The sequence below is a fragment of the Numenius arquata genome, chromosome 9 (genome assembly GCF_964106895.1).
Source record: "Numenius arquata chromosome 9, bNumArq3.hap1.1, whole genome shotgun sequence".
Lineage (NCBI taxonomy): Eukaryota > Metazoa > Chordata > Aves > Charadriiformes > Scolopacidae > Numenius > Numenius arquata.
In genome coordinates, this window is record NC_133584.1 from 17,865,626 (window position 1) to 18,153,983 (window position 288,358).

Sequence of the window (288,358 nt, forward strand, 5' to 3'; positions counted from 1 at the left end):
AGCTATCTTTAGAATTTAAAATCAAAACTGCATCCAGGCATTTACTAATGTCTGAGAATCAGAAAAAGTTGATCTGCATCTTAAATAGTCTTGCACTGTTTTGTGCTACATCAGTCCTATCAATCTAAATTAGTTCAACGGGAGAAATTTATATGCAGAGAGAAAGTTTTTCTAAATTTTCCAAGAAAATGAATGGAAATGACAAGGGTCTTTGCAGCTGCAGCTTATGAGTAATCTCCACTTCAGAGGACGCTGCTTCAACTGACTGAAAATTACAGGCTTTAATTACTTCTACTTTTCTTAAAAAGTTTTTAACTTACAAAAGTTTTTTGGGCATCTTTTTTCAATTTTTATTATTGAGTTAAGTGGCATTTACCTGTGTTCAGAAGCTGCTGTGTCCCTGTGTTTATCTCTGTCCCAGCAGGTAGCTGGTCATCTCCAAATTCTTCCAGAATAAATAGTTAACATGATTTGACAGCAGTTATGGAGAGGTAGTTCCATATACAGGATTTTCTAGAAAGAATAGTTCTCACATGTATTAACCAAAAATAACATCCTGAAAACTGCCTAAAAATTGAAAGAGTAGGTAGAACTAGGAATGTGAAATGCAAGACAGGAAAAAGTTCTACTCCCATCCCATACATGGAATTTGAAAGATGAGTACTGATAGGTGAGTGACCAAAACAGCACTGTGTGTGTACATGGTGATGCTCAAAATGGTTATGAGCATCTTAAATAATTGACCTTCTACTTTACTGTGTTCTTGCTAATTTTTAACAATATGTACCTGCAAAATACATTTTTCTACCAAGAGCTCACTGTACAGTTTACAAATTAATTTATCCTTGACCCTATGAAATGTATGGGCAAAGGAACAGAGAATAAAATGCCATTTGTTATCAGATGCATGTTTTTTGGAGCCCATTGTAAATTCCAACCGTGAATAACATTTGATATTGTTTTTCACAACTGTGGGATGCCTGATTTTGAGTTGATACAGGTCCTGTGTATCTGTAACAATGTAAACAGAAAAACGTGTAGCAAGAAGCTACCAATTACCTGAGATCAAGCAGGATTTGACTTTCAGTATCAATTATTTGGTTAGAGGTCTTTATAGGTTCACCAAGCTATCTTTAATGCAGTTTCATAGAAAAACATTAGTCTTACGAATGACAGTGAAAAAACAAAGATGGGAGTTAAAGCTAGAAAGGCAGCAGGTGATAGGAGGAACACCCATGCTTCATGACCTAACAAAGCTGACATGTGCAGATGGCTGCTTTCTGGGTTAGTGTCTTCTCTAGCAGCATTGATCTCTTGGATACTAAACTTACTTCTTTCAAAAATAAGAGTATAAGTAATGTGCAAAAGAAGTTGTACATTACATGAGCTAGGCAGAGCTGACAGCTTTATCGCAAATCCTTCAACTCGAATGTGGAAGCAGTGTTAGTAATAAAACGGGGAGACTGTACAGTACCAACTTTATACAGCTATACGTTATTCTTATGTTCTGTTATCCTTGTTATTGTTGCTACATAGGTTATGTTACAATAACTGTCCCCATTCTTGATTTCCTATTTTCCTCCTTTCACAACTTATTTTTCAGTAACCCTACACTCAAGCGTGTTCAACTGCTACCTTCGTACTGATGTACAGGTTTCATCCTTCTGTGCTGGAGCAGACTATTGCTGAACAAATTCCAGTCTTGATGTAACACTACTGATGTTCAGATGTTTGATATTTGTAAATTCAAAATAAGGCTTTTAATGACTCATCCAAGAGCTGTACCTTTTTTTTCTTAATTTTTGTTTTAAATTTTTAAAATACAACCATCCTTCCTGTCGTTCTAGCTTCAAGAATAGGTTCTTGCATCCATAATGGATCTGAATGTGCTGATGCCTTCTGCTTAACAGGTCCTCTTCTATCCACATGTATCTTGCAACAGATATATCCGTTACATAACTGGCATTTTTGTTTAGGTTAGGTTTTCATTTTTTTTACTAGTAAAGGCAGCTTTCCTTTGCTTATTCCCATTCAAGGGACAGATATGCAAACCACTTAAGCTTATTGTTTTGCTTGTGTCATTCATCTCTTCTCTCCACGTGTATCTCTTAGCTCCCTTTTCTCCACCACATTCAATATACAGTTGTCTTTCAATTCTCCAAACAAGAACCTTGTTTTCTCTCCTGTTCTTTGTCTCGCACCTGTACATATACTCAGCTTACCTCAGACACCTTAAAATTTAATTTTTCAAAAGCTTCTTTGCCATGATGTTTACCCCAGAAATGAGCATGATAAATGACAATTGCTGTCTATGCTTACAGCTTGTTGTGACAGTTGATATTGTCTCATTGTGCTGTCTTTCTGTAATGCCTGTATATTTCTATATATGGCATTGAACTGAACGTGGCTGCAAACAGAGCCGAGTATCTCAGAACTGTTACCCAGTCTGGAAATAGGAGAAAAAAATTACCAGCTGTCAGGGATTTACTTTTTATTTTTTGTGAGAAAATTAAAAAAAAAAAACCTAACTATTAAACTTTGATTGTTATCTAAGGGAAATAAATTAATAGCAATAGCTTTAGGTTTTTAATATATCTTAAATGGAATTGGGCAATTCCAGTTAGTTAGTCGTCAATGTAAATGCTCTTATCAAAGATAGAGCTCTGTCATTTCTTTTAGGAGGCCTACATATTTGATTCTTAATCATGAAAATGCATCTGTTCACACCTGTATCAGTGTGAAGATCAGAATAATACATAATACTATGTAATAATGTATCTTACACTTTTTTTTATGTTCATATAGTTTTAAAAGGTATTAAGAAACCTAGACCATATTTGCTTTGTGTTACACAATATCAGCAAAAGGTTTCCAAAGGGCAAATCTGCACCTTTCATTCAGTTTTTATAGTAAAATTACTCTCAGTGCAATGTAGTCTTCTTACTTGGCCAAGGCAGTTTATGAAATGTATTGGTAAATTCAAGATAAGCTTTCTTCTACTGAGCTTGCCTCATTTTTCATTTATTGGAGCTTTGTTTAAGTGTGTGACTTTCCAGAGCAACAAGGATTAGATATTTTCTGTTTGCTGCTAGGCGGTACGCAGCACAGATACACACTGATGCTTTTCTAAACAATGTGGTGGTTGCCAGAGAAACTGAGCTGCAACACCTATGCACGTAGTTGAAGCTGTGAAATTGATGACACAGCATATTTCTGCCATATCCTATTTTGCAATAAGAAGTACTTAATATTTTGCCTTTTTGACTATGGAGAGTAGAAGAAAAATCACGTGACAGTGAAAAACCAGACACCATGAGATTTATCCCTTGCTCTATTCGCAATCAAAGATAGTACTTTGGGTTTCAAGTTCAGTTTATGTACCTTTATTTTAAAATCTTCATTGAACTTGTGAGTATCAGTAACTCTGTTCCTCTGTTTTTTCATAATTAAGCCAAATTTTTTGCAGAATCTATAATTGCTAAGCAAAGGAACAGTTTGGTTTAAAGTGCTCAACACCTTGATGCTGTCTTCTGCAAAACTAGCCAGCCATCTTCCCAAAACCAAAAGCTTCATTTACTAGGTGCCACTAGTAAAATGCCTGCCTGATAATGTCACTTGTAACACTGTAGCACACACCAAAAGTGTATGCGTGAGATACTGAGATAACTAGACATGTATCTTTGAGACAGCATGCCAAGTTTTTATTACTTAGATTTCTCATTACTTGAACAAAAACCTATGTGCTAGAGGCCTCAATATGTGCTGCTCTACTCTGGAGAATCCTGTAAGCATGCTTTCTTTTCTTGGAGTTAATAGACACACAAACACCTTAAACACAGTAACAACAACCACCAGAAAAAAACCACCAAAGCAAAACAGAGGTAAAGCTGAATGTGGAATATAAATGAATGATTCTGCATTTCCTGTTTTGAATTATTAAACCATGTAAGAGCATGAACTTTATAGCCACTTATGGAGATAAGCAAGAAGACATTAAGGAAAAATAAACAACTTGCTGTTGCTCTGTTTTTATAATAGACAGTAGGGTAGTATGAATAGTTGTCATTGCTGTGTTAAAATATATAGTGTGTAGCTGTAAAGATGAAAGTAAGCTATTAAGGTTTTTAGTACTGTAGATTTCTATAACTTTTGTAGTAATTTCAGAAAATAAAATATTAATATATAATTTATTCACACATAACTGAAAGTAAAAGGAGTAATTCTGCCCACTAGTGTGTTACACAGGATCTGCCAGCCTGACAAAAAACAGGTTGGCATATTCAAGTCACTCCCTAAGAGTTTGAGTTGAGGTATGATGTCTCCTAAGTCATTTTCTGTCTGATCTCAAAGACTGAATGATTCTAGTACTAAGGCACAGATTAAGGATGTCTATATTTTGTATTCCCAAGTCCCAAAAGACATTCAGGGCTGAAGTGATACAACCATGTTTGCATAATACTGTAGCTGACCTAGTGAACACCTACCAGACAGTACCTTCCTGCTACCCTTACTGAAAGCAATTAAGAAACTTTATTTATATTTGCATTAGTAATACATTTCACATCAAGTATTATATTGATTTGTTTATTGTAACTTATGTGCATGTGACATTTACATAGTCTGGCATTTATTTCTGAAGATTTTTATGGTATAAGGAAAAAGCCCATGTAATTTTTGGCCTATTCCCTATGCAGTTTTTACAGGTCTACAGTAAGCTAAACATATGGCCTGTTTCCTCAGAAACCAATAATCGTTAATAAGTGATAACTGCATGAAGAAAAAGTATTAGCAATGATTACAAGGCGAAATGGTGAGTATTCAGCTTCTATTGCCATGAAATGTCCATGCGAGCTATTGCACATTAGTCTTAATAAATACAGTGACCAAAAGATGTTCCGTTCACCTAAAAGCATGTTAACAAATGTCTCGATCTTAGTGTAGAATCACCTGTGGAAGTAAAAATGCTATGTAAATGACTCTGATAGCATGTAGCTCCTTAGTCTGTGAGAAAAAAGTAAAACTAGATGGGTGACTGATGAAACTGGAGTAATTCAGACTAAAATTATAATTTAAATTCCTGAGACAAATATACCTAGATTCTTCATCGCTTGCGGTCTTCAAATAAGGACTGGATACTGTAACATTCATATTTCTAGTCTTGACATAAAATAAACAAGAGGTTCTTTATGTGGGAGGCCCAATGAAAGTTGCCCCAGAACTGTCTTAAAATATTATCATTTTGTTTTCAAAACGTTTTAAGAAACAATGGATACAATATATAACAGGCTGTCATTAACTCTGGCCATGGAACGCCAGTACACATCCGTTCCCTCTGCAAATGGCACTGATACCTTCAATCTGTTGAGTCTCCTTTTCCCTAACTCTCAACTGATATTAACAATACATATATTGCACAGTGCCCCCTTTTTCAGTATAAGTGCTTGTCATAATGGCTTGCTTTCCCGTAAATAGTGCACATATGACACTTATTCTTTATTTTTAGAGAATTTAGAGCCTGATTATTTTCTATAGAAAGTGTTACCATTGTGTAAGTCATTAGTTCAGAGCTATAAGATGAGTTTTTTACTTACCACAGACTTCCTGTGGGATGTTAGGCAAGAATCCAACTTGTTGGTTAAGTGTCTAAATAGTTTAAGATCTGGGCTGTAGCTTGAGCTGCATAATTGGGATAATATCACTTCCCTACCTCAGTGGAGGGCAGTGAGGAGGTGGCAAGTCATGATCAGCACTAAGTTAAGTGGGAGCCTGAAGATTCAACCTGTAAAGGAGTCAAGGTGTTTTGTGGATCCACGTTTACTAACATACATGTATATGTGTCTTATTTGAAAAAAATGCCTATGGAGGGAATGAAACTGAAAAGACAAGCTTGAACTGAGACATAATCTGCTACTTATAAATGACATGTAGGAGAACACAGATAGAAAAAAGGTGATATTTATCTCTGAATTTTTAAATCTGGTGAGGGTGACGTTACTGAGCAATAATAAATTGAAAAACTTGAAAAGAAATGCACATCTGAAAAAGAAGGCTTGAAAGAATAATGGCATAAAGGCAAACAACCAAACCACATAAATTTAGTATTGTATTTACCGTGAAATTTTATGTTGAAATTAAAACAATAAAAGTAGTTCTCTATTTAGGATATTTTTACTGCTGGCTGCTGCCTTGAGAATTCCAGGTGCTGGTCATCTTGTGACCACAAATCAAACAAAAGCATTACCTTTTTGTTTACTGCTCAGGAAGAATAACAAAGAGAAACATTAAGCCTTAAAAATCTCACTAGATTACTTTATGACTTGCCTTCCCCCCCCCCCGCCCCCTTCAGGTAGAATGTCTGTGCAAATCTGTGCAAATTTTATTTATTCTTCTCCTCTGTACAGTTTCTGATATGTAAGGTTTTCCAGTCAACCAGGACATAGACATGTCCTCTGCCATATGCACCTTGAAATACATAGAAATAAAACATCATTTACTTATTGGATATAAAAATAGATCTTCAGATATAATACTTCCTTCAAGTTCTCATGATCACATACTTGTTCAGATAGCTGTCATATTAAACATGTCATTGAATTAATAAAACATCTATGTAAATTCTAAGATAAAGATTTAAAATAATTCTGACATAATATTTAAGATTCTATGCTTGGCACTTGCTCTGTTTCTTTGACTAAAAATTACTGTCTGTGTGAATGATACATTATATTTTTTTTTTTTTAATCTCTCCTGTAATTGTAGTCTCATCTGGTCATTATTTGAAAGCTTAAGTCATGGCTTAAGGATAGAGCGGAAAACTATATGGCAAAACCTATACATTCTTTCTTAATTATTTTATTGTATCTACATCATAGGATTTAAACACCCTCAGCTACAGCTGTGTTAGTTTCAACATTTGTTTTTGTGTTGTTACTTTCTGAGAGGCTTTTCAAACAAGCTCCTTAGAAGTTGATTTAAACTTGGTATAAATATGCACGATTTTACCCAATGTAGTTTTATTTGCTTAAAGGTGGGTCCACACCAGTCTTTCTGTAAGATGAGCTTCTCATTTCAAGAAGCACAGTAGTACTTGCTGTAGTGTCACATAGCATGGTGAAAAAAAACATAAGAGTATTAAAAGCACATCTTTGCTGCAAAACTGTCTATTTTCAAATTGTGTACAGCTTTTTGGGGAAAGGTGCAGTAGTTACTGAGACAATTTTTCTGGCAACTTTTAGAGAAAGATCTTTCTTAAATAGCTGATAATACTTTTGTTTGTGAAACATCTATACTGTGTAGACGTATGGATTAATTTCAGTCCATTGTTCTAAAAACATAGAAAATGTACAGGACGATAAAAGTTCCTGTGAGCTAAACAAATAGGTGAAGATGTGGGAAATACTGCCACTCCTGAATTATCTGTCTGCCAGTGATAAAAATGGTGTCATGGATTTCCACAGCACAGTATTTTCATGCTCCACAATCCATCTGCTCTATGGATTTCATCTTAAAACATAATTTATGGTTCTCAAATTCCCACAATGAAGAATGTTTCTGTACCTGGGCTGGCAGCTCTCTCTTGATACTAGTTGTACCAACACCTCTCTACTTGTACTGCAGATCCCCTGAACAGCAGACATTAAATAACAACATATACTTTCACTGTTGACAGCAGTAAACAAATCGGAATTACTATCACCAGTTTCCTATACCAAAGTTAGCAAACAAAAAGAAGAAAACATTCAACTTCAAACAGCTTAATACAGCGGAGAAAAATAAAACAAATATGAATTCAAGAGCCAGGGAGGAAAGCAGATGAAACCATACACGTCAGGGAGCAGGGTGTTTGCTAGTCTGTGTCAAGTTAAAAGGAAAATAGGAATTATTCAGGCACATATGAAAATAAAGCAACATTTCTCTCTCATTCACTTATAGCAGTGAACTAATATATTTTTAAAAATTTTGTTTCTGTTTAGGTCCTTAAACTAACCTTTTCCTGTATCCAAAAACTGCCCCACAAACCCCTGAATGTCAGCTGAATAAGTTACAATGTGAAGCACCTGAGTATGCCACTTCTGAGGTGAGTATTCTTAACTGAATTCCATGGGCTGCTTATGTGTTTAAACATGTATTTCCATATTTTGACAGATTGAGGCGTGTATTATTCACACAGTTATATTAATAGAATTTGCTGGAATAGAAACTATGTTCTTGGAAAAAAAGTTAAATACATATAGAAAACATTTTGAATAAATGTATTTTAAGCTTTATGAAACACAATGTTAAACAAACAGTAATATTTTCAGTGATTGCAGCAATGATTTTCAAAGGATTTAGCTTTAATTTTGGCATCTGTTGGATATGGGATTGGGAACACGATGGGCAATTTTAGAAATCTGACTCCAGTTGCATGAGTTGGACCCTTCTGAAATTTCTCAAAAGAAATTAAAACTCCAGTGCTTTTGGTAAAATGGAACTGAAACTCCTGAGATGCTTTAAAGCAGGCACAAGTTCCGGGAGAGATGAGGAAAATGTCAGTCCTGCATTCTGAAAAACAGTGTCATAAAGACATGATTGCAGCCTGACCCAAAACATGAAACAGAAAATAATTACAGTACAGACGCTTCAGAAAAGGCTCAATACAGTAATTGTCTCATCAAAATTTTAGCTCCTATACTAGTAAAGAAAGATGTAACTAATAGTAGGTGGTTTTAAAAGGATTCATCAATATTTAGAAAAAGGATAATTGTTGTTATGAGGAACATTCAGAGCATATAACTTCCTCTTAGGAAATCAGAGAGATTTTTATTCCTCACTAAATATTTAATCAGAACAGATAAAAAAAAAAAATTTTGTAAAATCTCCTTCAAGCCACTAGAGGATGAGTACTTCTCCATCAAAATAAATAGTTAAGCTGTAATGTAGCTTAGCTAAGCCACGCTAATAAGCTATTAGACTGGTAATACAATTCAAATTCTAGCAAATGTAAATGAGGCAGACAGCTCGAATCCTTATTGAATACTAAGATTAGCAATTTATTTATGGAAAGCTGACTATAAAATTATTTAAACTATGCATATTGGGACATTAAAATGCATAAAAAGATACAGCATTTTGGAAAATCACTAGCTAATGATGTAAGCATAATATTTTCTGTTGTACAGTTAAATATTTCCTTATGAAAATGGCAATTATAATGCAAACATTGTTTATATATTCTGTATAGTGCTAAGGAAACTCATGTGATAGTTATGTCCAATCTGACTCAGAACACCATGTTATGTCTTGCTCTGTTGGTTGCATTGGTTGACTAGCTTATTTTAAAAATTCTACAAATTCCTTGCTTCTACATCAGTAGAATTAATTATCTGATCTAGCTTTCAATCTTCAAATCATCTTTTCCGATTCTCATCTATTTTTTCTTACTACTGAAAAGCCTCAGACCAGAATTCGGTCAAAATTACTGAACCCTTTGGGGGGTACAAGAACAATTAAAAAATAGGGATACTGGTAGACTGGTACATAACCAGTCTATTCAAGCATCCTGTTTGTCACAGAGGTCGGTCATCTGGTCAGCACAGTTAGCATCAGCCAGAAGAAGAGTTTGAGCAAAAAGAAAGATGGGTCAGGTTAGAGAGTAGAACATCTTTTCAGATTGTCTGGTTCTGATGATTTGTTCCATAAGATGTTTAGAGATCTGGCTGAAACTAGTTATTAGCAACTATCTTTGACAACCTGCATGGAAGGGTGAAGCCCTAGGAGACTGGGGAAGGACAAAAATTTTTATTGAGAAGAAGGACAGAGAGAATTACAGCCCAGCTTCTTTAACATCAAATGTCACAGCAACCTGGGATATATATACAAGTTACTTCAGAGCACTTGGAAGATAACAAGGAGACAAGTAGCAGGCCCTGTGGACTTATCAAGAACAAATCATGTCAAACCAAATTATTTTCTTGTAGAACAGGCAACAGATCTTGTGAGTGGAATAGAACGAAGAAACAGTTATTATAACTTGACATGGGCAAGGCCTTTGACATTGCTTTCTATGACATTCTTATGAACAATCTTAGCAAATTAATAAGAATGTTTCTTACAGTTGCAAAATTGGTTGGAAAAAAACATACTTAAAGAACAGTGAGTAGCATTTTATTTTCAAAGTGTAAGAATATCATCCAAGTTCCTGGATTTTCCTGAGATGGGGCAATTGACAAGGATCAGTAAAGAAAAGATGATGAATTAGTCGGGTAAGCAGAGCAGGCTTTTTTGTCTCAACATGTGAAGGGCTCTGATGAACAAATACTGACAGAAAAAGTAATCTTAAGGAGAAGATAGCTGTAAAATAAACAAACAACTTAATTCAAATATATATAAATAAGATTTTTTTTTTTGTTTTGTTTTTATTACTAAAGTGCCTGTGGGCTGTAGTAAACATCAGAATCCACTGTTGTCTGGGATGGAGGAGAAAGTAAATGAGATCGGTTTGGAGGAAGGGGTGATGTGATTCCAGAGCTCGGGAGGCAGCCGGAGCAGCGGCAGCAGAGGGAGCCGGTGTGGCGCTGAACAGGCCGCTACCAGGGCGGGGAGGGAAAACCGGGCTGGTGGGGTGATGGAGGAGCAGTGACAGTTCACTTCAGCCTGGATGCAGGGATCTAGGATCACGTTCAGGCTGCTAGAAACCCTGATGAGTTCAATCAGCATCACCAGTAATTTGTGATCGTGATACAGGTTTCAGCCATATGTTAAGTGCAATGGTTTGCAAAAAGTGTTAGCACACTGCTGCCATCAGTCCTGTAACCCTATGATAGAGATGTGAGCAGTCGTTGGATTTAAATACTTCACTTTTGCAGAAGCAAATGAATAGAAGGTCAGAGAATGTGGGTGATCTTCCTGCTGTGCCTTAACTGACCTACCGACCATGTATCTTAGTTGTAATCAGAGGCAGTAAAAAAATCCCCCAAAGACTGGCAAAATATAAATGGATTTTTAAAAATCAGGCATAGATAACCACAGCTGACTGAACACACAGCTTCTTTTGCAACATGAGAAATGTTGGGATTCGTTTTTATGCTTTTCATCTGCCTCTACTTTGGTCTTAATAGAACTTTAAAGTATTTAGCAGTAGATTACAGTTGTGCAGCAGTAAGAAGCAGACAGCGAGTTCTGACCAAGGAGTTTGTCTTTCAGGGTGTTTGACCGGGGGCAGCAATCAACCCTGAGCACTATTGCATTGGCATTCGCATCCCCCAGGCCGACTGGAGGCACCGACAGATGAACGATGCTCGGTGTGCAGTTTATGAATGCACCGCTCCTGCTTTAAACCAGGATGCTCGGTGCCCAGCGCCGGTCCCCGTGCCCGAGCAGCTCGGCGCAGCCCGGCCGCCGTTCCCCCGCCCGGGGCGGAACGCTCCGATCTGAGGTCAGCCTTGGCTCTAGGGACGAAATAACGGCGGCGTCGCTGCCCTCCAGAACCTACGCCGGGCCGCGCCGTCCAGCGCCGGCCGCCGCCTCCACGGAGCCGGGGCTGGGGCGGGCGGCTGCCCTCTGCCGGGCGGCGGCGACGGCGGCGCGGCAGCCGGCTCCTCCCCGCCCAGTCCCCGCCCGCCCGTTGCCTGGGGAACGGGGGTAGGGAGCAGCCGGGCGGCCGCTGCCTCCATCCCCTCCTTCCTTCCCTCCCCGCCGGTGCCCGCAGCGGAGCGGCACCCGCACGCCCCGCCGCCATGCCCCGAGCCTCCCCGCTCCTCCTGCTGCTGCTGTTCGCCCTGGCCCAGCGCCGCGCCTGCCTTCCCGCGCCGGCCACCACCGCGCCCCCCGGCCGGGACCCCTGCCTCAGCCAGCCCTGCCGCAACAACGGCACCTGCTCGCCGGTGCCGGCCCGGGGCCCCGCCGCGCCCCGCCGCCTCCAGCTGCTCCTGCCTCAGCCTCCGGCCGCCTACACCTGCGTCTGCCCCGCAGGGGTCACCGGCACCTTCTGCCAGGTAAGAGTAACGCCGAGAGCCCCCGCCTCAGCGCCCCTCACGGGCTGCCGCCGCCTCAGCGCCCCTCTCCCGCCTTGCGTCCTTGTGCCCGTCCCTGCCCTTGGGTGTCCCCGCTGGGTCTGCGGCGGGCTCCCTCCTGTCCTCCGGCAGCCTCACCTCACCCCACCCTGCCCCGCCTGCAGGCGTCTCTGCCCGCTCTCCCTCGCTCCTCACCCGGCCGCTCCGGTGCCCGTTTGCTGGCCCGTCCGCCCCGGGCGGCGCGCGGCGGTCGGTCGCCGTTACCCTGGCGGGCGGCGTCCCCTCACCCACCCCACCCTCCCAGCGCGCGCGGCCGCTCCCTCACGCCGGCTCCTCGCGCGGCGTCCGTTGGTGCCGTTAACGTCCGCCGCGGGCGGCATCGGCTTCTACCCCGGGCTTTCTGAGGGGCCGGCGGCGCTTCGTGCCGGTGGACGCGTAAAGCGGGTGCCGGTGGTGCGAGCGACCGGCTCAGAGCCCTGCCGAGGGGAGAGCCGCCACTCCCGGGCACGGAAGGGACCGGCGGTGTGTGAGGGGCTCGGTTAGAGGTGAATGAGGATGGGGCTGAGCTCGGCCAGCGCCTTCCAGGTTGATCTCCGCACTAGAGCTATCCCCACCGCCCAGTCCTCGCAATTTATTTAGTATTGATTTATTTTAAGGTGAAAAGGATAATACTTGGAAGTGGATGCTGTATTGTATTGAATACTAATCATTAAACTGTGTTTCCAGGAGTCATTTTCATAGGTTAGGTGTGCTTGCTCCCACGTTTCAGATGCTTCTTGGATTGATTTGAATTCTGAAAGGTCATAAATGCTCAGAGTAGGGATAATGATCTAAAATATGGAGAGGCAGTAAGCCGTATCTTTCTAAGGTGCTCAGTCATTTTGGGATTTAATGTAATAATACAATCTAATTTAATTATTTTTACGTAAAGATTGTAATTTTTTTCCCTCTCTAGTATTAAGGATGAAAATCTTTGATATCATGTTGAGAAATTCACAAAAACTTAATCTCCCATATTTTCTGATAAGGAAAAGCAGGCAGAGGGACAAAGAGGCTTGTTTCCTGCATATGTATGTGACGCTACGGGTTACTTTCTGTGACAGCAGTGTACAAAAGGCTATATGGATTGGCCACCATTTCTTTGGATAGTGCTTTTGGGTTTAAGTGGGTTTTACATAGAAGCAAATGAATTCAAGTAAATGCAGTCTGCTTTTTAGGTTTTTATTGCTGTTCCCTGGTCAATAATACTGAAATTATACTGTTGAATAGATGAAAGGGATGCTATGGTTTACTGAAGAGTAAATGTGTAGGTGAGTATAAAAGTCGTCGTAAAGTAGGAGCACTATGCACAGAGTTCTGTGCTTGCCTTGAAATGTACCAGTTGATTCAGCTGAACAATGAAAGTGAAAATATTTACACTAATAAGATTCTGTAAAATCGGAGAGATGAAAGTGGATTAAATAGATTTCTCTGGCTAATTTTAGCTGTTGTCCTCTTAAGAGTTTACTATGTTTCTATCACTACAAAGACAGAGAGCGCTGTGTGTTTGCTTCTGCTTGTTGCTGTTAGACTTAAGTGTCTGAGATCCATGACTGAAAGATTAATGACCCTTTTAAAGACTTTGTAAAATGTAACACTTGCTGGCATCATACCTCCTGTGAAGTGTTGTGCCTGGGGAACTGGATTTAATTGTTTTTCTAATAAAAGCGATAGGCAATATTTTCATAGCACTTATGCCTTTTATTAACTAATAAGGGGAGGCTTACAGTGTCATACATTTTGTTTCTTTTTATAAAATACTGAGTTATGACACTTACAAGCGAATCAAATGAATGCCACTTCTAGCTATCATGGCAGCAGTTGAAGTATGGGTGCCAGTTAACTATGAAAAGTTAATATGTTTTTGAAATGTAACTTTAATTAACTAGAGAGCAGGCAGGTTATTTAAAGGGGTAATATAAACACAATTATGTCTGAAGTTGAAGCTTTTCTCATTTTGTCAAAATAGCCAGTGAATAAATATTGTACAACTGCATTAATTCTCATGTTCTGTTCAGATGCCTAAACTTAACTTGGCTTAAACTTCTACAAAGAAAGGTAAAAACAGTAATGTTTTCCAATTCAATGAGAATAAATAACTGTAAGGCTTTCCAAATATCTATAAGGATTTTTTTTTCTCGTATCCCTTAAGGGTTATGAGAAAACTGTGGGCTAAATTAGGGGATCATTGGGATATATTTAGACAGAGGCTTATCAATTTATTGCTGAGATTTTTATTGAACTGCTGGACTTGCAGAGGGGAATACTAAAAGGGGAAAAAATAACAGGAATTATTATGCTTAAATACCCAGATTATGGAGGGTAAATTGGCATTTTTTGAATTTGTGATGGAGCTGGAATTTTTTGGGAACCCCACTTCCCTAAAAGAATAGATTTACTTTCATGTTACTTCTTGTAATGCAGGCATCGTTTTGCTGATTCTGCTCAGATTCGTTGAGGTGTGGAAAGAAGGAAAAATGTTCTAAGCTTGCCTACAAGTCAACTGGGCACAGCGATGTTGATCATGTAGAAGGGTTGCTATGAACCAAAGTTGGAGATTGCCCGCAAATTTTGTTGCTGAACTTTTTACTTTAACTGGTTTTGAGGCACTTGATGATGCTGGTGCTGGCATGGGAAAAGTGGCAAAGAATAAAACTGACAACACAAACGCATGAGATACTTTTTAGAAGTATCTCCAAGTGAAGTATTTAACTTGGACTTAAGCCCTATGATCTTATGTTATAATTGCTTTTGTAACTCATTACTTATTTAACGACAGGAATTGCAGGTCCTCTTACTATATCCATCGCATGAATTATGCATGTGTATATATCTCACAATACTTATGGTTTGAATATGCTTTGTTTTGCAAACTTCAGGTTTGTTTTTCTTATGGATTGTCTGGTTTCACATTATGGGACATTGCTCTAATCTAACACCATTTCTTTTCATGGTTGTGAATTTTTTTCCCATTTCTTTACTACATTTCTAGTCTGTGTAAAGAAGACATAAAATTGATGTGTTGAAGTGTCTTAAACTTTATTCTGAGCAAAGAGATAACATATATTCCAAAGAAACAGTACAAAAATTATAGTGAATTCAACTGCCCTTCTGAAGGAATTTGAAACTGGCCAGTTCTCAGTTCTACACTGAGAGAATTTGATGAAATAAATTGAAATGAACTCAGTGACAGATATTAAAGTTCTCTAAACTTCATATTCCCTTAATTTTTACTGATATTTTACTTTGACGGGCAAAATTTAACCTCTATTTCTAACGACTAGTTTAATGACTACTATGTTACTTCTAAGGACGTATGTAATCCAACACAGTTGCTTTTCTTGATCAGGAAAGTTTTATGTAGTGGCTTATGAAATAATTTTACAGATATAAGCTACTAAATAGGAAATAAAAAATTTCATGATAGACTCAGTCATTTGCTTAAAAATACAGAATCTGAGCTTAGTTAATTGCATTAAATTGCATGATGTTTATTTGGTTCCATGCTAGTGCTAATTTCATTAAAAGACTATCATGTGAAGAAACATTAATTTATTAATGTATTTTTAAATACTAGCATACATGCTTCATTTGTTTTAGTTTCATCTCTTGTTTTTTGTTTGTTTTGTTTTTTATTTTTTTTTCTTCCCTCATTTGGTGGATAATTTTCCCTGATTCTTTTACTTTGGTGCTTTTTAATATACTTTTAGTTATTTTATAGATTGTGTCAGTAATCAGAACTAGAAAACAAGTAATGTACCAGCATATTAAACTAGCATTCTGATTTTGCAGCAGTTCTATATAGTCTGATTAGCTATATAGCTATATATGGGGTGTTCCGCTTCTGAGAGTGATGTCGCAGCCACTGTGATGTAATAGCGTTTTTGAGTTAGTATTGAAATTATTTTAGTAGCAAAATGATCTCTTTGGTCTTCGGGAGGATTTGTTGTGTTCCCTCTAGTGGCTATCTTTCCACACCCATAGCGGAAAATATTTTAAAAATGTAATTATGGACAGCTTCTTTAAAAAGGAATTTTAGAAAGGTGTCATCTGAGTTTAAAAAAGTCAAGGAAGGATCTGATATTATAAAAACTAATACGGATGGACAGTAGTTTGTTTTTTAAATTTTGTTCTTAGAATTATTATTTTTTTTCCCTCTCCTGAATTTCTGCCTGATTATGTTTTTGTTCCATTCTCTCCTTTTTTTTGTACTTTTGTCAGGTGAATTTATTCTTGGTTTTGATCATGGTACTTTAACATTAGTAGACTGTAATGCAGTGATTCAGTTTTTCATTCTGTGCCCCCTGCTTCTATTTTTTATCCAGTGTTGGGTTTTTGTTTCTTTTTATTTGAATTTATTTCTGTTCTCAATACATTTCTGATAACGTGCCATTTAATGCTGAATGCAGAAATCCAGGGTTAGCAAACCACTACCCAAAGAAGGATTATTGTTTCTTGACTCAATGGTATAATACTTCAGAGTAAGTGGTACAAAATTTCATTGGCCAGGTTATTTCAGGTTTCACTGGACAGGACATCCTTTAATCTAACTGCTAAATCACCTTTATGTGAGCATCCTGATTAATTCTTCACAAGATCCTGTTTTCTATTAAGGGCTGACATTCCTTCTGAAAGGTCTCTGAATAATCCTTGAATTCACAATGAGTTCTTGAACATATTTAAAATGCTATTTTTTCCCCACTCTGTACTCATTAGTGAAGGGCATATACTTAGATTATGTGGTTATTTTGATGCAAGTGCTTCGTTATGTGACCATTCTGTTTGCTCTTTTATCTTTAATAAGAGTAAATTGTATAGTTAGCAGATTCCCTGGAGTTTTCTTGTTTTATTTGGATGTAGTTTAGCTTGAGTTCTGAGGTACCATGTCATTTCCTGCTGACTAACTCTGCTAACACTTGCAGTGCTTTAAAGTTGCAGAATTTAAATATTTGCATTGATGCATATTTTGTGTGTGAGAAGAGGCTGCAAGAGTACGGTTTATTTTTCTTGGAGAAGAGGAGGCTAAGGGGGAACTATACTTAATGGGTAGTCACATAGAGAAGATGGAGTGAGGCTCTTCTCAGACGTGGTCAGTGAAAGGATGAGAGGTGACACACTTCTTACATAGTAGGGGAAGTTCCAGTTAAATCTAAGGAAAATATTCCTCCCAGCGTTGGTGGTTAAACGCTGGAACAGGCACTTAGAACAGTTGTGAGATAACCATACTTGGAGATTTGGGACTTGAGTGACCAAGACCCCAAGTACTTTGATTTAGCATTAGGCTTGGCCTGAGCAGAGATTGGACCAGAGAAATCCCTCGGGTCCCTTCCAGTTTAAACCATTCTATGATTCTGTTCTTTGATTCTGTACACACACACCCCCCTATATATTTTTTTTTGCATTTGCCTATTACTCTTGTCCTATTCCTGCCTCCCTGTTGCTGGATGTTCTGCTAAATTATTTCCATGTTATTATTATATGTATTTGTTTTGCATACTCCCTTCTAATCCATTCAAAATAGTTAATTTTAAATGCTAGTCAGGTCATTATATATTGCAAATTATTTGGTTCTTAAAAATTCCATCATATAAGTGAAAGTTTCAAGTGTTGGTTTTACTTATTTTTCGTGATTAAAGATTGCAGAGACGCAGATTAGGTGCAAAGTAACTGAATAATAGTAGAAGATATGCTGTACTAAGATGTTTCAGCTTTTTCATATGTCATATTTCATTGCAGTTCATGTTTTTTGATCTGAGAGAATTACTTTGCAATGATATCTGTTTAAAAAATAGCGTTGTTTTACTTTCCTTTGAAATACCTAACTTGATGTTGTCATTTGTCTGCATGTAGCTCTGGAAATCCTATTTAGTGGAGCAGGTTCCCAATGTACTAGCAGAATACCTTATATCGAATACAAGGTAAGAAACAACAGAATATGGATGGGAAAACACAAAAACCCAAGAATATTGCATAAATACTGGAAGTATATGACTTGATTCAGTATTACAGAAGGTAGAAATGCTCTGCTCTTTTTGAGGGCTCTCACAGAATCTTCTACATACTGCCCTTCCAAGCAGTACTTCCTTGAGATCAACAGAGATGTCATTTAGCAGGATTTCAACTTGATCATGGGATCACAAGACCTGAAACCTTAGAAGATGATGCAAGAAATTCCATTTTAATAGGCAGATATGAGTCTGCTGAAAATAGTGTCCACTTAACCCTAAACATAGGTTGGTAGTTTTTTGTTTTTGTTTTGGCGCTATTTTTTTTTTTTTGGTACATGCTTATCTTATGCTTATCTCATATCTTACTCAGTTCTTGCTAAATATCAAGTCCCTCATTTATTCCTAGTAACTCTTTTTGGCTGTGATACATTTGTGTTCCAATGAATTCCACAGATTAATTTCATGGAAAATGTAACTTTATTAATTTTTATTTTCTGTCTTTCAATTTAATTGAATTTCTCTGTTGTATTATTTTCCCTTTTAAAAGTGAGCTGTTCCACTCTTCCCTCCCTGTGCATGTAGTGAATATTGTTTTTCTTTTCTGCAATGTCCTGTCAGAGCTGAATAGATTGAGCTAATAACAATATTCCCATTGGTTAATCTAAATATAGCTAATCTAAATATGGTCTTGTTTGTACAATGCTAAATCCTATTTTTTATGCATGCTGAAAGGTTACCTGTTCTTTTGATAACTGCATTAGCAGGAAGGCTTCAATAATATGCAACTAAAAAAATTTTTTTTTAACTTTTGGTTGATATAGGTGAACTGAGCTCAGTAACCTGCCTAGAGGTGCCTGGTTGTGGTGTGGTAGTCTCAAAATGAAAGCATCCATATTTAAAGTGCATCCATGTCAATTGAAAGCACTGTGTTTGGTGCGAGTAGGGTTATTTTCATTAAAAATTTCTTAGTGGCTTTTAGGTCAATATCTGAAGGTAAAAGCAGTTTAGTATGTGCATTTGTCGTTGTAGAGCATAATTTTTTAAGAGTCTTTAGTTAGGTCTCTGCTTTTAAAGCAAAAAAAAATAGTTTGGTTCAACTTTTTTCTATATGTTTTTGTCAATTTATATTTTACAGGAATAATGTAAACAATGAAATAAATGTCCTGCAGAAAAACTTGTCACTTATCAATATGAGCTACACAAAACATAAATTATAATTGTATTATTAGGAAAAAGATCTTAAAGCACAATGCAATTGTTGCAGTTTTCAGACAGTTTTGTAACAGTGGAAATGCACATCAAGATATACATTGAGGAAAGTAATGTTTGCTTGATAAGAAAACTCTTAATTTGTTCTATTGCTTAAGTGTAATCTCTTATAAAGAAGCACCTTGTATTCAAAAGCTGATATGTGTGCCACATATGTAACCTGTTTGAGTCCAGCAATACGTATCACCAGGCTGTATTATTTTTCAAGTTTGCCTTGGTTTTTTTTACAATTATACAGGCTGTAGTAAGTGTAACAATTATGCTGCTCTATTAAGCATTATGTTTTGCTGGAAATCTGAAAAAAATATCTGTTAACTCTGTAGAGAAAGGTCTGAAAGTGATACATTGTGATTAAGAATGGCTATATCAGGGCTTGGTGCTTTGGACTCTCACTGCTTTGCTGAGTCACACTTGGCAAAAACTCTTACCACCTTCTTACTTGGATTTCTCCTCTATAAATGCAGATAATTCCCGGTGTTCAAAAGGTTAATTTGTGAATGCATATGAAAGCTTTAAGAATGCTGAATGAAAAGCACTTTATAAGGACATATCATATTGAAATGCCAGATTCTGAATTACCTGTCAGTGGCTTATCAGAATGTGTTTAAAATTGTAAGAAAAAAAGCCTTCTTATTAAAAAAAAAAACACAACAACTCAACCATTTAGACTACTTTGTCAGACTAGCAGTCTATGGATTAATTTAGTTTCATAATGTTCTTTCCCACTGGAAGCAGGGGCAACAGATCAGTGATCAGTATTTCAAAGGCTTCTGTAGCAAAGGTGTTTGTGAACAAGGTGCTCTTGAACAAGTTAAGAACAGGATTCAATTTGACTGTGAAAGTAGGGTTGTTATACAGAGATAACGTCACTGAATGTTAATGATTTTGGGAACTTTGTTGTACTTCATGTATTAGTTACAACAGCAACAGTATTGTGAGTTTGAGAAGACTTTTGGGTATCTTCAGGAGCAGTAGCTGTGAAAAGAGTAACAAGATATGATTTCTTTTATTTACAACAAGTCTCATTTTCAGTCTAGATTGTCTTTATGTAGTCCTTTTGTACTGGACCTAATAAAGCTGAAGCTTGCTGTTGACAAATGCACAAGAGAAGGAATAATTTCAGCTAACCATGCATATTCTAAATAAACTGTGATTATTTGGGAGGAAAACCCATATGTTCTGGTGATGGTATGTTGAGTAATCGTCACTAAGCCTGAGTGGTCAAAATGCAAAGAATTAAAAGATGTGCAGATAACGTCAGAAAAGAACAGAAACTGTTTTAGAATGCTGTTCCCTTCTATGAATGAATAAGACTTAATCCCCTCAAATCAGGTTCAAGTAACTTTACTTACAAGATCGAGAGGGCAGAAATAGATATGGCCAAGAGAAAGGGCAGCAGAAGCGATTAGGGTGGTGTGGAAAGAATTGAATAACCTGGGAGAAACAACTTGTTCATTTTTATACAGAGACAAACAAGAAGAGCCCGAATAAAAGGTAATCTTGTGACAAGGACAATACTTTAAAAAAAAAAACAACAGGAATGAGACAGTTGAATTCTTCTGGGCATCAGCTAGTCATCAACTAATGTGGCTAAATAAAATATATGGACAATTTTCTGTAATTTTCCAGACCTGGTACATTGCCGTGACCTCCCTTTGAAGTATTTGGTAGTGGCTTTTGTCAGTAAGGACAGTAGCTATCACTATGAACTACACGGTGATTCTTATGTTTTTTTAATCAGATTTGTGCTTTAAATTCAGCAAATCTGCAAAAATTCATGTAAATTTTATTTTTATTTTTGTTTTAAAGGTTTTGACATATGTATGGTTTCTTCTGCTGAAGAAATCAGGCAAATTGTTAAATACATTTTACAAAATCAAATTAATGAATAAATCTCAATAATGGTAAACTAAGATATATGGCTTAGGTTTCATATAGATTTAGCAGTCTATTAATAACTTGTGACTGCCTCTATAGATATACTTCTATTATAATCTAATTTTCAGGCAAATATAACTGAACATTATTAAGTGGGAGGAGGTAAAGATGGTCATGTAAAAGTCTAATAATTTACGAGCTAAGTGCCTTTTGCATTGAGAGTTCTAATTCTGCTCTCTGGTTGCGAGAGAGTTGTTTTCTGGCATTTATTGTCACTGTGGAACACCAAGGTTTTGTTGTGTATGTAGGGATCTGAGAAACTTTCTCATTTGAGTATGCCTTTGAATTTCAGTGAGTTGAGTTACATGAAGTTTACTGAGATCTGTAGGACCAGATACCTGATTAATTCTTTTTAAGGCTACAGCGTACAGTGTGATGATGACATATGTGACAACTGAAGAAAATGGTGTTGAGTCCCCTGGGAAATTAACATGTTTAATTGAAGGAAGGACAAATTGACTTAATTTACATAACTGTAATAAGACACTAATGTTGAAATTTGGCTAACTATTGCCTCTTAAAAGTAATGGAAAGGTACTGGTTGATGTTATAGAAATTCTTGATAATCTTTCTGAGGGTGCAGGGGCATCTGGCTTGTATGCTAAAAATGTGGAGCATCTTCTTCAAAGGTGTGCTTGAGACTCCACTATGAGATCTCTTAAAGGTGAAATAAACTCATAGTCATTTCTTTGTCTATAAAAATAATAAATGCAAGTTTAGAACTAGTTATTTCAGTAACTATTTGAGCCTGGGTTTCTTGGTGCTCCTGAAATGTAGCAAAGAAATTCTCTAAGGTGAATGAATGTAGGAGCAAGGTCAGCTGTGGCACTTGCTTCCAAAACACATCTCACTGATTAAACAGCTTTCCTTGCAACACCAAATTTTAATTTTTTCTGCATCTGATTGAGAAAGGACAGATTGATAGTTACAGTGATTCTGCCTTTTCACAAAGGCCTGTTTAAGAGCAGCATGACAGATTTACCAGTTACAGGTATGCCCTCTGATTATCAAGTCCTGCTAGCAGGAGCATGGAACAAAGCAGGACACGGCCCAAAACACCACTATATTTGATTTAGGAGTATGGATGATATTCTCTTAGCATTACATATTAGTGAGTCATTTAACCATATTTTATGTTTGTGTGAGATAATCAGTTGAAGGATACTCTGGAATGACAGCTGTGCTAGCAAACCTTATCATGTAACTGACATAGATCAAACACAAGTGCAGCATCTTAGTTGATTTCTGCATGATGTATGTGCTTTTCACTTTGTAATCAGTACTGCAGGAGCTTTCAGCTTGGGATTTCTAGTTCTGAGGATGACATTTTTCTTTTTCATAATATACTTACATCCAGTTCTGTTCTGTATTCTCAGATTTTGCTAAGCTCCCTGTCTAGGGTGTGAAAATAGACCCCACTTGGAGGTGGCCTTTTTACTGCAAGCAGCTACTGAGCCCTGAGAGCTGCTGGCTGGCAGAAGGTCTTCCAAGCTCCTTGACACTAAGCAGGCAGTTCTGTGAAGCTGAGAAGTCTTGAGAGCTTCAATTTACTCTGGTAGTCTTAAGGCTTTTAAATTTTCTTCTGTGACTTTGAGCTCAGGGCTTCAAGGTGCTGTGTTTCCAGATCTTCAAGTAGAACCTTAGTGCTGCAGTAGAGAGGGTAGCTTCACCACAAAGCTTCTATGAGAAACAGATCCATGATTTGGCATCCTCTGATCACAGGTGCCAGCACAAAACTTTTTTTATTCAAGGAACTAATTTTCTGATAACCCCTATGTTCAGTCAGAAGTTTCTACCAACTGTAAGAAGTGTGGTACAGTGGTATCTAGTGGGAAAAGTTCCTGAGTATTTAATTGTGTATTGATTGAGATATTAACATTGGTATTATCTAATCTAATTTTGGAGATAATTGTAAATTGAGTATCGGTTGTTGATGTGCACAGTTTCTTTTTCTCTGTTGTCTTAAAATAATACAGATGAGGTTCTGTATGTTTTTCAAGGGAATTGGAAAGGTGCTAGCTTGATTTTGAAAAACTTTAATATATGGATGCATAAAAGGAAGACTGCAAAGATCTGGGTGTAAATTTGTTAGCTATGTTCTTGTGTTCATGCTATTAGTGTTAGTGATGGCTTATGTGTGTTTACTGTGGGGTACAACTATGTAAGTATGTGCACATAAGCACGTGTCGAAGTAGCTGATGTGCTGCAGGCTCATCTCCTGTTTTATCTTGTAGTAACTTGCCTGTTTGTTTATGGAAATAAACATCAATGAAACTAATTCCCAAGATTTAAAAATGCTGCCAGTTGGAAGCAGGATGAACAACAAATCATCTTTTTGGCAGAGCTGAGATGATGTAGGTTTTGGGTATTTCTTACATTAGAATCTGTGGTTTACTTTGTTTAATAAAATATTTAGTTACATTTTTTCCATAATTTCTCTAAATCCAAAGCATCTTCCTTTTTCATTACACCAAATTCTTTTTTGTCTTACAGATCTCAAGCTACCTTAGTAATCCAGCTGGTTTTCAGTTACTTCAGATCTTCACTGTTCTCTTCTCTCTCTTTTTTTTTTTTTTTTTTCCGCTTCTGGTCTTCCCAGTGTATTAGCAAAAAAAGTCACATGGGAAAGTTGCTGATGGAGCCTGTATTCCTTATTTTAGGATAATTCACTTTCTTTCTAAGGACAACGGTGTCAAACCCACAGGAGACACAAGTTGATGTAGGGATGTTATTGAATTGTGGGATGAGTAGAATAATAAGTCATTCATAATCTCTTTAGCCCTCATGAAATAAGTGGGATGAAGAAGAGTATAGAATATGATGCTGTGTGTTTGCATTTCTTAGAATGTGAAATACAGGCAGTGACAGGAGAAAAAGTACAAAAGTTAAACTTTATGGGTTGATTATTAAGCTTATGTAATAGATAAGCCAAAGTATTTGCCATAGATATTCATAATAGAATGAGGAAATCAATATATTCAGGCTTAATCACGGAGCACTTGTGGCTGTGTTCTGCAATTTGGCAGTTATAGAAGCTTTGATGTAATGTACAAAATAGACTGAGCCAGTAAGCGTGCATTGCTGTGTTTTCTAGTTTGGAAATGAAGAACTGGGCAGGGGTCCTAGTCTGTCACCCACATCTACAGCAATGCTGCTCCTGAAGCACCAAGCTGCCCTTGCCTTTGACCTTTGTGGTATTTGGAATAATTTTGAGGATACTAGCTAGATGAGTAAATAGATACAACAAGAGACCATTAGAAGGCAATCTTTTTGAGATCATTTCTATGTACATTTTTCTGGTTTTGTTCTACCTTTATAAGAATAACATCTGTTCAATTCCCAGTTCATCCAATGCTTAGGCATATGTTCAATGCCTAAGACTTTTTTTCACTGTAGCTGCAGGAATGTAATTTCTGTAGCTTCTGTTGATGTCTTTTAAGTCTGAGTTGCATAAATATAGAAAACTTCTAAAAATAATTTTAATTTCTTTTTAGACAAAGAGAATTCAGATGCTGAAAAAGCCTGATAGCTTCTTTTCTTGCTTGAATTTCATTTCGATGGCATTGTGGGATTTTCATTTCAGTACAGACAGTTCTTTAGGTATAAGTAAAATGATATTTGGTTCAAATTTTCTATGCCTCAGATAGGTGAATTCACATAATGTATCTTGGAGAATTTGACTGTTGGCCTTATCTTCAGCACCTGCCTGTATCCCAGGTCCAAATTAATGCATTAATGATGGTGCATAGTGTTCCAGGTGTCTTTCTCACTCTCATGGGTATGAAAGGTTTATGGATTTCTGTATGCCTATTATATGTTGTGTACCATTGTTCAAGTGGATTCAGTAACCCAAATTACTTTTACGGTTGTCTCTATAGATTTCTAAATTTTACTTCCTCTTAAAACAGCATTGTTCTGTAATACATAAGCAGAATAGTTAGACATATGCCATAGGATTTCACAAGAATATAAATGGTAATTTTTGGTATCAGGTATGAATTGGAATATACAAGAAACGGTTTAGAGAAAAAATAGTTGATTTTCATTGCTGATGACTTTCCAAATATAATGATATTTTATTCTCTCTTTTTTTTTTTTTTTCTGTAACAAATGTGATTTCATTTCTCTAGGGAATGCTAGAGAACTGACTAGAGGGATTCAGTTACTTTTAATTTACTCCTAGTAGAAAAATTATTGGCTTCTCATACATAAAATATTATTGCTCAGCAGTAGTAATTACAGCAGTAACTTAACGCAGAAATATTTTCCAACTTTTCAATTCTGAAGAATTTAGTAAAACTTGTTAAGCACTTGACAAAATTAGTAGATTTCCCTACCTTTGACTAACTTCCTAACCCTGTTCAATTTTAAGTAGTGTTGTTATTTCAGAATGGTTTTTGATCTTTATCTTTTTTAGATATTATTTCCACTTTGGCAAATAACTAATGTAGAAGTTGCATACCTTTTTGGTAAGGTCATAGTGCAAAGTCATCTACATCAATTTGGAAGTGGGAATGGATTGCATCAATTTTTATTCCAGAACTAATGAGATGATTCTTCTAGAAAAGAAGTTGTTTCTCTAAATTTCCTTTCTGTGAAATACGCTGGGCTTCAGTCTTTGTTGTTCGTCACTGCTGATAACTTTTGGTTTCATTGATCAGATTGAGTTTCTGAGGGACTAAGGCCTTTAATGAGTTTTTCCAGATACAGTTGCAGCTTGGTAATTGCTCTACTGTTTCTATTTTCTTCTGGAAAAGTATTTCTGGAGCAAGTAGATGGCTCCTATCACTGAGTTAGCTGAGGATGATGGCTCATACAGGAGAGTGGGAATTGTACCTGCAAGTCCTATGAAGCACAGAGGCATCATTGTGAAGAAATTTGTTTTCAGTAGTTTACTGTTAAAGTAAAAATGCTTTGTGGAAAATCAGATGACAAAAGTACTTTGTGCATCTTTTGCTGGAGTCACAATTCCGCTTCTTGCTCTAACTAGACCATATAGCAACCTCCTTCTCTTTCTATACTTGACATAACTCAGTGCACCTTGGTAGTGTAAGTAAAATGTGAGATTCAACTTTTGTATGGCTTTCGGAAAAGATTTTGAATAATTGTTGAAGCTGTGTAGCAATAACTTCTTCCTAGCAACACTTAAAATAATTAGCTACAATGATACATTTGAGCTTGACAATTGTATAGACTCCCATCATTAATGTGTGTATATAAATATGCTAAAAATGGTGGGCTGGCTGTGGTGTAATTTTATGACTGTGGGTAGTGGTGCTGCTGACATTCTTAAAGAAGCTTATTTCTCATGAACACTCAGTTATGCCCATATTGTTCACCTACTCCGAAACTGATTTCAGCAGAGCAAGCTCAGAGGCCCTGCTCTGAAACCTCGAGTCATTTGTTGTGCTTGTGCTGTATAGATGTGGTAAGCACAGTTTGTCCTAGCTACTCTTGTCTTTTATGCTTTCACTGTGCGTTGCTATAGGGCGAGTTCTATGTCTGATTCTATGTGAAGACAGAAGATTTGTTATGACTCTAGATGAATAAAGAAAGAAATAAGAGTCTGTTTTTCAGGCATATTTAAATTCATAATTAAAGACATTTTCCATTGCTTTCAGCTGATTGTGGATTGGATCAAAAATGTATGATAGTGATCAATATCTGAAAGATTACATTATTCATATAATATAGTTCTGGCTACAAATAATTAATAGAGTTAAGAAAAAATCCTGCCTTGCTTTTTCTTCTTTGCTTCCTGCCTGATCTATTAACATTGTCTTTTTAATCTAAAGGTTTGGAAACTCAGTATGGCAAAGCTTGGTTTATAATCTGCCCCTAGAAATTTTCTCAAAATTTTCTTCAACATCAAAAGTTTCTGTATCTCTATAATGTTGGAAAAAAAATATGTTCACACTTCACTCTGAAAATCTCCTGATATTATGAGAAAAATGTAGACCTTCAGACCACAAAATGGGCTCTGTAATTTTCATTTCAAATATAGTACAAACTTTCTGGTACAATCTAACAATATGGTGACCTTTTAGAGCTCATAGAGGTGCTCTTCAGAGCTGGTAAGTAGTGTAGTTTTCCCCTGCTGATACTAATTTACTTTGATTATAGTCCATTTCAGATTTATTCTAGAAGATTTTAGTATATGATCTAGCAATCTGGTGGATTTTAGTCCTGTATTTAGTTGTGGCAAGGTCTTAATCTGGTCCCCCTTTTATTTTTACTTTTCCCTTTTTACCTTGTCACAGAATGTTTTTCTAGTGAATCGTTTATCTAGTTTGTCTTAATTTCTGTGGGGTGGTTCTGTGTCCCTTGTGGAAATGTGGAATGTTCCCTTGTGTAGACTATAAACTTCTGGAATGCTCAGTAATGGTTAAAACTCTTCTCATAATAATGAAACACTTTCCCTCTATAGTAACAAGCACACCAAATTTTATTTTATTTTATTTTTTATTTTTTATTTTATTGTGGGTTTTTATTTGTGCACCTGTGACAATGCAAAGGGTCTACTTTCTTCTACAGGTTAATTTGTTTAACCTACCCCTTTACTTGTGTGTGTCCTGGGGGAAAGGAAGTGTGTACAGAAGGCCTGAAACTGGAGTGTCACGTCTTTGGACAAAATCTTTCTTCTGCTTGTAGTCACTTTCCATTATCTTTATTATTGGGGAAATAGCATACTCCACATGGAAGAAAACTCCAGGGTACTGATGAGGACCATGTGGAATCACCTACATTTGTCTGTATAGAGCTGAGCTTTATTTAGAATGGCTAATGCTGATCAGGAGCTAACAAAGCTCCTGACTCCCTGCCAGCTCCATGCACAATTACTCTGGTCCCTGGAGTGTGGTGCTGAGGCACTGCAGCTGACTAGTAGTGCAGCATCATGCCAGAATTAACCCTGCTGAGCCAGCTCCAATGTTTTCCCCATCTGTAGTCTGCTTATTTTCCACCCTGAAAAATCTGCTAACAACTGAAAGTTAACTTTCAAATTGTCCACATGAAATTCCTCTTATTTTGTGTGAATGTGAATCAGTTCTAATTTTGTGTCCTGGGAGATTTCACAGAATGCTCTTCACTAATTACAGTAACCTACAGATGCAGAAATTTGTTGTTCCCTGGCTGCCAGGTCAGCTCTCTATAAAGTTTGATGCACATCCAGCTTTCTCCCAGCTGATTGCCTACAAATTGCAAAAGTCAATATTTGAATGTCAGCAAATCACCTTTTCTGGACTTGGCTGAAGTAAAGAAATTTTTCTTGAGAGCTGGGTTTTGCAAATATTAAATAGAATTTTTGGAAATAAGAATCCATATTTGCGTCTGTTTCTCCTTGCCCTTCTGGATCCTATGCCATCATTGACTTCTGCAACTTGGTCTGCTACACAGAATGAGCCTTCTCCAGGAGAATCTCCTTACAGATCATGTGTCCTTCATCTGAAAAGAAGCCAATCTTGGTGTGCGACTGCTCTAACACCTTCATTGTTGGTAGTTAGAGACACAGTGTTTATGGAGAAGGTAGATATTGTTTAATTTGCTATTCCTCTGCAATTAAACTTATTGCAGGTATCTGGATTGTTGAAGTGTTTTGGAACAAGTATTTTGAACGAGCCGTGAGAGCTATCATTTAGATTCACAAAGTGTATCTTAGCATTTGTTTATTAATTAACAAATTAGTAATGTCTTGCAACTTTTAAACAAAACTTGCAAAATTTATGAATTAGAATATGTATATGTAAGATGTAATTAAGTAGACCAACAACTTTATATAATGGATCTGCCTTGATAGCAAAAGCTTGTGAACTTGATGCAATAGCTGTAGTAATAAAAAAATTATTTTTAATGATTGTCAGCCACTGAATTTCATCTCTTCTTTATGAAAACATGTTAAAGGTAGAATTTGAAAATACAATTCAGCACAATTTTAAAATCATGGTTTCATAACTGTAGAGTTTTGCAGTTGATGTCTTTTGAGTTACATATCTGAAATATGTCATGGCAACGTGTCTTGGACTACTTTCACAGGACCTCCTACTTGACCTTCTATGTCAGTTCAGTCCTTTGTCCAGCTGTTAAGACCAGTAAAAGTGACCATTAATATCAGTTTTGAGGCTTGTGCTCTGGTAGACTTTTAGGTGTTTTCTGGAAAAATTACCCTCACATTTCAATAACTTTATGAGATTGTGCTAAAATATGTCCTACTCATTAAAGATGTTTGTCTCCTTAAAATTAGCCGGAGAAATTCAGGATTCATTCTGAATATGGGTCAGCTAATTATTTACAGGTGCTTCTGTTTAGCTTCTAAAATTTAAAAGATAGTATTAAATAAAACTGTTGTTGCATTACAGTGAAAAGCACTGATTGAAAAGCAGTGTTCAGTTTATCTTGAATCATAATTAAACTCCTTTAATTAGAAATTCAGAACCGTCTTATTCCTGTAATAAACATACTATTTTATACATTTTTCCATTTTGTGCATATATGTAATTCTGAAAACCAAAGTATTTCTTTTGTTGTTGGAAATAGATCCATATGGCAATAAAAAATGACAAAACTAATTGGATTTCTCCAAGGAAATCCTTCTGCACCGGCCAAATAAATAACAGACACTGTATATTCATGCCTCACCACTTTTCTTTGGGGAAACTATTGGTGCTGTCTGAACTGAATGGTTGAATGCTTAGCTGATTTTTGAGGAATGAAATAAATTTTCTCAGTTGTCATTCATCATTTGGGAGAATTGCTTATAAACAATGTGGTTATATAGCTGCCCATAAAGTAACTGTTCTTGTATTCTAAAAATACGCTTTAAAAAGCATTAATTTCGTATTGATAGTCCAAAAGTATAAATGTGATGCCTTTTTTGTAGGTGTATTGTAAACTCCCTGATCAAAGGAATGTTGAAAAGTAAGCTTTACATGCTTGCTTTAGTTCAGAAGACAGACTGCATGATTTCAAACTGCATGAGTCCAGTTGAGAATCATTGCTTTATTCAGTAGATTTTCCTGAATTCTGAAATAATGGAAACTAATCAGCACCTCTGTGTCTTAATTGTTTGAATCATTCGTGCATTAACCAATGCACATGCACATGCAAAGCAATTGAATGCTATTAGTGTGAAGTCTGTTTATACAGCTTTGTTGTAAAAGCCAGAAAAGAACCTAAAATAGTGAAGTCTAATAATATAGTATCTGTAATAGAAAAACTTAATGTGGATCAATTCTTTACAAAGAGGGATTCCCAAACTGCACATAGATCTTTTGATATTGCATAAGATAACTGCTAAATTCTAATATTGAACAGGGTCCCATCACTTTCTGTGGACTTATCTTTGTTTAAAATTTAGTTAGGCTATGGTTCTTGATGCTCCTCTGGTATGGCAAGAGTACCAGTCCTGCCTAAGCTCTCTGAAGAAAAACCGTTATCAGCCTGGTTAGCAACAGAACCATAAGTTGATTCAACATCAAATTAATTTCCATGGTTGAACCTGTCACCTATGAGCAAAGCGGATCCATGACAGAAATCCCACTGATAATGGTTGGAAAATGAACTCTTCCCATCACCAGGAGAGAATTATGGCATTAGGAGCATCATCAATTCCGCACCTATCGGGCTGCCCTGTCCTGTCCTCTTTGTCCTCCAGCCTAGGCAAGGCTGCTCGTTGCTAAGCGACTGCGGGTGAAGTCCTCTAACCTTGGCCTGCTGCTGCTGCACAGCTCCTGTCCCGGGGGAGCTGGAGAATCGGCAGGGATAAAAATACCTCGCTGACTGTAATAATTCAATGATTAACAAAAGGTCTCAGTCTAGGAAATATTTTCATCAGTAGATACAAATTCTAATCTCATTGTAATGCCACCTGCCCACTTTCTTTCCAGTCTCCTGAAATATCTGTACCACATTATTTGCATCATACAGCTGTTTGAGATGTGCTCAATTAGTAAAGCAAATTTAATCTGACCTCTTATGTTAAAATAAAATAGAAAAAGGTTTATAAAATTGGGAAATTTGTAGTTAGACCTGAAGATTTCCTAATTTGTCTGTGAGTATGAGGAAACAAGTGCTTTTTGGCAAGTTTCTTTAATAGTAAAAACAGTAACAATAGGTCATTGTGATCTTGCTGCATGCAGGGAAAGAAAAAAATATTTTCCTTTTACAAATGGGTGAATGATTGAAATTTCAAATGTTTAACCATTTAATCTTCAATCTGCTGATTTCAGCGATGACAGAAGTTCTTAGCATATCCTTGGTTCTGCACAGAGAGTTTATTTCAATCTTCATTCATCTGATGATCTCTTGCAGCAAAGAAAAGAATGTGGATTGAAAAAGGAGAAAGAGAGAGGGAAATTAACTTACATAAAGGGCTTTCTTTACTTACTATAGTATTACTGCAGTGGATGATAGCATTCAAGTTAGACAAGGAAGGCATGTTAGTTTAAGAAGTTATATTAACAGCTAAAACTCAAACCATCAATTAATTTCTGCAACAGTAGTTTGTATGTGTCTGCATCTGCGTTCAAAAAGGGTAAAAACTGTTTATAACTTTATATTCAGACTTACCTTTATGAAAAGCAATAAACAATTTTGGCAAATGAAGACTAGATCTGCTTTGGGCTAGAATGCTAGGTTAGCTGTCCAGCTTCGCTGTCACATTATTTGATCTCTGTGCTGCCATTAGGTGTGAGATATTTTGCTGGATTGCACAATTTCAGGTAATAGTGGTTGTTTCTGTTGAAAACCGTCAGCCATGCCTGATTATGCTGTCCGTTATCAGGAATGTAAGTTTTCTAGCTTGCACTTATCTCATGAATGCTTAGTCTTGCCCAGATGCAGATATGTCAGTGAACTGGTTCATCGATGCTGTAATAAACCGAGCATGTGTTTCCCAGACACTTCTGAAAATATGAAATCTTTGAAGTTTTATCTAGGTTGTAAGTAAAAATTCAGGGTTGCTTTTGGCCTGAACCTGCAGGGCTCAATGACTTGTGTGCTTGAAATTATGTAAAAAAATAATGAATGAAATTGTCAGCAGCATAGGCAGTGACACAATTTCTACTGCATTGCATTTTGCGTGAGATAAGTTTATATGTAAAGAATTAAATCTGAAGGGTTTACATCTAATGGGAACAGAATTATGTTTTTAAAAGCAGACAGGCATTTCCCCCCTTGAATTACAGGAAAGCCAGTATTTCTGATTTTGAAACCTAGTGTTAAGGTTTTTCTAGTTCTGAAATGTGCTCCTCTATCTTGATGTCTAATTAAGGATTTCAACCTTTGCTCAGTTGGCAAATTATAGCTTACTTTCATAGCTAACTTTTTTAAACAGTGCCAAAAGTGTATGTACTACTGCACTCTATCTTTCTTAAACTGAAGTGATTTATATCTTGAATCTCTTATAACATTAATTCTGTGGCCTCTTCTTGTTTGCCCATCTGACAGATACATACTTTTTGGTCTCCCTACCTTGTGACTGAAGGACCGAGCTATAATTTTTTTGAACTGTGCTTACTGAACATGGATGAGGTATTCTAAAGTGACATGACACAGTTCAGATGATGAAGTTATTCTTAATAATAAATAATATTACTAATGAAAAAATATTATACAGATATTAAATTTGGGGCATGCGTGTTGCATTATTTATAGTTTCAAGATGTTATTGTCAAAGTATATTTTGACTGTCTGTCTACTTTTGTGCCAGTGTGGTAGCACAGTATGGTGTCACTTCTGTTATCCCCTATCTTGAATGATTTTTGAGATTTTCTTTGTTCCATATCTAAGATGATGTTTGGTGGTAATTCCTCATTAGTCTCAGTTTATTTCTGAATTTGCTTATCCACTTTAATAATACTTCTCAGTCTAGCTCCATGTTATATAGCAAATGAAAATGCCAAGAAACATTTCTTGCTTAGTATTATAGTAATGATGATACTTCTAATAATTTTAGATGTATATTATTTTGCTCATCTCTTGCTGTCCCTGGAAGTATTTGACTCTTCTTTTTGTAATATGTGTCTCAGTGTTATTGAAGTAACAAAATTTGCATTTTTTTTTTTTTTTTTTTTTTTGCTGTTCTAGATGACTATCACTGTCTTGATTGCTTCAGGCTTTTAGTAAAAATGTGGTGTTCTTCTATTTCTCTCTTTGCTTTCTGCTTTTTAATAGGTAGGCATAGGATTAAATTTTAATGTTCTTTAATAGACAAATTTGACAAGCATGGAAGTTAATGAGATAGTAACAAATGCTTTTAATAACTTTTTAATGAGGTATTTACATGTGATTTGAGATCTTGCCAGTTACATTAGACCTGATTTTAATATAAGAATATAATATAATGATTAAAAATAGAAGTTTAATGAAGGTATATTTGTAAGCTAGGGAACATTTTCTGCTGTGGTGTTTTGTTTTGGTTTCATTAAAAAGTAAATGGTCCTACACCTAAGATTCAATAGGTAATGAATTCTCAATTATGGGTTGTAATTTGAATAGAAATGGGGAAGTCTGACATTATTGATTATGGAGAAATTGAATCTAAATGTACGTCAGTCATGGGTAGCCTGTGCTCTGTTCAGTAAAATGTAAGTAGTTACCCTTAATTATTTGTAGTTGAAGAAAAGAAAAAAAAAAATCTCCCTACTTTTTCATATGAATCTGCTTGAGAGCTCATTATTGAAAAGAAACTTTGTGCTGACCAAAATACTGCCCTTTAGGTGATTTTTGCTTCTTACATAATATTTTTAGTACCAGTGAGCATTGCTTCACATTGAAATCTGAATAATTTCAATGGCACAACTTTTTTCCATAGTCTTAAAAAAAAACCAAACCAATGAACATTTACCTTGCATAAAATAACAGCAGCTGGATAGACAAAGTTGAATGTTATAGTGAAGAAAGAAAGAATTTTATTGTCAGGATTCAAATGAGAAAATTTAGATTCATTTTTTGTTCCTTGATTTGGCCATCATTGTATGGATGTTGTATGGGCTTACATTTCTGGGAGAGTTCGAGTTTAAGTCTATTGGAGAATTCACACTGAATGGTGTATGACACAACTTTTATAATTTTTTCGTACCTTTGGTGTTGGGCCTATTTATTTCTAGGAGAAACTGATGGGATGCAATTTTAATAAAGGATTTAAAAAAGCAATCTTTAAGTTGCTTTGTTTACCAGAAGACCTGTGCTTAACAGAAAGTGAAAACAACCACTTATAGAAGGATATTTCTCAAACATTTTTATTCTGTAAACCCTACCCTCTCAGCAAGAAACCAAAACCCCTTTTCACCCACTGATTTTTATGTTGCTTTTTGCACATAGTTGCACAACTGTTAAAAAAACTTTTAAAGTCAGTTTTGTTACTGTCCTTTTGCGCAGCCTGTATTTGGGCAGAAACATTAAATAGTGTCCTGATATCAACTCAAACAAGTGGGTCTGAAAAGACTTCTTTGGGTTAATGCATAAATCCTATAAAACACCAAATATATTACAAATAATGTATTAATATTGGGCTGGTGAATATTTAATTTAGAAAATTAATCAGCATTGTGGTGATTAACAATGTTGAATGTTTGGATAGGAGTCCAACATAGTATTGATATTGCAGAAGGTATGTGGGACAGGACTGAAGAAGTTGCCGGAAATTGTAAGAAAAACCTTCAGAATAAATTGTTTTCCAAAATCTTCTTATATGCTGTCATAACAAATTCATTTTCATTTTTATTGTTTCAGAAGATATATGCACACCTTAATTTTTTTGAAATTGAATAAAGTAGCATCTTGTAACATAACATATTTTCTGAGAAACAGTTTTACTAAAGGGGAAAAATTAACAAGAAGTTTCTGAAGCTGGTAAGCTCACCACTGGAGGCTGTGAAATGCAGTATTGTCTTATTCTTGCTCGCAGAGCATGCAGATTCTATTAGGAAAAAGTGTGTCTTCAGTTACCCCTTCTATCAGACTATCAGGATTTGATTTCTCCTACATGTATGGGTTCATATATCCAGATCAACTAATTAACTGAATGGTCTAGTAATGGAAAACCAAGCTCTCAAAACAATATTGGCTAGAGTTGTGGTTGTTACCACATATTGGTTGAAAAGTAGTAAAAGGAAGGGTTATTTTTATTTTGCTTCCTAAGCCACTGATGTTTTGTTTTTTTCCCCTGCAGATTTTTCATAGGTTACCTGAGGTAATTCTTGAGACATTTGAGCTCCAAATATAGAATGGTCACAATAGAATTCTAATTGAAAGCTTTGAGTGTGTTCCTACATGTTTTATTTAACAACTTCTCAATTTAGGGTCACATGTTTTGGGTTCCATCTAGTTAAATTTTTAGCAGTCTTTAAGGATGTAATATAACAAATGAAGCTCTTGAATTTAGACTTCTTTATGGTAGATATTCTCAGGTATAATAGCTGAAAAGTAAAATGTAATTTTTCCTAATCTACCTTCAGATAGAACTTTTGTGTTATTAAACTGTTTCTCTTAGATGTAGATTCACTTCCAGATAGCAATGACCAGCAAAGTATATCCTTTTGGGCCAGATAGTTTTAGGCAGACAGTATAAAATATGCTCTAAAACTCTTATGCTCATGTTGAGAGCTGTTCAAGCGGATTTATCTTGTGAAAAGTTGGAGTTTGCATGTCAGATTTGGGTCATTTAAGCTCCCTGCAATAACCTCCCAAATAAGAACTTGCAGCCATGGTATCAACCAAGACCATCATTTGCTAGTAATCCTGCTTGTAATAGTTCATGTATGTTGTTGTAGCATCTAGAAAATAAGCCATGAATGAGGATCCTGCTGTACCTGTATAAACACAGAAGAAAAAAATGACTCCTATGTGAAGGAGATTCCAGATTGTCACAAAAAGAAAATGGATGGTGTGACATGGAGACGTAGCAGTGTTTGTCCCATGGCTGGTTTATCATGACAGTGCAGAAAAAAAATACAGTTAAAGGCTTGGTTAATATGACACGAACATGTAATATTTTGGTCTGTCTTCCAAAGTTACTGGGAAATCTGCCTGTCTCCAGTCTAATAATCCTCTTGCCCTATCTCCTGTCTCTCCATCTTCCCCCAGCAATAAAAGCATAGGATTTTAAAGGCAAAAGTTCTCTTTAGTTGGATTATATAAAATTCTCATACAATGAGGATGGCACAGCTTTAGAGACACAATTTAAGTTGAAATAACTATTTGAAAACCTATTATAGAAGAGTCCTTGCACAAAGAATGTATTAGTTTAACAAAACCTATTTCAGTTAACCTGGCATGACTTCTGAATTTGGCCAGTAACCAGATTCCATGAGAATTGCATGCATTCTGCTAACCCTGCGCTAGAGACTCATGGTTGCTGTCTAAACATTGTTTTCTAGTTACTGTATTTTTACTTCTCGGGTTTTCAGAGTTGAAGTTGCCTTGTTTGGTCTTGCTAAACACTGAGGCTTATGTTGATTCCTTTCTGTCTGACATGTCCTCACATAGATGTATGCAGTAGCACTTTGCATGTGCTTTCTCTGTTTTTTTGCCCTTTTACTGAAGTGAAATAAGACTTGGTTGCTAGATTTATTCCACATCTTAATGCAGCAAGTATGACTCTTTATATCCCCAGTGTCTGCTCTTTATTGTCTCATGCAATGTCATCTTACAGTCCCACTTCGTACATTGATGATGTGAAGACTGATCCAAATTTGTGAAGGGAAAAGCCTGTTGCTACCCAGGGAGAAAAAGATAGAAAAGCTTGCTTTTAACTGTCAAGAAAGACTTTTTCAGGTCATTGTGTGTATACTGTCCCCAGTCATGGGATCCTGAATACTTAGTAGTTCAGCTAGTAATGAGTGTATCTTATTTGTAGCCCTGAACGGGTTGCAGAAATACAACTTGCACTGAACACAATTCTTTAATTAAACTATTGGATGCAACATATGGGGAAAAAGGACTTTTTATAGGTAGAATAACCTTTTAATTGATAAGGTTAATCCAAGTTGGTATAGACTGCTAAACAAATTTTGGGTAGATACTTCTCTTGAATTTCAAAAAATGAAAGAGTTTTATTTCTTGTTGTTTTGTACTTTTTCATTTTGTAGTTCCCTTCTCTTACTTTCTTTAAAAAATTTTAAAGTGCAACAACATCAAAAGCTGTCTATGTTAAAGATTTTATGTAAATGCATTCATTGGCATTACTGTCCATGATTTGACTTGCAAAACACAGAGCATAGTAGCTGGTCCATTGTAAATGAGCATCCTTGTTCATTGTTTCCTTATTCACCTCATTGTTTCCTTCAGTATGTATCCTCAAATGAAAACTTTTGAAAGTATCTGATTAAAAACATCAGTTAAAATGCCTGTTTATTTAAAATACCCGTATGTTTTTTCTTCTCTGCTTTTGTAAAGTATAGAGGCTATGACTGCTTTAGTTAGTTACGACAGTTCAGAGACATGTGAAGTCTTACAGGGACATGAAATAAAGAACCGAATTACCCAGTCTCAAAGTATGACAAGGCAGACTTATTTCTACTGTAGTAAGGTAAATTTAAAAAAAAAGAAATCAGAATCCATTCATCCAATCACATTATGTTCTTATGTGACAGGTGATATTGTTAACTTGGTAAAATTTCTTAAACTTTTCAGTAAAAATTCAGGGAAATTATTTTTAAGCAGCCTAAGCTTTCATATATTACTGAAAATAAGGTGCTTGCTAAAGAGGGCAGCTGTAGTTTGTGAGACTTTTTTCATATTGCCCACTCTTTTAAACTTGAGTGCTTTTATCTCATCTTTCTGACTCACACACACCTTTGGTGAAAATCATCCCTATTTTTGGATCATGATAGCATCTTTGTTTTGGCCACTGGTCTTGGGCTAATGTCTGTCTTGTCTTGGAAGTGCAGCACTCTTGGCACACTGCTCTCCCAATGTGAAATACACTTTTGCTGCTTTGGAGGCAAGTCACGGTTCAATAAAGGTTACTAATGACTTTTGTTCCATTACTACATTAGACTGTGTTGAGAGATCTCCAAAACATGCTGTGAACACAAGGAAATGCGATAAAAAAGAAAAATATTAAAATTCCTGAAATATGGTAGAGAAAATAAAACCTTTATTCAAATCCAAATACAACTAGAGGAATATGACTCATAGAGTAGGAATCAATCTCCACGCTGTCAGTATGGTTGGTAGTAATGAACTGAACTTACAGCATGTGTCTTCTTATATCCATTTTCCACTATCAGTTAAAAGATGAGGAGCCCTAAAAGAACTGATTTATAACCACCGTGGTTAATTTTGTGCCTTTGTGCTTTCTGCTTTCCACCTGGGAACCTAATGAACTACATGCAAGCTGCAATATTGCTCATTAAATTTTAGGAATGTTCATTTCTTATGATAACTATATGTATTTATAATAAATAGTTTCTGTTTATAATACAAGACAGCATCATCCTCAATATAATAATATAAGGCAACATGGAAATGAGCAGTTCACATCCTGAGAACAAAAAAAATATATTTGAGTGTCTTCTAAGGATATGATATTTTCTGTTGGAATATGGTTTAGGCCTTGTTAGGGAAGGTAGTCAGGAATGTATTTGCTATTGAAATCAGTGGAATTGGAGCACATACCAAAAAAGTTATGTGCATTTTTTCCTGAGTTATGGCTTTGATGTTTGTTGCTAAACAGGCCATTTTTAATTAAAAAAAAAAAAAAAAAAAAAGCAAAAAAAAAAAAAAAAGGGGTGGTGGTGCATGCTCCAGTCCTGAAACAGTTCTTTCTACATTACACTTAAATATTATACTTTTATGTCTGCAGATGAATTTGGAGGTATTAGTGTATAAATATGTTGGTAAGTATCTTTCTTTCAGAAAGGATATACTTCTGAGGATTATATATACAGAGGCAGGAGGGGTACAGCTGTAACAACATTTATTTATAAAATGTATGTACTGTATCCTATAATTATTTTTGTAAGTGTATGGATACATTTATTCTAAGGAACAAGGAAAGGTTCTTCCCACATGTAGTTGGTTGGTTGTTTTGGGGTGGTGTTTTTGTTTTTTTTTTTTTTTTTTTTTGGTATTTTTCATTTTTAAACACTTCCTAGAGTTATGAAGGGTGCTGTGGTTGTGATTGCAGCAAAAGTAAGGAAAAAACAGATTTCTGGATCAAGTTAATGAATTAGCTGAGCTTAATTGCTGCAATCTAAGATGCTGACCAAGTGGATTCTAGTAGAGTTTTTAAAAATATCTATAGCAATTAGAAATTTCAGTATGAGATGCAGAAACACCACCCTCTTGTTTAAGCTTTCTTTTCTTACTCTGGAACTACTGAGTCATTGTAGTCCAAATTTTTGGAATGGTTTTATAATTCTAAGAACATTATCAGAGAAAGAAAATCACTTCTTGGTCACTGAGAGTAAAAATTATTTTTCATTATTAAAATGAAATTTTTGAAAGGTCTTTTTCATGGACCAAATTTTTATACCTGTCAGTTACAAGTAGTAGCTATATCTAGAACAATTTTTCTAGGTTTTTTTTTTTCTAAAAAGAAAATAACTATAAAGCATGTTATGAAACTTTTGCTTGCACGTGACACATGCAATTTAAACGAAATCATGTTTTTTGTAGGCCAGTTTAATAATATTTTATAAGCAAACTGGCTTTTAAGTGGGAAAATACAGACAAAATTAATCTAATTTGATATTGTTTTGAGGCACAAAAACTTAGTTTTCAATGTTTTATGACAGCGCATATGTAGATGACATTTGCTTTATATGGTATGAAGCAAATTTTTTTTGCTATGAAGCAAAATATGTGTCATGCCTGTTTTGGCTGAAGTTTGATGTTTTTAGGTTTTTGCTGTCACTACTGTTTTGTTCTGAAGCAGTGAACACATTAAAATATCCTTCAAGTAATTTTTTTTTCTTTTAACCACAGTTATTTTCTTAGATATTATTTAGAAAGAATGGAAAAAGATATGAAATACACACTTCATATGTTTGTATAATCTGAAGATGTGGCCCTTAAGCACAGATTATAGACGGGCCTGACAGTTCTAAATCAATGTAAGATAAAAATCCTGCTATTTTACTTTACTTACTGATGACTGTTTTGACATGGACGGGCTTTGTGATGGCTTCTGAAAGGAAAGGCATGTAGAGATTTTTTTGTCAGGTATAGTCAATTTACATTGATTCGTGATTAAGAAGGCTCATGTATGTAAACATTTAAACTATTGGTAGGTAATCTAGGAAATTCTGGTCACTACTGTAGCTAATCAAAGCCCTGGAGGTCCATTAGAATTGCCAGTACTGGGAGTACATCGACTTAGAAACTGCAAAAGTCAATTCTAAGAGATAATGAACAAGCCTCTTAAAGCTGTAATACTTGTTTCTGTGGTAAAGTTGTGTTACTGCTCTCCTCTTAACACAAAAGTGCCAGGATGTGCATGTAGGGAACATGGTCTCATTTATCCTAGAGCTGTAGGAGAAGTGCAATTTTTAGTGTCTTTTATAAAAAAAGTGTAAAAAGCTCAGCATAGGATGGTAAATTTGAAGAGAAATTAAAATTAAAGCTACGTATTCCTAAAACTGAGGTAGGGCTAAAAGAAAAAAAATGGAAATAAGAATAGGAAAATGTGTATTGATCTTGTCTCTTTACCTCAGGTATCCTTAGAAATGAGAATTTTGGAGAGGATTCATCAGAAGTTCCTAAGTTTCCTTCACTGAATTACACCAGGAAGAAATTTATCTTTGAGGTGGCCTATTATAGAACTCTTCATGTTGAAGTTCTGTCAGGATGGAGAGAAAATGTAGGCACCAAGACTGAGTGGTTGTGGTATCAAACACTTGAAGATCAGTGTGTTAGATACATCCAGAAAAGTACTTTATGCACAACGCAGGTCCCAAGGATACTCCAGATTTCATGAGAATGAGGGAGGATGACTGAACTATTGTCCGTCCACTTTTCGTTCAGCTAATAAGATGAAAGTAATGCTCGCAGTTTTCAGAAAATATTTTGTGTTGTGCTTTCCTTGTTTTGCTGATCAGTGTTGGGCCACTAGAATATAATATCTTGTTAGAAGATATGGGGAGTAGTAATCTGGGCTCACTAGTTTTCTATTTTTTGGGTGATATCTGTGTATGTCCTTCCTAGAGTTCTAGGAATTCCATGGATTTTCCATGACTAGACATTAATTTTCTCTGTGGTGTTTGAAGTATCCCCTCCTGTATTCACAGACAATATCAACAGAAGTTACTTCCCGCCACCCTTTGTAAGAACATGAAATCTGTGAGGAATGGTGCTCCTGAATGACTGCCTGGACTTTGTGATTTTTCTACACTTGTATGGGCAGAAGAAGTTAGAAGGATAAAAATATCAATTTGAGATTATTTTTTTTTTTTCTAAATCCTCCTTATTTCTGTATAGTAGTTTCTGTATAGTTTTTACCAACCCCTGTTTTCAAAGCCCTGGTGAGGACAGCTCATTTCTGTCTTATTTCAAAGGAACACTTTCCTTCTTGACTTTAAAACTACAGGCTCTTGCTACAGCTGTGGCTTCAGTTCATCAATTACAGCCAGTTCTGAGTGCTGCAGAATTCTGATAATGAGAGTTTTTCATTTTATATAGGTCACTACAAGGACCCAAGAACAGAAATCAGATAACAGGAAGCAATTGGAAAGAAAATGTGAAAATCCAGTAACTATATCTTTTAACAGGGAGTTAATTGGGTAAAACTTTTATTCCAGAAATTTGATTAGCAAAGCCTCAATTATGATTTAAGACATTATAGTCTATGACTTTTCATTTCTGGATGGAAGATATTTTGTGAGGTTCACAGATTCAAGCACTTTCATCAAACACATATGAGTCCTTTAAAATCCAGAGATTCAATGTACGTGCCAGGTTTTTTCATATATCCATGTGAAAACAAATATTAGTGAATTTTTTACATTTTTTCAGGGATAATCACTATGCAGAAGACCACATATTGGAAAATTACTCTCCTCCTTCCCCTAATTTTAAGCATCTTCTGATTGACTTAGAAATGTAGTATTTAGCAGCCAAAGATATCCTGCAGTTTATGAAGTCTCTCTGGAGAACTAAGGGCTTTTTGTGTAGCAAGTGAATTAGTATCATTCATTTGTACAGTTTTCTTTGATCTTTGAGAAATTCCAAAATTATGATGATCCACTTAATAGAGGATCCAAATATAATTCAGCAGGTCATTAGTAAAATAATTATTGGTAGTAGCACTGAAAGGCCAAGTCAGGCTTATATTAAACTATGACTTAGCATTATACAAATACATAAAGAGATTTAGAGCATAGTTCAGAAACTTAGCTAAGTCCCTGCTTTACTTTGTTTATACCTGTAATTTAAGAAAAAGCTATGTATGACTGTGTCTTTTCTGTAGGAACATTTCTAGTGCAATAAAAATTAAACATCCTGCTGGAGAAACTGAGACTGAAAAACTCCAAACCTCAATAGGAAAGGCACTTGACTAGGTTTTGGTAAACTTAGTTTAATTGCCTACTCTAATAGATACATAATTACGTGTCTGAAATAAAACAGTGTTAACGGGTGAAGCAGAGACCTACATCAGAATACCTGTTATGCTGAAAGCCAGGACACCAATGTAGGGTACATGAGTGGGATTCAAGTCTTCAGTCTCAGACCTTACCAAGATAATGAGATTTTGTTTTTTGAAATCTTCCAGTTATTCTGACTCATTCCTCAAAAACCTACTGTATCTTCAGAGTAGCAGAGAAAAATGTAAATCCACTTTTTTTGGTAAAGAAGTAAATATAAAAAAATCTTCTATTCTTTTTTGTGTCTTGAAAGGTAAAAGGGCTCTGAGTAAAAAAAAAAAAAAAGTTGTTGAAAGTATTTTAAGATGGAATACTTTTGGGAACATGTAGACAAAAAAGTATAACTGAACATTTTTTTGCTTTGTGTGTAAAGTTCTCTTAACCAGTGTGGAATTTACTACTGTTCTATCTTATCTCTAAGAAAATGCTTAGAAAATTTAGGCTGTATTTTCTTTAAAGGAAAAATGATGAATGTAATCTCTACATTTCAAGGATTAATATGATGAAGTAAAATTATGCCTAAATGTTGTTATACACAATCAAAATTTGTTGATGTTTAGTTGTGGAGTTATAGCAAGTGTGTAGAGATGTACATATTTCTGCTAAGACATATCATCCAAAATATACCTTTGGGTGGTAGTGGAGGAGGAGAGCAGGAAGTTTTTATCTTTGGCTAAAATAGGGCCAAAGTTGTATAGTGAGCTGTAGTGGAAGCTGTCTGAAATTAAGATTTCTGAACTCAAGAATGAGTTACAAAAACCTTTGATTGAGAGTGACACGTTCCCTAATTACCAAGACTCACTATAATGTATTCTGTTGATATCAAAGGATTTTGAACGGATTAAATTCCTATTTAGTTAAACAAGCACTGGAATGAAATGTGATATTCTACCATTGATCAAGGTGGGAAGGGAGGGTGAATGCAACAAGGGAAGATGCTGGAACGATGAATTGAGCAAATGGAGTAAAAGGCCAGCTGTAAGATAGAGACATCTCATTCTGAAGGTAAGTCTCAACCACTCTTGACCTTGGTCCAGTAGAGAAGCCGTTTCTGACATTTATGTGATTCACCACTTCCCCTACCCTCTCTCTGCCCCCTGCATAAATATAAGCTACATTTCAAAACGCATAAGTAGATTTCCACTGTAAGTGTATGAGAGCTTTCATAGGATGGACCTACACTCTAAATCATAGAAATGTGGCCCATTTCTAAACAGGGGGTCTTTTTTGAGGGGACCTTTTTTGAATGTCATGTATATAAGGAGAAAATCTTTTATGTTGCATTATGTATAAGTAATGTGGGTAAATATAAATTGTAAGAAAAATGAAGGATGATGTCCTGTTTTGTTCAGCTTTTCACTGCAGGGATTAGAGAATCTGTAGTATTAACTAAGTAGTGTGCAAACAGATATATTCCAGATGAAAATTTCTGTGATTCTGTGATTTACCAGGTGTTTGGACTTTTTCATATTAATTTTGGGAGACTGCTACTGTATTTAAAGAATGAGAAATGTATTTACTAGGAGTTTTTTCCTCAGCCTTGGGGGATATCCTTGCATTGTTAGATCATTTCTGTACTGCTATCTGTGATGGGGTGTAACTTGTTATACTATTGATGCTTCTGAAACACTGCTGTTCATTTCTGAGTGCGTACTGATGATTTTTTTGTCAGCAGTGTTTAGACTGCCATACTAAAAGTAATAAAATGGACAAGAGCTAGACAATCTAACAAAATCTTCTGTTTGAATGTTTGTGTGTCTGTATGAATTAATTTAATTACTTAAAGTTTTTTAAAGTTTTAATCCAAAATTTAGCATTATATTAAATCATGGAGAAAAGACTTTCAATGCTAAATCAAGACAATATTTGTCATCTACTTATGCAGATGCTTGTATATTAAGAATATGTCATGCATTCCTTCAGTTGAAGTGTGTCAATATTTCTTAAAGATTATAAACTCTGCTGCCTTGTCATATCATTAGATATCTTATTACTTGTTTTGTTAACGAATAGTTTACTCTTTCTCAGGGCTTGATTGTTTTTTATAGTTATTAACTAGCAACTTTAGTTCAGTTTTCCTTCAATATAAAAATACTTGATACTAGTTGGGATGGGGTTTGTAAATAAAACTAATGCATTTTGCTAGGATTGATATAGTTGGAAAATTCAGATAAGCTAATAAGTGCATCTAATCATTGAAAGGATAAATCTTATAGTTCATTTATATGTAATATGCACTTTTTTCCTCCATCGCAACTTGGAAAGAGCTCTTTATGATAAATAAAAGTTACAAGAACACAAGGTCACAGTCGTCTTTTTGAGCAGAACAGGAAGTTATAAGATTAGTGTTAAAAAAAAAAAAAAGAGAAGTGTTCAGTGCACTGGATTTTCTGATCTGGAATAATATAGCTTGGCCATAGGATGACTGATGAAGATACAGAATGTGTCTACTGGGATGGAGATAAAAAGGTAATTCTATCTTTGGAAATATTTCTATAATAAGCAGAGCAGTCTAAATAGGTGGAACAGATGTGTTGTTTTTTATTAAAAACAACAAAAAAAGAGAAAGAACGAACGAATCCAATCCCAGTATGATAGTCAGTGCTTTGTTTTGCAAGGTCATTGCAATTTGAAATCTAATAAGAAATGGTGATGAAGAGCAATAGTAAATCAGCAGGCAGAATTTTCTGCATTAAATAAAAGAACAGGTACAGTAGGGTATATCCTAATTTGTGAATATAATTCTAATTTCAGCACTGTGGAATGCGTTTTTAGTTCAAAACTGATTGTATCATGGGACAAGAAAATATGGGTAGTTACCAACATATGGAAAGTTATTCTAAAGGAAACAGAGTAATTATTTTAGGCATTTTACCAGATGGTTTGTCATCTAAAAACTGCTTTGCTTTGCTTTTATTTTTCTGACTTTGCAATTGAAGTGTGGGCAGAAGGAATGCATCCTGAAGAAATTTAGGATGGGATAGTGCCGTGCTTCAATCTGCTTATAATACTGGCCTTCCACCTTCCAAATATTTACCTGGCAGATCTCTGTACACATTTGTGGTGGAATGTGGCTTTATTTTTTATGTGGTAGATGCCACAGCAAGAAGTTATAGGCACACCTACAGCACTTCTTGCTGTAATTCTACTGGCTCATGAGGGATGAGGTTTCTGTGGTTATTTGTTCAGTTAAGATAGGCAAATTTTTTTTACTTACATTTCACACATAAATAACATGGACTATGTTCTGCATCAGACTAAAATAATTATTTTGCATGATGTGTGTCTGTGGAGTTAGGAAATATGTAAAAATTTCAGTTCTTTTTTTCACATATCACAACACAAGGAAGTTGTAATTCAGGCAGCCTGAAGGTTTTTCCTTTCCTTTTTATGTTTTCAGGAAAAGCATTCCATGCTTTATTGAGATTCAAATCCTGTTGAGATCATAAATTAAAATGAAATCGCTAATTATTTTGTCCTTACTTGGCATTTTTGTATGCAAGAAATTATTCCTGAATGTCTTCATAAAATATGCAGTCAGTTCCAGGAAAGGCTAATAGAAAAGTAACAGAAGTGTAACAAATCAAGCTGGAAATACACTGGCAAAGCAACGTGACAAAGCTTGTGCAAGAGCCACCTGCTTTTTTCTTACCAAATTCAGTACTAATCCACAAGCCCAGGAAGAAAAAGATCCCTTAAAATTTCTCTGTCTTGCAGCTTGTAGGCTTCTCTTTACTCTCTGAATCTGTTGAGGGCCAGTGTGATGAGCCAGAACTGAACTGACATTTAACCTGACTGCACATAGGCACTAAATTCCAGTAAAACTGTCTTGGGCACTAATTCATTCCGGGTAAGCTGATTTTTGAAATGAAAATAATTAAATAAAAGTGAAGCTGTTAGAGAAATGACAGCTTTGGGCATAATTAAGTATTATGTGTATATCTGTGTTTTAAGTACATTTGTTCTGGCTAATTATTTATGCAGGTGTTGGCACTTTGAATTGAAACAGTACATTTTACTGCATGTGTTGTGTTTCTAGATCTTTCCCTTTGTTCCATTTGATATGGCAAAAGCAGATAGTGAAGCAGAATTCAATCTTGTTGAAAGCAGTAACGAGCAAAATGGTTTATCTGATTTAAATGCAAATTTAATGTTTCATTTCATAGAATCATAGAATGGTCCGGGCCAGAAGGGACCTCCAAAGGTCATCTAGTCCGACCTCCCCGCAGTCAGCAGGGACACCCCCAACTAGACCAGGTTGCCCAGGGCCTCGTCGAGCTTCACCTTGAATATCTCCAGGGAAGGGGCCTCAACCACCTCCCTGAGCAACCTGTTCCGGTGTTCCACCACCCTCATAGTAAAGAACTTGTTCCTAATATCCAATCTAAATCTGCTCTTCTCCAGCTTAAAGCCATTGCCCCTCGTCCTGTCACTGCAGGCCTTTGTAAACAGACTCTCCCCAGCCTTCCTGTAGGCCCCCCTCAGGTACTGGAAGGCCACTATGAGGTCTCCACGGAGCCTCCTCTTCTCCAGGCTGAACAACCCCAGCTCCCTCAGCCTGTCCTCGTAGCAGAGGTGTTCCAACCCCCTGATCATTTTCGTGGCCCTGGACCCGCTCCATCAGGTCCATGTCCTTCCTATATTGAGGGCTCCAGACCTGCACACAGTACTCCAGGTGAGGTCTCACCAGAGCAGAGCAAAGTGGCAGAATCACCTCTCTGGATCTGCTAACAACACATCTTTTGATGTGGCCCAGGGTTTGATTGGCCTTCTGGGCTGCAAGTGCACATTGCCTGCTCATGTCCAGCTTCTCATCCATCAGCACCCCCAAGTCCCTTTCCTCAGAGCTGCTTTCTAATACCTCATCCCCTAGTCTGTATTGATAGCAAGGATTGTTCCAGCCCAGGTGCAGAACCCTACACTTGCTCTTGTTGGACCTCATGAGGTTCACCGGGGCCCACCTCTCCAGCCTGTCCAGGTCCCTCTGGATGACATCCCGACCCTCTGGTGTATCGACAACACCACACAGCTTGATGTCATCTGCAAACTTGCTGATGGTGCGCTCAATCACTCTGTCTATATTCTTGATAAAAATGTTAAACAGTACCGGTCCCAGCATGGACCCTTGAGGGACACCACTTGTCACTGCTCTCCATCTGGACTTCAAGGCATCCACCTTCTGGATGCGACCATCCAGCCAATTCCTTATCCACTGAACAGTCCACCCATCAAATCCCTGTCCCTCCAATTTGGCGAGCAAGATGTTGTGGGGGACTGTGTCAAAGGCCTTACAGAAGTCCAGATAGATCACATCCATAGGTCCATTTACTCTTTTTTGTTGTTGCTGTCACAGAAATTCAGTGATTCGGCAGAGGAGACCATAACAGTAAAAGTAACTTTTTATGTACTCCTGTATCTCTCCATCCCTGAGGCTTTAAACATCATTTCAGTACCATTTCACAAATCCAGACCTATTTCTTTTAAGGACAAAGACCATGAAGATATAGTATATGTCTGGTTGTGGAAGGCTTTTTCTTTTGATTTTAAGACCATAGATGGTATTTTGCTTCTGTCTTTTTTTCTTTTCTTTTTTTTACTTTCTGCTCTTTTTTTTTAAAACATGTATTTGGTTGTGGAATTCCAGGAGATATTGGTAGATGATGCATGTCAAGAACAATTAACAAAAATTGACTGGAGTTTCTCCTAATCAAATGCAGGAAGGTTAGGATAATGACTTGTTTACTGCCAAGATATGTTGTTCCTTCCAGATGAGCTTGTAATTAAGTAGCAGATCGTTGGAGCAGGGAGAGAAAATTGTATGGATTTGGTAAACTAGCAAAGCAGACTGTAAGGTTGTAAAAGAGGGATACTTTTTCTTCAGCCATTTTTGGAGAGGAGAGTGGATTTTACAGGCCTAAATATAGTTGGAAAGCTTCAGGACTGACTTGTAACCCAAGTATCCTAGGGTTGCCTGCACAATGGAAAAGGGATTTTGTTCACATGCTGTTGTTCTTCCACCAACTGTGCTTCTTTTCTTTCATTTTCACCTAGTAAAGTGTGTGCATGTATGAAATCTCAGTGTCTGAGTGCTAATTGACATCATTGTCATTTCATTTTCAGAGGTAAATGGTGAGCTAAAGAAGGCCACAGTGAAATCGCCTTTGAGGACACATGAGAGAGTTTTTCATGAAACAAGTGTGTGTACATTTGGATGACGATGTCCTCCAAATAAAAGATTAAAGAGGTGTTTGGAGTGCATTTGAATGTGTTCTTAAGGATTTGGACCTGGAGAGGCAATATTAAAGCTGGACACAGTAAATCAAATGCTACTGTAACCCAGGCTTCGTTATGAAATTCAGCATGTTTGTGAATAATTATCAGAACTGCATGAAGGATATCATAGTTGTTGACAGATATAAATAATACCCGTAAGGCAGGGTTACAGTATTTCTAGGATATTTACTTATTCTCTTATTCTGAGTCATATTTTGATTTTGCAACTGACACCTCTACGCAAGGATGCCAATATACATAAATGCCCGTTGCTCATTAGTGGCTCAGTTCCAACATATGTTAGATCATCAATTGGATAAAACAAGATTAGAATAGGAGGGTCTAAAAATCTGTAGTCTTTAAGGATGTAATTGGAGAAGATGCCCCATAATGGTGCTGCAATTACAATATATTTTAGCACTTGTAGAGAACTTACAGAACATTTGAACAAGAAGCCATAATAATATGCTGGAAAGTTTCACAAGAAAGTTTTTCAGAAGGTGAGCAACAGCCTGATTTTTCCAGAACAGGAGAGGGATGGGACTAGATGATTATCAGATTGTTTCTGTTCCAAACCATAGGTCTCAATAGTTGTAAAAATACTTTCTACTGTGTACCCTGCAATAGATGGATTTTTGTATTCCTCCTACATATTTATCTTGTAAGTAAAAGTAATAATGGAAAGCTTATACGGTATATGTGCATAAATAACATTTTTGGCTTTAATGGTTTAGAATGTAACTTTTTTTCCTCTGTCTCTTGAGACTAACATTTCAGAAAGTAGCACTTGTGCTACTTTGCTTTTTGTTTTAATGTAAACGATAATCTATGAGTATTTTGCAGCTGAATGCTTCAAGAACACATCTGTAGGCGGAGATTTCAGGTTAACGCTACAGTATCAAGTCTAGCAAGTATTTAGTGCTGACTCATTATTTAAATGTTTGCATATTCTTATGTAAAATACTTGTATTCTTCTGTTCTTGCAATACAAGTCTATTTCTGTGGACTAAAAACTGTAGAACTAGCCATATCTCTCTCTCTATTTCATTGTAACTCTGTGTCTTGTTGCAATAGAGAAGAGAATCCTGAACCCATGATTCATTATCTTTAATACTAGAAAATCGGACTGTTTCTGTGACTAGCTGTTTTGATTAATACTTCTTTCCCTTGTTCAAGTATGTTTTTGGTCTCTTCTGGTCAACTTTTAACTTATTTTGTTCTTGCTCTAGACTCTCTCCTCCAGTATTTATTTCCTATCTGATTTCAGAGTTGTCCCCCTTCTACATTAAATAAATTACTTGATAAAGGAACTTTTTATTTAGATTTAAGAAAATAAATATTATTTCTCAGAAAAATATTTTAATTGTGTCTTTAATTCAAGAATAATTTCTTTGAGGCAAAAGGCAAGTATATTAATGGGAAGAGGTTTGCCTGGATTATTGGTTAATTACATCATGTTTTTCAAATTTTTTTGACTTTCATTGGAATCTTGTAGGAACACTGTAAATCCGAAAGGTTTCCTGAATATAAGGAAGCAAACCAGAAGCAAGAAAAACGATGAGAAAATTATCTTAATTTTCTCTTTCTTTTCCATATTTTAATTATCCTTTTAACTACTTATCTTAAAATGATTTTTCAACCAAACAACAGTGAGGGAACAGGGACTAATGTACCGCAATGAGGTTATGCTGTGTTTTACCATTTTGCAAATACAGCATTAAGGATCTTATCCTACTCCATTGCACTTTCTGTCCTCAGAGGGAATGGCAGTTGTGTAGTGTCTTAAAATATCATGTAACCTGACACAATAAGATATGTAGGATATGGCACAGCAGGGATTTAATGAGCCATTTTTTTTATCCATCACAGAAGCCTCCTGCAAGGCATGCCCATAGCAGTGGTTTAAAAATGTCACATTTCTTTTCCTATTTTTCCTTTTTTTTTTTTTTAAGTTTGTTTTAGTACAAACATATTGCTGAAGGTCAAGGACAGAATACTGATGCAAGATGTGCATGTGTAGTTTTCAATAATTTTAAAAAATATTTGACATTTGTCAAAAGATGTTATCTCATCTGGTGATGTAAATACATGCATGTACAAATTGAATTTTATGTTGAGTTGGATATATATTATTGTGCAAAATGTATTATACTGTTTTGCTACTTGTAGACTCAGTGTTTAGCTGTCTCTTCAAATGTTTCCTAGATCACTATCTTTCAATACTGTTACAGTAGGAAAAGTAGCATTTTTATTATCATGACTAACACTTATATCGGAGCTAAGCATTATGAGCGACAGTGTGCATGTGCCTCACTAATGCATGTGACCTAGAGGCAATATGCTGGGTGATAGCTCCAGAAATAACCTAGAATTCTTTTACAGTACCAGGAAATACTCCACTGAATTCTTGTAGCTGTTTCCAAAGGAGGTAAGTGCTTCAGCCCCTAAAAACCTGATAATCTGGAGAAAAAGAATATTCGTAAAGACTTCTCCGTACCTCTGGACTGCTATCAGACACTTTTGTGTGTCTTGCTACCTATTATGTCATAAATCAGTATGAGAGAGTACCTTTCAAAAGCCCTGATGTTTGCCACCAAAAATGAATGTGGTGGTGTAAGAATTAATGAAATCTTACAAAAACCCCAAACCCCAAGATAGCAATGTACTTGCTAAATATCACAGGGTAAGGAGTAGGGACATAAAATTACAAAACATAAATTTAAATCAGGTGAAAGGAGTGTTTCCTCATTCATCACAAGAGTTCTACAGTTTAGTTATCGCCATAGAATTTTTTTTAGATGCCATGAAATAATGCTGAGTTCAGAAAGTGATAAATCTAATTCATAGCATCAAACATTAAGGGACTGGGCCAATAGCCATAAATTAATATTGGGATTATTAGCTAGTACAGCAGATTTGAAGTCATTCAAAGAGAGTAATAAAGGGTTTGGAGAAATAAAAACATGTAACATAAGTTTCAACTTGTCTGAATACAGACTAATTCATGAGGGTAAACCATCAAAAGAGAAACTTGTATGAGTGAGAGAAGTTATAGAATGGCATTGCTTAAAATAATACTCGTTTCTAAAGTTTGTAGTGGACAGCAAAATGACAATGTGTGTACAGTGTAGTTTGATGACAAATATAAGACCTTGTGAACAAAATTCATAGGAGAGCTTATTTAGGTCACAGCCCTGCTTTCTACAGTGCTAGAAAAATAGGCTTTAAAGTATTGTGTCTGGTTTTATAGATTCCAGTGTTTAGACCAACTGAAAGAAAGACTTAAACAAAAAAATCCTATAATAATTTATGTCATGAAGGGACAGGGCCCCTTCATTTCTGCCCTTTCATCTAAAGGGGGCACAAAGCCTGACATTTCTTTCAGAAACTGTTTATTAATATTGTAATGCATTTGGTAACAGCTATGATCTTTAGGGAAGATTTAAAATTATAGATGATTAGTTTATCGCTGGGAACTAGTGAACTGAAACTCAACTCATTTTACCATTTCTACATGTATCTTTCATCATGTTGAACAATGAGTTTACATGGCATCTTGGAGACACCAGTAAGAAGATCTTACAACAAACAACTTTCTGCTTGTTATCTCTGACATGACAGAGAGAAGAAAAATAGTAAACACACTGAGGAGTAATTCTCCTATTTGTAATGACAGGCTCCCTGTAACTTGCTGCAGGATACCTGAGATTGCATACCACTGTTCCCGAGAGATGTGCTAAACACCAACGTTCTATTTCTCTAGATCTAGAGATTTTATAGGCTTAGTTTCCTGCTTGAATTGTCCTAGCAGCAAGGCACCGTTGTCTGCACTAAAGAAATAAGAAGTCTGTATATATAATTAGGAGTTGTGAGAGTGATTGAGAAGCTGAAATTACAAGAAAATAATCAAAACCTAACATTAGAAAAATTGTATTGGCATAAGCTAGAAAGACAAAACTCTGAAAAACTCTTACTGTATATGCCACTGGAAAAATTATCATCCAGTTTCTTTTAATATAAATTTTAGAAGATCTTTTGGACCACAAGATAAATTTGGTTTTAAAAAACGGCTCGGCTCCCAAAAGGTTGTTCTACTGACTGGTCAAAATAGCTATTTCAGATGAGGTTAAAAGAAGGACTGTCTCTAACCACTGAATATAAGACCTTTATTATGCATCTGGCTTATTCTCAAGGTTCAGGCATATGCTGCTGTTGCCATACCTTAACAAGTCACTGTGTGTTAGCTGCTGTGAAGTAGTTCACTCTTAGCCTGTCATAAAATGTGAAATAAAAATTTGTAGTTTAAACTGCTTTCACAGAACAAAAATCACAGGGGCAGAGAGTGTGACTATGGGAATGATTGTCAACATGAGTGAGTGATGGTGTTTAAGCAAGGAGGAGCAGAGAAATTTTTGGCTTTTATCTCTGTTCTGAACATTGTTCAAATATTTAGTCCAATTACTTCTTGCAGTAAAATGATAAATTCTTCAGGGATTAGGAACTGGATGTTGATTTGAAACTCTCTGGACATTGCTCATTATGTGCAGACAGGTGCTTTGTTATGAGATAAAGATGCTGACTTCTCTATGTTGCCTCTGACCCTGTCTTAAAAGCAAAAATCACTTTTGACCAGAAAACTGTTTAGGTTCCTAATCCAAGAAGGAAGGCTGTAAGTCCTTGTCTGCTGTAACAGCCAGTACCTGAAAGCAGCTTCTTCACACTAGCATCCTTTTTCACTGATTCTCTTTAGGTGTCAGTTGTGCTCAGTGTGTTGATTATATTAACTATTGGTGTGTAACCCCCAATAACTATATTAAAAATGTAGCTGGGTCTTGGAATTCTAATCCTGAGCCTGAATGATTAAAATCAAATATATATTAATATACAGAGGAATAAGGTTTTTAAAATAGCAATCACGGGGAGTAACTTAATCTGATGCAGCAATACAGAGAATGCATACTGAGAGAATGCATTCATGTGTTCGCAATTTTTTTCACCTTTCTTTCAGTATTTCTCTAACTAGACAATATTTTAATTTTTGATCTGGTAGGATGTTTAACTATGAGAAATAAGAGAAAAATCAGGAGTCCACATACCTGTGATTTACTGTGTTGTCAATAGTACTTCACAGAGTGCAGTAATGTTGGTTGTAATGCTGTTTGTTTGAAAGTGCTGGAGGACGTATATAATGATGATCTATTTGACAAGGTGCATAAGCATTTTCTGTTTTATTGCTTGCCAAATGTCTCAGCTGGCAAAATGTCTCCTTTCTGATGTATTGTGGCTTGAAATGATAACAACTACTTTTCAAACACCCCAAATTTTAATCGGGTTTTCATACTTGATTTGGAAAATGTGGCTTCAGGGGCCTGCTCATTGTATCACAACTCCTAGATACCTTATTGATGTGTTTATTGTCTTTTCCTGTTTTCAAAGCCTCTTGTGGGCAAAAAGCTATGAGAGTAGCCAGTTGTCACGTCTACTGAATTTTTCAGGATTTTGTGTGGTGTTGATGGTTCAACTGTACAGTTTTACTGCACAACTCACAGTTAATTCACTTCTCTTGTTCTTACAAGAACTGCATGCCTATATCTCATCTAGAAAATATCTGAAGCCTCAGATTTCTAAATCAAGAAATGCCATGAGTACTTGAACTAATGAAGTCTTATTTTATATGAATCTGTGCCTTGAGGCTGACTGATGTTGATGCTAAAGAAAATGAGAATGCTGTTCCTGTTGCTGAACCTTGTAAGGGTTCTCTATCTTGTACCTAGCTTGATGTATAATAAAGTGTGAGCTTATGCTGTGGTCTTTTTGCCAGCTAGAGCACTTATGCAGGCTTGGTCCTCTATCTGGTTGGTTCTTCATGCAATGGAAGTAAAAGAAGTTTAATTATTTTTGAGATCTCTAGAAAACTATCAAATCTGGGTTGTTCACTGGGATCAAAATTTGTAAGGACAGACAGATAGATTGTGTAAAACTTGGCATACCTGAATAGAGGTTATAGCAGTTATAGCATCCTGTTGCTTTTTTAAACAGATAAAAATTTAGGAATTCAAGATCTTACTTTCAGTAGGATAAGTAATTTCTTTAGTCAGTTTTGAAAATTGCAGTAGCAGATTGTTCAGGAATTTTGTTTCATAAAGGTATTTGAACTGTATTCCTCCCTGGGCTAGTTCTGATCTCATTGTAACTCAGAGTATTCATGGCCAAACTTTAAGATTTTGAAGTAGTATTATTAGTTTTGGATTAGAATGTGACCCATAAGCTTAACTTCCAACTTAAATTCATCAGAATTAATTAATCATTAGTTTAAAATAATCTTTTAAAATCTTTTGCATGTAAGTTGGAACACTTGCTTGTTTGTTTTTTTTATAGAATACTACATGTTGCTTTTAGGTCAACTACTGACTTCTAGAATAATATGAGAGAGTCTATTTACTTAATTTCAACTTCTCACAAGTGAATAATGTATTTGAAACTAACAGAAAGTTCTATCTAGAAATAATGTTACGAATTTTCATATCATTATTTATCTTAATATTTTGTGCACCCTGTTGCTTAAGAAATAATACTTCTAAAAAGGGAAATTAATATTAAGAATAAAGACACTTGATAATTCTTTCACTGTGTGATGTTTTCGTAATGAAATAATGGCATAAGATCTAAACAAACAAATGTATTGTGCTACCGTAACAAGGTTAATGCTTTGTGTTCAGAATTACCCCCTACTTTTACCACCAGTAATGAGTGCGCTACTGGAGTCCTGTTTAACAATTATATTGTAGGTTGCCAACCCTTACCAAGAGTAAAATGAGATGATGCTGAGGCAAAAAACCTCACTGCTAATCTTCACAGATCTATTGGTACTTCTCAGATCCTATCTGATAAGTAGTTGACCTATCTTCAGGATGGATATTCTGACATAATTTTGTTTTTGAAAAGCATCTTTGCCAATCATGGGTGTTGCTCAAAACAGTAAATTGGCTTAGTCTGTCTAGTTGACATGTAATGTTAAATCCACTATATCTAGACAAATACCAAACAATTTTAACGCCTTTCCCAACGGGATAAAGGAAAATATATAAAACAGGTATTAAAAATAATCTGATGAGAAAAGCTGAGAAAAACTCTAAGGTGCTTCTCAGTAATTATTTATGTATATGCTCACATCTAGCAGTACTCTGTGGTTAGTGTGAAGTAGATATTTTCCTTTGTTGAGGGAAAGTGATCTAAATTTATTTTGTAGTTATTTCAGTATGCCTTGGGGTAAGAATGTGCCTGGAGGTAGGTATAGCAAAGCAGTTGATATATGGTAACTTATTATGCAAGGGTAACTTAGCCATTTGCTGGAGCTCTGTTTTTAAAATCTATCATGCTGTTTAAAATTTGCCTTGTTATCTTTGCTGGTTTTTCAAATAGATTTGGGCAGCCATGCTTTGGTTCTCAATTAAACAGACAATTTCTTTAGGCATTTTTTTGCTGCTTCACTGAAGTAAAGAAAATGTTTTATATCCATTTATTACATTCACTGGCAGTTTCATTACTCTGAACATTCAAAACCCATAGAATGAGAATGGCAGCTTGGAAGCAATCCAAAAGGCTTATGGTTAACAGTGTTTCAAAGAATCTTGTTCTGAATTATCTGATAAAGGTTGCACTTCTTTATTAGAATTATTGATGCCTTTCCTGATGGGTTGGGGCATTCAGTGGAATTGCTAAAGGAAAACAGTAAATATTTACTTCTAGAAAGAAGTTGCTTACATTGTAATTTCAGCATGATATAGTTCTTGGTGTTAGCCTTTTAAATCTTGATTAATTCCAATTCTATTTTGCAGCTTGTAGTTAGTTTCTAATAACTGATGTAGCTGCCATATCAGTGTTTTATGCAATATATGAATGTTTTGTCATTACATTGCTTTGGGGGATGGGAAAGCAAGCCCCGATTGCTCTGTTTCCAGTACTGTATAAAGCACTTGTGTTACTGTTGTCTGGCCATTCTTTGAAGTCACTCATACCCAAGGCTCCAATTGTTGTAATTCATAGCATATGGCTACTTGTTAGTATGAAATAGCACCATACTCACACATTTTTTTTCTTCTGACAAATTGTGGCATTCCAATTCCTGTACAGACTGGTGTTTGAGCAAGGTGCAGGTGGTCACTGCACCCTGTGAGGAAGTGTTTCACTAGGACATGGTACTGGTTCTCCACAGGTGAAAAACCTGTGGAAAAGAATTACTTACCAAAACTGTTCTTAAAAACATACGCAAAAGTAATTGCAGGCGGCTTTTCAGTAACAGCCATTTAAAGTGGAAATGCCTATGTACACTATGGTGAGGATACTGGTTAAACTTTACATTCTCATGAGACAAAAAAAATCTCATTCATCCTAACTCTGATAACCTCAGTGTATTAGCCACTCTTTTTATTTCTATGTTTGGTCACAGCTGGAAAATGAATGTATTCTTCAACCTACTTGTTTTCAAGCAGATCTTGTTTTGATGAAGAGTATAATGTCTAAACATGCAATATCAATATGGTTTTGCTGTTGTTTATGGATTAATTAGAAAAGAAAATATAATTTAGGATTTTTTTCTTAACTTTATCTTTACTGGATATTTCTCTGAACACTTCTGTTCATTTGAGCAAAGAAATGTTCAGAAGAAACTTGAATAGCCACAGAAAGAAGCAAAAGGGAAAGAGAAAAAAAAAAAGAATAAAAGAAAAAAACCTGAATAGCCACAGGTTACAGAGTTAGAGACATTTATTTATTTATTATATTTATTTGTATTTCACTGCTGCTTGAGAGTTCCTATCAACATCTGACTCTGTCTTTCCCATCCTAAAAAAATTGCTTTCTCACCAGACAATTCAGGCAGTGTGAGAAAGGAAATGTGATCTCAATTTTACAGTTAGGAAAGAGGCAAAGAGAGAATCTGTCTCTTCTCAGGTCACACAAGATGTCTCTGGGAGAGCCAGAAATTGAACCCACGTACACTGCTTGAGTCCCACTGAGTCACAAGACAGCCTTTTCTCAAAACAAAGGAAACTGTATTTGTTCAATATACTCATCTCAATGTTTTTTCTGTGGACACTTTTTGGAACTCTTGGGTTTTTTTTTCTATTTCAGTTCATCCTATTTTCTTGTGTTTTGTTTCCTAGTTTCCATTAATTTTTAGTGTGTGATAGAATGGGATTTAAAACTTCACTGTGTGAAGGATTGAATGAGACTGGGTTTAAATAATAGTTCGAACATAATTAAACTGTTCTTTCAAAGAGATTACATTTCGAGATAATCTTTATTGCCATTGCTACATAAAAGATTTAAATCTGTTTCCATCTCTTTTTTTATAAATTGATGCATATGCAGAAATAGTACGATATTTCAGATGTGCTTTTAAGAAAATTCTTTTTTTTTCTACTTACTGTATTAAAACCAAACAAATAATATCTTAGACTGTTGGTTTCAATTATTTTCTTTCTAAAGTGTTCAGAAGTTTATAACTTTTAATGCATTGTGCATAGCTTGAAATCACTGTGTCTGATCCTTCTTTCTGCTTGTGATATGTGGTGGATCTTCCCATGATTTCTTCCTGGAGAACAGTTGTTTGCTTTTGTGTTGGGGAATTTCTTCAACAATGTGGGTGCGAAGCAACTGATTTAACTTCTAAGATCTGTTTTTACCAGAACCCATGAAGAAACTAGCTGTCTAAATCCCAATCAGCTAAAGTCACTTTACAAATTTGAAAAGCACAACGTTTCCTTCTGTAACTGGCAAAATTATCTCAGGAAGCCATTGAAGAGTTGGAAAATTTTGGCTTTTAATATCTGAAGTCTGTTTCAGAGGTTATGAGTGCTATTGAACACATGTAAAATATCAGCCTTTGACATTGTTGTGGCAGCTTGTCTTTGTTAACAGGATGACATTCACTATGTAGAATGGATTTAAACAATCCACCGAATTCCTAGTATGATGACTGGGTTTACTCTGTTTTTTCCATATTTTTCTGACATTGCAAGCTGATGTTGTCTGTGGTTGTAGGCAACAGCAATGAAAACTGAGACAAAAGTTAGTTTTGTACTAACACATCTAAGAGGAGAGTCACAGGTGGAAGACAGGTTTTGCATAGTGTTTAGGAACTTATCTAAAACCTTCTTTCTAGGCTTAATGTTCTATTTTTTTGAAGCTCTCTCAGGGATCCTTTCTGACTGTCTCCAGGTAGAACAGGTAGAACCACTCTGGAGACACTGAATGAGCATAAAATCACAAATTGATGTCACCACAAAGAGTACCACCGGACAGATCTTGCAGATGTACATCTTGCAGTTTTTTATCTTAAACTGAAACCTTAGGAAACAATTAGACTGGCTGGCAAAAGCCCATGTTTGTGAGTGTGACTCTTAAATGAGACCGGTGTTAGCACCATATTTGTACTGTTTGGTCTGCCTTCAGAAAATTAACTGCAATATGAAGGGCACCGTGGTATGCATCTATCTTAGTATTCTGTTGGAAAAATACTCCAAAATTATAGCTGTCCAGATACATGAAATAATAATTTCATGCAAATATATTTTATGATTTTAAGCTGAGCTTTGTCAGCTGCAACTGCTGACTGTGCCTATTTAGTCACTGAGTGTATTATGAAAACAAATAGCCTATTAAATGGAGAAATGGGGGTGAAAACAAGAGACCTAGATCTAAATATACTTTCTTAATCAATATTATTACAATTCTACACCTAAAAAAAAAAAAGCTGGATTTTTTAGCAGTGCTTATATTGTGTTCTTATTTAATTGTGGGCTATATGGATATCTATTACTTGCTTCCTCCTTCTCTCTATGCAACAGGGTTTTAAAATACTATGAACTTCACAAGGAATGACTAAAAAAGAACCCTTTTAATTGTGTACTTTCAATACAGTTATGCTCAGCTCTCAGTGTTGAGACCAAGGATATTGTTTACTTTTTTTTCTGTGGGCTTCAAAAGTTTGTTGAATGTTAAGCATTCACATTTTGCTGCCTTTTAATTCTGATGTAGCCATGCTGTTCACTGTGGAGACGTTTCTCAGAGCCCATGCTAACTATTGCTGCCACTTGGGAGAGGGTGATAAGAACCACAGAAACATCACAACCAACACAAATTAATCAATTTTATTTCCTCCTCTCTTTTTAGCTGTTAATCAGAATGAACTCTCCTTAGTTCAACAGAAAACTTATGTGCACAAAAGACATTGATTTGTTTTGATAGGTTTACTGAAAGAAAAATGAGATTTAGAATTAATAGTAACTAAGAAAAGGGAATGGTAAGTTAAAATCCTGCGAAGTACTTCATAAAACTCAATTCTGAGAAAGTGCATGGCTGAAGTTCTACATCTACACTCATATTTTTTTATTCTTCATCTAAACCAGTCTTGATTATTTTCACTTCTACTCTATATGGAAGGTTAGTGGCAATTCATAAGGCACAAGGTGTTCTTCAGTGTGTGGCATGGGAAGCAGTAAGCAGTGTTTGTCATGAAGCATGTTCTGTTTCCAGTCAAACAAGCTCAAAAAAGATTACAGCAAATAAAATGTATCACAGAGCACTTTTTATTATTTTGCTTATAGAGTGGATGTATTCACTAAGGGGAAAAAATGACCTTTGTGATTGTTTGAAAATGTTATTTTTTTATTTCTTGTTACTAGGTTTGCAAATAATAACCTTAACATTTTAGGTGTGATAAGAACAATTAATTTCCTCAGAATAGAATAAATGCTGATTTATTAATAAAAAATGGGTTAATGTGAATTTGGATTAATTGTGAAAGAATGAGTAAAGACCTTATCCAACAATTGGGTAGCTGCATGTCTCAAACTCAGATCTAGTAAAAGCAACTAGAACATAAAAAAAAACTGTTGTAAACAATTTTTTAAGTGGGCTTTGTTCACACTTCAACACTTCTTAACTTCAACACTTTTAAAGGAAATGGAAGTTTCTGTGAAAATCTCTTCTGCTTGGCCGTGGGAGCAAGCATAAAATCTGATTGACAAATTAGAGAATAGAACTAAGTTTTTTTCCTCTCTGAAAACTGGTCTTCTCTTTTCTGTCACATAAATATTATTTTGCAGAGAGCCATCTAGAAATTGTTCTTTGAGAACTTATATATTCTGTTGATTTGCAGGAGAAAGAGACTTTAAGGAGATAAGCCCATCTGATCATAAAAATCCATATTCCTTGATACTTGATATATTAAGAATATATAAACTCATTATACAGTCGAGTTTTAAAAATGCAGAAGAGTCAGAGCTTGATCTTGATGTTTAATGTATCACCTGATATGTATGAGATGTGTCCCCATGCAAAGCTAATAACATTCAGAGCTGTAAGAGAACCACAAGATAAATGAATAGACCATATATTTTGAAGTCTTCCACAGCCTCTAACTCTTCTGCATCATCAGTACAAAACCTGACATTCATTATTAACTGTCTCCAAAGGTAACTTTCATAATGTTTCCTCTGTTTTCTGTCCAAAAATGTTACAAAGGCTGGGGTATACAAAAATTCCAGCCAAAGAGAGAGTTCTAGCTAGGGTAAACACTAGTACTGTTTTATATAAGAAGGTGTAATATTAGGATTTGGTGTCCCTGACTTTGAAGTGATGGAAAGGTAAAATTTCTAGTGTAGACCCAACACTTGTTTTTATGACATTAATGATATATAAAGCTTATGTAACTCTTATGATAATTGAAACAGATGTTTAATAATAAATAACTGTGGTGCTTTAATGAGAAATATAATAAGAGCATTGCTTATGCAGGGAAGGAGTGGAATATTGAACAGGGAAGAGCTGGGTAACGTTTAAGACTGGAGCACTTGGGTGAAACTTGCATCTAAAGACTGAGAAGATGTCTGTTTCTAGTGATGGGTTATCACTTCGATGTGAAGGCAAATTGAGGGAACTGGCTGGCTGTCTTAGTTGGTCAAACAATGACAGTGAATCAGCAGTGAGATTTAACTCTAAGGCAAACATTTCTTAAGTAATATCAAGGAAGCTATTTCCAGGACAAACCAAAGGTTTGATGCATTTGCAAAAGACGGTGCTAAACTTTGGAGTCTGGGATGCAAAAATGAGCAGGTGAATAGAGGGCTTGTCCTCCACAAGGAGACTGAGCAAGCATGTCTTATTTAGTGTATGAACTGAAACTTGAGAAGAGTGTGTAGATGTATTCTATAAATACATTATGGATGTAAACATCAACATGCAAGAGGGAAAAGATATTTAACCTGAAAGTCAATGATGACATAAAAATCTGAGTACAAACTAGCTGTAGACAAATTGAAGCTAGAAATTCAGGCAAGCAGGACAGGGATTTTTTCTATATCATTGAGCTCATTCTTGTCCTCTACTATTACAAATGCTGTTTTAAAAATAAGCACATTTTTGCCCCAAATTTCTAACTCCCGTTAGAAAGTTTTTAGCATGAGAATGTATTAGATTCTGAAACTGCTGTCTGCTAAACAAAGTGTGGGCAAAAAGCCCGGCTGTTTTAAAATGGAAGTTGTGTCCACAACTAGGATTGTGTGATGTGGTTAACTCTGACAACACCCAGCTGCTTCATGACCTGGTGATCTGTATGAGTTCTGTGCCCTGGTCCTTTTCTGTTATTGTATTTAATTTCTAGATGTTTGTTATTTTCCCTGGATAGGTTACTCTTTTAAGATTGTTTTTGAAAATTGCTGATTATGAACAGTGGCCATGTTCATACTTCACGTTTATCACTTTGCTTGAATGCATCAACAGTGAATTAGCATTAAATGGTCTGAGAAAAGCGGTTACTATAGATTAATCTATATTCTTTAATCCTTTGAATGCACTTCCTTGAAGATATATCAAAGATGAGCTTCGTTCGTAAATATGTTTAGAAGATAAATACAGGAGGGGAAAAGAATCCTGTTTTATGGTCTTTGTAAAGCTCAGAAATAAATACTTTATATGCAGTAATTGACCTGTATGATGTGTTTTTCCCAGTTTGTTTCAGATCCTTGTGCCAGCGACCCCTGTCACCATGGTAACTGCAGCACTAGTGGTGATGGCTACCTCTGTCTCTGTAGTGAAGGCTATGAGGGAAAAAACTGTGAACACGCATTGCACAGCCTTCCAGTCTCTGAACGGACAGAGTCAACATCACCTAGACAGAGCAGACCAGTCTCATCCACCTTGGAACCCGACATTGTTCTTCCTCGTTCGAGAGCAACTGTGACATTACCTACATGGCAGCCAAAAGCGGGACAGAAAGTTGTAGATCTGAAATGGGATGAAATAGAGGTGAGAATATTCCATCCAAATGAAAATGCATGGAAAAGAACTTTTAATGTCATCACTGTTGTGTTGTCATTTGTGTATGATTTCATGGATATCTACATGAGAGGACTGAAGATATCTCTGCCCTGAGTTAATATACTAGTAAAATTAAATGCAAAAAAAGCGATACTTATAAAAAAGTAATGGGTTTAAGTTGGACAAATTGTTGTATTGGGTATGTCTTTGAAATGGGGTAATATTGTTTCTTCTGGTCATTTGTATGACACCATATCTCCAACCATCAAATAAATTTAGGAAAATAGAAATGTTGAAGCAATACCTTTAGTATATATTTTTGCTATTTCAGTTATAATCACATGATGTTTTGAAAGGTATGGGTCCCAGCAGTGCTAAGAAAACATAGCTATTTGAGGATTGCTTGGCAATCCCAAGCACAAATACAGGCTGGGCGGAGAACAAATTTAGAACAGCCCTGAGGAGAAGGACTTGGGCGTGTTGGTTGATGAGAAGCTCAACAGGAGCCAGCAATATGTGCTTGCAGCCCAGAAAGCCAACCACATCCTGGGCTGCATCAAAAGAAGTGTGGCCAGCAGGTCGAGTGAGGTGATTCTTCCCCCTCTACTCCACTCTGGTGAGACCCCACCTGGAGTACTGCATCCAGCTCTGGGGCCCCCAACATTTAGAACAAGAGGGAATCGCTTTAAGCTGCAACAGAGTAGGTTTAGACTGGACATTAGGAAAAAATTCTTCACAGAAAAAGTGGTCAGACACTGGAATAGGCTGCCTGGGGAGGTGGTTGAGTCACCTTCCCTGAATGTGTTCAAGAGTTGTTTAGGTGTGGTGTTGGGGGCTATGGTGTAGGGGAGAACTTTGTAGAGTAGGGTTGATGGTTGGACTCAATGATCCCAAGGGTCTTTTCCAACCTGAATGATTCTATGATTCTAACATAAGAAGGATGTGGACCTGTTGGAATGAGTCCAGAAGAGGGGCACGAAGATGATCAGAGGGCTGAAGCACCTCTCCTATGAAGACAGGGTGAGAGAGTTGGGGTTGTTCAGCCTGGAGAAGAGAAGGCTCAGGGGAGACCTTATAGCAGCTTTTCAGCACGAAAAGGGGGCCTACAGGAAAGGTGGAGAGGGACTCTTATCAGAGTGTAGTGATAGGATGAGGGGTAACAGTTTTAAACTGAAAGAGGGTAGATTTAGATTACATATAAGGAAGAAATTCTTTACTGTGAGGGTGGTGAGGTGCTGGAGCAGGTTGCCCACAGAAGTTGTGGATGCCCCATCCCTGGAGGTGTTCAAGTCCAGGCTGGATGGGGCTCTGAGTAACCTGGTCTAGTGGAAGGCATCCGTGCCTATGGCAGGGGGGCTGGAACTAGGTGGCTTTTATGGTCCCTTCCAACCTAAACCATTCTATCATTCTATAAAAAGTGGTAGTCAATATATTACACAGTGTTTTCCAAGGAGTGTGATACTTCTGAGATGTTTTCACACACTACATAATGAGAAAGTGAACAGGCATGAGTTTAATCCTTGAAAAAGTGTATTTTCATCCTTCTTTGCTGTCCCAAATAAATTTGTTAATGTTTTTACTGTAAAATTTATTTAAATCAGTTTTTGAAAGAAAAATCAACCTATGTGAAATGCATGTTTGATGTGTTATGACTCTCAGATTATATCTGAGGTATAAGTAGTTATAGGGCTGTATCCCATTTCAGGGGAAGTTCTGTTGGGCAAAGGATGGAGAACAGAGCTTTATTTCTTTGAATTCCATCTCCCATATCTGTTATTTTACAGTAGAAAGTATGACAGGCACCAAGTATGGAGTTTGGAGAGAGCACTGAAGCAGAAACAAACAATGATCTGCTTTTATTACTTAGTTTAAATGCTGTGTCATCTCTGCATGGGTGGTCTGCATGTCCTGATCAATTAAGGACATGCTCTTCTCTGTACCAAATTTGTGTGTCTTCCTCAATCTGTGGTCTGGTATTGTATAAGTAACATTTCTGCCTGGTTTGCATTTTAGGTAGGTTGACTAAGCATTTCAACCAAATATTCACATGTGGGTATTTTAATAGCTGAAATTCACCGTTCTGTGTGTCTTCTGTTACCTGAGAAATACAAACAGGTTATCAACTGAAATTGCATTATTAAGACTAACATGGAAATTGTCACCCTATTATGAAATAGGGTCACAGCAACCCCAGGCAGCGCTACAGGCTTGGGGAAGAATGGCTGGAGAGCTGCCTGGCAGAAAAGGACCTGGGGGTGTTGGTCGACAGCAGGCTGAACATGAGCCAGCAGTGTGCCCAGGTGGCCAAAAAGGCCAACAGCATCCTGGCCTGTATCAAGAACAGTGTAGTGAGTAGGACCCGAGAGGTGATCGTCCCCCTGTACTCGGCACTGGTGAGACCCCACCTCGAGTACTGCGTCCAGCTTTGGGCCCCCTACCACAGGAAAGACATTGAGGTGCTGGAGCAGGTCCAGAGAAGGGCAACGAAGCTGGTGAGGGGTCTGGAGCACAAGTCTTACGAAGAGAGGCTGAGGGAGCTGGGGTTGTTCAGTCTGGGGAAGAGGAGACTGAGGGGAGACCTTATTGCTCTCTACAAGTACCTGAAAGGAGGCTGTAGAGAGGCGGGGGTCGGTCTCTTCTCCCAAGTTACAGATGATAGGACAAGAGGCAATGGCCTCAAGTTGCGCCAGGGGAAGTTCAGGTTAGATATTAGGAAATATTTCTTTACTGAAAGGGTTGTCAGGCATTGGAATGGGCTGCCCAGGGAGGTGGTTGAGGCACCATCCCTGGAGGTATTCAAGAGAGGAGTTGACATAGTGCTTGGGAATATGGATTAGTGTTGGGTGGTGTGGTGGTGTGTGTGTGGGTTGCGTGTGTGGTGGTTTTTGTTTTTGGGTTTTTTTTGTTTTTTTTTTTTCATTGGTTGGACTAGATGATCTTAAAAGGTCCCTTCCAACCTCTGTGATTCTGTGATTCTGTGATTCTGTGAAATTACTTCTGTTGATATTTTTTTAATTTATTCTGATGGGTCTTGGATTTTTCACAGTCTTTCTAGTGTAGCATAATGACCTTCTGTTCTTCTGAATTCATGGTAAGAGAGTTGCTTATCTGAAAGAAAGATATTTCAGTTGCTAATTCAAGACATTGTCTCTGGTCTATATTAATCTAAAGTGAGTTGATTTGCCTGAAGGTCTGTGTTCCAAATCCTCTTTGGTGGAGGCTTCAATAGTAGAGTGGAGTGTAAAGCAGGAAAATACTACCTTTCCTCATAGCTTTAAAAGCTTTGCAAAGCTTGATCCTTTCTTGCCCTCTTAAAATGAAAAAAATAAAGTAACAGTAGGCTTTGTATTGCAAAAATCTACTGTTTTGATCTTTCTTGAGATTCAGAGGCAACAAAGACTGCTATTATTATGTTGTGGGGGCTTTTTTTCCCCTTTTCTTTAAATCTTCCAAGTCAGCCTGTTTTTCACACTGTTCTATACCTGATACCACAAGTGAACTAATATTCTTCATTCTCTTTTGTCTGCTGAGAGAGAAATTTTGCCAGAAACTCTCCAAATGAAAGCTTTCACTGTCTTGCAAGGACGAAGTTTTCATGGAAGTTTTTCCAGGAAGTTTTGGAGACTCAAAAAATAAACACCTGAGAGAAGTAAACTCTGAGAGGTGTGACATATGGTTACAATTGGTCAATTTTTTTTGTATTCCTTAGGTACAAGGGATATATTTAGCAGTATTTGCTTGAGTAAACTTTTTTGGTAGTGTCTGCACCAGTAGACAACATACAGATGTCTCTGGATACAGTTTCATTTCCTAGAGAGCTCTTGTTATTAGAAATTAATCTTTTCCTGATATGGAGATTAAGGGCTCCAAACACAAATCATTGAGAGAAAAATATTAATGTCTTTTGTTTTTTTTTAATATAATAGGAATTTATCTTTGTGATCAGCTGTTGAAAGCAAACTTTCTTCCTACTTTGGATCACTAAGTTGTTCCACTTGCAAGAGAGAAACATCCAGCAATCCACATTTCCCCAACCCAATGGTCTTTTTTGTTACAGTGTAGAAAAGATATGTATATTAGCCCATAATAGAAGAAAAAAGAAACCATCTCATTACTCATACTCAAATAACAGATTCACTAAGGTTTTTGTATACAGAATCAACTGTAAGAATTTTAATGATAGCAATAGCCTACTCATATATTACTTTTCCTTATTAGCTCTCAATTTATTTTTTTTAAGGAAATCAGTACTATTCTTCACATTTTAGATGGGCACACTGAAGCACAGAGCAGTAAAGTGATTTGCCAGGGGCGCAGCCAGGAATTAGAATGCTAAGCACGAGTCCTAATCTAACCTTTTATTTATACTGCAATACCACTGCTCAGATTCAAGCTTTTGGAACTAGTGATTAGAGGCTACAATAAACTTGTAATTTCTCTTGCATTGGGGACAGCATTTGTTTTGCATGTGCTCTTAGTTAGTAAATTATAAGCCTTTAAAAGGAGTACGGCTGGGTCAGGTGGAAAATCCCGAGACAAGAGTATTCCTGCTCTGCAGCATTGCAATATACTTAAGGAATAATTCTTCTTGAAACAGAAACCTTTGTATCTTTGACTGCTTCATGTGTTGCAAAACATTCGTGCTTTTTTGCCGAAGTATGCTATGGGTGTAGAAGGAGACTGAACAGAGTCATGGAGGAGAGATCCATTTGAGGTTGCTAAATACATAGAAACTCCATCCTTAGGAAAATCTTTGACATGGAAATGGGTGGAAGCTGGAGGAAATATGCTTAACCTTTTCTTACCCTATTTTCTTGGGATGCCCTCTTATGATTGTTGTTGGAGTTAAAGTACTGGAATATGTAGACTTTTGGTTTGACTTAAGGCAGCTCTTCTTATACCTGTATATAAGATCTGTTTTGGAAGCCTCTATTATTTTGCTTTTAGAAAATGATATCATGCAAAAAATAAGGAGACAGAAGGAAACAGGTTTTGCTAGAATAATCTTAACTTTCTTCTAGGATAAATCTGTAACTTCACTAAATCCTTTCCCTACAATATTTATGTATGGTGCTTTCTGTACAAATGCCATTCTGATAGGCAACTTGGTGTAAGCATCTCTGGATAGGTAATACCCCTTATTATATTTATTTTCAAAACACAAAACATCTAAAAGCTCAATATGTTCAAACAGAAGTTATGTGAAGTTCACAAAAACTGGATGGGGCTTTGAGTAACCTGGTCTAGTGGAAGGCCTCCCTGCCCGTGGCAGGGGGGTTGGAACTAGATGATTTTATGGTCCCTTCTAACCCAAACCATTCTATGATTGTATTCTATATGTTAGAAGTAAGCCTTTATTTTCTTTCTGTTCTGGTTTTCCTTCAAGCATTGTCCCATATGAAACTCCGGCAGGTAGAAAAAAATACACTCATGTGGTGAGGAAGAATTTGATGTCATTGCAGTTATATGTAATGTTTTGGTTTTTTTTTTTAAGATTGTCTTTAAATTACTTCAGATGGTCTGTTTGTGTTTTTTAGTTTAGCCATCTATTTTTTTTTAAATTCTGAAGATGAATTAGGATAGAAATGCTCTTTATTTTGCCTTCTGAAAATCATTTAAGTATATTTTCCAGTGAGTTCTGTTTTAGAAATGTCCTACCAGTGTCCTGGCAATGTCCTGGCAGGTTTTTTTTATTTTTTCTTTTTGAGAGTGAGACTTTTACAGATTGTTTTCATCTTGTGAGTGTCCTTTCTTATTGTAAAGTATTGGTCTTCTTTGCCCTCATTCTTCAATCTTTCAGTTTTGCAGAGAGCTCTGTTAAAACAGGAGAGAAATATACTTAAAAATCTTTATACAAATTTCCCATGGCTGTGGAAAACTGTGTAATTTGTTTCCTAATTCAGGTATCAGAGCTGTAATTTTTGTTTCCGTAGTATTTGTCTGAAATAGGACACTGCTGGAACCATTTTTTGTTCCTTATAAGAGCTGCTGCTACTTCTTGTGGTTTTTTGTCTGATCTAAATACCAGGTTTATTAATATTAAAAAAATTATCAAATTTCAGCTTTTGTAAAATCTTGGTTTTAGTGTCCTACTAGTTTAGATGATTGTTTTATCAGATTTGTAGAGCATGAAGTCAGGGCCAATTACAAATGGAGTTCCTGGATAAAGACACCAAACATTGCAGATCTCTTAATAGCAGAGGCAAAATCCTGCATTTTGCATTTCACTCTTCTGATTATCATTGAAATATTTCTGATGTGTGCTAGGTAAACCTAAATTCTCAAGTGTTTGCAAACGCATCAACACTTTTGGTTTGTTTTTTCCATTTTCACAAGGTTAAATCTCAGCTCTTGTTATGCAGCCACTTAGTTCAGCTCTTGCTTCCTTAATTTTTTGTCCTTTTTTAATTCAAATTTTCAAAGAGAGCAATACCTATATTGAATAGTAAGGTAAAAGAAATGCTTAAATTACATTTTCCCCCTTGTGTTCCAAGGTAATAGATGCATGAAATTGTAAAACTATATAAATACTTTAAAAGTGAGTGTATTTTTAGATGTAGTATAAGATTATGTGAGAATAGACATGTTGATTTCTTTTTTTCCCCTTTGTTCCAGTAGGCATATAGATTCTCGAAGAAAATGAATGTTTAAATGTTGACAAATATAAAAGGAAGAGTGTTAGCCAAACTAATTTTGGATTCATTGTGCTTTGAATGTTGGCTTCATAATTTTGACTTCCAAGATTGAAAAATTGTAATGATTTTTTTTCAAAATTTATTTGAACAAATACAATAAAATTGCATCTCACTTTATTTTCATAAACTGCATGTATTCATATTATATATGCCAGAGAACTCAACAATGAATTGAGTAGTCTAGACATTTTTGGGAAATGTGAACACTGAGTATTTGTCTTGCTGAGATCAAAATCAGCTCTAAGTGTCCTAAAAATTATTACTTGCATCATATGCTGGACTTATGTTTTTCCTGTTTTCACAGGTGTGTCATAGTAATGTTTAAAATTTGAATTTAAATTTTCCTTAAACTTAAAAATTAGATTCTGTTTTTTTATTCTGAGGTGTGTCAGGTTGCACTTTCGCTTTGTCAGTAAGGTTGATGTAAAAAGGTTGCACACGTGTTCTAGATTACTGAAAAAATAACATTGCAAAATCTGCCAGCAATTTAAAGATGAAACTAATGGATTATTTTTTTTACAGTGTGATATTTCATAGGGAAGCTGATGAAGATACCTGAGAACTACTTGATTAAAATTACTGATGATGTTAATGTAGATGAAAGAAAGACTCAGTTATGCCACATAAAATATTACTTATTTGAAATAAAGGTATCATTGGAAACGCTAATAGTTTTCAAACAGCCTTTATGAAATTACTACTTTACAAGATATGAATAATTAAGCAGTCTGTCTGATTCTTCTGTGTTGTATGGTATCCTGTATTGTGTCTTGATCTAGTTAATACAGTAACTGATTTCTATGCCTAGAAGGCATCACAGATTCGGCAAACACATCCTTTCACTCTCAACTGTGCTTGTAATTTTTTTCCATCTGAAAGTACTGTTTGTCCAAGCAACTTTTACTTGGAAAGAATAGTAATGGGCTAGTGGGAGAGTATTTTTTTTTAAAGTAATCTGTTTGGAAAAATATGTATTTCAATATAGTAGAAAGACAATATCAGTATTTGCTATTATAAATCCTTCAAGATCACTTAAATTAATGATGTGTTATTTCGTGGATGTGGCAAATGTTAGAGCTTTATTTATTGTTTTAAAAGACCAGAAACCTATTCATCTTTTTCTAAACACGATCTCTTTTAAAGGAAGATGCCTTTAGAAGTTCATGCTTATGTGCAGGAAATTTTTTGTTAAAAAAAAAAAACCCTAAAAAGATGTTTGTTGATAGCATAAATATTTTGGTCCATCCTGATGATTTTTAAAAGATCACTGGTGGACTACTAGTACTATTTAAAAATTCTTTCATGTTTTCTTTGGTCAGATTTTCTGGTTTAGTGTTAATTAAAACTATTTTTATTTTCAGATAATCCCAGATGTGGCTTGTGGAAATGCCAGTTCCAATACCTCTGCTGGAGGCCGGCTTATCTCCTTTGAAGTTCCACAGAATACATCAATAAAGTAGGAATATTTGTTGTGTGTGATGAAATATAAAAACGTTTTTATTTTAATCTGCCTGAATATTTTAGGTAACAGTTTTTCAGATAGCCAGAGTTGTTAAATGGCTAAAAGTATATGAAAGTCCTTCAGGCAGACTTCAGGCATCTAGCAGTGCCAGAACAGCTCTTTGCTTGGCATAATTTTTCCCATATTCTTAATGTTTTAAAAGATGTAAGCATGTAAACTGTCCCTGGGCTATCAGAATGCATTAGAAATTATGACAGACATATTGACAGTGTCAGTTTGGAGAAGATATGACATTTCCTTACATCTCAAGATGCACTTGCTAGTAGGAAGTGTTATTGTTGAATATAAAAATGCATGTATTTTGTGCATTTCTCTTTGATTTCTGGATTATTGCTTTGTGTCATCATCAGCTGGGAAATCTTTGTGTATGTCCTGCAAACCACACTTCTCAAAAATTTGAATTTATTCTGGGTTATTCACTTTTCAAACTCATGCTTTTTCGATCAAATACTTGCTTTGTTACTTTTACTTAACAGAACCTGACTTCCTAGAAAGATCTGATTCTGTCAGCTGGGATGAGGCATTTTCTGATTGGAAATTTTATTTCAAATAAAAATCTGCCAACGTAGTTCTCTGGCTCACAGCTTTACTGCAATTTTAGAGTTAGATTTTCCCAAAATAGCCTACTTGTCTCATATTGTCATCTTATCTTTCAGAATCCCAGCTTTCAGTTAAAAAAGGCCATGCTCGCAGGTAAAAAAAAACTGATGCAAGCAGACAAGCTGCAGACAGTTTGGAGCAGTAACTGTTAACCGTGGGAGTGTCCCACTCTCCCCACGGGTCTTTGAATCGCACTCATTCATGAGCATTAAGGCTAAGTCAGGAGAGATCTGTGAACGTGGATGCTCTGAGAGGCTGGAATCTGTAAGCAAACAAATGACTTTTCCTGAAATCAGGAATAAGCTGGCATTTGTAGGTTTGACAGCTGTATTTAAGACCCTTGATGGACACACCCCTTTTTAAAGGAGGCTGCAGAGTACACGGTCATTTTTGGTCTTTTTTTTGCACTATACATTTTTAGCAGTGTTTTATATCTGGGTAGATTAATGCAGGTCAATATCTATCTTAATTTCATTGTATTCCCTGTGTTAAAGGCCCAAGTAACATCTCTGGTTCAGTGGATATCTATGAAAGGAAAGCAATTTCAGTTTAATAATTTTATTTTGTTTTGATTGTCAGGTGTGACCTAAGCTGTGAAACTAGTTGCTCTCCTGTTCTAAAATTGAGATGGTCAGCTTTGAACGGTAGTGGTGGCGGTTGCTCTTAAAGAGGGCCCAAAATACTGGCAAAAAATTACTTCTTTTATGTCTCGTTGCAATGTTTTTTCAATTTATGTCAAACATTACAAAACTTTGCATTTTTTGTTTTGAACTCAAACAAGAAGTGACAAGGGAGAAACTGCCTTGTGTTTTTAGCAGGATTGAAACAGGAAATTGTGGAACAGAATTGCATCTCTGGGTATTTTGCAGGCTGTTTTCACCAGGAGAGAATTATCAGTTTTCAGCAGTTGGATGCAGTTTTGTTTGAATTTTTGGAGGATTGTTCAAACTCATTTGGGATTCTTTCAGGGGAAATTAATGCAAATGTGTTGGCACTTGCCAGAAACATGACAGGTTTTTATTTTTCCTCTATGGAGGTGAGTGGGGAAAAAAGTATCCAGAGAGAAAAGAAATGCTCACATAGATACAGTGCTCCCTAGTGGAGCCGACAGTATATATGCAGTCATAGATATTACTTTATCCAATCTGTCAAAATTCAGGAAGGCACCGTGGAATCAGTGACCTTGGGAGCATTACATAGCTCATTTGATTTACAAGAATAAACTGTTCTGAACCTTCGATCTGGTATGTCAAACAAATGAGGATTTCTACTGGGATCTGTCTCCCCGTATTGAACGAACATTGAATGTTCCTCAGTAAACAAGAGGGCTGGATGTACTTCTGCTGCAGAAAATTATGGCATTGTAGATGTAGAAAGGAGGTACTATTCAAAAAGGCATAAATACAAAGAGTGGAAAAGGATGCTTTACTATTACATAATGTTTATGTAAAACTCTTCTTGTTTTACATAGAAAAATATGTCCTTCAAGTACTAGAAATAGAGACTCTGTATGATTAAATCTGCTATTACATATACTGTTATGCAAATCTTAGTATTGAAGCATTTTTTTTGTATTTTTGTGGACATGCTAAGAACCTTTAGGCCTTTTCCTGATTCCATACTTCCTACATTTAAGTTTTCCTTATTTGTTGATAAGATTTTATTCTTCAGTGATGTACTTCCTATTAACACCAATTTCCCTCAGTGTAAATAATCTTATAATTTCTTTTCTTAGAATAAGGCAAGACGCTACTGCTTCTCTTATCCTGCTATGGAAGGTCACATCCACTGGATTTAAACAGTGTTCACTTATTGATGGCAGAAGTGTCACTCTTCTCCAGGCACTGGGTGGACTTGTTCTTTCTGAAGAAATGCTTGCATTAGGAAACAACTACTTTATTGGTGAGTAACATGCTGACCTTCTATTTATCACCTATAGGTGACAGTTGATGATTTACCCAACATTTAGAGAAACAAAGAGGTAATTCCCTTAATTTAAGTGTTGCTGAAAGATCCAGATACTGGGACCGTGTTTTAGACATTGGATCACTGAAAGCAGAAAAAAGGTACACTAAATTCTTACACGGGTGGCATCGTTCAGTTTAAAATCGATAGTGATTTTTGCCTGATAACATTAGATGATGCAAGGAATTTTATATTTTATTTTAACCTACTGTAAAGCTTTTGGCAGATGCTGCAGTAAATGATTCTGAATGTTTGAGGTGTTTCTTTGTCAGATAATGTATCATATACTTTGTAACGAAACGGAAGCCTGTACAGTAAATTTGAAAAAAAAATAAAAATAGGAAATATGATCTTCTAACAGTGCTTAGAAGACTCCTTTTTCTCTTATAGTTTTGTCTCTGTGAATATGAAACCTTAGAAATATAGTATATGTTTCATTCAGCATTTAAATATTAAGCATCCTGGTGGAAGGTGTGTAATGAAAATAGGCTGATATGTTATTTTTAAGTGTATGGGGAATAATATTGATTTAATGCAGTATTTATGCATAGGCACAATAGACCTAATTAAATTGAGCTTTCTGGGCAGATGGTTTATTATACCAATGACATGAAACCAAAATCATTGTACTAACTGCATTTATTGTTATCTTCTTGAAATGCTGTATATCTTATAATGAAGAATAAGCTGCTGCAAATTGTTATTCAGCAACTTATCATGCTAATAAATGTAAAATTAAATGCATTATGATGCAGAAACATTCAAATTCTAAATGTGTAGCTAATTCAGAAGAAAACCTCAAATGCAGCAGTAGTGCCATGTTCTCTCTTTTTTGAGGTGTCACTTAACAAAGATATTGCTTGAAGGTTGTTAGTGTAATCATTTAATTACCGTCAGCAGTGGTTTCTTTTATTGATGTTTATTTTCTTCAAATAATTTTCCAGTTCCTTATATTTTCTTTATTATTTACTTCCTTCCACGATACTTGGTTTTAGCTTTTTTTTTCTTTTAATCGGGTTTTGCATTTGGTTTATCAGAGTTAAAACTCTCCTCATGTGTCTTCCTCAGAAATAAACTTTTGCATTTGTCTTGTGGTAGTTAATGTATGGTAAAAGTAACTAAAAGCTTGCTGAAGACAGCATAATTTGTAACTTTTATGCACTCATGAAAGTACCTAAAGCATAGCTTGATCTACAAGCTCCCAAATAGAGTGCCTAAGTAGCTCTGTGAAGGCTCCACTTGACTGCACATGACATACAGCATAGGCTATTAATTTAGATAACAAAAACGAATTTTGTCTTAGTCTTTCATAGTTTGTCTTCTCCTACTTGTCTCTCAGTAGCTACCTTTCTGTCAATAGGATTGTTTACTGTATGCTAGGTAACATGAGCTAAAAAGATACCTTTTCCTTGATGAATATAAAGCAAGGTTTAGATCATAAAATTGTACTAGTCATCATGCTATTTCATGCGGTTCAAGTTTTCTGAGACTTCTTATTTTACTTCCATCTGTTTTTTGATACTTTTTGCGTCTTCTTAATTTACTCATGGTGAAATTCTTTGTAGAATTTTCCTGTTGTAGTGTGATTTCATTTACATAAAGAACATGAATCAGAAATACGTATGGATGGAACAGCAGGGAGGCTCCAATAATACAGTGATACATTCCTGAACAGGAGCATCTGAGTGCTAGTAAAGATAAGTGTAGGTCGAGTGCATTTGAATTTTTATAAATCCTATTTATTTTAGCAAATGGACAGATTACCTGTAGTGCTTTTGATGGAAAATGAACATGAAATATTCTCTCTGCATATCTTTTAGTCCTGCGGTGTTGCAACTCTATGCTATGATATAATCAAGTAATGAGATAACTCAACTGTTTTCTGGAGTAAATTATTTTATGTGGCCTTAATTTAGTTATAGCTTTTCCCAGAATAATTTTACTTTTATTAAAGCACTTGAGCAGGGAAAGGGTGAAATACTAAAGGAATAGGGAAACTGAAACATGTATTTTTTAAGTTTAAGTGTTTGTGACCTATCAAAATTTATTGTAAGAAAGAAAAAACAGAGTAGCCTCTAGATTTTCTTCTCAATAATATGGAAATACTCTGCTTACTTTCCATCATGAGTCCTCGTTCAATAAAGTGTAAGCCTTGGGTGTAAAACTTAAAAAGGATCTCCATCATTTGGTGTGAAAAATGCTGATTTTTTTCTGAACTCAACTGGAATCCATAATTCAGCTAAGGTCTATATAAAAATAACTAAGTCTTTACTTCAGATTTGATTCAGATGTATGGAAATGGTCTGTGAATCTGACATACCTCATTTAAGTTTTTATTTTTCAAGATCTCAATTTTCAATAAGATCAGATGAACGAAGTTTTTCTTATAGACAACGTTCCACATATTTCTTGATATACATGACAAGCTTATTCTAAGGTACAATAAATTAAAGTGAATGATCTTATATAAAAAAGCAATAATGTAGCATGTGCTTTTATTGATGATATTTAAGCTAGAACAATCACGAGGCCATCAGATAATGTAGGATGCTGTAAGCACAGAATCACACAGTAAGGCTATGGACCATTCCAGTCAATGTATTTACTTCGTATACTTTTCCCCTCCTTCCCCCAGTCTTTTTCTGTTTATTCAAATGAGATTTTAAATGGTTTTTAATTGGTGAATTATGAACAATGCAATTTTTTTGACCTTTTAAAAAATTTCCAATTAGAACTGTAAAAGAAAATGGGAAGATCTGAGTGTGGGGGTTTGTTTTGGTTGGGTTTTTTGTGTGTGTGTCTTTTGATCTATGTCTTATTTGAGTCACTTCACTGTGTTGCCTCCAAATTTGTTACTCAGCAAGGTACTTTAATTACTTTCTGAAAATCTTTCTGAATAAGATGGTTGTGTCAAAGATAAAGCATCTAGGTAAATATTAACTGTGTCACCATGAGGTAACACAAAACAAGTTTAAAATTGTTTAGACAAGATTGAAAAGACTCAAAAGTCACAATAATGTACTGATTTGCTGATCATGTGATTCAGGGCACAATGTCTACAGGCTGGAAAGAATTCTGTCTCTGTGGTCTAAAAATAGACACCTTGATCACTGTGCAGTTTACCCCAGAGACGGTACCTGCATTGTATGATGAAGGATGGGGAAGAGTGTAACTTAACTAAATAAAAAAGAACAGTCTGTTTTCTATAATGTGATCTATAAAATGTTTGCTGCATCTGCAAACAGTCTTTTGCAGTGCAGGAAAAGAATTATGATGCTGTGATTATGCAGCATGATTACGTTGTTCAATTATGGCATTTACTCCATTAAAATTAGCCCCAGTAGATGGGAGAGAGTACTAACTTGAAGACTGGCTTGTACCTTCTGTAACACATTCTTATCATGACTGCTTTGCTTAGAGTATTTGTAACGAGTTTGTCTGTAAGATTTCATGCTACACATGTGCTGGTCTTCTGAAATAATTTAATGTTTTATTAGAAAGTATACTTATTAGCCAGTGGGGAAAAAAGGTCATTTCTGAATAGTAAAGGTTTTAATATTTATACAGAAAAATATCTGTTCTGTGGAGTGCTATGGATTTGCCAAAGAGGTGGTTGGGAAACGAGGGAAGAGGGTATTAATCATATCTTTAAATAAGAGATGGTAATAAAGGGATCAACATTTAGAATATATTATTTCATGGAAATTCTGCCTTTTACTTCAGTAGAGTTATAGCTTCATGCTATTTGTCCTGATGGTCTTTGAAGTTAATGAATGATTCTTGTATAAACTATTTATCACATTTATAAAATGTCTCATCAGTATTTGTTTTAATTCAGGATCTTTATATCTTCATGCTATCAGTAACGGTGCTAGAATATTTGAAAATGAGTAACTGGAAAACTTTGCCTTGTTACAGTCACACACCTGTTCTTGAAAAATTATATCTTGAAAAATTGAAATCAGATGAAATGCATTTTACAAGTCTGAAAAAATGAGATAAGAGTACCCTGGTGCACTTGCACTGTCAGTTTGTGTGTGAGTCTTTCAGACTGGAAGTTCTCATGCATCTTGATAGGTTACAGCTGAGGATCTGTGTGTGAGTTGAAAGTGCTGCCTGTTCTGTGCTTTGTGGGGAATCTAATCCACCCAACACTGTGCACTTCTCTCTTTCAGGGAGAGTATATTGGATTTGGGAACATAAACAGGAACACGTATATCATTTTCTATACAAGTTTGTTGCAAGTGCATAAGTTTTACTAAAATGATTAAATAATATCTCTCGAGAAAGTAATGTATTAACATTTTCCTTTAGAAAAATAAAAAAGGCCTTACTTAAGGACTTTGAAGGGCATGTTCAGCTTGTATGGCAACTCTCAATCTTCTATGATTTGTTGCATGCATCTTTTTTATTCAAACATGCAAACACATTCTGATTGAAAACTGGAACATTTATTCTGAAAATACAGTCTGCTATTGCAATAAGGAAAAAAACCAAAACCAACACATCATGAAAGCATTAAAATATTTATTTTTTTCAATACTCACATTTTAGAAGTTTTACAGTGACTGTATACTATCTGTTTCTTCATGAGTTAGTTAATTTACTCTGGTGCTAAATTAATATACCTGTTCACCAAGGCAACAACTCTGTGCTTCAGTACTCAACAGATACACATGTGGATGTGAGACTTACAGTCAGTTGCAATTTTGCACAGTTTCCAGTCTACTTGGTAAATTAGTATATGTATACCTATACTGATATACAATTAGCAAATTATATTTAACAGTCCAATTTTGCTAGTAATCAAAATCCCCATAGCTTTTTTTTTTTTTATGAATTTGGAAATTGGGTAGTAAAATTGCATATTGTATGATTATCAGTTCAATTTTAAGAAGTGTTTATTTTGAGGTTTTGAGCATAATGTAGAGCACGGAGTAAGCAGTGCTGACTCTGTGCGTGCGGCCTATTTCTTTCCTTTCTCCCAAAAATATAAAAAATGTGATTATGTTTTCAGGTCTTCATCATGGTTATTAGGGTATTAACTCTGTTGACAGAACCTGGCTTCTCATCAGTTTCCATGATAAAATGTTGGAAAAATTGCTTTCTGCCTTGGTGTGCCTACTGCTGAAGCAACAATGACGGAGCTGTTTCAGAAAACTAGTAAAGCAGAGAGTTGGACTTTAGTATTTTGCCTCCATTTCCCCATAGGTAATATGATAGAAAAGTTTGTATATCTGTAGTGGTAAAAAGATGCTTGTAAATAGCTTGAAATTACTTGCTTTTTGACTTTGTGCTTTATTTAGTAATTCCATGATGCAGCTTAAAAAGTAGCTTTCATGAGATATTACTACATTAGTTTTTTTTAGTTTATTGTCTGCTTATAAAAGGAAGAAATTTATAAGCAATATTGCTATTTCGCAGACAAGACCTTACAGATAATGAGGTAGAAGGCTTAACATTTAATATGAATGAATATTTTTATCTGAATAGAAAATAAATCCTCCAGCACAATCTTTAAATTATAATGCTTATTTTCATCACAGCAAAGAAAGACCGATGTAGACCATGTGTGATCTGATTTTTTTCCAAGATGTCCAGCCTTTTAGATCAATACAATTTAACTAACTGGTTTAAACTATAATTATAAAGTATTTCTAAAGTATTTCCTTAAATAAAATTGGTACCTGTATAAACTCACTTGAAAATGGATGCTATAGCATCTTTATGGTGAGATGAAGAATACCAATGCTATTCAAAGGCCAGCACCTATAAGGCAGCTTGCCTGAATTCCACAAAACTTTCTGAAGTTTTGCTTAAAAAGGAACATTAATGCTTGGGTCCTCAAGCACCAGAGATCTGCTGCGTTTTAAAAAGTGTGTGAACCATATGTTTCTATTTACAGAAAAGATAATATTTTCCTATGCAAAATGTTGTCCTGCCTTTCTAATGCGAACAAGTATTTTCTTTGAATATCCCTGCCCTGAGCAGTTATTTGCTCTTTTGATGCTCTTTGTGGTATTTAATGAAGTTCCTTTCAACATGTCATACATTAACAAGTGGTCACCACAAATATGAATGCAGATATATTGAATATGCAAAATGAAACAGTGTACAAAATACTGTATTAAAAATAAATAACCTGGAAAGAAATTTTGAAAGAAGTCAGTCTAATTTTCTAGCTCTTTTTATCCGGCTATACAATTTCAGATAGGAGGCAAGTTGTGACTGTGTCTTTTGGATGGTGTGTTTCGTGTTGTTTACATGTATTTAAAACACACATGTATTTCCATCAAAGGAAAGCAGTTTGCTGCATGTTGGAATTGTTTTTACTTAAGCAAAAATGAAATAGGACAGTTTTATTTCATAATAGGAGACGTGTGAATTGAATTCACTGAAAGTCACGCAATCAAGTTACCCTAGCTTTGACAAGTTACCATGTGTCAGCTGAGCATCTGTGTGAGCTCCTAGCCCATGGCATATGCGCAGTCATTTGACTTAACCCTCTTTCACTCTGGACCAAATTAAGTCACATTGCCTTGCACATGCCGCGGTTGGAGTGTTCACACAGTTCTGCTGCTCAGCTGAAGTGCAGTAACCTGTGTGTGTGACTATTACTTTTGTGCAAGTCAGCCTCGCTGATGTGGGAATTTGGTGACAACTGCTCCAGTTAATGGGGTTTTCATTTCTTGTGTGCAATTTGCCTGGAAGGGCTCTGTTGTAGGCAGTACTGAGTATTGTGCTCAACTGTGAACATTCCCCTGAGGTTCTGGGCATAAAAACTAACCTTGCAGAAAATGGCCTTTTGATAAACAATAGCGGCAGCAGAAGTGCAAACAGCATAAAAGGTTCAATGAAGTGTTAATTTCAAAGACTTTTTAAAAAGATGGCCTTATAAGGCAAAAAGTTAAGCATTCAGCTGAAATCCAAACCATTCTGAAGAAAACTGTAAGGTTATATAAGAAAGGGCATCTTTATAGATATGATAAAAAAATCAGTATCCTGCTCTGCCCTTCATAATCAAGTTAGATGTACCTTGTCTCGGCTATAAGTAGACGTAAACATTAGACTATTTACTTTTTTATATATTGTATTGTGCTTTAAGCTAGCATCTAAATAATTTTTATGCTTTAGAATAGTCTTTAATTAATCAGTAAACTATTCAAAATTAATTTTTATTCACTGTTACTTCTAGCAAGTAATAGTGGGAAGTTATTTTTCTAGTCTGTCTTTGGAGGTTCACCTGCTCAAATTTGTAATGCTTGGCAAAATACTTTCTGTTTATTTATTTTTAAGATTTCTCTTCCTTCAGATATGACTTTTGTGACTAATTCGCAGTGAAGATAGTTACTTTCAGTTGACCACTTGGTTGTTTGCACTGTGAGATCTTGGACAGACTGCTTAACCTCATCTGTAAAACAAGGATACTAATGCATAATTTAAAGGACAGTGTGAGACACATCTTAATAAAGCTGATAAAATGTTTTGAGATCTTTAGCTATTAGTGTAACATTCCATACAGTCTATTTAAATGTCAGGTAGCCACTCATAAATCTTCAAGTTGAACCCGGTCACTATAGACAAATTCTAGCTAACGTTGTCATCCAGCCTACTGCAGCTCCCCTTATCGCAGTCCCAGCTATGTCATTTGTATTCCACCACACTTAACTGCTTTTGTGAAGTGTGGTATCGGAGATTCTGGTGGTCTACATTTGTGCCCAAAATAGTTCACTACCAGCTTGGCAGCATTGTGGAGATGCTGATAAATAAGCACATAATGGTGAAATTGCAGTACAGGATATCTATTATAAGATTAGTCTTGTCACCCTTCACTGGGCTTTTATTTTGGACAGTAAGCAGAGTCCTTGAAGCCATGACAGAAGGTCACACTAAGCTACTGTCACATCTCCTTAATAAGCTGTATGCAAGTTGTTTCATAAGTGTAAGTGTACTCTTGCTAGCTGACTATTTCATAATCCTGTCATGGATTTTGGTCCAATCAAGCTATTAAGTTGGGTAATTGTTTAGTAACAGTGAAATTCAGAAATTGCATTTGTTATAGAGCAAATGTAATGGAACACATAATTCGGGATTTTTTGATGCTAAGTGAATCCAACTGGTTTCCTCAGTTCATAAATATAAATATATTTTAACTGACAGTCCTGCAAAACTGAGCTCCAGCTGTTTTGCTGGAGCTATTCTGTCCTATTTCTTCCCAAAGTTTTGATGATAATTTTCTGGCACCCAAATTTTGCTTTCTGTTACATCTGTGTAACACTATCATTGTCAACCTGCCTCTGATAGAATTGCAATAATCTTACTGAGAAACTTGACCAGCAGCACATTTATCTTTATCACTGTAATGGTGATGATGTCTGAGAAGAAAGTATGTTTGATTTTCAGAGCCCAGGATGAGATTTCAGTGTTGTCAGTGAAGGAGGTAAATCATATCTATTTTTAAAATTAATGTGACTGTGATATCAATTTGGAGAAGAAAAAAAATACAATGAGGAGTTTTAGTCACTTAACAACAACAACAACAAAAAATCTTTAAATTGCTGTTTCATGTAAATTTTTGAAAAATAAAGTAGTTGAAACAGTTCTTGAATTGATTCTCACTAAAATTTGTTTATACTTTCAAAAGCAGTATCTGATCAAGGCTACTGTGACAAAGCACAGTAAGAATGCTGATCTATATAGAGTTTGGGAGAGTTGTATGACTTATAAATAGTGCGATTTGTGGGCAAAATAGCACTTTTGTTATTGCAGCTGTATTTTTGTATCCCCAGATGCTATGTTGCCTGGCAGTATCATTAGAGAATGATCTCAGATGTTCTGTACAAGTATCCTATGGTACTGATGGCACGGAAGTACTGCATCAAAGATTGCGAATGTCATTGACTACCTGTTTCTCACTTCTTGTTGTCTGCTTATGTATGATAACCGTCCTAAGGCAAACTAGGAAAAGATTCCTGACCCATTTTTTTTCAAACACTGTAGAGCAGTATTAGTGTCAGGGCCCTGAGGGTATTGACAGGCATTAATGACCCTGCCCATTAGGGTCATGGAAAAGGTGATAAATGATTGTCTATTTATAAATCAAAAGCGTGTCTCTCTTATTTCAACATACAAAGGTAAATTTTCACAATCAAGTGCATCGTTAGAGCATCTTGTTATGCTTCTTCATTTTTTAGGTCCCTAAAATGAGTTGAACATAACTTCCACGAATGAGTAGAGGGATTGAGCTCTCTTAGATTTGCTAGATGAATAACCATTATTTGCACTATACAGTGCCATAAGAGAGGTAAATTTGTTTGTATAGTCAAACTGAATTTACTACTTTATGCTTAGATCAAAAAAAGCACCTATGCATGGTGGTGATTAGACAGCTGTGGTGTTCTTCATAGCCTTGAATGTTAGCTATACCATATGAAATATGGACAGTGGAGTGCTATTGACATGAAATAATGTTTGGATAAAATTTGGACATAGTTTTAGAAGAAGAGACTAGAATTCAAGTCTCCCTTTGTCCTTTTTCTGGTGAACACTGTAATAAAAATTTAGTTCTTTTTTTCTTTCCCTCTCCCCGCTCCTCCCCAGCTTCCTTTCTTTAAATTATTCTTATGTCTGCAAAGCTCAATGGCCACAAAAGAAAAGATTGAGGATATTGATGACTTCTGTTTAGCTTGCTGGATAATATGATGAGAGATGTGGTCAAAGAGAAAATTCCTCATCTCTTTTATGCTTTAGGTTAATTCTATAACTTTCCACTATCTGTGAACGAGCTAGCAGGCATACTTATGTAGCTTCTCTCCTGGGCTTATAACTATGGCTCAGTAATGAACCTTAGGCTTATAAACTATAGTTCAGTATGCTCTGGTAGCAGCCATATTGTTTCCAGAGACTGAAATCGGGTCTGGAAATACAATAGCTTCATTATGTGACTGCATGTCATGAACTGAAGATGTGTTTGAACACCCAATACCACACTGCTTTACTCCTCAAGGACTGATACTATCTGTTTTTCTTCCATTTGTATATATCCCAGGTTCCCATTTTCCACATAACAAATAACTGACTGTACACTGGGAATGGGGTGGAGAAATTACATCACCTTATTCTTGGTTTTTGGTTCTTATTTTTCGTTTTCCTACTCATTAGTGCCAGGGTTATGTACTGTGCAGGGAAGCGGTAGGCACCTAGTGTCTTTGAGAACTCCACTGCTTCGCAAGATGTTGAAGTTGGCTACTGACCCCAAAAGCTTTTGGTGTGGGAAAGTGTTGAGAGAGAAAAAGAGAACAGATGGAAACTGATAGACATCCCATTGCTGTCTCATTTCCTTGGGAAACTAGGCTAAAAATAAGTTGAAACCTTGGGGACTGAGCTTCATTGTGAGTGAGTGCCCAAACCCATTGACAGTCATTCTCTCTTATCCAAGAAACACTTAGGTTGGCTCAAAGACCTATACTTTAGTGAATTGGAACTTTAATGTAGGGAACTATTACTGTGTTTCTGCTGTAAAATGATTATCGTTTCAACAACAGCTGAATATATATTAAGATTGGAATACAGGGAAATACATTGGAGGCAATTGCAGTAGGCGAGTGTTGGTGTGTGTAATAGCACTGAGTGCACACTAACAGTTAGTTATGATTTGTAGTTGAGTCTTATGCCTGCTGTTAGTGTGATATGCAATAAGATAATGTTCTGAGTTGGTGGCTTATTAGCTTCAGTCTTCCTTATTTTGGCAGTCCACTATTGGAAGTGGCACTTCCACTAAGGAAGGTATTGTTCAGAAATGGGGCTTGCAAGGGAAGCAAATTTGGTTTGTGTAGTCTGGAAAATCTACAATCAACATATGAGTAGTGGTAGTCTAAATGGCATGATATGATCTTGCTTGAAAGCACCTGGACACAATGATGACACCTGTCATCTTTTATTTTGACTTTATTCTTTATATTTCATTCTTAACTTTCTTGATGTGAGAGAAATAGGAGCATACATACTTTGCACTCCTAGGCATAAAGGCTCACCTAGGTTGGTGAAGCTACCAGGGTGGAATGAGCTGTAGCGTATTTTACCATGCATACTGCCAATGAAATCATGCAGGCATTTCTCAGACTACCGAGTATGCACAAAGCTTGAAAATATCTCCTCTGCAATCTAAATGACTACTCACATCATATTATGATTTGTTATGTTTTAAAATTGTTTCCATAATATTAATGTAAATAGTTCAACCCTGGATTCTTCAACTTAAGATGTTCTGATGTCACTGTGTTTTAACTAGCTTTAGAAAACCAACAAGAACACAATTACCTTTTGCTTTAAACAGCTGTAATGTTTTTCTCCAGACCTTAGATGAAGGGATGTAAACATGCTTCTGAAATTATTCTCCTACCTAGAAGTTAAAAATAGAACTTAAAACTCATTCTAGTTCCATTGCTGTTATGGGAATTGGAGAAGAAATTAATTGAAGTGTTATGACCCGAGTTAAGCAGGGAGTCATATTTAGATGATCAGACAGGTTTCCTTTAGCCTTAAAACATAGAGATCTCAGAAAGTTGTATGCAACTTATATAGCATGAAAATAAATACCTGTGTTTTTATTTTTCTAGTCTTTGGAAATTAGGTGAGATAATTAGAAATTACAGGAAAATATGTGTCATTCCAGTGAGAATAATGATTTTTTTTTTCCTAGTGGTTTGCCTAAGGGCTTTTGCTACCAAAATAGTAACAAGACTCAAAGTACAAAGAAGGTTGATTTGATATTCCTTTAGGGACCTGTCCTGAAGAATATGTAACAATCTGCTTCAGACAAGCAAATGTGAACCCAAAGACATATTCTAAATACCACATTCTTCCAAGCATTCACATATAATTGCATGACTGCCAGTGACAATAGCATTCAATTGTTAAAGGAAATAATTCTGGCTGCATCTTTGAACAGATGGGTAAAAACGGAGTCTTTATTAATATGAAGAGGTCAGAGGATTACAATAATCTTCAGTAGCCAAAACAGACCACTAGACATTTGGAACCATACCCAATATGTTTTTTTCTTAGGTCTGATCTTTTAGAATATTCGGCTAACTTGTAGATGCTAAACTCAAGCTGATGACATCTGTATCGGACATGAGATTTTCCTGCTTTGAAGATATAGTTTAGGGATCATTGTTTCTAGCATAGACAACTAATTTTTCAAAGGATGCAGCATTTTAAAAAGTGAAATCTAAAAATTAAGAGCAAAGAATGGAAATCTTCCATATGATTTTCTATGGAATTTGCAGAATTAGTCATGCTTGACACTTTTCATATGCAGAATGTAAGTAATGTTTAGCAGCTGTTCTGGAAAGAGAATTCACCTCAAGTTCAGAATGTTTCAAGAAACTTTGGCATATTACTGTTCATTATAAATATTTTGTACTATTTTTTTTCTGCTTGACTAAATATTATGCTATCTCCCTATATAATGCAAGTCTATAATGCAAGAAGCTAGATGGTGTCATAGAATCTTTGGAGTTCCTTTGAGATTTAGGCTGTGAATGGATTCTAGAATTTAAAGTCGAAAATATTAGAAAAAAAACATTTTATGTCATACGCTTCCTGCATAAATTTACTGTCATTCTTTTTAAAATTAAGGATATTTAGATTAAAAAAAAAAGCATAAATTTTGACTTGAATTATGTCTCTACTAATTTCTAAAGAAAAGTATAATCCTGCAATGGTTCTGTGTCTGTAGCTTTCCATACTGATACTACAAACAGTCTTACACCCTTAGAAATCTACCTACATTAAGGATAGTGAAGTCAAATTTAAGTTTGACTATTTATGGAAGGATTTTTGGGGTTTTTTATGCATATATTCTGCATGCAGTATATACCCTATACCAAACCCACGCTTATGTCATTGCACATTTATTCTGCTACAAGCTTCCAGAACAAAACAGCTGACTGATGCCACACACTGAAGAGCTGGAACCCAGGAGTGTAATCACTGTGGTGGAACAATGCAGTTCAAGCACAAGTGAAGTATAGGTGCAGGCTATATGTATTTTGACATGAACTCTGACTTAATTGTGTATGTCATGGCCTATGTATGTGCCTCATTTAATCTTTCCTGCCATCCTTTATTTTATTTTCCAGGTATATATGTTAGAAATATGGGTGATAGGGGTGTTGTGCTCCAGTGTGCTTTAATAGCTTCCAACCATTTTTTAAATTCCATGCAATTACAGGTGCTAGCCAGAATTTCACAAATTTTTCTTCCTTGTCAAATGTTCACATTTTCATGTTGTGTTCATCTGTACCTCGTATATCACCTTACAGAGTCATCAGATCAGACATTCAATAATACTTGTATTGAAAATATACAAAAAAATTCTGTCAAGCTGTTTATGTCTGTTCTTTCAAACTTCATAAAAAATGCAGCCAAAGGGATTGTCCGTCTGTTATCAGTGTGATGCAGTTTATGATCTCTGTGCTTTTTACCTCTGAAGTAACTTTTAGAAATTAACTTACAATTTTTCTCCACTGAATTTGATTTTAATATTCCTTGTCATTAAAAAACTTCAGAAAATATGTTTTTAACTTATCAAGAAGATAGCAGGGAAAAGCTTTTGATTTTTAGAGACCTAAAATATGGTAGCAGATTAGAAGTCTGGAGGTAGATCTGTTTCACCAGCCTTCCTTCCTTTTGTTAATCAATATGGTGCGTGTTAGTTTCCAAACTAATTTGTGTTTACATGCATTAAATTTAGGTGTGTATGAAATATGACCAGTGATGTTCTTAGTTGACAGTTTATTTCAAATCAGTTTTATTTATTTATCTAGCAGTAGAGTATTAACATGTATTAGTGTAGTTTCTCATATAGTAAGAATAATATCTTGGTTTTTTCAAGGTTTTTTGAATGATTCCGTCACTAAATGCATTGTGGCTCTACGCTTGACTGTGGTAGTGAAAATCAGTACCTGCATGCCTGTGGGAAGCCATTCAGATAACTTCCAGTGTTCGGGGAAAGGAAAATGTATCACCAAACCAGATGAGGTAAGGTGAATTTATTAAGACCTTCCTGTAGTGTGAAAATTCCATGATAATGTAAGTGCTGGGTAAATTGTACTTGGTCCTCTGTGTCCATACCTTGCTGCTTTGTAATAGGCTTCAAAAGCTCACAGATATTACTAAATAATAACAATGTATTTATTTGCTATTCCTAAAAATCAAGCACTTAAAAGTAAGAAAATGACTGATATGAGGTACAAAGATACTCTGCCCGGGCAATAAAAATAATTATTCAAATTAGGTATTAGGTAATGCGTAGTGCATCTTACTGTCACTATACAAAAATATTTTTTTGTGAGATGAGGAGCACGTGGTGGGCACTTGGGATCCCCAGTCTCCAGACCGGTGTGTTCCAGTTCGTGAAGTCTTCAAACTTCTTTTGGTTTTAGGTCTGATTTAATCTAGTACTTGTCTCTCCATGTCTCAATAGTTGTTCGCTTAGAAATCACTAATCAGTGCAATGGAATTGTCTGAGCGTAATTATGAGAAGAAACAGAACGGAGTTATTTGGTAATGTTTGGAAATTTTCCTGTATGTCTTTCTCCTTTACATGATACTACGCTGAGAGATTACAACAGTGACACAATTCCACTGGCCACTGTGAATTATTTTTGCAATCTAGTAACATCAGAAAATTAGAACTAAATGTGTCAAATTTGCAGTCTGTGTACGGCTTTTACAAAACCAGACTGGCCTTCTGTGAATGAGATCCTGTATTCTCTGGTACCTTCTATACGTGTTTATTTAATTTCATGGATTAAAAGTAATTTACAGCACAAATATACACAGTTAATCTTTGGTTTTATTAATACTCATTTGGGATATAAAAGCAATAGTAACTGTTGAGTAAATATTAACAGCTGTGAGCGTGCTGTGAGCATAGAAAATTTGGCATATTTAGGGAATTCACTGTTAGTTCATCTGCTGCCATTTTCTGATCTATACTCCCAATAACCATGTTTGATAGATAAACGACGTTTTGAATTTAAACAACAATAATTAAATTGCTACAGTAATCTATATATGCATGGCAGTGCAAACATCTGGAAGAATTAAGCATCTACTTTATTTCTCAAATATGGAATTTTATAATTCTTGAGGTAATGTGTGAACACGGTTATTGCGAGATGCATTTAGAACTAAGTGCTACTCTACTCAGCAGCTGGCTGATTTCCAAATAAATTATTCATTCAGTTACAGTGTCCTATTGCATAGTCCAGTTTAGTTTTTCCGCTTTACTATATTTAACATATTTATTTTATAAAGTCAGGATCTTGAATCTTTGATTTATTGAACTATATTCATATTTACTATATATAACAGCATATCAAAATGTTGTCTTTTTCCATTTTTTGTCAAGTTGAGAGTTAAACCCTTTGATAAACAATCTTATTTTCTATTTTTTCATTTGTCTATTTTTATGACTCTAATTTCTTTCTCTTATTGCATGTCATATGTCACAAAATAAAAATAAATTATTTCCTGTAATTATGCAGAAGCATCAATGCTTTTCTGTATTAAGGAAAATGCATATATGGCCTTTAATATTTATCCATGTTTTGTAAATCTTTGAGACATGGCAAGTAAAATAAAATTATCTTTAAAAAGAAAGACAAATTGGCTTCATGGCAAGATAGAGGACCTATATTTTCCCTCAGAAAATATAAATCAGTACCTGTACATCCCCATCTTTAATCTTGACATCGAAAGTTTTATATGTTAAAACTAGAACTGTTAGTGATAAATGACCTCTCCTCATGCACATGTAGTGTGTTGCTTTCCCCAAAAAATTAATAGAAAGATTTAGGATTGTTCATAAATATGTCACGTTGTCTGTTTTTAAAATCTGTCAGCTCTCCCTACTCTTTAGCTTATTAGTTACACAGTAGAACTGATTCAAGCCCAGCATAAACGACGCAGCTAAAAATAGAAGGTGCGTATTTCATTAAGCAGGGTGTTTTTGCCGTTATTTAACTCATTTTAGATGAGATATGCTCTAGAATGTCTTGGTGATTTCCCTAATGATGGAGCAAACAACTGCCAAAATTACGTGCTTGACGTGTACCAACCATTGTGTCAGTTTCCCACAAGACACATCTTCTGCACTTCTTTTTGCAGAACTGGAACTTTAATTTTTTTTTAGCTTTACAACATGCCCTTTGTGATTTGCTGTTTGTTTTTATCTAGAATTCATTCTGGTTTGCACAATCTAGTCTTGCAGGATGCAAAGCAACTTCTTAGAAGAAAGCTTATTCATGGTATTAGGCCTTTTATGCAAAGAGCTCTGCTGGCTATAGTCATTGCTTCCAGTGCCAAGAAGATTAATGATTGTCTTTGTGTTTTTATGTACTTCATAGTTTTATTCCAGGTTTATTTTAATGTAAAAGAATGTAGTAACACATCTGCTTAATGGGAAAGTTGAATGTAATTAACAATCTGCAGTGGTGTAAGTGCAGTGGCATACTGTTATCTATGGAGTGCATAAAACTATAAACAAATGAATTCTGGTCTAACCTGGAAGTCTTGGCAAGTTTTCACTCGTTCCTTACTGATACACAACTTAGGTTCTACTCAGCTAGATGCTTTTTATAGAGTGTGGAAATGAAATGGTTATGAAATGGAAAGCTTTTAATGGCAGAGTTTCTTTTTCGTTTATTGTTGCTTTTGAAAGGAACGTTAAGATGAACCACTTTGAACAAAGTTCTGTGAAGTGAGGTGATGCTGAGTTGAAGTGATGCCTTTTCCTTCCTTTGTATGAGCTTGGTACCCATGCTTTGCTGCCATCCCTGCCGTTCTTCTACAAGGGAAGTGGGAATGTGTCAGAAGGGTAATGCTGGTCTTTACACCATCACAATATAAATACTTTCACATATATATACTCAGCTTTACATCAGAATGAGTTGTCATCAAACCAGTTAGCTGTGAATGGAAGAGGAAAAATCTTGGTATTAACCCAGAGAGAGAGAGAGTGTAGAAATTTGAATTTCTGATTCAGTGTGGGACTTTAAAGTGAACTTTGGCCATCCATTGGGTTTGAGAGCCTCAATTTTGCTTACATATGGGGATAAAATGATTTCTTTCAGATTGCTCTATTCTGTAACTTCAGCTCGCCCATGCAAAATATGGAAGAGCTGACTGTGTAAATATGAAATTTTATTGCTAGAATTAGAATCTTTGAGATGCACACCAAAATTATTGGCCTCTGCCTGCACTGAGAAATAATGTAGTGAACTGAATAGTGATGATTTCCATGTCTTCTATATGGGCTAGAAGCTTTGGGCTGGACTCACTTGATTATACTTGTAGAAAGGTTAATTATAAAAAAGCCTCATTTATACCTAAAGGCATACTCTTCTGCATATGGACTTAGTTTTCTAAGTACAATATACTCCTAAATACAAACTATGTAATTATCATGCAGCAATGTTTTACTCAGATATTATAGCAACTCACTGTCAGTTGTAATAAATACTGAAAGTCTTTCTCAGCAAGCATAGACATTAATTTTGTTCTGTTCATCTTAACGGCTTCTTTACTATAGTTTAAAAAAAAATAAAAAATGTGAGCTTTTATGGTATCTGTCATCTGAAATTTAGAATCTGAAGAGCATGTGATTACTCTGCTTCCTTAAAATAGGAAAAAAAGTACTATATTCCAACTATATTTATAATATGATACTTTCAGACAATTGGATTGGGTAACAGCAAATTATTTTAAATAATTTTATTGCCATGCAAATTGATATCTGAGACATTTCCACTCCCACAATCAAGTAAGATACACAGATGAACTGTCTATTGATAGTAGGTGGTTTTGGAATTCTTAGATCGTGACTTTAATACTAGCATTATGCCAGTGTGTAGTTTCTTCTTGACTTGGTTTTCCTCAAATATGCTAGTACATGTCATCTACTTAGAAAAAAAAATAGTATCATTTGGGAAAAGTGAAGATGACATGCCTAATAAAAGTGATGACACCTACGGTTCTCTACAGAATAGCTTGTCTGCATCTCAGAACTGTTATCTGTCATTAGACATTTCACTTTGAAGTGTTACAATGCTTTTCTTTTCTGCTTTCAAAACCCATTTTTTTAGCTACACTTTATAGTAAATTGATCCCTATATCATACTCTGAGAGACATATCAATATTTTCTGAGCTTTTCTTAACTTCCTATTTCATTAATATTGTTGAAGCAATGACTGATTGTTGCATTGTTTAAATATATTAATACTTATAATAATCAGTTTCCATTGCTTTGAAATTAGATTTTAGGGCAGGTAGGGCCATGCTGTTTGTGTCTGTGTGGACACTACAGACATTCCCTTCCTCTCTGATGAATGATTCCGGTAGTGATGCACTTTGCATCTTACTCTCAGATCTAGCATAAAAGAGCCACAAACCTGAGCCTACCTAACAAACATGGTACCTCTCTGTTCTGACAGAGTTAACTTTGGTGGGATGTTAAACTTCTTGGCTTTCTTGCTTAGGGACGTTTTTAGTGTCAGACAGACGTAGATAAGCCGGTTCTCATTTTCAGTGCATACGCAAGGACCAGAAACATTTAAATGAGATCAAGATTCTGATCTCTTCAAACAGGGTACGGAATCTAGGTACAGTGCCTTTCCCTGTGCTCTATTCTTGTCCATTAGAAGAAAAAATGCCATTTTTTCGTTGTGTGGTATCTCATTTTGTTCATCCAGAATAGGTGAGTTATTGAGACAGGCAGCAACCTTGATTTTGTATTAAGTCTAAACTCAACACTCCATTCCAGGAATGACAACAAACACTTTAAGTCAATAACATAATTTAGTATCAGTAAGAGTTAGAACAGCTATGAAGGATGCTGCAGGCAACAGGTTTATGTGTACTCTTTAGCTGGGTCCTGATCCGATATATGCACAATGGTGCTGCATCACTCAGATGATATGAGATGTTGAGGACAACACTAACTTTGCACCACTGATCTCTGTTGTCTTTAGGGACTAAAGTGACCCCCGTGCTGGTGTGTTTTCAACAAATACTATATGGAAATGTGGAAACACTTACTGTGCATTTAGTTAATTGGTTCTTAAATAAAAGTGATTATACGTTTCACTCCGATAGCCACTTTCCTACGTAGCTCATATGAATTACCTTCAAAATAAGTTACTGTGCTATGTGGTTATAATGATTTTTGACTGGTTTTGCTCACCTGTCTTTCCTTTCTGTTGAGCCACAGCCTTGCTTGGAAACCTAGCATTGGTAATGTGTGAGATATTCAGCTCTTTTGTGAAGAGGCTTGAGCAAATATCAAAACATGTGTAAACTATACACCTAGCAGGGATTTCTGGCACTCCAGATAAATAACATACCCATCATTTTGAGTTTTGAAGATGTGTGGTATTAATCCTTGTTTAAACTCTACCAATGTAATATTTTTTTAAGGAAGAATGAAATCTGGGTTTTACTGAGTGAAGTTTTTTATTTGTGTGAAGATGATTATTTTCATTCCTACCTAGTTCACAGCTGTTTATTCATATGAAGCAAACACGAGTAAAAAATAGAAGACAAAATACTAACCCCATCTCTTTGTTTCTAGTTCCATGCACATCCTGTACTTTGCATTACAATGTTTGTGCATGGGACAGCTGCGTTCCAGCCCTAATGATCTGGATTTGTAATGTTTGAGAGTGAGTGATGTTGCCATCTAGTGTTTAATGAACAAAGAAAGTAAGATATTTAACCTAAATGTAAACTACAGATGAGAAAGCTTTCCTTGCTTCCATTCTTTGAGACTTCCTTGGCAATCTTAAGACACCTAGTTTTTTTAAATATCTAATCTTAAGTATTTTATTACTAACAAAAACGTGGCATGTCATGCCTACTATAGGTATTTAAAGTCTTTAACAGATCTAGTGTTCTTGATCTTTTATTAAGCAGCAAGGTTTGGAGAAAGTAACAAATACATTCAGAAGAAGACCCATTTTAACAGAATTGAAGAGGTATGTCACTACTGAAGTACCACTGAAGTGAGCCTCTGGGACCCCAGTCCTGCCCTTCACATAAAGGGTGCATCTTTGTAGTAGGATTTGATTGCAGTAAATCTGCACGTTATTTATTTTCACAATTATTCCAGTCTATAAATATAATTTCTGGAATGAAAGAAAAAATTTATAGTGATTTAGACATCATGGGTCTGATCCCAGCCTCCTTGTCTGATGAAATTCCCTGACAGCATTAAAAATTCTAGCTGAAGAATGGGTGCAGGTTTAGTATTTCAAAGAGTAACTTTATGCAGTTGATGTATTTATGGCAGCTACTGTTGTCATGAACAGGAAAACAACAAAACCATCTTTGTTCAGTAGAGTATTCAATGAAAGCATAGTCTTTGAAAATTTATTGTGAAGTACATAACCTGTTCGTTTTTAGGCAACATTTTTCTGTGACTGCGAGAATGAGTACCAGGGTTCCCTGTGTGAAGAATTTGATGCTTGTCAGAGCCAGCCCTGTCAGAACAACGCAACCTGCACCGATGTAGCACAGAAACACGATGGGAACAATTTCACCTGCAGCTGCCCAGCTGGTAGGTTTTGTATTACACTTTGAATAATGCATTTTTGTTTTAACATTCGGTGCATATCTTTTGCCGAGCAGTGAACTGTGCAAATTCAGGGTACTAGGAAAGAAGAAAATACAACTACAGTAGGGTAGTTTTTAAAAGGCTGTGGAAGATTCTTCATCTGTTAACAACGCTGTTGAAAGCACACATCTGAGCCATAAGCTAATGAGTGAACGATTCATAACTAATACAACTTCACCAAATAAAAAGAGATGACCAAAATCTAGTTTACATCAGCTTTTTCTTAACCTGCTGTTTTTGTTTTTTTCTTTTCTATATAGATTTTGCATATACATTATAACTAACCTTTCAATAAACATGTTTTCATTGTAACTGGTAAACTCTTTTCTTCAGTTGCACCAATCAAATGGAAGAAAATTGTCTCCACAATATGCAGTTGTTGGATTGTTCCTCAAAATTAGTGTAAATTTTGAAAACTTAAAAAAATTCATAAACTAAACTGAGCAATTTGTAGGTTTGATTAATGAACAAGCGTCTGAGTTCTCTGAAGTTAAGAACACTTGCTTTAAAAATTTGATCAAATGAATCTAGATCTTAATTGAAATGAAAACTAAACTAAATACGATGATCATATGCTGGAGGGTAAATTAAAGATACATTCTGACAGGAAAAAGCCTTACTAAATGGCTATTATAGAAAACTTCGCTATCTGAACTTTATGTTTCAAAACCAAACTCAATTATTGTAATAGAACAGTTACTTCAATATATATTTTCTAAAATTATTTAAAAATAAAAGTTGGCTAAGTTTAGGATCAGTAGCAGATAGTTTATTAGTTTATTTTGCTTCCTACAAATATTTAACTCTACACTTTCATCTTTGTGATACCAGTCAGTTGATATTAGAGAGAAAGGGGACTTATCTGAACAAGAACAAAAAGAGGAAAAAAAATCCAAACAAACCCCACCAAAACCCAAAGATGCTTCCAGAATAGGTCCTAAGATCTGCAGAATATACAAGCTATATCATCAAAAGCAGATGGAGAAATGAATGATTTTTTCAGGTTTCTAGTGGTTGTGTCTAAATGGTTATTGATTGACTGGCTTTAATGCTGGGTGGGTATTTGTATGCATTAAATATATATAAAAGGTAAATGTAGTAGTACTTCCTTTATCCTGATCCAAAGCAGGATCATGTAGTGTGTTTCTGATATTCCCTTAAAGATGGGAATATTCTTATTCTTTACCCTAATGCATGTCAGCACAGGCTAGAGAAACCTCTAGTTGCACTAGATGATGTGTAAGTATCGGACTAAAAAATGACTGAGCCAGAAGCAGGTGGATGCAAGTGATGCTTTAATGGGGCTGCCATGTACTATCTCTGAACTGTTTTATAATCTTTACAGTTCAGAAAATCAGGAATGGCAAATTATTAAGGCCCTTCATTCTCTCTGAAGGCCAAGACGTTTCCTTTTAATTATACTTTCTCTGCCTCTAGGACTACCACTTTTTCTCTCTTTGCTTAAAGTCACTATAGCAAATGTGCAGCAAGAAAGGGATTTATATTTGTATTTTTACATAATGATCTGGATTTATACTGCCCTGAAAATAAGTTGTGAAGTTATTTGCGGGTGTACTCTATTCTGTTTCATAAATTTGCCAAAGGATCAACTGTCACTTTAACAAGATATGTAAATACAGTTGAATAATGATTCAAATATGAGAAGAGAAAGACCAGAGTGGAACAAACTTCAAATGTTTGAACAATTCCTACCATCACTGTCATGTTGAATATGATTGATTCAGAATTCTTTTGGATTTTGACAAGGAGTTTCCAATTAGAAAAGAAAAAGTATTTTTGTTTGTTGTGTTTGTATTGTTTGCTTTTATTGAGATAGCTATTCTTGGAAATTTTCCTACAACAAGCACTATTAGACTAAATTTCTTTTTTCAAATTCTATGCCTCAGAAGAAATACAAGAATTATTCTAAAAATACCTGCCCAAATTTATGACATAAAAAATTTTATTGGAATATAATTTTATTAAAAATATATATTCAAATACTTCAAAATTCTTCATTTTAGTTGTGTAAAAAAAGCTTTAGGGTGAATATCTATGATAATTCTGATGTGCTTATTGTAAAGCCTAAGTGTGTTTCCACTAAGAAAACTTAATATTTTCAAGTTGTACAGCTAAGTTTTGCAGAGTAACATAAATATAGTTCCCACTTATGTACAAGACTCCAAAGGTATCACTGCTGGTGTTACACTCAGATCAAGTCTGTGACGATTCCTGCTTCTCTTGGCAAGTTACAAATTACAGTACCCTGGTAAAGCAAATATTATTTTATTCGTGTCATGATATAAAATCCTAGGTTTGGTCGTTGGTTTTGGTGGGGGTTTTTTTGTTTTGATTTTGTTTTTTTTATTATGATCCTAGATATCTGCATCAATTGCTTATGTATTTTTCTAAAATTTGGCCTCACCATATTTTTAAAACCTCCCTATGAGTTAGAAACATAGTCACTATCAGGGACAGGTGTTTCAATTGCTTGTTTCACAAAGTGTTAACAGAATTGTAGAAAAATTGATACCATGAGTTTCCAGGAATCAATGACTACAATTATGATAATTTCTTGAAGAAAATTTCTTTTATATATTTTGGAAATACAATATGTTTCTATTGATGTCTTTACTGTCTTTTAACTTTGGAATTTAGCCTTTCCATTTAAAAAATATTTTTCTAAAATATAATTTGTGCCTTGTTCTTTTCATAATTGTTTCTCCTCCATGTTTCTAGAACAATCCTTAGCTCCTATTGGGAAAAAAAAAAGTCAAAATTCTAAATATTTCTTTGTACTTCTCATGGTATAAAACAAAGCTTAGAATAGATGGAATGAAATTCTTTGGTTTCTGTATGTGAAGGCTTCCCTTCTGAGTGACAGTGTAATCAAGTCCCTCTGCAAATCCGCAGTAAGCCAAATACTGTTAACTTCATTTATTACATTCTAGAACTTGCAAGGTTGTGCTCCATGGCCTCCACACATTACGTTTAAGTTTAGCTTTTAAGTTTTTCAAAATATTTTTTCTTAAGTTTTTTAATAGCAAATGTCTAATGTTATTCAGATGGCTTAATCATTGTTAACTTCGGTGGCTTGTGTTCCTACCCATAATGTTTTTCCCCAAAATTTGTGCCCACACATCAAAAATAGTCAAGAAAACTAACTGTTTTCATATAATTACTAATTTCTAAAAAATATTCCTTGCATATGGAAAAATATTAAAGAAAACAGTAAATAAGAGTTTAGTTATCATAAATGTCTCCATATGTAAGCTTCAGAAACATATCTATGTGAATAGGATTATGTTTCCCAAATCTTGATAGAAGGAAGTGTTATGAAGATAAGTATCAGTATGAAATGAACAGGTGTAATGACTCTTAAAGTCTATCTCACCAGAAAACTGCTCTCCCCCTGCCCTGTGGTGATTGCTTAGCACCTCTTAATTTGTAGGACTTGTGGCATATTTGCTATGAATTCCCAAATCATGGGACAAAAGATGCCCTATAGATAATAATAATAAGGGACATTTATTTTCATAAAGCTGACATAAAATATTATCTCTGATGAGTTTTCCACAAGCTATAATGACAATTGCAGGAATTCAGATTCTTGTAGCAAGCTTTGGAGCAACACAATGATTTCTGCCTTTCCATGCCAACGTTCTTTTGGATAAATGTTGAATTCCAGGGTAATTTTTAGCTTTCACAAACTTGGTAACAGCTTGAAGATGGCAAAATGTTTAAATGAGCTAAGCATATTCAATACTGTGTTATGATTCATAAAAATGAGGTGAATATGAGAACTTGAAAAAATATGAAGCCTGTATATGAAAGAAATCAGTTGATGTAGTCTTCTATAATGCTTCATTGGTGTTTTGGCGAATTTTATGTTAATTTGAGACCAATTAGAATTACAGAAAATCACTAGTTATCCAGAATGAGACTGATATCCCTCCAAGTGCCTCAATCCAGTCCAGAGGAGTTACCTCACGAGCACAGTTCTGGTTTTCAACCTCATTATTTTTCTCCAGTTTAGGTTATCTATGAGCATAATCCAGATACAACATACAACGAAGTTTCTTTTCCAAGGTTTTGCTTTGCAGAAAATGGTATCATAATGTAGCATATAAAAGCACTAAGGTACGCGGATAGGAAAGTCTCATACATCCTTTTCTATAGTAGTGCTCTAGCAACTCCAAATATAACAATCTATGTTGAGAGCTATTTTATGCTATGTCAATAGATTTGAATGGGTATAAGTATTAGCTTGCCCCAAAGACTTCTAAATCTTAACTTTGATTTCATTAAAAAGTATTATTTAATCAAAATAAGAATATTTTTTTCTTTTTCCTTTTTCTCCCCTGCATAAGCAAAATCCTAGTCCAAGCACGTCCTGTATCTCACCTTGGGGTCTTTGTCTTAGATATCTGTTCACACTGTATAAACAGTGTCACCTAGTCATAGCTTACTGGTCTTTAACACCAGCCATTGGGTTAAATGTGCTTGTTCTGGAAGATATTTACAATTTTATGTAGGGTTCCATTTAAAAAATAAAATGCCTCTGTGTAGTGTATAGCTGCTTCTTCAGTCATGCATCTAAGATAGCTTCTTGGAGGTAAGTGAAAATTAGAAAGGGGAATGTGTGGTATTTGTTAAGGGATTTAAGTTTGGAGTGTTTAATAATTTAGATTGTATTTTGTAAGTTTGTTCATTTTTGGGGCATGTGTTATAGACATCAGACATATGGAACAAAGCAAACTTATGGTCAAATAGTACAGTACACACAATCTGTAGCTTGTGAACTTATAGGAGCTTATTTGGAAGAGTTTGCAACTGTGCTGAGCAGTTCTTCACAGCTCCCACTTAAAACAAACACTTTTTGAATCCCAGAAGCAGGAGCAAATGACAGTCATTCAGCATATGCACAAATAATTCATAATGTCAAGTCTTGTTCAAAGTCTTGCTAAAAGTTATTGACTTGAGATTCAAGATGCATCTGAAAACCATTCAAAAATGACTTCTATTTTGTTTATATGAGGACCCAGCATTAACCTCCATTATACCAGTATTGTCAGAATATTGCTGCTGGTAAAATACGATTGATATAATCTCTAGATTTCTACTACTTATTTATATTTCTCTAGTGAAATGTAAGTTCTAATTAAAAAAAATTGCATTTTGTAAGAAACTAGAAGGCTGTCCTGGATTCTATTTCTTACTTTGGTTTATTTTATTCAAGGAAACTAATGGCTTGAATGACCTAGTAAAACATTTAGTGATAAAACGTCATTTTCACTATATTTTCTGAATGTTGTGTGCTGTTTTGTAGGTTACACTGGAGAGCTGTGCCAGTCAGAGATTGATCATTGCATCCAGCAGCCATGCCAAAATGGAGGTACCTGCTCATCCAATGTCAATGGATTCAGTTGTCAGTGCCCAGAAGGTAAACAGCAAAGACCGATCTAGTACCTCATAAAAAATGGTGTTTTGTGGGGTGTACTTAGTCTAAACCTGCAGTTATATTTATATATATATTTAAATATTTAAAAAATTGTGCCTTCGACCATAATTGTAAGCAGAACCCTCTTCTCCCACCCCAGATGAGAAATTTTTGTATAATCAGCAATAGCGTATAAAGTATGGTAGGAGCTTAGTGTGTCAGTATATATGTGGCACAGAAATGTTCTCTCATTCTCTGACACTTCTTCAGTGGAAATCAGGCTCCAGCACTGTGAGAAAGGTGAATCTGAGGAGAATTATGGTGTGGTCTGTTTTTTGTGTTGTCCAGTAAATGTGTGAGAAAAGGTGCTCCCTTGTAGTATTTGCAGATTTCTGCATATGGGTCAGTTGGCTAAAATGTGCTTAAGAGCAATAATTCAAAACTAAAGGAATGATTTCAGTCCCCGCAAGTTTTAATTAATTTTCCTTTCTATTTGGACTTATTTCTTTCTCTACATGAAAGCCTTTCAGTGATTGTCATTGGTACACACTGTAAATGTAACTATGTGAAATAAGGACACTACGATGCTAAAGTGCATGCTTTCATAACTGACAGGAACGGCAGATGCCTAAATTGCTCATTAAAAAATTATCAGGAGTGAAAGCTCTCAACTATGAAACCTTCTCTTAGTTATTTATACTAAAGATTAGAACCTTGAACTAATTATATTTCTGTTCTTACTTTAGCTGTGGATGTTGCTTTTATTCTGTCAGGACCTTATGCTTGCTGTAAGGGTACAAGTCTTTGATAAATGTTCTGGTAATATACACTTGCTTTATAATGAAAATTATTTGTGATTTCTTTAAATTGTTTCCTTGCTTTTCTAGAGTGTTATGCTTTAATGAGTGACCCACTTAACAGCTGTGTTGAAATACAGACCCTGACATTTTGACAGCAGTACAGATCTTGCATTTGGAAGAATGTTGAAAATTATTTGCCTTATAAATAGTAGCAAAATTCAGAGATAAAATTATTAGATGTTAGGTTTGGTCAATAATGTACTTGCATTTTTCTTAGGAAATCTGTTCAAGTGTCTTTAAGGATGCTTTGGAGAAAATGATCTCTATAATAATAAGTGCTTGAAAAAATAGCTACTGGGATTTTTGGATGCTTTAGAACTGCCATATTTGTGTGTGACATACCTTAATTGCTTGCTCCTGATGACCTATTAATCAATGTGCTGACCATCTCTCAACTGCTCTCCTACCGCCATTTGAGATGCTGGCCATGGGACAGGGTTACAGGTGGGCTGAGGTCCCTGGACAGCCACATCGTCCATCCCCGGCTGCGGGTGTGCTGTGGTGCTGCAGCTGGGATACGCTGCTTGTAGCATAGCTCTTCAGTGCCCTGCTGACAAGGCATTTATGTCTTGGTTGCTGTGCTGGGTTGTGGCTGTTCTCCTGCGCGAGGAGCTCATGCCAGCAGCAATTAGCCTGTGAATGGAGTGGGGCAGGCTGCCAGCTCCGCCTGACCCCAGGGCCCTGGCACAGCCACAGGCAGCGATGCTGCTCTCGCAAGAGCTCCAGCTGGCTGTGCCAAGGGCCCCGTGCCATCCCCCTGTGCCGTGTGGGAGATCTGGAGCACCGGAGAGGAAAATCTTCCCTTCTTCTCCCTCCAGAGCTGTTTTCCCCAAAGAGGGTGATGGAGAGGTTATTTGATGTGCCACTGTTTGATGTGTAGCATTCTTACTTATAGCAGCTTTTCTGCTGCAGAAGAACCAAGTCACTTGCTCTTCTCTCTTCTCTGTTTTACTTGCGTTTGGCTATCTCTGTGTTGTGCCACTTGGTCCTGCAGTCTTGTTGCCTGCTTTGTTTCTTGGGTATTTGTCTTCTGTTCCTTTCTTTGCCATTGATCCATATTTGTGTTAGAGAAGTTTCCAATTGTTGCTGTTGTGTGCTCTGCTTTAAGTAGGTTTATTTTGGCACTGTCATTCTACTATTTTAGTGCTTAGGCTCTATGTTTGCTCTGTTTCCTTCAGGGCACGTTGGTACCACTTTCTTACTGTTCTGGTATTTTTGCTTGTTGGCACTTCTGTTCTTATTATGTGTTACGAGCCTGTGCTCCTTTTCTGCTTGGGGTCCTGAGGTTTTCTGTGGTTTCTGGTTTTTCCTTAAAGAAACGATGTGCTCTTTTGACCCTTCCAGAGGAAAGAAAAAAGATTACTTAGCAACTTTAAGAAGTATCTCACTGCTCAGCGACTTTGTTGATAGGCAAACGTGCTTTTTGGAACTTTCTGTGCAGAGTTACCAGTTCTAGTCTCCCAGTATCATTTCTGTGTTGCCAAGAGCAGCCATGTTACAGAGCAAGGAAAGAACTGGGGGAAGAGCTGTTACTCTGATTGCTAATTTATATGTCTAACGTGTTCACATAGTATGAATGTTTTCAAAAAGCACTGGGACAACATAAGAAAAAAATTGTACTGAAATACATTTACAACTCTTGTCAGAATCAGTTTTTGTTCATTGACCTATATTATTTCCAACGTAGAAAAAGCCTTTGGAGTGGATAGAAAGTTTCAGGAATCACTGTGTTAACTGTCCAGGGCTATTTCACCTAGAAAGAATAGAGTTGTATGTACCATGTCTGATTCTCAGTCCCTTGGACATGACAAAATCATTCTTAGGTTTGCAGAAACAAATGACATCTTGTGTGCATGGTTTCTTTTCTTGAGTGAGCCTGTGATAACTCAACAGCAGCCCAAAGGTGCTCCCTCACACCCTAATAATTACCATTCTTTCAAAGAGTGAACGCTTCCCATGAAGTTACAGGGCTCTGCCTCGTACTCATGTCCTCACCACAAGGAGGGGAGAGCGTTGATGCAGAAGTGATGCAGTCTGTCTGCAAGGGTCAGTGCTAGTGCTCTGGAGTAGCCTAATGGGTGTTTTAGGTAATAAGGTGTTGCATTTCTATCTTGTTCTGGAAGATCAACTAATGCAAATGAGTTCAGGAATTCAGATATTTTGTGGAGGGAAAGAAAGGGTTGATTTAACAAAATATATTGTCTATAAAACAAAATATGTTGTTTAAATTTGCTAATAACTGCCTTTTCCATGATTCTTCTTTCTTCTTTTGAGGTGGTATCCTCTCATAGAGGCATATTTTGAGAGCTTTTTTTTAGGTTTTGAAGAGATTTGGCTATTTTTGTAAATACAACAAAGGATAGTCAATTGAAAATTGCAGATGCAGTCACTTGCAGATTTGCTATTTTTAGCATGTCCTCAAATTTGCCATTAAAAAAACTCCTACCAAAAACCCATGATGGGCTTCTAATTTAAGTGAGGTCTCTTGCTCTGCTTCTATTCTCCTGCTGTGCTTAATAGTAATTGCTCGTTGAGAAGAGGCCTTTCTTTCTGCAGTGCTAATTCAGCACAGTGGGGGAAAGGTAGCCAAGGAGCTTAAATTTAAATATGTATAAGGCTAAAATACTGGAGGTATAATGTGGTTGGCTGGGAAAAGATAAGAGAAGATGGAAAGTATCACAAAGGGAAAAGAAAAAGATGGCAGAATAAGGAATGAGATGGAAACAGTGAGGAATGATATCGAGACTGTGCATTTTTTTTAGAAATGAGATCTGTGGTTCATGAAGAAGCATGTGATAACTTACAGAAGGTGAGATCTGAGATGCTGAAAAAACAGCTTAGATCAGATATGAGCATTTCATGATTATTCTTTAGACAATTTTGCTGTCTTAAGAGTCCTTTTATAAATAAAATTTCTTCATGCTTGCAGATATCATTTTCCGTAGATTTTAATGTCCAAAATGTGTCAGAAAATAAACTGCTATCTGAAGTTGTTGAATCAACTTGTATTAAACAGAAAACTGGATTTTATACTTAAATTTGTAATGAAGGAGCTTAAGCAATACTTAGGACTGAAGAATTTGTTCAAAATTCTGACTCTGTTATTGTGAAGAGGATGTTTGTGATGTGCTTACTTACAATGGGGTAGGGATCTTTGATCATCTTCTTTGAAATTTCATTATAATAATCATAGAATTAGCAACTATTACCTTCAAATGATCATGCAAAGATATTTCTAGACATTCTAAAAACCTACACATATTAAATATCTGTCAACCTGAACATAGATACTTGAAATTTATATTCCATATATAGAATGATTCCATAAATATCCGAATCACACTCTCCCCTGATTTTGTTTCACTTGGTAATGTATAACAGTACTGTATTGACAGTAATATCAATTCATTTTCTTTGAGACACTGCTCATCATTTTATAAATTCGGATACTTCATTTTCTCTAAATCACTGAGAAATTATGTACATTCAAAAAGCACCCTGAAGTGGAATTCAATATAGAGATAATATAAATAGCTGGTTGGAATAAGCAAAAGTAATTACAGTAAATTTTTTAAAGATGGAGAAACTACTTATCCTTGCTTACATAGCTATTAAATTCATTGAAATCTTCATTAAAAGTTAAAAAAAAAAAAGTGCATGGAGATAGTCTGGTTGTGTGATGCGGAAATGCAAGTTTCACTAATCTGTTCCTTACACATGCAAATTTTATAAAGTTGATAGAATGAAAGACCTGGTATTTGTATATATATATGTATTTTACATATTTTAAATGTTTGAAGAGCCTTTGCTAATTTTTTTTTAATAGTATCATAACAATAAAATAAACTTCTGTTTCAAGATGTTTCCGAAGTTCTGTGACATGCAATTTTAATGTCCTGATGATGTCTACAGATGAACCCTATTCAGTGTTACAGGAAGACATTAATCTTTGATAAAAATAGCAAGCATTCAGCTGGCTAACAATATGAAACTGGCTTGGATTCTTGGGATTTTGCTATTTTCTCTATGTTGAGGTCACCTGCTCTGACAAAAGTGGCAGAAATCTTTTCATTCAGATTAATAGATTTTTGAAAAATAGTCCTCAGGAATAAAGGATTCCATAGCCATCCTGTAGAAGGAGATAAAGAGAAAACAATGCTATGATTAGGAGTTTAACATCTAGATTACTTGACATTTGCATTTCAGGACTGATTCTATTTTACTATTGACAATTTGATTTGACTAGGTGAGGTAACGACAGCTAGGCAACATGTTGAGCAAAAGTGTCCTGAAATACCTGAAGGTATTTCTGGAAATACTGGAAGACAGCAAGTTTATGAATGCTCTTATTGTGGTTTCTGTGGTTTAAAAACTAAAGTTTGACAGCTATAGAAGATGCTAAGTTGTGATTCATGTGTGTTGATTTGCAATAGCAGCTAGAAAATGCACATTGTCACAATGAATTTTAATTGGCTGGGAGAACAGAAGTTATTTGCCCTGATTAAGAACAGTTAAACTTTCAAGGTCGTCACTTTTTCTGGCCTTCATTGTTCATATAAAAGCCTATTTCTATGTGATATCTTGCAAATTTGATTCTAACTCCTTTAGGTTTATGTACAATAAACCTATTTATTATCTTTATTCCAGGAAACTAGGTCACACAGCTGTTGCATATGGAAGTTTTCCCAAGGTTACTGGTGATTAGCGAATGCACAATTCTTCATATTGCCAGAAGAGAGTTTAATTTACCTGAAGAACATTTTGTTGTTAATTAAAAAAATTTTATGGCTGTTTAGTTTCTGGTACTTTCTGCTAATCTAATGTTTTTACCTGGAATCTTCCCAAATTCTTCCTATCTTTAATAGACTTCTCCTCAATGCTTTAACGGGTTTATCCTCGGTTCTTTATCTGTTAAGACTTAGCTAGGGTGAATTTTAATCAAAATCTTACAATTACATTTTAATGATTTCTTGTTTTCTTATGATGAGTATCTTTTTTTCCTCTTTACAGAATTCCAGTGAAAATCCATCAGGTGTCTTCTGTTTCCTCATAAAACAATTTTCTAGGGAAAATAATAAATTTCTCGTATTTCTTTTAGCATTTATCCCTGTATTTCAAATCTAAAGGTTTTTTAATCCCTAGCCCTAGCAATTCACAGGCTTAATTTTTTACATTTGTGTAATTCTTGGAATTAGGTCTAACATAACATTGAGGCAAGTTGGTTGTTCTACAGACTGTATAAAAAGCAGTTGTACAGTATCTTCAGGAAATGTTTAACTTCCTTGATTTGCACGTGGCTATTTTGCTTTCAATAGCCAAGTAATTAAAATCCCTCCATGATGAGAAATCTGGCTTTTATCCAGAGCTTTTCTATCTCTGAAAGCATTTTCTGATCTAGTCTCTATCATTGCCCTGGAGGCCTGTAGCAATATATGAAGAATATCATCTAACTTAATACTTTTATTCTTCTTGACAGCTAGCCAAATGGTCTAATTCATGTAAGCACTAATATTGTATTATGTTTTTTAACAATATAAATCTTTTCTAATATTGCCTTTCCCCTTTACTTTCTGTATTATCTCTTGGCTAAATTTTGCATTCGGGTCTTTCAAATCACCAGTAGTCTACATTTCAGTCATGTCCTTGTTACACCAAAAATGACCTAGATGCAGGGTTGGGTTTGTGTTAGCTGGCTGAAGAACAGTTCAGGGGATACTTATCTGTGGATAAGTAATCCTGATTTTTGTTTTATTTTCTCCAGCATTTGATTCTGTTTTTAATGCATACACCTCTGAATTTTATTTTTAAATTTATTAAGTGCATTATTGGTTTTCAAAAATTTTATTGGTATGGACTTAAATGTACATTCAGAAATGCCAAAATAATAGGTCTTCAATTCAGATGTGCAGCTACTGCTGCTTTGAGTATTTTCAGATATTTAACTCTAATGTAAAACTTAAACTTCCAGAGTCAACTAAACACATTTCACAGTGCAGTCAAAGATAGCACAAGGGCAACATGTTTTAGTGTATTTTAAACCTGCATATGTTCTTGAAGTGCTTTGTCACTTGAAACATTAGCCATCTGCCAGTAAGCTTCTCTTTGTAGGAAAGATTATTGCAAAGGTTATAGTGAAGTAGCATTAGTGTCATTGTGTGACCTCAGATCTCCTTGATCCCTTTAAATCCCATTTCAGAGTTAGTGTAGAGATTTCACCAGACTCGTTGGCTGATCTCCTCCTGGTAATAGTTAAAAGTCATGGCAGATTCTTTTAAATCTATCCAGGATTTTATGATAACCCTACAGGCTTTTTTAATTTGTCAGCAAACTGTTGCTGGAATTAGATTCTTGATTTTAGGGTTTCCGCTCTTTTCAGTTTCTAATGGTTATGCATTTTTCATCTACAGGGGGGACCTCTAATATAGGATCAATACAGTATCTGTTTTTAAGCTCTCCTTCTTCAGCACTGGTGTGCAGGTTGTCCTGATAAAGCCCATGAAGCAATCTCAGCCGTAGGATAGCAAAATGGAGAGGGCAGAAGGCTCTTGTTTTTACTTTGCCTGTGCCCTACCAGACCTTTTTTTCCTGGTCTATTGCTGAGTTACTTATAACTAAACTGTTAAAAATTCAATCTGCCGGTTATTTCTTTTTTTTTTACCTTTTTTTTTTGTAATATGATTTTTTTTTTCTCCTTATTCCATAGTTCTGGCATAAGATTTATGAACATAACGAGGGGAAACATGGCCTTCAAAGTCATTTGTCCAGGACCTAATATTTTGAGGATGCTCCTAAAATCCTGCTGCCAACAGTGTCCAAGAATATCCTAGTTTTTCTGGAACTCAGGGGGCAGCTGGGGCCTCTCCATCTTTTTCTTAATTACAGTAATCTGAGTTTTGTTAATTTTCTGAGTAGATCCCTGTAGTACTCTTTGTGTGGGTTACTCATCTTTGTCTAATATCCTTTTCCCTCTCTTTCTGATACAGTTCACTGAGATTTTGTGGATTTATAAAAGATGGAAAAGTCTCCTTAAGGAAGCCCTCAGGATATTTAAAATTAATTGCCAGTCTCCATTTTTTTGGGGTAGAGGATGGGGAGGTAGAGAGGGTGTTGGAAATTTTAACATCTTCAGGTTGATTATCTCAGCCCTCACTTGCTCTTCAGGTCTTGGAGCTCAGTTAAGTTGACAGACAGTGCTCAGTTCACTAAACCTTTCTGGCCCAGGTTTTCAATAAATTTAATTATTAACAACAAACTATAGGAACTGAACCCTTCAGTAAATATTTGGGGTTTTTTTTGTTATGCTTTAAAATTTAAATTAATCTATTTCTTATGCGCTTGGTTTAAGAAATGCTAACTCCTGACTTGCTACCCATGATTACAGTGGTAGAACTACAGTTAAACAAAGTTAAACTCACCTGAATGTGAATCATGAATAATTAGAAAAGAAAGAAAATCAAAATACCCTCAAAGTAACACATTTGTCAAAATTAACTGAAAACTATTTCCTGATGAACTGTACCTTGCTTGAAATGTGGAATGGCATTGTTTAGAACAAAAATATTTACCGAGTCAGTAAAAGATAATGAGATGCTGTAAAAGGTGTATTGAATGCGGTATTTGGTCTCACTTTTGGTATTCATCATAAGCTTTATACAATATAGAAGTTCAGTTCTAATATATCAATTGCTTTTAATCCAGCAGCAAGATTTTATAGATACAAAAACTGTAGAAGTAAGTCCAAAAATCTGCTTCATACCATCAAGGAAAATGTTTCAGTATTGAGTGTTAATCTAAAGTGTCACCTGTCATAGTTTTCATGCTCTGAGTTGTTGGCGGGCTGATATATAACAGAGACGTCTCCTCTATCTTGATCCTTTCTCTCACCATTGGGCACATTTTGTGTTTTGTATTTTGTGGTTTGGTTTTGGTTGGTTTTGGTTTTTTGGATTTGTTTTTCCGTCTTTCTGAAACAATATTTTTCAAATCCTAGAATAATTTTTCATGTATTTACTTATTTTCTTTGGTCTCTGAAATGTTGTTACAATCTCCTGGGTAGCAGTGGCAATGCAGTGATCTGATCTTTGTCCTTTAGACTGGCACAACTGCAGTGGTTTACACTTTCTGTTAGAGTAGATTGGTAAAGCTGGCTTGATGGGTCTTGAGTGGAGTTGGCCTGATTTGCTCCCAATTTCTCATTCCCAGTGATTAGTGTATTGTAATTTTAGAACTGTTCTACAATGCAAAATATTCCAGTGAATTTTGAGCCTGAAAACTGGTGGTCTGTAGGAATGGACCAGGCACTCATTAAAAAATACTAGAGTTGAATGGAAGGACAGTTTGTTCTTCTATTTGGAGGGGTACTAGAATTTGAGTATTCTTTTCTGACTTGCTTTCGGGTACAATAACCTTGCTTCACATTGCTATATATGTGATCTATGTCTATGTGACAAAAACTATAGTTACTATACTGCAATTTGTTCAACTGTTATTATTTTCTACATCTGATCAAAACAACTCTTTTGCAAGGATATCCTTTTCTTTATGTCTAATTTTTACATGGTGTTGCTTCAGTAAATCATTGTCTCTTCTGCTAGTAAGAACTATGTTCTTGTAAAAGGTAATCTTTTAAATTATTGAAGCTCAAGTAAAGGCATGTGTTGCTGCTTAACAAACGCATTAGGAAAAATGAAAAAAAGGTCAGTTTTGGCTTTTCTTTGTTTTGCAGGCTAGTCCGCTCCTGATCTTTAGAAAATATCTTCTGCTTTTCTAGCCAGATACACTTTGTAAAGTGGACAAGCACTGTCATAGTCAATATTTTTGCACTTCACTGCCTTAGTCATATGATAGTATGATTCTACCTGAAACATCTTGTATCATACCTTGTTAATGGGTACAATTAGACTTTAGTATATATAGAAAGTCTGTATTTTTGTAATTTTCATAGAATAAAGAAAATGGAGTATAGATATGTCAGTGGCTTACTTTTAACTTGCTTTAGTTATTAAAATTGTGTGGAAACCAGAATGTTTACTTATCAAAACCATTTATTTCTTTTAGGGTTTTTAGGAACCTCTTGTGAAGACAAAATAGACCCTTGTGCGTCATCTCCCTGCCAGAACAATGGAACCTGTTATGCAGATAGACTTACCTTCTCCTGCAGTTGTAGTCCTGGATTTACAGGACCTACATGTGCTCAGCTGATTGACTTCTGCGCTCTGAATCCTTGTGCACATGGCATTTGTCGCAGTGTTGGAACCAGCTACAAATGCCTCTGTATCCCTGGTTTGTACCAGTTACATGTTTTATAAATCTTCTAATATTTTTATATGTAGATTCCAATATATAGTTTAAAATTACTTCCTTTTTTCTTTTCAGTATAGAAAACACATTGAGCAGATCTATCTGTTCTATCCGTTTAGAATAATGACAGGAATCTACAAGTTACATTTGGAAAATCAAAAATTGCAGAGTGAGCACTGAAAAACCCACTGAGATCCATATGGCTTGGTTGTTATCTACACTTGTATTATAAAACCATAGTCTGCAGGATAAATCTTTCATTGAAATTACAAAATTTCGTAGCGAAAATGAAAAATGTGACATTGATCTTTTGGGAAGGAGTGGAAACAAACAACGTGGCTGACAAAAGGTAGAGAAGGAAAAAAAATACTGGTTACCCCAAAGGACTTAGTTCTGCCATCCACGTTGACATAAATTATCTCTTTTCCAGTGGTAGTGCTTAGGTGAGCATAGCTAGTAGACTTAGCTGGTAACTGATAACAGAACCTAACAGTGCATGGTGTCTAGGTTGTATTTTGCTTAGCTCTAGATTTTTTGCTTCAATATACCAATGTAACAGAATATTGGAGTGCTTATAGCTCCCTTTATACATTTTAGCAATGGTAATTAATAGGTGAAGTAATAGTGAGAATGAATGATATCGTATGCTGCACATCCACTACTGTTTAAGCACTTACAAAGTAAAAAACAATAATCTTTGTTTTCACTTGAATAATTTTAGCACTTTTTTTTTTTTTTTTAAAGTCTGTTCCTATAAAGCTATAAACTTGAAAACTGCAGAAGTTAAGGGGAAAATAAATCCCTAGTGTACAAGGGATAAGCTGAGGAGTCATATTGGATAGTAGTAGCTCTACATATACATAACGCTGTGACATCCATGTTCTCTGAAGTTCCTTTCAGAGGAATACCTTCTCTCTGCTGTTTACCTTCCCTATGGGAAATCAGTTGCAATTCTCCCACTATGTTTTCTTCCTTCTCAGTTAGAGGTATCCTATCAATTGCAAAGGTTTTACCTGAAGTAGGCAAGCACTCCTATAGGTGGTGAGTCTGAACATCAGTACATGCCACACCCAGATGTTCCCTTTTTAGCCTGTACATAGAAAGAAGTCACCTTCATTCTCTTCCAAAAAGAAGTTTCTCCTTTTCTTCCCAAGAAAGAAGCCCGTGATCTATTCCCAGAACACTTCAGATTAGGATAGTGAGGCTTAGGACAAAAAGAAAGTAGAATAATAGTTTAATTTGACTTCCATGTATTATTGGCATTTGAGGAGGAAAGGCGTCACTGCTTCTTAAGGCTTTAGAGCAAGGTGAAATGTAGAGAACTCTCCTATTTTTCTTGAAGAGTGGGCTTTTATCTAGGATTCTGTAGCCCATAAAACTGGTATTTCATCTGAAGAGAGATCCCTGAAGACACAAGAATTGCCAGCTAATGTCTTTGTCTTGGATGGGATATTGAGCGCACACTTCAAAGTGTTGCTTTCAGTGACTGATGTGTGGGATCTTCAAGGAAATTCCAGGTGTTGAGAGTAAAGTTTGAAACTGTCTAAGGATGAAAGCATTTCTCACTTTGTAGGAATAATGGATTGATTTCTGAAAACAAGCCATCCCTCATTAAATCAATAAATGTGCTAAGAACAGGTTTTAGCGTTAGGAATACCTCAGCATAATGCAGCATGGTATGTAGCAAGATTCTCATGGATGTACGCTATCCTGAGAGGGAGGCCGCAACATGGTTTTGTTGTTCCACAGTTTTATTGAAATCTTCCTCTTGCATCTTGGAATGAAGATACTTTTACTAATAGGTTAGACAATGAGCTATATAGTACTTAGTGCAGTTACAAAGTTTGTGCATATATAATACAATTATCCTGATCCAGAGCATGAAATAACAGCAAAGTCTGTTCTGATGAAATTTTATAAAGCCTCTTTCAAAAAGGCAATTTTTGGAACTCAATTCAGTGAGCAGTCCTGACTTTTCTAGACTGTCTAGTTTTCTTACATTGATTCTGATAGGTCTGAATTTAACTGATATAGAAAACACTAACTTTGTGTGCATTTTGTGTTGAGTTGTTTCTCCACCAGAATGGATTAGTTTTATTTGTGCATATAAGGAGTTTGTAATGAAATCTACTAATGCGGCATTTTTAGACGGTGTCAGAATTAATTACTGCTAATTAGAGACAAGGAAAGGACCATCAGAAGTTGGTTTTTTTTGGAGTGGTACTCACAAAAAACAGAACCAGTGGAAATTCATACTTTGGATTCAACAGTTTTATAATTAAATTACACACTTCTTTATAAAGGAGAAAAATACGAAAGCAAATTGCAGGCAATACCATAGTAGTGTCATCTCATAATTAACTTGTTGTCCAGCAGATGTGAATTTATACGTGCAAGATTGTAAGAATCTCATGTAAGAGCTTTAACCATTGAGATGTATTAACTTGTATATTAAAAAAAAAAAGCTTCCATTTTACGGGCAGTTTTTCAGGAAGTATTGTCAATTCTTCTGCTTGCAACTTTTCAGAAACTGGAGGGTAGGTAGTTTTTTGTAGCAAGATAGGTCCAGATGTTTATGCAGCCTCAAATGCTTTCGGCTCAGATGTTTCTGTGAATGGTGTGAGCAGTTTTCATTTGAACAGAAGAATGGCATTATGTAATGTAGGAAGAGTATTTCCTAACATGTAGTTTGTTTTAAATATTTCAGGAGGTGAAGATGATAATTCTTTCATTACAAATTTTCAGTCTTCCTTTTTGAAGTGTTTAACTGCTTTGCTGTTCATTTGCATAATAGAGGAATCCTTAGAGAAAAGGATTGCGTATTGAGATGAAGAGCAACAGGCCTAATCATATTTAAATAGAGCTTGCATATCCTGTCTTATCGAGAGCACAAACTAGAATTCATATCAGTTGATAATTAGTTCCATGTCTGACAAAATATATTTTTGATTGCAGGTAGTTGAAATTGCCAGGTGCTGTTTTCCTAAATTCATTTTTAGAACTGAGAATGTAGCAATTTAGTATTTACCCCTTCATTTTAGATATTCTTCCCCTCACCCAAACCCCATAAGGAGTAAATGGCAGAGAGAGTGAACAGGAAAAAAAGGTTTGAAGTTAAAAAAATATCTTGAAAGACAGGAAAAAAAGCATGAAGCATGTAGGAATACGAGAGTACATTGGCAGCATCAACCTATTTCTTGATTGGCTAGCAAGTATTTTATTAACTTGTTCAGATTCATAACAAAAAACTGCTGTTTTTCTAGCTATTGAATGATACAAGCACTTAGGGCATGGTCGAGAAAATTCTCAACAGTGGATGGAGAAGCTAATGAGAGGAGGAGCTGCCTAATGATGGGAAACAAGGAATGTGATCAAAATGTATCAATATGTTTTTAATCTTTAAGTGTTTTTTAATATATTACTGAAACCACAGTTGACTGAAATAACCAGAGATTGATGAAGAGCTTTTTTAAAGAACACCAGTGCTGTGTACGCTCTGGGAAGTTCTGAAAAGAATTATCAGGATTCAAATTTGAATTGTAGAAATCAAAACACAAAAAGAGGTATTCTACCCTTGTATAAGCAATGGGAAGATGCATCAAGTCAACAGAAACCTGAATTTCCCAATTAGTGTAAAAAAATATTTCTTCTGAATTTCTGGTATAAAAAAGGATCCCATTTCCAAACTGGAGTATCGGGAGCTGTCCAGCATGAGTGCACTTTCCTGACTCATCCATGGCAGGAAAAACAGCATTTCTTTTTCCAAGAAAACCAGGGAAATTTTAATCTTCTTCAGCATGTTCCTTGCCTGTGGTTCGAACAAGAAAAAGCTAGGTAAATATTCTTGGACACATAAAAGCTATTTTTCTGAAATTTGTCACCTAAACTGGATTATAAATTCTTGGTTAGGTTTGTTAATTCTGTGTCACACAGGACTTAAAAGTAGTCTCATACATCTGGAAAATTATTTTTATTTAAATAATATTTGTGCATTTAAAAGTTAGTCAGATGAGAAGCCATAGAGGCTGCATCCAAGACCATATATGGTACTTCTTTAATTGAACTCTTTTTGTGTTTCTCCATTAGTGAAATTTAGTGGGAAGTATTTAAAAAACCAGCTTATTCTTTCCAAAGAAGTTTATAGACTGTTCTAAACTTCACTTTTAAAACAGACAACTTTTTTTAGAAGGAATTCCCTCTATAAATAATATTACTTGCTTCATATCAAGGTAGAACTAAAGACCAGATTGTGAGAGTTTGTCATTAATCTGACAATAATTTAAAAACATGGATAACTCATTTCAAAAGATCGTTAAAGAACTGTACTTAAGTGGTGCAGTTGTTATGAATGTACCATTATGGTGTTTTTTTTGTTGTGGTTTTCTTTTTTTTTTTTTTTTTCAATCTTAGTAGTAGGATTTGGACCAATTACCTTCAGAGGTTTTCCTCGTGAGTTAAAGGCATAGCTGATAAATGGAAGTCAACTTCTTTGTGGATCAGTATTTAGAAGGCGTCATAATAAACACTTTGCCAGTGGTTTGAATGATTATTGTGTGTAAGGCAGATGAGCAATTAAACTTGAGGATTACTATTTTACAATTCCTAAAACAAAACCCTAAAGTAGTGACTACAGAGCATGACCTAACGCATTTTTTGTATCTCCATCAAAAAGTAGTTTGATAGAGTGTATATTCGGTCTCTGATATATTAAAAAGCTGGATTCTATTTACAATTTTGTCTGCAGTGACTTTGAGAGTCTCTGTTACAATTACTTTGTAAAGTTGATAAATCAAATTTGTGTGCAGTTTAGTAACATTATTAAGTACTAATAATAAACATACTGAAATACATAAAGATGACCCTGAGGCTTTCTGGCTTGCAGGCTCTCAGCATCGGTGTGCCAGCTCCCAGACTACTGACTTCTTTGTACAGGAGTCTTTCACTTTCAATCATGTCCCTGAATTCATATACATTATTTTTTATAGATATATTAATGGCAAGTTTATTAAATGACACTTTAGAACTGTCTTCTATATTGGTTCTATAGTGTATCTGAGACATACTGTTTTAAAAACTTTAGAAACTGCCGATTATATTTTTTATTCAGTTCTAGGATGTCGTGTTCTTTTTTATGAGGTATTTGACAGACGATATAATTTCTTATTACAGAAGCAAAGCGCTGCAGAGTTTTGGTTATATGTGTGACCTGAATGCCATCCTTCCTTTGCACACTGTTTCTACTAGCAGGCATAGTGTCACCTGGATTTTCATCTGTGTTACTTCTGCCTCAAAAATTTAACAAGAGAGGAATTTTAAACAGTTCCATTTAGCCCAAGGTCTGTGACAGTCTCTCCTTGCTTGATAGGCAGTTTGGATTCCATGCTTTTTTGGCCAGAGTACAGATTTGAAGAATGATAAATTATACTTGCATATCTTCACAACTTGTGGAACACACATAACGAGGCATTTGATACTAATTTTTTGTGTGTTTCGTCTTTCATTGTGACCATTGCTATGGATAACCTACATCATCTAATATCATCACTAGAAAAGATAAGTTGTGTAACTTGGTAAGGAGTCTAATACTCTTGAATGTTCCCATTTCCAGAATGGAGGGAAAAAATGTGTAAATTATTTCTAAGTTGAATATACTTCTTTTTCAAATGTCCACAGAGAGTGTTCAGTGGAATTCAAAATTATGTATTTAGGATAATTAGTATTATGTGTGTGATTTTTCAATTGCACCTGAAACTTTACCTTTAAATCTTTAACTATATGCTTACACACCCAAATTATTAATACTTGTTACCTGGCCTGTTACAGGTAACAGAAATATGGAGTCTTTGGACATCGGATTCATGGTTTGTGTTGTGTTTTCATGTTTGCCCCAGGTTAAAGAACTAACCTTGATTATAATTCTTGTGCTCATTTGTTGGATTTCTCATCTAGATGCTGGTTCATGAAACCAGTGGGACCCCATTGAGTCTGTTCATGGAATGTTTATCTACTCCCTGAATCCCAAAGCAGTTTCTTCCTTCTCTTAAACCTTTTCCTCTCTTTATGGTCCATTATTTTAATAGAGCTGCTGTTATCAATTTCAAATGCAAATATGTAATATATTCTTTTTAATTTTGTCTGGCCTGAAGTGAAGAAACCTATGTAGAAGTTGAATAACTTAATATTGTAGCAAACTTTTCCATTTGGCTTTCTTAAAGACATAGAGGTATGGAGTTTGAAACTGCAAAGCACATCTGTGAACATTAACACCTGCCCTCTACTTTATAAATATATATGATAGCACATATAGAACATTGGGGAAAAAAAAAAGAGGAGTGTCAGAAAAATTTTCACAGGGTATGAAGAGTGGTGTCAACTTCAGAAGCGGTACTGTGGAGTATGTTTCCTCTGCACTGGATTTTTTGAACATTTTGCTCCTGTAGTTATAGGAGAGTAGGTTTCTCTCAGTGCCTTTGCAAAGGCAAGTGCAACATTTGCCTGTAGCAGTAGCAATTTTTCTCTTCTCTGTCTTTTTCCTTTCCGCATTTTGGAACTGGGGCAAGAAATGCAAGCTCTGGCAGAAGTGACTTTAGGTTACTTCCAATTCCAGACTGTCTGTGAGCCCTTTATTGCCTCTGTTTCCTCATCTTGTTTCCACTGCTACATTAAGACAACCCTCCATGCAATCTGGCTGTGGCTGGTAAGCATGCCTTCCTACCATCCTGCCATCTAGAGCAGCTCTTCTCTTTCTTATTTTATTGCTATATAAGCTCAGACTTTAACTGAACACATTTATTTCTTGACTATATAACATGCAACTGTGTTAGTGAGCAGCCATATATGAACCGATGCTGTTCCATGCAAAACAGAGCTCTCTTGCGTTGTACTGTATCCCATTATGCCTTTCCATAAAGATGGGATTTTTGTCCTGCTGCCTTGATTTGCTGAAGTGTTAAGTGTGGATAAACCCAGGGAATCACTGTTGAGGACCCTAATGGTAAGAAAAACCTCAAAAGCTTTCAACTTTGTTCTTTATTGATTTATAAAGGGAACAGTAAGTTTCTCCCTCTCTCTTTTGTTAAGCTGATATTGCAGATGTTCTCAAGACATTGACAAGCACTGCTGTATCTTCTGCTCTGTCAACTGCTCTCGAATGCTTTGACATAAACCCATGGTTTCTCCTCATCAGCCTGCGTGACACAGATTGTGTGTTCCCTTTCATGTTTTCTCCCTTTGCAGTTTTTAACATAGCCATGTGCAGAGAGTGCACCTTGGCATGTAGCTGTCTGAAGACCATGTCATAGAGCATCTGGCAAATATCCTGGCCTCCTCCAGGCAGCCTCCCTGTTGCTTAAGAAAGAGAAAGACAGACTTGGGAATCCAGGGGAGAGTGGCAACGGATCTGTCCGTCTTTGTAAAGACCAGTAAAAGACCAGTAAAGACCAGTAGCAGAAGGACAGTCATGTAGAGGGAGAAGAGGTAACAAAGGGACATCTTTATTTTAGGATTTTTTAAAATTTCCCTATCCATTTCCCAGTCTCTGAAGAGAACACAGCAGAATGGGACCATCACTGGCAAGTTCTGCTTGAGTTCATGAAGGTGCTGTTATTGAAGGCATATCCAATTTCTAGTGACCTGGGGAAAAAAAGGGTTAATAATATTAGTTGTCCTTTTTGAAGGTGCAGTGCCCAATGTGGTGTTTTTTTTTTTTTTCCCTGCTCAGGACAGAGCAACTGAAGAAGTGTTGTTAATGTAGGTATTGTTTCTTTCTTTCTGAATATGTCCGCAGAAATGTTATACCACAAATCGAAATGTTACTAGAAAGAGAGGACGCAACTATACTAGTATGTTATTCTGAAGTTATCTACAAAAAATTCTCCTATTTTCATCTAAATTCTTTGATGAAAATATAAATATTATTTATGTAGTCTTTTTGAGGACATATATATGAATTCAGTATAATAGATAGTTTATATAGCCATATAACTTAAAAGTACTAATACGATGAGAAATGCTTGTTAAGAGTGACATGGTGCAGCAAAAGGAAGCTGCTGGTACCAGGGTGAGGACAATGAGGGTGAAATCATGTGTGGGCGAGATCTGCCCTCTCGTGGAGAGAGAAAATATCTTTCCCTCAGCGTGTGCAGCCTCTGACAGTGTGGGCGGTCTTAATCCTAAAGAGGTGATACGCTAGTTCATATTGATTTTGGAAACCAGGCAACTATTCAGTCACAAATTTCCCTCTGCTCCCTTTGAAAGGCGAGAAGTGTGTAACACATGGAAATTTTTTTTTTTACCTCAAAATATCTCATTACATATGTGCTCAACACAGAGAATTCCCATATATCTTTCTTTTAAGGTTTCTGATTTTGGTGGTTTGTATGTTGGCTACAGATATCATTACGTAAGCATATTTCCCTACATTGTAAGCTGGATAAACTTTCATCATAGGCTAGTAAGAAAACCCATAATATTTAGCATTTTTAATTCTGTATTGCTAGGCTAGCAGCTTTGGAGAAAGTAATTCTGAAATGTTTCTTAATAAGCTACTAGTCCAACTAACTATTTACTATGGAAAGACAATTTTGTGCAAAATCAGATGGGTAATATTGCATATACATCTTGTGTAGTACTAACATCTGTTGCATCTTCACGTAATTTTATTTTGAATTATCCATTAGAGGGAGGGGAAAGAGGAGGGGTGGAAATGGTGCCTGGAGGTGCCATTTATCCTATTTTTTATGGTTTGGTGAGAATTTGGGGGACAATACAGACCAGGAGAGTGAATATAGATTACGACTTAATAAGATGAGAATCTGCCCCTCTCTTTGGTTCTTTGTTCATGAAAGATACCCTTGTTTCATGTCTATAAGTTTTGCTACTACATAAAGATTCTCTAAAGAAAAAATCCCATTGCAGAATCTACACTTTTTATTTTAGGCCTTTTCCCTGGGATCTTTATTCATTCCCATGTCATCTTTATTCATTGTATGCTCATTCATCTGTTGCTTTTACAGCTGTAAGTAATGAGTAAATCAAGATTTTTAAAAGCATATAAACACTGTTCCAATGCTCAGTATCATATTACAGATTACAAATACATCTTCTTGGTATTATATCACAATATCACAGTAATTGGAGGTCGAGGGGAATAACAGCTATGATGAAGAAGGTTAAATATTTAACTGATTTAACAAAAAGTAGTCCCGATCCATGTGGCACGAGTGTCCTGATGTACTGTTCACGTACCATGACATATCTTCTCTGTATGACTGTTCTTTGTGAAACAAGGCTTTTAATATGAAAGCATATTTGACACTGCTTTTTAAAATGTGTAATATAGTCCTTCATCAGGATGAAATTTCAATAACATTGAGCAAACTTCACAAATAGAGGCAAGATTCTGTTTAAAACAAATAAAAATGTTCCCAGTCTACACTGTTTTCAGTACCAGGCAAACATTATAAAATAACAAGTCAACAGGAAGAAGGGTGTACAGTAACCACCACGTACAAAGTGTCTCTGGCATTAGTTTGTGGGCAATAGTATGGGCTAGAATTTCTATCCTCACTTTTTCATGGGTGGGTAAAGAAGAGATGGTGCTATGGTTTTATGAAGCCAAACAATTTCCTAAAACATCTGAAGCGCTAATTTGTGTTAATTATCCAGTCAATTCAGTTGATGTTAACTGTGTGTGGTCTTTGGTTTGCTTGAGAGGGAGGTAGGCTGTGTGATGCCCCAAGTCGGATGCTCTGACATAGCTCACAGTTGAAGAGATGTAGAAAATGCAAAAGTCTGGTCACTCAATTATTTGCTGCAATTTCCAGGAAGGGTGTAAACTTTATGGAAGATGTTTTAGTAGAAATACTTGTATTCATACTTTCAAAAAGGTAAGAATGTATTTTGTTTAATATATTAAATTCTGAACCCTCCCCTAATGGTAATTTGGCTAATTATGAAGCACTCCAAGTGTCTCCAAAGAAGGGGGAAACAATTTAGAAAGACTCGAGCAAATTGCCTGGTACCTTTTTCATTGGTCAAACACACTAGAAGTTTTACAGTTCTTCTGTGCTAATGCTTGTCTGTCAGGGAGAAAGTGGTGCTTAAGGTGCATTTAAATGCAGTATTGGTACTTGCTAAGCATTATGACCAATCTGTTTTCTTTTTTTTCTCATTGATGTGTTGATTGCCTATAAATTTAGACATTGTTTTTGAAGTTGGAAAGCCCCTACCTTAAACAGAAAAGAAAAAGAAAAAAAAGAAAAGGAAAAAAAAATTTAAAAGAAAGTTGATACTAATTTATGCTGTTACTTAATGTAAGTAGGTACTACTTTGACCTGATACACTATATCTAGAAAGTAATTTCAACTACTGTTAAGACTGATGATTGTATGACACACTAAATAATGAGAAAAGCGCTATTTCAAGTGGATTAACTCCTTATTTCTTACCTCATGATATGAATGACTCGATGGCCATTAGTAGGTCTCATAGCTTTTCTGTGGTCCTACTTTCTTTGTCTGCATAATCAAACCATAATACCTGCCTACAGCTTGGGAATACTGTAAAAATTAAGTATCTTAATGCTTCTACAGTGTTTTGACATTGTACAGCATTAAAGTTAAAATACATTGTCATTCTAACTACTATTATACAATTATCACCACTTTGATGAAAGGTGGCTTTCATGCAAGGATCAGAGGAAGCTAGGAGGTACGTTGATATTAGTTTATTCCTTTTTACAATCAGAGTGTGTTTATTCACATTGTTCCTAGTGGGCTTGGCCTCCAGCCTCTATGTTTACGGCCTCAGTGTGGTTTATTGCTTGGGCAGTGGCTGGGGCTTCTCTTAGAACATTGTGCTTCCAGGATTTTTTTAATGTAATTTCACCTGGGGAGCAGATGTCCTTAAAATCAATGACTTTATATGTATCTGTCTGCACAGGATATTTCAATTAGCAAGCAGCTGCCTGCAGTCTATAGTTGCTTAATTGTTAATTTTTACTGGGATGTGTTTCAAAGCTTGTTTTTTTTCCTCTTTATGTGATTTAGGTTACCATGGCCTTTACTGCGAAGAGGAATATAACGAATGCCTTTCTGCACCCTGCCAGAATGGAGCCACCTGCAGAGACCTCGTCAACAGCTACGAGTGTGTGTGCCTGGCTGAATTTGAAGGTAGGATGGGGTTCCCCTCTTGTTTTTTGAATTGATCAATGTATTTGTTATGGTAGGTTCTGTTACAAACAGAGATATACAATATCATCCATTGAGCAGAAATAAATCCCACATCTAAAATTAACAGAAACAAACTTCACTGTAGGTTTCAACCGAGTAGTTCAGATTTAGCTGGTCTGTAAGGAATGCATGCCCTTGTCTGGGGACAAATAGCTTCTCTCTGTTGTTCTTAGGTGTACTTTTTTCTGCTGTTTTTAAGATATGTTAGAAAGTGATGAGTTTTTAAAAGAAAATGTAACTGTTAAACAAAATTTTTCATCAGTTACTGTTAGGTGCCATTACATGGAGGGCTTTCCAATTTCTTTCTTTCTTTCGTTATTCCAGTGAATTGAGTTGAAAACATATTCATAAAAGATTAGTATTTGAAACAGATTAGCACAAAGGAGTAAAAATGAGTTTTATGTTGATTGCTCCTTTAGAAGACCAGGAAGGCCAGAGACAGTAGTAGGTCTGTGACTGCTTTCCCATGTTAACTGCAGCTATCCCTAGATATGCTTGAATGGAATTGGTCTTTGGCATTTCTTAAGTAATTTATAAAATACAGCAGAAAATTATGTTTCGCTACACAAAATCTTTTATCTTGCAGTGGATTTCAACGTTACAGAGTAGCACATATCAGCTGTCTGTGACATGTCCCTCTGTGATGATACTTTTTTTGTGTATTCTGTTTTGAATAATTTTGTGAGAACATTTTAAATGTAATTTTATATTTTATTAGTATTAAAAACTACATATATTTTACATAGGATGACTATGTTTTAAGGAACATTACCCCAGCATTTTCTCATTAAGCATATCAATCCTTACCTGTGTTGATAGGTAACACTCGCATAACATCTGCTTGAGGCTAAATATGTATTTCATGCTGGTGATTGCACTGCTCTTTGACAATAGATACAGAATTCATCATTTTAGAGGCTTAGTGAGGAAATGACCCTCAGCTTTTCATGACAGTTTAAAGAGCACTTAACCATAATGTTATGACTTCATGTTCTGTTCTCATCCGACCTGTACAAGCAGCTGAAAGCACTGTGTGCGCAGCACATTTTGCTTTAAGTGAAAGCAGGGACCTGGTCCTGTAAGCAGTTTTTGCTGATGCCTGAGCTTTCTTCATTCCAGTACTTAAAGTATTCAGTGCTTAAAATATTCAGTATTCAAATGCTCAGACTAGAGTGCTCTGCCTTTTTGCTGCTGACAGGCTGACCAAATGTTTTCAGCAGGTCTGTAGCAAGTGAGTAGGTGTGTGTATATATATAGTACATACATATTTAAAATCAATTGCTTTTATATATATTTTTTAGTTATCACTATTAACTTGAGATGATTGTTGTTATATAACTCACATAAGCTTGCATTGCTGTACATAACTGCAGTGTTGAACACTAGAGAACTAACTTAATTCCTTTTAATTGGTCACTCGTTACGTAAATTTGCTTGTATACCTAGACCTGATATATTCTGTGTCCAGTCCTTTTGTATTGATTTTTCTCTTTCACATTCTTTTCTCTAAAGACACTATTTTCTTTCTAATTTTACCTCTGTGTAGTTCTGCGTCTCAAACTCTCCAAATTCAAATTCACAATCTGCTCAATTCCAGTGCAACACAACTGTTATTCATGAGAGAGGTTGGAAAGGAGTGAGGCAGGATCAACTGCATGTCCCCTTTTCATGTGTACTTGTCTCGCCTCTCCTAGTCCTCCATTATTGTATGTTCTGTAGTCTCCACAAGCAACACAATTCCTTCGCTGTCATTCACTATCTCATGACTAGAAACATTTTCCTGACGCCAAAGCTGTATTGCAGTTTTTATATTTAATAAACAATGTGAGTTTATGCTTCTATTGACTATGCATCTTTACAGCTTGCAGGACAGTAAGGATTTAGAAACATGGACCATATTAAAAAGTGAAAAACCTTTGTAATTTGTGTTATCATATGGAAGCATTCAGAATACTGTTCTCTTCAGTTTATTAAAATGCTTGTAAAAAGTATAAGAACGGGAATACTTGAAGATAACTTAGGATTTTAGCTATGTGGTCACTTTCAATTCATTCCCAAGCAAAAAATGCTAATAAGACTTAGATTTAGACTTAAACCTTACACTAATGGATAAACCTAAGCAGTTGTTTTAAATGCAAGTTAATTTCACTGTAGTAGGTACATTATAAATGAAGTCCCACCAACCATTCAGTATTCACATATGTACATTTTTTTCCCATGTTTCAGTGCCATCCATGCACTGATTAGTTCATTCATGTATTAGTTTTTCTGGTTTTATCTGAAAAGTAGAACCACAGAAAATGATGTGTGTAGCAGTGGCAGTAAAGCCTTTCCTCCCATCCCCAGGTGGGAATCTGCTGGTTTATGTTCTGCATGCCAGATATGGCTTGCAGTGCCTTGTGCAAGGCAAAGCTGCTGAACTCGCGTAGCCTGCACCTGAGAATGAAAGGCTGAAGGTAGTGGCATGAAGTTGAGCAGCTCAATTATTTACTTTTAGCTATACATTTGAATAAATTAATTTCTCTTTTTATTGCCTTAGTTATACTCCTCTGTTTTCCTGCAAAAGTCAGAAGGGCATCAGAATACTTATGTATGTTATTAAAGAAGTTATTACATAAAGTTCTTACTGAAGACAATTATTGTTTACATTTTATTGAAGAACATAAGATAGCTGATCAGATTATGCTTTATTATATCATTGGTTTTTTTATAGATGCTCCAGCAATCCTACCTCTTTTATCCCAAAGCCTCAGTGGGTGGGAAGAGCAGAGAGGAGGCATTTGTGTAAAAAGTTTAGCCACCATAAAATATATGCCTTTAGTCTTATGACATTAGCCTAATAGGACAAGTTTGAAGGCTGCAGATCATTGTGCTCCTCCGGGTGAAGTTAAGTTATCGCATGTACTGATTTTATGCTGTCATTATAGGTTATGTTAAAGGCAATTACTAACTTTACCTTTTCAGGAAGGCACTGTGAACTATACAAAGATCCTTGTGTTAACATCAACTGTCAGAACGGTGGCACTTGTGACAGCGAAGGTCTAAATGCAACATGTATTTGTGCACCTGGATATACAGGCAAGTAGTTCGTACATTACACAGAACATCTAGTTGTCAGTGTTCACTGTGTCCAAAAGAAGACAAATACCAAGTAAGACTGTGTCTCTTCAAGGAAACAAATTAATTTAGACTTTGCTGAATTGTAATCTGTTTGGGGAGAACGAAAAGTTCTTGATATTACTTGCAACTGCGTTAACTTTAAAAATTTTACAGCAAAAAAGCCTGGTACTAAAGAGAATTCACTAAGCTAACAGCTATTTAACGTGCCTTATGCCCTTACTGCTTGAGAGTAGGTTGTGTTTTAAAAATAACATTTTGAAGACTTCCAGGTAAGCCAATATGCTAATTGGACACTGCTGAAACTGGAAAATGTTTTAACATTGACCTTAGCTACTGCAAGCTGAAGAAACAGCTCATTCTGTTAGCTTAATGTGCAATTGCTAAAAGCCCTAAAGTGCTTGTTATGAATCAATTTACACTTTCAGACTAATGGTAAGCAGCCATTTAATCCTTTGGCCTTGCATTTAAACTGACATGATTGGTGTAATCCAAATATCTGCTATAAAGAGAATTTACAACCTGATGCTCTGTGAGTCATGTATGGTAGTATCCGATGTGAGAGTACTAGATAATCCTGTTCATAGCTGTTTTGTAGATCAAATCATGAATCATGCTTTTTGATCTATGATAATGAAAGGGCATTTTTTGGAAAAGAATTAGCATTCCATTGTACAGTGACTTTCTCAGAGACACTGATTATCTAGATTATTGTATAACACTTCAGAATATACATGACAAATTGTTATACCACATTTTCTTGGGGTGGAATTTATATTTAAAGAAATGATACATCATCTGGGTGAAGTTAGTCAAGTCACTTAGCCCTCACACTTTGTTTTCACCTGGCTGAATAAGGATAATATTTCCTTCTTGGAGGGTATGTGAGACTTACTTATTGAAACAGTTACAGACTACTGTTGACGTTCTAAGAATAAAGATGCTATTGATCTCTAAGGTATTTTGCAGCTAGAGAAAAATGTACCTGCTACATGAGGCACCCGCTATATAGACGTTAGTTTTTTGTTGTTTTTTGTCTGATACAAGGTGAAGAATGTGAAATCGATGTAAATGACTGTGACAGCAACCCATGTCACCACGCTGGAACTTGCATAGATCAGCCTGGTGGTTACACCTGCCATTGTCCACATGGATGGGTTGGTGCAAACTGTGAAATACGTAAGTTTTGTAGTTTTCTAAATATGTTACATTATAATAAAGAAATTTATATTTGTCTCTAAATACCTATCTGCACAAATAACTCTGAATTGTCTGTAAATTATCAAAATTCTGTTAAATGCGTTTTATTTTAGGCCATAACATTTCAAAAGTGGCTATGAAAGTTAGAAGATTCTGTTTCCAGGCACCCTACTTTGAGATGTGTTGGGATAGAGATGCTATCTCACCGCTGGGCTGTAAGCAGTTTGCCTTTTAATTGCACTTATGCTTCAGAGCTTACTGTCATACTTACCTTGGGTAAAGTGTGCTTCCATAGCACCATAAGCATGGTCCTAAAAGACTTGTATTGACCTCTCAGGACCCGCAGTTCTAGTGATGTTTCAGCAAAACAATTTTGAACTTGCTTACCTAAGGAAACAAGTCCTGTGTAATTGTGCTGTGACTTGTGTGTGCATGCATTTATCAACTTTTTCAGGAAACATTTCCAACTGTAGGCTGATTTCTACCAGAGTTGTTAGAAAGGTAAAGGTCTCCAAAGCAAAATATTTGCTAAGCATTTAGTAAGACTTAGAGAGGTTCCATTGGTGGGTCTAGTGAAGGAACAGCTTCAGACTTATCTCACTTTGTATTGGGAAAAGCTTCAGTGTTAGTGCACCCTTGTGGAGCAGTAGAGAGACCATGAGAGGAAGAGAGTATGAAGGCAAATGTGCAAGAGATAGAATGGAAATTAGGCTTCATCAGTTCTGCTGCTCATGAAGCTGCTTCATATTTCCCTGATGTCTTGTTCTTGGGCTACAGATGATGTCTTTACTAGGGAGTTTAGCTGTGCATTTAACTGCTTGAATGCTAAGTACTGTGGTCACAGATCCCTTCAAGTCATTATACAGATACACAAGTTTGTGTGAGGAGATTTACACCACTTAGCACAAATAATGTTACAGCAATACGTGATAGGTGAAAAAAAACCCCAAAACAGAAAAAGAGACTAACAGAAAAACAGAAAGAGAAAAAGAGAAAGCTCCTGTTGTAAATTAATGAGAAAATACCTACACAAAGGCTGCCATAGAAAATGTTTTCTATTCTCATTTACACAAGGGGAATATGAAACTTCTCTTTTTTACTCTCTTTTTACTTAAACTTTACTTAAACATATTGACTGACATTTTAAGTTGATTTCTATTCTTGACATTAGTCCTTACTTTAATCCGGAAGACAACTCTGTTCACACCTGGATTGACACAAAAGTTTTATCTTCACAGGTTTATGACCTTCTTTTCCTGTAATTGTTGGTTGTGAATTCAGTTTTAGTGCTTTCTGTTGAAAGCAAATACTGCAGAAGAGCATTTCTAGCTGGTCCAGAGATGGTGACAGCACTACCTTTTGGTTGTCTCTGTGAATGGCACACACACACTTCCCTGTGTGGTACAGAACCATCGTGACGGCGGGAGCATGATGCTGCGTGCTATCTGTATGCCCTATTGCTCGCGCTCAAAGATGCTCAGATGAGCTTTTACTGACAAGGCTGTTGTTAGTGATACCTGAAACATGCACATCCAAGTTGATCAGCAAGGCAGTGTAGTTCTGCCTGCCTTAGCTAATAAGTAGTGGGCTGACGGAGAGGTGTGTTTAGTTCTTGGAGAAAGCAATAATCATCCTGGAGTGTCTTGATGTAGTAACAATTACATTGCTGTTATGTTATGGAAGGAATAGATGCCAAAGGGAAACAGAGAGGTGTGCGTGCTTTCTGAGCCTTGCAGATGTGCTACATGAAATCAGTGACACTTGTTCTGGAGTCCTCCTTTAGCTGTCATGCTCTAATCACTAAGCGTTTGGCTGTTTGCATCACAGATATGTAGTGAGATGGATATAAACATGTGGGAAAATGGGAGAAGCAGAACAAGAGGATGGAAGGAGCCTTTTCCAGCTGTCCAGCTACTCAATTATTCCTGCTTCCCCCTGTGAGGGACACATGCCCCCAAGCACTATATATGACAGGTAGATTCCAGCCTTTATCTGTGGTCGGTCAGTATTTACTCCTTTCTGACCTCATTTGTAAATGTACGAGAGAGAGAGTGGGTAAAACTCTGCTTAAACTTTGTCTCTTGAGCGAGGGGATCGTCTCTGCTTAGTATGTATTTCTCTACACAGAGCATCTGTTTATAATTGAACTGCAGTGGCCTTGCCTGCTGCTCAAGAACTTGGATTTTCTGCTCATATTACATATTTGCAAACTGTGTAAGTTAAAATGATGGGAAGAAGCAACAGCACTTTGTTATTGCTGTTTTAAGCCTTTTGCTGACTGATTTGTTCTTTTATCTTGTGACTGCTATGACAAGAGGCAGGGAATTATCTGAGTGTTAACTGGAATTGATAACACTGCAAGGCTGATTCTTAACTAGAAATATTAGAGTTTTTCCTTCCATCTCAATATTTGGAGAATAAATCACACAGTATTGTTTATGGTAATTATTCTCAAGTGAAGTGTTTGAAATTACTGTGTTTTTATCCAGCAAATCAGGATAGCTAATACAGTATATATATGCAATAATAATATAGGAGATATAAAAAAATGCAATCTAGAAAATTCTGGCTTGGTCTTGAAAGAATGAAAGCAGGGAAAAAAGATCTTTGCATAATCACATAAAGATACAGTTTGAAGAACAATTAAGTTTAAAATTTGAAGGTTACCAATAGTTTCTTATGTCTGATGTTCCCTTGCTATTAAAGTCACTTTGACACAGCATCAAAGTAAAATGATGTGTTGTTATGGGACACCATGATACTTCATGATAGTCAGATATAAGTATGGACATGCAGCCTCTCTAACCAATGCAGTGGCTTATAGCTGAAGCTGTGGAAGCTTTCCTAAAGCACTCAGATTTTAACAGGTATATAAAGGATTATGCAAATAGAGAGGGATTGAGTTTTGAAGAAATCATTTTGCAGAAAGGATTTAAAAGCATTTTGATCTGCAGATTTTTTTCTACAGAACTATGTATCCATGGGAAAATCTTTGCACTTACTGTCTTTCCCTGACGTAAGAGTTGACCAACTGATGTGAAAGCAATTCTGATCATCTCGAGAAATAGAAAAGCCATATCTAGCTCTTTTATAAACAGGTGCAGCACATCTGGTCTCACTAGAGTTGAGTCAATGGGGCAGTAGATTTCTGTTCAGCTCTAAAGATTGAATCTATCAGTAAATCTGCTTTTGTTCATCTTTCCACATTTGCTTGTCATATCTATCATATTTCAGCAACTTGTGCATAATGGTTAATAATGTACTGGAAATTAAATTTAAACACTGCATACTGGCTTCCTTTTTATTGGACCCATCCCTTTGAATGCTAGGAAAAGACATGATGAAGCCAGGCTTTAGACTTCTCAGGAGGGGGATGAGCTGGTGTTTAGGAGTCATTTGACTAAATGGACCACATTTTATCTTTTGTGGTTTTCTGTTACTAACTGTGAAAGAGGCTGTTGGTACTTTTTTTTGTAGAGCAACTCTCTATTTACTATTAATAGCTCCCCATTTTTTCACCAGCTGTTTTATCTGCTTGAAGTGACTAACTTAACAGGATTTCAGGGTTATCGTCTTGTTAAACTATAGTCTTTAATTTTCAAGTGCTGTATATACAGCAAACTAGGCAAGAGATAGATGTATGTTGCCTGGACGAACTGTGGTATTTATTATATCATCTAATGACCCTTACCAGTGTTAGCAATTCCAATTAAATAGGATTAAATCGGTCTTAATTATAGAGACGATACTTTTCCTTTCAAAATTAAATGTATTTGCATAAAAAGTTAGTGGAGCATTCACTGTAAAAATGGTTACCAAATGTCTCATATGAATTCTCTAATGCCTGATGGTTATTTGTTAATAACATTACCTTTGCCACTTTAGTAATTATTAATGTAGATACCAAGGTAAGCCAAACCATGTGGTTACTTGAAAACTAACATAACGAAGTATTTGTAGTACAGACCCTGCGGTGCACATTGAAATCTAATTTTTAAATTAATTTTATGAACATTACTATGACAACTGAGAGTACTGTGATTTTTAGCTGTCATATGTTCTTTCTAATCTTTGGAGTATAAATTGTCAATCTTCGTATTTTTATCTGGTGAGAAAGAAAGGAGGAAATTTCTCTCATCCTTATCATCCAGAGATGGAAGACATGGAGTCTAAATCAGAACTGTCTTGCCGTATATCTGTGCACATTATATCTGAATTTGGCCTAGTCTGACAACCTGACAGAAACCACCGAGTGTGACGAATGTGCTGCAGAACAGAAATAGAAACCCATCCCAGACTTCACAGAGCACAGCTGCATTCTCTCCCTCGTATCCCAACTGGGCAAATTGTAGTAACAGCATTTTAGAAACATTAAATCACTGAATGATTCAGGCTGATCAAAACTCTACTGATGTCTGAAGAAGATAACACAAACAAGCAGTCCTGTAAACTCAGCCCACGCTTGCAGACAAAAAGTCTAAGAAAGCCCAGGCTCAGATATGCTCCAGGACAACCTTTACTACTGTAAACATAGGGCAACCACTTCTTCAAACTCTGCTCAGGTAAATCCCACGTTACAGCTTCAGGCTTTCTCCCTACCTTCCTCTAAAATGGATTATTTTTTTTCCCCCTCTACTTATACATTCCCCTGTATTTCTACCAGAGATGGAGATTATATCCACAGACGCCACTAAACCTGTGATTTCAGCTTAGGTGCTTGTATCATTTACCTGCCATCGTCAATATTTTTGAGAGGTGGCTTCTAAGAGCATCTTAAATTCCCAAAGCATATGCTTGGTAGCCCTGTTCCCAGACTGTGATTAAGTAAAGGGAGCTTCTAAACCAGTGCAAAGTGTAAGTCCATTTGAAAAAGCAACAGTCACCTGCTAGAAATAACTTTTGCGGTGTCAGATTTCTGTAGCCAGAATGATTCAGGTCTGTTCTTGATTTGAAATAATTTATGAGACCATAGGCTTAAAAGAGTGCCACAAATGAACTTCCCTAGAGGGAAGTAGAGGTTAGTTAGAAATACTGTGACCCATGCTAGAGAAAAACAGATCTGAGGACATAGGCAACTGATAAGCAGTCTGTTTGGCAGTGATAGACAATACTTTGGACATCAAGAATATTTTAAAGGAGGTCTGGAATACATAAATACAAGAAGACCCTTCCAGATTGTCTTGGCTTTAAGGTCTGCTTTGAGACCTGTTAGGGAAATCATGCCTGAGAGAAGACTAGTGGTCTCAGTACTGTAGCACCTTATAAGATACCATTTTTGTCCTTGAAATGCTGGTTTTGAAGTCTCTGTGGTTTGGTGAAGATAAGCATAACAAAAGCCTGTGTTTCAAATTAAAAACCAAGCATGTTTAATACAAATTAAATCACATATTTTAGTAGAACGGTTCACTAACTACTAGAACAAAATGCCCAGAGAATTGGTGGATTACTAGAAGCTTTTACATAAAACCTGCCTACCTTTAGAGAACATATAGTATATTATAACATAATGGAAGAATAACTAGATGACTTTGTATGACTTGGGTTATGCAGGAGATCAAACTAAGTAAGTGTTGCTATATGACCTTAAAAATCTACAAAAAAAGATGGGTGAAAGATCAATATAGTGCTGTTCAAATTTGTTGCATGTTAGGCATGGTGACATCAATAACAGAGCCTGGGAAGGTTCAAATTATGTATCCTCCTGGCTTCAAAAGTCTCCATAGAAATATTGAAAGTGAATAACGTAAAATAATTCTATTCAGCAGGAAGGATATAAAATACTAATTAATGATAACCTTTCATTTCTTATCGGCAGATCTGCAGTGGAAGTCTGGGCATATGGCAGAGAGTCTAACAAATATGCCTCGTCACTCCCTCTACATCATAATTGGGGCTCTCTGCGTAGCATTTGTCCTAATGCTGATCATTCTGATTGTGGGAATATGTCGCATCAGCCGCATTGAATATCAAGGCTCTTCCAGGCCAGCCTATGAAGAATTTTACAACTGTAGAAGCATTGACAGTGAATTCAGCAATGCAATTGCTTCTATCCGACATGCCAGGTTTGTTCTGGGGATGGTAATTTAAAAGAAATCTGTTACAATACGTAATTTCTGTCCATGCATAGTGCATCTAACTGCTGTTGGTGGAGAATGGGCTGCTTTGCTGTGAAAAGACAGGATCACCATCATTGCTTGTTGTTATTTTTTGATCCCTATTGTGTTCTCTTCTGAAGTGTGATAATCCAGCACAGCTCCCTGAAAACAGAGAGAGTTATTCTGAATTTATTTGGTGTAACTGGTGAAGAGGGACAGATGCAGAGTTCTTAGCCTGTAAGATCTTCTGTTTGGGATGTACATATTCTTTAACAGATACATACAACTAATTTGGATAGATAGCAAAGGCATGTTGATTTTTGTGACTAATTTACCAGATTATTTAGTGAGACACTCTTCAAATCACTCATTTTTGTGCTCCTATTTGCCTTGAAATTAGGATCTTTCTTTCCTAGAGATAGTAATTAGAGATCTTGTTTTCCTAGACATAGTAATCTTTTGAATTTTAATTTTAATGGAGCACTTGCAAAGCAGGGTGGAGTGTTAGACAAATACAAAAGTAGAACTGGAATGGGTTCAAGAGCTCAAGTGTAAGCTATTGCACTGATATAACATTAATTATACCTAGCTTTGTGCCATATACCTAGCTTCCTGCCAACAATTGTGTTTAAAAACCTCCAAAGGAGTTGAAGAGAGTTAGAAAGGGCTTTTCTAAAACTCAGCCTAGATTTTCTTTACTATTAATTAGGCCACTTCTTTCTTACTGCTCTTCAGGTTGTCATTTAGCATAATTTATCACTGTTCCCTTTATAGTAATCATGTACCTCAGCTGTCATCTATCCGTGTGGAGTCGTGTGTCCCCGTCCCCCCCCCTCCTTTTTTATAATAAAAATAAACAAAGAAAAACAACCTTTTTCTTCCCTAAACTAACCTATTCTTTCAGTATCTCCTCCTGGATAATGTCAGATTCTTTATTGTCTCTCTGGGACACACTCCAGATTGTCTTTCTCTTTTTTTGAAAGCTGGCCCCCAACTGGAAATAGTTCTCCAGCTGAAAGTTTACCTGTACCAAAAGAACTGAGTAATCACCTCTTGTATCTTATTTATGGTGTTCCTGTTCATATGTCTGAAAATGAAACCTGATTACTTTTTTTTAAAATTTCATTTGCATTACACTGTGACTGATGATTTAATTTTGTGAGCTGTTAGACCTTTTTCTCCAGATCCCCCAAGATCCTTTGTGCCATTTTGCTTCCTAGCCGGTATTGTGTCTGCTGTATTTCACATCTCTCTTAATAGGGTAGAACTTTCATTTTTATTGTTTCTTTTTCCCATTCTTCAATTTGTCAAGATCACTTCAGATTCCAACTACAGTGTTCATGTATGTTACCATTAAAATGCTTGTAAAAGAATGGAGGGAGACACGTTCCTGTGCATTGACATGAAGAAATGCAGGCATATTGGTTAGGCATTGCTGGTAATTCATTTTCTGAATACTCCAGTTCTATTTAAATTAAATTAAGTAGATTAATTTGTACCACCACTGAAGTCATCAAAGTTATCTGAAACGGATGAGGAATTCCCACAGACTCAGTTAATCACATTGCAGCTTTGGGCAGTAGCTCTTTTAACTGTTTCAACTACATTTAAAACAAAACATTTGTTCATTGTCAAAATATATTAGTCAGTAAATATTTAAAAAAGAAAGATCTGTATAGGTGATTTAGCATAGCAACAAAATCAGTGTTCTTTAAAGTCCTCCCTTGAAGTCTCCTTTGCCACTTAGCCTCACATCTCTTCCAGTAGGAGCTCAACATCTCCACACCATACACATCCTGAGAACTTTTTCCTTTAGTAGTGTAGTGGGAGAGGAGGGAGTTGTTTTATGGCCCATAAAAAGCTTTATAGTTTTTTATTATTTGGCCTTTTGAGTGTCTACTATTATGTACTATACATCTCCAAGAGTGGAGACCAAGTTGCAAAATGATACTCTTAGTCTTTCAAATTAAACACTTGCCTCCTACTACTGTGGCAGTGATGAATGTGTCAATCCTGTTCAGTTACTGCTCGCTGAAGTGGTACTTTGCACTTCCCCAGGGACCAGAATCGGTCTTCTGAGGAACACTGTGAAACACCTAGGTTTTCTTACTTATTTCTTAAAGCAAGTTTGGCAGCTTTCTATCTCAGGGTACCAAGGAAAACTGTATCAGAAAAAAAACCCCACCAAAAACAAACAAAAAAAAACCCCACAAAAAACCCAGCATCTTTTAAATTTAATTTCCCCTGTCTTTTACAGTCTCATGGGCAGGTAATGGAAATGGCAAAAGATTTCCTGTATGAAACTTTTGAAATCTTGGAAGCTGGGATAATTCAGGTCTTTATTGCTACTGTCTGGAATACTCTGAATGAACTCCGGTTTATTACTGAAAGCAGAAATATAGAAAAACAAGTTTTCATCAGTTAAATAGCCTCTGAAGAAGTTCTTAGATTTGGATATATTTATGATGATTTTTCAGATCCATATTATGCAGTTGAAAAATTACATTATTGGAACCTGTCAGTAAAGGGTTTCCCTATCTTGGGAAAGGTGTTTCTACTTAATGCAAATGAAAATAAATGTTTTCATTCCAAGTAATTCTCTGTGCCTCTCAGAGAATGGATGCCTTATAAAAATCCAAGATAGAGCTGCTAAGTCAGGTAATTCATGGAGGTTTAATGTGACGATTATTGTGTTTATTCTGGCTTCAGGAAGATATAAACCACAGTTTTGGTCATTTCAATCCTGGAAAAAGAGCACAACTTTTATAGTTATTTTTGCATAAACTCTTAAATCTGCATATTAAAATACCAACGTCTGAATTTTTAGAATTGCTGTATTTAAGAGCCCTACTTTCAAACAATAGGTTCTCAGCATTTTCTGAAAATCATTCACTTTCTGAGTTAGATACTTAAACTTATTAGTAATTTTGGAAAAAGGAGGCCTAAGGGAAAGTTAGTAGATTATTTTCTTTAAATGTAAGGTTTATGTTAAAGTCAGTAGGTGTCCAGGGAGTGTGGATGCCTGTTGCGTATTCAATAAATGACTTTAAAATTACTTGTTCATGTTTCTTAGTAGGTCTTTTTCTTGATAGCTTTTTATAATTTGATCTTTGCTAATCAAGGTACTTGCTATAAGAGAAAATGAATGTGCTCGGGGATCACTACTAATAAATGTCACTTTTGTGAATGTTCCTGAATTAGCAGATCAGAACTAGATTGTTTTCTAACAAGGTGAAGCACAGCTCTCTTTAGTATTCATTATGCAGCAAGTAAATAAATATTCCTTGTATGTTAAAGCTTACACATTTTAAAGAGAAGACTGTAATGAAATAGTTGACCACTGGCTACTGCAACCATAAGACTTCATTGAACTGGAACCAGGATCTGTTGTTGAAATGATCTTGATTGTTCACTTTAGGAAAGCATGCACACTGAATTCATAAAATATCTGCTTACAGAGACTAAATTTTTTGTATTCCTAGATATCATTAGCAATAGACTTCACGCGCTACTTACAGTGTAGTTTCTTTAATTTTAACTTTCATGTGCTGACTCCTGTCTATCTGCGAGTTGAGGAGTCTGGTTCATCAGACTCTGATTAAGTCGTCTTGTCACAGCAGGGTAAGCTTCTCTCCACCGTACATTCTTCATGTTCCTGTGTTTGAGGCGGCTGTGTTAGGCTGCAACGTCCTCAGCTTCCTGAATCTGAAGAGGTTCAGCACGTGCTCATTTCTTACCATTTCCTGACATAGGTTTCAGTGATGAGTTTCAGTCAGCTACCTCTTTGTGAAAGTGTGATCACGTGCACAAGTGCTCTGATCTCTACAGCACGTGCCAATTGCTTGGTCCTCTGCCAGAGTCTCAACTTTGGGGGAACTTTAGGATTACACTTCAATTATATTAAGTAATGCAAAATACCACTTGCACACATGGTCTTTTCTCTGAATAATGCAGAAGAAATTATTCTTCTCATTATTCACCTCCCGTGGAGGCAAAAATAATCCCTTCCTGTGGGTATGCTTTTTTTTTTTTTTTTTTTTTTTTAAATTCTGGTTTCTCTCTTTTCCTTCTCTTATTTAAACTTTATTTGTGGACTTCTTATACCAGTTGCTGTTTTTGAACAGAGTAGCAACATGTGGTTTCTTTATTCTGCTTCTGGGAAAACTCCAAACTCCAGTCTATCCCACAGAAGTTGGAGGATACCGTTTCCTCAGAGCTCAGCTGTCCAGTGTTCTCAAAATCTTCTACTTGAATGGAATTGTTGAGGTTAAGGACTCCCTATGGTTAGCCATCTTTAGAAATGTCCTTCTAAGGAAGTGGAGGGGCATCCCTGTTCCACAGCTGAAGCAGAATTTGCAGTCTCTGTCCCACGTACATATATACACACACACGGTGCTGCCTGTGCCAAGAAGAATTCCTACATTGAATATACACTGTCCTCAAGATTGTCACAGAACCCGTGGTGTCTCTTTGTCAAGTTACACAGGTTACTCTTATTCAATGTTTCATCACAAACTATATTTTCTAATTCCCATGTCATTTATTTGACTTTATGATGATTCATATGCCACTGAATGGTTGTCTCTTGCAGATTGTATTGGTAATTGTTTTGTTTTCTTCTACGTCACCAACGAAATGATAAAATAGCATCCTTGTGAAATCCTACTAGATGCACACCCATTGAATTAAGATGTCCCATTTAACAATTCTGTTTTCAGTCCTCCAAGGTTTGTTTAACTCTGTTTAATGTTACGAGCAGGAACTGGCTTCTGAACTGCCTGATTAAAGCAATGTGGTCTACCAGCTAGATGGTTCAGCCAGGCCACAAACAGCTAGCACATGTGCTGTGGTCTTTTCTCAACGTTTTCTAATTAGGGGCACATGTCAACCCTGACCTACACAAGAGAAAAGATTTTGTACTGTTTCAGTGTGTGCAACAATCTGTGTGTTCTCTACCTGTCAGAAAGGGCAAAATTTGACTTAAATCATTGGAGAATGTTTATCATCATTTGTTTTCATGCAAAACTCTATTTCCTTTAAAGCCTTGAGAATTTTCTTGATGGAGAAAAAGGGTGATTCAGAATTAATTGCTGCCTCTGACTTAGTAAGATGCCATAACTTGATTCCTTCATTCAGTTCTTGGAATTTTATCTCATTTACAGAAGATTAGGTTTATCTATCATGACACTGATGAGCGAACATGGCCTGTCTGTATTTATTAAAGTAAACTATGGAAGAAGCAGACATTAATGCATGGAAATGTATCTAGTGTGTCCTTATTGACGGCTGAAGTACTTGGAAAAAATGAAATTTCCACCATATAGATCATAATGCTTCCAGCCATTTCAAATTCATCAACAATCACTGAAAACAGCCAAGAATTATATTGGGACAGTCAGGAAGTTGCGTAAAAAGCTTGAAAAAAAATCAAGTTAATTTTGGTTTGGTCTAAATATTATCCTCAGATTCTTAATGTTCTGAATCTCGCCTTCCAGTGTGCACAACTTAAATTAATATAGACATAATATGGTACATAAGAAGGGGATAAAAAGAATCCTTAGTGTGGATCAATACATAAATAAGTCTTTCTGGGTTAATATTTTCTCTACATCTGGGCCATAAGGAAAACAGACTTGACCCTTTTTTGCCTCATTTTCCTGTGATCTTTTTTGTTATTTAAAGCTCCTGCAATTGTAGTCAGAACACTTTAATAATTTTTCTGCTTTCAAGCTGCATTTTTAGCACTATTTTTGTATCCTAAAAAATGGTCGTAAGGGTGATAGACTGTCTATGCAATGCAAAGGCACCTAAAGGAGTTCTGGATGTGCCAGTGCTGGGGCCACAATGATACAGCCACAGGCGTTCTCTGCACAGGCAGGATCAGCCTGGTTCTTAGCAGTGGTGGTTGCCCAGGAGGACCCCGCTGTTGATGTGATTCTGTTGCTTGTGAACCTTTGCTAGATTAGCATGTTTATGTGGCATTGCAATAGCCTAACTGCCATTAATTTTGCCAGTGTTGCAAATAACGTGCAGCATGTTGATAATTTAAACATGCTTCTCAACCGGATGTCAGTTGAGCAAAGACTTCAAGTTCATTTTTAAAATGCTTTGTCCACAGCTTGCAACTCAATTCAGTGCACAACTGTTGTATTTCCAAACGCAAATGTAACATAGTTGTCTGTTGTTTGTTTATTATTTGTAAATATACACACCCTGACCTTAATGTTGGTTGTTAGAGAAGGCTCTAAAATATAATTCTGGCCTCTCTGAAACTATCAATTTCACTCTTGCCTTCCGTAGTCTTCCCATATTCTGATACTGCTGAATTCCATAGCAGAATTCCTGGAGCCTTTGACATAGAATCTGTTTCTTGTTTGCAAGAAGATTTTTAAAAAATTTTTTTATTTGATACATATATTTCAAAAGTCGCAGTTCAGATATTTAAACTTCTGTCCTTCTGGCATGTTGCAATACAATTTAGAATTTATCTAGGCTCTCTGGGTTTGTTTCTGACTGCATACCAAACTCAGCGGCTTGTTGCCATTAACTCATCCGCACTTCTGTTTGTCACCAAAAGCTTTCTTTTGTTTCCAGGTTTGGCAAGAAATCCCGACCTGCAATGTATGATGCAACCCCCATTGCTTATGAAGATTACAGCCCAGATGACAAACCTTTGGTTACACTGATTAAGACAAAAGATTTGTAATCTAGTGTATCTTTTTTGGATTATTTTTCAAAAGGATGGGCTACTAACCTAATTTAAATATTTTTAAGAAGAAAGCATAAGTAATTTAAACCATTAGATGCTTCAGAATTTTCTGTAGAATATTTAAGAACCAATTTTCTGCAGCTTTTAGTTTGGAAAAATATTTTAAAACAGAATTTGTGAACTTCATTAATTACATTTTAATGTACCTTGAGCTCTATAAACTATAAGCTTATGATAGTGTGTGCTTTTTTCTTGGTAGACACTATTACTAAACCCAGATGAGTTTCTTGTGGTTGTTACAGATCAGAAAACAATAATTAATGAGGAGTTCTTTATGACATGTCAGTGCCAGCTTTCTCAGTAGAGGTAGGAAAAATGTGAAGCATAATATGATATATAATATATCCATTAATTAAAAAAGTCTAAAATGTTTGTGTTGTGAAAAAGAAACTAGTAAAAATTATTATTCCTAATCTGAATGAATTAGCTTTTGCCTTATTCCATGCATGGATAGATAACCTATTTCTCCATTATTTCCTGAAAGTTGCTGAAACATACTCTTGAGTTGATGTTTGACATTTTTGTAATAGTATTCAGGCTAGGCCTTGTATAATAATTAAAGTGCCTCTTGAGGCAACGTAAGGGCATGATCCTTTAAACACTGAAATCAATGAGAGAACTTCCATTGACTTCAGTGGGTGGGGGATTGGATCCTACAATTGGACTGAATCTATATTTTTCTTTAAAGGTTAAAGTTTTTTATATTGTGAGTAAACTAAGCATATGGTTTGGGTTGTTTGTTTCCTAAAGGTTGTTGATGTACAGTATTGTTTCATGAAATATTGTGCTATTTCTCATAGTGCTTCTTATTTAGGATCAGTATGGGGTTTTTGTGGCTGTATTTGATTGCTTATGGGCTTCTTAAAATTCTTGCTTATTTCAGAAAATATTGAATAAATGTTATCAAGTGGAGATTGCAGCTGTTTCTTTTGTTTTTCTTCATTTGAAAGTGCAATGTTATCTATTAATTTGAAAGGACATGAGCATATAAATAATGCCGACAGAAGATATTCCAGCTGTTAATTTGAAAAGGAAAAAATGGACTTTATTAACAAAGTAATCTCTCCAAAGTGAGACAAATAAAACACTGGAGTAAAAATGCAGTCCTGCAGTCCAGGCCGTATGAGCCATAACCTGTTCCTGAGCGGATCTGACTGCAAATCTGGGCTCTGAGTTGTAGCAAGACTAAGTTTTTGTTACAGAACAACTTGTTTATGTGAGCAGGCTTGATCTGACTTTGTGTTTCAAAGAGGCCTGCCGCTGTGGAAGCCGAGACTGCATGGTATAGAGGCAAATTGCTGTAGCTACTTATAGATCCTGCCGCATGGTGCTATGCTAGGGCCACTCAGCCCTGTTATGTTACAGGCTGATAAGCACAGAATTTTGGTTGACCTCTTAATGTTGCAAAATCTTCGTATTTCACATGAATAACATTTACAGATAGAAAAAAAGATGTCCCAGGAAAACACAAACTTCTGATCACCTGTGTGAGAACAGCTGTTGTCTCAGACAGTCCTTCCCTTTCCTTGCTACTGCTGACATCTCCAGACCTCAGATTGGCTACTAAAAACAAATGTAATCAGAAATTGTAAAGATAAGAAAGCTGCCACTGGTTTTACTGTCTTGTTTAGGTGGGCAGAGTGCATCTGGTATATTTCTTTTAATTTTCAAGTTCATTATTGTTATTGCTTCTGGTTACATTCATAGCAATTGAAGTATTTTCCACATCTTGCACAACTAGTGCTGACAAGAGGTAGGCAAATTATTGTAAATCAAGTTGTTAGTGTTGCTAAAATGTAAATTTTATTGTGATGTTACATTCTAGTTCATCATTTAAAACAAACAAACAAAAAAAAGGCGAGTATATGAGGCAGATATGCTCCAAATGTGAAATGTTGTAAAGGAGAGCAAATGAAAACATCTTTTAGTAGAACTGTTACCTGTTAGAGAAGCACTGCTCAGAGTGTCTCTTACTGTTAGGAATGGCTGGGTGGTGAATATGCAAGTTAGTAACACCATGCTGTGTTTGAATTATGGAAATGCCAAATGCATCTCAGAAATCCAGAACACCTTTCCTGACATCCTGTATCTGCTACCATGTGCTTTCAATGAAATTGGCCCAAGACAATAATTACTAGTAAGAGACCTAAACAACTAGATTCAAGCCTCCCTTCCATTCCTCAGGCACAGTTTTCTATGACAAAGGTTGTGCTTTTGCATGTTAGCTGCCAGAACAGCTTTTTTTCATTGGTATAGTTTGATGATGCTCCTGCTTTACTCCAGGTATGGAAACTTTTGTTTATGGTGACTTTCAGGAATGTTTTAAAAACCTCTTAGAAAGAGGGGCCAGGAAGAAACTATACGCCCAGCCATTTTTTGTAACTTGTGTGGAACAGGGGCAAATACATCGGTCTTATAACCAATTTGTTAATCACAGAGAAAAGAAATACTCATTCTTCAGAGTTTTTGGCATTTTCAGTGTTAAAATATTGGTTTATCTTTGAAGATCTGCAAATCTCTATAAAGCATGGAAACAAGTGTCTCTGTTCTATGGAACCTACATATTCATTGTCCGTATTTTACAGAGGAGATGTTGCAATGAGCAGCAGCCCTTCTGCATACAAATCACACCTTGGTAGTGATTCTTGACCATCCTATATTTCTCTCAAGTGACTGACCTGAAAGATAAGTAATTTGTGAGGAGCTATTTTCCTGTCAGCTTGCAGCCTCTAGCTTCTGTAAATCATTCTGTGCTTCCTTGTGAATTGTGCTTTGAAAATTACTTTTGCTCCTTCCAATTTATTTTATTGAACTCTGATGGCATGTTATGCATGCACTATGCCTGTATCCATGCGCTTCTGAGATACTTGTGGGGCGCTGCACTGCCTGCCAGATGGAGCAGCCCTCAGAGCTGGAGGGAACAAACCCATCCTGGGTTTTTATCCCAGCTCCAAAGCTGCTAGAACAAGTCGGTTACTGTCTTTATGTGCCAGATCATAGCTTTCTGAAGATATACATGAATGCGGACAAAGGACACTGGTTATTCCATATCCTTTTCCAAAACCAGAGGGGGTTTGTTCTGTATAGAGAACAATATAGGTGTATAGCAAATACTACCTGCTGTTACTATACTACATATGGGGGTTTTGCTGTAAATCATCCAGATGCAGAAAGGGGTGACTGTATGTGCTCTTCCCCCTGGCAATGGGCTAACAGCCTTCAGCTCCTCCTGCAGATGGGGACAGCTCTCCAGGCTTGTCATTAACCTCCAGTACTTGTGCGTTCCCGAGGTCTGGCCCTTTATTCTTCCTCTTCCCTCTGGAAATAAGTGAACCTCCCTGAGTGTTTTTTTCCCCAGCGGCATGGTCATCTATTCTCATGTGCTTCTTGGGATGGTGTGAAACTTGCTGTCAGAGCTCAGAGTTGTGATGTATATGCTAACAGGAAAATGTCATGATTTACATGGATTCTGGATGGAGTTGGTCTGAAATGATGAAGACAGTGTCCTTGACCATGTGGATGGGCTAATTGCAATATGATTTAAATACAAGGCCCAAGGGAACAGTTGAGCACAACAGGTAGAAAACACATGTTGACTAAAACCATAAAAATTATCCCCATTAAAACCTACAGATGCAACCCTAACTTTAGCTGAGAAAAATTAGACCATTTTCACGGCTTCAGCCTCTCTTTGCATCTTTTCTCTAGGAGGTGCTTTGGGCTGTTTCATGCCACCTGTGTGGGCTCCAGAGGTGAGGATGTAGCTGAGCCCTTGGGTGACCATGCCTTAGTCCCCCACCGGGAGCAGTTTTCAGTAGCAGACCTTTTACTTGGGAAGAAGCTCAATCTCCATGCTCCTTAAGCTCTAACAAACTTCATCTTCTTCCAAATACATGGTGAAAAAAGTTGTTGAGGGGTGCAGGTAGCTCATGAAGGAGGCAGGATTTCCCCACCAGTGAGGAGGGCAGTGTCCCCATCACAGGGGCTCATTGCAGTGCGCTGTGTTGTGGTGTGCTGCTCCTTGGGTGAGGGGACCTGGCCTTTCTGCTGCCAAGTGCAGAGCCACCCTCCTGCTTTGGAGATCCATTTTAAACCCCCGATGTGTCCCTGTGCTGGGTGTGCAGTGACAGCCTGGGCCGGGCAGGCGGCAGCAGAGGCTGGGAGCAGGCAGTGGCACTGTCATTCCCTGGGTCATAGCTGTCAGCCCCTTAGGTCTCACCCTCCTGCTATTCTGGTGGGACAGACAGAGGATGAAAGGTCTGGGGATGTGGTCCTGACCCAGCCGGGCATGGGCAAGCAGCCAGTGCAATCCTGCAGGAACTCTGTTTGTTCCCAGCTTACCCTCTTGCATTAGGAGATCAGTCAAACAGTGGACTTGGGGAGAGCCGGAGAGCTGGGGGAGACACATGCGGTCTATGAGTAGCTGGAAGAAGACCTGAGGCACCCCCTGCCATGATTAACCCGGTGCATTCTCAGTCCAGGCTGGGGAACATTCTGCACTGAAACCACTGATCTGATTTTGCTGTTACTCCCTCTGCTGCAAGTGTAGTCAACTGGTACACTGGTGTGAGGGAAGGGAGAACTGAGAAGAGATTTAAGCTCAGTAAGGGGCATCTTGGAATGGCAAAAGTCTCTACGTGCTTAATTCCTTTGAAAACAATGGAAGTTTGAAGATGGTGTTTGTGCATTTTCGGGGAAACTGGTTTGGTGTCTCTGCATCTAAAAATATTAAAAAAATCTGACCATAGGTGTATATAGCACTACAGCAAACATTGCTTGCTTCGGTGAAGTCTCATGCAGTGAAACTTCAATCACAGCACTGATATTTTCATCCTAGCTCAGCTTTATTTCTGGAAACGGCTTGGCTTTTCTCCAGCAGGGCTTTGTTGAGAAATGCCTGAGCAGATATGACATTCCTGAAGATGTATAGTTTCTCTTCTGATAGCAATAGACACCTGATGAGAAATAAATTCAATGTGTCTGAATATTATTCTGTGTTGTGGATGGCTTAGAGGAATGAAAGAGCCTCTCCTCACTTATGTTGCCAGAGTTAGGCTTACGGGGAACTCCTTTGCCCCTTCATGGGACTAAATCCTTCTGTAACCAAACTTTATCTGAAATTCCCTTCTCCTTTTGCCCACAACCACTCAGCTTTCGCAGTGTGGACGGGCACACTGTATCAGACAGAGCTGTGCCCCACCTTTACAGGGAGCAAATCCGGCCCATTGTCCCTTCAGGTGCCCAGTTTCTGTATAGGCTGTTTGCTGCATGGCCAGCTTTGGGAACCGCTGCTGCTTTTCCTGCTGTCATGTTTCCAAGCTTCACTTGCTACTCAGTGCTGCCTGGGCTGAAATCTGCTATCTGTGTGTTACTCTGCTCTCATGTTCCTGACCTCGGAGGGAGTGCAGAAGTACGGGCCTCCCATGGACCTCTTCTTCCTGCTTGAACATGGGGGGCAGATGAAAACCAGTTTAATTCAGGGAAAGGTTTAGTCTCTCAGGCCATTCTCTGCTATGGGTAGTTAAAATAATGAGTGTATTATCAAAGAACAAATGAGTTCAGACATGTTCCTAAATAAGAAATGGGAAGCCCAGGGCAGGTCAGTGCATGCCCAAACTCTCTCCTCAAACCTGTTGGCTACTGTGAGAGATGCACTGGGTTATGGCTTTCAGGTATCTTGTATTTTTTGACCAAAAAATGAGTGTGAGGGATTGTTTGTTTGTTTAAAATACGTTTTATCTCTTGGAGTCTATTAACCCTGTGAAATGCTCTGCACAAGCAGATGAGAGTGAAAGAAGGGCAAAGCACTTAGCCAGTGCCAAATGAGAGATATGGAGCTGATCTGCTTTATCTCCTCTTTGCAACTTGGTCCTCCATTCCCTGAGATTTTGGCTGAGCATCCACCAAAACACTGTAGTTGTGTGGGGTTAGGAAGGATGGCATAAGGCAAATTTGACTCTGAGCCACCTTTATGTTAATCTTAAGTGTCTCATCAGGCAGATGGGACCAGCCCAAGTCTGAAATCAGAGCAATCAGAATACTGCTGCTACATGAAATAGCTGGAGATTGTTACCAAGATGGACAGAGTGCAATGTGCTTTCAGCTCCAAACTAGCTCCTTCTCAGTCGGACATGCTGGTCACTGGAGAAGGCTTGCTCAAAAGTCGTCTTTGTACTTCTTGACTCCTTCCTCTCTGCTTGCACTAGAGGTGATCCCTCCTGTGCAACTTCTGTGCAGCACCCGCTGTTGGACCCAGCATCTAAATCCTTTATACCCTTTTTCCCTCTCATACTTTGGAAGAGCTCCAATTAGGTGAAGGTGATTCCTTCTGATGGGAAGTGGGTCAACCAGTGAAAACAAACAAAACTTCAAAGTGGTTATGCCACATCCAGCCCCATCTGGGCTCAGTTGGCTTCATTCCTTCTACAGTGCAGAATGGATAACAAAAATGATCTTTCTGGAAAAGTCAGATTTCTCCGTTATTATGAATTCCAGTTTCAAATCCTCCTTTTAAGAGGTTTATGATAAGATGACTATTGTAAATAAGCTTCCCCTTTAGCAAAGAATAAATAATCAAATAGGCTTTGTTTGGTGAGATCTTTGGCAAAGGAATGTAAATAAATAAGCGAACTGAATAAACTTCTTTATCTGATGTGCTGAGCAGAAAAGGCAGCAAAGTTAATCATTTAGGAAAATAAGCTGGTCTGCTGTGCTTGCTTCAATAACAGACTAGGAATAGTCTAAGCAACAATCTGCTCTAGCAAAAAGCCCAGAGTCAGCAAGCTAGAGTCCCACAGATCAGGAGAGATCATGTTTATCAGTCCGGAAGCAATACTGTCTCCTCAAGGAGATGCCCTTCAGCCTAGATTTTTGTTTCTTTTCCTGTGGACTGGTCTATTTCCTTTCAGAGGTAGCTCCTTGCAACAGAACAGAGATCTCTTATGTAGCCAGCTGTGAGTTCTCTTCCACCTCCTGGGAGTAGTACATGCAAGGACAATAATCTGAATTTGCAGTGTATTAAACTTTGGAATCTATTCATGTTTCCATATGACCAAGTTCATGTGTGTTTGCATGTGATCATACATGGATGTCAGTCCACCACTGCTCAGAGAACTCAGAGTGCGACTGTTCTGATTTCATCACAGTTTTTTATTGATTTACGTGGATTTGAACTAATCTGAAGTAAATCTGCCCAGAATCTGAGCCCATAAGCCAGATATAATTTGTACAAGTTAACAAAAATGTATGTAGCTGCTGTGGAAAGAGTAAATGGCCTAATGCAATTTAGACGATTTTGGCAGCTGCAAGTACGATTAGTTTGTCAGCAGAAGACTTAGTTCTCTCCCTCAGTTATGATAGTTTGAGGGGTGATCATTGCTGAAAGGTATCTCATCAACCTTTGCTTTCTCCCTTTGCTTGTGCTTTATCTTCTGCCTTGCCACCATAGGGCATTAACATCTTATGAGGAAATTTAACAGTTGGCACCTTAGGTGAAGAGGAGGAAGAAAAAAAGGTGAAAATTGGTCAATGAAGAGTTCTTGGCTCTGAATCTCTCTGGAAAGCCAGACCAGGATGAACCTATGACACTTTCTTGACTCATCTCTGTAAGTCTTTGGTTGGTTAAATCTCATCTTCCTCCCTCCCCATAAATGCTTTAGTTAGTGAAAGACTGCATCCGGTATTGCATCAGGACAGCAATATTTCAGCATGACATTGCTCAACCAGGACTGTAGTGTTTAGCACCTAAACGATGGATTGAAGTGGTGGTCTGTAGCCTGTGCAAATGCCCTTTTTTGTCCTCAAGCAATGGCTTTGTATTGTTTCCCTTGTTTCAAAGTCTTAGCATTTCGGCATAGTTGCATTTTTGCCCCTTTTGGGGTGTTTGACATAAAAAAAATAAAGTCAAGATTATGTGGAAATCTTCCTGAGAGGAAAGTATCTACAACTTCTAATAAAGCAAACATAGGCCATGTTTATGTCAAAATATCAGCACAAGATGCTTCTGATGACAGTCAGACCACATCGATTTGACCTGTGAATGTATCCATAAGAAAAGAAGAAGCCTAGCCTTGTTCCTCAGGCTGGTGGCTTGGGACACTTTCAAGGTTTGAGTAAAAGCCTTTGCAAATGCAGTAGTGGTCAGTGAGGGCTGACCTACAGCTGCAGTGAGATGAGACCACAAGACACTCATGGGTTCTCACCATGAATCTCTTACTGACTATCAGCACAGCCCTTAAATTCACAGGGTAGTGATTTATTTAAATTCACATCACATATTATTAAACTCACCTACTATGCAGTAGGAGAGCTAATGAACGTCTCTGAAATGTTCCAAGATATTTTCATGAAAGGCTTTTATATGTCCGTGATTCTAAAAAAAAGATTCCCAAAACTTCCCATTTAGCTAATGACTTACACTGTGTTTTAGTACATGTGAAGTTTATGAATCTGTATAAACTCTAACAAATAAAATCTCAGCCAGGTTGAAAAATATTTTGAATGCCTTGTTGAATATGGAAACAATATTTATGACAGACCTTCACTGCCAACTCTCATATACTCTTTGCTTAGTGCATTTACCTTTGGCAACCGGCAATTTGTTAAAATACTATCAGAAAGGCGCTTAAGAATAGCTGTGCCATCTGATGGCTTAGCATACGTTCTTGTATTAAAAGAATTGAAATACAATATTTACCTGCAATATATTTCTGGGAATTATGTCTTATGCCCTCAAGCCTATGAAATCAAGATGTAGAATCTCAGTTCTTACTCCCTTTCATCTGCACGTCTGACCACTACGAGCTTCAAGGTAATGCTTTGGTAATGAGTATTAGGGCAATTTCATGCATGATAAAGCTCCATTTACCCCAGCCAGTTTCCAGATGGTTGGCTTTAGCTTCTCTTTGGAAAAATAATGGCTCAAATGTACAGTTTCTCAGTCTCCTAGAAGTCAGCTTATTTCCTATACTATACTGAGACAGTGTAGGACAGATGTGAGAGACCACATACGACAGGTTCTAGTTCTGATTCTTTCTCCAAGGGGACAGAGCAACACATGGATAGGTTACAGAAAGCTGAAATCCATCTTAACATGCTGAAAACTTCATGTTTGTAGATCCTATTATATGGCATTGGTATTTCTTCTACAGAGCGGTCTGTAGTTGTTTGACTTGCTATATTGCATCTGTCATGTGAAGAAGGCAACCAGGCAATAACTGTCATGGTGCTGAATAATTTTTCAAGGATTTTGTACCTAAGACTCGTGGTCCATAATGTATTACTTGCGGTCTGTACGTGACACCAGTACCTCCTATTAGTTTAATTTGGACATATATTTCAGTTGTTTTCCCTTTGTATGACATTTGCTGGAATGGTCTGTCAAAACAAAACTGGCAAAACGTCATGTAAATAAGAAAGGACCTGCTTTCACATGTGCCTATTATGCCATTCCACTTTCATCTTCCTGTGAATTTGAAATTGAGATTGTTCTACAAATAAAAGATGATGACCAGTTATTTTTATCTCCAGTGCTCAGCATGCTGCTTCCCGTCTTTCCCCATGCGCTGCATTGTCCTGTGTGTGATAAGGACAAAGCCTGGAGGAGATTTTGAGAGCGCTAAATTAGGTGTGGAGTTTATCAGTTTTCTTCCGTCTTTCACCCATTTCATTCCCACACAGAGAATATTTACAATTCCACGAAGATGCTTTAATTTCTGATAGCTTTGAAGAGTTATCTTATTTTAATACATGCGAGATTTAGCATCGGGTAGTAAGCTAGCAGTATTGACAGACACGTTAGATTTAAATCAAAATGTCTCGCAGTTGTGATTTACTTAGTGATTTATGTTGCTGAATTTTGAAAGATATCATTTGGAATAGATTATTGAATGGTAAACGTGGTGATGCTTTGATAGCATTTTAAAGTTTCATGCAACACAGTACAAAATTTCTGTACAAATTGGTTAATATTTTCTAATTTTGCTACACTTCAGGGGACTTGAAAAGCAAAATCTCCCAACAAAACCATGATCCCACCCTGGCAGTAGGGCTGGCCCTACCCATGTTTTTTCAATTGTTTTTCAAGAAGCCCTAATTTTGCATAAACAATGTAGTCATCTTCTTTTTTTCCATCTGGCAGCACCTCTCAAGAAAGGCAGAAATTGCGGGCAGAGAAATAATATCAGACTTCAAATTAACAGTTAAATGTGCTCTTCATTCAAAAGCAACTCAGCTTTGAGATTTCTTAGAATTCATTGTGTCTCTCTCTCTTTTTCATTTATGTGTCGTCTCTGACTTACATCCCTCTTCTTCAAACTTCAGTGTCGGGGTGATTTACGAGTGCAATTTTCTGCGTAATATTCTGCAGCAATAGTTGGCAAATCCCTTCCCTCAGCATGGGGATGTATTCCTCTTTGTTACAAGCCAAAGAGGCACACATCCCTTAAATTTCTTTAAAAAGACAATGCTTAATAAGCTTTTTGAAAGGAAAAAAAAGCAAATCCCGTCTCATAACAATCCATCTCATAATTACACATAGATATGTTACTTGTACAAAACCTGCTCTGGCTACGTGGCATTGGTGCTTTGTGTGATGGATCCATCGAGCCCTTCTGACTGCCATGGGTCAGTCTATTTAACCCATCTCTTGCTTTTCACTTGAAACAAATTCCCAGACAGCACTGAGCAAAGCATGTGAGTCCAGCTGCGTTGCTGTACTAGGGACTGCTCATGCTGAAATGTAAGCATGAGCTTAATGAAGGGCTTTTGAGGTTTGTTAATTTTCTATTATGTATTTTTGCTTCTTCTAGGGTTGAAGACATTACATGTTTATAGAGTTTTTCTTTGAGTTGTAAACCTTGGTAAAATCTTGTGTGAAATGTTGATGGCATCAGCCTTATGCCTTCAGAGAGGGCTCTGCATTCACTCTGGTTCCCAAAAACTTAGAAGGGACTTCAGACGCACTAAATTATTCTACACAAGAGGCTGTATGAATCTTGGGCTTCTCTGAATGATTTGTAAATCTGTATTTACAACCTCTGCAGGTATTTGCCAGCAAACTGGTCCACATCCACTTAGCAGCCTATGTGTTAAAAATCTTCCCAATAATCATTGCTGTACCCAGGTCATAGACCAAGAAGGAGGCTCACTTACCCATCTGTCTTTTCTTAATTAGGGCTTGGGTGAATTGGAGCATGAATTCATCCTTGAACTCTGCTCTCTTTCCTGTCTCACACATTTTATAATCTAAAACCACTGCAGAGCAGGGAATATGGTGTTCCTTGTCCTACAATGCTTTCAGTTTTCTGCCCCTTTATGTGCTTTGACATAGTCAGACACTAGTGTTTTCTCAGAACCAGTTGCTGATTGTGGAAGACAATGAGGTTATGTTAAACAAATGACACTGTTGCTATTACATATCCTACTACACCCTCTGCCATAAACATCTCAGCAGTCTAACATGAAAATTGTCTGGTTTTAGCTGTGAGAGAACCTTTGCATGCATAGACATTTCTAGGAGAATTTGGGTTGCTCTAACAGTGACTCTCTACATCTCTGTGCTCAAGTTGGGGAAGGAGAAACATCTCCCAGAGTGCCACATAGTTGACGAGTCTTCTTGTGCCTAACTAGTGAGTACGTGTCACTGAAATAGGAAGTGTGCCTTCTAGTAAACTTCCTATTTTTATGGATATATTTGAGTAGTTGGAAATTGTGAAATCTAGATTGCCAAACCTTTTTATTGCTGTAGTGATGCTCTGAAAACAAAAATTTTGAGTGTAGACTGTCAAAAATCTCTTTTCTTGGTAAATTTTCTTACTCTGAGGGAATATCCATTGCATATAAAATCAACCGAATATTTAATTATCACCTATGATTTTTTATTCCTTTTTATAATTCCATTGTCTTCAGTGCTCTCTCTATATACATGGTTGTCCTCTTGGGTATGTTGTTAAAAATGAGAAGTGAGTCAAATTAAATTCACAAAGTCTCATTTGTGCAACTCAGAGAAGAGTCATGGGCAGGAGCTATAAGAAGTCACGGATTTAGCTTAGTGCTTAGATCATGGTCTCTGTACATGGTTTTGGAGGTACATATTTCTCTTTATCACAGACAAGTAAGTATTTAGTAATCATCAAGGGTAACTCACAAATGAAAACAATACCGTCAAAGGTGCACAGAGCTGACAGGAGTATTAACTGGTCTTGTTTCAAGCTCTCCTGGACCTAGGAGAGACCGAAGATATAAGTATGTGGCATGAGTCAACCCAAAGATTTTGTGCTGTGTTGTTTTCTGCTGTTGACAAGATTAATTGGTGCATTATGAGTGGGACTTGAGCTTCTTTGGCCATGTTAATGCAAGATTTGCTGCTAGAGGCTGTCTGGGAAATGTCATTGTCCCTGCAAGGAGGTGTCTGGCCACCAGCTGTGTCACTGACACCGTGGTGGGAGCACTCCCTGGAAAGGTGAGGACTTCTCCTTCCATCACATCTCTCTGGTCTTTCCTCTGCCCCTGGCATGTCATCGCTGCCCCCAGGACCCTCAGTCCGCTGGCTTCCTCAGGCTCTGAGCCTCTGGCTTTTACCCTTTCTCATCCTCACTGCTTCCCTCCTCCCAGTCCCACTTCCTCTGCGGGGATCCCTCGGGACACACACATCCCACACTTGGACCCCTGTGCCCTGTGCTCTGCAGCTGGAGATGGGTGACTGCCAAAATGGCTCCCTGCACCTGCCCTGCCTTTCCCTATCCCCACGCCTGCATGTCCCCCCACCTCCCACTGAGGGACTGGTGCCCGGCCCGCAGCCTCTGACCTGCATCCACCTCCTCCTGCTTTCTCCAGGCGCTTTTCTTGCCACCTCTGTGGCCCAGATCCGTTCGGATGGCCTGAATTCCCTCAGCTCGCTGCTTCCTGCCAGCTGGCGTGAGGCCGGCGGGGCACGGAGCCAGGAGGCCGCCTTCGCCTGGGGACCTGCTGTGGCCGCGGCCCCCCAGCCCTCCCCCGCAGCCCAGCTGCTGCCAAAATCCACAGATTTCTTTCCTGAGGCTGGTAAGGAAAAAAAGGGGCATGGTGGGTACCGAGATGAGGGGGTTGGCAGCTCTGGAAGATGGGCTTTGTGTCGGCTGGGAGGCTGATGGCCCTGCTTCGCTCGCTCCCCGGGGGGTCCCGCTGGCTGCCATTGGGGTGCTGCCCAGCAGAGGGGACGGGAATACTAAGACTTGCTTGCCCCTTTGCTATCATGCATTTTGTCCTGTGCAGAACTGATGTGGCCTTTTAAATCCATGCAAGACCTTTGCAACAACCTCCCTTCTGCACTTGTTGACCTACTATGGCTTTGGTGGTTTATTTCCACTGCTGCTGTGAGTAGGACCAGTACAATGGCAATGTGGAGGAGAAGTGAGATCAAATACCTACCTTTCTAAAAATGAGGCCAAAAGGTGAGAAGAAAAATGGGATATCACATAAATATGGCCAAATAGGTCACTACCTGTGCATTGCACACATTTATTTAGTCTAGGCACCTTTAAAATCATCCTCTGAGTTATTTTTGGGTGAGGAAGAGAAGTAGCTGTCCTGGTACTCGGGGAATGTGGTGGGGTAGTTACAGCTGAAGAGGTAATCAGAAACACAACCTCTTTTGACACCAACACAGGTCATTAAAGACACCTGGTTGCTATGGAAACCCCAGCAAAAGCTTCTCAAACAAATTGGAAATCAGGACTTCATTACACCCAGCAAGCCCAGCCTGGATGGGTGGGAGAATATGATGTATCCAAACTGGAATTATCTCCCTTCCCTGGGATACTTACTGCTGCCTCAATTTCACATATCATTAACACCGCATTGCTTCAGGTTCACAGCATCTCCTGACACCAATACTTGCGAAGGGGATAATGAGCCAGATGCACTGCGAGCAGACGTGGCCTCAGCTGAACCACCTTTGGTGGAGCTGCGCTCCCACGTCTGTGCAATCATCCCACTGCACCTACATAATCAGGATAAAATGACTACCTAAATAATGGTACTGCACCACTGGGGTTATACAGTAAGCAAGTATGTAAATAAATTTCCCTTTCAATTTACCAAAACACAATACTGAAAGGAAATGAAGGACCCTTGGAGATACGTGGTCTGCATTTTGCCAGTACTTGAATGAAACATCTTTGCTGCTGAATTCCTGCTACATTAATAGCAACCATGCTTTAGGCAGCTCCCGGGTAAGAAAGGCAGAACCAGATCTTTAGATGCTGCTGTATATCTGCCATTTAGATGTAACTGTAATTTAAGTTGCTTCTCAATAGCCCCTGAACCCTGCAGATGATTTGGTCCCCTCAAAATCCACGTTTCTGTTGTCAGCATTTGCAAACCAGTGCTCTGACACTGCCCAGAGCTACCTCTTGCCTCCATTCCATGGCTGGATGTGCTGCTGGTGGCCCAGCCTGGCCGTGCCTCCCCGAGCAATGCCCACGCCACGGCTCCCCTGCACCAAGTCTCCAAAGCACACACCCTGACGTGGGAGCTGGAAATTGCCAACTTGGGTAATTACTCTGCCATATTGATATGACATAAAGTTGAGATCATGCCATCCTACCTAGTTTTGCCATCTGCAAAAGATTAAGTTTTACATAAAGACATTTATTGTTAACTTGAATGTTAAAATAGGATCGTTGTCAAAGAAAAAATTCATTTTGAATTACTTGGATAGTGTATTTTGGGTTGCTTAGGCACAAACCATTTTGTTTTAGAAAGATATCAGAAAACTCATACAATTTGTCTGGTGTCCTTCATCTATGCAAGGATGCTGCATTTGCTTGGTGCGAGTTGATAACACGTTTAAGAGTAACGAGTGTATTTAGATTGTGAAAGTATGTTATTAATTACAGCACTTTACAGAACATTAAATTTGCTCACTAGGGAAACCCTTACTCTGCAAAAGCAAATCCAAGGTAAACTAGATTCTTAAGGGAAAAAAAAGATGTGTTTAATGACTTGTGTACGCTTTGTAAACTTGCGTAATCAGAAAGAGGATCTTGGAAACAGGACTTGCGAAGTCTGCACAATATTTGGGGAAGCAGCATTTAAATAACTGAATGACTCTTCTAGCTATGTTTCAGTGAGGAGTAATAGTGCTCCTAAAGCTAAATGGAGCTTGTGAAGTCCAATAATTCATTGAGTTCAGCAATTAGACAATTTTAGTTAATTAAAAAGGCAATGTCTACAGTTAAAAAAAATAATGTAGTTAATTTTTGTTTTCAAATGCAAAAGAGCCATGCTGCTATAAAAACCTTACTTTCGGGTATGAGATGTTGCAAAAGGAAGAAACATTAAATAACTAGGAGCCATTAAAAGAGAGAAATATATTGGAGTCACTGGAAATGCTTCAAATTTACTAGGTGAATAAAAGTGAAACAGGTCCTATTGCATCAAATATTCCCTTTTGAAATACAAGAACTCCCCTGGCTCCAGTATTTCTGTCCTGTGAACACAGAAGTGAGGGAGACCGAGAGAAGTTGGACCAACCTGTGTAATGTATTGCAGTCTTTGGAAAGAATCATCTTAATATTAACTCATTACAAGAAGAGAAGCTCCACAATTTGGCACAGTAAAAGGAAAATTAATAGGAAAAAATCTGTATCTCCTTACAGGCATATTCTGGAACACAGTACATCCTGGAAATATGAATTTACACTATTTATTTAAGCAAAAGCAAAAGATGTCTGACTGACTGGGAGCAGGACTTACCTAATGCAGAACAGCTTAGATAACCAATAAAAAATGATGCTTGGATTAAAATATTAGAAAGTCTAGGTAAAAATGACCTCATCTTAGTGAGACTGTGACATGAACTCACACAAGTTTAATTGATCGTTTCCTGAGCTGGGCTCTGTCTGGTGCCCTGGCTACCCCAGCAGCACCCAATCCAGCCGAAATTCCTGTGAGATTCCCGCAGGGATGTCACAGGGCAGGTCCGAAAGGCCAAAAGCAGGGCTGGATTTCCTGACACGGCCATAACCCATGTGATGCTCAAGTACTCCTGGAGACTAAACATTCAGTGCTGCCCGCTGTCTTGGTGAGGGGTAAAGCTTGGGGAGGATACTGGTGGGGTTTGGGGTGGGGGGGGGCACAGATTGCTTTTTAATCAACTAGTTTGATTTCAGAAATTTGCAGTCAGGCTGCTTCTCTCCACCCGTAAGCACATTCCTACCTTCCTCTCATACAGCCTGAGTCTGAAGACTACAGCATTCATTTTCTCTGTTTTCATATCCTTTCGGAAACTGAGTAAGCGACTGTTTCTGCTTGTTTGTTCTAATAGCATGCCACCCATTTCGCAGTAAACACAGATTTGTCCCCCAATTGTTTAAGTTTGTATAAAAGTTGTGTAAACTAAGAGAGATGCAGCCTCCAGCTGGAGGGTTGGTCTCTTTCTGCTAATTGCAGATCCCGAACTTCCTTTGTGTGCTGCTGCTGCTGACAGCCCGGGTCGTGCCTGCTCCCAGCTGGTTCAAGCAGTGATGGCGGGTGGGTTTACCCAGATGGGAAGGATCGACGAAACTGCTCCACAGTTCACTTGAGGAAGAGCAAGGCTTTTCGAAAATGTCCTTGCGCAGTCATGTAAACATCAGGCAGAAGAAACAAGAGGATGCCAGGGACAGGGTGTTTGCTTGGCGAGTGGGAAGGGGAGAGCTCTGGTGGGCATCTTGGTCAGGAGCTGGTGCAGGATTAGTGCTTCCCTTCCTGGAGGAAGGAGGGTGATGTGTCCATAAACGAAACTGCAAGACTTGAATCGCTTTAATTAGGCCGTCACTGCTAAGGGATATTCTGGTGAAGTATTTTCAGAAACAATTTAAAAGTTCACATTCATTGAGGCCTCACTCTGACTGGATGCAACCCTGCCCGGGTCCTGCAACATGTCTCAGGGTGTTGGTCCTCAAGATTGGCCTTGAAGCAGAGCCGCCCTATAAGGGTCACGGTTTCTTCGCAGGTGAACCTGTTGCCTGGCTTGTTGAGAAGATGCCCTTCAGTACCGCTTTGCTTTGCTATTTAAAGCACCGGCACTGAAATGATATCACACTTGCCCCTCGGGCTTGTGCACCCAGAGCGGGTTTGGGAGCCTGGCTTGCAGGCTGCAGGGTGTGGTGGTTGATGCTCGGGTCAAGCATGACACACGCTCCTCTGCTTTTGTAATAAATCTTCCCGGCACGCAATGGTGAGGGGGGGTCAGGTCAGCAGGGAGGGCCAGAGGCGGCTTTTGTGCCTGGAAAAACGTTCTTTGGTGCAGCTCAGGAGCCTTCAGAGACTTTCCCTTTTCTGTGGCATTTCTGATCTCCACGGGGAAGGGCAATGCCAGCATGTCCCTGCACAAGCTGGGAGCAGAACGTGCGCGTGTCCTTGTGAGCACTGGGGTGTGCAGCCCCTCAGGGTCGGTGGCTGCACAGCGCTCCTGGCGCTGCTCCCTCTATTGTGTGTGGCAGCCGGGATGTGGCTCCCCCATGTCTTAAAACATGGCCCAAGCACCAGAGTAATTTAAATATTTCTGGAGGTTTTGCCTTTAACTTCCTAGATAGCAAAAGAGGGCTCAGGTCTGGTTTCCTGCCATTTGCTGCTTAAAGGGATGTCCTGTGCCGTTGTAGAACACTGTTAGCTGACAGCTCATCTGGGGCCAGTAACAGCATCACCCCCCTGCCTGGCAGGTGCCACGGAGCAGATCCCTCTAAGGAGATGGAAACATCAAGTCAGATAATTGTGAGGGTGACGTGAATGTTGCGATTCATACGTTATTTTAATAACACTGACAACGGTTTTCCTTATGCATCTGTGTGGCAGCTGGAGCGGAGACCGGTGCTGCCGCCGTGGTGTGGCTCGGGTAAGCCGTGGTGCGGGTGTACCCTGGCAGGTTTTGGGGGGAGGCGGGTGGGCGCGTGCTGTGGGAGTGGAGATGAGGTTTTGCACCTTGGTGTTTGGAAACAAATCTGTTGACTGCAAGTGCTATGCTTTAATCTGCTGCTCCCAACTCTGCCAGACTTCGGGGGTGGAAACGATCATATTTCTGTCACTCCCACGGCTCAGGCCTCGCGCAGGGTGGGGGACAGGAGGAGCCCGAATTGCAGCTGGAGCCTGGGCTGGGCTCTGAGGCGAGTGTTCACGCAATGCCATGGCTTCAGCAGGGCTGGGGCAGCTCCCCACAGCGCTGTGACCCCACTTCTCCATCTGCACCCCAAATGTAACACCAGAGGCTCGGGCTGGTTTTGGGGAAAGGCGTCTGAGAGGCTCCACGGGGTGTTTTTCCACCCCACAGCAGAAGGCGGCAGATCCCAAAGCCTGTCCTTGTCCTGCTGGAAGCGTTGATGCTGGGCACTGTGAAACAGTTGAACGTGGCCTTGACGGTAGTGTGGTGCTGGCCGCTTGGCCACTCCGGGGACTGAGAGGACTGGAGGCATCCTGACCCCCACCGGTGGCTCCCTGTGCTCCACGACCCTTCGATGCCAGCAGCAGCCTGACCCTTAGGGAGCAGGGCAGCGTCCTGCTGACTTGGCAGCGGTTTAAACCTCTCGCAGAACAGAAGGAAAAAGTTTTCAGCTGCTGTGAGGAAGGTGGCCTCTGGGGAGGGCTCCTTCCATCCTCCCGGGCAGCGCACAGCGAAGGCAAGCGGGGATTTTGGCACCTCTGCCCGGAGAGAGCCCTGCCGGGGGAGGACGGGGTGTGCCGGCAGCCGGGGACCCCTGCGCCTGTCACCGGGGAGCGGCTGCAGGTGGCGGCCACCCCGCGGGGGACGCTGTGCCACGGGGCACGGCCGCGCCACACCGGGTCCCGGCGCCGGTGCGTGGGTTCGCGCGTGGCCCCAGCCCCCGCCCCCGCCGTGGACACGCGTGGGCGGGGCGTGGGCGGAGCGGCGGGGCGGGGAGCGGCGCGGCGGGGAGAGCGCCCGCAGAGAGACGCGCTCGGCGCCCGCTCGGCAGCGCCTCCCGCCGCCCCGGCACCATGTGGCAGCCGGCCACGGAACGGCTGCAGGTAGGGGCGGGTGGGGATCCGGTCCGGCCCGGGGCGGGGCGGGGGGGAGGCCGAGCCCGCTGAGCTGCCCGGGGAGGGCGGCGGGGGCTGTGGCGGTGGGAGCGGGGACGGCGGAGCATCACCCCCCTCCCCGCTCCGGTACCGGGAGTTTGTTGCAACTTCTCCCCCCGCCTTCGCGGAGGGTGGGTGTGCGGGGAGGGGACACCGGGCACACAGACACGCACGGACACACACACACACACGGTGCCGGGGGAGGGAGGCGCTGCCCCGGCGGCATCCCGGGTCCCGGCTGCCGCTGCCCGGCGGGGCTTTGGTGCCGGCGGGCTGGGGCGGCGCGGCTGCGGCCACCCTGGCCCCGGGAGGCGGCGCGGCTCGGTGGGGTTTCGGCGAGGGAAGCGCCGTTTGGGGGCTTCTCCCCGCATACCCCGCAGGTGAGGGGGAGCCCCGCCGGCCCGGCTGCCGCCTGCATCCGTGGTGCGGTATGGGACGGGTCCCCTCCGCAGCTGCGCGGGGCCCGTGGAGCGGGGCGGGGGGGACACGATATCCCGCGGGAGCCGTATGCCACCCCCAAATCTGCAGGTCTGGGTGGCTCATGGGAACCGGGGTCCCCCCTGCGCCGCCTCTCCGTGCCCCGCCGGGTGGCCCGCACCCTCTTGCAGCAGGTTGTGCTCTGCTAGCCCTGGGTTCTGTGCTTTTAAAATGTATATTTTTATGCATATTTCATATTCAGGATGAAATCTGAGACAGGCAGAGAGCAAGATGAAATAAAACTCACTTCGTAGTTCCACAGCGTCGACTTCATATAGTTTTCCAGAACAAGTATCTAATGAGAGCCAACTGGACATTTTAAGTAGGGAACAATGGTCTTAGCTGATGACAAGAAAACGTCATTATTGCTTTTGCAATTCAAATGGAGAATTTGCGTTGATATCGTCAAACAGAAAATCCAGCATTTTGATTTGAGTTGATAGTAAAGCCAAGCAGATCTGTGAGCTTTAATCTGCAGTAGCCGGTAAAGGGAGTTATTCCCGCTCTTAAAAAGACATACTTTTCTTTACAATGAGAAACTTGATTTTTAGTGGATAGGAATGACCTGCCACATCCATAGTTCATGGATTCCAGGGTAAAAACTATGTCAGCATGTTATTATTTATTTGTTTCCCTGTGTTAGCCAGAAACCTCTCCATACTGAACACAAGCAGCACCTGTATCACCTGTGCTCTGGAGCAGGGTGTCCCCTCGGGGGATGCTGCTGCAGGGGAAGGACCAGGGCTGCCTGGAGGGGAGATGCTCGCTGGGCCTCTCGCTTACTTGTGTGGCACAACACAGGCTTGTAGCGAGGGGAGCCTGTGCTCCTCCTTGTTGCTGGAGGGAAGCCGTGAGCACCAAAGTTCTCAGCAGTGACCACTGGCTTTGTACAGCCTACTGTTGGTCACCTGTAGCTGGAAATTCTGGGCATCCTGAGCCTCCCAAAATGCTAAGTGCCTGTAATTGTGCTTCCTGTCAACAGGAGTTGCTGGGGAAGGATATGAAGAGCTGTAGATGCTCTAAAAAACAAGCATCAGGGATCCAAAATTGCAGAATTAAATGATGCTTTAGACTTGTATCAGCTCCTAAAATGGGCAGAAGAGGAACGCCTTGGAAAAACCAAAAGAAGCCCATAATAATGCTGTGTCCACGCAAGAGTTTAAATAACAACATAGTGAACAGTAGACAAAAATCAGTCCAGTAAGTGGAAGGATGCTGAGAGTAACTACGATGTAATTGAGAGCTGGATCCTAATACATATACACATAAGCCAGAGTTGCGTGGGCAATAGATTATATAATAACCCCAAACCCTTTGAATTTTGTTTTCTCCAGAAGAACTTTGAAGCCTGGTCACTTCAAGTAGCCTGATCTCCCCTTCCGTCCCCAAGAATTACATGTTGTGCATCACCAGCCGGGCCAGAGCTGCTGGCAGTGCTGCCTGGTCCCCCCGAGGAGAGCTTATGCAAGGCAGTAAATACTTGCTTTTTTCCTTCTTTCTCCCACTCAACATCTTAATTCAGTTTCAGGTGTCCCAAATTGTTCTCTTTGTCCCAAGTTCCCTCTCTCCTGGCATCCAGCTGCTGGGAAACAAATCTTGGTGTCATTGGGGTGTTGAAGGGGGTCCCTTTGCTTGTCCCTGGCTGGCAAGAGTGTGTTGGGAGGGCCCTGAGCATGGGCTTTTGGTTGTAGCAGCGGCGTATTTGGTCACTGGGTAGAGTAGATGATGTCTTGTGGTCTGTATTCATGTGGTCTGCGGTTACAGGTTATGCCAACTCGCTACTGCAGGATATTTGGGGGATGTATAATGGCAGGTCCAGCCCTGTCTTCTATAGTTTCTCCTTCAAGCTGATGTATGGTTGCAGAAATTGTGGAGCTGGCACAGTTTTCTTAATGTTTTCATGTTTGAGTTGTCTGTGGCATAATTTTGACCCAGATGCATCTTGCATTAATATCCAGCTGTGGTGAAGTGCAGCTCTGTCCTAAGTGAAACGGCAGTTAAAATATTTTCGTCTTTCAGAGTATTTCTTTTGGCCTGGTTCAGTAAGGGAAAGTATGAACCAGCTTTGGAAGTTACTGCCTGTTGGTGTAGGTGAGTCCTGCCCTCATTGCTAAGGGGAGCTGTGTGTGTTTCAGTTAAATGGGCGTGAAGACTTCCGTCATGTTCTGACATGGTCATCTCTGGCTTGGGGGTCTCCTTTCCCAGTCTCGTGCAGTGTGTAACAAGGATGCGTGTTCCTGGTCTGTGGCTGTTCATGTAAAAGCAAATTTTGTTCCAAATGTGCTCGATCCTGTCAAGTTTCACAATTTGTGCTGAAATTTTTGGCGTTGACTAAATGGGTACAATTCCAGTAGTGAGGTCAGCAGCAGAGCTCACGCATACGCAATAGGGATGAAGCGTGATCAGCAGCTGGATTACAAAAACGCAGCGAGCTGGGGCATGAGCTGGGCATCTCCCCACTGCTGTCATGGCCACTTGCTGCTGAAATGCACCCCCTTTTTGGGGGCACTGCTTTCTGGCTTTGCTGGAATAAGCTGTGATTGTTTCGGGTTTTATTTGTTTTGGGGTTTTTTCTGTTTTTAATGTTTTTTTCCCGGTCACTCAGTTCTCCACTCTCTCTCTCTGATGGAAGCTTTTCCTGTTATTCTGCTGCTTAATGAAGAAGACTTGCTGTTTCTGGAAGATATGTTGAATTGAATTCGATGGATTAGAGGAATAAGCTAGAAAAAAGTAAATATGTAGGTTTCTGGAATTTCCTTGAAAATACAGTGAAGCCTGCTTTTTATTCTGCTATTCCTTTCCTTTCCTCTTTTGTGATTCTTTCACCTATAGTGATGTCACAGTTACCTGTATTTTCTCCAAAGTTCACAGAATAGTCAGTTTCATGGGAAACGGCACAGCTGGGACATTGCAGAAATATACCATAGGGATCAGCAAGTCTCCAGTGTGGTACTCAAGAAGTTATGACTTTGCAGGTAATAAAGCCATTAGTATTATGCACGCTTAATACAAAAGAGATCATCTGGGGCTGTGTCTTTTTTGAAGACTTTTTCCCCTCTAATTTCTGTGATAGCATTCCTGATTTATGTTCAGTAAAGTGTGGGTGAACGTACCACACGTGTGTGCCTCCTTATCTCCTCTGCTGGAGCAGTGACCAGGGGGTGCTGCAGGTATTTAAGGGTGGTTCTTCCTGCTGGGAAGGCTGGGACTCCAGCCCAGGGCTTGCTGTACCTCCTGGGTATGGTTTTCGTATGTGTTTGCAGCAGAGCTTATTGATGGTTAAAAGCAGCGTGCTCTGATTTTTGGCTCAGTGTTTGTGGCAGCGGCACTGGTTGAAATGATGCCAAAAATCTTCTGAAATTTTTCTTTAAAATTATTTCCAAACGTGCCCTTTGTGCCTGGTTCGGGACACAAGGGTCAGGAGCCCTTGGTGGTGCAGCTGGGATTTCGGAGCTGCTGGCCTCAGCGATACTGCCGTGAGGATTCTGAAGTGGTTTTTGAAAACAAGGTCTTCGTGCAGTTTCATGTGCCTCTCTGAGAGATGACTGCTATTTGCTTGGAAACCTAAATTTTCCTGGAAGCTTGATGCCAGGCATTGTTTCTAGATAATAAATCCCAGTGGGTGCATAGTTTCTGAGGTCAGGCTGTTTATAAGCCCTGTTTGTAAGTTTTCCTGCTTCCCTTAACACGTGTGGGTAATGGTGATCGCCACATCCAAATACATGTTCCCCTGGAGCGGGAGACGCGGCGGTGCTCGTGCTGCCTGGCTTCATGCTGTAATGCCAGGTGTCCCTGAGCTGAGCTGTGTCCAGGAGCCCTTGCTTTGGAGAAGCTCTGGCTTTTCCTCTGGAGGTGGTATAGCCGTGGGCTCGCACAAGCAGCAGGCAGGTTGTGGGGAGCAGACAGGAGTGCTGTGTTGTGGAGCCCACCCCGTGTCCTGCCCCTGCTTGCAGGTCCAGGTGGGAAAATGCTGCTGTTTCAGATGCTTTTCTTGAGCATGCGGTTGCCTCTTGCCAAGTGGTCACATGGTTTCTGTCATCATCTGTTCTTGCCCCATACCACTGGAGGGCAGCAAGAGAGATCCCCTTGCTGCCTCCCAGCCCAGCCAGCCACCTACCACTGTGCTTCAGGGCTGGACATCGTTTGGTGAAGTGGCTTCATAAGGACGTGCATAAGTGTTCACGGTAGGACTTGAGTCATTCTCTGTCTACTCATCTGGAAATTTGATATTGTTACCATTACCCCCAGTCTGGGGCTGTTTCTGGGCAAAGATTTAATAGTGGATGGTTGTGGTGAATTCTCATATGGCTAGAATTTATTTTTTTCATAAAATACAGTTCCACATCTTTTCTAGTGTGCTGTGAAGTACTGTGGGGGAGAGCTGCATGTGGGTGAGTTAAGACAAAGCAAAGTGGGTGGTGGAGTGCAGGAAGTGTCAGATCCTTCTTTACTGGGGCAAGTTTTATTCCCTGAACCTGGAGGCTTAATTTTGCCATCATGTAACTTGTGCAGCCCCTGTGAAGATCATGAGGAATACGGTTGTGTAAGGTCACTTTACCATAGTCTTTGAGTTGTTGGTGTAATTTACCTCCGCATCATTAAGACACAGCAGTAAAACCACAGTGCAGGTATTGATGGAAGTGAAAAAAGTAAAAGCAGCAGTACTGGGGGTGTTGCTGCTCACTTCCTGGCCTACCTGTCAGTGCTGCCCTTTGAGACTTCATAAACACATTGCTTGTTCTGCTGGGTTTTGTTACTGTACCCTGTAACACTGCGTTTTGAATCTACTGATACTTTTAGATTTGAGGATGGTAGACTCTGTTGCGTATTACATGTGTAATGTTGAAACTCTTCACTAAAGAGAAATCAGCTTGTGGGCAGTGTTACCCCTGTGTGGTGGCTTCAAGGTAATCACAGGGAGAGTGGTTTTATGACAATGTTTGTTTGTGTCTGTTCAGATGTAATGTGGTTTTAGGTGCTTTTGTTACATTGAAAATGAACTTCCTGTCTTTCTATTATATCCCTGGTGTTCAGATGCTTGCATCTATTGAAAAATGTAGTATAGTGTCAGTCAAAATTATAGTTTTCCATTTTTTAAAAGAATATGAAAAACTCTTATTTAAACCAAACACAAACAGGTTATAAGTGTAAAGCACGCAAACAGCTGTCTAGGCAGAAACCTCTGCAAGACGTGTAGTGGGACTGATACTACTACTGAGCTCTGGTTTTATTAAATATTATGTCAGAAGGAAAAAGTCAAAAGCATTTGAAATTTAAGCTTGAGTCATGTGGATGCAAACGTCCAGGAAGTCTTACAGCCCAGTGTTTTGGCACTATATAGCTTCAGGATATCTTTCAAGGCATCAAAGTTTTTGCACTAGTTTTCTGCTATGACTTTACAGCAGTCAGAATCTTTAAAACAAAGCTCTGTGATTCCAGCAAGCTCATCTGGCACCACTTAGCTTGGGCAGTTCCTTTTTTCTACATTATTTATTCTTTGTAGAAAATGAATGGCTCTGGAAAAATGCTAATTTTGGGAAGCATTCTATGACCAAAAGAATCAAAATCAGTGACTGCCTTGTGGAAAGCCCCCTGGGAAATGATCTTAAGGGTTCATTTATAGTGTACTACTAGTTTCTGTTTATGAAGCTGACAGCCTGTTTGATGACCAAGAAAAATAAAAAATAGAAAAAAGCAGTGATTTCCTTGAAGTAAGACAAACTAAAGCATTCAGTCTAAGTAGTTCAGGATTTTAACTGCCTGTTTCTTATTTTCTCTTTGTCCCTGGTGGCAGCCAGCAGGACAGTCAGCAGTGGTGTGTCCAGAGCATTGCTGTTTCCTTCTGAGCGCGGTTGTGCTTGCAGCGGACAGACCTTTCGCTGGGGAATGGGAGATGTGCTAGGCTGCCCAGGCTTTGTACTAGTGTCCTCTCGCATACCTTGGTATGGCCCTGACTTAGTTTGCGATGTGGCTCTTGGTGCAAGCAAGATGAGAGTCTGGCTTAGAGATGTGGAGATGTGTAGATGAAAAGTTCCTTCAAGCAATGTTTAGTACTTGCTTTTTTTTCCTCTTTTTTTTTTTTTTTTTTTCCCCCACAGTGCTTTCATGTGTAATAATTGAACTTATTTGCATTTCAAACAATAGCTTGAAGAGTTACAGGTTACAGTAGTGTTAGTCTTCTGGGCTGTTTCTGAATAAGCGCATCAGAAGTTTTCAACCAAACATTTTAAATGTGGATGAGTTGTAAATGTGTCCTGAGAAGACCTAATATGGCTTTTCATGAGTTGTTTTCTCTGCTGAAATACTGGAAATATGGAGTGGCAAATATAAATCTTTGATGCACAGAGTCTTTAGAGAAAAAAAAAAAAAGGAGTTATGTGTTTCTAGTATTTGATATTCTTTTAATGATGGCCCTTCAACCAAATAATATGTGGCCTCAGAATGATTACATGGATCTCATTGCACTGACCCTTTCCTTAGCAGTTTGGTGATGGCTTCTGAAGCGTGTGTCTTTTTGAAGAACATACATGTTTTCATTGGGAGTATTTAAATAGTAACCACTTTTCTGACAAAATGATTATGAGTGGTAATAATTCCAATGTCAATTTGGAAATGTAAGTGTTGCCATTCCAGCTGTTTGCCTCTGTTCCCTCACAGGCTTCCCCTGCTCCTTTGTGCTGAGTGCTTCAAGGGAGGGGATGAGAGGTCTGGAGTAGGTCGGAGGGCCTTTTTTTGTGCTGTTTCACTCCTCTCTCACAACATAATGACTGGTTGTGCTTCCAGGCAATGTCAACAATTACATTTCTGACCTGAGTTACTACTAAAAAGTTTTACTGTCTGAGCTATGCTGCCAGTGCAGTGTTGTTTGGTTTGGGATCTCTGTGCCATAGCACAGGCACAGTCAGTGCTCTTGTGCCATACCCCTTTGTGGCATTGGGTCTGTGTCACGCCAGACAACTTTCAAATGTCTCTTCATGTGAAAACATTTTCTCCAGATATATTTGATGGGAACTGCCAAAAACACTGAGAGCAGATAGAAAGTTAATTAAATGTCCTGAAGTGCAGATTTGTGGCCATCTCTTTCTTCCCGTGCCAGGTTCCCTCTGGGTTTGAGAGATGGTTATTCCATACGTTTCATGTAAAGCTTTCAGAATGACCCTGGAGTACGTTTCCAAGTATTCAAGCCTCTGTTTAGGGCCAGACTTTTCCAGAGAGTGTTTTACCTGGTGGACCGAGCTTTTCTGAAAACTTGCCCACTCATTCAGTGCCTGGAGAGGAGAAGTGATGGAGTCTGGTCCCACTGGTAGAGTAGCTGCCCTGAAGATCTTTTAGTGGGATCTGGTCTAGGCTCCACTGTGGTCAGTACCAACCTTGAGCCTGACTGGACTGTGTAGTAGGGCAGCAATCCTGCCCATTGGGCTGTTACAGGAGATACAGAAAGTTTGTATAGTCTTATTTAAAACAAACATTTCTCCATTCTATGGAGTTTCTTCCTGAAAGTGTCTGCTGGCTGGAAGTCAGGGCAGATGAGTTTGGGGTCTGCAGGGGACCAAGGGCATGGGACCTCTGTGGTGATGGTGGCAACATCAAATACGTCATCCAAACCTGCAAGTTTCTAGCTCTCCATTCCCTCCCCAAGCCTGGGTGTTGAGAGACAGGAGGGATGGGTGGACTCAACGTTTCCTCTTTGTATGGCTGCAGGGGGAGGCTCTCCGGAAGGAATCTCAGCTGCTCTGTGGCTTTCCTTTAGCTGGGGACGAGCTTTCCTGCTGTCAGGATTAATCTGTGCTTTCTGAGCCAATGACGATGATACTGACCTGAAAATGGTATAGGTTCTTGGGGTGGGAGAAATACCTCTCCCTCCAGTCTTTCTGGTTGAAAAAGCAGCCAAACAAAAACTCTGTTATTATTTATTAAAACTAACCAGTCCAAATTAATATGCTGAATGTGGTTTCTAGTGTCATGTTAAGAAATCTTGTCCTCAGTTTTCTAATATTTCCTTCTGCTGGGGAGAGGAACACCACGAGAAGAGTTGTGTCAAGGAGTGCTGGTTCTTCTGGCTCCAGCTTGGAGCTGGAGAGCGTAAAGACAAACAGCAAAACTGTTAGAAAAAAAACAAACCAACAACATCAGGTTTCAAAAGCAGGGTTTTAATCTCCCACCCCCATTTTGAGACTATTTATTTAGCAGAACCTTTTGCCCATTTTTAGCTTTTCTATCTGTAATTTATTATTTTTTTCCAGTTTTTGATCAGAAAAGTAACTTTTTGAACTTGAGCAAACACTAAGCTGCAGCTCCCTGACCTGCCTGGGTGTCAGGGCATAGCTTGTACCTCTGCCCCAGCTCGCTGCACTGTGTGTCTGCAGAAGGCAGCAGTGAATTTCTTTCATCTTCCAGAAAATTGTGATCATAAGCATCAGATTAACAGGAGCTAAGTCAATACAAAGATTGGAGAGAGTATTTTGGCTATGTGTTGCTTTGCAGCTGAGGATTTCAAATTGTCTGATGGGCTGAGTGATGTTTTTCATGGGATTGCTTTCGAGGGGACTGAGGAAGTGTTACTTCCAGGTACAGAAACAGGCAATTTAACAGATTTCTCATATTTTAAGACAGATGTGAACCCATACCTAGAAGCATTTGCATGTGTGTGCAGAGGATGAAGTGAGATGTTTCTGTGCCTGGCTTGCTTATTCTGTAGTGTCCATATTGCTTTCTGTGCTGCCAGTTCCCACATTGCTGAATGATATTAAACCAGTTTTAATGTGGGGTGTTCTTTTTGCTTTGTGGTTTGTTGATTTATTTTTTTTTCTTTCTTTTTTTCCCTAGTCCACAGGAATTTTCTGTGCCTGACCATAAATTTGAATCAGAAAATGTAGAAGCTTGAATCTTGTCCCAGTGCTTTTAAGAGGGAGCCTGTACAGCACAGATCTCCACAGCCTTCAGTTTTCACAGCTGTGCTCTGTTGTTTGGATTAGACTCAGAAGGAAGGATATTTTGAAAATTTTATGCCGGTCCTCTCAATAGTTTGGCTGAAAGGGCCTATTGAGCTATTGAAAATCCTGATAGTAAAGACAGCTTTGGTGCCTCCTGCTAAAATGAACTGCTGGAGGGATGAGCGGGGCTGTTAAAGAGTGATGGGTGGTTAATTTTTCTGATAGCCAATGAAAAGTGAACGCAACAGTGATTCTTGAGACACCCAAAGCCTGGTAATCCTCCAGACGAGGACAAGGCACAGGGGTTGTCCCCGGCTCTGAGCCTGCTCCCTTCGCAGCTGGGCTGCTCTGGGAACAGTGGGTTTGTTCGTCTGGCTCCCCCCAGGCTGGGTAGCCCAGCCACCAGCAAAGCTGCCTGCTGGGAAACGTGGTCAGGATGATGGAGGAAGCGGAACCCTCTCTGTCACATTCTTGTTGGTTGAGCATCAGTGCTGAGGTCTGCAGAAGGGATGTTACTTTCTATGAGATTGGACAGTTCGCTTTGATGAATGTGTGTTAAATCACTCGGATTTACAAATGCAGTCTTATCTCTGTGCCTTTGAATCCATTAACTTTTATCTTGCCATTTGAGATGGCAATATAACTTTTCAGTGGTTTATAAGGAATGTTAGGAAGCAGTTGTCTGTGAGTGACTGTTTTGTTTTGATCTGGTGTTTAGAGGCTCTTTTTTTCATTAGAGAGCCTGAAGCCTGGTGCTAGGATGTGTAACATTTTCAAAGGGCAACGTTTTAATCTTGTACCTCTGAAATACAGAGTTGCTGTAGAAGTAAGAGTTGCACAGTTTGAAAGATTACAGAAGCCCAGGTAGGTCTTGCTGTTGCCTTTTCCCCATAGATCAGTGTTTCAATATTCAGTTCTTTTTTCTTTCTTGTAGCTTTGAGGATGTGCGTGACTCCTTGTGCCTCCCCTTCACAATCCTGCAGCTTCTGGTTGGGTAACGGGACGCACACTTCCAAGGAGTTACCCCACTGCAAAGACTTGGGATTTTGTTTTCCTCAACAGCTAGCACAGATGGAGTTCAGGTCATTTCTTTGGGGGTGTCCCATGGAGACTGGGGCTGCCTGCTGTGGGAAATAGCCTCACCAGGAATCTTGGGCTTGCCGCAAGGTCTGCACAGCCTCTAATGAGACAACTACCTTTCATGATCAAGGGTGATGAAAACCCCTGGCACTTCAGGACAGAGAAAAATATTCACTGAACTTCTAGTTAGTCGCTGCTGAATTGTCCCTTTCCTGAAGCAACTCTCCCATGTCCTTTTCACGTTTAAAATGCTGATGAGCTTCAGGCTGCAGAAGCGGTGGAGCTCATCTCCCCTAAGAAGAGTCACAGTTGGAGAGATCTTGAGCTGCAAGGGCTAGCTGAAATGAGCTATGGCAAGATTTTCACCTGGAAAGAAATTCCAGAGCTGCATCTTAGGGATTTCGCCCCTGCAGTCAGACAAGCTCCCACTGGTTTTCTGCGCCTGGAATGGGCTCCAGCAGGAGTCCAGCTGTGTGGGGCAGCGAGGTCTGTATAGGTGAGAGGATCTGGGGATGTTTGTCAGAAAGGCAGAATCTAAGGAGGCTTTGGACTAATATAAAATGCTTTGTAGAGATGTAGACCTTCTGGGGGTAGGAGGATCAGGTCAGCATCTGGGGACCAGTGAGGTCTGTGAGCAGCCTGGAGTCAAGCACAGCCCAGGAGTCCCATCTGCAGAAACCTTGCACTGAAACAGCTCACTTAGATATTTTCAGAGGGCATTTATATTGTTTTTTCAGGTTAGGATTTTTATTTCTCAACATCAGAAGTTATTCATGCTGCTTACATGATATTAGAAAAATAGCCACGTGCAGTGGGCAGCACTGACCAGGGAAATGCCTGTAACTTGTTTATTCTGAAGTTTACTGTGGCGGTTCTGGAAATAACAGCCTGACCTTTCGTTCCTCTGTTATAGTCTGAGGGTGTTCTTACGTGGATGTGAAGCTTTCCAAGATAAACGAAGTGAATGTGGTTTGGCATTTAAATCACTAACGTTGTATCAAGCTAGAGAATTTCAGAAGCCATTAATGTCTAAAGAGATGTCATTTTGTTCACTTGGGGATAAACTTTGCCCCAGTCTGTATGCGGGTTTTTTTTTGTTTCAAATTCAGATCTTGATAATGGTATAAATCTAAGTGCCATTGCTAATGCCAGTGGAGTTACTCTGTGTTTCTTTTACTTCACCACGTGTTTTTAAGAGTCCAAATCTTTTCTGATTTTCTTTTTTTTTTTTTTTTTTTTTTCTTAAAGAGTGAGTAGTTACATGTGAAAAGACTTAATGTCTAAGAGAGCTGAACTGGACGTTTCTGTATTACTCTTTTTGGAAAACATGTGTTATAGAAGTCATTCTGTACCGGGCCCTAATGCTGTTTGTATAAGGGGCTGCTATGGATCCGACACAGGATCCAGCAGCAGGCTCAGAGCATCGCTGGCTGTTGGCCCCACAGTGCCCGCAGCTGCCTCCCAGCACAGTGTGCAGCCTGCGCCCAGCTTCAGGAAATATTTTCAGTTTTCCGCTAAAACTGTATTTCTCATCTGTGAATCCAGTCTGTTTCTGAGGCCTTGTCTTATTTTCATATTATCTCATGAAAACTTACTATTTGCTTCTTCAAAGGGTTTAAAATGCCTGCTCCACTTTTTTTTTTTCTTTTTCCCCAGCATTTCTCAGGAACAAAAAAGTGTTTCTTACCCTGCAGGCATTGTTACAGAGCTGAAGTTAGAGAGCAGTTTGCCTCATCCTGGGAAAAACAATATTGTTCCCAACATTTTCTTAATCTCAAATCCATACGTGGGACAATAGGAAAGTGCTATCATATTCTTCCCTATTATCCCAAAATCTACCTGGTGATGTTTTCATTTATTTATTTATTTATTAAACAGCTTTCTGGGAGATTTTTCAATCTGGTCTCCTTACTGACTTTTACAACTTGGTATACACCTGCATAAAATCAGACTGAAACATTTGCTTTAAAAATTACTTAGTCCTTACCGTGCCATATGTGACTTCCCATATAGATAGTAAAGTGATGTGAGTTTGAGGAGTTGGATAACAATGTTAGTCATTGTTGATCCTTGCAACTGTGCTGCAGAGCTGTGAATGCAAAGTGATTATGGCTGTGTAATGCAGTTTTCAGAAAAATTACAGTCTTTGTAGCATCCCAGTTAGAAGGTGTCAACATGCAGCAGTACAGTTTTATTTAAGATAGTGTTTTCTTAAAGCCCTTTTATATTAGGGCTTTCCAGCCAAAGGAGCAGGTAAAGGCTCCCTTCGCAATGCCACCTCGTATCTGACCAGCGGGATCAGCTGGCCAGGGAGGGAGCGGGAACATCAGGATCACTCCAGGAGACTCGGCAATTGTTTTGCAATGGGAACAAACTGACACAGCACATCCATCTATTATTCTTCCTTGGATGTGGAGGAAAGACTTTCAACCATGTCGTCGCCTTTAATTAGTTTTTCCTCCTGAAAGAAGGTGATTGCAGTGCTAGCAATACTGAGGTGATGTTATGCACTAGATCCTCTGCGCTGTGCAGTGACGTTTCCCTGGTGAACAGAGGGTGTGATGCTGTTGATGCCAGAATAACGCCCCTTGCTTTGCCTAGATGATTCACAATACTTGGCAGTCGCAGTCATGTCTTTGGCCCTTCTAATCCTTCCTGTGTATGGGCAGGAACAGGGTACAGAGATGCTAAAGTCCAGATCTCCAGCAGAGCGGGGAGTTTGGGCTGGCAGCATGCACCGTCATAGAGAATTGGGCTGTAATCTTGTGCTTTGTAAAATTCTCATGAATGTGGTGGTTTGTAGGGGTCCAGCCTTTGAACAAGGCTTTGGGGAGAGAGTTTGGAGGCAGGCGCCTGCCCGAGGCTGCTGTGTTACTCAGTGCCTCCAGTTGCTTGCTTGCCTTGATAGGTCTGACCAGGGGCGAACAGGCTCCATAATGAGAGTTTGTGCTGTAAATGCTGTGCTGTGATTTACTGCTGGGGCTGGTTATCCCGCGTGGTGGTTTACTACACCCTACGTACAGATCCAAGGTTTGCTCTAGGAAGTATTTAATGCCCTTCTGTTTTGTACACCTGGAGGTCAAAAGAGAATGCATTTTTTCTAGCTAATCACCATCTGTTGCAAACTAATTGTAAGTAAAACAAAGCAAAAAGAAAGTGTGTGGAATCTGGCCATCTCTTTAGTAATGTCTGATCCAACTAGTCCAATGCTATGTTATTTCTCTGACCTGATTTTACTGAACTTTTGTGGGATTTTGAAGTTTTACCCTGTGTAGCTTGCCTTAACTTTCACACTTTCACTGTGTGGTTGTTGTATTTTGGTGGTGTTTTTTTCCCCCCCCCACCCCCTAAGCCAGTGGGTCAATATAAAGAATTATTTTAAACAGTGGATGTGAGATGGCTTTAAAAAAATAATGGGAGTTGCTACCAGCATTTACATTATAGATACTCCACTGGAATTTAACAGTGAAGGTTCTAATGGGCAGGATGCTCACTTACAGGGGTCGTATTGACAAAGATCTGGAATTTATTTCTGGTGCTGGAGGGATGTGTCCTTTGGACCTGGCACAGGATCAGCCGGGTGCTTTGGATGGTGGGGAGGCTGCTCACATCCCTGCAGTGTGAGCGAGCATTTCCTTGTTTTCCTCTATTGGCTGTTTTGCCCTTTCCTCTCCTCCCAGAGCTGCCAGACCTCGGACGCTGTGTGTCCATCTGCTGAGATACTGCATGGACAAAGGCTGGGTCCTCACCTGAGGAGCTGAAGAGTTAAAATGGGGAGTGAGATGATTTCAGTTTCTGATGTGCATGTTTCGATTATTATCTTGTTAACCCTGTGTTAACCCTTAACACTGATTACTTGTATAAATATTTATGTTCGGAATGTAGCTACAGATATGTGGTAGGATTAATGCTAATTTTTTAGTACTTAGTACTCAGTGTAAGTAAAATCAGTTTGCCAGGTTACTTCCTTTTGTGTTTTGTTTTCTTTATTTTTAATTGGCAAAAGTGTATGCACAAACAGGGTTCAGATGGCCAGAGCCTCCAGAATCTCATTATCTTAATTGAAAAATGTCAGCCTTTGACATTAATAAATGATTTAGCTAGTACATGATTTAGTCACTGGGGAGAAATGGAATTGACTGTTACAGCCATCCTTCACTTCTAGATGATAGTGATAAGCTACAGCCCACAGCTCTTAGGAATTAATAGCTCTGGGCTTAGGACATTATTTTCATATATTAGAACATCTCATTTCCATTATATTTGGGAATGTTTTATTCTGGAATACCTTCACTTAGAAAAAACAGGAAGGTACCCAAAAGACATCCTCCTGTATCCTCTAATGTCACTCTTCAGCTTTTTACAGTCTATGGATATGTTGCCAATGCCCTTCGTCTGCAGATTTAAAAATAAAACTGTTTTGTTTCTGTTGACCGTTCTTCACTTACTGGAGGAAATAAGTTGTTTAGACAATGTGAGGGGATTAGCTGTCTGTTGAACTACCACAGTAAACAAGTAATTAATTCTCATCAAAATATACACTATGCTCTGTGCATGGATTTTATGGAGTCTTCTGGAAAAGAAAATATTTTTCTGTCTGAAAAGCATTTCCTACCCAGTGACTAGCTCTAAAAGAAACAGCTTGAAAATATTTCCTGGCTGAAGGAAAGGATCGGTACATACTTTTAGTTTGTCATTGTGGTTAACATCACTATGTGTTTTTTCTAGCACCTCTTCAGTTTTTCTTAGTTTTATGTACCTAAGTGTTAATAAACATAGGTACAGAAATAACAATCCATCTGAGCTGATCTGTTTGATCTTTTCTTTGGTAACACCAATGCTGGGATTTTGCAGAGGATAATCTGGGGATTCAGGCTTGGCTTTGCTTCTGTTTGAAATCACTATTAAAATACTGACAACTGATGCTGGATCAGGAGCCTGAGGGTTGTGCTTTGTGGTTTTTTTCTTCTTTCTTTTTTTTTTTTTTAAGAACTAGATCAGTGGGCAAAACACATCATTAGTGTATTGCAGAAGGTAAGGGGGTGAGGCTGGTGTTGCTGCTGAGATGCCACACACAGTTGCGCAAGTGAAAGTTTGCCATGAAATGTGTTTTGGAGTACAGCCACCGACAGACAGGTTTTGATGACCAGCTTTTGCCTATAGAAGCAAAAGTGTAGTGTTTATTTCAGCTTCTACACCAGGTTAGTGAACAACTGTTAGCAGTACCAGGCGATGTGGAGCTGGTGATTTGCAGAGCCTAGCAGATGTTTTTTATGCTGTCACCAGTCAGCAAAGTAAAGTTGGGGTTGGCAATACGGTTTTTCCAGAAAAGGAGAAATCAAAGGTGGCAAACATGTATGTCCTCACAATTTCTGCTCAGCCTCCCTGTTAATGCAGGATTTTTGCTGTTGTCTTCTGGCTGTGCCAGTTGCGTTTCTCCGTGGGGCTTCTGCCGCTTTGCAGGGCAGGGTTTCCTGCAGCATCGCTCCCTCTTAGCAAGCTGCCCTGCACGTGCCCCAAGCTACCTGTAAGTCAGCAGGATGAAGTTATTCCAAATTGTGAGTACTCTTTACCCTTGGACTTTTCTTCAGCTTACTTCATTGTTTTCACTCCTGCCCTCTCCCGGCCATTGCTCAGCAAAGCTGTGCTGTGTGTGTTTCCTAACTGGGTGCTGCTGGGCGGCTCCGCAGCGTGGCCATCTTCTTGAGTGTCCTCACACTAAGGGTTCAGTGTCATTTTGCTGTTGTATCATACAGCAAATGACCGCTTAACTTTTTGTCTGATTTTCCTTGTTGATTCCTGGCAGAGATGTGTTTGTCTTCTTTCAAATCATGTATCACTTGAGCCTGACCCTCATAGCCTGGGATTTCTATAGTGCCTCATTTTCTGTAGACGTGTGACTATCTATGATTTTCTGCCTTACATTGTTGTTGCATTTTTTAAGTTGGCTTTTATCTGTTACTGTCGCAGACAACATCTAAAACCATGATTCTGAGATGGCCAGAAAACCTGAAGGCAAATGAGATCTAAATTTATTCATCCCTTGCACTCTTTCAGCTGTGATGGTTTCTGTACTAACAGATGTGTTACAACTTTGGGAGATCGGGGTGAAAGCAAGAACTGTTCGGGGCGGTGACCTCTGTGGTACCAAAAGCCAGGCTAGACAACCCCAGTGGTTCTTCAGTAGCTGTGTTCTTTGGCAAAAATAGGTTTTTGAAGTCTGGGTACAGAGACAGCCCGTAAATAGATCCTGTAAACTTGCCCTTCGGAGTTGTAGAACATCCCTCAGTAGGTCACACCTGAAGACTGCCCAAAGACTATTCATGCTGTATATATTCATACGTGAGTATACTGCAGTGAAATTATTATAAAACTGGAACTAAAGCAAGCTGTAAATGGAAAAGGCATGCCAATCGAAATAATAAAAGAGGAGGCTTGCCTCTAATAAATTCTGTAGTGTAATTGTTATAAAAGTGGGCAGGTATTTACAGTAAAAAAGGTCTCATTTCTGCAAAGCTTCAGCCATATGCATATTTTTACCTACTGTGAGCAGCCACCAGTGCCCACGGGCCTGTGTGCTGCATGGTGAGTAAGGGTCTGATTACTTGCAGGACTGAGGCCTTGCGAAGCATTCAGGGTTTCAATGCATGTGTCTTTTCCAGAATTGAAAACAGCTTTTATTCCCTGGGCCGAGCTGGCAGCCGGCACAGAAGACAGTCTGCTTTATGTTTATCAATCCAGGGAGAAGTCCAGCTCTTGCGAGTGCATTTCTCATCTGCCAAGAGCATCAATAGAAAGTTTAACTATCTTCCACTCTCTTTTTTTTTTTAATTACTTAAATATGGCCATTCAGGGAAGCATTTAATTCTTTAAATATGGCAAGGAAGGCGTTAGTGAAGGGTAGAGGGTTTAACCCCATGATTTCTGAGGCTTTTCTGGCAGCCAGCCAGTGCTGGTGGCTGGCTGCCGTGTGCCGATGCGTGGTCTGTCCCGGGAGGTGCTGTGGGAACGTTCCCTCCACTGCAGACCAGCCCCAGGCAGGGAATCCCAAATCCCAACCCACCATCCCCCCTGTTCCCCTTGGTTTGGGGATGCTGCCCGTGTGCTGGAGTCTTTTTGGGGCACTTGCAGAGGTTTTACCTGTGGACTGTGTTTTTTGGGGAAACCCTGATTGAAACTGTTGCTCTGTGCTGCCATCTATGCAGAGTGTATTCAGAGAGAATAAGCAGTCTGGTTCTGATGCGTTTGTTAAGCTATTCCGTTCATTTTAATTAGTCCAATTTAAGCTGTGATGTATGTGTGTAAAAATGGGCCTTGATCATTTGGGGGCTTTCTGAAACCCTATGATCCAGGGCTGTAAATAAACCCCTGGCAGGGACTGAATGCCAAAGGGCTTTAGAAGGGTCTTTTCAGATGATCAATCCTGTGCCCGTGTGTGGAGAAATGGGGATGTGTAAAAGGTTTCCCTTGTAGCTGAGGAAATGTTAAAAGTCTGTAATGACATATCTAACCATCAGAGTTTCTTTATTATTAGAGTTCTCACAAGCAAATTTCTTCCATAAATTGTGACGGCCCATTTCACTAACTGAACGCCAGGTTTATTACTAAATGAACTTGATAATTAGTTTGTAATCTGTGCATAGGCATTTCATCCCGGCGGTTTTCTCACAGAGAATAACTTGCCTTTTATTGGTTGAGGGTGTTTTTTTTGGTGAAAACAGAAGTCCCATTCATGATGGGCACAGCAAATGTAGTAAAACACTATCATAGCTGGGATTTGTTGTACACTATGGATTTATGTCAAGAATGTTAATGATTTGTTTATGAATAAGTGAGCCTGTAGTATTGTGAAACAGTATCTGGCAGGGCTGCTGAATGGACATTTTAAGAGCAGTAGAACCGAATAAACTGTAGATATTTGTGTGTCTCAAACTAGTCATAAGTAGGCTTATGGATTTTAAACAGAAGTGTTTATTTAATGCATTATCATCGTCTACAGCGTTCATCTGGCATATGTATGGGCCACTCGATAACAAGCAAAGAGGTTGTTAAGTATTTTTTAAGGGCAGTTAACCTCCTCCTACTGGGCTTTATTTTAAATACAAGGTTTTCTTCCAGAAAGCAACACGAAGCTTTAAGCAGAGCAGTGTGATGTTTGCAGAGACTGTATAGATAGATCAGGAAGGTACTCTTGATTTGCAGTGTCTCACTTGGGTGTAGCACCTAGTTTAGCAGAACCACCACTTGAGTTTCCTGATGGAATTATTACTTGGCTGCCTGTTGAATTGTCCCGAATGCACACCTTCCTAATGAGAGCTTTGGAAGGGTTTACTACTTTCTTCTGATCCCTGTTTTCTTAGAAGGATGCCTACTGATGGATAGGAGAGGTGGTTCATTCCCATCTTATGTGAGCCCAAAGACTGATAGCCTCTATGTGTTGGGGAGTACTTCTGAGAAGTGAAGCACAGGCCCTCAAAAGAATAAATTAAGGACTAGATTGAACCTCATCCCAGGAAATGATTCCTTGCTTTGCTTGTTATAATTTGCATGGTCCAGGTGTGGGATCTAACCACTGGGATATTAAATCAACTAACCAACAGCTGATGTCCAGCAGGACACAGTGAGAGCTCTCTCACTGTTTTGTACTCCAGTCCTTAATCAAACTAATGTGTGGATTTTTGTGTTATGTAAATATCATAAAGTGTCAAAAAAATGATTGCAATATTTATCCTCTCTCCAATCATCCTTCCTGTAATGAGTTTTATACCTGGTTAAATGGGTGCCAATGCTTAACATGAAGAAAGGGTTGTCGCTCAAATGGGATCCATGCGTTTTGAAACGCAGCGAAGCCTCTTGAAAAACTGCAGGAGGAAGATGTGTTTATTGCTGTAGCAGGAAGCTTTGCTGTGTGACTTCATACACCGTGGGCAGCTGAGCTCAAAACCGAGGGACTTCGGTGCTGGATTTGGGAGGTGTCAGAGGCAGTTGGTGTTGTGCATCCAGGCTGCTGTGTGGAGCGTGACTAAACTCTGCCCGATAAATTATGGCATTTTTTGAAATGATGCCTTGTACTTTTTAATGAGCTGGGCTATCAGCTCTGCATCAGTGGATGGGTAAAATGAAGCAAGAATTGCTTTAACATTAAAACTGTGCCTGAAGGACTTCTCTGAGAAATTGCTTATGATTATTAAATGAATATAATGTGGTAAGACAACCTTGCTTCTTTGCTGTGGTTTTTTTTTCATACTGAGTGCGGTTTTGAAAGTTGAAACATATACAGATGGAAAGTAATGTTGAAATGGGAATGGCTTTGGAAGCTCTGCAGTGTTCTCTCCCTTTGAACATGGATAGGGAAGAGAGGTAAGACACAATTTATTGAGATGCAACTTTTACAGAAGAATTGGATTTCCTCTAAAGAACAGTTTGATTGTATGCCAAAGAGGCTGGAGCCAGAGCACTTCATGCACCAAACTGGAGAAGAATCTCTTCCAAATTGAATGGGCTGGGGAAAAATGAGCCTTGTATTGCTTGTTCCTTCTGCTGTGTATGCATATGTAGAGCTAAATAAATGGAAAGGCTGCCACCCTCTGTGACGATTAATGATGATGATGAAGTGGCTGTGGGGGGCAGTTGGGCTAGCTGCAATCTAACCAACTACAGGGCAGCAACACTCCTGGAATGTTTTATACAGCCTAGGGCGGGTGGCATGGGCTGCCATAGGCTGCTCTGCCAAATTACCACTGAGACTTACCCCTGCATATGCTGTTATCAGAATTGTCTCCTGTTTCTTCTCCAGAATTGTCTCATCTGAGATGGTATTTCAGCAACTACCTAGCCCACAAGCTGCATGTTACTCCCATTCTTCAACACAGCAGCACACATTCAGGGAGGAAGGCAAGGAGGGAAACTGTACTGGAGTTCATAAACTAATTTGTTCACTATATAGATGCTTGAGCCCTTTTCCCACTCAGAGATGTACCGCACCATTAAACACTATTAAATATTGCCAGCTGCACAGTAAACTGCATTTGTGATTTGTCTACTGTGTAAGCAGAAAAGGCAATCCTAAATCTGCTTCAGGAACGGCTTTACTCTGCCGAGTTGGAAATATCAGTGATAGCCACCAGACTATGCTTATTTCAAACTATAATGGTGATAAAACATGAAAGTGGAATTGCTTATGTCATAGGGCATAAGTTGGAATTAATCACTTTTCTAGATATGCTACAGGGAAAATAGATTATAACCACAGCCCTGTTTCATGTGCTGGTTGAAGGTGGTTCACTTTTAATATTTATATCGGTGATGGAGTACTGCATGGAATATCATGGTTTTCAAATGGTTTCTAACATTTATTTCTACAAATTAGTTTTAAAAATCAGTGTTTAAGCAGATGCACTTGTCATATAGTTATTCATTGTGCCACAGTCAAAACTCATGGCCATCCTTTATGGGTAACTACTGCATTCACTTGACTGGCTTGAACAGCAGAAAATGCTGCTAATTTGTGTTCCTGTTTCTGCAGGGAGATGCTGTAGCTCCTCAACCGCTGATTTTCTCTGTTGTGCTCGTTGTGGTGTGGATGACACTGAGATGCACATGATACCCAACCAGTGGTTAAAGACAGGAAAAAGCAAAACTTGGAGCACTTCAATTATGGTGGTTGCTGGATGTCACCCAGGAGGGAACAGGCTTTGTTGAATGATCAAAGGTCTCCTACACTCATCGGCTGCTCAGAATGGAGCAGACAGATGTTTATCTAGCTGATTGTCTTGTAAAACTGTAGATTTGGCTTGTGCAAATAGCTGTGCATGCAAAACTTGACTGCTGTTATTTCAGAGGCTTTTCTACTGTCATCTGAAAATCTGTTCCATGTAGACAACCTGGGATCCAAAACTGAATAAAAATCAAACAAGGGTACCTTCTGCTCCTAAAGCCACCTAAGACTGAAAATAGTGTAGTTGGATTAAAGGTTGGTATATTGTAGGCAAACTAGTGGTGATTAATTGACATGGAGTTAAAGTTCTGTCTCAGAATCTATGCCTTCAGTTAACAGCTTGCCCAGACTTTCCACTTTTGAGGTTATCTCTTTCAATGTTTGCTTCCAGACTGAAATTGCATACTTTTTTTTTTTTTCTTAAATGAAAATATTTTAGTTGCGCTGGTCTCCCATGTAATTTACCAACAATACAACCACTTTCACAGACTTTCTTTGAAATAATGCTAACACTTGGAAAGCAGGAGAAGAGCCCCCTGTCACCTAGCTCAGAATCAACCCAAAGGAAGAAAATGTCCATTTTGAGCCTTTGGCTCTGACCACCCTCTGAGTTCCATATGGAGACCTAGAGGCAAAGCCTTATTTTTTGCCCATGTGGAATGTTTTGTGCTGAATGCTCTTGACCAGTGTGTAGGCAGCGAAGCTTTGCAGTGGGCAGCCTTGAGGATCTCAGCAGCTGTAATGAATCCCTGTGTGCATGCATCCCTCTGCATCGTATTGCAGTCTACCTGGTTACTGCCATATCAGTAAATGCTCGGAATCGGGCTTTTTTTTTTTTTTTTTTTCTCCCTCTTTTTTTCTTTAGGCCAGATTACTGTCATTGATGTAACTTAGTTTGGCTTGGAGATGTTTTGAAAGAACCGTACGGCCATTATATATGCAAATAGTTTAGATAAGCATAGTTAAGCTTAGATAAGCCATCAGTAGGGCTGCAGCATGAAAAATTTCAAGTATAAAAGAAAGAATAAGATTGATAACCCTTGTGCTTAGTGGCCAGAATGCAAATAACAAAAGCTGCAAGTCTGGGCAGAGACACATGCTATAAAAAGCATTATCGCAAGATTAAGCTGTAAAAGACACATTTTTGCATGGTAATCTATTGGATTTATTTTGACAATTATTTATTTGTGGTGGTTGTGAAAGTGGAATTTTTAGCAGTCTTGGTATAATTATAGAGGACTGAATTTGTAAAGCTGCTCAAACATTTTGCATCACAGTTATGTGGGTTTTTTCAGCCAAATACATGCCTTTTTTGATTAAAAGAAATATTTGTCTTGAAACTCTTTTTCCTCAGAGGAATGACTAATTGGTATTCACAAGATTCAATACTTTAATGTTTTATCAGAGGCCCCTAAATTCTTTCACTCCCTTCTATTTCAGGGTAAATAATTTAGATTTCAGATGCATCAAGTTTGATAAAAGCCACCTTGTTAACATCTCCTGTAGAATTACAGCTCTGTGTGCTTTGAGGGATGCTGGAATGACTACATCAGTAATGCTCCTGCCTTAAATTGAATGGGGCAAAGGAAGAAGACAGCGGGGAAATGCTGGGCAGGCAGTTCATTTATTTTAATTTTGTTGGTTCTTTCACATCTGTTTAACTAGCTGCCTGACACAGGTACACTAGAGACCGTAAATGCCATGAGTATTCAGAATACTTCCATCGTGTTGTATTACAGGAATATATATTAGATCTGCATCTAGAGAAGCTCAGGGCTTTAACAGCCCAGGCCCTTTTCCCTGGATGTTGATGTTCTATATTATTTCATTTCCCCCAAGCCTGAAACATGTTAAAATATGGTTTGCAATAATTGTAAGACTGCACCAAGAACATTTAATAAAAAAAAACCCCAAACCACCTCTCATTTACATTCCTGTTTCTTCTGCAACTTCATTTCTCAAAGTTGAGCCCAAACTTCCAGATTCAAAATTGACTGGCTTTTTTCAATGCAAAATTGTTTAAGTTGTAATATGACTAGAATAGATGGTGTTTAAGGTGGTCAGCATCAATGGAGCAGGGAAGAAAGTTAAAAGCTGTACTAGGAATAAGGATGTTCCCCTTTGTCTGTTGCTCTGCAGGATTGTTTATTCTGCAGTTGTTTTCTGTGTTGAAAACTTGCAAGTCATTGCTGTGTCAAACAAAGTTTGGAGCAGATTGGGCAAAAGCAAGAGTATAATTACTGGAAAAAGAAAGTAGCCTTCACAATGTCAAGAGGTTGAATGATGATCCTTGTACAGGCCTGAAGTATTCCGGTTCTGCTGGTCTTCCTGGAAGGGAATGGTGGATAGTTTTGAGCTCTTCTGTTTTCTTTAGTTAAACAATTTAATATTTCCATCATTCAATGGTCTTCATCTCATTGGCGATATTGAATTATAAGACTTAAATAGCAATTTAGTTACTACTCTAAAAAGTAGTAATAATTCTTCACATAGGTGCATGCAATAGCACATGGAAAGCAGCAGTGATGACGGGGACTAGTTCTGTTCCTGTTGAACTTCAGATTTGTTTTGCCACAGATTTCTGTGGAAGCAGGGACTTTTTTTTTTTTTTTTTTCATGGCATGTGGGATTCCTAAGGACCGGGATTTGAGTATGAATGAGCACGTGTTTCCACAATGGAATTACTTGAGTTTGTTTAATCAATTGTGGATTCCTCCAGAGTGACACTGCAGCGCCTGTGTGAGGAGTTAACTGTTTTTAATTGGTCCCGTATGTACTGGCAGATAGTATATTAACCATGCCTTGGGGGGATAAGGGCATCTGGTTGAATCTCCTGGTGCATATTTTATTTCTGTTCTGGAGGGATTTGTCTTTTTCTTTTTTTTTGTTTTGTTCTAAGAACTGTAATATGTGTATAATCACTAACATTTTGAAACTTAATGCTCAGCTGAGAGGTTAGTTAGGCTTCTGCAAAATTATCTGAACTTTGACAAGTAAAGAAGAAGAAACAGGTTTTACAGAGAAGCTGGAATTTCTGTATATGTCTGGGTTTGGGCGCTTAAATTGCGAGAAGTTGGTAGCTTAATCTCCCTTCTTGTCAAGCGCTAAGGACTTGTCCTTTGAAAATCACAAAAATGGAAGCATCAGAAAAGATTAATTACTTTTGAAAAACCTTGAAAACACCATGCAGATTCAACCTTTATATCTGGATGACATGGATATGAGAGGGCTGTCTTGTCCATGGGTACCATAAGTTCACCCCAGCAAAGGGGAGCACCATCCTCAGCCCTTTCACTTCGCTTTTCTGCACTGGAAAAGCAGAGTAATTTTGCATCTGGCTGTTTTGGCTCAGTTTAACCAAAAAGGTAGCTGCAGGAGAAACAGGAATGTAGATGAGTTGGTTTGATTTTTTCTTTTGTAAAGGTTTCTTGGTGCAAATCCTGTCAATTATCCAACTCTCCAGCTTTGCTGAATTAATGAGACATTTTGTAGAACGGTATTTTTGATCAGTTTCTGTAGACTCCCTGATTCCTGATGTAGGCTCTCTGGTGTGCTGCTCTTACTCATGACTTTAAGAAGTGGGAAGACATACTGTGTGAAGTCCCCCCGAGGACAGGGGTTATGCATTTGCACTGCCATGGGGCCCAAATTTTGTCTATATTCTACATCATCTGCTTAAAGGTTTGTATAGCGATAAATCCAATCAGAGTTCCCCCATGGTGAATAATTTGCTGGTGGAGGCATGAAGGGAGTAATATTTCAGGAGATGAAATGCCTGTGAATGTTGCTGGGGCTGGGGAGGTCTCCTTGGGAAGGTGCATGTGATGGGAGAGTAGTGCTGGCCAGACATTCTCTGGAGCATGCATGGATGGTGCTCAGGGGGATGTGTGGAGAGAAGGGAAGGCTAAAGCCAACAGGCTGCTTTCTTTACCCTCTGCAAGGCTTGGGCAGATGCACCCTGATGGAGGCTTTCCAAAAGGGCTGACTTGCTGAAGAAGCAGGTCTGTTTGATTGGAGATGGCTTGTGTCTATGGGAAGTAAGGGGACCCCCTCTCAGAGACCCTCAAGAATGCCAGGCTTTAATCCTGGGGGTGTTTCAGGCCTGGAAAAGGCAGTGCTGTAAATTAGCATCAAAGGGGTCAGTGATAAAATGGACAGATTTAGAGAAAGGAGTGGATTCTCATCATCTTGTAGCTGTAAATACAAAAATTTGTTAGACTTATCCCAAAAGTTCATTTGGTTTGTATTTAAGCAATACATAAGCATTTTTGGCAAGAATTTGTGCTCTTTGTTTCTGCATAGTATTAGGCACAAGGTTTCCTGTAACAAATAATTGGGGCAAATTCCCTGTTTGTAGCAGGCATCTGTGTCATCTAGTCTATATCCCTGTCTCAGTGAACAAGTCTTAGAAAGACAAGAGAGGTCACTGAACTACATAACTGCTTAACAGGTTACTGATTTATTGCAAAAAATGAAGGAGAAGAGTGAGAGAGAGAAATCCTGGTTTTGAAAGGGCTGTGTTGGGGGATGCAGTGACTGTCTGGCAGGTATTGTATGAGATGGGCTTGCTCTGCCAGGCACAGAGTGAGGAGAAAGAACTTTTTAAAGCATCCTCTGACACAGTAATTATTGGAAAGCCTCCAAGAGCAAATTGAAAAAGCAACAGCCACCTTCATGCTGCAGGATTCCATTGTTTTAATATTGGGCCAACTATACCAAATAATACATCTACTGGAAACTCATGTTAGGGAAAAAATACATTGGAAAGCAGCTAAGAGGTCAGCTCAAAATCAAAGTGAATGAACTTGACATATCTATGCTGCTGCATGTCCTATTTTGTTCTCTCTCTTGTCAGCTCCCAGCTCCTCATTTATTTCCACTCTTCTTTTCCTTCTTTTTTTTTTTTTTTTTCTTTCTTTATAAATTTGTTCATTCTTGGGCTTGTGTTCTGGCTGCCATTTGTCCTGAAAAATGATGGGGCTGACAGATACTTGTGCTTGCACAGACAAATTTTGGCATACTGATACTTTTGAAATTGTAATCTAGCTTAACATTCCAGGTTTGCACACACACACACACACGGTACTTTGGAAGGTACTGCTGCTCTGGTGATGAGAGGATGAACAGCAGATAATGGGCATGACTTTATTTTCCTTCAGTGCTGTGCAATGGAGCTATGCTTCCCAGGCTAGTTTTGTTTGCTGGACTTCTGAATGTAGTTTGAAGACCAGTGTCATTAGGATTGGGATGGAAGAAAAAGGCAGAGTTTTTACTGCAAATGTAAATATTTTTTACAATGATTGCATTTAATAAAATACACAACACAGCTATCTGTTAATTGGGCTTGGATGGAATGAGAGCTAGTTCAGTCGTAACAAAGCTCTTAAAATTTGAGAGTTAACGGTGATTTCTGAGGCCAAAAGTTTGCGAAGCAGTTATTTATGAGAGCAGCTCAGTTGATACGTTGGTGAAAGTCATTGTGCTTTATTTCTATTGATGCTAAAATAATGTTGTTCTGGTATAAAATATATGCCATGAACACCAGGCATTGGAAACCACAACTCATTTCAAAATACATTTAACAGTCATCAGTAAATAATAAACTGAAAAAGCCCAATTTCAGACAGACATATTTAGATGTTCATCTTCCATCCACATGCCTAATTTCCACCCAAATAATGAACTAGGAATTTAGGTACTGTAACGTAGAAGATTGATCAAAGAACTCCTTATTGTAGTACTGTGACTTTTACCTCCTCCACTGATGGTTTCGGGAGGTCTTATTTCATTTTCATGATCGTGAGTGTCCTAAAATATCGACTCCTTCCTAGTCTGATGTGGGTCTCTATAGTGGGACTTCAGGTTTTGAGAGATTACAGCTAAACTGGAAACTTAGTCTCTGAATATCCTGTGTATTCAGACTTGCTTGGGTTGGGGGGGTTAGTTTGGCCGAGTGTAGAGAGATGTTAGAGGATCGGTCATGAAATTCTCATCTAGCTCTGAAGTTCCCTGCAGTTTGGAGGGTGTTTGTATCTGGGATTGTGTTTTGTTTGGGCAGCGATCCTGCTGATTGGAATCGCATAAGCTTGGCAACAGAACCAAGGCATCCAGCCAGAGCAAACTCAAAGTACACAGGGTCTGAGAACAAAACGTTTCACATGAATCAAATTGTGAGGAAATAGAAATTCTTTAAACTTGTAAGAAAACAAGGCAATGCGAGCCTCGTTACACAGGCAGTTGGGTGATCAGGGCTATCGATAGGGAGTGCAAGTTTTGTTTATGAAATCTTGATAGTTGTGTGTTTTTTAGAGCTATGTCTTATCACCGCAGGAAGAAGAATATTTCCCAAGAAACTGGTATTAGAGCGAGATGGAATAACTCTTGGTGCTTGCACACAAAGATCCAGTAGCATCTTTGCTGAAAGGCTTTTTGACACTCAACTGATTTCGGTTTCCCCTTTACCATACACTGTAGCTGGGTGTGCCATCCTAAAATGCTTCCCTGTGTCCTCATCCTGCTTTTCTATCTGCACTCCTGTGTCCCCTTTCCCTTCATCCATCCGTTTTTTCTGTATATTATAGGTTTTTCTATCAGAGCTTTAGCCTTGACTTCCTTGTTGGGTTCAATAATGGCAGGAGGAGTCCAGGAGGGTCTCTGCCTGGCAGCAGGGAGCATTGCTTACAGCGTGCTGGGTGCTGCCTCTCCTGGTGCTTTCTTTTCTCCAGTCCCAGGCCTTGCTTGCTTTGATGCTGTCTTCTGCTCGGTGTCTTATCGTACAGATTTGTGTTTACCCTGGTAAAGGCAGATTACTTTTTTCTGTGCTAAATGCTCCCTGCTGCCCCCATCTCTTCTCTACGCTATCTGGTAGGAGCCAGGGGATGCGAAGGGGGGAAGCAGTGTCAGGCACTGGTTCAGTTTCTAATGTGCAACCATGCAGGATGGCACGTGGGGTGGTGGTGAAGGTCTTTTATTCATTTGTGGCACAATGTTTCCCAGATGTTTTGCACCCAAGATCCTTGGGGGTGCCATACCCTCAATGTGGGCATGCTGAGTTGTGCTGTGGGCCTGCCCAAGCTCCTCTACCTCCAAAATGTGTTACAGGGCACCTGCAGGCAAGTCTGTTGTCTCCTTGTGCCCCTTGCCATTTCTTTGCAATTGAGAGACATACATTCAGACATAGTTACCTGCTTTTTCACCTAAGTAACATCTGTTACCTGAAAGAGATTGAATGGATTTAATTTGATAGGCTGGCAAAATAGAGCTTTCGACATGCTAGATGAGATAGGCTTTTAATAACCAGATTTCTGGAGTTGGATTGGTTTCAAGAAGATTACTCGAGCTGGATCTGCTTGAGTATAAAGAGTTGTGACATGATCTTGGATTTGTACATGCCAGTCAGCTTTGTGTTACAGAGCAGGCTGCTGATGGGATGATTTCTGACTGATAAGTGTTTCTGTCCCCTCTGTAGTAGGTTTTATTGTAGCGTTCAGTACAATGTTTATACGAACTGCTAGTAAAGGATAAATAAATACAACATGGTAAAGTTTAATATGGGGAAGGGGAAAGTATTTAAACTGTATTAGCAATATTTGTTTAACAAGAAATGGATCAGATGTGACTTTTATCTGTACTGGATAGCATTTGCTTTAAACAGAACAAAGCCTTGAAACAGAACACTTTTTGTATGAACGGTATCAGAATTCTTTTCTTGTCGAAAAGCCAGAGGCTTGGGGTAGGGTGGTCCTTAGGTCACAGCTGTGCTCATGTCACTGATGGTGTAACCGTATTGCTGAAGGACTACTGTGTTGTCATTTCCTCCGACCATGAGTAAGAGAGTGGAGACTGGATACACTGATAGTCAAATAGAATAGATGAAAAGGGACACTCAGACTTTCCAAAATTCTCTTGTGGTTTGCTGTACTTGATTGTGTCTTTCCCCTCCTAGGCTTCTGCGTCTTGCTGTGGGATGCTGTTGAAAAATTTTTATTTCATTCCAGAACTAAATAGATTTGAAAGGTAGAGGAAGTACTTGGACCGAAGTAGTAAATTATAGAGGTTATTTTTGAATTTCCCTGGTCTTTCGCTGATGCTCAAACACGGATTTCACGTGGAATCCATGTAGGTGTTGTGTATGTAGGTGCTGTAGCATGAGCTGCACAGAGGATTGCTTCTCATTCTGGAAGAACCCTCTTTCAGAAGCTTTGAACTTTTAGAATAACTCTTTTTCACAAATTAACATCCTATCATTTTGGGGTTTGCACTCGATGTGTGTCTTTGGCAAAATTTGGCCAAATACAGGTCATTTGGAAATGTGATGCCAGTTTCTGTAGTCATGTGTTGGCTGTAATCCTGATGTTTAGAGATAATGGGTGCTGAGAGCTAAGGTGCGAAGACTTTCTTACTTACAATCACTGTGTTGCAACCCAATTAGACTGTAAACTATGTTCATTCTGCTCATCTGCTATTGCTGAATTACAGATTACAATGAGTTAGTCCCCTCTTTCTTGACTTTTTTTTTAATATCCACATCCAATATATAATCCTTTCTTAGATTTATTGAATTTGAGTCTTTGTTTTATTTCCATCATGAGAATGAAAAGATCCGCTAGGCCAGGCTTGACTGCTGAGTACTCAATATTGTGAACAGCATTGACTGTTTAGTTAGGACCTGCAGATGAGGAGCTGTACAGAAGCACTAAGCATTATTATTATTACAAATCGTCAGTCCATACTTTTCTCCTCCAAAGCACGTTTAGTTGTGTAGAGCCACAGTTGTTCTCTCCAAGACATTTGGCCTGAGTTGTGGAAGTCACTGTATTTTTGCTGACAAATTAAACCAAAACGATGTCAATTTTTAGTTTTAACAGCAACAGAATTTGTGCTTGGACTAAATACGTAGCACCTAAAATGTGCAAATTGAATGTTGTGAAATAGTTATTCTAGAGCTAATGTGTGACTGTTGAGCTGATAGCAAAGTGTACGTTGAAAGCGATTTAGAAGTTCTTGATTCTTATGTTCAGTTAACCTGTAGCTAAAAGGATTAGTGATGACAGGGTTTTCATTGAAATAGGGAGCACTTTGACGCTTACCAAGAGGGAAAGTACGTATTGTACCTCTGTAGTGACAGTCTTGGCCTGCTAAGGGTTTGGACTACCAGTTATATACCCTTCAGCTTTCTTCTACAGGGGGAAAGGATGCTGTCAAGACTGGTAAACTAAGCAAAAGAAAATGGTGGAACTTGAATCCTTGAATAAGTGAAACTATTGTTTTTTATTAAGATAATTTTCTGATGTTATTAGAGGTTTTACTTAAATTTTATTTTGAATGGTTTCACATTCAGCAAGTAGGAAAATACAGTGCTAATTACAGCTCTGACCCTTTCTTTGGCAATTGAGCTATTTTGTTTGCTCAAGGAATTTTAAAACTTGCTGCCAATTTCTTACTGTTACGTTGCTCCTTGCATTTCTTTCAAACATAAAGTCTGTATCAGTAGCACCATCTAAATGGATAAAGGATGAATGATGTGCAGTTTTGAGCTGTTGTTATATTCATGCCAGTTAAGAATCTCTTCTTTTGATGATATTAAGTATAAGAACTACCAAATGAACCTAGTGGTTCTGGCACATGAAATGTGAATGGTATAATGTTCCCTGAACCTTTATTCAGTGAATTGCCGAAGTCATGCTTTTCAAGAACTTTGTGAACTTAAAGCACTTTAAAGAAATATTCTGGGTTCACAGCAGTGGAGAGCCAATGCCTTTTCTCAAAAACTACATTGGCTACTGTTATAGGTCAGCCTTTGCCAGCAGTTTCCGCAGGTGATGCCAGTTTGGAGTGGAAACTAAGAAATGGGTTCAGCGAAGCACTTTATCCTGTTCTTGGCTTAAAGCACATGAATAATCCCATTGACTACCCACGTGTGCTTTACTGGGACTGCTCACACAGTGAAAGTTAGGCATGTGTTTAAATAACTTGCTTATTTGGGGGCTCACTGCGTGATGTCTTCTGGCAGAGACTTGATTTTCTTATGGCAGCCATCATATGACCTGTGCGCAGGGAACGCAGTGTTGTCTGCGTTAGCCGTGCAGTCCAAAGAAAAGGCTATTTCTGTGTCCACCCCCAATTCGTCCTGCACTTCTCTGGCAACTAATTATCTGTTTGCTGCCAATTGTGCTCTAGTGTTTTTGGCACCCAACCACTCCCAACTTGCTGCTTGTACAAGTATTGAATTGCCTTTGTAAGGCAGAGAGTAGTCTTGTCCTTGTTTAAGACTGTATATGTGGTTGTTAAAACATGGGGGAAAAAAGGTACATTGTTGTCATAGCTTTCCTTATTTTGGTCAAATTTTGCGCTCTCTGTCAGTAGTCCCACTGAAGTTGATAGAGATGCTAGCAGAGGAGAACAACCATTTTGAAGGTCCAAGCTCAGTACTCAGAGGGGCTAAATAGAGTTTTTTCATCTATTGAGTATCTAATGGAAGCACTGTTCTTTATTTGAGAACCTCTGTAAATAAATGATCTGTGGAAATGGAGCTCTTTCAGCACACAGGGAGGGAGAAGAAAAATGCTGGGATAGGGTCATCTTCAACCTGGTATTTCACAACTGTTATCTCTGGTTTAATCCAAAATTGATCCACCATCAAAATATACAGTACAACTCCATGTTAAAATATATTTAGGTAAGTTTTCCACCTCTGCCTTCCTCTCCCATCCGCTGCACACACAAGGCAGCAGAAGACCTTGGAGGCAGCATTTCCCTGTGTGTGAAAAGGGGCTGGTCGCAGGCAGGGAATCGCCAGGACCTGCACGTGGCAGGTCTCCAGAATCCTCTCCCTTCTGCATATTTTCTCCTCCAACCTCAGCAGTAAGTGAGCAGATCTAGAGCCTATATACAAAAGCAAGGCAAGCTAATAGAACTACAGTTGCAGTAGACAGCAGTTAGTGGGACCAGAAAGCCCAGCACTGTGTTTGGTAACCAGCAGTGCTCCTTTAAACTCAGGATCTCAAACTTTGAGCTTGCTTTACACTCGTCACGGCTGGTTATCTGCTGTTTTACCTTTGCTAACAACTTCACCAGAGAAGCCTAGAAAACTCCACACAAAAGGCTGTTAATCCCAACTGAAAGGTGAAATGAAATAGGTTTTCTCAGTGAGTTTAGTGATCCTGGCTGGCAAAGAGCTCTGTTGTCTTCTGAAACATGTGTCAAAGAATATTCTTTAATGTACAGTCATCTTAAATGGAGTACTCTGTTCTGCTGGAGCTATGTTTGGAAGAGTGAATGGGATAACGTGTAACATGAGCCAGATGAAAAATAATATGAGTAGATTTCTTTGCTGGGATGGAAACTTGAATGCTTGGACAAACAGCATGGAGGCCCTAAAGTATTGCTGTAACAGGCTGTAACTTCACGCGTGAGGTAGGAAAACAAGTACTATTTTCACAGACTGTTAGTGTTTATGCCTTGAATATGCTTATGAGAGTGTTTAAGGTGCTGTAGATCCCGTATCATAACAATTATTAGACCTAAACACTGATGAGCTAAGGATTAAACTATTTAAGAAGTGTATTAACGGGCTTTTAGTTAGCTAATGATAAAGGATTTATGAATTAAGTGGGAATTTTATTTCCAAGAAGTTCTCATGCATTTTCAATGAAATACTCAAATCCACAAAAATCCATATGAAAATAGTATAGTATCTATATAGTTGATTCATCCCCTGTGTATAAGTAAAATGTTTAATAGGCACTTTCCTCACCTAAAGCACAGGACTGAAAAGTAAGGACCTGAGTTGATTTTCTAGCTCTGATAGAGACTTCTTGTACAGTTCTGGGAAATCACTTAGCATCTGTCTTTCTGCAAGCCAGATCCTGTAATGTTTGTCTGCCTTGCAGAAGTGAAGGCGAGGCTGAGGAAAGGGGTGACTGCAAAACAAGTTAAGAATCTGCCATCAAAAGGCAGAACAAATGGTTTGGTTTTGATAAAAGTAATCTGGAGTCATTGCATGTGCATCTAATAGGTGCTGATTTATAAGGATCAAGTTATGAAGGTTTAATAAACGAGCATTTCTTTAGACAGTGCTGCAGTATTTTACTAGCTGAGAATACTGTATTGATTTGTTTCATATCTGCATATTTTTCCCCTTAGATATGTAGTAGCAAGCAAAAATGTTCAGTTTCTCAAATGAAGGTCAGTTCAAAGAAACATGCAAATGTTGAAAAATGTCTCTGACTCCCCTGATTCCAAAAAATTGATTTGGAAATATTTCAAGGATTGGCTTTCTTAGCTCTAAGCAATTGCTGAGAAATTTTTCATTCAGCAACATTACTGTCTACTTGGATAGTTCTTCACCTAAGCCTGGGGAGTTATTTCTTGTCCTTTACATCAAGTGACAATTTTTGAATGACATCTGTTGGTTAGTAGCAGCAGTGGCATTTACATTATAGACTAGAGGAACTACTGCTTACAAAGGAAGAGAATTTAAAATTCACATGCTAAGGGCAAACCGATGAGGCATTCAGCTCAGTGGGAACTGAGCTGAATGCAACATCTGAACTTTGTAACACCTACAAAGGTAAATGGGATGAGATTTAAGTACAGAGGAAAGAAAATGAGAATGGATGAATCCCTAGTTCTTTCAATGGTCTTTGATCCCCTGTTCTTCCCTTCATATTGTCATTAATCTAATAGTTTTATAATACGCCTGGGAGTGATTAGAAGTTGAATTTAGATCCTTTTTGGGACATACATGGATTCTAATGCATCCTCTCATTCTGTGCGTGTATATCTTTTTTTAATTAAAAACAGTCTCTACATTGCTAATAGTAATAACGGATATTCAGTTTTAAGTTGTAGAACTTGTTAACTGTCCCCATGGAAACTTCCAAGGCACTGAATAGCAAGTGAAAAACGCAGACACGTCCAACTATTAACTCTTACTTTTCTGCACTACAACTGGAGATAATTGCTTTTCTTTCTCTGTTTAGCACTTTCAGACCATGTTAAAGACTAAGTTGAATGTCCTAACTCTTCGGAAAGAGCCTCTCCCAACAGTGATTTTCCACGAACCAGAAGCCATTGAGCTGTGCACCACAACTCCCCTCATGAAGACCCGGACTCACACTGGATGCAAGGTACTTGGGAGTATAAACTTAAGCAATGATACCCTTGTGGAGGTGTTCCGTGTGTGGGTTTGGCTGCGTGGCTCAATACAGATCATGGAGAATTTCTAACAGCCTGCAATGAACATCATAAACACCATCGCTGTTTCTCTAAATGCTAGTGCTGAGATTGGAGATGAAGGGCCAAATGCTGTGTATTTGCATTTAACAATTTGTACTAACTGAGGTATATACCTACTGAAACAGGGTTGCAGCTTAAAACTTGAGGTTATTCTTTTTTAAAAAAACAAAAAAAGGAGGAGGGGAGAGCAGAGAGGACACTGCTAGATCTTCATTTGCCTAAGCAACATGATGAATTTGCCCAGCTTCATCAAAGCACAGCTTCTGAAAAAAACTCTTCTTCAAAGTTTAATGGCTTAAGAGCTTCAAGTGTGTTCTTCTGTGGTAAGAAACCATATAAAAATAGCAAACAAGTCTACTCTGTTTGCATCTTCTGTTGGAGACATTTTCCTTGGTTGCAGAGCTTGCCTCGCCTTGCAGAGTCATGGGCAGCCTTGCAGACTGTCGTGGTTTTGGCTGAATTTACCAAAACCGGACCGGCAGATGGCCCTTCCCCCCCCCCCTTCCCCCCCCTAAAAGAGGAGAGAGGAGGAGAAAGAGATAAGGAGATTCAGAAGTTTAGAATGAACTAAACTACTTTAATGAAAAATTAATATTAAAATAAAAATAAAGAAGAAAATAATGAAATAGATACAATATATACAAAACCGTATCAAGCTCCCAGGATGACAGTCACATCACCGGCAGGCACTGGGGAAGTCCCAGACTGGACTCAGTGACGAATGGGAACTGGATTCCAGCTCTGGAGTCAGGAACACACGGATCGGGATCAAAGGCAGATGAACAGACAGAGTCCTCTCTGGACGTCGGCCATCGCAGGAAGAGGGCTGACCCTTTGATCCCTCAGCCTTTATACTGAGCATGGGGCAGATGGGATGGAATACCCTAGTTGGTCAGGTTTAGGTCACCTGTCCTGTCCACTCCTCCCCACCGATGTGACCCCTCTACGTTTTTTCCGTTTCCGACCCTCTAAGGGGGCAAATAACGAAATTGGCTGACCTTGGTTGTTATAGCAATAAGTATAAGCAAGGGCCTCCCTGCATACCATTCCTTGGCATGGAGCACAAACATTGGTCTTATCACTCTGAGAACGAGCAGTTTTCTCCACAATATGCCGTTAATTTCAGAGAGTTAGAGGAGGCCTAGCTAGGATGTAAAGTTACAGAACAGAAAATTGGTTCGGTTTTACTTCAAACCGGGACACAGACTCAGCTGGGGACCAGTCTGGCTTGTGCTGCCAGTTGGGACTTGGTGGCCAAGTCCCATTTGCCCAGCTGGGCTGTCAATTGTCAGGAGTATTCACCTGCCCTTGAGGGTCTTGGTGAAAATGGAGAGAACTGTGCTTCAGCCTCCACTGCTCTGTAAAGCGTCAGCTCTTAGAGAGCTGTTGTCTGATGCTACATGTATTGGATACGGTCCAAAGTGCAACTAAATGTCCTAATCCTGTCCCATGCCAGTGTGTATAGACGCACACGTGTGCACACACTCTTCCTTCTTGGAGGATCTGATGTGAGATGTGGTTGGAAGAAGTTTCTTCCTGGTGTGTTCCCTGCTTCTCTTGGCATACTGTGCTGATGACACGGGCTGTGGGCATGCTGTGGAGGGCTTTGCATGGGCACCTCCAGGACTGGCACTTCCTCAGCAAAGTTTCTTCTTGGGAACTATCATTTTTGTTTGACTTCTTGGCTGTCACAATAGCCAAGAAACAAGACCGCTGCTAGGTGTTGAAGCAATGCTGCCCTGTGCTGATGAGGAGGAATGCAGGGCAAGTGACCCTAATATGCTTTGTATAGTAGCTCGTAGCATCTGCTCTTCCACGGTGGTGTCTTTTGTCCTTTATGTTGACATCTAATGAATTTTTAGAGAATATTAGCTATCATAAGAATGGTTCACAAAGTATCTGGCTTTCACCCCTAGTGAGAGAGAGTTCAGACATAATAATGCTTTCTGAAATCAGTTTATCTCTGTGAGTGTGTGCAGAATTTAAATGAACCTTTTCACTTAACCTACAGTCCTTCAACTGTAAAAGATGGATTGCAGAGAGATCTTTAGCCCCTCAGTGAAGAGGATCTCATTCTATATTTAGAGATCTCTTTTATTTATTCATTTATTTTTCCTGCAATGTAACATAGTAGTGGTGACTAGGGAACATCTGCTGCCACAATGCTCCCCTTTTCCTGCTTGCACTGTTTCTCCTTCTCCCCTTCCCCCTGTAGCTCGTTCACCTCCTGCCAGTGCTGGAATCTTACGGTGGTGGTGTTTTTGGGGTGGTGGCCTTCCCATCTTCAGACGAGTCAGCAATTGTGATTTCCGGTACCCACCTTGGGAAGATGATACCACATATGTGTTGTTCCTATGGCTAAGAAATCCTCTCCAGTCATTAACTGAAAGGCTCTAACTTTACCCAGTCTCTCTAGTCACAATCTCTTTCTATTTCTTCTCTATTTTTTTCTGACTAAATGTATTCTTCTCTTATGGGGCTTTTATCCTCCAGCTGTTTATAGGTAATTAGCCTTCCTTTCCGCTTTCCCCTCTGATTATTAGTTCCTTGCTGAGTCAGACGATAATAGTGTTGCCATAACAAAGCCAGTATTTCATAATACGAGTTTTCGCTCTGTGTGGTCTGATCTGTCACTGTTATTCCAGATGCAAAGGGGGAGATGCTGTGGTGTCGCTGGTACCACTGAACCTCTCTGGTTCTGAGACATGGGCTTTTCAGGCAAGAGCACAGCATCTAGTTTTTACTTTCTTTCATGAGTCACACTCTTTTGATCCTTAATCGTTTTATTCCTCTTGACTGAAATCCCTCCAATTTTTCTATGTAATCCCATTAATGAGATAGCATCATTCTTCTGACAGAGACTCCAGACATCTAATTTTATTGCACAGTTTTAACATAAGCCTCAGCTGGCACCTTCGTGATATGGGAACTTGACACATGCAATTGCTTTGCTGTTCAGAGATCTGGGCATTGGTTTTCTCATGCGATTGCTCTTTTCCTTGTCCTTTCCTCACAAGACGGGCTTCTCTTTTCTCTTTCATTTGGCATTAGCTGCCGAATCCTGAAGAAGCAAAACTCTTGCTGAGATCCAATTTCATTCTGTAATTGAATGGGATGGTTTTAAGAATAGCAGAGAAATGTCTTGAAGTAATCTATGGAGACCCCCCCAAAAATCTGGAAAGTTAAATAATTGAACAAATTCAGAGAGCTTCTCTTTCCCACCCAATTCCACATCTGATGCAACTATGTTGCCATTATGTTTCCTAAAATATATTTTTTACTTAGAGCAGAAGGCTTAAGACTGGTTCCTCCTGTTACTGCGTGTCCACACCTGCCTACTTGGGCTGGCTCTGCTGTCGCTGCACTCACCTTTCACAACTCGTGAGCATGATTTCACCAAGCAGGAGAAATAGATGGGATTTGCATTGATTTGCAGCACAGAGCTTTAGGTGTACATGTTTTGGAGTTTGTGCTGCTGGTTGGTCGTTGAGGCAGAAGTTGACTCAGAGGCTGTAGTTTCCAAGGGGCTCCTTCTTGCTCTCCTTCTTGTCCCCCTTCCCCTCCTTTCCCCACCAGTCTTGTTTGCAAATGGGGAGCGACAGCCACTGTCACAGCCCCACTCAGCAGACAGCCTAAAACAGAGCAGATTTCCGGGTACAATAAAGCACTTGGACTCTTGTTTTTTCCTGAGGGTTTGTTTGCTTTCGTTTGAGCAATAGTGTACGATAGGTAAGAGGCAGGTCCCTGGCCCCAGAGGAACCACAGCTTCTCATCTTCCTCCAGCTGAGACCGCTGGGACAGGGCAGTGGGATACAGTGCCCAGAGGGTTGTAATCTCTCTGGCAGCTGCGGTTGAGCACCCATGTGCATCTTGCCTCTTCCCTGAAACAGATGAAGTGTTTGTGAATGCTGGAGCACCAAGTGTTATGGTCAGTAGCTGCTCTGAAAAATGAAAAAGCCCATCCGGTTTATTGTATACCTGTAAATGGCAAGTCTCAGCTTAAGATAAACCACCCTGTGCTGGGGAAGGACAAAAAAGAGTGAGAATAAGTCTTTATTTCTTCCTAGCTGGATCACAATTTTAATCACAGGTTCCTAATTTGCTCTTATTTAAATAGAGCATGTTTCTGTATACAGGCATGAGTATGATTTAGATTTGTGTATATAAAAAAGTGTCCATCCTTGTTCAGATCCTAAGGATTTGATTAGACTGTGGCTGCCCCACTTGTAGGTCTTTCATGTCAAATGTTGTGCACTCTTGTGTTTCAGCTGGAAACCTCCTCTTCCCCTATCACAGCACTAACTACCACCAGATGGAAACTGAAAATCTGGAGTATCTCCAGAAAATAAGTTGCTCTCTGTTCAGAAATGTGTGCTTTCTATGTGCCTTTTAACAGATTTTGTTTAAGTTTTGTGTGTTTTATTCTTCCTTAATGTTCTAATTTGCTTATGCTGATTCTAATGTTTCTTGATTTCTGTCCCTTTGAGCTATGGTGGTGGCATGAAGGGAACTGCGTAAATTACTTTCTCTCTCTTCTGCTGTGGCTTTTCCAGGCACTGCTGCAGTAATGCAAAAGGACAGAGGTTAAAAATGCTGCCTGCGATTTTTGAAGTGGTGTCATAGGTTTAAATTTTTTTTCTTCCTATTGGAAGGCTCTTCAAAGTGAAGTCACTGCTGAATAATTGGTAGCTCGTTCTTATCCACCTGGGTCAGGAGATCTTATTCCTCCCTTTCCCAACAGTGGACAAGTTTTTCTCAGCAGCCTGGGAGGCTGCAATGAGAGGACCATAAAGAGTGCAAATAATCGCATTCTTAAGAATATGCTTTTATTAAATGGGAAAATATATATTAATGATATGGCGTTTACGGGCGTGATACTTGTTGCTTGACTGTTTTATTGGATTGAGTTGGTGACATTATTAATTTAGGCTTTGTAGAAGATATGATGTTGAAATTTCTGTAATGATGTATCTTAGTTCAAGATTGATGAAAGTCTGGTTTAGCAATTTGCATAAATGGTGTTAGAGTGGTACAGGTGTTTTAAAATCAAATCTTGCACGTATTGATATTTAAAAAATAGCCAAGAAGTAATATAAATAAATGGAGCTTGTTCTTTCAGGATAGCTGAATCCCTTCAGTGACAAGGCAAAAATAAAATTGTTCCTGTACTAAGCTTGTGCCGGGTGGTAATTACGGTGGGGTTTATTCAGGGCCTGTGTAGTAGAAAGCGGCCATGGCTGGGCCTCCCTGGTGCAGCGTAGCGTTGGCAGGTACCCACCGAGCTCGACTCTGGGACATGCCTGATGTTGTTACACCTATTAACTGGACCTGAGTTGCCTTCTGGGGCAGCAGGGCAGTGCCTGAGGGGTTTTAACCTGTGCAGTGCCAAGGGGCTGGCTCTGCATTCCTGCAGCCTTCCCTCCAGATGCAGCTCCCTGCCCTTTCACAGGGGCAACCTGTTGTCCTGGTTGCTGCTCTTCTCCTGGCCTGGCCAGCTGCTGCCAAGAGTTTTCATTTTCCCTTTTACCTCTCCGTTTTTCTCCCATTTTTCTTCTTTTCCCCAAAGTAACTTTCATCATTGGAGACAATGCATGCCATCAACAGTGGGCCCTACTAATAAATCTCTGTGCGCTTGAAACCCTCTCAACGTGCTTTGAACAACAAGATTTGCACCAGTGTAGCAGACACTGGACGTTAGTCTGCAGGAGAAAAAGTCATAATAAGTTTATAGGAAGAAGAGCGAGTAATATTGATCGTGATCTGATTATGATTCATAGAAATAAAAAGTTTCTCATTGGGATGCTTATTAAATAAATAAAACACTGTCTTAAAATTGCCCTGCTAGGCCTGATTCTAATTCCTTGTGTAAGAGACTCATTTAGGAATAATGTCTGCTCAGATATTACTGCCTATTTTTGGTTTTCTTGCCTTGTTAATTTTGATTGCAAAGCCCTTGCAGCAGGACTGTCTCTTACCACATGCTTGCAAAATACCCCATTTCTGCTTGTCCCTGTTGTGTTGCTGCTTTTATTGGTCATTGCACTTCTGACACTTGGACTGTCTAAAACTTAGACTGCTGTTCATTACACTTCCCTAAGCTGTTTTGCACAGCATTTTTGCCCTATGCGACCTCTGTCACTTCTATCCCATCCTAATCATAGGATCATAGAATGGTCCAGGCCAGAAGGGACCTCCAAAGGTCATCTAGTCCGACCTCCCTGCAGTCAGCAGGGACACCCCCAACTAGACCAGGTTGCCCAGGGCCTCGTCGAGCTTCACCTTGAATATCTCCAGGGAAGGAGCCTCAACCACCTCCCTTGGCAACCTATTCCAGTGCTCCACCACCCTCATAGTAAAGAACTTGTTCCTAATATCCAATCTAAATCTGCTCTTCTCCAGCTTAAAGCCATTGCCCCTCGTCCTGTCACTGCAGGCCTTTGTAAACAGACCCTCCCCAGCCTTCCTGTAGGCCCCCCTCAGGTACTGGAAGGCCACTATGAGGTCTCCGCGGAGCCTCCTCTTCTCCAGGCTGAACAACCCCAGCTCCCTCAGCCTGTCCTCGTAGCAGAGGTGTTCCAACCCCCTGATCATTTTCGTGGCCCTGGACCTGCTCCATCAGGTCCATGTCCTTCCTATATTGAGGGCTCCAGACCTGCGCACAGTACTCCAGGTGAGGTCTCACCAGAGCAGAATAAAGCGGCAGAATCACCTCAGCTCAGCCACGGTGGTGGCAAAATATGTTATTGCTTTAGCTTTCAGGAGACAGTGTTCTCCCCATCTCCTGGGCCTGGTGGCCCCTCAACGTTCAGAAAATGCCCAAATTGATGAACCATCCTCAGCTTCATGCAGCCTACACAGCGTGGTTTTGGTAGTGGCAACCCCAGCCTTGTACCTCTTCCCCTTCATTGCTCCCCAAACCCCAAATTTTTGCTGTGGCCAGCTGAAGAGTAGGTGAATGTCCGCTCTCTGCCTGACTGTTACTGTGTGTGGGCTGGTTTTATGTGTCTTGGTATTGAATCAGTCAAAATTAATGCAAAGAGAACTTTGTCTCTCATTTCAATACCTAGAGACAAAGGTGCTCTTTCCTGTTTGTACTGTCCTGTTGGCTCAAAAGGGCTGAAAATATGCCCTAAGACTTTCTGAGATGGGGAAATCCAGATGACATAAATGGGCGGTTAACAATCTAGCATTGTACTTAAATTTCCATAGATAATTTAAAAACCCTACTCCTCTTGGACATTTATTGCTACTTTGGCTACTGAAACTGTAGATGGTTGGGAGCTGCACATATTCTTAAAACCACTTCACTTTATCCTTATAAAGCTTAATAAAAATGTTGTCTTTGCAGCTATAGCATGGTCAGGAATGGTTGTTTTGAGTGGAGGATTATCCAGCTGTAAATACAAGTCCAGCTAGTTGCCTGGTCTTCATTACCATTCTATAAGCCTGTATTATTAAGATGGCCATTAACTTTAATAAAAAAACAAATTAAACAAGTGAGACAAGCTAAACTGTACCATCGCTCCCCAGCCTACTGTTTCCACCGTTTTTAATGTGAGGGTGAAGCACAGAGCTTATTTTCCTCTTGCTTCATTAAAGGCTTTCTGTTGTTATCCTTAAGCATTACATATTTTGTACTGTGAATTGAGGGCTTGTTTTTCTGCTTCTTTCTCCCCTCATGAAATGAACAAAAAGGACGCATGTGAAGTCTTGCATGGGGCAAATCTTAATAGCTTCAGTATAGTTAGATATAGTGCTCATTGGTGAGAGATGGAGGCTTTAATGATGTGTTTTCCAAAAGTGAAGTGCACCAAATAAACTAACACCCTAACAAGCATGCTATGTGAAGACAAAGCATTTTGTTTACTTCATGTAGTGTTACAGAAATGAAAAAAAAAAAAAAGAAATACTTAATATTGAAGTTAGGGAAGAGTAAACTGCTTGCAGAAGGCTTGCACCTGTCTGCTTTAGAGAATTTGGCTGAATCTTGTTCTAATGTTGAAATTGGAGAGTTACATGTACTCATTTCTTTCTCAAGACATAACTGTATAGTAAGGTCCTGTCCCGCACCGATGAAGTTAATGAGAGCTTTGCCATGGGCTCCATTGGGAGCATGGTGGGATGTAGCCATGCAGGACAGCAGCTGCCTTCAGGCAGCAGACACTGCATGGTGTTTGGCACTGGCTGCTCCCAGCTTTCAGCTTCAGAGAGGATCTCTCTTGCATATGATTTTTTTTAAGTGCATGGAAAGCCCATTTATGTCAGTGAGGATTTATGCTTTAAATGCGTGCAGAGGAGCTAATAGAAATATGAAGGGTAGATGCAAGTGGAGAATGTTGCTAAAGCGTTGTAATGCTTCATTTCCTGAAGTCCAGGAGTCTTAGGTGGAGAATATAAATTGGCTAAAGCAATTGAATTAACCTTAAACTGAGCCAGCTTTAAATAGGACCTTCTGCAGTGTTCAGTTTTGCTGTTGGATATATTTTGGCATAATTTTATTTGCTTACTGGTAAAATGGCATTGTAAGACTAATGTATTCTGAGAGCAGTGGAAGTTATGTCCTGTCAGATATGTTGGTGGTATTTTTTTTTTCGTAGCATTTGCACCAGTGACATTTTTCAAGCCATGGTTCAAGTAAAGGGAATCTTGTTATTCAAGAAGTTCTTGCATCCCATCTAAAAATGGTCATGTATTTCAGTCAGCTTCATGCTTCTGCTCTAACAACCTGTATAGGAGAAAGTGTATGGCTGTCTTCTACATACAGTGCAGTAACTTTTCTCTGAATATGTGTATATTAATTAAATGAAAACAATTTTGTCTATTTCTGTTTAGTTTTGGATTTTCATTAAGAATATCTGTCTCAAACCATTTTAAAGAGTTCCCTAAAAAGAATAAAACCACCACCTTGGGAGGAGAGTGCTGGTGACAGGGAGGACAGGAGGTTTTCTGGGAGCTGTTGGTGGCCAGCACAGGGCTTGAACTGCCCTGGGTGCAGGCCCTTCACCCTGTAGTTCCCCTTGGATTTGCTTCAAGAAGGAGGGACCTCAAGGCTGAGCATAATGTGAAGAAAATAGGGAGGGAGCTGGGTTTCATAAAGAGGTTTGCAATGAAAATAGTTGTGCCTGTGTGCACACTCCCAAGAAGACTAGAGGATTGTGTTTTCTACTCCTCGGGCTGGGTAGGAGGCTTCCAATTATTGTGGAGGATGCACAGACCAGTCACCTGCGAAGAGAGGTCGTCCCCCCGGTCCCAACAACTAGTGTGCAGGGGATTTCCTCAGCTGTCCCTGGGAGTGAGGCCCAGGGTCCCTGACTTTGTGTGTGGAGTCACCTGGTCCTGGCACTGCCTTGTCTTGCATAAAGAAATTGGAGTAGAAGTGTTGCACCAGGTAAGCCAGTCACTCAGATATATGTGTGTTCAAGCCCATTTTCCTTGGCAGCATGCTGCAGAAAATCACAGAGTCATAGAATCATAGAATGGTTAGAGTTGGAAGGGACCTTAAAGATCATCGAGTTCCAACCCCCCTGCCATGGGCAGGGACACCTCCACCAGACCAGGTTGCCCATCCAGCCTGGCCTTAAACACTTCCAGGGATGGGATATCCACAACTTCCCTGGGCAACCTGTTCCAGTGCTTCACTACCCTCACAGTAAAGAATTTCCTCCTAATATCTAGTCTAAATCTCCCCTCTTCCAATTTAAAACCATTACCCCTTGTCCTGTCACTACATCTCCTGACAAAGAGTCCCTCTCCGGCCCCCCTGTAGGCTCCCTTCAGATATTGGAAGGCTGCTATGAGGTCTCCCCAGAGCCTTCTCTTCTCCAGGCTGAACAACCCCAGCTCTCTCAGCCTGTCTTCATAGGGGAGGTGCTCCATCCCTCTGATCATCTTCATGGCCCTCTGCTGGACCCGTTCCAACAGGTCCATGTGATATCCCCTAAAATCCCCATGAAATATCCCCTAAACAACAAAAACCCCTTGAAAAATGCAAGGAAATAAAAAGTCAGAGCATCCATTAGCACATTGTGCTTTACTCTCCCCTTGGTGTGTGTATTGTATTGCTTGCACAACCATTGTGTACCTTACATTTCTTCATAGTGCCATAGTTCTGTCCCTGTAGTGGATGCGGTGAGTCTCGGTGAAGAAAATGGGTGACAATGCATGATATGGAGCCTGGGAAAAAAAAAGCTTTTAACATAAACAGAAGTCTCTTTGGCTGAAATCGAGCATTTCCTTTGGATTCAGAGCTTTGTTGTTGTTAGTTGCCTTTGGTTCAACAAAAGCTTGAGTTGGAAGTCATCAGCCCTTAATTTTGTTAGCAAATAGTATTTATCAGCAGAAGTAATCTAAATCAAACCTCTTAATGTAAAACAAGGCACTAAACAGTTTATATTTCAATTAGTTACGGAAGAGACAGTGATTGACATTCAAAGAACACCATGTAAAATGCAAATATACAGGAATTAAAAACGCTCCCTGTGACTTGGTTGAGAATGAGCACCGGCCATTCCTGAATTTCACCCTTGCTTGTAAAACCAACTGAGAAACTTGTGAGGTACCAAGGAGGCCAGGCGCTGTGTGCTTGTGAATGCTCAGTAGCTCTTTACTATGTATCATTTGTACTTCTGTAGTATTTCTCACCTAGAAAGATCCCAAAACACTTTCTAAAACAGCTCTGTTGTCCCCTGCTGTTCAGCTGCCGTTCTCAGCCAGCAGCCCTGTTTGTGGAGGTCAGATCAGCTCACCAAAGCTCGAGGGAAGCTTGTATTGTGGATGAAATATGCTAGGGGAAAACTAAAAAAAGATGCTGAGAATTAAAATGCATACTTCTATTAAGTAGTAATGCATTGAAAAAAGGTAATAAAAAGCAATATATATTAATGAAATTCCTTTGAATAAAAATCCATAGAATACTTTTGTATCTCAAAACCCAAATGTGGGGTTTTTTTGTCAGTTCTAGAAATCCCACTTTTCAGGGTACTTGGAGCTGTTGTCTAATTATAGCTGTCTTTGTAGGAGATAGCATACCAAAATAGTTTTCTCTGAAAGAATATTTAAATATTTAAAACCATTTTAATCTCTCTACAGCAGGAAATATTTAAATTTTGAAATTCCAAATTTCCAGAATTCCTTAGGAGGTAATCTTAAATTACACAAATATATAATGCCATATAGTGCATGCCAATAAATTCTATCTTTTACAATCTGGCACAAAGCCAAGATACCAGTGTGAAGCACAGTGGCAACTATAAGATCCTAGAGAGCTACAGATGTGTTAGGATATTTATTTTTTATGCCGTAGAAAATATTGTGCTCATCACAATTGTTCAGGCGTAGCCTTCTGGTCATAGGAGCTAATCGCCTCCATAATAATTAAGGTTCAAATATCTAAGACCTAATAGCTTTTGACGTATAAAAATTAAAATGAGATTGAAATTTATTGTGGTGGTTACGCCCAGCAGATGCTGCAGTCAGTGTGGATTGTTTTGTTCTAGTGTGTCCTTGAGCAACATTTCCATCTTGGTGCGGCTGTTCAGTGTAAGGATGGAGCTGTGATTTGTGTTACTGGCTAGCAATGGGAAGCGGGTGCTTCCCCATGGCCATTAGGGCATACGGGCCCTGCTGTGAGCTGGCTCTCGGGAGGAGGAGGAGGCACCTTTCCTTCATAGCACGTGAAGTTATTCTTTAACAAAAACGAGGAACTTCTGGCTCTGTGGCTGTTGCTCCCTCATATTATTGCAGTGGGCACCTCCCCGCTCAGCAGCATGAAATGTGCTGGGAGAGATGTTGGCAGATCTTATTACGCATGCTTTTTCGCAACAAAGACATGCGTGCTCATTCTGTGAAGGTATTTTGTGTGGTTCTTCCCCTGAAGCCATGGATATTGTTTCTTTGATTTCCATTAGAATACGGCAAAATTTGCATTTGGCACTGGGTACCCACTGCTCACACTAGTTTGAGCCAACATGAGCCTTCTCAGGAATTCGTAATCTCTGCTTACAGCTGTACTATGCCCAAAACCATCAGTTCTTACTTTGGGTCTGATCCTGTGTGCTGAAAGCTTCTGACTGAAGCAAATGACATTGGCAAAATAGGAGGCTACAGATCCACTCTGTAGATGAGCTACCGTTGAGCATGTCCATAGATGTACAGGCTGCCAGAATGTAGACTAATGTTGCAATCAAAAAGAATATTATGTCATCAGAGAAAAGAATGTCCTGCATGTGCCACCTCTGTTTCTGTTGGTCCCAGGAGTAATCCTGTTCTCCTCATACTATTGCAATATAGTCTGCAATGCAGTATGATTGTATAAATACATTAGCTTGGAAGAGGAAAGAAATTTTTCCATTCCTGGGGCTGGATGTCAGGGTCTGAGACTAATAACATTTATTTTTGTTTCATTAAAATATTTTTTTGCATAGCTAATTAAAACTTCATAAAAATAACCATCTTTAGGCAATGCTTCTGGGTAATTTTAAGTCTTGATGTATGTTATCTATTGTGATCAACTACCTTTATTGTAATCTATTGTATTTGACTTCAGGCTTTAGTAATTCAGTCAGCTTTTTTCTCTGAGATTCTAGGTTATATAGGAATAACAAGTGAACAGAAGTATGATTCTTATTTTTCCTCCTTTAAAATTAATCTGTCTCCTTTCTTATAGTTTACAGTCTGGTTTGGAAAATCAGTAAGTACTGCTGGGTTAAGAACTTCCCTTGTACTACTAATCCAAGAATCTCTGGTGTTCACTTAGTCACTTCATAGCAAGATTCTATTAAATGATACATATTGTCACAGAAATAAGATACTGAATTTCACAGCAATGTAAATTTGGGATTAAGTTTATCAAGTTTTATTGGTGAATGAAAAACTAATGTTGAATTGATAGTGTCCTGTTAAAACTGATAGAACAGAATACTGTTTTATACCCACTGAGTGTATGGTCTATCCCTTTTTTGGGCGCTGATGTTCGTTTGCCTGGTAGATATCAGGGTTGCTTTCTGATTGCTAGAGCACAGCACACTGGGGAAAAAAAATAATGAGTTAATCAGCTGAAAGGTGGTCTTAATTCATTATGCTCTTCAGGTTTTTTTCACCTGTAAGACGATGATGACATGATCTTCTGATTAAAGTGCTTTCAAGATTTAAATGGCATGGCAGTGACCTGCACTTGATAATAACAAACTTGTGATGTGGATAACCTTATATTTAATAGTTGCCTATACACAAACATTTCAAGTAGAAAGAAAGTACTTTAACTTAAATGAGCAAATTTTGGAAGAAAAGGGAGTTGAAAGAGTCTGTATAACTGTACTTTGTAAAATTCACTGAAGATTCATTGAAGTGTTCGCTGGGAAAGATTTGTCAATGAGTAGTTATTTGGTGTGATTATTTTTTTCATCCTCAAGGACTTGTTTTATTTCAGTGTGTGTTGTGGTTTTCCCTCCTGTCCCCCAAATTTTTTTTCAGTAGCAGAAAGAAAACAGGAGGGGGAAAAGCAAGCTTCAAGTCATAAACAGATTTAAATTAGTATTTTGAAGATCAGAGAAGGATCTGTGTAAAGACTGGTGTAGTTGAGTACTAAATTGGGAGAGGTGATAAGGAAAAGACAAAATAAGGTAAGATAATATGTGTGTCATGATTATTTTGAGAATGTCATTGAATTTGTTTCTGAGTGTCCTCTGGGCCGGGATGGGCAGAAAAAAACATGGTTCTAATTCTTTATGGAAGCTGCTTTTTTGACTGAATTATCTATAGGCAGGGAGTAATTCCCCTGTGCTGAATGTCTGACTCATTCTTACAAATAGCACAATAATACACTTTACACTATACAATACACAATAATACACTTTGTCAGCTATTTGTAACCACAGTGGCCAGAATCCCTATGGGAATCATTGTTAATGGGCTGCAGGTTTTGGGTTGGCTTTTCTATGGTATAAATTGGCATACTTCCTTTGACTCAACTGCCACGTTAAGTTATATCGCCTAAGAATCTGGGCTTTTAGCTTGACATGTGGCTTGGGATTGGCTAATGATTGAAAGCAGTCTGTTAATGAAATCAAAGTAATTGAGTACAGCATATGTGAACCAGTGCTGTTTGTCATTTGTTATTAGGGTGAAGTGTTAAAAATATTAAGTAATTCTTGAAATGATTTTTATGAAACAGCTTGCTAATGGTTTAAAGAAAGGTGTGTTTTTACCCCAGAGCTTTACCTTGAGTTGCATTCGACGGTCTTCATACAAGGGCAAACAAATTGTGTGACTCTGCATTCACAAGTGGGAAATAATTTATAAATCTAATAAATATATTGTGTATATAATTTAGGTTTGGAATAGTTTACAGCACTTCCTGAGAAACACTGAGGATAAACTCAATTACTTTAATTACCAGTGACTTACTGGTGCACTGCTCTAAGGTTTGTGTTCTGCAAGACTATCCTTACCTGTGCATATAGTTTTTTGTTTAATGTTATCACTTTTATGCAGACACTGTGCATCTTCAGGGTGAAACTTGTCCCAAAGCAAGGGACTAGTGCACAGCTATTGCTCTGAAGGGGTTTAACATGGGATGGGCAGGTGTGTGTTGGCTGGAGTGGGAGGCATGTCTCTATCGACAACTCCATCCCCCTCCTCTGAGGTAGGATCTGGGCGCATGGGCACCGGCCACCCCTGAAGTCCTGGCAGTCCTGTCCCACAGCAGCTGCCCTGTGCAGGGACGTGTGGCATGACTCCCAGCCAGGCCACCATGGGGGGTGAGGGGCCTGAACCATGCCCCAGCAACTGCTCTGCGTTACTGGGCTGGGCGGCACTGCATGGCGTCTTGGGGCAGGCTCTTTGATTTAGTGACATGGTTTAGTGACGATTTTGTCAGTATTAGGTTGATGGTTGGACTCGATGATGTGAAAGGTCCCTTCCAACCTAGGCAATTCTATGATTCTGTGATTCCAGCCCCCAAGGAACTTGCTTGCACAACCTCCCACCAAGCCCTGAGTGCCCCGGGCACGGCTTCACACTGCCCCTGTCTGATGCTGGTGTGTTACACGACTGAATGCTCTCCTGCATATTTACATAAGGTGCAAATGTGGCTGGTTGGTGGAGGTTTTTTTACGGGGGGAGGGGAACACACTAAATGAAATCTGGCAAGGAAAACATACGGTGAGATTTCTGTGGCCTGGTCCTGCTCAGCAGCTGTAGTTGTGTCAACTTTTCAGGTTTCTGTGTGTGTAACGTCACAGGCAAGTGAGCCTGGGTTTAAATAAGTCAATAAATAAATGGGAATCAAACAGACCCCGGATCTGGGAAGTCTGTGTGCATCCCTGGGACACTCTCCCTGCCTGGCAGGGTTGGGGCTGCCCGGCACTGCCTGCTCCCTCCATGCACCCGGGACCCTTGGCTGGCATCTCCCTCACAGGCTGTGGTGGGGCTACAGTGGGGTTCTGTGTTTCTCAGTGGCTGCTGGCTGTGTTGAGTGGAGCAGGGCTGTCTTTTGTGTGCTCTCCACCTTCAGGTGGCCCCATCTTTTAGGGCTGGGCAGTCCCTTCTGCCATTGGGGTACAGAGGAGAGTGAGGATGTGTCCAGCCTTGTCCTGGGCCTCAAAGACCTGCACTGGCTTCTGCGCTCTGACACAGCTTTGCCCATGCCAGTACAAGTTCCGAGGCTCCTGCGTATGCTCCAAAATGTGTCTCCATCTTCGAAACGGGCAGCTGCCTGTGCATGAGGGCTGTGGCACAAGCACCTGCAGCTTTTCTGCAACCTCTGCTACCTTGATAACTTCAGTCAACAGCAGTAAACCCTTCTTACCCCCCCAAAAAGAAACAAAAGAAAGCCCTGTTGAGGGGGGTGTCTTTGGGTGGAGGGAAGGCCAGAGAAGCCAACCCTTTCCTTAGAACCCCTTTGTTGGCCCTTTCAAGGAGGCTTGCATGTGGCTGTAGGCCTGAAATCAGACATTGCTACCTAATGGTCATTTGAAACACTCTGATCAAGAGTTTATGCAGTGGGAATTAAATTGCTATCATTTCAGACAAAAGAGTTTCAATTTGAGTCCTCCATTGTGACACTAGAGGACTCTCTGAAAGTCTGTTGTGAAACCAGAGGAGAGAAGTTTAGGTAATTTAGTCTCTGGACTTTGTAGCATGAGCCTTGTGAACAATCACGAGGCACTCTTGCTGTCTCTTTAAATTTGTTAGCGTGCCCTCATTTTGCAGTTGAGTTGTCATCTTCCGCTGTGTGACTCAGTATGGCATGGCTGATGGGTCCCTTGCTGAGGATGGGTGAGGAGCAGTGAGGCAGGGGCAGGCTTGTGGTGGTCAAGAGCCCTGCTTGACATTTGTGCTGCAAGGCAAATGGCCAAAGAAGGTGCATTTTTTAATTAAATATTAAAATACTACTTTGCAATGTAGTTCATAAAATCATTTTTATTCCAATTAGCTCCTCAGTATAGTGGTGAATTTTATTTTGGAGTGAGACATAGAGATTATGACTACAGAGATCCTTCATTGATTTTTCCCCCCCCTCTTTGAAATAGGTTGCACGTTTGCTCTCCGTTAGCAATTACCTTCATGTCAGTATGAGTGCAAGAGGTTATAGAAGTGCATGAGGTTTCTCACATTGTAGCAGCTTTCTGCATACCAACCCCTTTGCCCTTTTGACTACATGGAAAACTATAAATGTGTCATGCAGGAAGATTTAAATGAGTGCTGTTAAGGTCCCAGACACTCATTCCAGAGCTGCAATTTCTTAAGAGCTGTCTGAGCTTTACCTTACGTGCAGCCATCACAGTCATGCCGACTGAAATCCTGCTAATTATTTTGGAGACATTTTTGTATGGCATGTCTTGAGAAAAGAGTCTGAGCATCTGTGAAACAGATGAAGTGAAGATTCCTCTGGCGTCTATCAGCAAACATAAGCAGGTGGAGCACATCCAAGTTTCTGCAGCTGAGGGAGGGGCTCCAGAAAACACTGTCATTTGCAGCACAGAGGGAAAATCAGAAGAAAAATAATTACTTCTATATCTTCATTTGATGGTGCTGTGTCATATGAGGCCAGTTCAGGAACAGCAGGTTTCTGCATTATTTCAAGGGCTACTGTAACTCGATTGTCAGGTTTGTATAGGAAATGAACAGGACACTGCAGACCCTCTAAGATGCAAATTTCTGAATTTAGAGCTGTACACTGAAAATAGGGCTCATTTCTCAGTTTGAAGGGTGTTTTAGTATTTATACTTCTTGCCTATGCAGGGTTAATCAACGTAATTGTGGAAATACATTGCTGCATCAATCTGCTAATTGTAGTAGTTCTGAAAATCAAATGGTTTGTATGTTTTAGGGTAAACCCCAGGAATTTGGAAATAAAAAAATATGCTGCTGGTGCCAACTAAAGGAAATGTGTGTGGTAAGAAGCTGTTTTTGCTGCCCAGGGTAAAAGGCCAGCTGGCATCAATTAGCACTTCATGTATATGCACTTTTATAGAAATAATTTTTACTGAGCAGGTCTCAAAGCCTTTTAATGTCACTCATTTAATCCTCATAACACTCCTGTGCAGAGCTGCACTATTATACACATGGGCAGACTGGAAATTAGGGAGGTTTAAGTGACTAATCCTTAGCTGCACAGTGAATCAGTTCCGTCCCATCCTATCAGTCTTTGCAAGGCAGCACTACCTTCACCCAGAAACTAAACCAAAATACAACATAAAAGTTATGGCAATGGTTATGTGGTGGAATGCTTTACAACATCCTTCATGAAGTAATGCCTTTAAACAGTGTATGGGACAGAAATAAGATTTGTTTATTGCATGAAGGACAACTATAAAGGATTAAGTAATTTGTACATTAATTGACTTCTCTACTTCAAGTGCATTGTTGATGTACTTGGATAATTGCATAGACAAAGAATGACATTTCCCAGTACATGAAAGGAAGCTTTGCCTCCTTCTCAAGAAAAAAGAGAGACTGGAATTTATTTTTTTTTCTAAATAAATACTTTCTTCTTCTAAGAGCATGACTACGCAAAAACGCAGGCATGCCAATTTCGACCCTGTGTGTGAAATGAGCAAATGTCCTTCACTACTTTCTCTAAAGTTTGCACCTGCTTAAAACAGTCTGCAGTCAATTTTCCATAGTAGTCTTTAAAGGCCAAGAAAGTGCAATTAAAATATGCAACTCTGTGGTTAACTCAGTACTTCCTCAGTGCCATGATCTGACCCTTGGATAAGAGCTCAGTACCTTGCTTTACAACTTTATGGTGCTTGGGTTGTCTGTCCCCACCACATGTGGGGTGGGGAAGAAGTGTGGTAGACTGCAGGCTGTAGTTGTGAGGGAGGTGTCAGAAATGTCATCCCTAAAGTATGGGGCCTTTTTCCATAAGATTCTATGGTGATAAGGAGAAGTTTTAATTTAATTTAATTTTATTTTCCCCTGGAAGGTAGTTATAAAGGGAGTAGGGAATTCATAGAGAAAACTGCCTAGTGCCCTAGTATCTCATGCTCCTGTTGAAATCGGACAGTATACAGACAAATTATCCTGTAGTCATGCCTGACTGTAGCCTCAAGCTATGAACAGTGTTTCTTTATTTCCAGCTGACATGAGGTATGACGGTATAAATGAGGATCATCATTGTGAATGGGCTGGAGATGGCCCCTGGTTTAGCCCTCGGGTTTGGTTAAACTGGTGTGTTGGTTCACATCTCAGGGCTATCTTTCCAATTAATTCTCCTAAAGTTGATGAGCTGAATAACATGAAATATATTAGGGTGCATGTGTGAGGTGATGGTGAAAGTGCTGCCTGATTATATGGATATGAAAAGAAGTTTTTAATGTAGTGCTGTATATTCGTAAGCAAATTCCCTTTTCATTTTATGGTAGTGTAACTCCACGGCAACTGCACTAAACTTGTAGCATTGCTCTGATATCCCACCACTGCAATCTAAAGCACTGGTTTAAGTTCCTCCAGCATGAGAGGAGCGTTACATATAAAACCCCCTACATATTGTGTAATATAGGAGACATATTGTTCATATTTTTCCAAGTGAAATCTGTTTTGTATTTCTTTTGCTGAGTGTCCAGATCATATAAATGATTGTGGCCATTGCTGTATAGCACAAGCCATGGTCTTTTCATGTCTGGAACAGTTTGACATAATCAACATGTATCTAAGATATTTAAGATGCTTACTCAGCAGCTGTAAAAAGCTGTGGCTCAGGCTGCTATTCCCAAGTGTAAAATTCAGGATCTTTAGTAGAAAATGAAACCCGCAAAAAAGCCAATCATTCGTCACAGATAATATATATTAACTTAATCCAGAATATATATTAACTTAATCCAGTGTTTCATTCTCCTCCTTCTAAGCATAAAAGAAGGTAAAGATAGGATTGGCCACTGTTGTCCTGATCCCTGTGAATAATGCCCTGTGTCCCTGTGTCTAATTGCCTTGCACACCCAATGAATGGATTCAGGCAGGAGATGGGTATGAGCATAGTTTCAGGTTTCGCGTCATTAAAACTGTGTCCCTACAAATCTTCTGTTCTGACCACTTCTTGGTAAGCGCAGACAGCTCCACTTTAGATTTCGGATTTTGCATTGAGGGTACAGACCCTGGCCATGTAGTACGGTCCATCTCTGAATTATTTTGTAGAAGCCATACAGAAAAATGAGGAGAGTGGTTATGCTGGATATATAGCAGTACATTCTGGTATTGGTACTGTGACTAAAGCCTCATGGTTTCTTTGTGGTGAGAAATGAAGTTATTTCATTTTACCAAAGTATTTGTGAATTAAAATTGGTTTACCTGGTTCACTTCAACATGGAGGCATGACGGAAGTGGACATTGCCCTTCCCCCAACCCTCTATTTTTTTTATTTTTAAATTTTTTTTGTAAGACAGACACCGTTATATTTACCTTTGCCTACCTCTAATCAGGAATCTTATCAGATTTCATGTATTTAATCAGGTTTCATGTATTTCCTGGGGGGTAAGATATACATGCAAAAGGTTGTATGCACACAAGGACAATTCCAGTTTACTATGTGATATTTTTAGCATCCTTCAAGACAACTAAAAAGGGCACCTGCCTCAAAGCAGATCAAGGCAGTGTTGCAGGACTCTGAACAATATGGATTTGTCTTAGACAAGTAGCCTTGGCTGGAGATGTTACTTTCACATTTATGAACCGTCCTTTAAAAAATTCTCCAAAAGATTGGTTCAAACAAACAATTTTACAATTATTTTTTTTTTTAAACAAAAAAAGTAAATTATAGACATTATAAGGATCACTTTCCCTTTTTTTTTTTTTCTTTTGAAGCCCACAGAAATAATACTATCTTGGGGCCCTTTTGTTCCTATTTGCAGAGTGCCATGAAGAAAATTGGTTATTGCCTTTTTTTTCTCTGTCATTTTCTTTAGATTGAATAGAGATTGATTGCTCTTCTGAGATGAGAAAAAACCAGGCTGTGTTGTTTTATGATATTCTGCACTAGCAGCAGTGGAGAGTAGGAAGCAAGCAGTTTAGTGGTGAGCTTGATTATCAATGAATGTAGATTGAATTAAGTCAATTTACTTATATTATTTCCTGTTCATAGAGTCAGTTCTCCTGCTCTCCTGTTGTATGGAACCTGCTTTTTCAATCATAGTTTTAGATACAATTTTTAGTCTTGTTCGCAGTTCATGATGAATCTTTGCTTGATATTGGTAGTAGGTAGATTTGGCTGAAGGGTATTATTGCATTTTACAACTCCTGTGTGTTTGTTTGTTTTTTTTTTTTCTTTTCTATCCATTAAATTGCACACCTTTGACAAGCAGATACTGACCTTGGCATTCTGTAGATACAGATACTGGAAGAAACAAAGATAAATTGCTCATTAAAGCTATTAACAGAAGAAGCTGCAAAGCAGAGAAAGACAATTGGAAAATTCACAGTGATCAGATACTTCTTGTGGTACTTGTTTGTTTTCTGATATTTGCATATGCAAAGAGGCCTAACAGGCACAATAGTGGTTGTTTACTGGCAGAAATACTCCCTTGCAACCACAGCTGGGGTAACTGCACATGCAGACAGAGCCCGCTGATGTTCTGTGTATTGCATGTCCTGAGAAGTCTGTAGAACAGAAGTTATAAAAATGACTTCTTAGGAGTTTGTTTCCAATGGCTTTTCTCACTATAAGGAAATGTTTTTGTTCTTTTGTTATGTATTTTTATACTTATTTGCTTCTTGGCATTCAGTTCCCCATAAAATCAACATCTATGTTTAAAAATATTTTTAAAGGCAGGCTGTCGTAAAGCGCATATGGATGTGATGGTATTAATTTAAAAGTATGTGTTCCAAAAAAAACCCCACAGAGGTGAACTTATTTAAGAAAGAGTCTATCTCCATACAACAGCAACATATGTTTACCTAAAGAATGTTACTAAGTATCTCTAGGGATATTACCGAGCGAGGCAGCAAAAGCGAAGGATCATTCACATGTTTGGAGGAGTGGTTTTAGTTTCGTGTAATCCTGTGGTATGTGTTTGAGATTCATGGAGAAGTATAACTATTTTGGCTAGTCCAGGCTTTGCCTCCCCACTATCTGTATGTGCTGAGATATTTGTGTCTCGTCTGCGCCTTGCTTATATGGGGTAAAACAAATAGACCTGGATTGTCATCTTGTTCTGTATTTGACCTCCAGCAGTGGATGCCTTGAAGAAGGAGAAACTGAAAAGCAAACAAGAAGACAGTGCCTGCACCTGGATGATTGTTCAGTGTCTAAAAGGGTGTGGGATGAAGTAGCTTGTGCCTGATCTCAGCTGGTGATCATCTTATGAATCCTCTTATCCTTCAAGCATGAGATTTGATTACCTCAGGTCTGTCTTTCTGTTTGTGCTCACATAGCTGTAAATATAACACCTGCTGTGTTACCTAACTTTGTAAAATTACCCAATTTTATAACCCTTTAACCAAGGAAGTACACTTGGTTAAAAGAGGGGGCCTCTTTGTCTCAGCAAGTAACATCAGGCCAGACAAAGTAAAAGTGATTTTTCCAGCTGTGACCTCTGCAAAAGCTCATACATCTGCTACACAGTGCTCCTCAGGTGGAGGTGTCCTGCTCCGTCCGTGCTGTTCCCAGTATTATATATGATGCACACATGACTATACAAATATATTCAAAGATAAACAGACCAAAATGGCTGCATCTGGTGATCTTATAAATGGTTCAGTCATACAATCTAGAGGGTGAGTCTGAATGCAGGGTGTGTTCAGATCAGGGCTAAGATATTTGAAATACCCATAAATCCTCCATGCTAAAGCTGACCATTTAGAAGGACACTGTCAACCATAGGAAATACCTCCAGGTTCTAACTGAGTGCTTAAATCATGGCTAACAAACCAAACATAAAATCCTATGCATTTACAACCTGATTTTCCGTATTTCCTCTTGGATGTAGTATCTACAAAAAATGTCATTTGAAGTGCAAGGGCATTTAAAAAGTTTTGCTCACAGAATGGAATGTTGTAAATTACTGATAAATGACTAGGCCATAGGCAGAGCAATCCTTATTTCCAGTGCCAGTCCTGAAATGCAGCAGCACAGTTCAGTTGTATTCTGCAGTAAATTTATGCAAATTAATTGTTGTTCATACTGATGAAAGCTGTTTTCACTCTAGGCAGGATGAAATGACTCTGATGTCTCATCCTGTTTTTTCCTCCCCTTTTTCCTCCACCCTGATCTCTGGGCGTGCACTTTCATTGTTTTTTTTCTTTTTTCCCCTGCAGTTCCTCTCTGTATTCCAGACGACGAACCTGGTTTTAATTTTCATGTGTCATGTCTGTCTCATAAAACACATACACTGGATCATATGACTGTTGTGCAATATTAGAGCGCTGTTGAAATGAATATCACATAGAAGGACTTGTAAAGTCATCTTGAAATAAAATGTACTAAGTTTCAAATTTGAAAGGGGCAATGATTCCATACAGATGACAGAAGTAAAGATACACTGACCACGAATAGCAAGTATGTTTAAAAGCAGTCCTTGTGGCTTCGGCTCCAATCACGGTCACAACAACTGTCGCCCATGGCCCTGCCAAGTATGGGCAGGTGGGGGGGAGACAGTCTCAGCCCCTTGAGCGGGATGTGGCAGGACCGTTCTCATGTGCTGCTGCGGGGCCATGTTCAGTATGGCGGTGGCCGTCGTGTTGTGTATGGAAGAAATCTGCCATCCAGCGTTGACCCAAAGCGTCATCTTTGGATCACAGTCAGTGTCCAATTATGAAACGGCTACAAATAACTTAGTTACGTTGTTCTGCCCTGTCCTAAGACTCTGTGTGACTAATGATTTAATAAGGTTTTACTTTGCACATGCAGGTGTAGCTCTTTGTCTGGTGTATGAGTTCACTAATACAGTTTCGAGAAGTCTATGGGAATTAGGCAAGGGAAGAAAATCCTTCATGGATGTGGGCTGTAGACTTCAGTGCTTGGTTTCTCTGTAAGGCTCGTGAACCAGAGGCATAACTGTGTTATTCATTCTCTTTCGCAGTCAATGCTGCATGTTTTTTGAGTATGTTGCTGCAGGAGTATTAAAGTAATTCGGAGGAAAACCCTTTGTGCTCCCAGTCATTCAGACAATAATACACTTCCTAACATGAGACCCCAGATGGGGATCGTACAGGTAGATACATCTCTAGTGATTAAGTGGAAAGATGTGGGGATTTTAACTATGCATGTTGCTACTGAATTGCCATGCTGATCTGGAAAGAGCCTGTTCTCCTAGGACTCTTGCAGCATCAACTCCACAGGATGTATTGCAGCAGGACCCAAACTATTTTCAGGCTTGTTGTTCTGGGAAGGGTGAACTGGAGCCAAAACCAGACCCATCTCCTCCACCCTCTTCCACTGCCTTAGCTGAAGCATCACAGCAAAAAGCCAAGCTGACAATGGTCTGAAGGGTGAAGGAATAAGGGAAACTGTAAAACATGCAGGATGTTATAGAAGCAAGTTAAGAGACTTTGCCAAAAAAAGCAATTTTTTCCACATAAGTATGAGCATATTGTGCATGTGCTTTAGATATGATGCAAAACAGAAGGACGGAAGCTCTTGAGTGCCCACATGGAGGGGAAGGGCTCTGCAGCTACGTGACAACTGACAGGACACCATCATTTTAGGATGGCTATTTCCTTCAGGGTAATTTTTTATTCCTGTGTTACAGAAATAGAAATAGGAGCAGGAGGGAGTTCACAGAGAAGTCTGTTTACCTGGAGTACTTATATGCAGTCTCCTCTTGTTACTGCTGTCATTACACACATCTGTCTTACTTGAGAAAATATCCTTTGCTTTTCTCTTGTGCTGTGTTTCTTGATTTGCTGTCATCTGGGTATGTTGAATTATAGATAGCGCTCATGAACAGAATAACAAGGGGTGGTCAGCAAGGGCACCCACACTGTCACATTGCTTCATTTTTTTTTCCCGAGCTGGCTTTCATGGGATGGATTGGGCTAAGGCATGAAGTGGCTGGAGCTCGGCAGAATATGCCCTTTACGTCTGACATACATGCTGAATTTCGGTTGCCCCCCATGCTCTTACAAACTGCTTATTTGATTAAAATGGCTGCTGGCCATACGAGGTTTGCTTGCCCTTCTCCTTTGGAGCTTCTCTGTTATGTTGCTTTCAGGTTTAGAAATCCTTGAGAGCAGAGGTGTAAAAGTGCCCTCAATAGAGCTTTGCTGCTTCTGGACATGCAAATCAGCAAGCAAGAGAAAGATCGTAGCCTTCCAAATATATATGAGAGATCACCCATTTATTGCAGAAATGCAGCCCTTTGTTACCCCGGGGTGAGATCATCCTGTAGTGACACAGCTCGGAGAGGCTGAGGCTGCCTGTCCTTGGGCCATGGCTGAGGAATGTTGCTGCCGTGGGCTTTACTAAAAACTTTGAGGTGTTTCTTCCCAGCATGTGCCAGCTAGGAGAGCTGAGCTGTTTGTCCGCACGTCTGTCCCTGCCCTCTGTCGAACCCTGCCGTTGCTAAGGCTGGCACCCAAACAGACTCCCGAGCCAGAGGTAGGAGGTTTTTCAAGATCGTATCTTGTGGTCCTGAAAACCTCTAGTTTTAAACCACTTCATTTTTGGTACCTCTTCCAGGACAGTCTCCTAGAAGAAAACAGGGCTCAGTGGAAAAAATCTTGTCTGGGCAGAAATGCTGATTAAAATATAGCTTGCTTTATGGAGGTGCTTTAATAAGTAGGAGGCAGTCCGCTGTGCCATGGACTGGAAGCAATTGGTTGTCAAGATTAGGAGTTTTTCGTTCTTGACATGCAGCTTTGTTTTTTAGAAAGACTGTAGTCGGTGAACTGCACTCTGAAGAGCCAAAAGCAAAGAGAAAGGTCATGGCTCTGTCTTCTCCCTCCTCTCCAGGTTTAGGAGAGGAGGAGGGAGTGCAGCACGCAGTTTTCCAACCGACCAGAGCAGGCTACGGCAGCAGCTGCAAACACTTCACTTTCGGGTGGAGAGGTAATTTCAGCACTTCTGTGTGCCGATGTTTTGCAAACTGCAGTTGTTTGAGGCACTTTTTCCACATCTGCGTACTTGGATGAAGCAAAATATTTTTGCTTAAGATTCTTGGACTCCCCTTTGCACCTCTCTTGTTGTACAGAGATTCTTGGAGTTCTTCAGGCTTTTTGTAGTTTCTTAGCACTGACTCAGAGGAGGATTTCACATATATGGTGGCAAATTGTAGTCTGACAGGCTGGTGTAAACCTAGAGGCATTCCGGGGCGGTAACTTGAATCAAAATCTGGCACAGAATTATACTGCTATTTCTAGATCCTGCACTTTCCATGATTTTGTTTAAATTTGCTTTATCTTACACTGCATTATGTTTTAATAATGCTGAGAATAAAACAGATTTGTTTTTGTAGTGAGTCTATTTTTAGAAAAAATTGTGACTTTGACTATTTGTATGTCTGGGTCTGTGATGCGTATGTGCTTACTTTATCCATGTTACTCCTGTATATCCAAGGATAGGAGCATAGGATCATAGAATCATCTGGGCCGGAAGGGACCTTCAAAGGTCATCTAGTCTGACCCCCCCTCGCAGTCAGCGGGGACACCCCCAACTAGACCAAGTTGCCCAGGGCCTCGTCGAGCCTTACCTTGAATGTCTCCAGGGAAGGGACCTCAACCACCTCCCTTGGCAACCTATTCCAGTGCTCCACCACCCTCATGGTAAAGAATTTATTCCTAATGTCTAATCTAAATCTGCTTTTTTCCAGTTTAAAGCCATTACCCCTTGTTCTGTCATTGCTGGCCTTTGTAAACAGACTGTCTCCAGCCTTCCTGTAGGCCCCCTTCAGGTACTGGAAGGCTGCTATTAGGTCTCCGCAGAGCCTCCTCTTCTCCAGGCTGAACAACCCCAGCTCCCTCAGCCTGTCCTCGTAGCAGAGGTGTTCCAACCCCCTGATCATTTTTGTGGCCCTCCTCTGGACCCGCTCCATCAGGTCCATGTCCTTCCTATATTGAGGGCTCCAGACCTGCACACAGTACTCCAGGTGAGGTCTCACCAGAGCAGTGTAAAGTGGCAGAATCACTTCTCTGGATCTGCTGGCAACACATCTCTTGATGCAGCCCAGGATGCGATTGGCCTTCTGGGCTTCAAGTGCACACTGTCTGCTCATGTCCAGCTTCTCATCCATCAGCACCCCCAAGTCCCTTACCTCAGGGCTGCTTTCTAATACCTCATCCCCTAGTCTGTATTGATAGCGAGGATTGTTCCAGCCCAGGTGCATAACTCTGCACTTGCTCTTGTTGAACCTCATGAGGTTTACTTGAGCCCACCTCTCCAGCCTGTCCAGGTCCCTCTGGATGACATCCCAACCCTCTGGTGTATTGACCAGACCACGCAGCTTGGTGTCGTCTGCAAACTTGCTGATGGTGGACTCCATCCCTCTGTCTATATCGTTGATAAAAATGTTGAACAGTACCGGTCCCAGCATGGACCCTTGAGGGACACCACTTGTCACTGCTCTCCATCTGGACTTAAAGCCATTGAGTACTACCCTCTGGATGCAACCATCCAGCCAATTCCTTATCCACTGAACCGTCCACCCATCAAATCTGTATCTCTCCAGTTTGGCAAGCAGGATGTCAGGGGGACCGTGTCAAAAGCCTTACAGAAGTCCAGATAGATCACATCCATAGGTCGTCCCTTATCTAGTGACATAGTCACTCCATCATAGAAGGCCACTAGGTTAGTCAGGCAGGACCTGCCCCTAGTAAAGCCATGTTGGCTGTCCTGAATCATCCCCCTGTCCTCCATGTGCCCAAGCATGGCGTCCAGAAGGATCTGCTCCATGATCTTCCCAGGCACAGAGGTGAAGCTGACAGAGCATGTCAGGCATGACAGAGCAACATCCATGCCTATTCTTGGGCCTCTTCTTACATTTCCTCTTTCTGAGAATTTTTGCTTTGCAGGATAAATGGCCATCCTATACCCAGAAGAGGTGATGTTTGCAGGCTGCGTGAATGTAAAGTAATGCCAACCTGCAGAATATCTTCTTTTAGAACGTCCTGTATTATTTCTGTTTCCATGTGTTTTGGCTGCTGGGAAATGCAGGTTGCAACCATGAGCTGTCTGTTCTTTGGCATGCAGTTTCGACCACGGTAACCAACTGCAACCACATTTAGGAGGTCTCTTTTTTTTTTTTTTTTTTTTTTTTTCTTCCTCTCCTCTCTTCTTGTTTCATTTCCTCAAGTTGTGTTAAGCAAGGCACTGGGATGATGCTGTTGTGTTATCCAAAGGAATAAACCCTGTTTGGTTTGACTGTAATTTTCTCTTATTTAAGGAGCAGTTCCTAAACAAAATACTGAGAGTAATTTATACTTAATTTTAACATTCCCTTAGTCTCAGAAAGTATCAAAAAACATCCACACATTCAAAACTGCTATAACTAGAATGCCACAAATCTCTTCACTCTCGGTGCAGGCTGAGATGAATGCTTCTTCCTGGGATCTTTGCAGTGGTGGGGCAGACAGGTCTCTTCCTTGTGTCACTCTTTTGCTGAGGCAACAAGTAGAGACAACTGTGCTGAGCCCCACTGGCTGCTGCTGCCAGCACTGCTGCAGGAGGGCCTGTTGGTCTGAGAAGGTGTCCTGCAGGGCACACTAAAGGTATGGCAATTTATATTTTTTAATGTTGCATTTCAAAATGAAGGGGAATATGGCTTCTGATACTAGAGTAGGTGTTGCCACATAAGGCCAGATGGCTTTCTTGTTTACTGGGTTAGATGAGGTAGGCTATCTTTCTAACGGATTCAGGAAAAAAAAAAAAAGTACTAGAAATGGGAGTAGTTAGCAGATGAGCTGAATTCTGGAAGAAGTTTTGAAATAATTAAAAAAAAATATATTTACGTGTTATTTTGTATTTTTAAAAAATTAATTTCTCTTGGTAACAATTTTAGGTACCCTTTTTGATTCTTATGGTTGAGAAAATTTGTTGTAATGCTTGATTTTGAAGACTTTTTGAGAATATATATGTGCATGTGTATTTGTGTATACATACATATTTATATATAAACATTTGAAACCTGTTTCAATGGCATGAAAACACTTTTATGGAGCCCTTTCCATTTTCTATTACCAAATTTACTCTGGGTTTGTTTGGTCTCCCTCCTTTCCCCCCCAGATTAATTTGGTGTCAAATTTGTTATGAAAATGTCCTTGTACTTTAAAACCCGTACATAAAATAATGAATTGGTTTTGACTAAAGGATTGCCCTCATTAGGGTCATCCTTTAGTTAGTGATTCTTCCATACAAAAGTCTCCTGCTGAAGACAATAGAAATTCTGTGCACAGACCCACTAGAGGCCTGGGCTGCATCGGCCTCAAGGAAAAATCCTAAATTCTTTCATGATTACGTGTTTTGACTATAATGTTCCACTGTTGTCTTTGTAATTTAGCCATTCTTACAGCAAGTTAAGAATGTTTTTTTTTTGCTTGGATCACTATAATGATTTCTGCAAAGCTCATTGAATTTGCTTTCCTATGTGGTTGTGTCCCATGAGGGGTTTTTAATTTTGCCCCAAGCTCAGCCTAAACTTCTCCATTTAAATGAATTTCACATCAAAGCCATGGCAAACACAAATGTTTTCCTTGGTTTTTAATGACATTACAAAATTGGCAAAACATTATTTAACCCTAGGCTTGGGTTCCCCACCTAAGGAAAGATCCTACCAAAGTTACCTGAATTTGTAAAACTTGGTGGATAGAACGATATTGTTTACAGAGATGGAAATAAGCAAATGATGGAGATTTGGGAGAAGAAATTCATCAGGGAAAAGCTTCAAAGTGTTCTTGAGTCAGCTCCTGGTTTTCTTTAATCCCTTCTGCCAATAGAGGTCCTTTTGATGCACATTAAATGACGCTTATCAGTTGAAATGGAAATCTTTTATTTACATTAGGGACCGATGCTTATCAAATAGGCATCCTTGATGAAAGACCTACACTTCAAGGAGCTCATCCCCAGCAGCTTAGCATCGAAGCATTGATGGTTTTGTCCCTGGAGCCGGAGAGGACCGAGGGTTTTCCTGAGGGCACCACACCCCTGTTAACCACAGTCTAACATGTCCCTGAATTTTCCATCTTTGCCAGAATGGAATCAATTACTCTTTCTGTCAGTGTAATCCAGTGCTGTTTGAAGGGTGATTGGAAGATTTGTGAGACGTTCTGATAACTGCAAGCATAAATTGCTTTCCTGCTTAGCTGGGGAATCCTTTAATTGTGCTGTTGGAGGCTTTGCATGGCAAGAGCAGAGCATCAAAGGCGTGTAGATCTTAAACTGGCTGCTTGGGATGGGCAGCATCAGCTGGAATTTGGAGGAGGAAGGGATACACTTTCTTTGTCCATATCTACCTTTGTACAGTGAAGGCAGCTGCAGCAGGCGGTAGGGAAGTAGTTAACTACTGTCAAGCCAAGCCAGATTTTGGTTGGCAGGTAGTAGAGTGTAGGAAAAATCCTAATTTCAGCAGATTTCTGTCAAACCCGCCTTCGATATTGCATAGGGAGTAGGTGTGAATGGAGCATCAGGAATGCAGTGCACGTGGTCTGGCTGTGGTCCTTGCCTGCCGACTCATCCCAGCACCTCACTGCTTCACGCCACCCTGGAGAAGAGGGAGGAAGCCTGGGGCTCTCCTCTGCAATGCATTTCCTATAGCAGTTCATCAAGCCTGCAGGGCTGGCAGTCTGCTGCTTCAGCCACAGCCCAGGGCAGAATATATTCCTATTTCTGTGCAATTCTTTCTAAAGATATTATCTGTTGAGCACAGTTAATTTCTCTCAGTGGGAGTCTGAGGTTTTTGGTGCAACTTCTGCATGAAGAAGACAGAAAACATGGAATGCATTTTCCACCGCTTTCTGCAGAGTTTCTGTCAGCGTGCATTGCTGGTATGCAGCTTTCCTTCCGGTTTTCCTGCAGGTTTCCACCTGGGTAATTCCCCTCTGTCCCATTCCACATGGCAGGGGGAACACAGAGAGGATGTGACCGTATTGTGACTCACCAGCAAGTACCCTGTAGCCAGATTTGTGGATATCCAGCCGGCACAGGTGGGATGCAGTGCTGCAGAGTGCACGTCAAAGGGTAGTGCAGTGAGGTACCCAGGCACAGGGCTGCAAGGCGGGTGCTGGTGGGCAGGAGGGGGGGATGCGACCTGCTCATAGCAGTTTTCTTGACTGGGTGTCAAAAGCTGTGCAGAGCTGGTCAAAGAGCATGAGCCAGGCTTATTTCAAAAAGAGTTTCTATTGTTATTTAACTATAATGTATGTTTTACTGAGTCATAGCAACATTATGATCTAAATTAAGTCATCTGCACACTTGGAAAATGCCCTAGTATTGGTTTTACAATATCCTCAGTTTTTAAATTCTTAGCCATAACTCTCCAGGGGAATCCCTGAGGAATCTTTTCAAGCCTAGTTGTGAAATCATGTGGGTTTTATTGATTTCCACAGGATAGATCTCTGATTTTCCATTTTATGTACTGTATAAAACATCTTCACTTACCTGTGCTGTCAGCGATGTTGGCCAGCAGTGAGATAATACACATTTTTGGAAACAGAGATTTATTACTTAAAGTTTTGTGAGCAGGAGGCAACTATATTGGTTGCTATGACATAAAACAGCCCATACCAAGATGTTTAGGATTGCTTTGTGCTCTTTACAGGATGTATGGAAGTGAAGAGCTGGGCTTAATGGTAGCTTTGTTCAGTAATTGCAGTATGGCTCATATTTAACCAAGGTGAATCAAATAACCTGTAATGATGAAATAGAGATAGGATCAATTTGTGACAGTTACAGCTTTAGTTAAACAGGTTATCATGCATGAAATTAGTTAATAACTAATGGGTCTTTATGCTACGATAACATCTGGTTTTGTTTTCTCTGCCTACAGTTCTTGGCTTTATCCCAAAAGAAGATGCACCTTCTCTCTGACAATCAGTTGGATTTTCCAGCTGCCAAGTCACAGAGCAAGCTCATTTCAGGCCTTAGATTTCTGGCTGTGAATCCAAAGCAATTCACCTGATTTTCAAAGAAGTTATTTCATATATGTCTGCATATATATCTGATGGAAAGATTCATCCTATCATTCCATGTAAAGAGATCTGTCCATCTCCCCATTTATTTTACTGTATGAGCTAATCTTGGCAATGGAAGTTTTATCTGTTTCAATGCTGCCTTAGAAAATGATGACTCCTATGATTTTTTTTGTAGTTATCTTTGTCTGACTTTCCCTCAGGCATCCAAGTACTATCTCTCTAGAGGAGATTTCAGCAGCAGACATTAGGAATGGGGAGTCGCATGACACGAGTCATTAAATAGAAATAAAGGAAAAAGATTATGAACTAGAGCTGTCTCAGAACAGGAGCCACCTATTGTGAATTTTCAGAATTTTTCTTTGCTTTTGGTAAATGTCTGCTTCTGTCTCTAAATGGAAAGCTGAAAAATAGGCTGGTGAATGGGCATTGCGCACTTTCACAATTAGTAAAAGCTCATGTCACAGAAGTGACTCAAATGTCCCTATTTCATTCCTTCCCCAATTTCACTCATCTTGGGTTTCTTGCTTACGGAGATACAAAATAGATTTTGGAGGGGAGGAAGGGCTGTACTAGCAGCTTCTTTTTTTTTTTTTTTTTTTTTTTTGACAGCTACTTTCACTTCCTAGGGAAAAAAAAAAAGACAACAAAAACCCCTTAAGATATATCTGTTGCAGTGAATAATTTCTGCTGGTTGGGGAAGGAGGGTAGAGTTGCCTCTGGTCCCTGGTCTGGGCTGCTCAGAGGCACTCGAGATGGTGGCTGAGCTGTGTCCTGGAAGGAAGTAATACAGGTGGCTTATTTGCAAATGAGCTTGAGGGGCATTTTAGGCAGAAGCTGGTCTGTGGCAGCCTCTTTTCCAAAGCTGAGCCCCTGCTGTGACAGATGCAGTACAGCCCTGTGCTGTCTGCAAGCTCTCCATCCAGCATGGTCGGAGCAGCCTCAGCAGTAAACCACTCCTTGCTGCATGTCAGCCTGCAGAATGTAAATATTTAAGGGGTCCTGTCGGAGAGTAAGCTCTTTCAAGAGCCTTCTGTTTATAATCATTCACAAAAGTAAATGTTTCCTATTATACAAAAGCATGTGGCAGATTCCTGTGCTTAAGCGCTTCACTGGACTTGTATGAAAAGCGTTAAGGAGCTGGTGATCTCAGCTTGCTGCTCCTTGTCAGGCACTCCACCAGTTTGGCACTGCATTCTGTCCCCACGGCAGTGGGGTCTGTGGACTTGTCCCAGCCCACCACTGCCCTCCTCAAGCATGAAATTGGTTGGACTTCAGCCTCCCTGAAATGTGGTTGTAGCACATGTCACATCTCATGTGCGTAGCTCACCTGCTCTCAGCAAATCATGTCCCTTTTAAATTTTTTTATTTTATTTTCAAGTGCTGAATGACACAGGATGCAGCTCCCTGCAGAAGTTCACTTGGTCAGACCACATTTTTTAATAGGACACATGGATTCAAAGGTATTTGGAATAGACTGCTTTTGATATCCTTGAGGGCAAAACCAGATGATGGATTTGTAGCTGATTCAGTGGAAATGTTGGCATCTTTCAGGGCTCTGCTAGCACCTCCTCTGCAGAAGGATGATACGGTTTCAGCATACCGTCTCTGCCTGTTTCTAACGTTCTGGTTTAAGAAAGTGTTGCTACAAAGAGCCTTCTACGTTCCAGAGCTGCTTCTTGTGACCCCTCACACAATGAAATCATAGGGAACAGTGAGCTCCCAAATTTCTTACAAAAATCATGTGGGTTTTGTCTGATGACTTTACCTTGTTCCTTTTTTTTCATTTAAAAAAAAAAAAAAAACCAACACATTTGTGCTGCCACAGTTCAAGCATGGTTATAGTGACCTTACTTTGTATCACTGTAAATTATTTCCAGCATCCCAGGCTGCGGTTGAAGTCAGCAGGGTAAACATGCCTTCCCGTAGGGCCCAAGCCTCTGAGGTTTTCCCATGTGGGTACAAGTCTCCCAGGCAGCAAGTCCTGGCTTTACAGGCAGTTTCTTGTTCCTTTAGACCGATGCCCATGTATTAGTCATGTTGAGGCAGGAGCCTTGCCCAGTGGCATGGATTGATGTGAGATGAGTTAATGTCTTGTTGAATTAAGAATTCATTTTCTTTTCTTGCCTTGTGTTGTATTTGACAGTTGTTTATGGTCTCATATCAATTTATAATAAGGTAGGTTTTTTTCATCTCTTTAACTTATATGGATGGGTTATTGAAGAAGGCTGAATATTCAGCTAATTTGATCTGATTGAGATTTATTCAGATAGTAATATTTATCATAAAAATGCACTCTGATTAGATTTGTTAACTGTTACCATAAGCCATTTATCCTTGAGAGAAAACAAGAGGTAAAAATGTTCTGGGAGGCTGGCCAGCAATTTGGAAAGCTCATAGTAAAAATATGAATAATAATGGATGTTTGACATTGTTTGATATAATAAAATCTCATTTCTATAGTGCAGATTCTTTGTCTAAGACATTCTCTTCCCCATTCACATGTATTGTACTATCCAGGAGGAAAAGGAATAGTGCAGCTAACTCAGGTGATTGTAAGGAAGTTATCAAATTTTTGTAGTGTTACTTGAAATTTTTCTTATTCTCTGAAGGACCAAAGATGCGGGTCATGCATAAACTAATTTTCTCCATCTTTTCCTTTACCACCTGCAAGCTGTGTGGTGCCTGTGCTGAACGTGAGTGCTGCTGCTGGGAGCTGGTGCTTCTGTGAAGAAGCAAGTAGGAACATAAACATCCCTGTTGCATCTCAGTGTCTGTGAGGCAGCTGAGGCAGAGCAAGCAGAGGTTTTCTGATGGTACAGGGAGTACTTTGCCCTTGAGACTGGCCAGATCAGAGTGATGCCAGTTCAGCTCTGGCTTGGACTTATGAAGTACTGCAAGCAAATAAATAGTAATTTATTCTCCTGTGACAGCAGTGTACAAGTGGTACCATAATGAGTTCCAGTTTGCATGCCCTGTGTTAATTTTTTATTCCTTCCCTGTTTAAAATGGGTGTATCAGCTTATGTGAAGAAACTGATTGTTTAGGTTAAAATAAATAAATAACTACAAACTCTCCGGTGTTGCAAGATCTAAAATTACCCACTGGTGAGGATGGGTTACAGGTCCCCCTCTGTCTGTCCAGTGCACAAGGACATGCCTGTTACAGCCTGGCTCTGGAGCTGCTTTTTTTTCACGAGAGGCGAGAGATGAGAGGTGAGAGATTTGGCTTTCAGAGTTGGAGGTTCTCCAGTTCACTGAGGGTGTGGTGACTGTCACCAGAGTCCCATGACCTGACTTTATGAGGGAGAAAAATGTTTCTTGTTGTGTTAGGCTGTCATATAAGCAACTGCAGAATGATAGTTTCCAAATCTAGTATATCCCAAGCTGTAGACTCTACAAGACTATAATGAGTTGTATGTGCACTTGACTGGTGTTAGATAGGTGTCTACTACAACCACCGAGTGGCACTCCAGACCCAGCAATCTAACAGGGGAGGGGTCTATTTCTGCCATCAGGTTGCAAGGATCCAAAATGCAATTATTTGCAAGTGTGTCGACACCATTGAATCAAATTGAATTGCTGAAGGTTAAATTAATATCTTCAGAAATGTTTTTGTAATATCCAGCTTGACATTTCATTATCACAGTACAATATAAATATCAAATTTGATTAGCTGTTAAGCAGCAACAAAAATAAACCAACATCTTTCTATCATTTTTACTCCAGAAAAAGTGGGGGGAATGGAAAAAATAGGTCGTTGCCAAAGGTGGATTAAAGTTGAAAAATGTCTGTTGAAAAATGGTGTTTGGTTGTGTTGCTAGAATATTTGTTTCCTGGAAGGTGCCATTATGAAGAGTGTTGGTGTTGGAGGCAGATGTTCAAGCTGCTGCATCCATTGCTGGATATAACCTTTTGCTGTTCAGGCAGTGCTATTTTTTTCATCTTTAGTGTTACTTCCAAGATTTATTTTGACTGTTTGAGATTGCATTGTGCTTACAGGACCAAAACCTCCCAGTAGCTTGCCTAATATTTGTTTTTTAATTAAACAAAATATGAATAAAACATCACATTTAATTGACCTTGTTGGCAAAACCATTTGTGGGCAACTGGCTGTATCCATATTTTTAAATTAAGATATTATGGGTCAAGCAAACCACTAGCATGAATCAAATTCGAGTTACCCTAAATTTGAATATGGTCCTCTGTGCTGGAATTTACACAGTGCAATATTTAAAACATTATTCAGTGTCATAAAAAATCATCCATCATACTCTGTGGCTCTAGAATTGTTTATAACCACTTTTATTACTGTGAGCAGTTTCTATATCATATTATAATTACTATTCCAACTATGTGACATCAATCTAATTCTCTTTTGTGAGATTAATGGATAACTCCAGCCTACTATTTTACATATATAACTGTGGAGGCAGCTGTTGGAAGCTGTTGGAGCTTTAGCAATATTTCTGAGTAAATGCACTGGATAGGGCTCCAGTTTCTAATGAAGATGGGATATCTCTGCAGCTAAGAATTACAATTCCCTCTGGAGCGTGTCTGTCACAGTGCATTGTTAAGTTTAATGACTTTTTGAAAAAGAGGGAAAAGTTAGTCCCATCCGCTGCAGGTCACTTCCTTGTTTCACATCATGTCTGGTGGTGATCACACAGTCCTGGGTGGGATAAATGACTTCTGCTTCACTGACATCTGTGTGGCTACAGATTTGCACTGGGCACAGACGTCATCCAGCTTTCTCTGAACAATCTTTTAAATGCCAGCTTCCCGTGATGGGAGTCTGTATCAGACCAGGACTGAAATTTCAGAGTTTCAGAATTCTTTCTTACAGTATTTTTTGACTGCAAATGCCAATTGTATTTTCTGTTGACTCGATATTTTCAGGAATCTTTGATTCTTTTCAAGTTACAGGACTTCATTGCACAAGTGAGTGTACTGTATATGGGTACCCACGGAGGCTGTCTTCTTGTGATATTAAATATACTAGGGATTAGTATGCAAACACTTTAAGAACAAAATCTTTGTATGCTTTCTGGTTTGTATTCAAGTTGCAAAGAAGGCTATTGCTTAATTGAGATAAAATGAAACATTATTAGCTGAATTTATAATACTATATTATTATAATATTATAAATATAATATAAAGCTGCATCCTTAGTGACTGAATAATTGCAATCATTTTGGAAGTGTAATGTTCCTTTTTCATGGTAGTAGAACTATGAAACAGGTTTAACAGCAGTGCAGCAGAAATAATTCCTTCTTTAAAGGCTTAAAATGGGAAGTTATTCTTCATTTTTATCTTAACAAATGAGGAAAACACTTTATATTTTCCTTCTAAGTAGCAATGGATTGTCATGGGAAAATGTATGACTGATTTTTCTTTACTTTCTGTTCTGGAACCTGATTTCCAGTGAGGATTAAGAAGTTGAAAAGAGGCATTAAGGAGGTTAATTCAGACATTTGGGAACCTTTAGTCCACCCGTGTAACTGGGTGGACTCCTCTTCTTCTTTATCATGTTTCCCTTGGTAGTATCTGATAGTTACACAACAGAAACATACGTTTACTTTTTGGGATATATTTATGTTTTAGCATTTAGCATATGTCAGTTATAAAATGCTGAGCTGTTACATACTTTGATCACTCTGGATTTGTTTTTTGGGTTTTTTGGGGGGTTTGGTTTTGTTTTTAAAATAAACAAAATGTCTGATTCCCTGTCCCTGATCTGGTATAGCTGCTCAGACCCCAGAAACACCTCTGAAGGAGCAGATGCTGCCCCAGCCCATGTCCCAGTGACTGAGGAGCTCTGCCAGCTGGTGCTGGGAGATGGGACAACAACGGGTGAACCCCATCTCTCGCTGTCTGTGTGAGCACCCTGCTCACCACCCAGGAGACACTATGGGGCTACTCTTAATCCAGACTAGTTTGGGTGAAGATAGAGCAGCGTGGAGTGCTAGGGAGGGTGGGGTGTTTGGGTTTGGGCTCACTGCTGTCATCATCTCTGCCTGGGGTAGTGCTTCCCACCTGCACCATCCTCCCCAACAGGCCAGCCCACGGTAGTTCGAAATGTTTTGTGGGGTGTGAGTGGGAGCTGGGAAGGAGGTCACATTAATGCTGCAGCTGTACCAATGCTACAGTGAAGGTAAGCACTTCATCTGACCTCTTTGGATTTCCAGATGTTGTTGGTTGCTCTGTTATAGCATACAATGTCCTTTTCCCTTCCTTCTCCTCCTGTTAGCCTAGAGAGATCACGCATGCCTTGCAGAACAACTTCTCTGCACTAACCTAACTCATGCAAGCAAGTGTGTCATCTCCAAATGACTATAATCTTTCCTTCCTAATAGGTTTGGTCATGCCAGAAGACTTTATAAGCCAGCAGAATGGATTTTGATCCCTTTTTGTTTTGGTTTTGGTGCAACACAGCTGTTACAATGGTGCCTCAGCTACATTAAGGACAAGCACTGTGTTTATCTTGGCTCCTGGTTCTCATTCACCATATGGCACCACGGCTTCGCTCCCATCTGTTATGGGAGACACTGTAGTAGTCCCTAATTTCCCTACATGACATTGATGTACTACTGCACTATGCATAAACCTGGTGTATCAGGCATCTAGTTGTATGTACTAATCACAGATTTCCACATTGAAAACACAATTTATGAAGGCTTTTGCCTTTTTTAGTTTTTTGTCAGGTCTCTGTGAGCTTTCCAGATTTGCATTTCAGTCCAGGTCCTTTAATGCAAATGGCCATGGACGATGCAGCTGAAGGAGGTGAAAGAATAGATATCAAAAAGGCTTCATCATTAAAAACCAGATTGCTTCAAATGACAGACATCAGTGTGCAAGAGACTGTGCTGGCTGCCACATTTCTGCTTTCTGTGTGCTGTGCCAGAGGTTAAAATCGTATTTGTTTCTTCCACTTCACAAACGCTGGTGACCGAATGCAGAGCGGGTCAAAGCCCAAACAAAGCCCTTCCTCTTAGGCAATGGCTAGAAATAACTTTAGGGCAGTATGAAATACTTCAGATAGATGTCCATATGACAACTTGGTATTCAAGCCATGAATCAGAGCCAGGGCTTTGCAGTTTCTTCCAGTTGTTTTACTGGTTAGCTTATCTTGGTTATGATAGATCAAACAAGACCATATTGTAGACTCAAAGTTTTTGGAAAAGTATATGCTGAGGAGAGGACTGTTTGCTTTCCTTCTGTGGCGTTTGCTAGCAGGAGTTACCTCGTGTGTTACCAGGGCCCCCAGCTCTGCCCTTGGTTTTCTTTCTGGTCCAGGTACTCTGACCAGCTTTTATGCCTTTTCTTGTTCAAAGGTGTCAAAATCACATTTTCCTTTCAGCCGTTGCTCTTTTGCGTGAAGTCACTCTGAGGGGAGCAGGGAAGAGCACTGCTGTGCTCTGCTGCCAAAATGCATGATACATTCACGTGGGCTGACACGGAGCACTGGAAAGCCCAAGGTCATTCTTGATGCCTGACCTTGGTGAGTTCCCGCTGTCTGTTGCTTTGCTATCAAAGAGTTGGACACCAGTCTATCTTTTTAAATAAAAATAATAATAAATTCAGTTGTTTCTTGGTAACTTAAAGCTGATCATCTGTTGGAAAAGAGAAGAGTGATAGCTGCTTTTAACTAGGAATTCCATGGGTCTTCAGAGTAGGTGGTGGTTGGTTTTCCATCTATGCATGTGATAATGTCCTTTGGGTGTGATTATGGCTTTGTTCATCTGAGAATCATCTGCTGAGAAGAGCATATGATGTAGAAGAAACTTGGATTACAAGAGTTTGCATTCCCTAACAGGTTACGTAGTGATCAAGGAGAGTTAACTGTACATGTAAGTCAAGGTTCTTAAGTGTTATGAAAGCTGCTGTGTGTGGCTTTATCCATCTACATGGAAAGATTTGTGTTAGTCTTTTGTTGACTCTTGCAGAATTTTTCCAGGCCTAAGATGATGATTGTGCTATCTGGCAAAGCCCAGAGCATTATCTCCTTTTCCACACTTGCAGGACACCCTTGGATACAAATTTCTGTTTTGTTCTTTTACAATGTGTATGTGTGTGTTTATTTCATTTTTACTTTTTAAAAAAGTAAGCGCCTGAAGGTGGCAGCTTAGATGCTCGAATTGGAGAAGAACACAAGCAACATCAAAACCTGTTCTTGTCATTACATCCTTGATTTAATTAGTTCAAATGCAAGATCTTGGTTATACTTAACATTGTATTGTGTAAGAGTTCTAAGTGTTTGGAAAGTGTGAAGGACATGATGTCTCCTTTGCCTAAAGCATAAAAGGAAAAGGCTATTTTCCTTTTAAAAAGAAACTCCAGAGCAGTTTGCACTCTACATGAAAGAGAATTGTTTGGTTTCCTGCTCTCTTACAGACTGTTTATAATACAAGTTCATACCCAATCTATAAGTAGTAGCCAAAGTGATTTTTGCCTTCTCTCAAGTTCTCACTTGCTAAACCTAATGATACTGGTTATGCATTTTTCCGAAATGCAGCAGCCTTATATAATGGAGAGTAGATTTTGATTTGGCATTTGGTATTGTGCTGTCATCCTCTTGGACCACCTCCTCGAGAGCGCAGGTGGCAGTTCTGCTGGGATCTAACAGCTTCTGTGTTTTCATTAGCCTTTCTGGCCGGTATCCTCTATGGTATGACCCCCCCGTGATACGCACTTTCTTTGGACCACACCAGGAATTTCTTCTGTTCACCTTCTAAAATTTCTTACCAATATTGTAAATTAAAAATGTCTGGGTAAACCTTTCAGTGTTCATTCTAATCACTGGTTTATGATCAGATTGACTCTATTTGAGTGGGTATAAGGATCCTAGCATCCTTATGGATCATCCAGGGGCATCCACTCACTTTCCTGTGAAGGGTGTATTCTGGTTTGCAATCCTCCCTGGAAACAACTGCATATCCAGCAAGAGCTTTCTCGGGGTCATGTCATGGCTCTTTCCCTCTTCCACAAATTTCCAGTCTTCCCTATGTAAAGTTCCCACTTGGTGTAGTTTTCGTAGCTTCCATACTCTGTCCGGGCTCTGTCCCAAGCAGATGCAGCTCACACCTACTTCCATCGCCTGGGCAGTGCTGATGGAGCAGTTGCCCGTTACCATGATTGCACTTTCCCGGAAGGGAAGGAAGGAAGCAGAGCAAATGGCAGGCAGGAAAGAAGGCAGATGCAAGAAAGTAGTGAAGTTACCTTGCTTCATGAATACCTCTCCTTTGTATTTGCTGGTTCTTGGGTCTTTATGTAGCCAGCACCTGCTCTGCAAAGTGAGTGGCAGTGCAGCAGATGTGATGATCTCAAAGGTCCTTTCCAACCATGAAGATTCTCTAAAGGCCGCACTCCCCCATGCTGTTGGGAGACACCACTCCTAATGACACTGTGCTGTGAATGAGACAGTGTCCTGAGCTCTGCAATCATTGGAAGACTGCCTCTCTTTTTGCAAGGGTAACACTGAGCGTGGCTGCTAGAGCCTAGTTTCCATTTCCATTAATTACACTGCTCCCTCATAAATTGCCCTTGCAGTTTCCCTCTGTAATACTATTAATCACCTCTTCTAAACTCTGGAGCTGGGGTATACAGGGACATGTAGGAAATTGCTTTTCATATTTTAATGATACAGTTTGCTAAACATTTCTTTGAGAAGAAAGGCCTTATAAATAATTCAATGGAATTATTTTGTAGTACATCTATGTATATATCATATCCTGTTAGAACAGCATAGTGTCCCTTTATGTGTGCAGATAGGAAGCTGTCTTCGTACACTGCTGAACAATTTGGAATCTTAGGAACCTAAGGCTGTGACAGGCATTACCATATGATGCATTAATGCCATTTCTGGGCGTTAGTGAGTTTATTCCCAGAAGGGCTGTGCTCCAATTCACTAGTACATATTGTGTGATCTTGCTGCCATGGGAGCGACTGCCTTGTTCTTGCTGCGGCTGTTTTAAATGTGGAGATTTTTATAATCTCCCTTTGGTGCTTTTGTGAGAAGGGAGATGCAGTTGTTTTGTATGTACATTTTTAAATGAAAATAAAAATCTTACCTTGCTAATGAGAAAACATGAAGACAAATTATAATCTGTATTGTCTGCCATAGTACTTGATTTTTCGGGGGGGGGGGGCTAACATCTATTTCAGCTTTTTCTCCTTGGGAAAGAAAAGATAAAACGTGATCCTCCAAAGAAACATCATGTGCCAGCTGCCCTTGCTTGGAGTAAGAAACATTGTGAGGGTGAGGGTTGTTGGATTTTTTTTCTGGGGTTTTTTTTGGTGAGTTTCTTGTAGAAGCAGGATTTTTTCTTGTAAATAAGATTCCCTCACAAGAATAGCTAGGTTGGCCTATTCAGATTTGATTTTTGCGTATATGGCTTGAACTATAATGCTATTTGTGGGTTTGCACTGTAATTAAAGAATCTTCTACTTCATTTCAGCCCGACAAGAGATACCAACTTGTTTTGATGAGGTGGCAGCAGAGGAAAAGAGTGGAAGGCTAGAGAGAGATGATAGGGGACAAATAATATAGCGTGTGCTTTTACAGTAAATACCTACATTTTTAGCATAAAGTAAATCTAAAGTAAATTCTATGTTACCCAAAATGCTGTTTTCTCTCTATTGTGCTGTCGTATTTAAGCTCATGCATAATTAAACCTAAAATATATGTTATTTTCTATCGGAAAGTATTTAACTAAAATAATAACAGCTTTGGTAGGAAACCAGACTTGTTAGGAGAGACTTAGCGAGGACTTTAATCCTGTGAGTGAAAGTACAACTTTGTCTCATTCCAGGGTTGTATCAAGCTCCCTAGGAACAGGAGCATTTTGACTTTGCTTGATTCAGCCCAGATGGGGAAAGCTACAGAATTTTAAAAGATGAGTAATTCCTTATTTGTTAATGCACACACCAATCTCTCTTGCCAAATTTCTGTGTTTCTAGATACTGAAAGAGTGGTCAGCTTTTCTTAAAATGCTTGACACGTGTTGCTGTCTGTGCTCTTTTGAAGATCTCTCTGTCAATATCTCAAAGCAAAGGGAGAGAGCACTCTAAAACCCATGGGCTTTCTTGAAATGCCTTGAGATACTTGGTTCCTGCTGTTTGGGGATGGGAAACCTTCCCCTGTGGGCAGTTTATTCCAGTCTTGGCCATTGCTTTGTCAGTTTGGAACCTGCTTCTTTATTCTTTCCTTTCTGTCTGATACTGGAAAGTGCTGGAGAAACTATTATGCACTGGTTGGACTCTTACTTCAATATGATCAAGAACTATTAAGCTCTTAAAAAAATCTGCTCATTCTATTAAATAATTTTAGTAGCTATATGGAAATAATTATATGGAAAATTGAAGGTGTAGGATGATGATAAATGGCTAAGACTAAGTATTTACTTGTAACAGAGCTGTGAATCACTTTTTAAATAGGAAGTGTTTGAATAATTGTTTATGTAGAAAAAAATCATTGGACTTAGGAGATTTTTACCAGATATATATTGCTGTCATAGTTAGCAACGTGTTAACTTCTGGGTGGTGAGACCTCATTGAGCTTATTGTGCTATGGAATGGCCTGTGCTTCATCAGATGAATGTATTTTGCTTAAAGATAATGTCATAGGCAGCCTGCCCAGAGGAGTTATTTCAGAGAGTTAGTGTTGCTTTATCCAGAATTGACCATCCATCCCCAGGTAGGCCAAGCAGCAACTGGAGTCTGAGCTTCAGTGGCAAAGAACTGGTAGGCGCTCTACTCCCTACAGCTTGGCTGTCTAGTCCTAGCGACTGCCAGACTGTGAAGAGGAAGACAGAAAATATGAATGAGTGGAGCTCCTGTTGTATTTCTTTTACCCTAACTTCTCCAAAAGCAACATAAGCTATGTAGAGTAGACAAATGTGATGCTCTGCAGGTTCAGCGGTTGCTCTGAATCAGTATTGATCCCACCATTGTGTTTTGCTACTGTATCTTTATATCCTTTCTTTCTTACTATTCATACAAATACAGAAATCCTCTGCAAATATAAATTGGAGCAATTTTTTAAATCTAGATGGCAGTTTTTCTTGGCTGAGAACTGCAAGATTGGGGCCTTTTTTCAATGTTATTGATTATTATATTTTTAACTGCAAATATTTTTTGTTGCACAAAGACAATAAATGTCAAGAAAAACAGTGAAGGGTTTATTTATTTCCATCATAAGTAGTTTCTTTTTTTCCTTCATTGCCTAAAATTTACACCAGTTCTTTGTCAAACAGATCAACAGCAGGACTATTCACTATAGATTTTGTTTTTGCAAAGTCAACTTCAGCGCCAGTGAAAACTATGAAAATGAATTTTCTGCCCTTTAATAAAGTCATGACCTCTGTAATACCAGAGAGATGAACTATGGATATGAAAGGAGCTCCTAGGAGTTTGCTGTACAACTGGTATGAAGAGTGATTGGGTTTGACCTGTAGCCATTTGAATTGTACTGGGGGCAAGATGCTGTAATAGATAATGTAAATTACAGCAGTGATAAGTAGAGCTGTCCCCAGAGAAGAGGACCTTTGGCCCTCTCTCTTTCTTTCCTCCAGATAGTCCTTCACTTTCGAGTGCTGCCTTCCAAGCTCTGCAAACCAAGGCTTGGTCTTTACTTTCATCTTGGCTGAAATTAGTACCATAGAAATCTCCATGTCTTAGAGCTGAAATACATGCGAAGAGGATGAGTTGGAGGCAATGCAGCTTTTTTGGAGAGATGCACAGGTGATGCTGTGATTAAATTAGTCAGAAAAGGAGGGAGGCTCTCTCTGTGTCACTGTAAAAGACCTCTTGCTGCCTGGAGAATCTCCCAGGTAGCCTGCATGAATGCCCAATTCACTGGATGCTCCCAGTGGCTAAGGATTGCTTTCAGATCTTTCTGTACTGGTTGGAAAGACATTCTCCAAACAGAAAGTGACTGTCTTGAAAGCACATGCAAGCACTAAATCCATTGTGAGAACAGGACCTTGGAGGCACTGTGAACTCTGGCTTTGGAACTGAATTAAAAACTGTATGGCATCATTGTCTTCCATCATTATACTCTATGGGGCAGATATGTTCTTTTAAAATCTGTTGTTTAGTCTGCTAACAAACTGTTGCATTGTTGAGTGGGAAATTTGTGGTTAAATTGTAATATAGTGTCTTAAACCTTAGGCAGCACCGTTATATTCTTTCTGTCTATGCAAAGCCTGTGTTGCTATGGCCCTGAGCCAGAATTTGATAACGCAAACATAAATGATAAATCAGGCATATTTATCTAAGGGCTCATTTAGAAATAAAAAGAGCTGTTTAACAATATTTTCTTTTAATAATGTATTCAGTACTTTTTATTAAGTTGAAATATGCAAGGTCTGTTTCTCATTGCAGCGGTGTAAGAGCTCCATCCCAGTATAAGCACTGTATTTCTTCTCGAGCCTTCAAATAAGACTTTTCCTGGAGACACTATAACTTGTGAGAGCTGGAAAAATCTCTAAGGGTTTTGCTAAGTCATGGAACTCATTTCACATAGTGATGCATGAAGGAGATGTAAAACTAATGACTGAGTACCTTAATAGGAGACTTTGCAGATGCAAGCATAGTTACATTTATATGGGGGGTGATATTTCTGTGTTCCCCTGTTCTTTTCAAGGAATGCATTTCGTTTGCAGTATGTGAAGGATAGCAGAAGGAGTAAGTGTTGCCATTTCTAGGAGTCTCTTGTGTCTGTGGTTTGTTTTGTAATTTTTTCTTTTTTTGAATGTTACTGGTCTTACGGCACTCAGGGAGGAAGTACTGAAATGGTTTAGTTGTCGTTATTTTTCTTCTGTTCTTCCTGTGATACAAATCTGACACTTCTCTTGAAATACAAACCCAATTTGTAGTCATCTTCAGTGGTCCCTGAAGCTGGCTCCCTTCCCTTTTGCTCTTAATTTCAGGTGTTGTCAAGCTGTGCCAGGAAGCAAGTGCAGTTGAAATGTTTGGTCTCCAGAACTGAATGTCTTAGTAACATGGGCTTTGTTCAGTTTTATTACTTGGCATCTTCTTTTAAAAGGAAGAACTAAAGGGGAAATACAAGGATCTCATGGGGAATGCTCAAAGAAGGGAACCTTGCGGACAGATCTCTTAGCCCTGAAAGATCCTGAAAAATGTGCACTCTGCATGGCTTTCTGGGAGTACTTCAATGTCCAAAGTCTTGGAGAGTATGTAAAATACACGTCTTCAGTGGAAATGGTGGCCCAAGTTACATAGCCAGTCCTGTACTCGCTCTTTGCATGCTCCATTAAGTAAAATTGGAGAAGTTTTTGTAGGACTGATGCCAAAGTGAGCTTTCTGCGGGTTGGAAAGGAAGGGGAACAAAGTAAAAGCAAACAGCCTGCTTCCCCCCCCGCCTGTGGGCTCCTTCCCTCTGCTACAAGACAACAGCTGTGATGAGACCAGGATCGAAAAGCTTTCTGAAACAATGATGAGTTGCTGAATCAAATTTCCAAACTTGGTTTCAACCTCATGTAAATAAAGAATGTGTAGGGAAAAAAGCTTGTTTTTAATTTGAACATAAACATGTTTTGGGGGAGATCATGATCATACAAACTTATGCCACTTTCTCCTGGCAGAAGGGACATTCTCAAAGTGAAGGTTTCGAGGTGGTAGAGGAGAGGTTTTGGAAGGACTTTGTGTGAAGGAAACTCCAAGTAATCGCAACTAGTGACTGCAGTGTGGGTTGGGTTTTCTTCTCACTTCCCTGGCTGCTTCCATATCCCTCCTTACCCTGGGAAGACTCCTGAAGGACAATAGGAACTGGCTCATACAAGAATTAATTTCAACCCAGTGATAACTGGGCACAGAGGAAGGAAGTTAAGTGAGGCAATGAAAGGAGACAAAGGAGGAAACTGATCTAAGTAGCAACATGAAGAAAATACTTGGGAATAAAAGTAATCATCAACTTGTATGGTCGGGTGTTCAGCAGCCCAGCTGGGGTTGTGTATGATCGGTGTATTTTTTCATTCAGTTATGTCTTGCACTACAGCATTTTTAAATCACAGCTAGAGTTAAATTGATTTCTTGAGTTTTAAATAGTGCAGTGTAAATCTTCCACTCGCACCAGGACCCAAGTGTCTCTGACTGCAGTTGCAGTTTGCCAGTTCCACTTGATTTCATTTCAGGCTCATCCCCGCAAGCCAAACCACAAAAAGAGCTTCCTGTCCAGTGGAAAATGAAATGCAAGAGGCAATCCTTCTGTTGCTAACGGGAGGTTGCAGGGAGCAGAGCTGGCTCTTGCTGAAGTTGTGTTTGGGCTTGGTTAACCATTTTGCCAATTAGGCAGAGACTCCTGGTTGCTGAATGTAGGTTAGGTGCTCTTAGGTCTAAATGAGGACAGTAGTTTAATACCCGGGATAGTTTATAAAGAGGCTTGTTGAGCAGCAGCCTGATGTAATGAAAGGTGAAAAGCTCGGACTGTTGCATTTCTCAGGGTTGTGTTTCCAAAGGAGAGCTCTGCTTGCTGCCTTGTTTATCCCACACTGGCTACTTGGCCTCTGGAGCCAGTGGGCTTTTTCTTGTTTGCTTTTGTTCCTCTCAGAGCTTACAAATTAAACCATCAAGGATAATTTTTTTTCTCTTGCAGTACATTTATTTACTAAATCTTAAACTTGCCAAATGTCAATGTTATTTTCCCCCCTCTTCCCAAGGCAGTGTGGGTTGGTGTCAGTGATGGGGCTAGCATGGGGTAAGGAGGGCTCTGCTCCTGCGGGCACTCTGCATAAGTTTTTGTCTTCTACTCCCCTCCTCAAGCACCACCAGTTGGAGGCCTGGCAGAGCTCTGCTCTGGGAGGACTGGGGTTTTATTTGGCCAGGAAGAGGGCCTCTGGGATGTCCGTGTGCTCTTGGGTGTCTCGTTTAGAGCTGGGACAAGATCTCAGAGATGTGCCCTGTGCTTGATGTTCGTCGTCCGCAGTCCCTGGAGTGTTTGTCCTGCTTGGTGTCTGAGCAATGAGAGGTCCTTTGTGGGTGAGCTGTGCCCTCTGTCAGAAAAGCCCCATGCCTGAGATGATGCCCTGGCAGATGTGGAGCTGGACATTAGGACACCCACCCTGGACCAGAGTAACTCATCTGCTCTTCCTGCTGCCATGTTAAAGGGCTTTTTTAGGCTAGCTCAGAAGCAGCAGTGAAATTTGTGATATGTTTTTCTTTCTCCTGGGGGTGACCATGTTTCAGGAAAAGGCATTTTCACAGTGCTTCAACTCCTTCACCTGCTAGAGCTACCTGGAAGCATGGAGGCTGTAAAACCTGGAATAATAACAATGGGTTAAAAATAACCAGGGCTCTTGCGTCCTTTAAAAGCATTTAGTTGGAGGATTGAGTTATGTCCAAAGTGACTGCCCTGCACTATCACTTTACACTTTACTTGTGTGGTGAACTCTTCCTGGAGCTGAGCTAAGGCAGGATCTGCTGCACAGTCACAGCTCAGAAACACAGGGGAAAATAAAGGCACCTGGGGAGGGCTGCTGCGAGCATGGCTGTGGGGACAGAGGGAGGGAGGGGAGGAGCAGCAGCTGCTCCCAGTGGTAGTTTTTCCAAAGGAGTTCTGAAGATGTAAAGAGTCTAATGCATTTCTTGCTGGGCTTATTTATTATTTTTGTTTTCAAGGGGGAATTTTAGCATTGTTTTAAGACTTGGGTTCAGCTTTGTTCCCACTAAAGGAGTCAGATATTGGCTGTTGACTTAACTGCTGAAGAGGTGCTGACACTTCCAGGTTTTTCTGGAGCCATTCTTTGATTCCTTGGAATAAATCAGATATTAACTACTGATCTTTTCCTCCCTGCCTCCTAAATCAGAGGGCAGCTGTCAGAATTGATGGTTATTTTCCATTAAATGGTTGACCAGCTAGTCTGTTCTCCCTCTGAATTTCATCTCCAAAATAAAAGTTCTTCACATATTTCTGTAAGCCGTGTTACTGCATTTACTTAGTATTTCTCTGTGCTGAGGAGCCCTGCGGTTCCCACAAAGACCCTTGTGTTTTCGCTGTGAAGGCTTTGGCTGGTCGGCAGGCAGTGTGGGTGAGGAAGCAGTGACAGGCAGAGGGAAACTGTGCAGCCTTTTTCCTTAACTGAGTTAGTTTGTTGGGTCTTACTTAAGCAAATATTGCTTGAATGCAGTTCCTGGTATTTGCTCAGTGATCCAGTGGAATGTCTGGGATATTTTTGTTTTTCCTCCAGGGCCAAAAAGCAGTTCTTGGCCCTAAATCCCAAAGCCGCCAGCCTGAGGCACAGTCACTGTGCCTGAGGGTGAGGAGAGCCGAGCTGCTGTGGTGGGGCAGCGAGACGGGCACCCTGGCTGGCACAGAATGCTCCCTCTGCACCAGGAGCTGGGGGTGTTAATTACAGATATTGCAAATGACTCCACAGTCAAATTTGCTTTTACTGAAATGAAAGATGTGCCGTGACTGACTGAGCCTGCTGCAAGCCTGTTCTGCTCACATGCTAGCTTTGTTGTGGATAAAAAATTCCAGTTTCAGTGCTTAAAGCTGTGCCACCCTTTGGTGAGCCCTGACCCTCCCTGGCCACTCAGCGTGGGAGGCACTACGGCTTTGTGCGTGCCGCCATTGCAATGAAGCTCCTCGCCGGCCACCTTGTCTCCTGGCTGGCTTTCCAAATGCTGCATTGCATCCCCTGGCCCTGAGAGACCAGCAAGCGTCTTGGTGGGTCCTGCTAGGCTACCCAGGGCTCTTCTTGGAGAATCTTTCCAAAGCTTTGTGACCAGAAAAGGGAAGGTAGCATGCTGTGTGAACGGGAGGTATTCCAGGTGGCAGTGATGATGGGGAAACAAGCCCTTTTAATCTTATTTTTTCTTATATTCTTATTATGAGGTGATGTTTGGGATCTACCAGTGCCATATCTAATGCAATCTTCTGATGCCTTTTGGAGGCACTGGAACATATGGGGCGGTATTCAGACAGCTTTGGGCTTCAGCAAGCCCAGTGCCTAGTGGTGTGGCCGGCTGCTTCAGCTCCTGGGGCACAGGGTGGCCGGAGCATAGGTTTTCTGAGCAGCAGCTTCTCACAGTGTTTTCTAGACCTGGTAACGATGTGGAGATTGAGCTTTCTTTGTTCTGACCTTGACAATACATGCATGGAGGCTGGGTGAAGCTTGGGCTTTCTTGTCCTGTGTGTGCTTTTTGTATCACTAACCCAGAGAGTATCTGCATGTTTGTCTGTGTTCCAGTGGCAATTCATAACACATGCATCCTCCAAACCTGCTTTTGGCTGCTCCTTTCTTCAAGTCTCCTCTGTATGCCTCTTAAATATTTTTGCAAGTTTCAGGAGGAAAATGGCTCATGACCTCTGCTTGCCTCACCTTTAAGTAAGGAAAATCTTACTGTCTAGGATCAAACATAGTCATTTGCAACTAGACCAGATTTGAGACTAAAAGAATGTCTATTTTAAAACAAAGATTGATGAAAGCGACAGTCACCTATTACAGAATCCTGTGTGCATATGTGTCCCCATGCCAGACTCCTGTGCCAAGAGGGTATCTGCTCTCATGTAATGTAATAATTGCAGACCTTTACAACTTGGATCTGCTTGCTTGGAGCAATGTTTGTCTGTGGACCAGGGATAGGGAACAGAGGGAAAAAGAGAAATTTGGCCGCCTAACTTCAGTGCCCAGCTGAGGCTTGTGAGTTGGGAGCAGTAGGGACTTACGGTCTGTAGGGGATCAACACATGCAGGAGCTAAGCTGGTTTCTGTCTCATATGGGCTGCAAGTAAACAATGTGAGGTCAATGATAAATAAAAGAATTGAGCATGGAAAGTAACGCCCCCTTATTATTTCTGACAAATCGTGCTGTGCTAGAAGTGAAAATGACTATGGCAGCTGTTATAGGAGTCTTTTCAAAGTTGGTAAGCTCTTGAGCCTAGTTATTAAAAGGTATTTTCACTATATATTAGTTGACTGAAGGGGTTGAAAACAACGTCAGAAGACTCAGATGTTTTTGTGTGCCCAGGACAGTGCATGAAAGATGACATCAATTAATCTTCATGTTCTTTGACATAAGACATCTCTACATGTCAGTTGGCTGTAGCTGTGTTGTGAAGGGGCAAAGGCACAGCATTTTTCTGTTCAGGACAGTTTTGTCATACTGACACTGGTCTTGGCAAGTCTCTAGGGTGAAATAAGGAGCTCTTCAGAGTATCTTGCCTTTTGCTAAAGGTTTGAATGTTTGCGAGCACAGAAGTGCTGAAACCACAAGTGTATTTTATGTCATATTGGGTGACAGTGGCTTGCCAGGGAGCAAAGGATCAGACAGAAAATGCCAGTTTGCCATAGAAAGGCTGGAAAGAATGTGGATAATTTTTAACATGCACAAAAAGTTGTTGTAAATTGTATCTTCCAGAAATCCATGGGAAAGACAGAACACACAAACCAAAGTACTGAAAGTGCCATAAAGAAATATATTCTTAGCCCTGGAAGAAGATACAATATGAAATGCCTTTAATGCTTAATGTTAACATAGCGGCATTGAGATGGCTTTTCCATTCTTTTCTGTTAAAATGTAGTGTTCAAAACAAGCAAAGGCTGCAACAGTTTGATCGTAATTTACAAATGACAAGCAACCTGTGGTTACTTTGCCTTGCACTAAGGGCAGAGGGGAGGTAACATGGCTACTGGCTTCACTCTGTATAGGATGACACTTGCTATAGGACATGCCATGCTGTCACAAATAAGTCATCGTCCTGGACTAATGTTTGCTGCCAAGTGGCCTCCGTCCAGTGTTTCAGAGGAAGGAAAAGCATTGTTCAGTCCTGATGAGCTTTGGCTGGTGGTCAGAGCTGTATTATCACAGATGCAGCTTTCATCCTGAGCTGTGGCTATTGCCAGTCCTTGTCAATGGTTACCCTCTAGTTAGTAAGGCTATTCAAGGCTATTCAGTTGATTCTGTTCAGGCACTTCTTCAATGTGTGTCTGCATATGCAATAATAATAATAATATAATAATTATGGTGATTATGTCTTTCTGTGGCCTTCACATCTGGTTCTTACAAGTATTAAAGATTAAATTCTTTTTCTTTTTCTCTTTTTCTTTTTCTTTTTCTTTTTCTTTTTCTTTTTCTTTTTCTTTTTCTTTTTCTTTTTCTTTTTCTTTTTTTCTTTTTCTTTTTCTTTTTCTTCTTCTTGCTGGCTTCACACTGGTGAGACACCATTGATTTTAATGGAAAAGGGCACCAGTGGGAATTCTTGCCTCACAATAATTTTCTTCTCCATCTGATAATGGAAGAAATAATCTGTTCTTTGGTTGGCAAACTTGGAAATCAGACAGAAAGATGGTTGTCCTGTAATAGCTTTAATGCTATGTGTGGTCAGTGGTTCTGGGCATTTAAATAAAGGTGGATGTGCTGTGAGACATGATGAGGTAGGAGCCAAAATGCAGGGAGCATCACTTGTGGAATAACCTTGTAACTGAGAGCTCAGGGAGAAGTGCCCTATAAATCTATTTTTTGCCAGTTTTAGTTCATACTGGTACTGTCCCTGCAATTATGCAAATCTTAATATCGAAGTTACTAAATTGGTCAGCTTCAGATGGATTAATATGTAATTATAATGTGTAGATGATATTTAATCATGAAGAAAAATTTGTTCTGAACAGGATGCTGCCTTTTTTGTGTCAAATAATTGAGGTGTCTTGCCAGCCCCTGTATCCCTGTTCTGTATTTAGCAGGGGACCATGAAACGATGAAATGTCAGACATCTGTCTTCACTAAGAGCTTCAGTAATGCTACTCTTGTGAAATGCTTGTATCTCAACTAGGAAAAAAATTATAATTTGTTTAAAAAGAAACAAAAAATAACAACATTAGTAGCTGCTGATGTTTCTGTGAAAGACATAGCGCATATTCTCTCTCCTGTGAACTCCTTGTTGTAATGTCTAAGCACCTTATAAATATTTATGAATGTGTCCTCAAAGGAAAATGAAATTTATATAATGGAGATACAAAGTGGTGTTAAAGGAAGCAACTTTTAAAGATTCCTACAGAGTTATGCTATGACAGAACTGGGACAGTAAGTCAGACCATTGCATCCCATGTTGGTAAACAAGCTGTCATCCCATCCTTCTTATTAGTTACTTTTGCCTTGGCTGCTTTCAGAGTAATTCAGTGCTTTTCTTCATAAAATGCAAATACTTTATTTGTAAGGAAATACATTATTTTTTGTAACTTCACACTTAGGGAGGCCATGTGTGGATTGATGGCCAACAGGGTGTTGCAGTTAGTGGCGGGGAAGGAACAGAGAGAACTTGAAACTCAATTTACACTCCCATGTGACAACCTGCTCCAGTGTTGATCCTCAGCTGCCGGAGGTGTTCAGAGTGTCACCTGGGAGTCATCTGTGCTGAGAAGCTGATGCTCTGTGTGCTGGGGGCAAATTTGCAGCACGGGCCTCAGCAGCGCTAACTGCCTGGGAAGACCTGTACTAATGCTTCTTAAGTGGGATGTAGCTGCCTTTGCTTTCCTCTCCTTTCCCACTCCTCATGCCGTTGTGGCAGGGCAACTCACATGCTGTCAACAGCCTTCTCTTGCAGGCAAGAACATAATGAAACAATTCCCTGCATTGACTGTTGTGCACTAATGAGAGGGGCTTATTTCAGCCTGCTCCAAGTGATACCGGTCCTCTCCAAACAGCGGCTGGGGGGACAAAATGTTGCAGTGATGGCAGCATCTCTCCTGCGGCTGGGGATTCAAAACTGTGTTTGGGCAGTGACAAAGTGCATGAGTGAGACAGTAATTCTCTGTTCCTCAGGGTTTTAAGGCTTTGTGCAAATCTCCTTGAAGTCAGTGAAGGACTTCTGTTAGCAATGGGCTTTGAATTGGTTAATTAACAGTGTGTGTTAGTCTTTTGTTAACTGGCCTGTGAATATGGAACGGTGCTGAGCGAACCTACAGAGAATGTATTGAATGTGCAAATTTGCACACTGATCTTGATCTTTTCAAAGCAATATGACTGTGGATATATGTTGAAATACCCCCTAGAATATTGCAGACACTTTCCTCTTTGGTTTTGTATGTGCTGTTTGTATGTGTTTAGTTGGCACAATGAGCTCTGAGGTTTTGTTTTAAGTTATTCTACGGTACTTTAGGGAACTCAACTCTCATCGCTAATAAAATAAAATAAAGCAAAACACTGGTAGATCTTGCCTTGTTAACTGTTCTAGCTGTTGTGTTTCCGACTGTTCCAAAAAATATAAAGCTTTATAAGATTTAATGTATTCCCAGTGCAAAGCATGAATATTTATAGGCAAAGAATAAGACTTCCCATTTTGAAATGTCAATGCTATGAAATTGCTTTTCTGGCAGGCGTGATTAAGCTACACGGACTTCCAATAATGTTTTGTAAGCTTTTTCCTTAATTATGATTTAATTTAGCTCTCTGAGTTTAACAAAACCTATGAAGCTTGCAGCAAAATATTTTTCTTGTGGAAATTTTTGTTTGCATGGAGTACAAATCCTGTATTCCTTGTGGGTATGATCTTTTAATGTGTTTAAATGTGGAAATCCCATATTTTTTCTTTGCATTTCTTAAAGCATATACAAAATAAAAATAGCTGATACTATGTGCTTAATACAGAATTTTGAAGAAATTAGTTTGGAAAATGCATGTAATTACCTTTTTTTTTTTTCCAAATGCCCTGAGTAAAATGCACATGAGGTTGTAAGACACCAAGCAAGAGGCACAAGATTCTGTCTCAAGATGTTACTGCTGCAAGAGACAAATTAGAAGCAATTTTCCTTTCATATAGTTGTTCTTAAATGCACTGTTCTGACAACAGCAATAAATAGAATAATCTGCATAATTGTATTTATGTGGTGTTGATCTGTCTTTTCCAGAGAAAATACCTTCTCCCAGATAAAATAATCTTCCGTTCAGCTGTAAGTGGATGAAAGCCTACTTAGCAGCTGCACAGATTTAGGGGAATGTTTCTGCACAGGCTTAATACAGAATTTTGATATGGACCACCTTATGAATTTAATTTTTGGTGAACAAAAGACAGTAAGGGTGCTTAAAAACACCTTGCTTTCCCTTGCAGATTGGGTAACAGGATATTTTCTCAAAAGAGCTAGACAGAAAAGCACAGAGATGATGTGATTAAACCAACATAGATTTATTACTAGATTTTTTTAACAGCATATTTTCTTAAACTGGTGTAATAAATGTCTCAGCCTTGCTCGAAGATAGAGTTTTGAATAGCTTTGAGCCATTCCTGGCTTAATACTTCAGTAGAAACAGCAGAAGTGGTGGAAAAACAGGATCATTTTGAAAAAAAAACATTCAAACACTTTAAAATCCTCTGCCATGATAAAGCTTTTCTGACCCCTGCAGCCTTGCGTTATCAAACTGACAATGTCTCAGTCTCCCTAATATTAATCTTTGAAATATGATATAAATAAATAGTCTGAATAAAGCAGAAAGAAAAAAAAAAAAGTGGTTAGCATCATAGCTACCTGGGGCCTGCTCCGCTGGCACTTAGACTTGCTAACATGAGCTTAGAGATACCATTATGGGCTCTAAAGCTGGGCTCTCCAGGGGAGCTGAAGAGAGAAAAATCCCTTGAAACTCAGAGACTGAACATTTTTAACACCTGGGTTTGAATGGTGAAGTCATCATCTGAAAAAGTAAATATGTGGAAAGCAGTTTGAAAACTGTTTTACTGAAGATGATGGGGAAACTGGGGAGTTTGCAGGGCAGTGGGGTGCTTGTATTTTCCAGAAAAAGGAAAGTTCCCTGGGGTGGCAGAAAACAAGGCCAGAGTCTGCTCTCTGTGTTTCACCTATCTTTGCTCTTCTTTGCAGGTTACATATTTGGGTAAGGTTTCCACAACAGGGATGCAATTTTTGTCAGGCTGCACAGAGAAACCAGTCATTGAATTATGGAAGAAGCACATGCTCGCCAGGGAGGATATTTACCCAGCTAACGCCCTTCTGGAAATTCGACCTTTCCAAGTCTGGCTGCATCATCTGGACCTCAAAGGCGAGGCAACAGTCCACATGGATACCTTTCAGGTAGCACGTATAGCCTACTGCACTGCTGACCACAATGTCAGCCCAAACATCTTTGCTTGGGTCTATCGGGAGATCAACGATGACTTGTCCTACCAGATGGACTGCCATGCTGTAGAGTGTGAGAGCAAGCTGGAGGCCAAGAAGCTGGCCCATGCCATGATGGAGGCCTTTAAGAAGACTTTTCACAGCATGAAAAGTGATGGCCGGATCCACAGGAACAGCTCATCAGAGGAAGTGTCTCATGAATTTGAATCTGACGATGGCTGACTGAACTCATTCACGGTTCAGCAAAGGCAGAAATGGCCTAGGGAATGAGAGCTGATAGATGAATAAGCAACAATTGAAATTGGGGAATGAAAGGACTGCCAAACACTTGTCTGACCAGCTTTTTAAATCAAAAGAGCAATTTAGTACCTACAGATATGCATCATTAAAGTAATTACGTTACATTGAAATCTGCTGCTGTTGTAAAAATGAGAAAAAAGCTCCCTGCCCCATCTTTCTCACCCATCCATCACTGTCCCTCTCTCATCTCTGTAGTTCAGGTGCATACCATGAAGTAGAGTCATTCCTGTTTCTCTTATAAGACTGGTCAGGCAATTTTATTAGTTGCTCCTCTGGCATTCCTAGCCGGGGGCTGATGCTGATGCACAAGAGCAAGTAGACCTGGAAAGCCCTAGTGGTTCCTGAAGAATCTTTCTCCATGATGCATCACAAAAATCCTTTGACCACACATAGGCTAAGACAGCCATACATAGCCTTTTAGACTAATGGCCTGACATTCTGCAGTTAATTCACATGTCACAGATAAAAAACAAAAGAAGATGCTTGTATGTACACATTATATCATATGCTATCCTTTATTTTATTCATTGTACCTATTTTCTTAATATACCTGCTGCCATGTCTTTCACCCAACACCAGTAGTTGCAGTTTCAGACTATATACTGCAGGATACCAAAAAGGGGTGGGCAAAAATACTCCACCATGGCTAGGGGTACAGCGAGCCAGCACCACGATCTGCGCATTTTCCAACCCTGATGTGATCTGCAGGAGGGGGACTCACTGGTAAGAGTTGAGGGACACTTGGGTCTGTCAGTGTTTGAACTGTGACTTCTCATCAACCTCAGGTCTGAAGTGATATGAGCGTGGTAGCCTCAACTCCGTGTTACTGATCGCTGCATTGCTGGTCGAGTGGCCCTGGCGGGATGGAGCTGGTAGTGCCTTGTTGCACGGCCAGGGCTGCGTTACTGTAAAGATCAAAGGAAACGGTCCCTTAGGAGTCAGGTTTGAACATCTGTTCTCGTTGAGAAGCTCATGTTAAGATTCCCATGTTGTTCCTTGTTCACAGATATACAGTCATACCTTTCTTAAATGCAGATGTTTAATAAAACTCAAATAAAAGGAAAAACTTGTTTCACTTGATATTTTTTAAGGCTGAGAGCAGATCAATAGTTTGCAAATAATGCTGCTCGTTTATACAGTTTTGTTCATAATTATGGTAATGTTAGGGGCACTAGGGCACCTTACAGAAGCCTTAAAAGAAAGCTAATCAAAACAGATAGCTCTATGTCTGTGTTTTGTGGGTCTCTATGTTTGTATGTGAGAGTGTATGTGTGAGTCCAGTGTTAAAGCATGTAGATTGAGCATGGAGACATATTGAGGAGGGCCCACACCTCTTGAAAATATGCTTGTTGCTTTACAATGTATGTAAACTATTCTCCAGCATAAATACATTCGTACTTTAATAAAAAAAAATGTTTTGAGTTAAAGCTTGGGAGTTTTAAGCTGTCTTTCCAATGCAAACTCTGTGGTTTTCTTTTATATGTGTGGGTTCTGTGTTCCTTTCATTTAGTGGAATTACAATGTTTATTTATTTTCCTTTAGTATTACATCAGTCTCCATGAGAATTACCTTTAGTATTTTTAAATTATTTGCTTTTAAATATTTAGTTAAATTATTGCTGGGAGATTTTTTTTTTTAACGTTGCTGTGTGTGGACATGATATGTAATTTCTGCTTTGCAGGAGGTGGCAGAGATACTCCCCCACACACACACCTGGCCAGTTGAAATGGAGTCTGCTGAGCAGGAGCAGTATCTTGCCCTACTGAGAGAAGTTGCAGAATGGCTCAGGTGTGGCGTTAGATGGTGGGATGGGGAATAAAACAGGCTGGCAGCTTCCAGAGTTGTTTCTCTCTGAATCTTTGGATGATCCAGTATCTCCACATATGGCTCTAAAAAGGATTCTTTTTTTTCTTCCCACAATGCTCATTTGGAAGTGGAGTGTCGTGTATGGGAAATCTGAGTCCCGCTATGTATGTATCTTTTTGACCAAAGGCAAAATTGGTCAAAACTCTCTTCAACTTTTGACAATTTATTTTCTTTTGCTCAGAGCTGTAATCACGTGTTAGTTTCTGTATTTGTTTGGATGGTCTGCCACCAAAGCTGCTGTGAATCATCGTGTGAAATCATGTTTCATCCTCTCAGCCAGATGTCCCTGCTGACAACAGAGAGGTTTGCCCATGTGTCCCAGCTCTTAACTGTGAGCTGCTCGAGTGTGGGAGGGGGAGAAGGAAGATCCCAGCCCTCCTCACACACAGGTGCCGAGATGCCTCCTGCCTGCCCTACAGTGGACTGTGACTGGCAGCATCTGCCAGCAAGAGCCCTGGGCTATGGTGTTACTACCCCCTGTAGCTCACAGCCACGTGCTGTTACCCAGAACATGAATAATCTGGGAGTGTGATTTTCAGCTGTTTTGTCTGCAGATCACTTTCTACGGTGATGCTCCATGTCATGGTGTCACGCGCTGACATTAGCAGCACTGCGGTGCGCTCACTCAGTGATGGGAATGCAGGTTGCTCAGTTGTGGTTTTGGACTGTTGTATTTCATGGCTTGGTGTCAGAGAAATTGATGCTTTTGGGAATGCAGGGCTTGCCTATTTGCTAGTTGTCTGTGTGCATTTGGAAATCTGTTCTAGGTGCTGTGTAGGACCTGATGGAACCTTATGTGAGGTGGCCACCATGTGTGCAGCTCTTGCTGGCCTTGCCACTGATTCGGAGTGGGTTGGGGAGTTCCCTCAAAGGTATTTGATATTGTGGCATCTGTGATAATTTTTCAGCATTTGGAAGCTGTGAATTACATGACAATTTTGAATGATAAATATAAAATACAAAGGAGAAAATTCTAGTTCTTGTGATCAGAAAATCAGACCCTTTGAAACAGGAACCAGCTATTTTCTAAGGGTTCAGACGTGCAAGGGAATTTGAGGGAATGTGAATTCCAGCCTGTCTTAGAAAACATGAGATTTGAAAAGTAATCAGTATCATGAATTTGGATCCTTAGATAATCTGGAATTCAGGCCAAATCCCTCTGCATTATCAATACCAAATGTGTGATGCCATTTGCATGAAGGAGAAAGGCTTTTGCTCCTAAATTGCAAACATATCTGTTATCACTGAATATCAGTTGCCAGTAGATACCGGAATGAAACAACAAGTTAAACTTTTCCTTCAATTAATCTGTTGGAAAAGAAAAATCATAAAGTTTCCATCAGAAGTCACTTCCAGTTGGCTATAAACTTTCCTTTTCAACTACAAAGAGCCCAGTTTTGGATCTCACTGCATCCCGCTGTGGGTTGACGAGTTCCTTCAGCGTCAGCCAGGAAAACACGTAAGGGATTTCTTTCCCCCTTCTGTTTGTAGGGGAGAGTAGAAAAGTGTTGAATATCTAAGTGTGTTATTAGAACTGCAGAAAAAGTAGAGAGTATTAGGTCATTACACCTCAACATCAATATGCAACATCACTGGTGTTTTGTCAAGGTGATTTTCATAATTTTTCTAACTACCATAAAAAAGAAAAAGAAAGCAAGTGTTTTTCTATATAGAGTTTGTTCAGTTTTCATGCTCTGAAGTCTAAATATCTTCTGTTCATACCAAGTCTTCTGTGGAGCTTTGAGTGAATGATTGTAGCTGAGGAGCAGTTGTGCTATGGGGAGAGCAACACACTGCACTGGTGCGCATGGGTTGCTCCAGAATTGCTTAGAAGTGTATGGGGGTTTTGCCTGTGGGGAAGAAGAAAAGCAAAGAGTCATTTCTTTCATGTTTTAAACTCAAAGGCCCCTAAGAACAGCTTCATGTTTTGTTTTTAAAAAAACAAACCCAAAACACAAAGAAACAAACCCCTCTGCAGCTGGTTCCACTCCCTAACTTTCCAGTAGTGAGAGGCTTCATTTTTATGTGAAAAAGCCAATGAATTGTATTTAATTTTCCTAAAACCTGCAAATAAGTGGCATGTGATTGAAAAGCCTTTGATACAGAAGCAACTCCATATCAGTCCTTTAGAAAACTTTACATATATATGTTATTTTTGGAGGCTTTGAGACTTCAATATTTGTGTATTCACAGTGAATTTTATTTGAATTGTAACGTTCTCTGTGTGTCTGTGTACGTGTATGTATGCATATATATACATGCACATGTACACACACACATCTTGAAATGTGATGCTTGTTAATAAGTGTTTTCTATATGGTGGACATATATAATTGTAGGTGTATGTGTGAAGGGTATCTTGCACGTTAGTGTTGAGATAAATGGTTTACTTCTGTAAAAGTCCTTTTTCTTTAGTGGGAAGCAAATTAACTCATCTATCTACACGCAAAATTTGATATACTGTATGCATTATTTACCATTTACCACCAGAGCTGCCCGCTTCATGCCCAATTATCTGCTGTAAGAATGATGTATGGTTGGGCTCATTTTACCCTGTGGCAGTGAATTATTAATTTGTGTATAATTGGGAAGTGATAGCTTAAATGTGTGGTTGTTATCCTGTGGACTAGAGTGTTCAGTCTGCCGAGAATTTACAGTAGGAGAATATATCGTTTTATGAACATGGGGACATTTATTATATCTTTTTTCTAATGTAATTTTAAACAGATACAGGGTGTTTTTTAAAATTTCCTTTTTTGTTAAAGTCCAATAGAATGCTTCCTTCCTTTCATTGTTCAACTGATCATCATTGGCTGCTTTTACCCATTGCCCCAAGGCTCTTTTATCTCCACCACATGATTTCTACACTGCCCTGGGGGAAAGCCAGGGATCTTCCCTCCTGTCCCAGCGGGGCACATGGGCCAGATGCTCCTGTCCCTGTAGCCGCATGGAGTGTGTGCGCCTGTGCCAGGGGCACGACATTTGCAGGAGCCTGGGCCAGGACAGAGGAGTCACTGGGAAGCTGCAGGAGGCTGTAAGAAAGGTGGGCCAGGCCGTTCGTTTGAATTTTGATAACACAGGCTAAACTTGAAGTTTGGGAAGACCTCTCTGCTGTGGCAGTAATTCACTGGAAGTGCCATGACAATTTCTTCAGTTAGGATTGTAATTAATTTTGATCAGGGCTGTTAAAGTAGATACAATGATTTATTGAAAATAGTTGTATGTTTGGAGAGATGTTATCCTGCCTTCTATGATGCCTTCTCTGAAAAGGGTTGTGAAATATGTTGGAAGCACAGATGTGATGCACGTGCTGACCATGTGCTGCAAACAGGATTAAAGCTGCAGGCTGTTAAAACTGCCTGGGGGTTGGAAGGGCACCAACAGGAACGTGTGTATCTACAGGATAATGGAGCAGGGGCAGGCGGAGGTTTTTGCTGTTGAGCATGAACTGGATATGTGAAAATCTGGGTAATTCATTGTTCTTTGAAGGGGTTCCCCAAACCAAACAGTTCAGTGAAGACTGGGGAGTGAGGGTAAGCTGTTGGAGAGCCTTCTGTGATCAGTTCAGCAGAGATCCCCATACAGTTAAGTGATAGGAGAGTCTTCACCGGAATGAATAAATGTGACATGCTCAGCTTCCGCAGTGATGACTGGGTTAGGGATGCTCTGGTACGGCTGGTGCCTGGAGGTGGTTGGGTTTGTGGGGGCTGGACTCCTGCCCCGTGCCGGGACTTCACAGGGTGTGCACAGCAGCAGTAGGTTGCTGCGTTCTGATGGGACGTGCCCACGGCAGGGTGCTCAGTGAGTGCCTCGGGTGGCACCGCCTCTGTCCCTTCTCCTTTTCCATCAGTTGGTTCATTTCAAATAGTTACAAGCCTGGTTTACCCCACTGAAAGAGAGAGGAGCTTCAAGTTGTATCTCAGCAAGAGACGTGGCTTGCTGCAAGCTCTTTTCAGAAAAACTGGAAGTGAGAAAGTAGGTTTCAAATGTACAGCTGAGGGAGCATTAAAAATACTTGGAGTGACAATCTCTATCTACAGCGCAGGTCCTGGAAGGGCAATTGAAGATAATCCTAATGCTGTGCTAACTGCCTAAGGAGATGAAGCCTGAGCCTGGCACAGCAACTTTTTAGCAAGAGATAGTGTAGGCAATAGGCCTGATTTTCAGTTCCTGCTAGAAAGATGGGAGGGGGTGTCTGGGGTGTGTTTGCCTTGGTTTTTTTTTTAATGACTGTGGTGGAAGCTGTATGTGAAAAGGCTGGTAATCTTCTCTCATCAGGAAAAAACTGCTGACATATTAACACAGTGACTTGTTTGTGCACTTACATTGGCACGGTGGAAACACCTATGGAAAACATGCCATTAGAAAGTAGCCCAGCTCTGATGACAAAGGAGTGCGTTTTAATTACTGTGCATATTGTGTGGTACAGAATCCATGCGTCGCTTCACGAGGGGCCTGTTACTGTGCTGACTGGAACATCTCTCTCCCAACTTCCACCATCAGAGTGGGAAGATAGTACTAGAGAACTTTTATCTATTATGCTTTGATTTGCATTATGCGTTACATTCTCTGTTATTTTCCTGTAAATTGTATTGCTCTTGGAAGGAGAGGAAACATTATAATCCCATGAATAATGTGTAATGTGACTGGTATGTTTTTCTGTGGGCAGTATAGATTTTCTGAGAACGATCGACAGGAGAGGATTTCATTCTTGGAAAGTGAGTAATTTTTCAAAGTTGATATGGGTCATGTGCATATGAATGAATAAGTTATTGCTATCTCAAATTAGTTACCTCTCATTTAGAGATAGTAGAAATAGTTTTAGACATAATTACCGAGGATATAATTAATCAAGGTTTTCTTGCACAGTTGGGTTAAATTGTTGTGGCTGAGTGCTTAGTACCATGCTGGTGCTCCCTGGCTCGGTCTCATCTTTAATGGATTCCAGATCTGGTGGTTTCAAGTAACAACAGCTTCTCCAGATCCCCGGACAATAATGAAATACACAGAGGAACTTCAAAGGAAACTCCTCTAGAAAGGAAAAATGAGGTTAAATGATGATATAGTCAACTGTGGGATATTTTTATATCTATAAAAGATGTCAGGCCTATCCCAATGCAGAAACAGGTGAAATCTGAATCTGTGCTTAACTAATAGACTGTGCTTCACTAATAGACTGTGCTTCACGTCTACCCAGGCTCTCCTGAATGGTTTGGGACCTGATTCTCTCTGGGGTTTCCAGGTGGATTTCTTTGTGGTTTTTTGAGTCAACTCTGGCCACACAAAGAAAAGGAGTTTTCATCTCCCTTCCCTGTTTCCAATAGTCTTTGCTATTTGGTAGCAAAGGAATGGCCCAGGACAAGCTGGAGCCAGGTCTCCTGTGGGAGGAGCTGCGCAATCCCCACAGCCGCTCCTCTGCTGTGGCTCAGCCGTCCTGCTTTGCCTGTCCTCCGTGTCCCTGGGCAGAGGTCACTGTCACTTCCAATGAACGCTGCTCTGCTTCCTGGGCCATCGCAGTGTCTTCTGCAGGTAGCGTGCTCTGATTACGTTTGTGTGACCTGTCAGAAAAATATATCTTTTTCTGCCAGTGTTGTGGAAGCATTTATACAGTAGTGTGTTAGTCTGTGCTGAGCAGCGGGGGAAAGGCCATGGTCTCCATCCTGGAGCTTGCAGAAGGATGACCAACAGTAATTGCGCAGTGTTTACTAATTGACTCGCTACAGGTTTCTGCTGGTGTGCATGCAGCAGGGGAACCACGTCTGTACCACCTCAGGTCATCAAAGTCTTGATGTCAGGATGGTGGCATGGGACAGGACTGGTCCCAGTTGCCACATGCGTCTCTGGAACAGCAGCCACTGGTGGGCACTACAGGAAGGCACATGAGGCCAGGACAGCCCTGGTGTCGCTGGCTGTGGGCTGCTCTTGCAGCTTGGCTGAGCCATGGGCCAGGGTGCCCGGCGGGCTGATGGGCCTTCATCTGTCTGCAGGATGAAGAGATGTTGAGTTGTGCTGAGCTTTCCTAAGGCAGCACGGTCTCATGCAGCAGGTCACCGCAATCCCTGTGCCTTACAGAGATCCTAATTTATGCCATTAGAAACATTAAGAACAAAGAGTTTCAGCATGGTTCACATTTTGCCTGTGCGCTGCAGTGGGTCTCAGCTAATTCATCAGCAGTGGTTTGTTCTGCTTGAAATCCTGGAGAACAGCTCCTCTCCTGAGGTATTTCTTCCGACTTAATTGCCAAGTTATAGTGAAATATGAGGTTCGTTGTTGTCTGCTGGAGCGCTAGGGATTCTGTTTTGTTGGCACATTTTTCATGACCTCGTGTCAGCAGCATAACTAGGCTATGAGATAATTTGTATGCATTAGATGAGCAGCTGCATGCATCTTAGCCAGAGAGAGAAGTAAGTGTGATCAGTCTAGCAGAGTTAATTAGGTAAAACAGAGAATTAACTCTAATCTTGTAGATTAAGTGATGTCAGCCCATGCAAGATGTATGTAACTTTCATGCAGGTGAAAATCAAAATGGCTGAACTGGTATACACCAAGATATAATAAAAATGAGAGAAACAATAGCTGCCACTGTGGAAAAAAAAATAATCTACCACCATTTAATAGCTGAAAGGGAAAAAGTGTTGTACCCTTATTTCCCTGTGATGCTTTAGTTCTGCAATGACTTTCCACTCATTTCCTAATTAAACAGTTTTAAGGTTTTAAGGAAAGGAGGACTGCTCTGCAAGCCCTGTTCCTCATCCTTGTGCTGTTGCAGGTGTCACACGGTTATCACAGGCTTTTGGAAGCTATTGAATTTACTGACATGTTTTTGGCAACAGAGATTAGGGTTGAGTAGTATAGGAGAACAGAAGAAGCAGACTTGTAATGGTGTCTGGTAATCCTTAAACTGCTTCTCCTGTGGAAACTGTGTGAATTGCTTTGAGGAATGATGGAGGACAGATTCTGCACTGGCTTTTGCACAGCAGAAACCTCCCTGCATGGGAGGTAACCAATATTTCGACAGGAGACCTGGTCTCTGAGATGTCACCCAAAGGAAACAATGGTTAGACCTTAACTCTGTACTGGTAGCCACAGCGTTTTTCTTACATATTTCTGATAAAACTCAAAGTATTGAGTTTGTTGTCAGTGTGTAATATTTGGGTGAAGGAATCTTGTCTTAACTGTCTTTTGGAAATCTGGGAATTACCTTGAAAAAAAGATTTAGGGCTATTTATTTTTTGTAGTTCAGAAAAGCAGCAAAAGCACGTTATTAAACCTGCTTTTATTGAGTTTTATTGAGCCACAATATTTGTCATCCTGGGCATCCTTGGCAGTTTACGTGGTTTGGGCTCTTCTGTGGAGGAGGATGAAAAACACAGTAAAAAAGCCCCTGTGGTTTATTATAACAATGCAATTATTGTAATTTGTAGCATGTGATGAGGTGTGACCTCACCAGGTCTTTCTGCTGCATGCTCCCAGGGGAGGGCGACATGAGGGGGGGTAGGAGGGGAGGACCAGCTCCCTGTCCGCCTGCCAGAGATGATGCCATTGGAGGTGGCTCCGCTGTCAAAACTAAGCCATGGTACAGATAAATGTAAGCATAAAAAAATAGGTGGGAGACCTGTGGAAAAGCCTTACTCTGGTGCCTACCACACAGAGCCTGGTGGTCATGGTGGAGCACCACCTCCTTATGTCAGTGTGAGGTACATACCAGATATTGTAAATCCTAGTCCCGTGTCTGACCGGTGGGCTGTACTCTGACATGTTACCTAAAAGGAAAAGGAGGGTAATCCTTGCACTAGCATGTCGTTACCTATTTGAAAATGTATGTGGGATTGTCACATCGTGAACATTTTTAAACCAAGTAGGGATTGCAAGACTTTGCCCAGCACAGTAGTAAATGAATATGTGGTGGCAGAGAGCATATCTCAGGAGAAGAATGGCAGAAGTTAAAGGCTCCATTCCTCAAATCATTATCCCATTCTCATTTGTTAGTACCTGTTTCTAAATTCAAGGAGTCCCACAGTGAAGTTCCAAGAGAGAAAACCTCATGATGCAAGCAAAAGAAAATTCGTTTAATGAATGCTGTGTCTTCTACATCCCATAATTTTATCAGTAAGCTCTCAGACTTCCAGAAATTGCTCTGAAATTGGCAGTCCAGACTTAATATCTTCTACCATTTTGCCATCACATGCAATTTTAGTTCTCAAGTGACTCCAATTTTAAACTCCCAGTGATTTAAACAGCTGCATTGTGCAAAGGCTGAAGTGAGGACTTGCTTTTGTAATCAAGCAACCCAACTCTAAATTTTATGGCATGATGGTTACTGTGCCATTCAAACTATGCCCCATTACACAGAAGTGCATTCCTTTGATTTTACCAAAGAGACCATAAATATAACAAAAAGCATAGCTGGAAAACATGATTTCATGCCTGGAATTTTCAGCTCCTTGCTACTCCAAAGAATAAATGAAGTGTTCTCTGAAAGGGGCATATCTTTGCAGTGAATTATGTTTGTATTATTTGTATGGCTAGCAGAGCTCATCATTAAGCTTACCAAGAAATATATGCCTGTTACAATGTTTAGACAAACAGGGAAGTCATTTTTCAATTCAAAAGAATAAGAATGTAACTTACTATTTCAGTAGTTTAATACCATGGAGGCTCAGGGTATAGGGGGAGGAGGTTATTATGCGTGATATAAAAATGTAAAAGATGTTCCTTAAATGCATAAATAAAATTAATCGTCAGCAGTCATATGCTTGGCAAATTATAAAGCTTATTTGCCTTAAAATTTCGTATTGTATCCTTCCCCCCCAAGGTGATGTAATATTTTCATCTCTGAAAACCTGGTTTCAAGAAAGATTTGGCTCCAAAATGGAAATCTGCTTTTGATTCAAGATTAGGTCCTAGCAGACAGTACTTTTCAGTCCTGTTTGTTTGATCGTTGCAGCCTTTCTTCAAAAAAAAGTCCCAGTGCATGTTGCCAGCCATGATTGGCAGTATGTAGCCTGCACTGCCTCTGTCAGTACTACTAAAGCTTAACCAGGTTCTATTGTTAGTTCACTGCCAACATGAAAGAACTGCATAAATGCAATGAAAATTTCAAAATAAAAATGAATAGCTATACCATCTGGCATTAGTGAAGCAAAAAATAAAGCAGCATGCACAGGTACAATAATTGAGAATTTAATTTGGATAATTAAGTTTAATACATAATAAAATTTTATAGTAAACATTTAAAATGCTCCTAAAAATATAAGGGCTTATATGCTCAACGTTTTAGAGAAAGGTACTTATTACAAATAGATCTATTGGGTAATTTTGTACTGTGAGTTTTATGTAAAGTTTTGACTTACATGAAAGCCTGAGTGCAAGCCATTGGCAAGTGATTTCAGCTGGTGTTGGATTAGATCTAATGGGACAAAGGGCAAGTTTCACACCAGCTTTAAAAATATAATTGCTCTCTTGCAAACCTCAAATCAAGTATTTTTCCTTGCCAACACTGTTGATTCATTTATATATATATATTTTTTTTTTTAATGTCCAAAAATAGATATTACCTTCCCTCCTCCCTCTCCCCTTCCCACCCTTGTCTTGTTTGGTGCTTCCCTGAGTGGTGAAGCTCATGTCCGGGCACGTTCCAGCAGTGTTTGGAACAGCCAAAGGCAAAACAGTACTGAGCCAACTCCTGCCCTTGTCCCACCAACGCTGCCAACCTTGGGACCATCAGCAACTCTCGCTGCCACTGCTGCGCCGTCTTGGTGGGGGCAGGTTGGAGGCCGTCAGTGACAAAGAGGAAATGATGGAGAGATGAGCCCTGGCTGAGGTTGTGGTCAGATGGACCACTGAGTGCGCGGAAGGAGGGAGTTAAAGGCTTCTTGCAGACCTCCATTCCTGCTTCCTTCTCAAAACATCTTTGGATGGGCTGGTTGCAGTGCTAGTATCAAAGGATGTTTGCTAAGGAGGGCAAAAGAAAGGTTTAATTAGGTTAGTCCCACCTCTGATTTTCAACCCTTGGGTTGATAGCCTGTGGGCCCAAATAAAAGTGTGTGAATAAATTGGCTTCAAGGTACTGGGTTTTAGATGTTATCAGAGATAAGGTAATAACAATGATGCCGGGCTGCAGAGTAATGCCTTCAGAGACATTGAGATAGTGGTAGCAATTCACAAAATTGTTTATGGGTTAACCACAGCTTCAAGGCTCAGTGTGCTTTGCTTCACCATCAGCTCACTCCAGAGAATCAGGAATTCTTGTCTGGAAGCAGCTCAGAGGCGCCAGGCATGGGCAGTGTAATGCCAGTAGAAAACCCAAGGCAAATTGTGCAATTTTACATTTATGTGGGTAAGCAGCCAAAAATTCTTGTGTGCACTTCAAGGATAGTAAATACTATTTTCTTTTTTTCTCAGATGTAAATGTAAGAAGGCACAGTAAAATGTAATATGAGTCCCTTCAGTAACTGGGAATTACCATACCAGGCAGAGCAGTGGTCCGTTTTGTGCGTTGTCAGGTCTTTGAAAGTGGCTTGCGCTCCAGGCTACAGATGATGGTCCTGTAATGCTATACCTGCCCACTGGAGGACTTTTTTCTCCAGTCTCACGAGTCTGCCCTGAAATATGAGTGTTTACATCTTTTTAAAACTACTTACCTCATTCAGGACCATCTGATGTTCTCGTTTTCTGTGGAAATGCCTAATTTGTATGTGAAGCCTGTTAAGCTATTGAATGCAATGATAACGTGACAATGAGTTAATAGGTTATGCACATGCTGCGCAACTCTTTAAAATCAGTAGTAAATCTTTAAAGCTGTTTAAAATCTGTTTGCTCCCCAGAGCACAATTCTTCGCTCTGGTACAGTGATAATGGGTAAAATGACTCCGTTCTTTCCTGCTCTGCCATTATTTATGCATCTGAGCATGTGCCCTTGTGCTTGTGTCTGCCCCAAAATAAAAACTTAGTGTATCATGGCTGGTTTTTATTTCCGTTCTGCTCTGTACTGTCTGAAATAGGGACCAAAAGCTCAATCTGAGTTGCAATAAAACTCTCAATATTTCTCTTTGAATGGTGCTTCCATTATGGGCAGATCCTTTGCCTTGGTACTGGAGAGACTGCTATAGACTTGCACCAGTGAAAACATTTAAAGTCTTCCAGAGCATTTGAAACCCTGGTGGTTTGTTAGCAGTTTCTCATGCTCAATGAGGATCAGCAGAAGAAGTGTGGCCACAAGCACCTGGAGACTGGTAGGTAGTGCATGTTGGGACCATGCTGGTTCCTGAGACTGGCTGGGGATTCTTCCTAAAAACCTCCCCTTGGTGATAAATATTCTTGTCCTTCAAGTTTTTTTACATTGACTTTAAACAGCCAAGCTTGCCAAAGTTCAGAAATGTCAAACATAAGGCTATTTGGAACAACTTTAACTTGGCTTTATTTTGCCAGTGAATGGCAGATGCATTGATTACACACATCTGGTACACATTGGTGAGTGTGTGGTATTACAGCACTCAGAGGACGCTAGAGGGCTTTGCATGAAGGCTCCTGCTGTCTCTGTAAGCCCTACTCCTATTTCTGACAGCTAAAGGCAGGTAACAAATGAGGGAGTCAAGATGTAGCTTGGAAAGAGAGACCAGATTGATGGTGGAGATATTTGAATACCAGCCAAAAATATAATGTAAATATAGACCTGGCTTGAATAAGTTTATGTCAGGAGTAGGAAATCCTAAAGTTGAGATAATGTAATAATGAGTTGAGCTGGGGTAGGTGTCCATGTCTTTGCAGGAAGCTGCTTTCTGTTGATACCATTACTTGGCCTGTTGACTCCATGGTTTTCTCACTCGAGTTTTCTGCATTTGAGATAGTGGAGCTTGTTCAGTTCCTTTGCTCAAATGCAGGTGTCAGCAGCCTCTACAACCGTGGTGTCCTCTCACATCCTCTCGTTTCTGCCAGCTTTCAACACAACGGCAACTACAGCTGAGATCATGGAGCCTTTGGTTTTGCCCAGTTCTGAGGATGATGTGACCTGAACCCTAGAATATGTTCTGGAGGAGGTGCAGGTGAGCATTATTCAATGAGTCATGATGGAAAAGATTTTTTAAAGCAAAAGGTCTTACAGGAGAAGGTAAGAACAGCCAGACCCCTGTTTTTTCTGGTCTTGGTTCTTTGTTTGACGGCTGGCTCCTTTCAGACAGGAATGTCTCATCTTTGGCTTTTGTCCAGTTGCGTGAAGCCTTATCAAAGCCATAAATATTACCTCAGCCCTTGAACTGGACCTGAAGGGGAAGTGAAAATCCCTCCATCCATAGGGCCTCAGAAACGTAGCACTTACAAATATGTCTTTTCTTTATGACCGTGAAACAAAACACTTTTACCAAAAACAAAACCAGGTACACCTACAACACAAATCCCAAATGCAGTACTTGAGCCCTGGTCCTAGATGATGGAAATAATGAATATGTGACATATTGGTAGGTCTTGTCTACGGTGTGGTAAATCTGTCTAAAATTTTGTAGGAGTTTATCTTGGCAATAAATCGTCTCAAGTCATAGAAACAAGACAAAGCAATGAAAATGCCTTAACTGAACTGTAGTGCAGAAGCTAAAGAATTTCCAACAAGTATTCATTTTATATAAATATATATGTATAGTACACATAAAAAATACATATAAAATATTTATTTGTGTAAAATCTCATTACAGGGCATGTTAGGTACACAGGTTTATGTGTAGAGTACAGCTTCCTTACATAACTACAAAAATGTTCCACAGTGCTTCATTACTTTTAACAAGTCTGCTTTTAAAACCAAAGTTCATAACCTTGAATATCTACATTTTGAACTTGAATGTTTTATAGCAGGTTTTTTTATGGTAGTTTTCTCACTCATAAAAATATCTGTATATTTGACATAACTATGAAAAAAACCCACCTCATCCATTGTCATTGGTAATGGATATTTTTTCACTAATTGGCAAGAGAGCTGTTAATCTGGAATATATTAGTTTCAATTGTTTTGGCAATTGTCTGTGATTTTGCACTCAGTTGTGCATATGTATTTTGCATAGCACTATAGATACAAAGCTTCTGCCAACTTGACTGACAAAAGTATTCTCCCCGTTTCAGTCTTAAATTGCAACATTGGTGTTAAAATGGGCAAGCTTGATAGAAAACAGTCAAAAAGAGATAAAATTGCCTTTGAAAGGAAATATGGTATTCACTTAAGCAATTCTTTTGTCTACAAAATATTCTATGTAGATTTTTGTATTGCTTTGCTGGACTGGTTGCTAGGTGCGTAGAGGACAGTTTGACAACCACAGGGGTACCAGAAGGAAACATCTTGATGCTTGGTATCACAGAAGCATTTCCAGGCCATGCATGTTAAGCAAACACTGTAAAATCTGTAGTGAAATCTAAATGAGGCTTATCTGGGAGATGCAGAAATCTGTTAAAATAACATCACATTGCCAATACAAGTTTTAACCCTTCTGTTAGAGTTTCCAGAGGATGTCAACTGTGGTGTTTGAGACACGAACTCTTCTCCAATATGAGACGGTGGAAACTCAACTAATTTCAGAGGTCTATAGGAGCTACTAGATGATATAAATGTTATTCATTGTTGCAAAAGCTGCAGCTACATTTTACCTGCTCAGTGTCCTATTTGTGGTCTCTGGTCCACCTCTGCAGTCAGCTTCCATACCTGATGCTACTGACAGAAGTGTGGCTGCCGCGGCCCACAACACGGGAGCAAGTGCTTGCAGGGCCAGGCTTTGCCAAGCATTGAGAAAAGGCAGGTTTGCATTTAGTGGAACCCACTGTTTGTGAGCAAAGAAAACCCTGGCTTTCTCCAGTAATTAACAAGCAGCATAATGTCTCACCTGTGAGTCTTCTTGGGACAGGATGGGCAGCTGCTCAGTGGCCCCGCTTTGTTCAGTGGACCATGTTATTTAGCACTGTACGGCCAAGCAAATACTTCTCTGCTGCTGCATTCTCCAGCAAAAGCTGGATGCGAGAGCTGCTACATAGCTCTATTAATTACAAAGGTAGGCATCCACATATTCAGGATAACTGCAACATTTTCCCCAGGAATGTGGGAGATATTTGTCATTACCAACTTCAAAGAGGGGGAGAGGGAGAGAAGGAATTTAATTCTGCTTGTGTATGAGGTAATGTCAATTCCTTGCAGTCAGGAGACTGGGGCTTAATTGATATCATATGGCTAACAAACGTACTCCAAAGCCGGCCTCATTTGATTGCTTTTTAATAACTAATAACTCTCGGTGGGAGTCCAAAATATGTATGTATAAAAAAGCACACTGGAGCTGCCTCTCTCGCCTGCCAACATCGCTGTTACTGAAACAGATTTGTACCTTTTGCAGTCCTGGAATAGACAGCAGCAGCGGCTGGACACGTACTCTCTCCGCCAGCCCCAGCCGGCAGCGTCTGGAGGAGCTGCAGGGAGGTTGCTGGGTCTGTCCCCGCTGGCGGCAGCGGCTCTTTGCTCTCCCTGAGCTGGAGGGGGATCGGATCCCTCCTGGGACTCTCCCCTGGCTGCCCAGGCCAGCTCCAGGTGAGCGTGCCTGCCCACGGCTGCAGAGCTCGTAAGGTCTGTAAAGAGCCGTGGAGTAATATTTCTGTCCTGAGTAATTTTTCCCATGGAGTTCATTGCCTTCCAGAGTTGCAGATCTCAGAACAAGGAATTGTCCTCTGTGGTGGGACAGGAGATTCATAGATGGTTCAGCTCCCCAGCCTGCTTTGGTAGCTCCCATGCTGCCCTCTCCAGGTGCTCAGAGCCTCCTGAGCCCATGGGCACCTGCCAGGGTGACACTGGAGGTGTCCCTCAGCACCAGCACAGCTGCCTACAGTTGGATTTACCTGTACAACCGAGCAGAGCAGGGTCTGGGTGCAAACAGACTTTTGCAGAGCAGGTTATATGTAAAAATGTGATGTATTGATTACAGCTGACAAAACCAGAGGCCGAGTCCCACTTTCTTCCCTGCCCCAGCAAGGCAGCTCACTCTCTACAACTATCTGAAAGGAGGTTATAGAGAGCTGGGGATCTGTCTCTTCTCCCAAGTAACAGGCGATAAGACAAGAGGAAATGGCTCCAAGTTACACCAGCGGGGGCTTAGATTGGATGTTAGGAAAAATTTCTTCACCGAAAGGGTTATCAAGCACTAGAACAGGCTGCCCAGGGAAGTGGTGGATTTGCCATCCCTGGAGGTATTTAAAAGTCGGGTAGACGTGGTGCTTAGTGATATGGTTTAGTGATGGTTTTTGCCAGGTTGATCATTGGACTCGATGATCTTAAAAGTTCCTTCCAACCTAGATTGTTCTATGATTCTGTGATTTGACAGTGTCACTGCTGTGTCACATGGTGCCACCTGCCTGCCTCCATAAATTTCTTTGATGCTTTTTTTTAATGACCTATTAAGCTAAACATTTAACTAGGAAAGAAGAAAAGGAAATGCCATGTTATATACATGCAGCACAGCTGAAAAGAAGATTGTAACAATGCATTTCATTTACCTGGTGAACTGGGAGATGTCAAGAATGGGGAAAGGACCGTTTCCTCCCTGATTTGGCAGATAACTAGTGTTGGTGCACTTCTATGGGCACTTAGTGTATGGACTTAAATTAAATTTGTAAGACTATATTATTTATCATCAGAAAACCTTAATTCAAGTAATACAGAGGGACATAATTTACAGTAGCCTGACATGTCTCAGAAAATTTTAAGGTGGATTGTTTTGGCTGCTGTCTTAGACCCCAGTCTAATTTTGGGTAAGTTTTGTATTCTGCATGTGAAGACGGCAGTGCCTGACAGTAGCAGTGTACCCACTGACAGTGCCCCAGTACTGGGTTAATGGAGTGGAGCCAATATGATTGAAGAAAGTCTTATACTAAACTTTCAGCCCAATATTTAGGTGTATGCTACAATGCATTTCAACAGTACAGATGCAAGATGAGCAAATAGCATTACTTTTATTTCTGATATTGGGAAAAACAGGATAACAGGGGATGGTTGATGTAACCTGACTTTTTAATCATAACCCCCATAAATGCAAAGAGCTAAGAAAGTAGGTAATACATAGGGAAACACAAAGTCACTCGTATTTGAGTCATAGACAGAAATTAAGATGATGTAAGATATCTCCTTGTTTTCTACTATTGAAATATATCTCCTGACGGAAGCTATTCCGGATTGATTCCCCTGTGAGAAGGGTCAGGACCACAGTGGCAGACATCCAAGGTGCTATGTAAGGTCCATGGTTGCAGGGACCATTTCTGTGTGAGAACCTGTGATTACAGGTGCTGCTGATGTGGGTCTGTTCAGCAGAGTTACGTAGGCATGGTTCAGATGGAAGTTCTCTCTGTGAGGGAATTGAACTCAACAGGAATTGTCCCTGTTAGCTCATTACAGTGTACTGGGGAAACAGCCTTGTGGGGAGCCGGGCTTAAGGCCACTGAAAGTCGGGGGTAAGACACTGCTATCTGCTCATCTTGCAGAGGTCTGAAGTCATCAGGAGTATGGGCAAGTGCAAAAGAGATTTTTGTTTCTTTGTCTGGACTTGGTTTTGTTTGGGAGTTTTTGTTTGGTTTTTAGTTGTTTTGGTTTTTTGTTTGTTTGTTTTGGTTGGGGGTTTTTTTGGTGGTTGTTTTGGATTTTTTTTGTCCACTGGCCCTAACCTTGAAAAAATGCTGATCCTGTGTGTCTTTCATCCTGCCCCTGGTCAAAGACTCTCGAGGATTGCATCTGGGTTGGTGTCAAAAGGAATTCAAATGGCTTGTGTCTATAATCAGAGCTACAACTGGGCAAATTATGCTTGGGATAATTGATATGTATTTGATTTTTATCACTTAACAAGAGGATCCAGGAGCAGGATTAATTCAAATGGGTTTGCAGGAAGGGTATCAAAATCCATACACTGAAAGCAATTAATGAGGGACCTCTCCTGGGATTATTAGAAAGGCTACCAGGAAGACAGCAAATTATGGCAAATTAAAGATACTTGATGCAAGGCAGAAAAAGGAAAACAAAAACCAGGCTGGATAATTAATGATGAAAACAAAATTATATTATATTTGGGAAGACAATAAACACATTGATAGAGTCAGAGATACTTCTGTGAACAGAGACTGATGACTGGGGCCCTTCCACTGTTTCTGTGAAGCTCAGGCAGTGTTTTAAAATTTGTAGAAAAACAGTGAGCTTTTAAAATTATTCCTTAGAAAAGCAGAGGTGAAATGCTAAAAATGGCTATTTTGTGTTGCAAAAGGAAAGAAAAATGACTGCAGTGTCTGTTCCCTTGTTATTCCCCCTTCTCCAAACCAGCAGAGGTAACAGGCACATCAGAGCATGTCTGCTCTTCTCTCCCCCCTTCCTACAGCCAGAGAGTGGGGCCAATTTATAAATATCATTCCTGGAAGCAATATCAGGAGAGGTTGTGGACTGTAACTATTAAAACAAGTGGTGACTTCGTTTTACTTATATGTGTGCTGATTTTACTTCAGCTCTATAAAGCTGCCTTTGATTAGATTTTTGTTAGGACTCACGCTAAATTTCACAATACTAATGCAGTTATTTATGTGGAGATCTCTGTCCTTCCACTTCGCCCATTTCTCTCTGTCCATTGTAGCTCAAAATGACTATGTTTTTCATTTCGGAGTGTTAGATAATCAAAGGTCACTGTTATTTCATAAATGTCTCCATTAAAAAAAAAAACAACCCAGACAACAGAAAGCAACACTTGTTGCAAAGGAATATTATCATGTTGTTTTGAAAATGGATACTTCAGTTTTCAACTTCAGTAAATGCAGTCCATCAAAGCTCACAAGAACTAGCTTACAGCTCTTAAAAAAAAAAAGTGATTTTATGCAAGTTAATGATGAAGCAACATGGTAGGTACTTGTAGCAGATGATTTTGAGCCACTTCTAGATTTGGTATACCTTTATACAGTATTGACAGACTTAAAAAACCCAACCAACCAACCCAAAAAAAAAAACCCAAAAAACCAAGCAAATACATCAATGTTGGTCCCCTGTTACAGGAATGGTGCTGCTGTAGGAAAGAATGATAAGAAATGGGGTTGATCTTCAGACCTTTTCCAGAAAGTTTCAGCTTTACTTAAGGCTGAAGATACTCAGCACTATGTGTGACTAGTTCCTTATACTGTTTAAAATGCAGATGTCCCAGTCTCTTCTTCTTGATATGAGTGAATTGTTTAACCTCTAACATTTTATTCTCTGTCTCTTGGGCATGATATTGGCAACAGGAATAGTTTGTAGCCTCATGGGGACCTAAAGACTCGATTATTAGGGTTTATATAATTAGAAGTTGCATCCTGCCCTGTTTGCTGTTACCTCCCATCCCAAAAGGTGCAATGCATCCTGATGATTCATTTTTTCCCTGTCCTTTCACCACACTCTCTTAACACCACTGCAGCTTCTGCAGACCCAGATCCTACCCTTGGAAAACCAAGATGGTTCCTTAGCCAGTGCCTCACACCAGCTTATGGAGCTGCTCCATTAATGGTCATCGTGGGCAGGTAAAGCCACCGTTACCTCTGATGAAAATCACCTTTACCTCTGATGAAAGCCTTCTTTACCTTTGGTGAAAGCTGTGCCTGGCTCCAAGGGCAGGGTCAGCTCCATGGGGAGTTCTCCTGCCTCAAGCCTGTCCTCAGTGAACCTTAGTGAGTGTTCAGATGTGGCACCAGTTCATTTAATTGTTATCATTTCTACAATAAGATGATATAAAAATTCTTGTGATTGAGCATGCAAAGGCATTCATTAAAAAAGTCTATTAATTTTTATGCCCCATAAATGTAAACCACAATTCACTTTAAGTTTGCTGTGAAAACATTCCTCTTAAAATCTGAGTTTATAGGACACAGAACAAATAGGATTTCAGAACAAAAGCCTGTTTCTATTCTCTTAAGAATTCTATTATTGTTAATTAATAATTCTGTTTTGCCTTTCTTTGTTTTCAAGGCTTTTCAAGGAAAGTATTTCTGAAGCTCTGCTGTTTTACTGCTTTTCTTTGATGAATATTTTATCAAATAGTAATCAACATCTTGTAATGCAGTTGTATGGTTTCCAACTGTTACACAGTGAAACCTAAAACGACAGAGAGAAGCAAAAGCAGAACACAAAATTATCAGAAAAGCTGGAGTGCTGTAATATTAATTTATCCTAAAGCCAAGCAGCGTGTTGCCGTTTTGCTACTGCCTGCCACTTCTCTGAGTGGCAGGATTTGGCTGCTAGCGTTTAATTGTGCTTTTAATCATACTTCTGGAAACGTTGACATAGGAAGCGGTAGTGCTGGCGAGGCCACCAGCTGCTGTCTGCGCTGTAAAGCAGAACCCTGGCAGACACCGACATGTGGGTGTACCTCTCACAAGGTGGGACATCGGTCTTGAGGACGTTGAAACCTTCTACCTGCCTGACAATTTTGGCAGCTGATCTTTCTATTTATGTAATGAAGAGCTATTTGAAAACAATGTGGTGGATTTATGGTCTGAGCATATGACCACTTTCCCTGAGAGGCTGTGCTGGGTGCTGTACCAGCTTCTGATGCAGAACATCACTGTGGGACGAGAGCATTGCTAACAGACATGATTTATTTACAAGCTGACAAAATGTAGGCCTTAAGGCTGAATATTAATGTAATAACCCAAACTGCAATAAAACGGCTGTTTGTCAGAAGTGCTGATCTCCCACAGCTTTCAATGGCCCTAATTTCTCCCCTGCCCCGTATTCTTCAGTGCTCTAAAAATCCAAGCGCTTTCATTTCACTCTCTAAACACAGTCTTGTGTCAAGCAGCCTTCAGGGTTACCATTTTGTTTTGGGATTGATTCCTGTGTTCTGCTAAAGCCAGAGGCTCACAAACTGTTTGGGGGACTGTTTTGAAGTTTTTGTGTTGAATATTTTTATATTTTTTTTTTTTATTCAGAAGAATAGCACTGTATACAGCACTCCCCTGAGCAGTACGCAGTAACCACAGATATGCTATCACTATTAAATGACACCTCCAGGGAAGCTTCAAACAGCTTAAAGGCAGGAAGTCTTTCTGGTGGAGGACCACTGGCACGTTTCTGTGGGGTGTGTTACAAGGATGTATTTAGAGCATTGCTGTCATTCATATTTTAAGTTATCAGGTGTAGAGAAATTGCTAGGAAAACGTGTAAAGGTTCCTTTCCTCCTGTCATTGCACTTCTTCATTCAGCCCCAGTTTCCAGCCATATGGGCAGCACCAGCTTTCACCATCCCTCCTGAGGTCGCAACCCGATTTCTAATTCTTTTTCTTTTCTGAGAAATGGATGGAAAAATGAGGGCTTCTCTGTGCCAGGGGGAGGCAGAACCTTGCTTGGTAGGGAGCCCCATCCGGTGGGGAGGCTGAGGCTGGCGGCCACGGGGCATGGTGTGAAACAGCAGCACATAGTGAGGTCTGGGGACTTCATGTGAGTGCGCTGCTATTCCTTAGGCTTGATTTTTTAAAATGCATTTAAACCTGTGAGAACTGTTGATCTTACATTGATGTCCCTCCAAATGATGATTCTAGTACACCAAAGCCCTGCCAAAGTTTTCTGTTCTCGTGCGGTCTTGGATTGCTGATATACTATTCAGTAGGAAATAGAAAGCTAAACCCAAGATTTGTCGTGGCAAGATGATCAAAAGAGGGTGAGCAGGACTGTTTCTTGCCCCTGAGGAGAAGACAGGGCAATGGCATGAGAAATCTTTGCTTTTCTATGGATATTTTCATGTCTATTTCCACTAGTACGAAGTAGGAGGAGCTGCAATGAAAATTTCACAGAAGCAAGTCCTGTTCAGGATCAACAAACTAACTTCCACAAACTTTGGCCCAAGTTTATGTACTTACGAGTGGCATTTTAAAAAATTAAAATGCAAGAAACAATGTACAATTCTGAGCAAACAGAGGGTTTATCGTATTCCTATTTTATGATTCTTTTGCCAGAGGGAACCTTTTATCATAACTGTGCTGATATTGTTGCATTGCTGGTATTGCTCACCCAGTGTGTCATTTCTGATGAATGGTCCCACACACCGCAGGAGCTGGGAGCCAGGTACGTACAGGAAAGCCCCCTGAACTCCCCATGAAACGAGGGTGATACCCCCAATTAGCTGTTGCATGTATGTTTGAAGGGCAAAAGCAGGTGGTGGCTCTGCACTGCTCTCTAAGGGGTCTTTAGGGGGTTCAGCAGGGAGGCGGCAGAAGGAGCCGAGCTCGACTTGCTGCCCAGAGCCTGAACGGCTGCGGATCCTGAGCAGCCATAACCAGGCAGTTCTGCTCCAGGATGAGCCTGGGGGGAGGGTGAGAAAGAATATATGGTATTTTTTTTTTCCTCAGAATAACAACCTCTTTTCTTCCTCAGATAGGCTGTGTGCACAGAGGAGTTGCTCATCTGAGTACGTTGGGCCAATACAAATTGCTCAGTGGTGGTTTTTACCCAGCTGAAGAGCCAAAGTTTAGGATTTCTTCACCGTTTCTTTAGCCTGAGTGTCTCCCCACCTCTGCCTGCAGTGGGCTGCTTTAGGCACAGCTGGCCTAACCAGCAGGAGTTGTAGCACATCTCAGACTAGATCATGCTAGTGTTTATATGAAGTAACAGGAGGACTTAAGGCAAATTCAAAATATGAGTGAAATATCCTGGCTGTGTGTAGATCTCCATCAAACAGCATGTAGTTTCCAAAGTAATGTAAGATGCATGGAGGAAATACATCCTTGCATCCTCCGAGGCAGTGAATGAGAGCAGACTGTGGCTGTGCTTCCCCGAATCCCTTTGAATAGCTCTTGCACCCACAGGGAACTTGAGGGCATGGGAAGCCCAGGAGCACATGGGGACAGCAGGTCACTCTGCAGACATGAGGAAAGGTATATCAGCACTTGGAGACCAAGACCTTTGTTGAGTGGGGAAGCCTTACAGAGAGAAGAAAGACATTTGTATTTTTTTACTTTTTTTTTTTTTTTTAATTTGAAAGGATGACTGAAGAATTTTATAACAGTTTCATCTGAACGCTGAGCTCAAGAAACTGCAGCCAGCCTCCTGCCCACTCTGTGTGAGCACTTAACGCTCTATAGGTGTCAGACTGTTGGGAAGAAATGTGGGTGGAAAGAATCTTTTGGAGCATATTGGCTTTTAATGAAACAAACTGTTTCTGGGATAATCTTTAATCGTCTCTGTGTCCTCAGGGTGGTCAGGAACCAGCCTTTTTATGCATTGCTAAATATTTAGAACAGAATATTGCTACACCCTGCAGCTGAAACCAGATTTTAAAAAATGTTTAGATACCTAATTCCCTCTAAAATCAATACTTGCTAATTAACACATGTATTTAGCTTCACACACATACATATAAATTGCCTATTACTGATGCCCTGTACAAATACATGCTTTGGTCTCCAGATATTATTTAGAAAGATATGTTAGAGGAGCTGAGAAGGTACCTGCAGATCTATCAGTATCTAATTACTCCTCTTGTATGTTGGTTGTTCTAGGTCAGCTGGGCTTTTCCAGGCGGAGCTTTGTACCTGCTCTAAGGTGGGTGGGTGACCTGTCTATGCCCTTTCCCTCTTCAAATTTAGTCTTTACAGGCTTGAAGACATGTTTGTGGGATTGGAGAGCTTGAGAGTACTTTTTTCCCTGGAATTTGTTGTGGTGTGTAAGGGGAAAAGGTAGCAGAAAAGGCAAATAAAGCAATTGTCCTTTCAGGTTTCCACCCACCCCTGGGTATTTCTAAGGGAAGAAGCTATCAGCCCCACATCATGCAACTTTTCCCTTTTGTAATGCAGACAGGAGCAGGGGCTGAAGCCCCCCCTTTCCCCAGCTGAAAGGAGGTGGCCTGGATGTAGTCAAACAACAATGTATAAAGTCTTGAATTACATGCTAAATTGAAGAAAACCCCACAAACCTGAAAACAACTGGTGATTGCTCATAGTAATGCAGAATGGAAAAGAAAGAATGCAAAATGAGCAAAATGTCAAAAAATGTAATTCCCTTCGAAATGTGAGCCTGAGAGTCCCAGGGAAGGTGTCAGAGGCAGGAGTAGGCAGGTGCCTGTGCGTGCAATGGTGTGGCAGGAGGTGACAGTTCGCTTTGCTGCTTTGGATGTTCACATCACCGCGTGCCAGAGGGCTGAGACGCGGGTCCTCGCTGAGCATAAAAACCCAGTCCAGCATGAAACTGCTTGAACCCTCCCTTTTTTTTTTTTTTTTTTTTATTTAGGTGAAAAGCCCTTTCTTTCTGCCATATTTGGCAGATCTTGGCCTTTTTTCCCAACTTCAGCTGGTACGTCCTTCTCAGAAGGCCTTCTGCTAACTCTGGGTGCTGGTTTTTGGGGCTTTGCTTTCCAACTGGGGCACTCTGTTTTGGAGTAAATGAGGGCAAAAGAGATGTTCAGGAAAGTGTGGGATGACACATGATTCTCCCTAGCTCAGCCTGGCACCACCTACTTTTGGCTAACAGATTGATGCTGCTATACTGCAGCTGGTCTTTTTTTCAAGAAATGCTGAAGAGCCCTCCACCCCCAGTGAAATGAACTGAGATGCAGGGAAAGGAAACCTGGGGCATCTGTGGGTGGTCGTGCAAACTGCAGGCGCTCAAAATCAGAACCGTGTTTCTAAAGCATGGTCTTTCCATTACCGCCTTTTCTCCATCCAGCAGGCACTTTACACTATGAGTTCAGAGAATTTTTGAAGGAGATGAATTGTTCATGTATTAGCAGTAAGGGCAAGGCTTGTCAGAGGGCATTTGGCCACTAACCAGGCACCTGCCCCTGTCTGCAGAACCTGTGCCTGTGAATAATGCTGATCTCCTTTTTCCTACATATTTATGTATGTATAAAAATCCTGGTGCAGTTGATTTCTGAGAAATATATATCTGAATTCATTACAAAAAATGTTCTTGTTAAATTTTTTTGTAATTTGATGTGAGATAATAGATAAAGGATTTTAAATTTTTATTCTGTCTACAGTAAAAATCTAAGAGTTCTTTACATGTTCTGTCAAAAGTAAATAGACATAATTACAATTCAATTATCTAGTGCGCTCTGTGCATTTTCTGTTTCCTCATCAATAAAGAAAAATAGTGAGGAGGCTGTTTGTAAGCAGCAGCTCTTGAGGATTGTGTTCTTATAAGACTTTTACATCTCTTTCATGTCCAAAAGAGCAACAGAATTAGGATGAAACATGCAAACAGAGTCTTCAAAAATGTGTATTTTAGCAGCGTACACAGACTAAGAAGATAGATCTGAGCTTTTGCCCTTCTTTTCTTCATTGCATATTTCAGATCAAATCTAACACTGGGCTCATCTTTGGAAGCTTGTAGGTGTTTTAAATCTGGGATTTCAAGGATTTCCACATATTTCCAGCAAGGTCAGCAGCTTTTTATGTGCTAAGGAAAGGGATGGATGATGTAAATAGCCAGATTTTCTCCTTTCATTCAAGGTGATGTATATTAAGCGTGACTCCTCTGAAGCTGGTATAGCACCTGCACTGGTGGATACGGGTAGATGTAAGATAGGGCTGATTGTCCTCTGGTGGTTACATCTGAGCGAGCGGTTTGGACTCAGAGAGAAGAACTGGGGGAGGATGGGGGGGGTTGTGGTGCAGAATTTTGCAAGGGGCAAAAGACACAAAAGAAGCAGTTCTGGCTCGGATGGTAGGGAGCAGCAGGATGCTCAGAAGCTGTGTGCCGGGCACTTTGGCTGATCCACTGTGAAGCTTTCCCTGGACTGCTGAGGTTTTGTGTGATGTTCATGTAGGCAGCATGGGAAGCCATATTTGCCAGCTGACCTCAATGAAGCAGTGAGGATTGACCATGGCTGATGTGAGCTCTTATGGTTTCTTGCTAGGCCAGAGCTTTTCTTTGCCACTTGGCAGCAAACACTGGTGCTGGTGATGGATGGTCTGGCCCAAAAGCACAGCACGGACCAGACTGGATTGCCCAGATGGCTCAGACTTGCTCCACAGGTATGGAGTTACCGTTCACTGTGATTTCTTTTCTGCTGATATTGTGCTCTGCAAAGTATGAGAGTTAAAAAATTTGTGGGGAGATTTTAATTGTAAGGCCAATTACATGAGAGCACGACTGTGTTAAATCCATGGACCCGTTCCCTGGGAACTGCAGGAATACAGGACAGCAAGGCTGAGTCCTTGCATAGATGCATCTGCATATTTCCGTCAAAGGCACTTAGTTATCGTTTTATGCTTGTGCAGATTTTTGCCCTAAAGATCCTGTAAAAAAAGTCTCTGTTTAGGATGATCTCTTTTTTTCTATTGAAATTTGGACTGCTCCTAAAGATGACTGTGCTTGTGAGAGCTGGGAAGAATTTGGGATAATTGCCTACCCTTACCAATTTTCAGATAAATCATAAAATGGAGCAGTGACTAGGGGCACAGCTTGGGTCTCTTTGTTCCGGAAAGGCCGTGGCCACTGTTGGGATACAGCCCTAGGAGGAAACACGTAGGTACACAAAAATACATGAAAGGCCATCAAAGTGGTGTTTACCCACCAACCTCCCAGAGCACAGCGCTTCAAGGAGCAGATGAGGCATCTTGAGAGCTCACCGTGCTTCAGCCACGTGCTGAAATACAACCAGGCTGGTCCTAAACCCAACAAAATCAACAAAAGCTGTGTCAGTAATACTTTGATGGGCTGTTATGTGGCTATGGCATGCTGCAGTCTGGCCATGCCAGGGCTGCGAGCCCAGGCTTGTCTCTGTACTTCATGGGCTTCAGGGTTGACTGCCTTCACCTTTGTGACTGGCATCCAGAGAGGAGCTTGTGATCGCAGTCAGGTCTTGTATCTTTATGGAGTATTGAAGAACCTTCATGTGTCTCATTGGGAAGACCAAGAGAGCTTTGGGTCTTTTAATCAAGATGCTACTAAAACCAGGTTTTCTAACAGAATACTTCTACTTTATGCTGAATCATTATCTTGTACAGGTGCCTTTTTCACCTTTGGTTTCAGAGCAGGAGATGCCTAGGGACAGGAAGGATCATACTGTGCCTTTAAAAATGAAAAAAAAATTATAGGTCTGTGATTTTAGTGCTATGAATATCACTTGTTGTCAAGGTGGGAACCTGGAGTCAGAGATCAGTGCGGGGGACAATGTGCCAGCCAGCCTGCTTGAACTTCGGTCCTTCTGAACCAAGAAATACTTTAATTATTTTATGCAACACGTGGCCTTTTGATTCTGGCAAGCAGAGGCAGAAGAGAAAGTTGCTATGCAACCAAGCAAGCAGCTGCTGAGCTGAGGAGTCCAGGAACTGGGAACTTTTACAGACAGGAATTGTCTTGAAAAATACAAACAGGCAGAATTTTATGGTTGCTTCCAATTTTCATGGTTGTCATCATCTTGCTTCTGAATTTATTTTGCCAATGTTGGCAGAGAGTCATAGAAATGTTGTCTCAGGTGCAGTTGGCAGCCTGTTTTGGGGACTATAAAAACTATGAGAATTTGGCTTTGGTGACAGTGACATTCTGTACATGCAGCTGACAAGGGACTTTAATTATTTTAGTCTAGGCTTGCATTGAATCCAGAAAGCTCCCCCTGTAACCATAGTGCTGGCTCAGACCTGACTTCCCCCTGGCAGCACTGCAGATTCCACGTGAGGTTGAGCCCAAAGCTAGGGGCTTGCAGGGATGTGCTGGGAGGAGGGCCACCATGCGCCTCGCTACTTCCTAAACCAAAATGAGCTACAGGGTCAGTGCAGGGACCTTCACCGTAGGGTGAACATTTGTTAAGATGAATGGCTGAATTTTGCTCATATTATCTGTAAGAATAAAGGTGGCTATCTTCTTAAAGACCGGGCAAACTGAAAACTCTGGTGCTTCTCCTCTGTTCGGTTATAGTTCTGATACGTATTGCTAGAAGGGAGACCTGTCTGTCGTTAGCCTTTTATTGAATAAATAAATAAATAAATTATAGTGAAAAAGAAGCTCTTTATCTTCTCTCAAATATACACTATTAAGTAGCAAAAGTTGCTGACACCCTTCTCAGTGGAGTTACAACTGAATTACAACAGGACATTAAACACAAGCTCTGACAACCACTTGTGCCATTTAACTGCTTAATAAATTCCTAGGGAAGTGGGCATTCAGGGGTGTAAACAAGCCCTTACTACCATCCCTTCCCATATGGGCTGTAGACACTGTTTAGACACTAACTTAGAAGTAATGTTTTGGAATAATTACTTCTCCCTCTGTGCCACGACATAATTCCGGGGGGAGGGGAAGGGGGAGGTGCGGGGTGGCAAAGCCCCTGCATGGGGGATCGATGGTTAAGGAACTGACAAGGAGAGCCACAAATCCTTCATCATGTTACAGCCAGGGTGTTTAGGCTGCCTCCTCCTGCTCTTATTGATAGTATCTAGACAGCAAATTATCATATCAAAGCATAAATTCAAAGCAAAAAAGTGATAATCACCTCCAATTCCTGGTGGGTAAGCAACTAATGAGAGATTTAATATACTACAAATGCAGGAGAGAACAAAATAATTACAAAATGGCAAACTGTTGAAGACTTTTAGGAAGAAGGCAAGGAGAAAAATGTTTTTCAAATATTGCTTGATATAAGGAAAACACGTATCAACAGCCCAGCTTTGAAGAGATGCATTAGGGAAATTATAGCCAAACATGTCCACTTGGTTTGTTTCCTTGTTCTGCATGTTCCTTAAATTGTGTTCCAGCAAGAGACAATCATATTTTTCTTTCTTTTTTTTTTTTCTTTTCATTTTTTCTTTTTTATAATACAGTTCATTTCCCTGGTCACAGGAAATAAGAGTCTAATTTGTCTGTTGATGGTTTGGGATGTTTAGAGTACATATAGTAAATGAGTAATGGTGCAGACACCCAAGAAGCCTTTCAACCCAAAAGGCTGTTTAAAAATATTTATTATAAGATGCTAAATCGACCCAAAGGAGCTGAATGGGAAAAACACAGAGGTTTCTGTCTGTGAAGCAGCAATGTGGCTGCCTGGAGCTGGGAATCAGTGAGTGACGAGGCAGTGGGGGATGGCTGGGTTTGCTGGTGGGTGGTACACGCCATGCAGCAGTCCAAAAAAGGTTTCTGAAAGGGGATGAGCAACAAGGTTGAGTTTGTGAGGCAAGATTGCATCAGATGGGAGATGTATTGCTGGTGAAGTTTTTTTATGGCTGAATGTATAAGAAAAAAATGCATCTTACAGATATTATGCAGCAGGAATTTGCAAAACTAAGCCATGCCCTGAACCTGGAGGGGGAAGATGGAGACGGGGCTCAGGTCCTAGGTCTGTCTGCCAGAGGGCACCGTGCTGGTTGCAGTGGAGACTGAGGCAGGTAAGGGAGGTTTCGTAAGGGTGGGCTTGAGCTCTGCTTGACAGGGTTGTGCCTGTAGTAAGAAGGGGGCACCAGAAACCACTGGTGCAGCTGAGAGTTTAATCTGGACAGAAATGCAACAGTTGAGGAACAGCAGAAAGGCAGTTAAGAGTTGAGTTGTGCTGTAGGAGTGACTGAGGGACCTTATGGTGGGTGACAGCTCAAGAACAACAAACTGCTCCTTGGGGAGAAGAAAGCACCATTTCAACTGTCTGGGAAGCCATCATTTGTCTCCTGGTGACTGCAGGCATGAAGGCTGGTCTGTGGAGACTCTGGCCTTTTTCCAAATGCTGAAAATAGCGATCCTTGTTCCAAAGAGCTTACAGTCAAAACCAAAAGAAGACAAAGACTAGTTCAAAAGAAACACGGACAAGATAAATTTAAGAGTTCACAATCTTCAAAATGTCATTAATTGTAAATAATGATTTGCCTGACCTTGGCACTGCTCCCAGGAAGTCACACCAAGCTCAAGAATGCAACACGATGACGCATGACTTGAAAATATTGTGTCAAGCACCACCTGGTTCCTGTTAGCTGAATGCCTTGTTGACATTTCTCATCCGTTCTTCACTCAACTGAAAACTCATGGACTCATTGGTAGATGGAGCTTGATGGAACTGCCTGGCAAACCCTAAAGGTTTTTAAATGTTTAATATATTCTTAATTAAAGGAAGGGAAAAAACAGAGCTCAAAAAAAAGTCTGAAAAAATGTGGGGTGTTTTTTGCAATATCTTTCAAATTAAGTATTTTAAATTGGTTGACAGAAACTTTTTTTTTCCATCTGCCTTTGGGATGTTTATGGAAACTACTTTGATAGGTATACCCAAATACTGACAGTGCTCCTTGTGTCTTCCTCATGGACCTTGATATTGCTTGTGAAGATATGATTTCTATGAAACCTGTAAGTGAAGATGCCCAAGTGGAAGGCTTCACCTCAAGGATTCATGTGTCTTTTTGTCCCCTTTTAAAAACGTAGTGTTAATTTCCTAATTAATAGTGAGATGATGTTTGTTCTTATCCTCTTTCCCTATGGGGAGAGTTTCGGACTTTAATAATGTGTGTGTGGTGTGTCTGTGCTCATGCAAGTCATGAACGTGTGGTTATTTATGTCTAGATATCTGCCTTCCTGTCACAGATTGCTATGATTGCTACATACTCATGGTTGAGAAAGCAGGGCTAAAATGCAGCTTGAACGGATATGGGAAGCTGGAGAGCCCAGTGGTAATAATTAGCGTCTCTTGAGGAGGGGCTCCGTGTTCTTGAGCTGACCCCTGAGGAGAAAATACTTTAAGTGGCACATGTTGTACTAGAAATCCTCTGATTCAAGCTTGTCTCCTCCCGTTGGGCAAATGAACTTTGATAATGAAGCAGTTGTAATTTTTAAGATCGAGATTAACACATCTAATTGAACCTCTGCTCACTGAAATTTGTACTGAACATCTTCTCCATGTAACAAGTGAGTAAGAGGAACATGGTTCATCAAGTATCTTCCTCCCATCCTGTTTCCTGATAATATAAATAAATCTTGCCAAGTTACTTTTTCTAGAGAAAATACAATACTCTCTGGCTCTCAATGAGAAATTGTGAAATCAACTGTTTCCTCTGTTCTTTAAAAATACCATTTGTATCTAATTATTCAAATCAGAAATACAAGAAGGACCACATAGTTCCTTCCGAGGCATGAAGAGATCTTGTTGTGACTTCAAAACCCCAGCAAACCTAGCAAAATCAAAACAATCCTAAATAATGACAGCTGAATGGAACGGGGGGATGTGTTTCTTCTCCTTCTGAAAGTCTGCAGTTCTACAGGAATTGATGTTTCTAAGTCATCTAAGATCCCATATTGATAAGCAAAATAACAAAATAGAGAAAATGTCTAGAATACCATCCATAACAAAAGAAACAAATCATCAGGAACTTTGCCAAGATGTAACTCAGGCAATTAAACAGGGAAAGCATTCCTGCCCTAATCTTGCTGTGTGTTTATTTGTTGGTCTTAAGCTAGAATTACAACTTGTAGATTTAGGTACTCTATATAAAAAAAAGTGCTAGAACACTTCTTTTTGCATAAAAAGTAATGTTTGACAGAGATGATTCTACACTAGAAGATTTGACTTTCGAATATTCTCCCAAATTAATTTCTTGATGATCCAGTTTAGCTATTTTGAGCACTGAAGAAACACATCCACAGGTGATAAAATCTGAAGCTCTAACCTGAACAACTGCAGCTGAAGTCCTATTTCTGTTGACAATTGGAATCTCTTGAGCCAGGCTAAGCATTGGCAATGGTAGCAAGGCTATCTAGACCTTAAAACCAAGCCAACTCTTTTTTCCTCCTGCCCTTAGGAGACCCTTCCCTGTAATTTAGTATTTCTCTTTTAGGTTCAAAACTCTCTGTTACGTGCAGAATTTCTCCTGAACCAGCTCCTACCCCAAATTTCTTACATTTTATAATCTTGATTTGCCTTTTGCTACTGAAACTGCTGCTCTCCCAGGGAGATACTGACGAAGCCTGAGTCAGGAAGATTTTGTTCAGTTCATAAAATTTACTGACTTTTCACAGGTGCTTTGCACACAGGTGAGGGTAGTTTAATGTACTGGATGAGCCAGAACCCACCCATGAAAGAAAGGGCTGGGTGGTGAAGGGGAAGGGCATCGCTGATGCCTCTGTGCATCTTCTGTATTGATGGAGATGTGGGGAGGCAGAACAGCAAGGGCTTTTCACAGTGTGAGGTAGCAACACACTGTTGTTGATGGCTTTTGCTTCAATTCTCTGTGCCATGATCTACTGTGAAGTCAGAGATAATACTGCTGGTGGTAAAGGGGAGGCTTTTCCAGTTTTGGTAGCCCTAACTATATGCCATTAAGAGAGGGAATCAGAAATGCTGAACATTACAGTGAGTGCCTCTGATGCCCCTGCTTGCTCTTAAACCATGGGGATTGTGAGGGTTTAGCAGAGACATGGACTGAAGAAAATCTGAGGTGGTAAATGACCTTCTACTTCCAAACTTCTACAATTTAATGTGAAGATAGCAAAGACCACAGTAAATATGGGATCCACAAAGCTCTGTTTCTAAAGGCGCTTATCAGAAGAACCTCATTTTAAGGAAACAGTAGCCCTAGAAATAACTTATTACACTTATTTATAAGATGCTCATGAATAATTTACGCTACATTAACTTGTAAATGTGATAGCTTTTGAAATCATTAAGCTCCAGTAGCTTGCTTTGTAAATCCATTGGCTGGGTCTCATTATTAAAAGCTAATTAGCTCATTCAACTGGAACATATTTTGTAAAATAGATATGCTAGCATTATTCTTTATACTGCAACAGATTATATTAATTCTAAAAATATTCCAGCAACAGCGTAATGGAAATATTTAATAATAAGGATATAAAATTCTGTATGAACAGATAATTGCATTACATCTTTAACAAGTTTTCCAAAACCCGGTAAGTGAGATATCAGGATTATGATTGTTTTTGTGAACATATGATATTAGAAATATCTGATATATACATTATTTATTTAAATATTAAAGATTATAGTTCATACATGGGAGGGATATTTTCAGTGTTAATTTGGATGTATGAGAAGCTTGGGTCTTTGCTTAAAAAGTTATACTCCTAAAGTTAAATTTCTAAGCCACGGTTGGCAGGATGCAGACTACGAGTGAGTGTGAGCAGCACGCCCATGACAGCAAAGGCAAAGGTAGGGGCAATGAGGCTGTTCTTGCCCCCATTCACAGGGAAATAGTGTGACCATCAGTCAGTTGCAAAGCCTTTTTTTTTCATGAAAAGTGTTTTTTATTTGTTATTGAATTTTGATATTGAGAAAACACTGTGTTTTTCTTCTGCGTTGTTCTTCCTATAGGAATTATTCCTGCCACCATGAAAAGAAATAGGAGGAGAGGAAAAATAGGCACCAACTTCACACATTATACATCCCAAGAGTTGCACCCTACACAGCTCTACAAGTGCCAAACCCAGATGTCATAAACATCCCACTGAACCCCCAAGTACCTGTCTGGCCCGTACCATGAGGAAGCTAATCTTTGAACAAACTGAACTTGTTCCCAACTCCTCCCATCCCACCCTCTCTATCAAAATAATCACAGTCCAGCACAATACCAGAGGAGCTGTTTTGTAGAATGTTTTTATTTCAGTAGAAAGTAAAATGTCATTTAGGTTCATTTATGCTAAGGCCCTGGCTTTGGGAGAAGAGACTCTGTAGGAAAATCAATAGCCACTGGGCACAAAAAATAATCCAGCTGGTTTGAGAGTAATCATCTGTGCTGTATTTGAAAAGTTTTTGCTTTGTAAAATATCCAAACAATCTTTTTGTTCCAAATATTTTGGGTTTCTGTTTGTTTCTCCTTCAAATTTAAACATTTTTAAACTTCAGTACTTTTAAATCGCTCTTACTAACTTTTAAAGGGATTAGGGTAAATGGCTTTTATTCTGTAGTCACAGTACTATTGCTTTCAAATACATCTTCTTGGATTTCCTGTTCGAAGAAAAAAAAAGGAGGAATTCAAGTAATTCACAGCAAAGCTACAACGCCTGCTTCTGCACTGATGAATGTTTCCCTTTAGGAAAGGCAGTTCTCTTATTAATATAACATCTGGCTTTCATCTTGAATAAATACAACAACTCAAAAGCAGGAGAAAAAGAGTAGAAAAAACGTGAATTTTCTGGCATATCAAGCAGCCAAAGGCCTAACTAAAAGAAATAATATCTGGCAAGCAATTGCTGCTCAAGAAACTGCCATAAATGAATGTTCTGGGACAAGACTTTTCAGAGGGACCACTTGGTCACCCAGAGAGCCAAGAGGAGTGGGATGGCAAGAAGAACAGAAAACAGCATGGATTTACGATTCTGTATGTCGAAACAGCCGTTATCAGTGGACCCTTCAGGGAGCCTTTGCTGCAAGTAATCTGTATAGTCTCACTAGCTGCTTTGTCTCCTAGCCACACGCGATTTGGTGGTGTGCAGCCACCCTTTGCTGCCCTTTTCCCTTGTCAGGTAACACACTCCACTCCTGCAGCGCCCATCTTGAGGTTCTCATGCCTTTTAAACTGCAGATTTTGATAGTCTGAGCGTTTAGAGAAAAAATAAGAAGATGTTTAGCCATTTTAGACTTTAATAATTAAAAAATAAAAAAAAAAAAGCCAAACCCAAAAACACCCACCAAAAAAATCCTCCAGAAAACCAACGAGGAGAGCAGAGATTTGACAGATGTCCCAGAGACATTTTGCTTCTGTGGTTGCAGAGCAGGGCTGTAGATGTATGCACGTGCTCCTGTTGGAGGTACGAGCCCAAATCAGCATCTGCCAGTGGGAAAGATTCTCTGGCTCAAACTCAGTTCATATTTCTTGTCCCTCTCCTTTCCTATTGGGAGTGCATTGATTTGCCCTTGTCCATCAATGAGCAGACCAGCCTGGCAAGAGGGATGCAGTTGGTTATTTACGTGCTGACAGTTATCAGTCGTTATTCCTGCAGGATGTGAATGATCCGGGGAAGCCACGCATGGGGCAGGGGCTGCTGCTCTGCTGGGACAGCAGCATGGCTGCAGCATGGGGGCAATACCACAGGGACCTTCTCAGGTGTTGGGAGGTTCCTGAGCAGAGTTGGTTGCAACTTAGAAAATCATCATGTTCGCTGCAACTGTTAACTGGAAGCTGAGCCTGGCCGGCAAGAAGTAGTTGGCAGGAGGGCAGTTGACTATAAATGCTTTTCTATTTCTGTTCTGTTTGAGCTATTGTGTAGCATTTCAATCTGAAAGCTCTCATAATTTAGAAGTTTTAAATTTAATTTTATGACTTTGGGAGGTAGCTAATCTCATGTTTAATTTTTACTAAGACTTACCTTTCATTTGTTTGTTCTTTCTTTCTTTCTTTCTTTCTTCTTTTTTTTTTTTTTCCAAATTGAATCCTTCTGGTCTTGTTTGTAAAATGCACCATAAGGGCAAAGTCCTGGGAAATGCACCTGAGTCTGCCTCAGGGACTTGTATCTTCTCCCTTTATTAGGTCTGCTGCTGTCAGCCTTAAAACTCTGCAGCTTCACAGCATGCCCCTATAAGGTAAAATTCAATTCCCCCTTTCTGTAGAAAGGAAAACTGATGCACAGACCAGATAAATTACCTGCCCAAGGTCAGAGCGTAGCTGAGGGAACAGTAGCACACCGATGAAACCATCTCTATCCCATTTTGATAAGCCTGAAAGTGGCTTTTGGTCGGAAGCACTAGCATGGGATATCTGTAGTAATGGAAAAAAAGCTCTTTTTTTCCTCTTTTCCATGTTCTTTTTCCCCTTAACTTTCTGCAGCAAACCTTCACATAAGTCTTGGTGATAAATTTTATGGTTGAGGAATGACTAGGCTGCTAGTGGGTGAGTGTGAATGTGCTAAAGCAAGTTTATGGAGAGCAGACAAAATATTACAAATAAATTTGCAAGAACGCACTATCTTCTGTCCTGCAAAATCATAGGGACCAGGCCTGGCCCCAGACAGCCATACTCAACTCCCACTTACCCCAACTATCTTCTTTCAGCAGTTTCTGAGATGGATTAGACTAGGAGGGTACAGTGGAGTTCTCCCGTGATGGCCTGTTTCCATTAACTGAAAGGAAAGACCTTACGTGTCAAGACCCTGTGTTTCAAGAAGGTATTAGCTATTGACTTGGCTTTTGCTTGGCAAGTACAATATTGCCAGTGAGAAGATAAGAGTCACTTTTCCACTAAGGCGAAAATACAGAGAAGGATTTCTGTTGTGGAGTAGACTCCTGCTTTCTGCTGAGAAAAATCAGTATTTTAATTCTTTTTTGTCTTTTCTGTTCCTAAAAATATAAAGACCATTTTCCCAGAAAAATGGCATCAAAATGAAAGAAGACATTTTAGTCATCCTTGTCCACATGTTGAGGCAGTTGAATTTTCAGTACTCTCTTTTATTCCACTAGCACTTTATTGCTGGTGTTTTTACCCCTGTCCCCTGAGAGCCAATCAAGTCACTCACTCATCTACATTTTCACAAGCACTGTCCTTCCCCTTCAGCTCGTAAAGTAACTTAGTGGGCTGGCTCTGGCACCTCAGTGAACTTTTCTGATAATTTTCATCTGGTGATATGTTTTAGTGCACTAGATTGCTACAAAGAACTCTTGGCAAAATATCATATGATTAAAACAGTGATTATTTGAAAACTCTACAGAGAAGGAAATTAGCTTAACAGAGATTCATGACTCCTTACAGAGCCTATTGCAGTTCCCACCGACATCTGGAAGGATGCTGTCATGGAACTGAAAGGGAAAATGGTGAAGTGCTAAATGTGCATTGATATTGAATGTTGCTGAATAATTAGTTAGGACTAAGAGAAGATAGATGGTCTCAGTAGCTAATTGCAGCTACGGAGGTCTTGTGACATTAGAAGGAAAATGCATTCCCAGATTCAGATACAGGTACTCAGATTTATTTTTTCATCTTGAAAGGCATAAAGATAAGGACAGTGGTTTTAATTGAAACACGTGAGGTTTTTTTTTCCCCACTCTTCCTGTATGTCTGCAGGAAATTGCAACCTGGAAATCGCCAAGCTGTGATAACTCCATCACTACAAGGGTTTATCTCTTGCTGCCTTTTATCTCGTCATTCTGATGGGGTTTGTCTTAACCTGCTCTTCTCTTTCCAGTTATGGCGCTGGACCTGGAGCTGAGAGCATCAGAGCTGGCCCCTGCGGCACTGACCGGCCCTGCAAGCGCTACTGCAAGATCGAATAACCCAAGTGATGATGGTGAAAGCAGCAGCAGGAGATGTAAGGAATTTTCCCCAGTCACAAGACTTTCTCAGCAGCATGCATTATTCAGTCTTTCCATTTGTAACCATCACAGAGTCAGTCTTTCCTTACAAGTAAGAGAGGCATAGTCCTGCTGACATTGAAAGCGCTGGCAAAGGGCTGTAGACGTCAGTGGGAAAAAGACCAGGTTTAATGGGTTTTGCCTTTTAAGTAAAACCTCAGATTGAATGCTTCTTGTGTATAACTTTGAAAACATTTATTTCTGTCACCATCGTTCTGGACAATAAATCATTTTTCCCTTTGACAGGGAGAGAATCGATGTTCATAGTCTGCAGGGGTACCACTCTTTTTGGAAAAAGGAAGTCTCAAAGGTGTTTTTCTAAGTGGTTTGTGCAATCTTTCTAGATGCTGAGTAACTCCTGAGCAGTCCAACTGCACTTAGGTGTCACCTAACTCAGGGGCTGCCCAGTCACTGTTTCTAGGTGGTCATTAAAAAACAGCTGAGCATTTACGTGTAGCTTGGTTAAAACTCATCTGCTGTGAAATAGTGTGGTTTGCTTGTTTTGCATGATGTTCCTCTGTGGGTTTTGGGGCTTTACAGCAAAATATAGACTTGGATATTGTCATGGCATATTAAATACTGTGGTAATGTACCCAAAAGACTCCCTTACCATCATCCTGGTGTGATGGACTCCAAAAGGAGGTGATGGCAGATTACCTTCACCAGGTCTCCCATAGGCAAACCCTGTGTATTGCCCTGACTTTGCTGCTTTCTGCTAGTGCAATCAACACTGTGCGGTAGTACAAGTATTGCATGTCCATCAGCAGCAAAAAGGAGGAGAAAAGTTGCAAAGAAAGAGTCTGGCCCTCCAGCTGTGGCACCAGCTGATGCTTTTGGTAATGTTGGGTGCGGTGGAGAAGGAGGTCCAGCCTCGTCCAATGCTTCATCATCGCTCCTTGACCATGTGTGGTAACCTTGTGCTTGCCATTAAAGATCAGCCCTGAAGGTTTCCAGTTTGTTATGAACTCAGACTAAAAGAACTCAAGTCTCCAAAGAGATAATCTACAGGTGTGTTATCTGGTGAAGAATGCCACTACCCTTTAAATAATTTAAAAAATAATTAAATTTTCTGCATGTGACCAGATCTGTAGCTCTCAAAAAACTGTTCATCACATGCATTATTAAAAAAAAACAAACCAAAATAACCCAGCATCATTTATTAAATTAATTATGCAATAGGCTTTGTAATTATTTATTTATTATTATTTTTTTGACTGTGTCATTTATTGTATATAAATAAAGAAGAAGGAGTTGGACAAAGAGAAACCTTTGATAGTGTCCTTTGCTGCAGTAGTGGAAAGCAGTTTGTATAGAGATAGCCTTGTCCTTAGTTAGTGGTTCTGTCTTCACATGGAAAAGGGTTATAAAAAGCTGCTTTTAAAACCAGGTTGTAATAGCCTTATTTTTATTGCCACATTTCCTAGGACAGGAAGCACTATTGGTAGTCTCATGATCTTTGCAGTAACTTTCTCTTCAGCCTTCTGGGGAAGGTAGAGAGCAGAGGATGGAGCAAATTCAAGCGCTGAAAATTTTCAAATGAAGTTCCAGACCCCTGGGGCAGAGAACGGCTGCACTCCTGGGCAGCAGGACCGCCTCTGCCTCAGCTGTTTTCTCTAGCTATGAAGGCTTCCCTCACATAAAATCTCTTGGTCTTGCTTTGCGCATGGTTTGGAATACCATTGAATCACTTTCCACTGAACAGGAACGGATGTTCTTTATCAGTGCTTGTGTTCTCATTGGAATTCATTTTGTGTCAGGTACCTATAAATTAGAGTAATAATGATAAAGGTGAGACCAATCAATGCAATGAAACTCTTTTCAGTGAACAGGCAGACAATGAACATTTAGTATTTTTCCCAATTCGCTTAATAACAATCTCTTGTATAACATGGTCTACTTCAGTCATTTATTAAAATCTGTGATTTGGGGGGAAGGAAAAAAAAGCAATATATTTGAGCCTCAAAGGGTTTCAGCAGGGTTCAGCTTGCTTAAATTGTCAAATGTTTATTATTTTCTT

General features: G+C 39.3%; 2 protein-coding genes across 4 annotated transcripts; both read left to right on the forward strand.

Moving 5' to 3' along the window:
* Nucleotides 1–11,717: 11,717 nt before the first annotated feature.
* DNER (delta/notch like EGF repeat containing) lies at nt 11,718–138,775 on the forward strand. The gene is made up of 13 exons (XM_074153686.1): nt 11,718–11,975; nt 63,055–63,351; nt 71,420–71,514; nt 73,916–74,082; nt 88,046–88,191; nt 94,616–94,769; nt 100,156–100,269; nt 110,184–110,408; nt 121,475–121,597; nt 124,622–124,735; nt 125,822–125,953; nt 131,790–132,036; nt 138,664–138,775. Exons 1-13 carry the CDS (start codon nt 11,718–11,720, stop codon nt 138,773–138,775), a joined length of 2,184 nt encoding a protein of 727 aa, XP_074009787.1.
* An 18,949-nt stretch (nt 138,776–157,724) lies between these two features.
* Nucleotides 157,725–249,693, forward strand: PID1 (phosphotyrosine interaction domain containing 1). 3 transcript variants are annotated; one of them, XM_074153538.1, is made up of 4 exons: nt 189,976–190,078; nt 190,371; nt 192,082–192,228; nt 247,715–249,687. In XM_074153538.1, exons 3-4 carry the CDS (start codon nt 192,094–192,096, stop codon nt 248,189–248,191), a joined length of 612 nt encoding a protein of 203 aa, XP_074009639.1. In that variant the 5' UTR covers nt 189,976–190,078; nt 190,371; nt 192,082–192,093; the 3' UTR covers nt 248,192–249,687. The 3 variants fall into 3 exon arrangements, with proteins under 3 accessions (XP_074009637.1, XP_074009638.1, XP_074009639.1); XM_074153536.1 differs by lacking the exons at nt 189,976–190,078; nt 190,371 and adding an exon at nt 157,725–157,840 and having other exon boundaries at nt 247,715–249,693; XM_074153537.1 differs by lacking the exons at nt 189,976–190,078; nt 190,371 and adding an exon at nt 160,762–161,343 and having other exon boundaries at nt 247,715–249,693.
* Nucleotides 249,694–288,358: the final 38,665 nt, after the last annotated feature.

Excerpts from the sequence above, each read along its gene's own strand:
- DNER (XM_074153686.1), top strand. The coding sequence starts at position 11,718 with ATGCCCCGAGCCTCCCCGCTCCTCCTGCTGCTGCTGTTCGCCCTGGCC. Across the intron at positions 100,270-110,183 it reads CAGTTGTCAGTGCCCAGAAG|GGTTTTTAGGAACCTCTTGT; the intron begins GTAAACAGCAAA and ends TATTTCTTTTAG. Across the intron at positions 124,736-125,821 it reads TTGTGCACCTGGATATACAG|GTGAAGAATGTGAAATCGAT; the intron begins GCAAGTAGTTCG and ends GTCTGATACAAG.
- PID1 (XM_074153536.1), top strand. The coding sequence starts at position 157,811 with ATGTGGCAGCCGGCCACGGAACGGCTGCAG. Across the intron at positions 157,841-192,081 it reads CGGCCACGGAACGGCTGCAG|CACTTTCAGACCATGTTAAA; the intron begins GTAGGGGCGGGT and ends TTCTCTGTTTAG. Across the intron at positions 192,229-247,714 it reads GGACTCACACTGGATGCAAG|GTTACATATTTGGGTAAGGT; the intron begins GTACTTGGGAGT and ends TCTTCTTTGCAG.